Source organism: Pantherophis guttatus, chromosome 3, assembly GCF_059756535.1.
Source record: "Pantherophis guttatus breed Tessera chromosome 3, ASM5975653v1, whole genome shotgun sequence".
In the NCBI taxonomy this organism is placed as follows: domain Eukaryota; kingdom Metazoa; phylum Chordata; class Lepidosauria; order Squamata; family Colubridae; genus Pantherophis; species Pantherophis guttatus.
Window position 1 is genome coordinate 27,616,619 of NC_142065.1, and position 244,726 is coordinate 27,861,344.

Consider the following 244,726-nt stretch of genomic DNA (forward strand, 5'->3'; position numbering starts at 1 on the left):
CTGTAAACCACTTAGAGAGGGCTGTAAAAGCACTATGGAGTGGTATATAAGTCTAAGTGCTATTGCTATGTTCTGAGGGCTTCTCAGATAAAGGTGAGATTGCAATTCCATAGTGTGGTTTGTTGCCTTGGTTCCTTACTCTGAGAAGCCCCAATATGGCATCTAATAGCTTTCCCCCAGCAACAGCAACCCTGTAGAGCATGGCTGTCAAACATGCGTCGTCACGGTGCCATCACGTGATATATCGCAACTTTTTCCCCCTTTGCTAAACCAGGTATGGGCGTGGCCAGCGTGTGACGCATCCGGCCGCGAGTTTGATAGCCCTGCTGTAGAGCAAACGCGAGACCCAAATAATACATTAAAAGTAAATTTAAAAATGCATTCAGCAGGTGGTGTGTGAGTGAGGTCACTATGGCAATCCATCTAGGATGCTGAAGAGTTCACAGTGTCTTGATGAGATGGGAGGGAGAAATTGGCAAGCCTTGTGGCACAGGCCAGTAGTTCGACAAGACCTGTATGTTCTGGGCCTCCCCTGAAATAGAACTGACAACTTCTCCACTCTTCTCTTTTGTTTGAATTTAGTGGCATTAGTTATGAGTGATATGTCCTGAACTCCACTTTTTTCTGAACATTCTGCATTCCCTGTGAAAAGGGCACCGGTTTCACTTTTCCTCCTCTCTTTTGTGTAACAAATTCTCATGGGGCGGTGGTGTGGAGAGGTTGGAAGTTATTAGTGGTTTCATAATCAACGTTTTTGGGCCTGGCAATTGCTCTTATTGTATATACATTTACCAGACGTAACTATAACTGGTTTCAATTAAACTTACGCTTAAGTTATCTAGGATTTTGAACATGAAGTATAGTTCGGCATTCTGCGTTGAAATGTCCACATTCTATGAAAAAAAAATTAGAGGCACTTATGAAATTATAGTTGCATCCTATTTACTTCCAGGCATTGGAGGTTCAAAAGTTCTAATGTGGAGGTTGCATTTGGTTTATCATTAATGAATAGGCCAATTTGACAGTTATGTAGCCTTTTCCCTTTTTCTTGGAAGTATTATTACATTACCTTGTTTTCCCCAAAATAAGACATCCCGTGATAATAAGCCCAATTGTGCTTTTGAGTGCATGGCAATAAAGCCAAGATAAGACAGGGTCTTATTTTCAGAAAAACATGGTAATTCTTATCACATGCTATTGGAGTGACCTCTAGTAAGTATTACAGTACATTACAGTACATAATATACCTTCCATTTGTCAATTCCAGACTCCAAACTTGTAGTTAATCTGTTTTCAGACTGCCAATTTACAAACTATTATTATTATTATTATTTTGCTGAGGTTTTCAAGAAACGGCATTATGTCAATTGTGAAGAAGGTTTCAAATTTATTTGTTGTTTCTGGTAGGTTGTGGCCATAAGTGTAACAATAATGATAACGTTGTTTAATCTAGTTTTTTTTCAATGTACATTTGTTGATGGTTAAATCCGAACTATTGTTTCTATTGGGTGTAGGGGAAGAGAGGAAACTCTCACCAAGGTTTTCCAGAATTGTATTACTCTAACATCTTTTAAAGATAAATTCTCAGAAAACTATATAGACATTTAAGATATTGAGAAAATGGAACAAAACTGACCAGCAATGTTGTTTTCTGGATCATTGGTAAAAAAAATGGAAGAGATGTGTAGATACAGATATGGTCTGTACTTTACAGCAGTAACAATGTTTCGATTTGCAAAATCCACTCACGCCATTACCAAACCAAGAGGGAATTACACCACTGAAAGGAAGTTTAGGTTTGTATAAAATTCTCATATGTGCACATTTGGAATCAATCACTATAATTTAAACAGAAGAACATCTCTTCATTATGGGCAAGCCCATGACCAGGTATTTTGGATGCTTCTCTTTTTTTTTCCCCCTCTGGGAATTCAAAGCCCCTCCATTCTTTGATTCTTTTAAACTAAGGATTAGATTGGACAAAGCTTTCAAAAGAAGATCTTTTTTCCCTCTAAACTAGAATACATCAGCTTTCAGTTTTGGGGACAATGTAAAATTATAAATGTAAAATTTGAAAATGATATCTTAGGTCCTCCAGTCTGCATAGATCCACCATGGCAATTGGTGTTGATTCTTTTATTTAGCTCTTCTGTCTTCAAACCCAAAATCTCAATTATATAACTGGTTTTTTGGGGGGGAAACCTAAATGGTGTGCCCCTATAGTCTCCAGGAGCTGTGTTCAGCCCAATGATATATTAACCGTTTAATATATAATGCAAGACCAAAAACAAACAAACAAATCACATTATGGTTTAGTATGCTAGACCTATTTGTGCAAATCAGATTGATAAACTCAATAATGTTCAAATCCAAATTCAATAAGTGCTGATAAGATTCTGAATGTTACTACACACTAATTTAGCATATTAAAGACTAAGTTATCAAATAAGATACTGTAGCTACTGGTAAGTTTTCAAATGTACAGGATCCTTAAGTATGTACTGTATCTCCTATTCACATCACATGTGATATTAAAATGATGTTTACAGAGTATTGGGATTAAGAACTGGAAGTCATTGTTGCTTAGGATACCACATAGCAACAGGGATGACAAAGAGAACTCTTTATGTTACCTGCTATCTGATCCTTTAAACTGATGCCAAAGTTTGAGGTTTGGAATTCCCACATATCTAGCATATATTTCATAATGAGAAATCATCTTCTCTTGATAGAAAACAAGGTATGTATAATGAAGACCATAAGAAATTCATAGAGTGTTGCAAAAAGATGGCTCATAGGACATAAGTGAAATATCACTTTTGTTCACTGTACCCCCACCTATATTTAACAAAGGAGGAAATCATGTGCGAAGTAGAACAAGAATCCCCTGAATCCAATTTTCATTAAATTCACAGCAAAAACTATAAATGGTGGGTTGGTGGGGGGGAGAGAATCTGGACAAATATTACAAAATGAGTGATTTTTGCTTATTGCACTTTTCCCATCTTTATTATTGGTGCTCTTGTGATAAAGAATATATAATCTTGATTTTCAGAACTACCCGTGCTAATGGACATTTGGTGTTTTGACTATATATCTAACAAAGACATTATAAAAAATATCATCATAGTTCATAAAGTATAGCATTTGGCGGCCATTAATTACCATAAGGTCAAAGATTACATTTTTCTTTATCGTCATGATTTAAAATATCCCATTGCAGCAAGTCACAGTATTCATGCCTGTTGCTACATTCAAGAGACAGAGTTCAGGATTCAGAAGAGGCTCTGTAAAACCAAGTTCAGAGCAGCAGTAGAGAATTTTTTTTAAAAAAAGTCATAGTACTTAGAAGTAATGTTTAAAGAATGTTCTACTCACTTCAGATAATACTGTAATCAACAAAAGCAGTAGAGAACTGAAATCATTCTGGAAAGGGTATCATTTCTTTTAGAATACTAATATCTAGGTGAAACGTGGTTTGGTAGGTATTAAAGCATTGTACTAGTGAGTAGAAGAAAAATGTTCTGTATAAGCTGCTTATCTTCAAGCCCCTGAGTTGTGTTGACCCCCAAACACTGGGGGATGGAAGGCGTGGAGACTTTCAGCCCTTATTAACATCATGAAGCCTATTTGCAATCTAAGAATCAAGACTAGAGTACAATCACTTAAAAGACATCACAAATACACGTTTCTCGAAAATACAGCTTATAAATTAAATCTTGGGTTGAAAGATCACATTTCCACACGAGAGGCTCCTTGCTACAAACGTACGTCTTTTCTAAAGGCTAAGCACCTTGCATAATGGATGAGAAACAGCAAGCTTTATTTTGCTGCTCATCCATCACATGGGAGGACCAAAAGTTAAGGATTCTTTGGGAAACAATGTTGATTCTGAACAATCAGACGAAGTCTTCAAAGTCTACGGTAGGCAGGGTTGATTTCCAGTAAGAGAATTGGCTGAAGTCTGGAGAAGCCATGGAAGCAACCACATCTTTGCCAATAGGTGGAAAGAGAAATTCTACCACCTCACCCAGACGCTCATACCTAGAAGAAAGAGGACAGGGACAATTAAAAAGAGCAAGCATCTTTTCTTGCGCATTTATAGTTTCAGCATACTCAACTTTCCTGAATTTTATTGAGGGAGCAAATACAGGGAGTCCTGGTATAACTGGTGGCTTAGCAACTGTTCAAAGTTATGCTGGACACTCTCCCCTCCCCCCCCCAAAAAAACACAGGCACTTATGATCTGGATTTGAAGTTAGGATGGCTGGCTCCCTTCTGAAGTGATCACATTTTGGGCGCTTGGCAATTGGCTCGCATTTATAGCTGTTTGCATCATCTCACAGAAACATGACTGTGATTTACATTTTTTGCCAGAAACTGGCTGACAGACCTGGAAGCCATCTTTTACAGTTAGGCCTTCAGGCCTGCCATATTTTCTACTGTGGGAAAATGGGAGGGGGGATTGTATAGAGTATGGGTGATATATAGTCAAAATAATATTCTTTTCTCAGAGACTCAAGGCCACGGTGCCCTGCAGCTGCCATGAGGGGACTGGGAGGCATCTCCAGTTTTGGATGGTGCCTGATTGGATCATGTGATAGACATGTGGGTACTGGGCAGGGACTTGAACTTTCATTTGGGTGAGGAAAACCTGGAAGCTTTCAGATTCGGGTTTTCCCAGGTGTGCCAATATGACATCTTCAGTAAAATGGAACTTTGAGGAAACTCAAGCCTTGGAGTCTTCTTTCATTAGGGGTGTTACTTGGAACCCTGATATTTACTTCCTGTTTCTGGCAAAAAAACAACAGTAAACACTCATTGCAGATAATCAGTTTATTTAATAACTATTGCAAAAAACATCATAAAATTAGATCAATCTCGTGGTGACCCATTTGATGACCAGCATTATCTATGACTATAACGTTATAGCATTATATATGACTATAACGTTGGGTTTGATTACTCTCATAAGTCGATGGCTACCTGTATTTACTTATGTTATTTATTTATTATTTTAATATTAATAAATGCATTTAATTATACCCTTATGTCCACCCCATGCACATACTCCTGAACTATGGATCTCCCATTAAATCCATTACAGAGATTTCCAGTAATAGTGGTAACCTATAATAAGCTTTTTTGGTTGTGCTATCATTTTAAAGAACACTCGCCATATAATGCACGGATATCGCCATTAATGCTTCCATAATTTCCTCTATACATGCTGGTGCACAGTCTTGAGGGCCAGGCTACATGTGGCCTTTGAAATTATATCCAAAGCGCCTTCAAAAGTTGAAAAAATTATATCTGCAAATGCAACAGAATAGGGAAATAGTACTCTGTTTAAGTTTAATAAAACCTGAACTTATAAAATATATGTTTAAATTCCACAAATTTTATTTTTGCCCTGGCTATTTCTACTTTTTAGAAATAGCCAGGGCAAAAATAAAATTTATGCAATTTAAATGTAGATTACATTTTATAAGTTCAGGTTTTATTAAAGTTTTCTCCCAATTGTGTTGGATTTGGATGGAGTGCTGTGGATACTTTTTAGAATGTATCCAACAGGATTGCATTCAAATCCAGCACAATTAGGAGAAAACTTTTAAGTCTGTGCTGCATATGATTGAATGATGCTGGTAGAGGTGAAAGAATGTTTCAGCTAAATCACATGATGAAAAAAGAAACCCTCTCACTGCATAGTGTTTGTCTATATTAGCCACTTATATGTTTTGCTTAAGCAAATTGTTCTTTACCACCTCAAGGTGCTTTACAGACTGCAAAAGAATGGGCTGATTTGCAGACTTACGTGGACTTGGTAATTTTTATGAGTTCCTGAGTCAATTCCCCTTTGGGGTTTACAGTGAATATGCGGGATTCTGGCAATGCCACTTCCTTGTAGGCATAGACATCCTGTTGAAGAAATCACAAGCAGCATATATGTCAAAATCATCATCATCATCATCATCACCAAAGGTAAGAAATTCCCTTTATACATTCCCTTTACACATGTTCCTCATTCAGCTGATACTCACAGTTAGTCTGTTCCCAAAAGCAGCATGGAAAGGTCGGCTATTGGAACCAAATAAATTTTGGATATCTGTCAGACAGGCAATTTTGAACACTTCTGGCTTCTTCTCAATCACTTCCCTATAAAGTGGATAAATAGTTTAGAAAGGTGAACTGCTTTTCCTTCTTGATCAAGTACTGCATTCAGTTTTGGTCGCCATGATGTAAAAAAGATGTCGCGACTCTAGAAAGAGTGCAGAGAAGAGCAACATAGATTATTAGGGGACTGAAGGCTAAAACATATGAAGAAGAGTGGCAGGAACTGGATATGTCTAGTTTAATGAAAAGAAGGACTAGGGGAGAAATGATAGCAGTGTTCCAATATCTCAGGGGTTGCCACAAAGAAGAAGGAGTCAAGCTATTTTCCAAAGCACCTGAGGGCAGGAGAAGAAGCAATGGGTGGAAACTAATCAAGGAGAGAAGCAACTTAGAACTAAGAAGAAATTTCCTGACAGTTAGAACAATTAATTAGTGGAACAAAGTTGCCTGCAGAAGTTGTGAATGCTCCAACACTGTAAATTTTTAAGAAGATGTTGGATAATCATTTGTCTGAAATGGTATAAGGTTTCCTACCTAAGTAGGGGGTTGGACTAGAAGACCTCCAAGGTCCCTTCCAACTCTGTTTTCTTTTCTATTCTATTCTATTCTATTCTATTCTATTCTATTCTATTCTATTCTATTCTATTTCTATTCTATTCTTTTCTATTCCATTCTTTTCCATTTCATTCCATTCCATTCCATTCCATTCCACTCCATTCCATACTTACAGATTTAAAAAGAGGAAGAAGTAATGATAAAGTATTAATTTCCAGCATCTGTTTATCAAGGTAGGTTGTAATTCCAGATGCAAACCAAAATTTTAATTTACAGCTTTCATCTTTCTCCTTATGTGGAATCAACGAATTCCAGGTGATACTTACTCAAACATCACATCCTTGTACTACCAGGCATCTCTATCATCTCTGAAGAAAGCAGTAAAACAGTGCTCACACAAATTAAGACACCCACCCTCTACCATTACATGGAAATACTTACCTGTGAAATGCTGAGAAGAGGCTGCTAGGTGCAAGCAGGATCGGTCCTTTGGGGAGCATCCAACCTTGGTCATTGACACATTCTAAATATCCTTTGGTGATGTGTGCCATGCCAATAGCTCTGGCTGAACAATAGAGAAACTTGTACCCGTTGCTAGAATGGAGATGATACCAAATGGAATGAAGCCATTTTGCTGAACAACCCCCTCATCTGACCTCCCCCTCCAATAGGAATGGTACAACTGCTTTTGTTCCTGATCAGCTCTTACAGCTGGGTCAAAGAGACACACATTTGAAAGCAATAGAACAAAGTAATATTCTTTGAGTATTTCTAAAAGACCTCTCCACATGCCTGGCTAGGTGGCCCAGTGGCTAAGATGCTGAGCTTGTCAATCAGAAAGGTCAGCAGTTCGGCGGTTCGAATCCCTAGTATAGGTCTCCTGCATGAGCAGCGGGTTGGACTAGATGACCTCCAAGGTCCCTTCCAACTCTGTTACTGTTATTATTATTATTATTAAATACAGGTAGTCCTCGACTTACAGCAGTTCATTTAGTGACCATTCAAAGTTACAACAGCACTGAAAAAAGTGACTTATGACCATTTTTCACTGTTACAACCTTTGTAGCACCCGCTTGATCATGTGATCAAAATTCAGATGCTTGGCAATTGGTTCATAATTATGACCGCTGCTGTGTCCCAAGATCAAGTGATCTCCTTTTGCAACCTTTTGACAAGCAAAGTCAATGGGGAAGCCAGATTCACTTAACTGTGGTGTTACTAACTTATCAACTGCAGTGATTCACTTAACAACTGTGGCAAGAAAGGTCGTACAATGAGGCAAAACTCCCTTAACAAATGTCTCACTTAACAACAGAAATTTTCAGCTCAATTGTGCTTGCACGTCGAGGACTACCTGTATATTTGTTCTTTCAAATGAATATTTCCCTATTTCCAATGTGCTTTCCTGGTCACCATTAGGCCACTGTCCTTCTCCTTGCAAAATCCCAACAAATCTGGGATCCTATAATAGTTATAATGTTGCCAATCAAATTTGATTTCCCACCACAATGTCACTATAGGCAAATAAGGTGAATAAATTACTATGAAGACAATATTCTATGTATATTGGTTATACAGGCAAAGTCTCCTGCAAGTTAAATTCAACTCCTGTAGAATTTTTGGACATATAGCTTGAAGTTGTATAGAAATGGATTGTCATAATCATCTTTTTTTTTGTCAATTTCCCAGTCTAATCTAGCCCTGGGATTTCCTGTTGGCATCCCAACCAAGTACTAAGCAGGCCCAACCCTACTTTGCTTTTGGGGGGATTTGCTCAAATCAACAAAATGTTGCAATTTGGCTAATTGTTTTAATCATGTAGTTGATACCAAAAGCAATATCTTCAGGACAATGCTTTCTAAATAATTGAATAGCAACAAATGCTGTTGTTGAAGGCATTTTTAATAGATTTTAATAATCCTCTTGCGCGAGCAGCAGGCGAGCATGTGCACGTGGGCTCCATTTGCATGAGTGGTGGGCGTGTGTGCTAGCCGCTTGCACAAATGGAGCTGCGCTTGCTTGTTGGCCACTCACGTGGAACAAATCCCTCCACCCCCCACTGGTCTGCAAAGCCAGAAAGATTGGGGAACTCAGACTTAGAGTACATAACTGATTAAGGCAGGCAGATGCAGGATTTTCAATAGCTACTATGCAAGAAGATTCTTTAAACATTTTTAATAATGTTAAAGTTTCAAAACAGCAAAAGAAAAAAAATATTTCAATCTTCATGAGATATGCATCACAAGTCATCAGTCAGTTTCAGTGGTGGGATTCAGCCAGTTCGCACCAATTCGGGAGAACCGGTTGTTAACTTTCTAAGCAGTTTGGAGAACCGGTTGTTGGAAGAAATCTTATTTTGTTTTTTTTCTACTTTACAGGGCTAACCCCTAAGGAAGGCAGGAAGGAAATATTCTGGTGTTGTTTCTAGCCTAATCTTTATTGCCCTGTTTACAGAAACTGCCTCTCTGGTTAACCCTTATTACATTGTAACAGCTAAGGCGAAGCGCCAATCAACGTGAGTGACATTGAGTTGGCCATGCCCACACGGTCACATGACCACCGAGCCACACCTACCCAGCTGGTCATTAGGGCAGAGAACCGGTTGTTAAATTATTTGAATCCTGCCACTGGTCAGGTTATATAACAATAGCCTATCTAAAAATATTTTGCTTGCTGGCATATGAATAACTAAACGACAGTTTAAGCCAATTGACAAGTTAATAGAGCTATTGTTGCACATGGACTTTTATCTTCATATCTCTGAACTACCAATACTTACAGATGGATTTTATGGAAGAGCTTAGCGATGCCTTGATGAGTCCAGTCTTTCCCAAGATGTGGCAAGATATGCCCTAGAGCATCAGACCTGATGAGGGGAAAAAAGGATATATATGATGAACTCTGCACAATGTAACTGCAAATTGTCCTATAAGTAAAGCAACAGTGATAGCAGAATGTTCATAACTGGACATGCAGAGACATGTTTCAAGACCACCTATTCTAACAGGGGTGTTTTTGGTTTTGGTTTCAGCCCTCTAAGAGCTTAAGCAAGCCAGCTTGTTTCTATTTTTCCCCAGAATGATCACTGAAGCCACAGAACATGTTTAGTCCATATAAGCCAGTGGTGAAATCCAAATTTCTTTACTACCGGTTCTGTGGGCGTGGTGTGGTGGGCGTGGCAGGGGAAGGATACTGCAAAATCTCCATTCCCACCCCACTCCAGGGGAAGGATACTGCAAAATCTCCATTCCCACCCCACTCCATGGGAAGGATACTGCAAAATCCCCATTCCCTCCCCAGTCCTGGGGGAAGGATATTGCAAAATCTCCATTCCCACCCCACTCTGGGGCCAGCCAGAGGTTGTATTTGCCAGTTCTCTGACCTGCTCAAAATGTCCACTACCAGTTCTCCAGAACCTGTCAGAACCTGCTGGATTTCACCCCTGATATAAACTATGTATTTTGAATTGAAACAGGTTGACCCTTAGATTTTGTTTTTGATTTTGTTTAACTTGCATAAATCCCTATGCCAGTCTAATTTTTTCTGCAATCCTTGCCATGTCCCAGGAGCATTCATGACATCTATTGCTACCTCTCTCCTTCCATTGCCTAGAGCAGCAATTCTCAACCTTAGCAACTTTAAGATGTATGGACTTCAACTTCCAGAATTTCCCAGCTAGCAAGTCTACATATTAAAGTTGTCAAGTATGAGCAACACTGGCTGAGATTTTCAGTATCCTCTTCTTGTTGTTGTTCTTCTGTAGGCATAGGTGAGATGTATCTACTCCTTTCTCCCATTCTAGCAATTATAATAACTTGCAAACACATTTACAGTTACTGGAAAAAATACTCAGTTTTTTTCCAAGTAGTAGTAGTACTAGTAGTACTAGTAGGCTAGTACTAGTACTAGTACTAGTAGGCTAGTACTAGTACTACTAGTAGGCTAGTACTAGTACTACTAGTAGGCTAGTACTACTACTAGTACTACTAGTAGGCTATTCTTTCACCATCATAAAGCAATTGTTAAACACTCAAGGAAAACATGCGTTATAGCTAGAAAGCTTTCCCTGAAAACGATCATTCACGTGTCTTTTGTAAACTGTGAAGTTGGGGGATCTGAAGTTCAGTTAGATCATAGATTAAGTAACTAGTAGACTCCGAGAGATTTCTGCACATTCTCTACAAGCTTGCAAGGCTGGCAAAAGTATAGACAACTACAGATCAATTTTAAACCCCTTTGAGGAAATGGTAAGAGGAAATAATGGTGGCATGGAAGAGCCCACAGTCAAGTATTTCAGGAAGCACTGCCAGTGGGAATCTACCTGGTGATGGTGCCGTCAATATCAGAGATCACCACCTTGTCATACCAATTCCATAAGTAAATGTTAGCTTCACAACGACATGTGCCCTGGTACTGAGTGGTCACACTGAACACAACCTCATTGGGGCCATCCCTCAGGTTCAGCTTTTTCTACAGCAAAAGAAGAGGAAAAAGAGGCAATTACAATATCTTTATTTAGAGCATGGCATTTCTCAGAGCTGTTTTGTTAGTTATACATCTAATTTAGAGGTGCCACAGAATTCAGTAATGTTTGCTTTCAAATAAATGTGAACACAAGGATAACGTCATTCTTCTTTCTTCGCTCTCCAAGCAATCAGACATAATATAGCAACTCATCTGTCCATCGCAAATTTGCTTCTCTCAAAACTTTGCAAATCCTTTAAACTATTTGGAAAAGTGAAGCTACTACACCAAAGAGTCTTCTTTGTGGCTCAAAAATTATTTAATTTACAAAGTCACAATTTAATTGAAATTAGGATTTTAAAATATCTTGATGTTAAAGTATTAAATGCATATTAGAATAATTCTCAATCGAAATTGATGCTCATATAAAAAGAACAAAAGGAATTGATGCTCATATTTGGTCATGCCCCTAGTGACTATCTACTTTTCACTGAAAATGAATTAAACAAAATGGTTCATCTTGAGAAAGACTTTATTATATATTATCTCTTCTTAATAAACTGTGAATTTCAAAATAGAAAGAGATATTTCTTTTAATCTGACTTTTTAAAAAAGTAGAGCTGTATAACCACTTCCAAATCTAAGTATTGTAGTACTCATGACCTATTTCCAAAGCACTGAATGGCGCCTTCAGAGTACTACAAAACCAATATTGACTTTTCATATTGAAGTATTATTTTTAATTCCATTTAAAGCAAATTCAGATTTGGTCTTGCTTCTTATTTTGGAGGTTATGGTCAAACTTGCCATTCAGATATGGCCCCAAATTGTGGACGCCTAAATTATTTTAGTCTTTACTTCACTAATATTCTCCCCATCCTTTAAGATCTCAAACTGACTTACATGGAGCCATCATTTATTTTATCTGCATGATGCAATGGTGTGCTACATTAGGTTAAGAGAAAGTGCAGAGGTCCCCCATGAGCTCCATAATTGATTGAGGACTTGCACCTGGATTTCGGTCATCTCAGTTCAATGTTTTACCTACTGGAGAACTGGTATGATGTAGTAGTTAGAGCAAAACTAGGGAGATTCAGTCATGGAAGCTCATTGGTGACTTGACTTTGGGTCAGTCACTTTCTCTCCAGTTAAGCATCTTCCAGGAATGGAGAAAAATTGGAAGAAAGAGTTACTTTTAGGCTCTTGGATCAAAAAAGAAATGTACATTTTATGAATAAATAAATAATACTACTGTATACCACTTTGGAAAATAACTACTGATGATCAGTTAACAGAGAAAAAACTTGGCCCACAAAATTTCATCACCTACTCATATTTTAAACTACACTTCCAAATGCCCAGTTTGCTGCAACATTTCTTAACTTTAAGGGCCAAACTCTGGGGGGGGGGGTTTCCAACATGCAACTCATAACTGAAAAGTTTGAACAGTAACTGTGAAGTCCACCTAAGAGGAATGCCAATTAGATAGTGTGCTTTGGCAGCCCCTCTCTGAACAGAAAGTTCTCTTCTGAATCAAACAGGAATATAAAGAAAAGAAAATTCAAAGCTACATACAATTTCATCAGAGGAGAGTCTTAAGGACTTCTTGTAGGTTGGGAGAAATTTCTGTGTAATAGCATCTGGTATGGATCTGTCTCCTTGATGGGAGGATACAGCATCTTCATCACTGGAGGAATCGTTTTGTCTCCTATGGTTCACAGGACCAAAATAGATTGTCAACATAAAAGAGCGTAATGGCCAAGAAATATGGGTCAAGTCCAGTTGTGAAATCCAAATTTTTTTAATACCGGTTCTGTGGGCATGGCTTGGTGGGCATGGTATGGCTTGGTGGGCGTGGCTTGGTGGGCATGGCAGGGAAAGGATACTGCAAAATCTCCATTCCCACCCCACTCTGGGGCCAGCCAGAGATGATATTTGCTGGTTCTCCAAACTACTCAAATTTTCCACTGCCGGTTCTCCGAACTGTTCAAAATTTCCACTACTGGTTCTCCAGAACCTGTCAGAACCTGCTAGATTTCACCCCTGATCAAGTCCCATTGTGTGAAATAATACTCATTGAGGAAATAAATCCTTATACAGTACCTATGATTTTTAAAGGAATAAAGGTTATCACCTAAGTTACCATAATTGATTTCTTGCCAATTATCTTTATTTTACAACTAAACTACCTCATCCAAACATCTTTAGGCCATTCAATGCAAAATAATATGACATAGTTCCATGACAACTCTAATATTCCAAAGATCAAAGACTAGCAGATCTAACAGGGAGGGACAGAAATCAATAGATTGGCTCCCAACCCTGGACACCAAAGTAAACATTCTCTTAATGTACAATAAACTCTTAACATACAATATTTTTCCCATTTCCCATTTATCTATAAAGAAATCCATTAAACATTGTCATTTCAGTCCAAATGTCAGAAAAACTCCGTTATGGCCAAACTTAATGGTTAGATTAGAGATAGCAACATCTCAATTTTAACTTTGATCAAATAAACCAACTTTGTATTTCTTCCTCTTACTTCTAATAATCTTGAACATTAGTCCTTTTAAATCATGTTGTAGAACTTGATTTCTTTTCATATTTTTCCCTTCTCACAAAACTCTTCAAATTTTAACAACTCTCCTTTGTAAATCCAATATAGAAAAATTATCCAGATTACTCTGCTGGTTTGCCATTTATGACAAATTCAGATATCTGCCAATTTCTTTTGTATGTTCAATGTAGCATCTTTTTCCATCTAAATCTTGTAGCTTGTCATTTTTAAATCCACTTTCAGATCAGTCTCAGTCTTGTCTGGTTAAATTTGTTTTTTTTCCCATAACATCTTTGAAATACCCATGTTTCCCTGAAAATAAGACTGGGTCTTATTTTCTTTTGGGTCCCAAAATAAGCACTAGGACTTATTTTCAGGGTGTGTCTTTTTTCCCTCCCCATGTACAGGAGGTCCACAGAAGTGGGCCTGTGGCCACTTGGGCTCCTGCTGCACTTATGTTCTGACCCAGTTCCCAACGACAAACCCTCTGTAGTTAATTAAATGTTCCCTTTATTAAGAGTGCCAGCAACCCTGGCAAAAAGTCTTTCACTCTCACACAGCAGGCTAACAAGTCTTTCAGTGCCTATGGAAAGCAGAGCTCACTCCCTTTCCCCATGAAATGGCCCCACACACCAGGAGTCTCTCTCTCTCCATGCTTATACAAGAAGTACTGAAAAGTATGCTTGCTTTTTCCCAGCAGCAGACACACACACACACACACACACACACACACACACACACACACTCAGAAGGCACGCCCAACTCTCAACACTGCCGATTCAAAGGAAGGAGTCTGATAAGTCCCAGACAGGATTCAGAAGTCAGTGGCTGACCAAGGAAGATGAATAGCTGTCTACCACACTGATTCTTCTCTGCCCCCTGCCTTTTATTCCCAGAGCCAGAGTGGGGCTTAGCTAGCAGTGGTGGCTCTTCCATCCCAAGGATCGGCCCATAGATTCCCACTGCTCTCCTCTCCTCTGCCTTCTGCGCATCCGTGCATCAGGCACTGGACCCAGCTGTTCCTCCTCTTCATCAGCCACCTCCAGTCCTGGGAGCTGTGGCCTCTCCATCTGATGGATGGAGGGCTGATGGATGGCCCAGGCTCCGCTTCTGTCTCTATCTCTGACAGCTCCTTCCTTCTTCCCCCTTGGAGCTCTCAGATTGCCTTGACACTAGCCCTGATTCCCATGCCTCCTCCTCATCTGCTTCAGCTGCTGGAGGGGCCAGCAGTTTACAGGCCACAACAACATGGTTGCTGCTGCTGCAAGGCAGGTATCAGGGCATGGATGGCCTGGTTGCAGGGGCCTTGAGGTAAGCCAGTGCGGGGTGTGTGAGACAGCTCCACCACCCGACGTCACCTCATGGCCACTGCACCTTGAGCAACCAGACAGAATGGGCAGGTGGTGGGCTGCATGGGTTTCTTTAGGGCTTATTTTGGGGTTAAGGCTTATAATGAGGTGCATGCATTAAAAAACATGCTAGGGCTTATTTTCTGGATAGGTCTTATTTTCAGGGAAAGACGGTATATAGAAGCAGACTTTAAAATTAACTTCTGGGTCCATTGTTCAAAAATATCCTTCGGTATGTCCAATGTTAAATATTTTGCTTCACTGTGTATTAGGAAGTCATTTTTTTTCTTCTTTAAATATAATCTTTAGTTCCTTCTAGTTCCCTCTAGTATCCAACCTTCAAAATCTCATACTATCATTTTTATGAGAATTTAAAACAAAAACATTTTCTAATGGGAACAATTCTTATAATTAACTCCAAAATCTTACTTCAAATCCATCTGGAGGCTTAGTCTACTTATAACATTCCAAAATCAAAGTTGTAATCAAACTTTGGCTGTTTATTCCAAATGATTATTTAAGTCCTTAAGCTTGCTTTTTTTTTTTTTTTTTTTTGGTAAAGGATAGAAGGAAACTCATATGGTACTGTAAAACCTGTTGATCCAAAGGTTCCTAACAGCTGAAAAATACTTAACAATTTCCAAAAGTTATTAGTAAAGAAAGTATGCAAATGCAGTGTCCTTTTAAAGGCACCAACTGCAGTTTGCGCAAGATGGCTATTCCCTTATCTCCTAGAGCTCTAAACCCACTGGAGACCACATCTTGTGGCCTCACCATGAGAAGCAATTGCATGGAGCACTTGTGGATGATCTCAAGTCCTCCCTTTGTCTGGAGAGGAATTATAAGGAACTGGTTTGTTTGCTACTCACTATTTCTTCCCTGGAAGCCTGTTAATTCTTGAGGACTGACATATTGAAAGAGATTTGAAAGAGATTCTATGTTACAAAGATCTAAAAGCAGATAATTGAACTTAAATCCCAAAATGTCCTCTCTGAGGTTTTCCAAGGCTTTTATGAAAAACTTGCATTTGGGTCTGATGAACCGAGCTGCAGTCTCAAAAGTGTATATACCTTTTAATAAAATGTATTATCCTGAAAAAGTGCTACAAGGTCCTTTTGAATCAACTCATTTTAATTTGTAGGCTGCCCATCTCAGATACATAATTCTTGGTTGCTAACAAGTGCTAGCTTAAAAACAGAATAGAAAAATCAACAAACAACATAAATGGCAGCTGAAATTAAATAAAAACAACCAATATAGCATTTCAAATAAAATTCTGGTCAAGGAATGGGATGAGAGGGGAAAGAGGGCTAATTATTTATTCCAAATTGTTCAGGTAAGTTTTAAATGTGGATTTGTACTAATAAATATTATTTGTCATGCTGAGTTAAGACATTTCAATCAAAACTATTAAATCTCCACTATAATTATTTATTGAAAATACAGCCGTGCCCTTAGATATGCCAAATTCAACACAATATCAATAAATCACAACTTACCTCTGAAGAGAAGCGTCCTCCTGATTCTTGCCTTCTTTGTTGGACTTCCTGGCACTGATTTCATGCTACAGATACATAAAAATACCTTCAATTGATGTTCCTTAAATACCTATTCAAGCAGTAAATCATCTTTCTCCCATTTGATGTCACCTAGATAAATTGGGATCACACATCCCAGATTTCCCAGTCACAATGGGAAACCTACCATGTTACAGAAGGTTTCATTAAATTAAGGAACTCATCTCTGCTACAAAAATTGGATACAAAGATCGTAGATTTGGCCGAATCTCTATAAAAGGAGAGATGTGTTAGTACCTAATTTGACTAGGGCTAAGTACACCTGACAGAAGTCCATTTCAACTGCAACATTTTGTTTGGAGATCATAGAGGGATGTTTCCTTTCTATATTGCAATATATGTACCTCTTTTCGCCTCCAAGAAAACCACCATCTTCCAACTTTCTTGGGCATCTTCTCTTTCATTAATCTATCAACAGTATTCTGAAACCACAAGAAAGATGAAGAAATGTTATGGTGAATTGGTTTGAATCCAAAAACAGTTCTTACAATCTTAATTAAGAATCATAATAGTCCCACAATTATTGCGTAATCCCTAACCTTCAAACATGTCATCAATACCAAAAATCTAATTCAAGAATGAAGCAATCAGCCCACAACTTTCAATGTTCCCAAGAATAAGATGTCATAGACGGATATGAATATTGCTGCAATTGGTTCAACAGCGTGAAGAAATTCAGAACAACAAAAAAATGGAAAGTCAGAAGAGATTTTCAAGCTTCAAGGAGGATGAAGGATGGCACTGAACTACAAAGTCTATTCTGTGGAGTCCTTGGTGCTCTCTCAGCTTGGTTGTTTGCTTGCAGATGTTTCATTAAGAGACTAGATAATATCACCACTAGTACCGTATTTTTCGGAGTATAAGACACATCTTTTTCCCCAAAAAAAGAGAGTGAAAATCTGGGTGCATCTTATACTCCAAATGTAGACCGGCCCAGCTTCTCAAATGGAGGTTTCAGAGGCTGAAAAAAGCATCAGGAACGAAGCTTCAAAAAAGAAGCCCCCAAACAGAGCTTCAGTAAAAAAAGCCCCCTAACAGAGCTTCAGAGACTTTTTTTTCTGAAACTCTGTTTTGGAGGCTTTCAGAGGCAGGAAAAGGTTTTTTCTGAAAAAGCAAGGCACAGAGCTCACAACCAAGGAACCTGTTGCTAAAACTCACCTTTGGGAACAGCTGATTGGGGGTATTCCGGGAGACCGATCCACCTGCCAATCAGCTTTTTTCTTATTTTCCTCCCCAAAAACTAAGGTGTGTCTTATACTCCGGTGCGTCTTATACTCCGGTGCGTCTTATACTCCGAAAAATACAGTAAGTATGAGATTTGTTCCTTGTTTACATACAGTAGTTTAAGACCCTATTCTGTGGTGAAAATAAGTCATTTATCTGAGAAGGAGGCATATATTTTGAAGTAAAGTAATAAGGTCTGCTTAAGTTGTATGTGGAGAGCTAACAGGCTAGATATTTTCTCTCATTGAAGTCATAGCAAGGTTTTTTAAAAAATTAGACATATTGGGTACTAATTTAAAAGCCAAAATTTTCCAAACTGACAACTTGCTAAGAGGCAGCAGAGTTTACAGTGTAGAGTCTGTCCCACTGGGGTGCTTTCTAACTGGCAGAGAATGTGTTCTAAAATATTAATTTGCCAAGAATTTGAGTGTAGAGCAATTTTCCTCAGAAATGGTTCCTGAAAATAAACACAGTGGATTATAAATCTTTATATGCTCAAATGGATATATGCCAGTAGTCTATAATGTTGTGTTACCAATTAGAACTTCCTATACTGGACTTAAGCCTAAGTATCTCTTTTTATTACATTTACTTCTGAACTGGTTTTTTTTTTTCTGAATACCTGTCAAACACCTCTAACTTGAATTTACAACTATTTTCTCTCTGTTTGGGAAGACGTCCAATTGCATTGACTAACTTTCTACACTGACTTTCAATAAATCTTTTGTGCTGTTGAACAGTATATTGTCTTTATATTAATAATGGTTAGAATTGCATTTTTAATTGCAATAAACTCTGAAAGAGACAATTGTTTGGTCAACAATATATAAGAACTTTTTCTGATTTTTTTTTCCTTTCAAGAACTTCAAGGAAAATTTTCCATTAAATTTGCTTTTCCTGCACAGCTAGGAATTTTATTAAAACAGTTATTGCCATTCTATTTGTTTTAACTACGTACATTTTACTTCAACCAGTTCAAGCTGGTTCTCAAACAATGAACTATGTTTCCTTCCTTCCTTCCTTCCTTCCTTCCTTCCTTCCTTCCTTCCTTCCTTCCTTCCTTCCTTCCTATCCATCATTTATCTCCTAAAGCCTGAATGTATTTCCTTATATCAGAATGTTTTCAGGTACAATATAATACATTGGCATTGTATCAGAAATCACACATTGAGGAGATAAGATTTAAAAATAATCCAGGCAAACTAAATATTTTTTTCTGACCCCTATTTCATATTAAGGAAAATTTTAAAAAGAGTAAGGCAACAACCTTTGTTGTGTGGCTGTTACCTGGTCCATGATTTGGAAGATGAACAATAAAAGAGATTTTGCTATCCAAAGTTGATGATATCATCCCTGACAAACTCAAATACAAGGCAATAGATTTTGGAAAGACTAAATAGAAATGAAGATTTTGATGAAAAGGGTTATGGTGGGAATTGTTAATGGTAAGACTATGTTGCTTAAAATTTACTATTATATTTTTTTCTCCAATAAATGAAAGGAAAAGTATTCAATGGAAACTACACAATAGAAATTTAATGAAATTTGCAATGTTAAACTTTAATCTATAAACCATATCTTAACTATTAACTACTAAGTGTTTTCTATTGTTAAAATACAAGAAATGGCAAGATGATGAAGGCAGAACTATGAACACCAATGTAGGTAGAAATACTTTCTTTGTAATTTACAATGATATCAAGTTTAATTTGTTTATACTTTATTATACAAATACATACTTTGAACCATAGAACATTTGCAGTAGAGCATCTTACTTCTTTAGTTATCTTACTGTAGCATTTGTTTTTACAGATAACCAATAGCTATTCACACTCTTGGTTTATGCAATTCCGTCCTACTTTTTAAAAATATATGATGAATAAGTTTTATTTGGGGAATAAATCTAATTAATATGTTAACAAGTAACAAGAAAAAATAGTTTGAGCATTATCGTCAAATTCTGGGAAGCTGGTCTACTTATCACATAATTTTATTAGGTCACCCTCCATCAACCTTTTCCTCACTTTCTCCTATTATTTTCATGGTTATTAATTTTGAAGATGTATCATTAATACAGTTCGTGTATGTTTTTCTTCTGTTAAGTAGTTTAGCCATCTAATTTGAACATTACAGTGACAAAATTCAGATAGCAGACTGCATTTCACAACTTAGTTAATTATATTTCCAAAAAATATAACTATCATAGTCTCATAGTAAGCTGTCCTATTAAATGTTTTAAGAACTTGTGGGAGTACACAATATGTAGTTACATTTGGATTGGTAAAATGGAATATGAAAAATGGAATATAACTTCCAATCCTAGCATCTAATGCTTGAACAGAAAATTGACATCATGTCCATAAAATATAAGTACCTATCTAGGCAAGTAAATTGTCATTTTTAAAAATTCATCTTACAATGTGATTATCATTCTCTGGAAATGAGAGAACAAAAATTCATAAAAGCTGTACAAAAAGAAGTTAATTTTGATAAATGATTGCTGTAATAGCATTCAAAAGCATTAAGGTAACCTGAAACTTTGATAAAAGGTTTTCTTCTTAATAGGCCTGATTAATTAGTCTGGTCATTTGGAGAGATAATACCAATTAGTTTATTAGGGTAAAAATTGTTTACCTTACTAGAGGTTAAGAAATTATATTACACCACTCTTTAAATGTTGAAACATCAAAACCTAACTAAGAAATTATACTTCACTAGCTGGACATCTGTGCTTCGCTACGAAACTATGTGATCAGGCGTGATAAATTGACACTTAAAGCCTGAAACTTAATGTAGAATGTGTAACTCGGTAGCATCAGAGCATGTTAATATAAGGCAACTGGCAGTTGAAACAGAAGGGGAGGGGGGAGTAGAATGTCCCAACCCACAGGCCGGATGAGTTACATGCTGGCCACGCCCATGCCCAGTTTAGCAAAGGGGTAGCATCAGAGCATACGGCAACTGGCAATTGGAACAGAGTTCCTTTCAGTTGGGGTGGGGGAGTAGAACGTTTAACTCCTTAGCATCAGCGTGTGTGAATATAATACTGTATATGAAATACTAATGATCTGATGGTCATTTCAAACAATCCTTTCTTAGCGAGCACCTAGAAGCCAAGAGGAACATATCAGGGGTGGGTTCTACTTACCCTTACTACTGGTTTGTAGCGGGGCCGGGCGCGCGCGCTTCATGCGTGCACATTCTCTTCTGCGCATGCACAGAAACTTCTGCACATGTGCAGAAGCATTTTGATGATGTCGGGGTTGGTGGGCGGAGCCTCCCACCGGTTTTACTACTGGTTCTATAGAACCGGTGCAAACTGGGGGCAACCCACCACTGAAACATATGCGCCAAATTTCAAGTTTGTAGGCTTTACCGTTCTAGAGATTTCATGATGAGTGAGTGGTATTTGGCTTATATATATATAGATTACTAAACACAAATTCATATTAACTTACTTTGGGAAGATTCTTTTGGAATGCCTGTAGGGAAAGAATCATAGGAGCTGCTACTGCCCAATTGTAGTATCTGCAATTAGAGAGGGGGAAAAAATTAATCTGTATATAGCGGCATGAGCCTGATAGCAAAGTAATACATGGAAAATGATCATCAAGATTACAGAACTGAAAGATGACACAGTACAAATGGATGAATGTATGTAGATGTTTAAGCACTGCACCAAATTATTTGCTTAAGCATATAGTTACACCATAACAATACCACAAACTAATGGCAAAGCCCAATTTTCAACCCAGCCAGACCCAACTAAATCTCATTGTTTCATGAAATATCTGAGATATTTGTGACAGGCAGCTGAAACGTACTATCAATCTGCAGGTATATGTGTGTCTGCTTCATAAATATATAACTGAAATAGGTTTCATTATATGTTTTCATAAAAATCTAAATCTGGTTTCCTAGCTAGCCTCTAGAAGGAAGGCTTAGCCTACAATAACATTTGCAGTCCAGCGCATGACAAGCCAATTCGAGCTACAATATATTTTCTGCTGTCATGGTTGCTGAACTCAGTTTATGAAAGTGTATGAGCTTTTATTCCCACATATAGGTCTTTTTAAAAAAGCTTTTTGGGGAATGATTGGAAGCCAGAATACATAAGAGGGGAATGCAAGTTCCACCTTCATACAAAATTCACTAACTCAGCAAAGCAGGCTTTAAGGCCATAGACTAACATTATTCTTGCAGAATACAACTGGAATTCACTCATGTATACACATCAGTGGCGGTATTTAGCCGGTTCTATCCAGTTTGGGCAAACTGTTAGCGGTGGTGGTGAGAGGCTCCACCCACCCGCCCGGACGTCATCACATCCCATTTTTGACGCTCTGCGCATGTGCAAAAGGTCCTGCGCATGCGTGGAGGTGGAGCGTACACTCACATTTGTGAACCGGTAGTGAAAGTAAGTGAATACCACCCCTGATACACATACATGGCTACACAAAGCTCCTTTGGGGGACACGAACACCACAAGTGAAAGTGGCATTTCTACTTACTTCTTTTGGATCTGTATTACCAAGTTTGGGTCTTCAAGAATTGCTGGGTTCTCTGCAAACTCCTGATAAGACACTATATGCTTCATAAACTTCTCTGCTGAAATGGAAGGCAATATATTTATATTCACATTTCATATTTCTAAACTGCCCATCTCCCTCAAAGAGGAGCTCTTCGATAGATAATTGTCTTCTAATTCATTCGATAACTGGATACTATTTTTCCCACCCAATAAATATCTCCTTTAGAATAACTTTATCAGATAGTACTGTAGAATGCCAACTCAAAGTCAGATCGTTATAAAAACTGTTACAGTATCAAATCGAATTCCCTCCTTTGCCTCTAAACATACCATGAGTTAATTCTCCATCGTCTCCAAGACCTCCACAGAGAGACAAGAGAATGGGGTTATTTTCTATAGGTTCCAGCAGATTATCTGCATTGCTGTCACCTGTTGCACCACCCAGTACATGGGAATGAGAGAAGATTCCAGGGTCAGATTGTGCTCGTGGCCAATTCAGTTCAGCATCACTGAAAACCAAATAATAACAACATCAATAGCATGGTATACATGTTGTTGTTGTTGTTGTTGTTGTTAACTAATAACAACAATATCTATACCACGTGAATCCCTTTAAGGCAAGAAAAATGATGACATATTTTACTTATTTGCTGAAAGTTCCCTGTTATCTCTGAACCCTGGATCATCTGTTCCAGTAAGATTTGGGAGAAACAATTTGCGTACTATAGAAAGTTCTTTGGAGTAACTAAATTATGACTCTATCTTTTAAATTATGACTCTTTCTTTTAAATTCGGGTAAGAAACCTATGGCCCTTGGACTCCAACTTCTCCCTATAATCATTATTCACAGCTCTTGGACTGATAGAAATTGGAGTCCACTATTTTTTGAAAAAAACCACAAGTTTCCTTATTTTTATTTTATTTATTTATAAACACACACATCTAAAATGTCATCTTACTTATACTGGATTAATATTAATCAATCCAGTACATATATTAATCTGAATATAGACATGTTGTCTCATATTTTCTGAAACAGTTTGCACATAAATCATAGTTTTATGCCGTATACATGCGTTATGGACTTATGGAATCCAGATTTCATCTTCTCTAATGTGGTAATAAGATATTAAGAAACCAAACTATTAGTTGCAAGGTTTCTGGAGTTGCCAGTTGCATATAATAACCTTTAACTATTGGCAGATTGTAGGGCTGATTGAATATCCTGTTCATATTCCCACTTTTTAAGGACTTTGCTAAATTGTGCTAATACACAGAAGCTTCAATAGCATCTCTGGTGACTACAACTAAATTCTTTAGGCTATGTCTTAACTTGAAGGTTAGAAAGAACTTTGTCACAACAACGAAACATTCTACACTGGTATATCATGGGCTTCTTTTTGATGAATAATTTTAAACAAAGGTTATGTGGCTGGTGGTCATGATTAAATTCCTGCATTTTGCTTTGGTCAAGACATTCAAGGCTCTTTCCTACTGTAACTTGAATTCAATCATTCTAATTTCTCATCTATAGTTTCTCCAAAGAAATCAGAAACAATAGACATACCTCTTGGGGAAATAAAGTGCTAATTGCTCCGCATCCAAGTTTGAAAGATCATCTAAATAAATATCACTAGGTCCCAGATGAGGGTTTTTCTTTATGGAACCTCAAAGAGATTAAGAAATGATTACAATGGCCCAGATAATTTAATGAAGAAACTGTATTTCTGTAGACATTTCTGTAATCACTCACCCTAGTAATGAAGACAGTTCATTCCCCCCCCAAAAAATCTCAGTGAATACCCTGTTTTCCCCAAAATAAGACATTCCCTGATAATAAGACCAATCAGGCTTTTATGCCCATGGCAATAAGGCCAAGCATTTATTTCAGGGTTCAAAAAAATATAAGACGGGGTCTTATTTTCGGGGAAATTGTATAAATTATTTTTTTGAAAAAAATCCATAGAACAATTTCATAGAATTTAGTTAGTAAGGTGATATCAATTTCTAATGACTGGATTAACACAAAATGGTCAGAATTTTATGTGATGACACATTGCCCAAGATCAGGTTATCCCCCACTCTTTTATCCTTTGTAAAATGGGTAAAAGCAGCCCTCTTGTAGGAAGAAATATTTTTAACTGGAAGTCAGCAACTGATTTTGTTTCTTTGGTATTTCATTATATGTTTCAGTACTTTCAATATTGTAAATTGCAAAGAGTCTGACAAGAAAGCCGCATAAATATTACTGTAATTAATCCCCTTTCCTCCTTTAATAACCAGGGCCATGGACATTATAAACTCACTTGTCTCATTGTCTGCAAAATAGATTTCTGAATTCAGACTGAATATTCTAAAGTGGCATTTCCATTTGGAGGGCTCTTTCTTATGGATACAAAATGTAAACAGACCTTTTGCAAGTACAGATAGTTCTCGTCTTACAACCACAATTGGGATCAAAATTTTTATTGCTAAGCAAGGCAATTGTAAAATTGTGCCCAATTTTACTTTTTTGCCAAGTTTTTAAGCAAATCACTGCAATTATTAAGCACATCATATGATCATTAAGCAAATCCGGCATCTCCAATTGACTTTTTTCTGTTACAAACAGAGCTGGGAAGGTCATAAATGGAGATCACATGACCCTTAGGATGCTGTCACTGTCATAAATATTTGATAGTTGCCAAATGCCTGAATTTTGATCATGTGACCATGGAGGATACTGCGAAGGTTGTAAGTCACTTTTTTCAATGCCATTCTAACTTTGAATGGTTGCTAAAATAAAAGGTTATAAGTAACAAAAACTACCTTGATTTATTTATTTACTTGATTTATTTTTTATTATTTTATTTATTTATTTTATTTTATTAAATTTCTATACCACCCTTCTCCCGAAGGACTCAGGGCGGTGAACAGCCACAAGATAAAACACATAAATACAAAAATTTAAAATAAATTAAAAACGAATTAAATAATTTGGCTGAATTTAAAATTTAGGACTATTGATGGTTTCTATAGCTGGGTATGGAAAAGGGTTGGGAGGGACAGAATGTACTGAAGAAGATTAAAAACAGAACACCTTCTCCTATCCTCTAACTATAAATAATGTTCAAGATTCTTCAAGAGAATGGGAAAAGATTCCTTGGTGAGTTCCAAGTACATTTGGAAGGCTCCATTCTAGGTTGATCAACATAGCAAAAAGAAACATTCCTCTTAAAGTTTGAGGATGCCCATTACACTTTGTTGACAGATTCCTCAACTATATTGTAATAGCTTTCCATCTCCACTTACTCCTTCTCTTCTCCTGGTTCACCTCTGGATCACTACAGGATTCTATGCTTGACAAAGGTTTTTCCAAAGAAGGCACTTCCAAATCTGGATATGTAGTCTGCACATCTGTCTCCTTGTTGAAATTTGATCTCTTGTCTTCTGCAACTGCTGCTATAACTTCTGTATCTCCTGAAAGTCCACGATCAGGGTCCACTTGATCTATAGCCATGCAAATGGAAGGACAGGGGTCTTCATCTCCCAGAAGTCCATTTCCAGAAGGAAAAACAGGGGTTGGCTTAATTATGGGAGAAGATGCTGTATCATCAGAGTCTGCTGTTCCCAGGTCACTTTCTGAGCCAGCAGTAATAGCCACAAAGTGAGTTGTCTCGTCCGTAGGGATAATAGTAGTTGGGTCATTGGCTGGTGTTGCAGAGACATTTGAGACAGGTTTGGTTGCTTCTACACGGTCTGATTTGCTCATCTTGAAAAGGAAAAAAGTCTTATGAAACATCTCGCAAAAGAGATAAAACAAAACGATTTTGGTGACACAAGGTTTTTTTTCCCCTAACCCTACAGGTCAGGCCTGTCAAACTCTATCTAGGAGACAGATGGGCCATGGGCCAGATAAGTGACATGCAGGCCACACCCACCCAAGCACAATCCAGCCCGTGATGCAACCAACTTTGACACCCATGCTACAGGTGTTCATTATTGCATCATGCATGTGCATGTATACAAGATACTACTGCTGCCAAATGAATAATTTTACTGGAATTCAAACCAAGATTGCAGAATATTAAAACAATGCAAAGAAATGAATTAACTTTTTTAATTTTTTATTTAATTTTATATTTTTAACTTTTGAATATTTAAAAATATTAAATATAAATAACGTTTTCTTGAAGTATCTTATTTGTATAAAAAAGAGATAAGGGTTTTCATAAAGTCACACCCTTTGGTTTAAATTACTTTCAGTTGCAATTATTTGTTAATTTATGATATATTGATATAATTCAGAAATACACAGTCTGAAGTCACAAGTAAATTCCAAACTTCTGGTCTCATTGATCCCTGTTGAGTAACGGTTGCTGAAAAGTTTTGCAACTCTGAAGCAAGGACAATTCCAAAATTGTAGTATAAACCTTAAATAACCATAGTATTGATTGAAACCACTTATTTCTAGTGGTTCCTGCCCAACCACTAAGAACTAGAAAAGTGGAATTTCTATCGATATCACTCCTTTAAGCAGGTCTGTAACCCAACTACAAATTGGGGTGGTATAAAAGTCTAGTAAATCCATCCATCCATCCATCCATCCCCAGGAAAATATTAAAATACTGAAAATCCTGTCCTGGTCCATCTATGAGATACATCCCTGCTTATCTTCTATCATTTATTTGTGTATTTCAGTTCCTGTCTCCACCCCTCTGAAATATTATGTATATTTTAGACCATCCTGTTATAAAGGCTATAAAAGGGAGTCTTACACACACATATAAACATGTAGGTATTCTTTTCAATGATTATTATAATAATGGAAAACATTTTTGCATCTATTCATACGAGACATGAAGCTATGCATCTCAGAGATCCTTCCTTTATGTACACCCACCTCTGGCAGTCTTCCCCAGGACCATTGTAGCTGGGATTCAGAACTAAGAGGTAGTTCAGGATTTCTGATCTCCAATTCAGAGTCGCTTTTTGGAGCAGATGAACAACTTTGAGAAAGGCTGGGGAAGGGAGATAAATCAGAATACTTTTAGTATTGATAGCAGAGAATACTGGTGATCTAACCTATTGCATGATAGAAATCAGCACAATCAAGAAATCATTGTAAGAGTTGATGTAATAGATCAGGAAAGAGGAGTTTAGGAATACCAATAACTTCAGAGAGTAAAATCAATTGAAGGACTAGAAAAAGAATCTGGCTATTTTATTCCTGTCATCTAGTCTCTCCTAAGAAGAGACAGCTTCAACCTTCAACCTTCAATTGTCTACCATGGACCTCACCCCATTCCTTTTTTTAAAAAAAGTTTTTAATTTTTATTTCTCATAAACACATTTACATGTACAGTCATTTCCATCATTTTTCATTCATCTTTTAACTTTCATTTTTCATTTTTATTTTTTCAGGACTGCTCTTTTAATGCTCACCCCATTCCTAAGAGGTCCATAAAGGGGGCGTGCATAAGCGCACCAGTGTGCCTACTGTCCCTGTCCTACTGTCTCCATTTATTTGTATTCATTTCCTTCATTCATGTCCATGTTCATATTTATACCTGCTATCTTGTACATGTTTGACAAACTAATAAATAAAATAAAATAAGTAATAAAAAATAAGGAAGAGTGCTTATCCTTTTCTTTCATTAAGTTCCACCATTTCCTTTGACTTGAATCTCTTGATTCCGAATCAATATTACAGCCAAAACTGATTCAATCCTACTATCTTCAAACAAATAATATTATCACCACTTCTGTATTAGCTTCTGGGACACTTGAAGAGGCCACATGTTCTTTTCTATAGACATACAAGCAACTGGAAGAGAGTTATCCAAGATCACTTTTGTTCTTTGACCATTGTGCTCCTTGAAAGCTCAGAATGATAGCCTTCCTCTACTTACTCTCCAGAAATGCTAGACATTAATTAAATGTCAACCATAATGTCCAGCTAGGCCCCTTAGATGTCGTGAACCTCTTCAAAGAGTGCCAAATTTGAGAAACCTGCTCTATTTCAGCTCTTCTAATACTATCATGGTGACTCCATATTCCCATACTAGCCAAGATCCAGAGCTCTTCAAATATATCCAAAAAGTTTGGATGTCCCAATAGGAACTGGATTTTTTTTCCTTTTTTTTTTAAAAAAAGCAGATATATCATATCAGAAATGGCATACAGAGGGGATGACCCTGGGTCCATAAGTACAACCATTGCATTTCCCAAGTCAAATCTTATATTCAAACAGGTAGAACTGTTTGCCTTCTTTGCATCTCTGCTATATTTACCTCTGCAGGGGAGCTAGCTCTCCATCAGAGTACGGATGTACTTCTTGAAGTTGCAGAGTCCCATCTTCTTGTTGTTGGACATCTCCAAAGGAGTAGTACATTGTGTTACTGATAAGGAAAGATAGAATACAAGATACAAAGTTAGATGATATCCATGTGCACAGACCAAAAAGTACAGTGCTGGCTACCTGCAGGCTACCTGTCTTCAAAAAAGGGTTAGACCAATTCACAGACGTCACAGCAATCAACAACCATTAGCCTTGTAACTGCCTCTGAAAGCCATCTTCCAGGAGACTAGTGGGTTCCCTTGTTCATTGATTGGCCAGTGTGAGAACAGATTGCTGGGCTAGATGGACCAGGGATCTGATTCAACAGGATACTTTTATATTCTTGACAGGAAAGAGCCTTGTACTGACTTGATAGCAATAGCAATAGCACTTAGACTTATATACCGCTTCAAGATGTTTTACAGCCCTCTCTAAGTGGTTTATAGAGTCAGAATATTGCCCGCAACAATCTGGGTCCTTATTTTACCAACCTCAGAAGGATAGAAGGCTGAGTCAACTTTGAGCTGGTCAGAATCGAACTCCTGGCAGTCAGCAGAATTATCCTGCAATAGTGCCTTCTAATCACTATGTCACCATGGCTCTTGTGAGCACTGCATAGAAATATTTAAAGTGATTTGTGACAGCTTCAGTGCTGGGAAGCTCTGTGGGTTACACCAGACTTTTAAAGAACCAAATGATGATTGCAGAACGGCCATTTGCAGACTACGGAGCAGTGGTGGGTTCCTCCCGGTTCGGCCCGGTTCTCCTGAGCCGGTAGGGGTGACGATATGATGTCACCGAACTGGTTCTGCCCCCCCACCCCCCCTGCCCCCCCTGCCCCCCCACCCCCCAGGTTATTCTTACCTTTTATTTGGCCCCACCCCCAATCTATTGCTGCCTCCTGAGTCCCAGCTGATGGCTAGAGGGAAAAAAACTGTTTAAACTCTTGTCACGGGGCTTCAAAGGGCTGCCCTACAGCTGATTAGTGTTAAAAGAAAACAAATGGGTAGACCGGTGCCTGCAAAAATACATGAGTAGATCAGTGCCTGCGAAAATACATGAGTAGATCAGTGCCTGCAAATATAAATGGGTAGACCAATGCCTGAAAAAATAAATGGGTAGACCGGTGCCTGCAAAAATACATGAGTAGACCAGTGCCTGCAAAAATACATGAGTAGATCAGTGCCTGCAAAAATAAATGGGTAGACCAGTGCCTGCAAAAAATAAATTGGTAGATCGGCACAGCTCTGCAAGCAGTTAAAAGCCTGGTAGACCAGTACCTCTGCTAAATCCTAAATAATTGTCACATGACCATCAAGCCACACCCACAAAATAAGCCACGCCCACAGAACCGGTAGTAAACAATTTTAGAACCCACCCCTGCTACGCAGGAGGCAGAAATAAAATAGTAGAGGCAGTCTTTCACTAACAACTGTTCATTCAGTGATTGTCGAAGTCATGATGACACTGAATGAAGGGATCTACAGCCCCTGCCTGAAGTTACAGCTGCAGTCATGTGATAAAAATTTGGGCACTTGGCAACATGCAGGCCCTTATAATTGGGCACAACTAACGACCCAAATTCCAGGCCCAATGGTGGTTGCTGTGAATTGCAATTCTTTGCAGACTTATTAAAAAAAAAAGAATGGAATGACTAGAAATTCCTCCAATTCACTTTTTAATGCGAGCTTAACTACTTTATTCTTCTGAAATCCACAGTACATGCAAACTAAGCTACAATTATTTGTTTGTATCTGGATTTTTCAGTGCAACCTTCTGAACAATCAATGGTAATATCCCAAAAAATTATGCAGATAAAAATATATTATGTTGCAAGAACTTGCTTGCAAAATGTGCTTGTTAGAAGAATATATTCAAGAATTTCATATCCTGAAAGTAAAAGGTATGAAAATGTATATGAATCTTTTCTGAAAAATTTAAACTAATGCAAAGACAGGATGAAAATAATTTTCAAACGGAAAACTGAGAAACTAGTCAGAAAAATGAGAAATGGGATCATACATATGTACGACAGACCTTGCTTTTCTAAGCACAAGGATAGGACTACACATGTCATTCGTAAGAGGTTGAATTAATCCTGTTACTATTGTTTCCATAGTCTTGTATAAATAAGAATATTTTAAGCAACACTGTTATTCATACACCAGCTTGTTTCTGATGTTTTATAATCATGGAAGGCTGGGATGGGAAGAAGATGCATGTTTCAAAGGCCAGGCAAAATAATGTATTCATGTTTTTATTGCTCCCAAATGATTCTGACCTAGACTTTTCAGGTGGCTCTTATAATCTAAATAAGGAGTTTTGTCACAAGCACTCAACATGTCTCAGTGTGTTTTGGGAATGGAACATGCTGCTTATGTACAAATATATTCAGCTTTAATTAACCACTATGCTACTGCGATATCTTCAATCAGTTGTTTACCAGAATACAGAAGTCTCACTGGGCTCCAAGCTCAAAGGTTTCTTGACTGATGTGGCAGGCAAGCTTGCCAGCGGATCAAATTCTGATTCATGACTGCAACCTTGTTCATTTGTTCACTTTAAGCAGTTATAATCCATATTTTGACACGTTTCTACAAGACTTTGATTTCAAATTATAAATATATAGCAGTATAAAGGCAGCCCCAAAACAAAAAAAAAGCTCACTGCATATATTATGTTAATGAAAAAAAATCCTGGAAAATTAAAAAAGGCCATTATAATAGCTTCAAAGTAGATGTTAAGCAAGCTTTCCTGGGAAAGAGTTATGCAGCCAAAGGCCACATTCCTCATCACCTCCTTTTGCATTTGAAATGCAAAAAAGAAAAACTGCAAATTATTGGAACTTTATATTGCAAGGCTGATATTTCATTAGTTTAGCATTGCTTTCATTGGGCAAGGCAAATCCTTAGCACATACCAAGTGTTATCTGATTTACATCTTTCTTTCCATCTCATTCGTGAACAGTAACATCTATCTTTGGAACCTTTAAACTATTATGAAAATTTGAACAGACTTGTTTCCAAAAGCCACAGAGCCAGTTCTCACTTCGTGTCTTTTGTCTCAGCAAATTCAAAGTTCACACCTGAGAAGTTGTGCATGAGCAACCTTGAAATTTCATCAGCATGAATTCATTTGGATTGGGAAAAGGACACAAATAGGGAGGGTGTGCCTTCTTATTTGCATTCAGAAAGAAAACACAAAATCTGAGACATTATTCGTTTAAGTCCTACTTGAAAACAAGAAGGCTAAAGAAATGCCACTCTGCCACCCAGATACAAAGCATCTTTCATTACATTACAGCAGAATATATTAAATTGCAAATGCATAAACACTGTGGGAGAAATTAAGATTTTGAAGTGCTACAGACTTAAAAACCTTAAATTCAGCATCCTTTCTCCCTGTGGGCCTCATTATTCCGAAATATAGAAAAGACAATCAACCGTGACACAAATGCTCATTAGACAAGATCAAGTAATCTGAAACCTGAACATCTGCCAAAGGTCCTTTAAAATTCAGTAATATATTTCGAGAAAGTTTGATCCACCAAATTAAATACAAACTGATAGTTATTTCAAGTTGTCAGAGTTTTAGCCATCTTCCTGTTCCCCCATCAGAATAGGTAGAAAATGAAAGATTTTCATAAAACCTATGAAGAATCATAATATATGGAGGACTGATTATACTCAGTTTGGTTGAACATAAGATAGGTTTTAGGGCAGTGATGGCTAACCGTTTTGCCGTTGCCTGCCAAAAATGGGGGGAGCATGGGGGGGTCATGTGCGCGTGTGCCCACTCCCATAATTCAATGTGCCCTGTGCATGTGCACGTAACCCCCCCCCACTCCCCTCACTTTTGGCTTTCTAGGAGCCTAGTGAGGGCGAAAATGGCCTCCCCCCCACCCGGAGGCCCTCCGGAGGCCGGAAACGGGCCATTTCCCGACTTCCGGTGGGCCCGGAAGGCCTGAAAATCAGTTGGCCAGCGCGCGCATGCGCACTGGAGCTGAGATAGGGTAATGCTCGCATGCACACAGATATGGCTCTGCATACCACCTGTGGCATGTGTGCCATAGATTCGCCATCACGGCTTTAGGGTATTAATATTGAAACCACATCTTATAAATATCACCAAGTGTACAGTGGTTTTCTATGGATTTCCTTTCCAATAAAGCTATGCAGATTTCATAATTAAAATCAGGGAAGAAATTTCTATCTGCATTTAGGGCAAACAACTAAACTAAAATTCTTACTGCCATTGAAGCCATTGACTCTAATTTTAGAAGAATTGTTTGTTTTGGTATGTTATCTTTACATCTTTCATTCATTTATTGATTTCAGATTAGAAACAAACCCTTGGAAGTTAACAGGCCAGTTTATTTATGCATTTATTTTCACAGAACTAACAGCTGCTTCATACTTCCCTCTTAACTTGCTTTTTCAATATATCAGCTGAAATATTGAATATAGTTAGTCCTTGACTTATAACTGGTTGCTTAGCGATTGTTCTAAGTTATGACAGACTTTGGTACTTATTACCCAGTTCTGAAGTTCTGTTGCCTGCCCCAGCCCTGCAGTTATGTGACCATTTGGCAACTGGCTTGCATTTATGGCCATTTGCAACATCCCATGGTCCCATAACCTTTTTTGACACTTTTGCCTAAAACCAGAACTTACTTCTGGGTTTTGGCAAAACTGGACCATAGCAAACCATTGGATCGCTTAACTGCCACAAAAAAAGATAACAAAATTGAGTCAGTCGAAGGGTTAACCTATTTTATGACCATCACAATTTACAATCTTGATGTGCAGGCTTCATTATGGTTGTACCTAGAAGACTACCTGTATAAGTAAAGCAAGGATACTGGGTGTAGCAGATCAGCAGCTAAATGAAAAGGGGGATAAATTCAGATAAAAAAGATTCCAAACTCAGTACCTGCCATCTGCAATTAAAAAGAATCTCAGCAACAGCAAACGTTTGAAGACAAGACAGTACTACTGCCAGTTTGGTATATACTCTTACTTGGAAATCAACACTTTTCGCTTCTCCTCCAGAGATCTCTCACTCTCTGTCCCTTCTTCTTCTGATGTTGAATCTCCAGATGATTCTCTTTTCTTTGGCTTCTTCTTGCGCCATCTTTTCTTACGAGTAGCTGTATCTGAGCCCAGGCCATCAGAGTTCCCGTATAACTTGGCAGATTTGGCCACAGCATCGATGCTTTTCTCAGTGGGGATGGGAGATGTGCACAAGAAGCTTGGGATTCTCTCCTGGGAGACAGATGGGATAAATCTGATCAGTTTCTCAGCCAGGATTGAGTCAGGTTTAAGACAGGGGTGAAATTCAGCAGGTTCTGACAGGTTCTGAAGAACCGGTAGCAGAAATTTTGAGTACTTCGGAGAACCGGCAAATACCACCTCTGGTTGGCCCCAGAGTAGGGTGGGAATGGAGATTTTGAATATCCTTCTCCTGGAGTGGGGTGGGAATGGAGATTTTGCAATATCCTTCTCCTGGAGTGGGGTGGGAATGGAGATTTTGCAATATCCTTCCCCCAGGAGTGGGGAGGGAATGGAAATTTTGTAGTATCCTTCCCCCACCATGCCCACAAAAGCCACACCACGCCCACCAAGCCACGCCCACAGAACCGGTAGTAAAAAAAATTAAATTCCACTACTGGTTTAAGTCATAACACTAGGCAAATCAAACTGCAAACTCAGCACCAAATATAAACCAAGGATTGCAGACTAGAAGATCTACATATTCTGATTTTACAAGTCCAGGATTCTAAGAGCTATGGATAGATTTCACCCCACGCCTACCAAGAAAAAATAAACTCAATTAGTCAGGGAAAAAGCAGCAGCAGCTGCAAGAGCTAGACCTTCTCCCACAACCATATTTTTTTAATATTATTAACACTTGGAAAATATTTTAAAATATTTGTTTCTTGGGACTAAATAAAAATGTCTCAACACCTATTTTGAAACTTCATCCTCTTTTTTAAAAAAAATAAAAGATAAACTGTCTAGACCTCAGTTCAACAATGAGCATATTCCTTTGGATATTCTTTGGACTTGGATATTTCAGAGGGGAAGATTGCAGTGATGTTCTCATGTTTTCCCAGTGAAGAGCAATCCCTAGCAAAACTTGAGAAATCAATGAGAAATCTGATTTTGGTAAGGGTGTGTGTGTGTGTGTCACACAACAGGGCTTCAGAATACTATGCTTTTGGTGTAACCCAATGTTTCTCAACCTTAGCAATTTTAAGATGCATGGACTTCAACTCTCAGCATTCTAGGAGTTGAACTCCATAGATTTTGAAGTTGCTAAGGTTGAGAATCAGTGGTCAGGCCTACTAAGAAGTATGTCTGAAAGAAATGGCCAGATGCATATTTATGTCCTATAAATATGCCCACCTTTTGTTCTTCTGACTCCTGGACAAAAAAGGCTTCTCCATTGTCACCCAGCTTCATATGCAGATTGACTGGCTCTCCATTGATTTCTATATCAACCTAATAAAAAAGGAAAGATCAAATTACCTTAAGCCTAGGAAACCATTTCTGAAAAAAAATCCAACCATTTCCTTTATCAGAAATGGAGGATGAGAAAATGGATCTGGTCGACACACATTTAGAAATGAAGAGATCATTTAAGTTTATTCAGCAGCATTTCCTTCATGTTGCCATGAAAGACAGAACTAAGATATCAATGTTAATCTTACGTTTTTTAAAGAGGAAACATGTTTAAGATCAGTGGTGGGATTCAAATAATTTAACAACTGGTTCTCTGCCCTAATGACCAGTTGGGTGCATGGGGCCATGGTGGGTGTGGCCAGAGGGTGTGACAGGCAGCACTTGGCCTTCTGCACCCCCCAGGGCGCAAAAACACGCCACGGAGGGGACTTGCCACCCCCCACACCCCATTTTGGGCCTAATAGGCCTCCCTGCAACCTCCTAGGAGCAAAAACGGGCCATGTGGGGAACACGCCGCACCCTCCTGCACCCTGTTTTGGGCCTAGGAGGCCTCCCTGCACTTACCTGGGAACCAAAATGGGGTGCGTGAGGACTACTGAAAGGGGCAGGGAGGGGTGGGGTGGGGCCAGACAGTAATTTAACTACTGGTTTGCCCAAACCGGCTGAATCCCACCACTGTTTAAGGTGTATTTCTACAGTCAGTATATATAAAATGTCTAAATAAATAAGAGCATGCTTACTGTTTAAAGAACCCACAAAAATCTATGGGTTTCAGTCAAATTTTATTACAGATTTTTTTACAAAACAAATAGATTACTGCAAGGAAAAAAAGCCATGGAGATGTGGAGGTGAAAATATTATGGAGTGGAAAAGAACTTTTTTCTCAATTACTGCTAATATCCAAGTTGGATCTGAATTGTCACGTTTAGGGGAAAAAAATAATAAAGGCAATGCTGCTACAACCAGGATTCTTCCACCTGATGTTCCTTGCACAAATACTGAGTGTCTATGGAGATTCTCAGCCATCCAGGTCATGGTTGTCCCAAAGGTGCTTTTTCAAGAGGCAACTGGACTTTCTGGTTTTTCTTTGAAGATGTTTCACTTCTCATCCAAGAAGCTTCTTCACCTCTTCCTTGAATCTGGTAGTGTCCTTCAACTCCCCTATCTCCGTTTAATTAATGCCACTTTCCAGTTCCATTTTCTGCTGTGGAGGCTCTCTCTTTCTTCATTCTCCCTTTTATCAGTAGGAATGACAGATTTCAACATAGCAGGAAATGAGCGAGAAGATTAAAAGTACACAGACCAGTTTAAAAATATCTGGTGTGCTGCTGTAAATGGCTCCACTGAGAGACAACTTTGTGCAATGTACGTCATTCAACAGATACACAGAGGACTTCGCCTCTAACCCAAAAATATCAGAAGGCAATATACTTACCTTCTGATTCAAATTACTTAACTATCCCTTTGCTACAGGTTGATTTAGCATAAGCAATTAGTTCTCGTTATTCAAATAATAATTATTATTCTATGTATTACAGGGCTTACATTATGGAGCTGAAGCTGGCCCTTCCTTATTCAGCTGAGGAGAGAGTTTGAAATGTATTTTTTAGCCAAGCCCTTTAGAATTTCATTGTTCTTGATTGCTGATTTTGATGCTGTAATTGGTAATTGGGATGTTGTTGTTTATATTATAATTCAGTCATATGCCTAGAACTATTGCGATTGAGTGGCATACACATTCAATAAATAAATATGGCTTTGGTAGTTGAAGCTATGTAGGGGTGGGCTTCAAAAATTTTAGCAAGGGGATCTCTGCCTGGTTGCTGGGTGGGTGTGGCCAGGGTGGGCATGACCTAGTCGGCCTCCTGCACCATGGCAGGAGGGGCGTTTTTGCCCTCTATGGGCTCTGGAGGCTTTCTTTGAGCCTCTGGGAGGGCGAAAACGGCCTTCCCAGGGAGGCCCTGTGAAGGCCGGAAACGGGCCCATTTCTGGGCTTCCTGAACTTCCAGTAGGCCCATTTTCACCCTCCCCGAGCCTCTGTGCACGCCCTGCACTTACCTGCATCCAGAACGGGTCGCGTGGTGACTCCTGGGAAGGGTGGGTGGGATGGGTGGGACCAGCCAGAAGTGAGATTTGGAAGTTCTCCAAACTACACAGAATCTTAGCTAGAGGTTATCCCAAACCCCTGCGAACCCCCAGCAGCCCACCCCTGAGGCTATGTAAAAACAATCTTATGATTCTGCTGTATATACCATGATTAGTGTGGCATAGTTGACAATAAAATGAGGCAGATGGATTTAGGTTTCAAAGCATGTTGAATTTTTCACTGCTAAAAAGTAAACAGGAATGGAGACTATTCCATTTTTTTTTTACATGTATTGAACATTTTCAGAGACTAATGAAAAAAAAATGAATTGACAATACAGGAGATGATATATTTTTTTTGCCTTTCAGATATGTTAGCGTACAGCTGCCATCATCACTTTGGATAGTGATAGTAATAATTCATTTCACTTTGGATAGTGAGATGGACAACATATAAATTTAATAAACAAATAATCATTGCCAGCCAAAGGAATTCTGATTGAAGGCTGAAGCACAAAAAACTGGGATGATTATTAGAGTCTTTCATGAAATCTTTGTATAGTATAAAGATTTGTGAATATGTCCGGTGGCTATGGGCTTCCATTTTCTACTCTAAAGAGAATAAGTGGGTGGGCATCAGATGCATGGTGTAATGAGGCTTACCATACATTTGGTTCCATTGAGCAGCCAAAGCTGGAACAATTTTTGAAAGAACATTCCATAAAAGGCCACATTTCATAAAAGTGCCAACTTTCCCTATGTAAGCCTGCTTTGTCCCAGTTTAATGGCCTGAAAACATGGTTATTTTACTTATTAATGTGCATCCTGCCAAATTGAGAGAGAGAGAGAGAGAGAGAGAGAGAGAGAGAGAGAGAGAGAGAGAGAGAGAGAGAGAGAGAGGGAGAACGAACCTGAAGGAATTCTGTTTAAGTTGCAGAAAATTACAGCGTTAGCGGCCACACATCTGTAACCACTTACCACTTTCTCACTGGAATGCAGAACTCGCAGCTTCCCAAAGCGCACGTGGAAAGGTGAACAACATAAGGAACCATCTGGTTGCCTTACCACAATCACATCAATGCAGCCTGTGAGGGTGGCTGGATTCAGACCCCTGTACAGCTCCTTCACCGTGCCAAACACAGTTTCTGCAATCTGGCCCACATAGTTCATTGTCTGAGTCTCTAGGAAGAGAAAGAATAACAAACGAAACCCTATTTAGAATAGAATATAATAGAATAGAATTTCTTATTGGTCAAGTGTGATTGGACACACAAGGAATTTGTCTTTGGTGCATATGCTCTCAGTGTACATAAGGAGAATAAAATACATTCATCACGAATAAAAAGATACAACACTTAGTGATAGTCAAGATTACTAATAAGATATCAAATCGTTCTAGGAAACAAATAAAAACAATATAATAGAAAGATACAAGCAACATGGTTATAATAATAAGTGGGAAGAGATAGATACTAGTAAGGAAGAGAAGAAGAATAGTAATACAGTCTTCGTAAATTATTTGACAGTGTTGTGGGAATTAGTTGTTACGCAGAGTGATGGCATTCGGAAAAAAACTGTCCTTGTGTCTCGTTGTTTTGGTGTGCAGTGCCCTATAGCGTCTTTTTGAGGGTAGAAGTTGAAACCATTTAAATTAAACATTAACCGTAGTCACTGAGTTAGATTGTGTCACCCGACAACAGTTTCTGAGGTTAAGAAATGGTATTCTTTCAGATATTAATGAAACACGAAATGCTCCCATCTCTCACAAATTTACAAGTTTTCAACATTATTCCACAGCAAAAAAATTCTCCAGATGCCCTGTGCCAAAGTCAACCTCAGGTTACATCTCCCACACATGGGTTTTTTTCCCCCTGTTCCACTGCTCACATCCACCCACAAGGTTCTTCTGGGCCTACTCCTTTTACCTTATCCTCTAGCCTGTTAGAGATAACAATAATTAAAATGGTAAATAAGCAATCTTAGCCAGTTGCCCTCCCCATCCTCATCTTGGCTTGGCTGCTTCCATTCATCCAGGGCAAAGGAGTCACTGTTTGAGCAAATGCAAAGATCGGAGAAGAGAAGCCATTTATCCCGTGATGGAATTCAAATTTTTTTACTACCGGTTCTGTGGGCGTGGCTTGGTGGGCGTGGAATTGCTTGGTGGGTGTAGCTTGGTTGGTGTGGTAGGGGAAGGATACTGCAAAATCTCCATTCCCACCCCATTCCAGGGGGAAGGATACTGCAAAATCCCCATTCCCTCCCCACCAGCCAGAGGTGGTATTTGCCGATTCTCCGAACTACTCAAAATTTCCGCTACCAGTTCTCCAGAACCTGTCAGAACCTGCTAAATTTCACCCCCTGCATTTCTCTTTAGTAAAGTTTTGACATGTGCAAATCTGAGACTCAAAATTATAAATATCCTGATTCCTCATGGTGAATCAGAATATGAACATTTTGTTCAGTTCATTTTCTAACTATAACCATTTGTGAGTTGCATCTTAAAATGTTGGCTTTGTCATTCTCAGTCTGTATAAATAAATATATTTTTTAAAAAATCTTTTTTAAAAAAACGGTGGTCTCATCAAAGTCAGCTTTTTTTTTCTTTCTCTAAAATTAAATTAACTAATTAAAATCAATTGATTGGAACAGCTCTGCCTTTTGGGCTGTATTTAAGCACTAAACATCTGAGAAAGAGCCTTCCTTGCTGGAACAAGATTGGTTGGACTAGAAAACCTCCAACATCCCTTCCAACCCTATTATTCTATACTCCAAGATCCTAAACAATAGAAGAGAGTATCTGTAGCTCAGGGTTTAATTGTGGAGTCCTTGGTGTCCTCTGAGCTTAATTGCTTGCTTGCAGTTACCAGATTTGGCAACATCTCTGCGCTAGAAGGGAGAGAGGTTTACCCTCTGTTTAGGTACAGTAAGATAAGGTAAGTAAAGGTAAAGGTTCCCCTCGCACATATATGCTAGTCGTTCCCGACTCTAGGGGGCGGTGCTCATCTCTGTTTCAAAGCCAAAGAGCCAGCACTGTCTGAAGACGTCTCTATGGTCATGTGGCCAGCATGACTAAATGCCAAAGGCGCATGGAACACTGTTACTTTCCCACCAAAGGTGGTCCCTATTTTCTACTTGCATTTTTACATGCTTTCGAACTGCTAGGTTGGCAGAAGCTGGGACAAGTAAAGGGAACTCACCCCATTATGCAGCACTAGGGATTCGAACAGCTGAACTGCCAACCTTTCGATCGACAAGCTCAGTGTCTTAGCCACTGAGCCACCATGTTCCTCTTAGATACGGTAGCTTGGCCTATTAATGTTGGTAGGGCTGTTGCTTCTTTGCAGTTCCATGATTAGGTTTTATTTACTATTTGTTTGTCTGAGTTGGTGCCCTTATTCTTTGATTAGAGCATTGTTTGTTTCTGTGATGCTAATCATGATGTCAATCTCTACTTATCTAGGTTTTGATTGAACTTGCCAGAAGTTCCTAGAATTTGGGGATTTAAGCTTGGTTTTGGATGTTCACATTTCCATAATTGAAACCATGGTTAAGTCTATCCAGGTGAAATTAAAGATATTTTATCATGTCTTCTGACTGTAAATTGGTGTTCATGGATGCGCTCAACCACCAACAGGCATATTTACATAGCATTCAAAACTTTGATAAGACTATAAAACAGGCATATTAGAAAACAAAAAGCAAACTAACTCCTTGCTTGGAACCAACATGCAGAAAACAGAAATTAAACACCAGGATCAGGGGTGAGTTCTACTTACCTTTACTACTGGTTCACAGCGGGGCCGCGCCTTCATGACATCGGGGACGGTAGGCGGAGCCTCCCGACGGTTTTACTACCGGTTCTATAGAACCAGTGCGAACCGGGGGCAACCCACCAACACCAGACAAACACCAGACAAACATTCCAACAGTATACAACATCCTAATCAAGGACACCAACACCAATAGGGCAAGCTACTGTACATAAACAAAGAGCAAATCCCACTCCCTTCCAGCACTGAAGATATTATGTAGTTGGTAACGAAACATCTGCAAGCAAACAGCCATGTCAGAGAGCACCAAGGACTCCACGGTTAATCCTAAACATCTAACCAGGTTTTGTTTTGTTTTTTGCCAATACTCTTCTGGACTTGTGTTTTACCCTGCACAATCCTAATTATTATAAATTTTTATTACAGATGATAAATAAAACCTGACATAAACAAATACATGACAAAGAAAAAGAGTTAGACAAATGTGTACTGTTGGCAGAACAAATTTACCTCTATGCTTTAGAAAACAAAGAGGTGGATTGGAATATATATTAAATCCACCTTAGTTTTCATTTCAATTAGCTATGGGATAAGCTTTTAACTTTGTAACAAAGGCATCAGAAATGACAAGGCATTTAGAAGGCTGCTTTACAAGAATGTATTGATATTTCTTGGCTACCAGCACGTTAGGCAAACATTCAAATGAACACTTAGTCATTGTTCTTACAGTGAAATTCAAAGCTGTCCCAGACTTATACTCCATCAAATAGATAACAATGTAGGAAGAAACCTCTTTCACTTTTACTATCTGTGGCTCTAAAGAAATCCAAACGAGAAAAGCTTTGAACTCGTGCTGACTGAGACAAGGCTGTATACCAGCATTTTTCAAACTTGGAAACTTTAATATGTATGGATTTTAACTTTCAGAATTCTCCAGCCTGCAGGGGGAATATGTGCTAAATACATTTTGAGGACAGCTAGTTTGGAAGAAAAATAGTGTGGCTTTAAAAAATACAAGAAGCAGCATTAATAACCTGACTATTTTGATAACATTGCAGAGTGCAAAATTCAGCAGCACCAGCAGTTCCTGGGGCCCATGCAACACCACTGTTCTGCAATTGGCCCATCCTACTAGTACTAGCAGAGGAGGCATGCTGCAGGCCCCATTGGCCAGGATATTCTGGCTGGTGGGGTCCAGAAGAAGAGCCTTCTCTGCCATCACTCCTGCCCTTTGGAACATCTTGCCCCCACTCACTCCCCAGAATGAAATTGACTTAAACCAGTGGTGGGATTCAACCGGTGTAACAACAATGGGTTCACTGATATAGGTCAGTTTAGCCCAGGGGCAGGCAGGCAGGCAGACCCGGCTGATTGTTGGAGTGAACCGGTTTGCTCTCAGCTGATCATTGGAGCTAATGGTTCGCCTGAACTGGTCTGAACTGGCTGAATCCACCTCTGACTTAAACCCTCCTGACCTTCTGGCAAGAGCTTAAAGACCTGGTTCTGCCACTTGGCTTGGGGCTCCAAAGGAGGAGCTTCATATTGGAAGTGGTCAATAGATTAGTGACAGATCCCACCTCCCTCCTACTCTTTTAGCTAGGGCTGTGTATTAGATTGGATGTTTCCGGCCTCCGGAGGGCATTCAGGGGAGATGGGAAGGCCGTTTTCGCCCTCCCCAGGCTCCTAGAAAGGCTCTGGAGCCTGGTGAGGGTGAAAAATGGGCCCATTGTGCCATCGCATGCCAAAAGCAGGGGGAGTGCAGGGGTGTCATGTGCAAGGGAGTGGGACGCATAGAATTATGGGTGTGGGCACGTGTGCGCACGACACCACCACCCCCGCGCTCCCCCCGATTTTGGCACACGATAGCAAAAAGGTTAGCCATCACTGTCCTAGATCAACTATGGACAATCAGCTTCAGAGGCTCCAGTTTATCACTTCCCAGAATTGCTATGGCTGGAAGAATTCTGTACTTGCTCTCACCATCTGTTGCTGAAGATAGGTTGACTGATTATGTGCATCAAGCTGGTGCTGATTTTAACCACATAGATACAGCTTCTCCAGGATGAGCTTCCTCCCAAAGTGGCACTTCACATCTTCAATGGTGTACTTCTGGCTGCAATAACTGAGTCCAGGCACCTTGCTGCTAGCCATCTTGTCTTCTACCTTTCGCAGCATTATGGACAAGAATATGGTCTTCGCAATATATTTCTAAAATATGGCAATTTGACCCTGGTCATTTGTGCCTTGAATGAAACCTCTGTATTGATTTGTTTTTCGATCCATTTGTTTGCTGTCTTAGGTACCCATATTATGCTCAGGAGTTTTCTCCAACCGCAAAGTTCAAAGACATTAAAACTACTTGAAAATCGATCTTCCTTTTCTGTACAGGGAAGGGACAACCACTGTCTGCATGATTCTGATGTTTGTAGATATATGCTAGATAAGTGGCAGCTTCCAAATATCTTTTCCAAGGCTTGCATTGCTTCCATACCAAATACTGCTATTTCTTGACTGCTAGTTCTTTTATCCTTGACAGTTAATCCTAAAAGGCAAAGGCTATCCTACTACTTCAGTGTCTTAATAGTCATTTCTTAGGCTGGTTGCTGAATGTGTTGCCATTTTATCAATTTTGTCAACTGTGCTCCTTAACAGTACTTAGCCCTTACAGATTATTTGCATTTTCACCTTTCAGAGTAATGTTTGTTTGGTTGGTTATTTATTAAATGTATTGGCCACCCATCTTACCATGGGGGGGGGACCTCTGAGTGGCTTACAATATTAAAAAAATAAAACTATATAGGTAAAATGCTACAAAAATACAGAAATACAAATTTTGCTGACTTTTGGCAGGACCAGAAGGCTGTTTCCCTACTTCCAGTGGATCCAGAAGGCCTGAAAATAAGCTGAGCTCACGTGCCCACCGTTATGGCTCCACGTGCCACCTGTGGCATGCGTGCCATAGGTTCACCATCACGGATCTAGAATATCAGCATACAGTACCTCCTATATCTCTCAACATAATCATGTGAATTGTCCAGCTCTTTTCTACTCCTATTCCACCTTCAAGTCCAGGCATGTAGTTTTCTACTCCCCCCCAAAAAAATCAAACATGCATGTGTGGTTCTAATGTAGTAAGAGTTAAGCTGCTGGACTGGAATTTTGTAGAACCTTAAGTCATGAAAGCTCAAAGAGACTTTGGGCCAGTCAATATCTATCAGCCTGATCTACTACACAGGGCTGTTGGAGAGATAAAACTGGAAGAGGGAATGCTGTTGAGACATCTGATCTTCTAGAGCAGGGGTGTCAAACTCAAGGCCCGCGGGCTGGATCTTATTAGATTCTAGATCTTATTAGAGCTTAGATCTGGCCCGTGGGGCCCCCCTGGAAACTGCGGACCAGCCAGCAGTGCCTCTGCCAGCAAAAACGGAGCTCAGGAGAGCTGCATGCGGCCCTCCCAGGCTCCGTTTTCACTGGCAGAGGGCTGCAGGACATTGAGCTGGCCACACTCACCCCAGCCATGCCCACTTGCTCTCCCCCCAGGTCAAACACAGCCCTTAATGAAATCGAGTTTGATACCTCTGTTCTAGAGGAAACGCTAATGCAAATCTAATATATAAATATTTTTTTCTTTTGTGAGAAGATAGATGTAGTTAAGTACCTTTAGTCTGAGGAGATGATGAAGCAATGGCAGGAATAGAAATCAATACAAATATAACCATTACAAAGGAAAACTGATGCAAAACAAAACCACTGCCAATTAATAGGAAAAGAACATGATAAACAACCAACTTGTAATTAATGGTCCATAATAGCAACTTAATAGTGAAGTTTTTGAATACACTTCTTGAAAACAGCTCATCTGTCTGGAACCTACACTGCATATCGGACATTAATACAATTGAACGTGTCCAGAAATATTTCACAAGAAGAGTCCTCCACTCCTCCACTCGCAACAAAATACCTTATGCCACCAGACTTGAAATTTTGGGCAGGGAAAATTTAGAACTACGCCGCCTTCGGTATGACCTAAGCATAGTTCATAAAATCATCTGCTACAATGTCCTACCTGTCAATGACTACTTCAGCTTCAACCACAACAATACATGAGCACACAATAGATACAAACTTAAAGTGAACCACTCCAAACTCGATTGCAGAAAATATGACTTCAGCAACAGAGTGGTCAATGCCTGGAATGCACTACCTGACTCTGTGGTTTCATCCCAAAACCCCCAAAATTTTAACCTTAGACTGGCTACTGTTGACCTCACCCCATTCCTAAGGGGTCTGTAAGGGGCGTGCATAAGAGCACCAGTGTGCCTACTGTCCCTGTCCAAATGTTCCCTTTAATTGTATTTATTTTATATATTCAGTTCATGCTTATACTTATATATATTACCTAATACATACTCGACAAATAAATAAATAAATAAAAGAGTAGGGAATCAGGGAGGCTGATCATTCTGATGAGTAACAGAGCAGCATCCAATTATAAAAAACTATCAGTGAGAATAAAACATGGCTTTATGCTCTTCCCATTCCATTCATCTGTTTATTTGTTTTACCAAGAGGTGGTGAATAGTGGTGTGGTATTGTGTCACTCTACTGTTTCTATCTATAGTCTCAACAGCCTCAGCATAAGTGACTGATGGATTGGGAGGAAGAGAAGTACAGCTAGATCACATCAGACTGGGAGAGGCTGTTTTAAAGGAAGTGGAAGAGTCAGTTTAAAGATATTATTATTATTATTATTATTTTAATGACACAACAGCCTTCTTCATTTAAATCTGGATCTTGGTCTCCCAGCAAAGCAAATAAATTTGCCTTACCAAAAGTAAAACACTCGACCTAGTTTAATACAAAATAAAGACAGTCCAAATCAATGGTATTTTTTAAGAATTAATGCTCAGTAAAATTATCTAAAGCATTTCTAATTTGTGTCAATCCATTCACTATTTAACAATTTGGTGGTTAAACATTTTATAAGATTCCCATTTTGAAGGAGGCTTGGCTTGTTTTATGACTCCTTGTTCAGTGTGTATTTGAATTCTGTTTTTTGCTTTATTGATAGCATTTTTGTTGTTTTACTTGATTGCTTTTAACTGCTCAGAGTTTGTATATAAAATAGGCAGCCACATCAATTTTCTAAAATTAAAATCTTTTCTAGTTGGCCTTCAGGTAACTCCTAATATAACAGCATTAATAAGGAAGCAATATCTCAAGATTCAACTCCATCCTGTACCATTTTTATTATGGAAAATAACCACAGATATTTCGCAATATCCTGTGTGTTAACTAGTTTGCAATTGTCAGTTGCACGTTGATTATGAAATACAGGATGTGATCTAAGGACATTCTAACATTATCCCATAATATTTTAAAATATCACCAATACGTCATGTATAAAAGAGAGTGGCCCAAACAAGGAATGTTGCAGATTCCAAAATCAAACTGCATTAAACTGATCAGCCTTTCATCATGTTCAGTAGCTACTGCCAAACTGTGCTTAACACACAAACACAGAGACAAAACCAATTGGCTTCCATTTCCAAGAAATTCCGTGATGGAAGTTTCCCCAATTTCATTAAATATTGTAACTAGAAAAGTTTAGCAGAAAAGTTTACAGGTAATCTCCGGGTTATGAAGTGTTCCCTTAGCCAACGTTCGAAGTTATGTGATAAGCGCTCCCTAGAGTTTGCAAACAAGGCCCGAAACTATGAATCTAGCAGCACCACAGCAGTTGTTCGCCCTTAGGAACAACTGCCGAGGCTCTGCAACATTAGTCCTGCACATTGCCAGCCAAAATGGAGCTTCTGAGGGGCTGATCCACCCCTCAGAAGCCTCGTTTGGGCGTCCAGAGACCTCCCCCGGCCCATTGCTGGCAGAAATGGAACTTCCAGGAACCAGATCCGGCACTCCGAGGCTCCGTTCGGCCCTCCACAGGCCTCCCACGGCCCATTGCAGGCCAAAATGGAGCTTCCAGGGGTCAGATCTTGAGGACTGCCTGTATATTTGATTAGTTCTTGAATAGGAGACACCCCCACCCCCAGGAAATTCATAAGTTCTAGAGAAATTGGAAAAACATCCCTAAGAGGAGCAATGGCCAATCTTTTGCATGGTTGCTGCCAAAAAAAGCAACAAGGATGCATCTATATAGCTACTAGGTGGACACAACTTGAAGGAGATGTTTAGCTACAGTGACATGTAGACTAACTTGTATAACTATATAAAGAGAGATGTATTATAGCATCAAGACACCTCATTTATAATGGAACTAGACACTTAAAAAATTGGAGAATACATAATACCTTAAAATGCAATACATATACACACTGGAAAGGTTAGGAAATGCTTGCAGGCCTACAGGGACAAGTAGGCATCCATTGTACAATAACACAAAGCTTTGACTGTTGTGGATCATAGTCAAAAGTTAAATATTTCTTCACACACAGTATGACCAGGGCAGCTTACCTTCTTCCACAGAGAGAAACCTGCCTTCACCATGCAATGAATGACTGATTTTATCCTCCAGAGTCTGGGACCTGATATGCTTATGAGTCTTAATATTTCAGAAAGACCATGATTCCCCCTCCAGAATTCAATGGAGAAAGAAGCTCCAAATCTTTGGTTTTTATATCCCATGAGCCAAAGATGAAAGTGAAAAATTTGGATAATGACAACTTCAGAGAACACATAGGTCAGAGTGCAGATGAGACCATTGAAACAGTAAAGGAATTCATCTTCCTGAGTTCTAAAATGGACCAATGTAATGACTGCAGCCCTGAGATCCCAAGACGTATAGCGCAGCGGTGGGTTTCAGCAGGTACTGACCAGTTCTGGAGAACCAGTAGCAGAAATTTTGAATAGTTTGGAGTACCTCTGACTGGCCCTGCCCCCATCTATTCTCTGCCTCCCGAGTCCCAGCTGATCGGGAGGAAATGGGGATTTTGCAGTAACCTTCTCCTTGAGTGGGGAGGGAATGGAGATTTTACAGTATCCTTCCCCTGCCACACCCACCAAGCTAAGCCATGCCCACCATGCCACGCCACGCCCAGAAAGCCAAACCCACAGAACCGGTAGTAAAAATTTTTGAAACCCATCACTGGTATAGCGCTTGGAAGAATTGCAATGTCCATTATGAATAACATCTGGAAGAGTAAAGACATTAGCCTCACAACCAAGTGCAGATTAGTTAATGCAATAATTTTTCCAATTGCTACTTATGGCTGCAAATCTTGGACTCTGAAAAAGGCAGATAGGAGAAAGATGGACACCTTTGAACTATAGTTCTGGAAGCCACTATTACACATCCCATGGACTGCAAAACTAACAAAAGTCCTAGACCAGTGTTGGTGAACCTTTTCGGCACCAAGTGCTGAAATGGGAGCACGCTCACATGCGTGCCCGGAAAACAGAAGAGCAGCTGCCTGGTGCGCATGCACGCACTGAGAAGATGATATTCCGGTTTCTGACATGCACATGCACACCAGCCACCTGGTCTTCCATACACATGTGAAGACCAGCTGGCTAGTGTGCATGTGTGTGTGCCAGAAACCGGAAGATTATCTTCCCGGTGTGTGCATGTGTACTGGGCGGTTGCTCTTCTGGTTTCTGGTGCTCCCACATGCGTGAAGACCAGCTGGCCGGCATACTGGAACCCAGAAGAGCAACAGGTGACAGTTCGTGTGTCTGGAGAGATGGCTCTGCATGCCATTTCCGGCACGCGTACCATAGGTTCGCCATAACTGTCCTAGACCAAACCTCACCAAAAATATCACTTGAAGCCAAGATCACCAAATGGAGGCCGTCATACTTTGGTCATGTCATGAGAACTGACTCACTCGAAAAGTCAATCATGCTGGGAATGATCAATGGAAAAAGGAGAAGGGGCCGCCCTAGTAGCCACTGGCTGGACATTATAAAGAATGACACTGGCAGATCTGAAGAGACAGTGTGAGACAGAAGGGCATGGAGTGTGCTTATCCATAGAGGGGCAGAGGCTGAATGGCTGATGATGACAAATATCAATTAAAAAAAAACACACATTGCTCCTGAAAGGGTCTATAAACAACAGTGTCTTCATCTTCTCCATGCACAGAGCCATGAGGTCATGAGACAGAGCCTTTTCTTCATAGTAACCTGCTGAGCTGAGCATTCTCCTCTATGTAATTGGCAGTTCTGCAGCCAAGCTCATAGCACAGAAGTTATCAGAGGCTACAATTCTCCTTTCTGCATTACTAAGCAGCCATAGTGTTTAATAGTTTCAAAAGAGACCTGTAAATAGTGTACATGCAAGCAGCAGTTCTGAGTTTTTCCATCATGTTTTCCTCCATGTTGAACATAGGAGAGACTATGTATGAGAGAGACCATGACTATGTATCTGCAGCAAAATGTAGCAAAACAGACATGCTTCTCCCAGTTTGAATTAAGCTGCTTTAAAAAGATAAAACTGTTGTAGAAAAGATAAAACCTATGGATAGTTGATAGATTTCCCCAGACCGGAAAAAATTTAAGATGATGTTCAGATTTCAGGATACCTCATTAAAAGTTAAAAAGAGTAGATCATTCTCCAAAAAGACTAACTGAAATGTAAAGCATGAAGAGGACATATAAATGAATGAAAAGTTTAGCTTTCGTTGCTATACTGAATAGGAGGTGAAAGGATGGGACGATAGCAGATTCCAGTGGAATGAGTAGAGAAAGCTATCTTAAACTACAGTATTTTATGGTTTATATGTCATGATAGCATAGTAATTCTTCCCTTATTAAGCTTTCGGATGAAGTAAATTTCCAGTTTGCTCAAGCTATGAGATCATATCATATTAATGCATTATCCATTTCAGAATTATGAAGCTTAACTGGACTTTAGAATCTTTCCCAGTTATCAAAGTTCAACTGTGAAAGTATCAAAAGAAGTCCAATATTTGAATTGCAAAAAATAGGTGAATATATTTACATTTGAAACAATGGTGAAATCTGAACCAGTTTACTACTGGTTCGCTAGCCGTGCACGCGCCAAATGCATGCACGTATGTGTGTACCAAATACGAGCTGCGCACATGTGCAGGGCACACCAAAGGAAGGCTTGGGAAGGTAAGTAGAGCAGTGCGTAGCGGGGTGATCAGCTGTGGTGCGCATGGAAACCTTTTAAAAAACTTTTTAAAAGGATTTTTTATTACCGGCTCGGGCGAATAGATAGTAAAACATGCTTTAAAAAAGTTTTTTAAAAAAGGTTCTGACGATTACATGGCACAGCTGTGATCATCGGAGCCTCTTTTTTTAGTTTTTTTAAAGCATTTTTTTACTATTTATTTGCCCAAGCCAGTAGTAAAAGAATGCTTTTAAAAGGTAAAAAAAAAAAGGCTCCAACAATCAAAGCTGTGCTGCGCGATCATTGGAACCTTTTTTTTACCTTTTAAAAGGTAAAAAAAAATACTTTTACGATTGCGCGACACAGTTGTGATTGTCAGAGCCTTTTTTTTACTTTTTAAAAGCATTTTTTACTACCTATTCACCCGAGCCGGTAGTAAAAAAATGCTAAAAAAGTAAAAAAAAAAAAAGTTCTCACAATTGTGTGTCGCTCAGCTGATCGTTGAAACTTTTTTTTTTTTTACATTTTTTAATACTGGTTTGGGCAAAGTGGCTGAACCAGTAGCATTTCACCCCTGATTTGAAAGGAGAAATGTTTTCGACAAAGCTCTCTCTCTCTCTCTCTCTCTCTCCCTCTCTCCCTCTCTCTCTCTCTCTCTCTCTCTCTCCCCCCACTCTCTCCCCCGACCTCCGCCCCTCTCTCGTTTCTTTTTTAAAGATTAAAGCAGCTATTGTAAATGGCCCCCTCCTCAACAAAGCACACACCTGCAGAAATATTTCAACATAAAAATCCTCATATATTCAGCAATGACAGTCCTTTAAGGACATTTCTTTACAAAAATTGTTACTATCTTCATCAACAAAGGAAAGCAACTTATTTCCTATACAAGAAATTTAAAAAATCATGAAGTATCGCGACCTGGCCATCGAAACTACGCGATTATGGATGAAACATGTAACAGTGATACCCATTGTCATCGGGGAACTTGGTACCATGTCCAAGAATTTTATAAGATACATCAGCAAATTGAAGCTTCCTGCAATAACACCAGGGGAACTGCAAAAAACTGCGCTACTCGGAACATCACATATTTTAAGAAGATACTTGGTTGATACCTAGGCAGCAACCCATATCAACCATTAGCGCCAGTCAATCATATTTGTGACACATTTTTAAATATTCAGTTGAGTTTCATGTTTAATGAATAAAAGAGATTATTATAATATCTGTGAGATACAAAGCATATTTTTCCTATGAAAGAAATACTTGGAAAATGGAATATATTTCATCAAATACCTTGGTTAGCAATTACATGCATGTTTCCACCACTTGCATTCTCAGGCTTTTTTCAGCCAAATCACGAGGGTATAGCTTGCCTTTCTTCACCCAAGAAAGGATATTCCTTACCACTGGGGAAACCTTTTTGGATGATGGATAAGATACATATCATACTGAATGTTGGAGGCCGTATGTAATATGGGGAAGATGGATGCATTTATCAAAGCAAAGCATTATTTCTCCTCTACTGCTAATCTACTCTCCCATCTTACCCAGTTACTTAAGATTGAAAAGTGGGAGCAGCTGGAAAGCGAAAGATAATGAGTTGAAACTGACATTAATATTGTATGGGGAAAGATAACCCGCAAAAAGACAAAAGAGACTTGGCAGGAAAGATAATTCAGCGAGGTTTAGATATCAAAGCACAAATGAATTTTCTCCCAAAACTATTTAACAGTCCAGGATGTATAACTAAGAAAGGAGTAAGAGCAACAAATCCATTTCATTGGATACTATTTAAATTTCTGTAATAATTACATATATACTAAGGCAGAAAAATAAATTAAAAAACAGAGATTAGCAGGACTCAGTGAAACGAGAGTCTGTTATTTTATTACAACCTATCCTGTCAGGAAAAACAACATAGCTATAATCTCACCATCTCACTTCATCATCACAACCACTGGATAAAGTTGAAAAATAGAGGGCCAAGATCCCAAATCTTTGGGTCAGTCACTAATTTGGAGACCTCACAGTGAAAGATGGAAGAAGGGTAGCCAGCTGCTGCTTCTTGTAATGCATGGTGAACAGAGGGATGCAAGCTTTGTCAGGCCAAGAATTATACATGACTTTTAAGTAGAATGAGGAAAGAAAAAAAGCCCAAATTTTGTTTGGGTGTAAGCTACAAATTAAAACTGATTTCATCTAAATTTAAATAGCATTACATTCAATATATTAGAACTCTTCTACATGGATTTAATATTTTCCCTTTTTATTATATTAAAACAAACTCATTAGGACACCTGGAGAGACTCAGGTTTTACCAGCTTGATATATACAAATAAGCAGTAATTGTATTATTGGGGAAATTCATTAGTCATATCTGTTTCTTCTACAGTGAAGCATGGTCTTCCATAATAAATTGTAAAATACCTCATGCTTCATTGAATTGTATTGTACCATAAATTTTGTAAGAGAAGGCTAACAAGGTAGCACTTGCTCACATATATTGAATACCAGCAAATAAAAGAATGCACAAGCTGCACTATTTTTACAACCCAACTTAGACAATACAGTGAAATATTTTCTCTTTAAAACAAGTCTTGCTGCTCAGCTAATGCACCTCACTAAAAGATTCCTCTGTTTCCAAAGCAATCACTAGCGATGTAAATTTTAAAAAAGGCAGTAACACTCCCCAATTGCTACCAAATGATACAGGTATTAAAATGGTTTTACAGTTTAGTAACTCACTCCCAGTATTTGCCATTCAGCTCGTCTTACCTGGAGTAGTTAACCCAACCTCAGCAATTTGTGGACTTTGAAAGAAGCATGAGATTGAATTCAACAGGTAACTAAGTACAGATACTGCTCCACCCACTCCAGCCCGATGCTTCCTGTTTTCCTCATACCTGAGCAGGTGGGAGGAGTCTATACTGCAAGCATCACTAGCGTGTTGCAATCAGAGCTTCAGGAATAGTCAGAAACCTACTCAGGCTTTCTTTCATTATAAACCTATCTGACTGCATACTTGCTGTCACTTTAATTCACTTTATTCTGCTCGTTTCATGCATAAGGTAATGAGACCTGAATTGGAAGGAAGGGGTTCCATATTGTTCAAATGACTATTGATCGGTAATGGGTTTAGCAATGCAGTTTCAAGAAACAGGGTTTTTCTAACTAAATAAAAAGTAAGCAGCTTAAAATTTTCATCAGTGATAGAAAATAGGCTTTCAGCCATTAGATGGCCTTGAAAATTGCTTTTGGCAAAAAAAATTGTGCAATTTGTTCAGATTTACTTTTAAAAACAAGTCTCCCTTGAATTCAGTGGGACTAGCTTCCTTATAAACAGGACAGGATTGTTGCCAAAGTATTGAGGAAAAAACTTTAAATCTTTGGGAATCATATTGTGTATGACACATTTGTATGTGGGGGAATGAAAGAATCATGTTTGTGTAGTATTAAAAATGAAAATTATAGTTTTTATCTTTGGAACTTTTACAGCTGTAAAAAGCATTGTACTGAACCAGAAACCTTGACTTAAAAGCAGAAATGGATGGGATGGCATTGGGATATGGCCTTCACCACATCTGTTTAGTCTAGATTAGTGTTTCTCAACCTTGAGATCTTTAAGGCATCTGGGTTTCAACTCCCAGAATTCTCCAGCCAGTATTGAGGGAATGGAATTTCTGGGAGTTGAAGTCTAGACATCTTAAATTTTCCAAGGTTGAGAAACTTTGGTTTAAATTCAAAATACCAATATTCCCTGACTCCATGCTAGAAGATAAACTCTCCCAGCAGTGTCATTAATATTAATATTAAATAAGACGGATAAGTGTTGAGTCTGAGACACACCACAACATAAGCACCAAGTACAACCCTCACACATGCCCTAACTGGAACTGTCCCTTCAAGGAGGAGAGAACCCTTGCAAAACACTGCTTCTCACTCCTGATCCTTGGACACAGTTGAGTAGGATATGTTGTGTTGATCCATATAGGATAAAAGCTTCCATATATATTCATAGAGAAGCTGAGAATGTTAGATGCCACAATGCACCTAATAGCAATAGCACTTATATACCGCTTCATAGTGCTTTTACAGCCCTCTCTAAGCGGTTTACAGAGTCAGCATATTGCCCCCAACAATCTGGGTCCTCATTTTACCCACCTCGGAAGGATGGAAGGCTGAGTCAACCTTGAGCCAGTGAGATTTGAACTGCTGAACTGCAGCTAGCAGTCAGTGAAGTAGCCTGCAGTACTGCACTCTAACCACTGTGCCACCTAAACAGCCTATCCATGAATATATACTTTTTAAAGTACCGTGTTTCCCATATATACTTGTGGATCAGCTCATCCGCTGAAAAGCAGACCAAAATGTGAGTTAGTTTATCTGCGGGTGCACATTTTTCATATTATTTTGCAGGAATCTCCAAACTTGGCAACTTTAAGACTTGTGGACTTCAACTTCCAGAATTCCTAAGCCAGCATGGGGTCAGTATTATTTGGGCAGGTTTCTCACTTCTGAGTATGGGTGTGTAGTAGACTTATTCCTCTAAATATGGTGATCATACTAGTTGGACTCAATGATGCCATGCCCAACACCTTGAATTTAAAGTTTTATTTATTTTTCAATGTAACATACCATATAATTTGGCAATTTTTTCCCAATATACCATGTACCACATTGTATATAGAAGACAGAGCTTCATCATGGCTGCCATCCTGACTTCTTTGACTATCTCCTGTGAAGCATAATAAATAATAAATTCTTGAATTTTAAAATAAATAGATGCCTTTAAAGGATTGCACATTCATTTTGGTCATGTTTATTCAAAAGCAAGCACGGTTTACTCAATGAAATGCCTCTCTCCTTTAAACATTTTTATTCACATAAAATGGCTCTGCAGCTAGAATGATTTGCAAGCTGTAGAGCAGTGTTTCTCAGTCTTGGCAACTTTAAGATGTGTGAACTTCAACTCCCAGAATTCCTCAGCCAGCATTGCATTCTGGGAATTGACGTCCATGCAACTTAAAGTTGCTGAAGTTGAGAAACATTACTATAAAGGGAAAAAAGCATATCTGGGTATTTTATTGCTCTTTCCTAGTCCCTATCCATTACTCACTTGTATTTTGTACCTTTAATATGTTGAAAATTCTGTTTCTTCCAACAGATTTTCTTGCAGTGAGGAAAACAAAATCTGGGTGTAGCAGAAGCAAAATACAGCTTGACTACCAATGTATCTTGCTGGGGTCTGGACACTTTATAAAGTTCTACAATGCAGTGATAGTCTGCCATGAACTATGAGGAGGGTGGATGGAAGGAGGGGTTGCTTGGGGGAAAGCGAAAGTTACTGCTGCTTGGGGAAAGCGAGAGGAACTACTGTATAACCCTTCCCCTCCCAGACGCTGCTTGCTGTACCAAGGTCATTCTGGGAGAAGAACACAGCTGCATATCAACCTATGCCCTACGTATCCATTCTCAAAACATCTTGCTTGAACATGGTTGCGGGGGCAGTGATGGGAGGCAGCTAAGAGAGAGAAAAGTTGAATTTAGGGATTTTGGTGTGCGATTCTCAATTCTGGCTGTGCACTATTGCAATGCATTTGACTTCTAATAAAACTATATCTTTCTCAACAAGGATTGTTTCTCTTTAGAGGTTTAAGTTGCAGCAATCAAAAGCAGCTGCTGTTGCTGCTAAATATTTAGCCCCCAAAGAGAAAGGATTTCACCACAAGATGGCAATCACTCATCTGTATTTAGTTCCTTGGCTCCCTTTGTTAATCCTATTCGTTCTAGGTTCTCTATCTCCATGCTCAGATAAATGGATTCAATATAAAACAAATATGCTGCGGACAGACACAGGGTGAGTTCATGCTACGCCATAATATGACTTGTTTGTGGCTTAGCATTTGTGTGATCTTAACTAGTGATCATATTTTTTGCATATTGGCTGGATCTTTACCACCTTATAAATCAAACAGAAAAATATTAAGAGTGTATTCATAGAACAAGTTAATATTGTAACAGCTTAACCATGGTTTATTGAATAAAATCAGATTAACTAAGTCTAAACTTCAAGCTATGTTTTACAAACCATACTGCATTTGAAGGGCAATAGACAAAATGTAGACTTTTTATAACTTTTAGAATAATGGTGCTAATTATATGAGGAATGTAACTCATTCCCCCAAAAAACATTTATACACTGAATTAATTTTCAAATTTGTCCCTCATAAGGATGTCCCTATTCCATTAGTTAAATGGGAAGTAACTGTGAAATGAATAATACAATTTAAAAATTAGGTAAAGTAAACATTTTTCTATACATTCCTACTTTATTACAATATTGCTCAGAGGTCCAAGTTCAATTCAGTTCTATTTATTCTCAAGGAAAGGAGCATAGGATTGTAGTTTGTCACATCTAAATGTAATCAATGATGAATTTATATTTGAACTCAAAGCTCACCATGGACTTTGCTCTTTCAAATAGCAATTGTAGCCAATCCCAGATAATATCTTATTGTGATAAGATTTCAAAATATATATTAATGATTTTCTGCTTATGAAAATTTTCAGAATCCAAAGATCCATTTCCATATTTTGGACTACCTTAAATTTATTTCAATTTTTCCTAAATATACTATGAGGATGGAAGTGTGTCTGTCTGAGCCATCCTGCCATGTCATCTCTGGTATATTGTCCTGAAAACACAGAGGCCTTCTCTAATGTTAATTGACATATCTGTTCTTAATTTTCAAGTGCCTGTTTTAAAACCTCCCCCATCTATTTGCATATCCCCAAAATTAAATGCATATGTATAAATAAAGTATTGGAATTGGATGACATGGAATAATGCCTTTTATTGGTATCTTGAAGAGAACATTCAAAGTGAAATACTGTAAGAGCTAACCATAACGTCTCAAAACAAGGTACAGATGCATAAAGCAACTCATTCCATACATCCACTCCTTGTTTCTGAACAAGTACAATACCACATTTGGTGGTGATGGATTTAAAGTGATTTATGAGGTGTGTCTTGATGTGTAATCATCTGGATTAACCTCACATTTTCTTCTGACTCTGCCTGTTTTTCTTCCAAATAGAAAGGCCAAAACAAACAAGGGATATTATAGTAGCCTTCCTCAAGTCTGAACTTGAATTTCCATAATTCCAGACCATCAAGGCAGATTAGAGAAAGATGAGTTATCATTTGTTAGATTTATATTCCACCTTAAGGTAGCTGTGTACTATAACCTCCAACAATTTTTTTTCACTACAACCTCCTTGTGAGAAAGTTGGATTGAGACCATGATTGGTCTAAAGTCTACCACTGAGTTTTATGGCTAAGACTGGGTTTAAACACAGAGAGGGAGGGAGGGAGGGAGGGAGAGGGGGGAGGGAGGGAGACCAATGGAGCAAAGTCCTTGGTGCTCTCTGACTTTGGTTGTTGAACTTCAGTGAACTGAAAGTTTTATCTACTTGGGTAATGAAATATCTGCAAGAAAACAATGAAGCTCAGAGAGCACCACTGTCTCCACAATTCAACCCTGAGCTATAAATATTCTATTAATAGCCCATTATTCTGTACTGTTGCCGAGAAAGCAATATTGTTGTGTCTATGTAAGCAAGAGTTTTGCTCAACTCTCAAGTATTAATTCATTTTTTTTATTTATTTATTTATTTATTTATTTATTTATCAAGCATATATAAGATTACAGATAAAGTATAAACATGATTGCGAATACATGAAATGTATAAACATGATAAACATGATTATGAATACATAAGATGGTTACGAATAAAAGGGGACATTAGGACAGGGACGGTAGGCACGCTGGTGCGCTTATGCATGCCCCTTACAGACCTCTTAGGAATGGGGTGAGGTCAACAGTGGACAATCTAAGGTTAAAGTTTTGGGGGTTTGGGGAAGAGACTACAGAGTCAGGTTGTGCATTCCCAAATATATAATATCTTTCTGCTTCAAGCCTAGATTGATCTATCTACTATTGTAGGCACAATGCCTAAGACCCATGCAAATGTTTATTATTATTTTTAATCACGAAGAAAAATAAGATACATTTACTTGATTCCATGCCTTTCAGTAAATATTTATTTACCAATATAAAGGGGAATATCTGTAGCAAAGGGTTGAAATGAGGGATCCTTGGTGCTCTCTGAGATTGCTTGTTTTCTTGCAGACGTTTGCTTGCAACCCAAACTAGGTTGCTAGCACTGAGTAATGAAACTAGGTTGCTTGTTAGTTTGAGTAATGAAATGTCTGCAAGAAAACAAAGTTCAGAGAGCATCAAGGACCCCTCAAATATTTATTTTCATACCATTTATCAACAACAACAAAAACTGACAAGAAAGATACAAACTTTGAACATTAAACCAATAATCTTATTTTAATCTATAGGCAAAGCATGAATACTAAAACTTAGTAACCTTGATGATATATGATAGACATCATTAATCATCACCAATAGGAGATTATTACAAAATAATACATATTTTACTAACTTTTCCCAACTTCTCTGTATAAATAAAAACAATTGAACATCATGTGAAATGTAATTTTTAAAGCTGTTATTTTTATGGAGGGAGAGACACAAAGTCATCATGCCAATTCTGCTTCCAACATTAAAAACTAGAGTGAACAGGAATTTGACAGGGGGGTTCAAGTAAGGACAGGGAAGATGCAGAAGAGAAAGAAGGAAAAAGAAAGGGGATAAAAAATTGCTGACTGATTGCCGCTGGTTGCTTCCTGAGAGTTGCTGATTACCCATTGTGTGTGATTGCTGACCTAGTTGAATCAGCTTCAGGAGACATAAACTTGTTTCTCAGAAAATGGACAAACAGGAAAAACAAACAGGTCTTCAGTGGGGAGGCCATGATTTGTTCATCAAAGGACAAATTCCCTCTGTTATGATAGAGGGAATTGATCTCTTGACTTGCAGGGGGAAGTGCCATGTTTGTTTTTCTCCTTGAGCATACCAGACTACACATGTTTCAAGTGTAAGCTGACTGCCTTATTGGAAGAGAAAGTGAAGGAACTAAGGCAAAAAATGTCCACTTCCTAGCTCATCAGGAAAGGTGGGGATTTCTTGAATCAGACATAAGAAAATGTGTGGTAGGACAATACTTCCAAGAAGCTTCCCAGAAGATAGAAGAAAGACAAGCAGAAAGGATTGAGATAGTGGAAGCTTCAGTATAGGATTCCAGGGCACAACTGTTGGTGATGTTTCTGTATCTCTGGTTGAAAAGCTGATGCACAAGGCTCAGAGACTAAGAAAGCAGACACTACAGGTGAAGGGAAGGATTCCTGCATATGGTCCAAAGAGTAAGATGCAATAAGTTGTGATGATTGGAAACTTCCAATATGAGGGGCTGAAAGAGCAATCTGTGGGCGGATTGCCAATACTGTATATGGTGGTCTATAGCCTTTCCAGAGTACACATTCAGGATGTGATGGGAAGATGCTGAGAGTCTTTAAAGCTGCTGACAAATATCACTTTGGATATTTGGAGATCCATTGAGAACAAGCTAAACAGAGACCTGAAGACATTTCAGTTATGAATCCCAGAATAGGAGGCTATAGACCCAGTTATTGCTTTATTCCCTCCTTTGTGTCAAAGAACATTATCCAAGAAGAGAGAAAAGAAAATTGGAAATGAGTAACTATGTAGATGATATCCACAAGAATTATTTGAATTGTTTGAATGGATGCCTTTTCAGAGAGAGGGGGGGGAGGGAGAGAGAATGAATATAAGAATATGTTTGGAAGGCATCTTGAGAATCTGATTTGTTGAGCTTTCAACTAAATCTGGTAGGGGAGAAAGAAGGCAATCCAAATGATAATGGAACATCAAATATTGTACTGGGAATGATGAGGAAGGGTGACCCAACAATTACCATGTAATTACCATCAGAAACAGGTCAAATTGCACGACCGAGGGATTTCAGCAACTATATATAAGTACAAAGATTATGGGGAACAACAGGAAGAACTAGAAGTTTTAAAACATGAAGGCCGATATGATTTAGTAGATATTACTGAAATCTGGTGGGATGAAATTCAAGGGTAGAGTGTGGATGTTGAAAGTATAACGCATTGAAAAGGAATAAATCAGAAGAGTGACATTTTAAAGGACATATGTGAACAAAATGCACATATATATTGAGATCCTGAAATATAAGCTCAAAAGACCGGTCAAAAATATTTGAATAAGAATATATGGAAGATGAAAGAATAAATTATTACTGTGGGGGTAGCCTATAGATCACCATGCCAAGCAAATGATCTCCCTAATGTCCTCTTGGACCAGACTACATAACTTTTAGGGAAGAAAGACATCTTGTTAATAGAAGGTTTCAGATATCCATTAGTACACAAACTCAGTTGAAATTGGAAATCCCTCAGTGGCTGTCAGCCCTTCAAGGTAGATCAGACGAGGAAACCAAAATCATGTAGAATAGCAGTAGGCTTATTACAAATCTATACTTAAAAATCTAGGAAGTCTAAATGCACTTCTCCCCTTATCTTTCTGAGAACTAGGGAGGACTTGAAGCATTTTCTCAGGTTACCTTTCTGCCCTGAATTCAGTCCTCTTTTATCTTCTGTTGTCTTGGCAGCATCTGTTTCTCCTTCCTTTTCAAGGCCATTCCTCTTTCAGTATAAAGAAACAATTACTGTTTCATTGTTTAGAAGACTGTTCCAAATTCAAACAGCTTTTACCATTAGGAAATTTGTCCTGATATTTAATAACAATTGACATTCTTGCAGTCTAAACCTATTCTTTCTTGTATTGTTTTCTGGAATAGTTCTGAATATGTCATCTACCTGATTAGTGGTCGGTTTCAAAAATTTTTACTACTGGTTCTGTGGGCCTGGTTTGGTGGGCGTGGTGTGGCTTGGTGGGCATGGCAGGGGAAGGATACTGTAAAATCTCCATTCCTCCCCACTCCAGGGGAAGGATACTGTAAAATCTCCATTCCCTCCCCACTCCAGGGGAAGGATACTGTAAAATCTCCATTCCCTCCCCACTCCAGGGGAAGGATACTGCAAAATCTCCATTTCCTCCCCAATCCAGGGGAAGGATACTACAAAATCCCCATTTCCTCCCAATCAGCTGGGACTTGGGAGGCAGAGAATAGATGGGGGCAGGGCCAGTCAGAATTTTTACTACTGGTTCTCTGAACTACTCAAAATTTCCACTACTAGTTCTCCAGAACTGATCAGAACCTGCTGAAACCCACCTCTGTACCTGATACTCTTCAAATACTACCACATAGTTTACTATTCTCTGGGTTAATCACACCCAGAGCCTCCAAGTGTTTCTCACAAGCTTTTTTCCCAGTCTCATCTTGGACATGCTCCATTTTCCCAATGCATTTTCTAAACCACAATGCTCAGAACTGGATGCAGTATTCTAGGTATGACTCTCAGAGGGCAGGAACACTGAGCATTCATAAGGGCATTTTTGTTGTTACAGAATAGAATTGCATTTGCTTTTTTTTTTGGTAGCTCCATCTCACGTTTAAGTTGTGTTCCACCAAGATTCCTTTTCACATGTATGTCTGCCCAATGTAGTCCCATCGTATCTATACTATATACCAGAATATAATTTTTACACTCCCGCAATCAACATGATAATTATAGTCACATATATCTGTAAAGCTCCCAGTTAAGAAATACTGCACTAAACATGATTAAAAATCCTAGTTTTTTTTTTTTTTAAAGGAATGGCTGTTTGGCTGGATACTAATACAGCTAATACTTATACAGCCTGCTTACAACAAAAGGGGACAAAAAGCCACAGCAGGGGAAGAATTTTCACAATATATAATGAAGAGACTTCAGATAATTCTTACTTCTTATGAGAACAGAGATGTTATACAGAGGCAAAAATGTACCCTCATGCGTGTACAAAATATAAAATGTTCATAAATTTTATCCATGCAGATGGTACACAAGCCCACATGTAGAATATAAATATCCCCCTCTTATATGTGTATGTGCACACACAAACATATGAAAGAAGTACATTTTGACTTTTACTCCAAAACTACTATATTAGCAGGCAGGCAGGCACACCCACTATTTTAGTGTCATGGAGGTTGATCTTGATTTTCTTCCTTTATTTCACCAACAAGTACTTCACTTAGATTATTGTTGATGATCAACATTTTTATAGCAAGTTTATTAAAAGTTACAATTAAAATGATAAACAAATAAAAACTAAAAAAAAAAGGAAATTTTTTAAAAATAGAATTTTTTTAAAAAATCAGGGCTACCCAAATATGGGATGGAGCATACGGCTTCCTCTTTTGTCTTTCAGCCCCAATTCAGGAGCCTTCGCATAAATATAAATTCAACTTAAAAAACAGAAGGTTGCAGAAAAGTAAAAAGTGCAAAAAAAAAAGAAAAAATAGAAAGAAAAATAGAAGCAAGACATCATATAATCATGCCGCTTAGCAAAAGCAGTTCCAGCAGTCCAGTGGTGGTATTCAGCCGGTTCAGAGCGATTCGGGAAAACTGGCAGTGGCGACCTGAGAGTGGACCCGCCCACCCACCCTGGCACTATGCCGTCCTATTTAGCCATGTTTTCTAAGCTGCGTGCATGCGTGCCAGCCATGCGCGCTCACATTTTCAGTGTGTGGCGAACCGGTGATAAAATTATGTGAAACCCACCTCTGCAACAGTCCCAATTTCTATCATTAAGCAAATCACATGTAATTCTTAGGTGAAGACCTTACATAACCATGACTAAAAACTTCCCTACTGACTTTGCTTGTGGGAAGCCAGCAGGGAAGGTTGCAAATTGTGATTTCGTGACTATGGGACACTGCAACTCTTGTAAATCTGGACAAGACACCAAGCATCCAAGTCATAATCACATGATCACAGAGGCCTGTGACAGCCAGAATGATTTTAAACTCGAGAGAAGTTGGAGTAATGAGCGAAATAAACTGGACTTTCATGTCTTGGGTGCTGAGCTGGCTCTTTGAAAAGGGCTCTTATATTTTTTAGGAGATCAACAAAGAGGGTTTTTTTAAGATGATTCAGCAAAGAGAAAACAAAACAGAAGCACCAAATCATTTTTACCCCAATAATGTAAATTCTCATGCAGGAAAACAAAGCCCAAACCAAACAGGATGGGTTATTATTTATTATTTTTTTTCTTACAAGGATCTTGCAAGAGATATGAGGGTCTTAAGGGCCTTGGGAACCCTAAGCAAAGTGCCTTAAACCAAGGTGAGGAACTTCCACAGGCAACACTGAGCCAATATTTTCCCATCTCAGGGGAAAATAAACTAGGTCAAGAGGAGTAGTATCTAAGTGGTCTTTGGATCTCTAGAATGTGTTGTAGTAAACTTCTTATTAACTCCAGATGACATGGACAGAAAAAGGAACTCTTGCATATATAATTCAAGCACATCTGGGGAGGTAAAGTTGAGAAGATGTGGAAAGAATTAATACCCATATTAAAAAGTTATCTAATCCCGGCAACAAAACTGAGATAACACCACTACTAGATAGCAACAACAAATGTAGCCCTTCGCTATATTTATATGTACTTTGATACATTATAGCTCTACGAATTGTCTGCATTTGTGTAGGCCATATGTATGGACTATATGTATCCTACTTATATAGTCCATCCATAGGATCAAAGTAAGAACTTTGAGCAAAGGCTATTTTCTGTGGGCCTCAGACTCAAAGGGATACTCCAAATTAGACACTATTTTTAAATTATAAAAATCTGTGTATCGTATCTCACTCAATTATAACTCTTATTATATTTCCACTTGCCATTATTATGGCTTAAAATTGGATGCCAGGCTACCATACTCTTTGTGTGGTTTTGACATACAGTTTTGCCTAAACCCAACCATTTATATCTTATTTGATGTGCCATGGACATACGAACAGTGATTAAGCATGACTTGTTGTGAGGTGTCAACGTGTTTGGTGTACTTTACAAGAATACTGGCTTCCTGGTGTAAAGCACATAGGTAAATGTGTATATCATATCACCTGACCACCATTCATCATAGCAATAATTAAGAAGTCAGAGAGTTTCCTAACAGAAAAGACCAAATCTTGTTTATTTAACTTTCAACATCCTCCTTCAGTACCATTCTGCATTTGTTTAAATTAAACCTCACGTGCCATTTCATTTCAATAAATACTTTTCTACAGGTTTTCCTTCAGTGTGCCTTGTATAAAAATGTTCTGTAACAAACACCATTTGAAAGCCATCCCTCCTAATGTTTACTTTTGTTTTAAACATGTGAAGTGCATTGCAAAACCCAAAGAAAAAGCTATCTATACCAGTGGTGGGTTTCAAATTTTTTTACTACTGGTTCTATGGGTGTGGCTTGGTGGGCATGGCAGGGAAACGATACTGCAAAATCTCCATTTCCTCCCGATCAGCTGGGACTTGGGAGGCAGAGAATAAAGGGGGTGGGGCCAGTCAGAATTTTTACTACCGGTTCTCCAAACTACTCAAAATTTCTGCTACTGGTTCTCCAGAACTGGTCAGAACCTGCTGAAACCCACCTCTGATCTATTCATATAATTTTGACAAGTGTAAATTAGACTGACTTATGTTAAAAAGCAAAGTCAAGTCTTCGTAAACACAGGGGGTAAATAGACACCTTTGCTCTGTTTATCAGAGGAGGAGGCTACCACTTGGGTACAGAACCACGTGCCACTGTTTGCACCATCATCTAAAGAAGATCTACAGGATGGAGCAGTAAAGCACTATCATTCGAACAGTGACACCCTTTCCAATGAGTCAGACAAGGTGAAGACGACCAAAGCTGGGTGTGCACAACCATATCATTAACTAAACAGGTTGTGCTTGGACGTTTCCTTGAATAGTAGGGATGTAGAAATAGTATGGATGTAGGAAGCGTGTTGGCCCACATACATTTATTTACGAAGTTCCACCCATATGCATGAAGCAAATTTAGGATCTTTTGACCTAAACTCTGAAAGAATGTAGGAGTGATGGTAATTTGAAAACCTCTTACAAAGAAACGTCTTCATAAATACATATACTTATGTTTCTTTCATCGTTAATAGGCAATGTTACTAGATATAATCACTTGTCTGTTTTCTGAAACTACAGATAGTCCTTGGTTAATGACTGCCCTGTTTAGTGATTGTTCGAAGTTACAATGGAACTGGAAAAGTAGCTTTACAACCAGTGTTCTTACTGAGGACCATTGCAGCATCCCTAGGGTCATGTGATTACCATTGGGCACTGATGCATTATGATGGTGGCAGTGTCTCAGAGTCATATGATCACAATTTGTGCTCTTCATAGCTTCCAACAAGCAAAGACATTGAGGAAGCCAGCAGGAAGCTAAAAGTCATGGTCATGTGATGTTTTTCTTAACCACAAGTGATGGAGCTGCTGTCATACTGGTAAGTCCAGCATAGTCATGTGACATTTCACTATATGACTGCATTGTTAATGATGAAGTTGCCAGTCCCAATTGTATATTGAGGACTACATGTATTGATTCCCCCCCCCCAAAGTGTTCCTAAGATAAATAACAGGGTGGGTAGTCTGTTTGTTTTGCTGGCAATTCATTTACTTAACATGGCATAACGAATTGATGAAAACCAATTTAGTCTGCAGACCTATGCATATGTATCAGAGAGTAAGCATCATTACGCATTGCAGAATTTACCCAGAGTCAAAGTCATTCCTCCACATTTTTGGTGGAAGGACTCGCAGGCAAGGCAGCTGCCCTGTTTCCTAAACATTATGAAGAGATACAGATGATGTAGCATTGTTTTTAACCGTTCTCCATCTCTCTTCCCTCCCAACACACCTTTCAATATTTGCTTTTTCTGGGCCAGTGTTTCCTAACCTTAGCAACTTTAAGATATTTATTTATTTATTTTTATTAAACTTCTATGTTGTTCAACTCACCAAGGCGATTCTCAGTGAGATTTCAATTCCCAACTAAGCCCACATGGACCAACTTGGGAAGTTGGCTACTAACCTTAGTAGCCAACTTGGTAGCAATGGCTACTAACCTTAATGGCAGTGTCATCTCCTGAGAGACTAGTGGGCTTCCTACTGTTGGCTGGCCACTGTGAGAAAAGACTGATGGATTTTGAAGGGCCAGGGCTCCAATGCAGCAGGGAACTGCTTAAGATCTTACATGGGTACAGTATCTTTTGATCAATAGCACATCTTACTCTAAAAAGGAACCTCTGGATACATTGACCAAAGCTTTTTCTTGCTGCGTAGGAATTCTGGGAGTTGGAATTTTAAAAAATATGAAGGCACTTAGTTGGGAAGTCCACACCAAACATCTTCTAGAAGGGTTGGTGGATGAAAGCTTGTGAAGCACTCATGAAGCTTCTCTTAGTTTTTCACTTACAGGTAGTCCTCAATTTACAACAGTTCATTTTGTGACAGTTACAGCATTGAAACAATTGACTTATGAAGTGAGTTATGACTGTTTTTCACACTGACGGCCATTGCAGCATCCCCATGGTCACGTGATCAAAGTTCAGACACTTGGCAAATGACTCATACTTATGACATTTGCAGTGTCCTGGGGTCACGTGATCCCCTTTTATGACTTTCTGACAAGCAAAGTCAATGGGGAAGCCGGGTTCGCTTAACAACCATATTTATTTTTATTTATTTATTTATTTAATTGCAATTGCAGTGATTCACTTAACCACTGTGTCAAGAAAGGTTGTAAAATGGGGCAAGCCGCGTAAGAAATGTCTCACTTAGCAACAGAAATTTTGGGCTCAATTGCGGTCATAAGTCAAGGACTACCAGTATGAAACCTTCACTCACCTTACGTCACTTATTTTGTAGTTTTAATTCAGAATCTTTATGGACATCTGTGCTTAAAAACCAATAACTATGAGCAATCCCATATGAGAAAAAAAAAAGAGTGGGGAGAATTTAGTAGGTATCTGGATGTTATCAATCTGGGGTGGAAAGAATGCAGATGACCTCTGGGGGGCGGTGAAGAGCTACAGAAAAGTCTCTTTGCTGTCATCTTGTGGTCGTCCACATTTGGCACCTCAGATGTGAGGTGCCAAATACTTTACTTTATAATACAATACTTTATTTTATAAAGTATTGAACGGATATGCCTTACTGGTTACATCATCCCCCAACAGGGTTTGCGCAACACAGAACGAAAGTAGCATTTGGCCGGCTACGGCTGATGTGTTGTACAAACCCGGCTTTTGAAATTCATTCCGTAAATCGCTATTAATCTAAGGGGCGCAAACATAGCAGCTCGAAAGGCTTTGCTTTGAAAAACGTGGGGCCGTGAGTTGCCGGGTTTAATTTAATTGGAATTATTTTGCCAAGCGGAGCTCGGCTGGATAGCGCTGCCCTTCTCCACGGAGACTTGTACGATACTTGCCGGGCTGCTTCTATGATTTCTGCCCCTTCCTGCCACGCCTGGGGAGGGGATGCCTTTAGGACGACCCCTCCCTCCGTTTAATATTTGTGCTCTGTTAATTATAATAAGGAATTGAGAAATGAAAAAAGAGGTGGCGAGAATAAACGCGAAAAAACCTGATGAGGAAAACCGGGTGAGCCACTAGAAGAAAAATCTGCCCGAGAAAAGAAAGAGAAACAAACAAACAAACTTATCAAAAGGGAACATAAAAAAAAAAAAAAATCCCCCGTCAGCCTCAAGTCGAACGAAACAACTCCCCAAGTCTGTACCGATACCCGGGCGCATGCGTACGGGTCTGATTACGTCACTCTCACTTCGGCTTCGACTCCCCAGTCACTTCGTCATTCTGTGTTGCAAGCCGGTGCTGATTTCCTTGTTTGCTGCGCTCGCCCGTGCTGGTTTTTTTTTTTCTTTTTTCTTTCTCTCTCCCTCCTCCCGGCACGGCGAGCCTAGTGACTGAGCCCACCCCCTCGGCTTACGTCGGTGCTGTGGCGTCGGTTCGGCAGCCCCCACCTTCTCTCCCCCCCCCCACTCCCGGCCGCCTCCACGAGAGAGCGAGCCACAGTCCGGGCCTGGGCAACTGGGTGGCCGGACGTGTCTCCGATTCTCCGATCGGGAGCTGCCTAGGAAGTCTCGCTGGAGGAGGTGAGTCCTGGGAAATGGAGACCTTAGTGGGCTGGAGGCGACCCAGTTCCGGGTCTCGTACCTGGACCTGCTCCAGGTGGGTCCCGCGGCGTGATTTCCACCCGGCACCCCAGACACCCTGTCATTCTTTCCATGCCCCCTTCCTTGCTTTCCGGCTCCGTCTCTCTTCCACACCCACACACCCCGCGCCCCTTGTTCCCCAAAACCCTTTCCCGCTCCGCTCCAACATACGGTCTCCTGGGAAGCGCCCCCTCTCTGGTCCGACTGCGGTGTCCCCCAAAGCCCACCCGGGTTTTGAAGCTCTTTCCCACTCCAACGAGTTGCGCTCTTTCTCCTGACCCAGTTCTCTTTTCTCCCCCACTCCACCCCACCCCGTGGCTTTCCTATCTTTTCTCCCCACCCCTTTATTCTAGGCTGACTTCCCCCATCGCATCCATCTCCCTTTGTCTTCCAGCCACACTGTCCTCCCCAGCACCAGACGGGCTTCTTTCTCAGCCACACAAGAGATCAGAATTCCTCTCTGCTTTTCCTCTCTTCCTCCCTGCCTCCTTCCCACTCTTCAGCTGACTTGCAGTTCCTTCCACTGCTGCTCTTGTGTTTCTCTCAACTCTTGTTTCTCTGGTAGTTTTATGACTCTTTCTGTCTATGACCTCTCCCCTTCCAAGCCATCCCTCCTTTTCCGGCCTTGGCTATATCTCTTCTCCCTTGACTTTTCATAACTTTCCTTTCTTTCTTTCTTTATTCCCCCCGACCACCACCACCACCAAAACCACTCCACAACTTCTAATCTCCTAAAAGGCATTTCTTTTTTGGCTCAATTCCCTAGAAGTGGTTTTGACATCAGTACAGCTTGTCCCTTGTCCTACATCACAGGAGATTGGCCTGCTGGCTGGGGCTGCTCAAAGTTGTACTGTCATTCGGCTGTCTCGGAAAGCCACAGGTTCTTCAACCTCTTTACTAAAAAAAAAAAATTGGCAAGGAATAAGAGACCTTTGCATGCTAACTGTGGATAAGTTTTTATACTTGAATGGCCCTTAGGAAAGTTCTTCGGTCCCAACGTTATTATTTTATGTTTCTTTTTTTTTTCACTCTTGATTCATTCACATACAGACTTACATTTCTTATTTTACCCCATGTCTCCTCATCTTTACTCTCGTTGTTTTTAATGCCTGGATATATGTTATATGGGGAAAATAATATGGACTGGTCGCACAAGGGTGTTGTAAAGATTTTAGCTGATCTGTACATGGAAAGCAATTGGAGCAGTCAAAAGCATTGAGGGTGTCATCTTACGCTTCTCTTCCTGCCTCCTGATTTTCAAGTTGTTTGGTTGCTGCCCGGTCTTACTGCCTCCATCTTTTATCCCCTACATCTGGTGGCTTTTCTACAATCCTATTTTGTAGGATTATGTAAATATTCAATTTACCGATTTGATTTGAAATATACTTGAATGAATTGTTGAATTAAATTGAGTTTTCTACTTGAACTAGAAAATTTTACTTAATGCCTCTGAATTCATTTGGACATTTCTACCTATGCAGAAACAGCTGTTGATTTGGAAATCTGAATTGAAACACTTTTGAGTTAATACTTCCACTTAAGTGCTTAAATCGAATTGACTTGATGATTCAAATCGGAATTTAACTGATATTTATAGTTTTGCCTAGCAATTTACTGGAAAGCTTTGCAAGCAATTTAGTTTGCCTAAGAGAATAATTTTTATAGAGGGAACTATATTAAAATGTAACAGTGAAACCAATGAAAAATCCTTAATGGCTAAATACATTTAAGTGGTGTGGAATTCACAAGATCAAATGTGTGAAATGACAATTGGCAGGTAAGAGTGGTGTAGAAATGAGCAAGTGAAAAAAATGGTTAAGCATGAAATAAAGTGGTTGTGAAATACAAAACATAAAGTATATAACAGTCTTTAATTTATATTCTGTACATAATGCATGCAAATAATGTAGAATAAATATTGTTCGTCTGATGAAATGGACTACAATCTATGAAATATATGCTGTAATAAATCTGTTTATCTTAACTTGTCACAAGATTCTCTTGGTTTATATATAACTTACAACCACAATGGAGACTGGAATTTCAGTCTGTAAGTGATTAAGTGAGTCATCACATGACTGATTTCATTATAATTTTTACCACAGTTGTTGAGCTAACCGTGCGGTTGTTAAGTGTATCACACAGTTTTAAGCGAATCCAGTTTACCTAAGGAAGGAAGAACCCTGGTGGTGCAATGGTTAGAATGCAGTATTGCAGGCTAATTCTGCCCACAGCCTGGAGTTCGATCCTGACGGGCTCAAGATTGACTCAGCCTGCCATCCTTTCAAAGTTAATGAGGACCCAGATTCTTAGGGGCAATATGCTGACATTGTAAACCACTCAGAGAGTGAGGTGATGCATTTGGAAATCCCATTGAAAAGCAACTGTAAGGCAGAAAAACCTTTGAGCTGTTTTCATATCAATCTGCATTGGCAGGGCTGCATCAAATTTTTGAAGATATTTATTTTGTTGTACAAAGTATGGCTGTTATTAACTATAGTTTATTTGAAACATATTTTACAAATTATTTTAGTTGTTTTTTTTTTTTTACAGAAGTGTGAATCTTTCTCCTCTAAAATACCATTCTACTTCCCCTGTACTTCTCTCCTTTTTTGCCACAAAGACCAGAAACTTGTATTATTTTATTTTTTTTAATTTCAGTTTTTGGGGCTTTATTTCAGTTTTTGGGATTAAAATACCAAGCCTGAATAGCTTGAAAGCTGTCTGGAGTTGATGTACATATTTCATGAACAAACAGTAGTTAGAATTGTTTGAGTTCTTGAAGCATGTTGATACTTTTCAATATTGTGTCCTTATATCCTGGTAGGAAAATCAAGTGGAATGACTAAACTTCGACACAGTAACAAGCATATAGGATACATTAAGAAGTATAGTACAGTCTCAGCTCAAAGGGTGTCCTGAGCATTATATAGAAAAAAGAAAAAGCAGATAGGAAAAGAGCTCTACAGAATTGAGGGCTAGCAGTGGGAAGGATTACAATCGGTGTGTTGCTTCCGGTTCTATCCGGTTCTATAGAACCAGTAGTAAAAGTGGCGGGAGGCTCCGCCCGCCCACCCGGACGTCATAATTGACGATCTGTGCATGTGCTCACGCGCCCATTGCAAATTGGTAGTAAAGGCAAGTAGAACCCACCCCTGATTACAATGTGCACTTTTCAGGAAAGACACCTGTAGCAGACCTGTAGGAACAGAAAGGATTGCCTGAGAAAAGGCTGAACCTTCAAATAATTTGGACTTAAGTTATTTGGAACTTTGATAGTTATGTTAACTTGATAACAAGTATGTGTCATAGATTAATAGAGTTACCTCATTCTGGGAGAGGGTGCTTGGTGATTATTTATTTTTCAAATTTATATGGCCAACCATGTCACGGAGGGTGACTCTGGTTTGTGTACAACAATCCAATAAAATAATAAATACAAATTGTTACCTATAACCATTAAAAAAATTAAAAATATAAAAGCAAGACCAAAGAAAAAATGGATGGAGGGATGTTAATAATGGAGCCATCTCATGAGTTTATCTGCCCCTTGCCTGCGGGCATAACTGGGCCTTGAGGGATCTTCAAAAACTCAGGAGTGATGAAACCAGACTCCTCTGTGGTGCAGAGATTTCACAATACAGGGTCCACAGCAGAAAAGGCCCGTCTCCCAGGACTGTTCAAATGTAGCTGGCAATACAGTTGAACCTGTAACATACCCATTCTGTTGGATCTTGTGGGACAGGCAGATGAAATCAGGAAGAAGTAGTCTCTCAATTAACCTGATCCCATGCCATGTATTGCTTTAAAAGTCAACAACCTTAAATAGGACCAGGAAACAAATTGGTAAAGTGCAGCTTGCATAGGAAAGGGGCAGTGGTGAGATTCAGCCAGTTTGGGCCAGTACGGGTGAACCGGTAGTTAAATTGCTGGCTGGCCCGTCCCCGCCCCTTCCAAGAGTCCCCACGCACCCCATTTTGGTAAGTGCAGGGAGGCCTACTAAATTGGGCACGAGGGGGTATGACACGCCCCCCCCTGCGGTCTATTTTCTCTCACAGGAGGCTTCAGGAGGCCAAGTGCTGCTTGTCACATCCCCTGGCCATGCCCACTCAGCCAGTCACTAGAGCAGAGAACCAGTTGTTAAATTATTTGAATCCCACCACTGGAAAGGAGTAACTTATACAGAAACTCATGTAATGTTCACACTGCTGCATTTTACATCAGCTGACCTTTCCGAATAGTCTTCAGAGGCAGCCCCAGAGCATACTGCAGTGGTTGAACTGGAAAGACTTATCATGTCACCTGGGATCCATTTTATAGTGAACCATGTAAATTGTGTCACTTACAATTCTATGTCTTGATCAAAACAGAGGACACAATCTAATCTGTAAAGTCATTCCACTGAGTTCTAGCATGGCAACTGTGTTGGGTATATTAAAGTAAACACTAGTATTTTATCTCATTTTGTTTAACTTAGATACATAAAAATAACAGAATTGGTTTTCTTTCAGTTAGTACTGACTGTTAGATTGGAATAATAATTCATGCCTCAATACCTTTTTTTTCTGTTGTTTTAAAATTCAACTGGTAGAACTTTTTTTTAAAGTTGTGATCAGTATTAAGGATTTTACTAATGTGGTTGCTTGTTTGTTTTCAGAGTAACCTTGCATACTGAAGTATTAGGGTTCACATTCCAGCCAATATGACTGACTTCCTATGACAGTGATGGCTAACCTTTTTGCTGTCGTGTGTGGGGGGATCGCGCATGCGTGTGCCCATACCCATAATTCAATGCGCCCCACCCCCCCTCGCCCCCCGCACATGCACGTGTGACCCCCCTGCGCTACCCCCACTTTTGGCATGCAATGGCCCGGTGGGCCCGGTAGGCCCGTTTTCTGCCCTCCCCAGGCTCCAGAGGCTTTCTTGGAGCCTGGGGAGGACGAAAACGGCCTTCTGTCCCCCACTTGGGAGGCCCTCCGGAGGCTGGAAACAGCCCATTTCCTGACTTCAGGTGGGCCCGGAAGGCCCGAAAATTAGCTGGCCAGCGCGCATATGTGTGCTGGAGCTGAGTAGGACAACGCTCGTGTGCCCACAGATATGGCTCCGCGTGCCAACTGTGGCACCCGTGCCATAGGTTCGCCATCACGGTCCTATGACTTCAGGCCACAAACACAGTACATACTCTTACATGTAGATTTCTCTAGTATTTTTAAAATATATATTAAGATCACACTTGAAATACCATATATCGTTTTCTCCATAAAAATGTTGATCTGGAAAATATAGAAATATAGAAAGAAGAGCAATCAGGATGATTATTCTCCCACTTTCACAAGAGAGAATATACAGTTGTGTCTTTTTAACTTAAGGGCAATGCTTCTCAACCATAACAACTTTAAGATGTGAGGACTTCAGCTCCCAGCATTCTCCAGCTAGCATGCTGAATTCTGGGAGTTGAAATCCACGTATTTTAAAAGTTGCCAAGATTGAAAAACACAGACTTAGAGCAGGGGTCCCCAAACTTGACAGCTTTAAGACTTGTGGACTTCAATACAAGTATAGCTGGCTGGAGAATTCTGGGAGTTGAAGTCCACAAGTCTTAAAGGCTGCCAAGTTTGAAGACCTCTGACTTAGAGTGATAGGTAAAGGCATTTTATTGATTCAGTTGCACTACGGAATGAGCTGCCATCTGATGTGATGATCACTAATTTAGCTTGTTTTAAAAGGGGATTGGCTTCTAGTTTTGATGGTTGTGTGTTATTTCCTCAATCATAGGTAGCATACCTGACAGACAAGGTATGTTTTCCCCTACAGCAGTTAAAGCAACTGGAAATAATTTTGAGTTGGGAAAATAATTGGTGTGGATAAAATAAAACTTGGATCTGCCCTTTTAATCCTCCTAATTGTAACGCTCTCACTTTAAAATAATATGTCAGCAGTATAACTCGTGGGTGTCCCAACTTTTTGGCTTGCATTGAGTGAAGGGGAATTGTCTTGGGCCGCATATGAAATATATAATATAGTTAGTGTATGTAAATCACATAATAATGTTTAAAGTTTACAATCTTCTGGGGCTATATTACTAGCTGTCCAGTGCTGCATGCAACCCACTGGTCGCATATTGGACAAGCTTGGTGTAGATTTATATGCTAATTTATTTTTGTTTGTTTACTAATTTATTGTATTTAGATCCTACATCAGTTCTTTTCCTACTTTTATCCCCATGACAAGAATGATGAGAAATAGATTGGCGCAGTCATCCAGCAATCATCAGCATCAGGAATCACAAACAGTCCCTAGAATTTTCATTCTATCTTAAATCTGGGGTTAATTTTTTACGTTTAAAAGTGCTGTAATTAAGTTTTGTAAAGGCTTGCATTTATAACATAAGTTAGTCAAGATTGCGTTGGATTCAGGGGCCACTGTTTTGCATGTAGTTAGCTTCAGAGGGCTTTGGGAATTGGAAATGTTTGAGTGGGATGCCAAAGCCAGATGGAAGGAACACATGTGTTGGGATCTTGCGTCACTTTCACTTGGAAGATTCACATTTCTGGGAAATGACTGGTCTGGGATTATCATGTTCTTTAAACACTCCAGGTTTTAGGAAAGGAAAATATTTTTATTTTAAGAATTGAATGCCTTAAGTTCTTCCTGATCTTGTCCCCTTTTCCTCTAAAAGTCTTCTTTCACCCACTCCCCAATTTCTAATTATAGATCTTGGGAATAAATATGGGTAACCCTGTATTTTTGTAGATTTGATTCTTTTCCATCTGCGATTTTAATTTCAGATTGATTTACTCAGTGTTCTTTCCATGCCATCATTTGTGTTTTGTTAGTCCCTAATTAGGATCATGATGTCCTAAGAAAGTTGAATTCTTCATGGATGTAGAGGAGCCAAAGGTTTCCTCATGTATTGGAACTTCTTAGACTGAAATATAAATATAAATTCAATTTACTTCCAATATCAGAGAGAGATGAACAAACAGCAAAAGAAATTATAAGGCAGTGAGGCATTGAAGGGCAAAATAAATTGTATTTAACAGAGCTTTTATTGCATTAAAATATCTTTATTTCATTTGATCTCTGTTGTTTAGTTTAACTGTTAAGTAATTTGGCTGGAAAATGTTATTTTGATACTGTAACTTAGATATTGTAGTATTTTAAAATAATATTTCTCTTTTATAAACAAGAAGGATGATGCTTCTGGCCAATATCTTAGTTTGCAGCAAATAAACACAATATTGAACCTTGATGCATCAAATATGGTATCTCCATGTTCTTAAAATTCATACATTTAAAACACTTTGAATGGAGGTAGATGCATGTTTTCATAAAATGTTCATGTTAAATAAATCTTTTTCTGCATTTTTGGCTATTTTTTTTCTCGCAGCTTTATATTGGACATCTGTCTCTTGATTCTGGTTTTACGATCAAAAATTGCTTCTGACCTCTTAACACTAACATAGTTATTGGTGGATTGTAGCTACTTTATGAGAGTCATTGTTCAAAAATATAAAATAATATGTAAAGTGTTAATTTAGCCCTTTCTATTTCATAGAATTTTGCAGCATTTTTGCAACATGGTTAATAAGGTAGTCAAGGCATTTTTGGAGGACTGTTACTTATTGATTGCACAGGTGTTTTGGATAAAGATGATCTACAGGTAGAGCTGAAAAATCTGGCCTGAAAATCTGTAGGGTTGTGAAGTTGTTGGATGGAAGACAACTCTAGTTTAGAAAAAGTCATAAAAATCAAAGTATACTTCATTCTTGATGTTTATTTGTGTTATCCATTTTGAATGAAGTCATGAATGCTTGGGTGGATTTGAAGTGTTTGAATAGTTTATTAAACACTGTCCTCTTTTTTCTTTGTTCCGGAATATATAGTAGCATATTAAGATTCACCCATAATCTCAGTGTTTGGGGCATTTCTAGCCATACAGATACTATTAATCTTAAATGCAGAGATTGATTTATTTTCCCTCTTTGATCATTAAATTAACTATGTTTTTATAGTGATGTAATATTTTATCTTTCTACATGCTAGTTTGATATATATTTTGAATACATTTCAGTATTCAAAATCAAGCATCATAATCTTTCCATATTAATAATAACACTTTTCATAAATTGTTCCCGAGAATAACTTTGATTTTTTTAAGAAAACAACAACGCCCAATAACGTGTAGCTTGTCTCCTAAGAGAAAGGTGATGTGAGTTGAGTATTGGGACTGAAGAATTCTCAAGAAAAGCAAATCATTGCCGGAAAACAGAGAGACTACATGGAGTGGTTTACTGCCTTCTGAATCAATGATGACTCAGATGTTCTAGCTGTGTTTGCTGCAGCCTTAGTGTGCTAATATTGAACCATCTGGTTCTTAAATTCAGAACTAAGATATTAACCATTTACAGATTATTTTTCATTCTTTTATGATAATAGACTTGTCAGTAGCAAAGTTATTTAATTCCTTGTCACTTGTCATCCCCACCCCCCCAATTTTCTGAGATGATTTTCGTAGTTTCAGGATCTTCATTTTACAGGCATTCTGGTGTTCGGAAAGTATGAATATTTACAGAATTTCAAATGGATATTTGAATATCCATTACCGATGTTAGATTTTAAAATAAATATTATGTTAGCTTGATGGGGACTTCCACTATGCGTGTGTAAAACCATACGCTCAGGTTGAACATGGTGATTCAACCTGAATGGCCATTAAATGTTAGTTATCAATACATGGTATACTAAATTTATCATGCTCAGGAATTCCATGTATTGTGGCCAAAAGAAAAGTTTGAATGCTTTAGGGTTACAGCTATAGCAAGACCCATTTTGGAATTGGACTGCTTCTGAGGCACCTCAAATCACATTTATTCCTGAAAACCACCAAATTGTCCCATGAAGGGGAGGTTTGTCATGGACTGGAGAAGAAAAGGAGTGTTCCAGAGTTCTCCAGAATGTTCTATTTCTGAATTAGTGAATTTTGTCCATTCCTATGATATATTTGTTATTATTTAATATAATTTATCTTACTACTTTAGTCCACTAGGATTCAGGTAAAGTGCAATATCCAAATTATTATTATTTTTTAAATTAAGTAGTATATGATATAGTGTGAGATAACACATTTTAATAATAAATATTTTCTGGCCCTGGAGACTCCCCAGTGATCAGTACCCAAAGGTGTTCCAAAAGAGTCACATTTTTTTTCACGCTTTCTCCAAAAGAGGGAAGAGAATACTTGCCATTGGACCCAGTCCTGTTGCATCTTGTAGTAGAAGAGAACCTTCAGCAAACACTCCCTGATCATCTGGATTCAGCAAGGGGAATCTGTGTGGGAAAGATGGTCTCTTAGGTACCTGGGCCCTGAACCACATAGGGCAGTGATGGTGAATCTATGACATGTGTCATAACTCCCAGCTGGTCATCGGGTCTCTGCTGTGCATGCACAGGGGTGGGGCGCGTGCGGGGGTGGGGCATGTGCAGGGGGCCTCGTGCACATGCGCATGGTGTGTGTGCAGGGGGCACATGCATGCACAGGGCAGGGGGCATGCAGGGGGCATGTGCATGCACAGGGGCACACACGGGGCAGGGGGCATGCGCGGTGGCCATGCGCGCATTGCATTTGGGGAGTTCAGGCGCACTTTGTACACTTGCTCCAGAAAAGGTTAGCCATCACTGACATAGGGCATTATAAGTGCTGACCAGGCTGTTAAATTCTACTCTAAAATAGGTAACCAGTGCAACCCCCACAGTGACGGTGCCAAGACTATCCAGTAATCATATAGGATGCTTCGTTTTGGATCAGCTACAGTTTCCAGATATTCTTCCAGGGCAGCCTTTATAGAAGAAACAATGACAAAGGCATGAATAATTGTCCTTGGTTCATGCTGTGCTATGTTGGACTGCAACTAATACAGTGGCTGAAATTGAGCAGACTCTCAAATTGAGCCATAACTTCTACCACATCCTCCATTAAAGGACCATGTTGCTCTTACCCCACATCTTCTGATTTCTGAGCTTCAGCCACCCTCCTGGTTTTCTAAAAGGAATCCTAGAGCTGGCAGCTCTACATCTTTACTGTAGAAGGCCAAACAAGTTGGGTGTGGCTGAAACAGACTAGGGATTGGTCAGTTTTCCCCCTTTCTTCCCAGTGAGCTGTGTAAAGGGCAAGGTTTTAAGATCCTTGAGTTTTAAAAAATGTTTTTCTCTTTTGTTGTAGAAGGGGGACGAAGGGAATGTTATTGTTGCAAAAGCTTTAGTAGCTCAGAAAGGAGCAGTCATTATTATCATTCCTTGTCAGTGTTCTTGACTGGACAGAAATGAAGATGATTGGGGTTATTTGTCCTGTTAATGTGAAGTTCAAGTGCTTGTAAGAGTATAATAGTCAACTTACCTTCCTAGTGCTATATTTTTTTGTCTAAGTATTAGAAAGTATACTAGCGTTCCCCCCCCTCCCAGGGAATAAGCAGTTTTCAAATGGGATGGCATAGTGTTGTGTGGCTCTATTATAATGTATTTTGATACTTGTCCAAATGTCAGTGCTCGGCCTCACTTATTTTATTACTTGAAATTTGCTAAAGTTAGCTATTCCCAAATATTTCTCAGTTGTCTATAATTGGATTCTCTCCGTTCATGGTCCTTGATTCTTAGAAATAGTAATGATCCACTTGAATACCCATCCCTCTCTTAAATTGCTCAAATACCCATCTCTCTCTTAAATTTCTAATGTGGAGAAGCTGCTTTGGAGATTTCAGAATTAAATGTATTAACACTGGTTAAGGTGTGATATGTTAACTTTGATTAAATAAGTATGAGACATGCGAAATAAATATATTGCACCTTGACAGTTAGCTTTGTACAGCAACAAACAGTGTGTTCTTCCTTGTAAAGCATTGATATAGAGCTGATCTGCTGGGCTGGCAGCTCCACAACCCTGGAATAAAATGGATTGTGCTCAGAAACCATTTTGGTCAGTCAAAGGTAAATAGTGAAGTTGCTCTATGATTCATATAAGGGGACCCTTTGTGATTTTACTTCAAGCTGGTGCTCTGCTTCTTTGATGTTCCACATATCTCTGGTATATTAGTTTAATGGTAAAGGTAAAAGATAAAGGTTCCCCTCGCACATATGTGCTAGTCGTTCCTGACTCTAGGGGGTGGTGCTCATCTCCATTTCAAAGCTGAAGAGCCAGCGCTGTCCAAAGACGTCTCCATGGTCATGTGGCCAGCATGACTAAACGCCAATGGCGCATGGAACACTGTTACCTTCTCACCAAAGGTGGTCCCTATTTTTCTACTTGCATTTTTTATGAGCTTTCGAACTACTAGGTTGGCAGAAGCTGGGATAAGTAACGGGAGCTCACCCCGTTACGCGGCACTAGGGATTCAAACTGCTGAGCTGCCGACCTTTTGATCAACAAGCTCAGCATCTTAGCCACTGAGCTACCGCATCCCTCCCAGTTTAATGGAAGGGTGTTACAAATTTTACTTGGACTCCCAAGGGGGTAGCAAGTAGGATACAAGATGTATTGATATCTACAAATATGTACAACACATTTGAGCTATAGAATATTCTCTTCTATAGGAATTTGGTATAGTCAGGATTAAGCAGCCATTTGATGCTGCACTTTAATCTTTTGGCTTTCCAGGGTCTATGGAACCATAATTTCATTGGAATGGGCAAGGTCAAATATTTGTGGGAGAGGAGGAGAGGAGAGGATGTTTGTTAAAGGAAACTTAAAAAGACAAAATGGATCTTGGAACTTTGGAAAAATGTTGCTATTTAACTATCAAGATGGAAAACTGGCCCCATTTCTAGTATGCCCCTTGAAGTTAACCACCACCCATTCAGACAAACAACCACAAATAACAACCTTGCTGCCTCCGGGGTGGGGGGGTGGTCGGGCTTCGGAAACTGTAAAAGAGCTTAGTGTAATGGAAGAAACTTATTGAACCTCAATAAAAGTTCAATCTGATTTTGTTCTTAGGCAAGAAGTGAAGTCAACTTTTGAATGGCATGCTAGGACTGTACAATACTCCAGAAAGTAGGTCAGGGCAGTATAAAGAAGTGGATGGGACCAAGAAAAAAAAAAAAAACCAGACCAATTTCAATGTATTTATTAATTTATTAAATATATTGGATATATTAGCACCTTGTGCATTTCATAATTTTTCCTTTTGTTGCAAAAGTCTCTGCAAATGACACTTAAGATTTTGGCAGCCTTGCATGGCGGTGAAATTCAGGTAATAGATTTGGTCATAAAGAGGGATAAATAAGAGGTGTGAATAAGCAGCTATGGATACTGTATATGCACAGTCAAATAATATGGACAGTGTTCTGCTATGCCTGTCTGGTCATGCATGAGGAAGGGTTGATTGACTCCAATATCAAAACAGCAGGTGACTAAATCTATTCTCTTTGAGATAAGTAAAATTCAAGAGAAGGAACGATTAAAAAAACAAAACAAAAAAACTGTACTAATGCCAAGGAGGATCAACAGAAGAGAGTAAACAGGGTGTCAATTTCTTATTAAGAAAATAAAAAGTCAGCTGTTTTAAGAGCTTGTTATGAATTGCTTTTTCTATAAATCTACTCTTCCATGTAACCCAAACACCTTTAGTAAGGCTGTAATTATCTACAGTTGCCTAGGCTTCCAAATGTAATAAAACACATCTCTATGCGTAGCCAAAATATATGATATTAATTTTAAGAAACCTGATCTACAGCTAAGTGGTTGATAAGAATTCAGGCTAGGGTCAGGGTTAGAAAAAGACCAGAAGTAATTTGGAAGTTGCCTTTTCCCAGCTGAAGTAGCTACTTCATTGCATTTTAATCTGGATGCCGGTCTTGATTCCCCAAGGTTCGCGTCCTTCGGAAGGGCGATGGCGAATCAATCCCAGTGCCTGGATGATGCCCCTTTGCGGAGTTTACGTGGCTGGGAGCCCATTCCCCTGCCGGCCTATAACAAGGCGCAGCACCTGGTGCTGGAGGAGTTTATAGCCAAAGGCCAGCTGGCTTTCCAGGCTTTCTTATGCCGGGAAAAAATGAGCTCTTTCCTTTCTGATCCCGGGATCCAGGCTATTTTGTGCACCGCCGTGCAGCCACTCAGGACAAACAAAAGTGTCTCGGCTACAGACCAAGCCCTGAACACCTCCTTGGATTGTTCCTCGTTCACATACTTCCCGGTGCAGTCCGACGTTGAGCCGCCTATCCTAGAACTGGGCTGGCCGGCTTTTGTTACCGGCTCTTTCCGAGGACTGACCCGCGTGGAAACTTATTTCCAGCCCTGCTTTGGAGAGGTCCCCTATGCTTGCAAAGAGGCGGTGCGCAAGCAGATCTGGTCAGCTAGAGAAGTGAGTGAAGGGATCGAGACAGGTGGTCTGCGTGAGCAGGGGGTTGGACTAGATGACCTCCAAGGTCCCTTCCAACTCTGTTACTGTTCCTTACAATGTGACTTGCAAAATGACGGAATAACAACTAAAAAAATAACATAGGCATCAGGCAAGCATAGTGACTTCTAGTTTTTGAAGCAGAATGATGAAATGAGAATTAGGAATAAAATCAACCGTATGCTAGCAAGTATATTATTTAAACTATTGACAATTATTTAAAGAGAAGTATCTGAGAGTCCCTGTTGGGGATGTGGAAGACTGGGAAAATGGAAATATTCAGAATTCTCCAATTCCTCCTAAATTTTCCATTTCTGTTTTCTAAGGGAGCTTCGTGTAGCAGATCCTTATTCTTGTACAAATCTATTAGGCTTCAGGGGGTGTAATACTGGAAGGAATTTGGACAAAAAAAATTGGAAGAAAGTTTGGAAATGATACTTGAAGCTTAAGTTCTGTACTTCAGTCCAAGAAAGGTCAAACAAGCAGGATTGTAAAATCATAGAATTTAACCTCCTGCAGAACCTCCTTCAGTGCAGAAATCCATCATTACAATATCCCTGCCAGATGGCCATCCTTCCTCTGTTTAGACATCTGAAAAATGAGATTCTATGACCCTCCCATAGTTGTCTGACTATACTTTCTATTTGAAAAAAAAAAATCCTGATGCTCAACCAAAATCTCCTTTTGTGAAATTATGCATGCTGTTTCTAGTCCCACCTTCTCTAACAACTCAAAACAATTCTATCCAATATGGCTGCCTTTCAGATGCTTGTAGACTGCTATCATACTTCCCTTTTCTTCAAATTAAAATATGCAGAGCCTTCAACCATTCCTCTTTTTTTTTCTACACTCCTTATCTTTTTGATTGATATCGTTTGACATGTTCCTTTTTCTCAATAGCCTTCTCAAATCATTGGACCCAGAACTGGATGCAATATTGTGTGTGGCCTATCTACTAAGTGTGGGCTATCCAACAGAGAATAGAGAACAATTGAGAATCCTCTTCATCTAGGAGAGGGATGGAAGGATGTGTATGAAAATTGGGTGCCAAGAGGACCACATCATGAGATGCAAGAGAACAAAGGGGGAAACACAGAGAGAAAAATGTTCAAAAAGGATAATAGGAAATGGACAGGAAGGAAGAAGTGCAGAATTTATGTTGATTTGAAAATCAGCGAGATCTTTGACCTCAGGCCCAGTAGTGGGTTCCACTTAGCTTTGCTACGGTTCAGAACTGGGAGCGTGCGCGTGTCACTTCTGCACATGCACAGAATGTTCCGAGATACGCACAGAGCATCTGTGATGACGTCCGGGCGGGTGGGCGGAGCCTCCCACCACCGCCACTACTGGTTCACCCAAACTGGGGTGAACCATAGAAACCCATCACTGCTCAGGCCTGTAATCTACTCTAAATGTTCTACTCTATTTGCAGAGTAAGATATAGCAATAGGCACCTCGAAGAAAGTTTTGAACATTATATGCTGTGGAAGAACTTTTATAGAGGCTTTTACAGTAAGACTCACCTGCTCAGCATTTTTCATAGCTTACTCTTTTATTACGTATTATATTTTTTTCCTGGCAACTTCTTGGTAACTTTGTAGGTCAAGGTCTTTGTTATTCAAAACTGGGTTCTTTCCAAAGTATGTTGAAATCTTAATCACCAAAGGAAAAAAACCTTTTGTGATATTTTTTTAAAATTGAACTTTAGTTGGAAGTTTAAAATAGTTTGCTGCCTTCTATATTCTATCTTTATTTTTCACTTATTACGGAATTCTGAGTAGGAGTGATTTCTGAATAAATCACCACTCATAATCTCCCTTCCATCATTATGACTTTGAAATGTGCTGGATTTCACCTCCCAGAATTTCCATCTGGATTGACCAACAATCTGACTAGAAGTGTCCGAGTGAGTCCAGAAAACCTACCTACAGTATGTAGGGTTTGCTGTGACATCACAAACCTGATTCTGCTGTTATAGTTACCAAATAGCATTGGAACACTGCATAAATATTGTAGAAGTGACTTCCAAGTCTGAGTTTAGTTAGAAGATACAGGAATAATGCTATTGTTGCTGTTTTTACAGAGATTTACAGTAAGAGAGCATTTTTGCTTTTAAAGTACTAGAGAAGATAACACTGATCAAGTGAAACGGGCTGAGTAACATGTAAGCTCTTGTAATATACTTTGCCGAACTGAAAGATCTAAGTTCTCCATGCTGTAGTAATTGTTATGTAGTATTGTTTGTAACTGCAATGTTTGCTAGACTTAGGCCCAAAGACATTCTGATTAACTGTTTATAAAGTTCCTACATATTGTGATTATTGAACTAGGATTATTGAACTGGGATTTAATCTTTGATCTTTCTGTTGTTATCTCCATTTTATTGGAGATATTTCTCAGTAAGTCTGCAGAGGAAGTAAAACTGAGTGAAATTGAGAATTGAGTTTACTCTGTGCATATAAAAGTGAGGAAGAGAGAAAAACGTTTTCCCCCTACAATTTATAGTATTTAACAAATCATATGTATGTTATAAATGTTCTAACAAACATTTAAGCTATATGTGGTGTGACACCCGATTATCAGAATTCACATTTCATTTCTTTTTCTGAACTATTTCACTTGTATTTTACACTATTTTTATTCATTATTTGCAGAAGACTGCATATTCTTGTTTTTAGCTTTTCTGTTCACATTCCCTGCCTCTTTAAACTTTTTTAAAAAAATTTGATTTATATGCCGCCCTTCTCCGGAGACTCAGGGCGGCTTACAATGCGTTAAGCAATAGCCTTCATACTTTTGTATATTTATACAAAGTCAGCTTATTGCCTCCACAAACTGGGCCTTTATTTAACCTACCTTAGAAAGGATGGAAGGCTGAGTCAACCTTGAGCCTGGTAAGATTCGAACCTGCAGTAATTGCAGGCAGCTGTGTTAATAACAGGGTGCTTTAAACCACTGTGCTACCAAGGCTCTTTTTCTTTAATGTATTTTATTAGACTATATATACAGAATAATATGTTAATACTTACATGTTCAGAATAATTACAAAAATATATAATTATTGTTGAATATCTGGATAATCTAATTTTTTTAAAGAGTTGCATCAAATTTTACAGTTGCTGGAGAAACAGCTGTTTGATGTGCATGCATTGTGTGAGGGAATACTGCAAGTATATAAATCTTTAAATATAATAGTCACATTTATTTATTTATATCCTACCTATATTATTTTTATAAATAACTTAAAGCACCGAACATATCCTTCTCCTATTTTCCCCACAACAACCATCCTGTGAGGTGAGTTGGGGCTGAGAGAGAGTGACTGGCCTAAAATCACTCAAGCTTATCTTCTAGGAGATCAGGAGATTCTCAATCATCCAGGTCAGGGGTCCCCAGCCTGCGGGCTGCTCTCCATTACCGGGCCGTGGCCTATTCACAACCAGGCTCTGTGAGTGCTGGGCTGGCGCACATACGCATGCATGCAGCTTCATTTGCGTGAGCGACAGGTGCCAGCGCACAGCACCATTTGCGCACATGCACACCTGCCCCTCACACAAAACCATCCCCTCTTCTCCCCCCTCCCCTGCACCAGGACAGGATGGGGAACGTTGATCCAGGTCATAGATTTTTTGATGACCTGGATCCCAAATCCAAAATAAATAAATAAAAAATTGGAAAAAAATTTTTTGGAAAAAGGTGCTTGAGACATTAGGACAACCATGACCTAGATGATTGAAAATCTCCATAGGCATTGTTAGGCAAGGTGGGTATTTAATATGTGTTGTGCTAAATTTTATGACTTTTTTTTTACCATGGGTGCTCAGCGAATCATTGCAGTTGTTACATGAGTCATGCAATCCTTCAGTGAACCTGGATTCCTCTGTTGACTTTGCTTGTTGGAAGGTTGCAAATGTTGATGAACCTGGGCAGTGGTAGGATTCCATTTTTTTTACTACTGGTTCTGTGGGTGTGGCTTGGTGGGCATGGCAGGGGAAAGATATTGCAAAATCCCCATTCCCTCCCCACCCCACTAGCCTGCTTTCCAGCTCCGTTCTCCTATGCAGGGCAACAAAAGAAGACCCAGCTGATCCGCTGGGAGGCTGGGAGGCCACGAATAGATCGATTGGGTGCCCTAGCCTTACAGGTTAGGCCTCCCTGCAGCCCTCTGGGAGCCAAAAAGGGGCGCTTGGGGACTCCTGGAAGGGGTGGGGCGGGACCAACCAGAGGTGGTACTTGCCGATTCTCCAAACTACTCAAAATTTCCGCTACCTGTTCGCCAGAATCGGTACGAATTGGCTGAATATCACCTCTGAACTTGGGCCACTGCAACCACTGTAAATGCACGCTGGTTGCCAAATGCCCTAATTTTGATCAAGTTATCACAAGGGTGCTGCAATGGTCACAATGAAGGACTGGTTATAAGTAACTCTTTTCAATCCTGTTGTAATTTCAAATAGCCATTAAATAAGTAGTTGTATGCAGGGGTGGGTTCTAATTTTTTTTACTACCGGTTCTGTGGGCGTGGCTTATTTTGTGAGTGTGGCTTGGAGGTCATGTGACTAGGTGGGCGTGGCTAGCTGGTCAGAGTCATTTCTGGAAGGTCCTTGCACTTACGACCAAGTCCTCGCACTTACGACCCGACTAATTTGTTTGCTTTTAACACTAATCAGCTGTAGGACGGCCCTTTGAAGCCCCGGGGCAAGAGTTTAAACTGTTTTTTTCCCTCTAGTAAGCAGCTGGGACTCAGGAGGCAGCAATAGATTGGGGGTGGGACCAAATAAAAGGTAAGAGGTAATTGTGGGTGGCGGGGTTGGAGGGGGGGAGAACCAGTTCGGTGATGTCATATTGTCACCGCTACCGGCTCGGCCAAACCGGACCGAACCGGGAGGAACCCACCACTGGTTGTAAGTTGAGGGCTACCTGTATTTTCATTGTTTGTAGGTGGGATCAGAATAGAGGACTGGTCCAGAAGAAATTTAGAGATTTATTTGTTTGTCTTGCTATCTACAGTTAAGCTTAGACTTGAATGATTAATTAGTGCTCTTCTACTGGTATGTAAGACAGGATGTAATAAGAACCTGCCCTAGGTCTAATACTTAAGGTTAACTGTATGGATTTTTCCAAGGAAAAAAAATCTACAATGACTGTTTTGCACATACTGCTCTTTCTAAGAATTAATCCTACAATTATGCACTTCAGTAGTTAGTCAGCAGCATTGTCTGGATATGTGCTGTTAATGACATCACTAAATAGCTATTGCAAAGTTTTGTTGTATGTGTTACTCAGGGTGAATTAAGAGTTCTTTAATTTTACAGTCTGTGCAAAATGTACAGTAAGTCCTGAGAGCAGGGTGATTTAATGTGACTGCAGTTTGTGCTTGATCACTGGAAGGGAGTTCCATGAAAAAGTATTGACCCCTTTCAGATTTTCCTGAGTGTTCGCATATCTTTGATACTGAATGTTATCAAAGCTTCCTGGCGGTTCTATTGATACATAAAGGGAGCTTGAGAAAAGAAACAGCACTAATATTTAGGGCTTGTTTCTTTTATTTCATAAAGAGTCATCCAAGATGTGATATAATAATGCAAAAAAAAAAAATATTAATATTTTTTGGTTGTACCATTTTTAACCATAATAAAGGTCATTACTTAATACGAAGAAATTGAAGTCAAAATATAAGCCCAATAAAACTGAAACTCTAGGAAAGCTAGAAATAGGTAATCCCATGACAAAAGAAAGAATAATGAATGAAAGATAATGAAAAGAATACATGAACCTGATCCCTGCCAACCAATGAAAATCAAAATACACATGCACAAATGTATGCGTACATCTATTTCTGTTCATGTTAATTTGTTTTATTTCACATATCTAAATACCCTGTTTCTCCCAAAATAAGACATCCCCTGATAATAAGCCCAATCGGGCTTTTGAGTGCATGGCAATAAGGCCAAGCGCTTATTTCAGGGTTCAAAAAAATATAAGACAGGGTCTTATTTTCGGGGAAACACGGTAGTTGGATTAATTTAATTTTCAAAAAGCTTCCACACCAAAGGAAGATAGCCCTTCCTCTCAAATCTGTCCTTTTTAAATGGAAGAACTCTATGAAATATATGATTCTGCTTCTTTTGTTTGCCAAGCAAAACCAGTTACCACTCAGAAAACTTCTTAAAAACCTTTAAAAAGAGACAGATTTTGAAGAAGAAAATGTTGTGGTTGGAGAATAAGAAATAACAATAAGAAATACAGATAGTCCTTGATGTATGACAACAATGGAACCTGGAAGTTAAATTGAAAGTCATGGTCATTGTAAGTAGAGGCATCACATGGCTACACTCGTTTTCATGACCATTTTAATGTCAGCCCTAAAGCAACTCACTAAGTCATTAAGTGAATCATGTAGTTGTTAAGCAAACCACATGGTCTTTAAGGAAGTCCAGCATACCCAAAGGGTGTTCTTTGCTATTTTCTGCTAAAAAACATAAACATTGCAAGTCACAGTCATGTAACTGTGAACACAACTGGTTGTAAACACAAGCCAGTTGCAAAGTGCCCAAAAGGTGATTCACATGATCATGAGGTGGGGGCTGGAGTCATAATTTCAAGGATGGGTTGTAAGTAGCTGGTGAGCTCCAAATCAAGTGCTGAGCTGTCACTCACAGATAACTATTTTGGGAAAAGTGAGTTTGTTTAAATGAAATGTGAAAGATTTGGTGTAAGGTGAATAATTATCTTGGGAGACGAGTCAGTTGAGCATTTGGCTGATTGCTTTTGTTCATAATCTGTAGTCACAGCAGTGGTGGATTCCTCCTGGTTCGGCCCAGTTCTGCCGAGCTGGTAGCGGTGACGATATGATGTCACCGAACCGGTTCTCTTTGTTTGGGAGCTGGGCCCCCCCGCCCCCCCCACCCCCCGTTATTCTTACTTTTTATTTGGCCCCACCCCAATCTATTCGCTGCCTCCCAAGTCCCAGCTGATGGCTAAAAGGAAAAAAACTGTTTAAACTATTGCCGTGGGGCTTCAAAGGGCTGCCCTACAGCTGATCAGTGTTAAAAGGCAGTGTGGTGGTAGACTAGTGCGCTCCAAAAACAAATGGGTAGACTGGTGCCTCCAAAAACAAATGAGTAGACCGGTGCTCCAAAAACAAATGGGTAGACTGGTACCTCCAAAAACAAATGAGTAGACTGGTGCTCCAAAAACAAATGGGTAGACAGGTGCCTCCAAAAACAAATGAGTAGACCGGTACAGCTCTGCAAGCAGTTAAAAGCCTGGTAGACCAGTACATCTGCTAAATGCTAAAGAATTGTCACATAACCATCAAGCCACACCCACAAAATAAGCCACGCCTACAGAACCGGTAGTAAAAAAATTTAGAACCCACCCCTGAGTCACAGCAGTGATTTTCTGGATTATTCCCCACAAGCATGATGTATCATTTGGTTTACCAGTTGGCCAGAAAAATGGCAGTGTTGGTGTGAGATTATGTCAAAGACTTCAGAAACATTTATAATATAGGCTGAGTTTATGCCATGAATACCCCAGTAAACTACATACGTATTGTTTCTAGATATACAGAAAATGTATACTAGATATCTAGCAAGCTGGTGGATATGGTTGGAAATGTATTTAGGTTGAAGCAGATTTAGTGATATTTGAAGCAACAACAGCTGTTGAAACACTGCTTAAATTATATCATTTTACTGTGATCATCTTGCATTTATACAAGACTTTTCTGAATTTTCAAACTTTGTACATATATTATTTCTATAAACTTATACACAATATAAACTACAAGAGATTTAATGGTTTTTCTACAGACTATTTCATTTTTTGCCCTATTTTTCCAAGTATACAGTCATTGCAATGAGACTATGCATAGCATAATTGAGGTACCGTTCACGGCAGACATGCAATTTGTATTGGAGATCAAGTTTTATTTCAGGGTGTAACACCAGTCACCTAATGAGGGATATATTACTTTCCTGTTCTATGAATTTTTCCCTACTTTGTTGTTGCAATATTGCAAGGAAATTTGATAAAGAAATGAGGACAAATAACAACTCTTATCTGATATATAAACAGTATGTTAACAGCATTAGAATAAACAAAAGAGAGTTTGTTATAAATCTTAGCTTATCTTTTTCATTGTTTTATTTCTGTGGGCAAGAGACAGTAATGTATAAAACCTTTCCTATTGTTATATATTTTGTCTTCCCTAAAGTGGCATATTTTTCTTTAAACTTGTGTTGCTTACTTCTAACACATTGCTCAAATGATAGGCACTAACTCATCGACTCTTGTACTTTTATGTAATAGGCTTATTCTGCAGTAAATCACCTTGGGTTAATTTTCTTGGAAATTGTTGTCTAGTACGTAGCAATTTTATTTTGAATTGGTGAAAAACATTTGTCAAAGTTCTTCACTAAAAGCATCTGTAAACATAGTTGTGACTTAAGAGAACAGAATCTGGAATAAGGAACTAACAAATTTTGTAGACTTTGGGCATTCTCTACCAATTATTTAAAAGTGGCTTCAATTTCAAATAGTTTCCAAATATTGCACAAGTTTTATTAATCTCAGTGAGAGGCTATGTGGCCATATCTTGCAACATTTAGTTGAGAATTCTGAAATCTCAAATTTTGTTTACAAAAATCATAATGGAAACAGAATTTACTGTAAATTTCAGTGGATTGTCACTGATCCTGCTAATACTTTGTTTCCCATTGCTTTTCTAATTGCTTGCAATTTACCTAGAGTAGAAATAAATATATAGTTTACAAACAGTGTGAAGGACGACAATTTGCAAGGCTCTATATTGGTGTTCTTGTTTATTTAAATATGTTTATAATTGCCATGGATTTGAGGGTAAGATTAACGAGTATCAAGTTTTCAAATGACAGCAAATCATACAGATTTAGCAGATTTAAGAGTTTAAGAACTGAGTCACTGGATGATAATATACCAGGTATAATTAACACAAATAAATGTAAAGAGATGGGCATTGGAACATTTTCTTCTAATTTTGCATAGAAGCTGAGCTATTGGTGACCAACCACTAGCTCAGCTTATTGGGCCAAGATGGAAAACTTCATTACAGATCCAAGGTATGGGGAAAGGTAAATTCCATGGGACTGAAAAATAAAATAGCCATTAACAAAGTTTGCTAAAGCTTCCCCATTGAAGTTGTGTGGACTTCAACTCCCAGAAATCTTCCACCAGCATGCCCATGGATCTTAAAGCTGCCAAGCTAGAGAAACACTGAGCTGCAACATTAATATTGTGACAGAGGCTTCAATATTTTTGTTCCTCTTTCATGTGTTGTTTGCTTTTGCTGCTACCATCCTTTTTCTGCAGAGAGATGGACAGGGCATTTGAATTGCATTGACTCAAACTGGGTCAATCTTCTGGAATATAGCAAACTCAGCATGAGCTATCTTTATTTACATGGGCTGGTTTATTCCACTGTTATATTCCACTGTAATATATGCTAGTTCATTTATTTTTTTGTTCACTTCGCTTCATAATAAAATCCCTTTCAAGCCAAATTCAAGTATTACCTAACCAATAAATTAATGCCAAGTCTTTGTATGGAGTAGAAAAGCAGCATATAGAAATGCTTAACTTAATAAATATGTGTAGTGGTTTATAAAAGGGTAAAATATCATCAGCCACCCCGTCCTCTCCCTTCCCTTTCTTACACTGTTCAAAATCACAGCTGCCTGTTATCTCCTACTAATGGAAGTTGAAATATTCCAATCAACTGATTGGTAAGACATTCAGTACAGCCTTGAAAAGCATGTGCTTACACAGGCTGTAATTATCATAAAAGAGTTCACTGCCCTTACCAAACACTGTCCTTGGATGTTTTAAAGAGATTTCAGTCACATTCATGGAGAAGGCTAGCCATGCATCCATGCTCAGAAACAGCATAGCTTTGAATATTGAATATGATGAGAGAGCAATAATTGTATTTTGGAGGAAGCAACACTGTCTTCCTTACTCTTTAATTAGGAAAATTATAGATAGGACAAGGACTACAGAGTGAGTCTCTGTTTGAGGGGTTTGGATGTAGAAGATATCCGCTCTTTGCTTTCCTTGCCATAGTCAAAAGCAGGTCTGATCTCAAAACGGTATTCTATCTTGTGAGAGTTGATGGCTCACATCTCTAGTGGACTAGTCTTTGCCTAAGAAAACTGCTATTAGCCCATAGAGTAGAGGTCTTCAATTTTAGCAGCTTTAAGACTTGTGGACTTCAACTCCCAGAATTCTCAGAATTCTCTTCAGCCAAAGCTGGCTGGAGAATTCTGGGAGTTGAAGTCCACAAGTCTTAAAGCTGCCAAGTTTGAAGACCTCTGCCATAGAGTTTCTGTTGGGGTTCCCAGATTATCTGTAATAACTTTCAGACATGTTGACTTGCCACTTGCAGGTCTTTTAATTCCTAATGTTAGGAACTGGTATGGTATCTCCTCCATCCCTATTTTCTGTGAACTCTCTTCCCTAGTGCTCTGGACTTTAGTTTTTAAAATTGTTATAGTTAGAAATCGGAGTTTAAATCTTTAGGAGAAGCTCTCAATGAATACATATTGCTCAATGATCTACATTAAGAAATGTCATATATGTATATTACAAGAAATGAAATCGTTATGAACTGAGTCCTCTGCATTTTCATAATCAGGAAATGTTTTTTTTCCTTTATATATACTCTTGTAATATTTAGCCTCAAGGAACTAATATTTTAAAAATATTGTTCAGAGCACAAAATAGCATTAATTTGCTATTTTAAAAGGAGAGAAGAAGCACACAACACAGAATAAAAATGAAGCTGCACATTTCTAGCCTAAAGGCTTATAATTTTTATTTTATTTTTTTGCTGTATGAGTTTTATCTAAACAATTTCTTGACTAGTTGATTGTGGCATTTGGAATTTCAGTAAGCAAATGACCTGGGCAGCAGCTGGTTTGTAGCATTTAAATAATTGATGCTTGCCCAGTTTAGTCTGTCCGCCTCCCCCCATATCAACCCAGTGGTCTCTAAAATCTAATCACTGTATTGAAATTGAGCATGAGCATTCACTGGTACTGATTCTGATTATCACACTTTGGTGGAGTGAGAAAGAAAGACTGACACTTTCATATCCTGCTTGGAACTCTCCAAGAGAAATATACTTGGCATCTCTTGGAATTAGAATGTATTTGATCTTGGTCTAAATGGTGAAAACATCTGCTTCATTGCCATGTATTTTGAGAGCCAGGAAAGTCTATAGAGTATTCTGGCTACAGGGTCCCACATCAAACTGTAGATCATATCATGTAAACTGAAAGTGTATACCGGTCTTGTATCTTGATTTTTTTAAAAATGTAAATGATGCTACGCTTCAATGGTTAGATGGCCTAGACCAGTGATGGCTAACATTTTTGCCATCGCGTGCCAAAAGGGGGGAGTGCAGGGGGTCGCTCGCGTGCATGCCCACACCTATAATTCTATGTGCCCCACCCCCGCGCATGCGTATGCGACCCCCACCCGCACTCCCCTGACTTTTGGCATGTGATGGCAAGGTAGGCCCATTTTTCACTCTCCCCAGGCTCCAGAGCCTTTCTAGGAGGCTGGGGAGGGCAAAAATGGCCTTCCCCACTCCCCTGGAGGCCCTCCGGAGGCCAGAAACAGTCTTTTTCCTGACTACCAGTGGGCCCAAAAGGCCCGAAAATCAGCTGGCCAGTGTGCGCATGCACGCCGGAGCTGAGCTCACGTGCCCACCGATATGGTGGCACGCATGCCATAGGTTCGCCATCACGGGCCTAGACACTGGTATTTGAACATAGATCTTTTTAGCATTTACATTTTATTGTGTTTTACTAATCTAGGTGAAATGTTAATATAGATTGCTAGTCCATGTATGATATGCCATGTGCTAAATAAATAACAGCTACTTCAACACTTTTAACTCACCTGATAGCCATAGTTCCAGAGGTGCTTTTTTTGGAGGCAACTGGACTGTCCTGTCAGAGCTGAAGACGCTTCTTGGATGAGAAGTGAAACGTCTTCAAAAGAAAAAACAAAGAAAGTCCAGTTGCCTCCTGAAAAAGCACCTTTGGGACAACCATGACCTGGATGACTGAGACTTCTGATAGCCATAGATCACCAAAAAATCATCTATGTTTGCTTGTCACTTGCAGGTTCTTCTTTCCAATACAATATATGCTTTGGAAGCTAATTTCCAATTCCCATAGTTTGGGAATAGAGTAGGGAGGAAAAACCTGATAGCAAAATGATGCAGAAAATAGAAAGGTGGAAGGAAGTAGATAAAGATAAAAAGGAAAGTGGCATCTAGGTAAGCAATAAAAAAAGAGAAAAGTAAAAAATAAGCGCATTACATTGGATTACTATTCAAAATTTACCTTTATGCTTGAATCAAGCATTTTCCCCCTCTGGTGGTTCATTTCTCTCTCCTTATGAATTCTGACTTCAGACAAAATGCCCTGTTATATTTCTAGAAAAGTTATTTGTTTCAAATTATCCTGCAGATGGGTTCATTAAGGAGTCATGCTAGCTAGTGTCAAGGGTATGGCTGATTTCAAACAGAAATGGGAAAGAAAATAATTTGGTTCACATTTCAGTTTAGAGTTATCTAGCTATTACCACCTCAGTCAATTTGTGAACTAAAATATAAATAACTTCCGACATTTCTGAATTTTAAGGTGACGTTTTCAGAGCAAAGAACATGTATATAAAGATACCTACATTCTATATATGTATATTAAGGAAGTGTGTTGAAAAAGTGCATTCAAAGAAAGCTTGAATCAAAATGTATGATATAAAAATAATTAACACAAATGGGATTATGAGGAGAAATGTTTGAGTCTTTGCCATTTTTAAAAAAACCAATACAATGACATTTATCAAAATGGAAGGAAAACTAAATTAATTTTAGATTGATAATTATAGATACATATACAATAATTTCTGGTATACAACATATACATATAGAATAAACTCTGGTGTTTAACTGTAAATAAAAATAAAGAAATAGTTACTTGCCTTTGAAATGGTAATAATAATTTCTATATTAAAATGACGTTTCTTAATGTTTTCAGGGCTGAATTTGGAATGCAACTGACAAGACACAAAAGATCTTATGATGCCTAAAAGGAAAAAAAGAGAATTTGAAAAGCATTAGATTGAGAAATCATTTATTTTTCAGGTATCACATTTTCTTTTTTACTGCTTTTTTAATTTGATGCTTTATTCTCTCCTTCAAACGATCATCATAATTTTGTGATAGAAATATATATGGTATATAATTACACAATGCATTTCAGCTTTTATTTATGGATTTTTAAAAATGTAGTTATATTTCATTGTACGTATATTTTTTAAAAAACTGATAATTGGAGAAACTCTCCTATTTCTCCCTTTTTATTTATTTATAGTTAGCTGGTTAAAACATTATTATACTGATGTTTTTGATGTCAATTTAATCACCATTAAGACTATAGGGGGGAAATACATTTAAGTAGGTGACATCTGTTAGCTCTTTCTCGCCTCTTAAAGCCAAACTGGTATATTCACAGGATTTTTGTCAACAGTTCAACCACAGTTGTAGACTTACCTTCCTGATAAAGTCCAACATTACTCTTAAGATAGCAACTACAAACATTTTTCTTTCAGCATCAGTAGGAATTTTACCAATGAGGCTGCATCTCTGCACATATTCATCGGAGAGAAAATTGCATTGAACTCAAAAAAAATATTTCTGGATCGCAAAACACTGCATATTTTTAAGAGTAAAACCAAGGTGGTATGTGAAAAGCCTTAAATCACAAAACTTAATAAATATAATGGCAAAATCAAAAGCAACTGTTAAAACCAACAAGCAGCAGATACTTAGGGAACCCATGATAATTTTAATTCCACTGTAGGCTAAGGGTAAATACGGGTGAAATAATAGGGCACCTGACCCTCTGTCTGGAGGCACTTGAATAGCTGATATCTATTCAGGTAGGCCTATGTCGCTCTTGCTAATCAACAAAACAATGCCTTTGTCTTCATGCCAATTTTCTTAGTGTTCCATAAAAATCCGCATGTTGGCATTGTTCAGTGCTTTGCCAACAAGCTGACATAACTGTGACTGAAATTATTCACTGTAGTTTTCTTGCTACTTTGCTCTAAACTGAAATTTTTCAGGTTGAATAAACACAATATCTTTTTTTTAGAGAAGGAAAGTCTCCATCACTAAATTGCAATGGAATGTTTGCCCACAAACATTCATAGGTTCTGTCACTGGCAGGCCTGTTTAAATCCATGCCCAAATCTCTAGAAAGTCATTATTAGCGTGTACAGTGCAGGGTGTTATATTGATATAATGGTCTGACTTAGTAAAGCAGTTTCCTATTTAGGGAAATCGATTCTTAAGGAATAGCAATAGTGCCTGTTTCAAAATTCTGTGAGTTAAACAATTGAACTCCAAACGTCCCTATTTAAGCATTGGATGAGGGAGGGAACAATATTTCTCAACCATGACAACTTTAAGAGGTGAGTTGAAGTTCAATACCTTAAAGTTGTGAAGACTGAGCGACACAGTTCTAGAAAAATATATGCTCCATTCATTCATTATCTTGCAATGCTAATTACCTGTATAGTACTTCATGTGCATTATTCTGAACTCGAGGTTCTGAGAGACATTTTGCTTTGTCATTGTTCTTGTTGCAATTTGAGAAAGGGGTGGGTAACTTAGCTGTAGTAAGATGGAACAGTAATGTGATGGAAGGAAGTAGAAGAGTTTTAGCCCTTTTTTCTCTTTTGAAGAGATTTTTTAAAAAAGATTTATAGATGCAGTAAACCTTTGTGAAAAGAAGTTATTAGTACCATTTAATTTGACTTCCACTGACCTGCCAAAAGCAAAATATGTCTTTGTTGCTTCCAAGAAAATTATGTGGCCATATAGTTATCAGCAACAAAGTCAACATTAAGGAGACTTTACCAAACCCTTACAATAAAATGTACTTTTTGCTTAAAATTAATAAGCATCCATTTTCCTTAGATTTTTCAGCAAAAATTAAGAATAGAATAGAATAGGATAACAGAGTTGGAAGGGACCTTGGAGGCCTTCTAGTCCAACCCCCTGCCCTAGCAGGAAACCCTACACCACATCAGGCAAAGTGGTCTTCTTAAAAATCTTAAAAACTTCCAGTGTTGGAGCATTCACAACTTCTGCAGGCAAGTTGTTCCACTGATTGTTTTAAATGTCAGGAAATTTCTCCTTAGTTCTAAGTTGCTTCTCTCCTTGATTAGTTTCCACCCATTGCTTCTTGTCCTACCCTCAGGTGCTTTGGAGAATAGCTTGACTCCCTCTTCTTTGTGGCAACCCCTGAGATATTGGAACACTGCTATCATGTCTCCTCTAGTCCTTCTTTTCATTAAACTAGACATAACCAGTTCCTGCAACCGTTCTTCATATGTTTTAGCCTCCAGTCCCCTCATGATCTTTGTTGTTCTTCTCTGCACTCTTTCTAGAGTCTCAGCATCTTTTTTACATCATGGTGACTAAAACTGAATGCAAATCAATAATAATTAAATGCACTTCAAGTCCCACTTAGATTTCCTGCCTTTTAAAACAAATATACCTAAATTAAGATAATTCACATGTTTGGGTATATCTGCCTTCCCCTGATGAACTGTCCCTGATTGGTAACTTTCTATTATCTTTCTATTATATTGTCTTTTATTATTTTTTGTCTAATAATTATGTGAATTCAGCCAGCTTTGGCTTATTCAGTGAACCATGTCATAGCACAATATGTGAAACAACATGGAAACTGATAGCCACAAAGGAAGAAGTGAAGAATTTGGTAAAGTTCGGTGTTTAGCTATTTCTTATTTTCTTTATTTGTATACATCCAGTCTCCATAGGGACTCATTGCTGAGTTTAGTGAAGAGAACTGTAAGTTTCACTTTGAGAAATAATATTTTAGCCGAGTAGTTTCTGATTCTTCTTCAGTTTACTGACTTGCACATTTATTTAGGTACACCTTCTGGGTGTTTCTACCATTTGGAGAACCCCTTGTAGATGTATTCTAACATTAGAAGGGATTGGGGAGAAGTCAGAAAAATCACTATGATAAAAGACCAATTTTTAAGCTTTTGAACAAATCAGGAAGCTAATGAGTTTCTTCTGAGTTTCACATGCTGAAGAAAAATAGTCTAGTCCTGACCATCTTTCTTTTCTTTAGGTTTCAGTAAATAAAAGTTAAGTATCTTTCTTATAAACATTGGCACTGCATGGTCTTTTTCTTGCTGATAGTAACAGAGAAAAACCCAGCTTTTTCTAATTTGGTTCTTTTTAAGCTTCCTGAGGATCTTGAAAGATGCACAGACAGTCCTTGATTTATGACCACAATTGAGCTCAAAATTTCTGTTGTTAAGTGAGACTTTTGTTAAATGAGTTTTGCCCCGTTTTATGACCTTTCTTGCTACAGTTGTTAAGTGAATCACTGCAGCTGATTAGTTAGCAATCCTGCTGTTAAGTGATTCTGGCTTCCCCATTGACTTTGCTAGTCAAAATGTCACAAAAAGTGACACATGACCATGGGATCCAGCAGCGGTCAGAAATATGAACCAATTGCCAAGCATCTGAATTTTGATTACATGATCATGAGGATGCTGATGTCGTAACTCTGAAAAATGGTCATAATTTTTTCAGTTGTAACTTTGAACGGTCACTAAACGAACTGTTGTAAATTGAGGACTACCTGTAAGTCCCTAATATCTGGAGAGTACAAGTTAGGAAGACTTGAAATTACCCAATTGCCACAATTTATAAGTTCTGGGAACGTTATAACTGTTGTGGCCCGCCAGCGGCCAGCAGAGCTGGCAGCAGATTGGACAGTGAGGAGGTTGGGGAGGAACATGGGCCAGTCCTGGAGTCTGGGGAAGTCTCTGATGAGGGCTCTGCGTCTGAGGCAGAGAGGAGGCCAGTCATCAGTTGCCTACGGAGTCAGACATCAGTGTGGCAGATGAACAGCTGGAGCCTGTTCCCAGTGTGCGCATGCGCAGAGTTGCCAGATGAAGGGAACCGCTAAAGAACAAGGGTTGACTTTGGAGTAAGGCCACAGGTGAACGATGAATGGCCCTTCTCAGAGGGAATAAAAAAAAGAGCAAAAGGGGAGTGGAGTTTGCAGGAGACAATTAGTTCGCTTAATTGGTTTGTGACTCTCCGAAACTCCTTGCCAAGTTTTGAAGATATCGGCCTGGCAGCTCTCCAAGCCGGATAAGGTCTGTGACTGTAAATTCTCCCTTGAAAGACTGCTGGATCTGAATGAGAAGAATTCACAGTAACTTAATAAAAGGGTTTTTGTCAGGACAAGGAGTCTGCTTCATGGTCTTGGGAAGCCTAGATCAGAACAAGAACATCACATTAGCAGGAAACAGTTTTCTGATCCTGCTGGAGATCTGAATCTTTCCATCAAAAATGTTAAAATGTGAAGCCTTTTTGACTACCTCGATGTGTCCATGTTATTTTCTTGGCAGAAATGATGCCCCCCCCCTCATTCCTACCAATATTTGAAGAAAATAGGGGTTTCTACAACCAATAAGGGGCTACAACCAATAAGGGGCTACAACCAATAAGTGGCTCAGTGGCTAAGATGCTGAGCTTGTCGATCAAAAAGTTGGTAGTTCAGCGGTTCGAATCCCTAGTGCCGCATAACGGGGTGAGCTCCCGTTACTTGTCTCAGCTTCTGCCAACCTAGCAGTTTGAAAGCACGTAAAAAATGCAAGTAGAAAAATAGGGACCACCTTTGGTGGGAAGGTAACAGCATTCCGTGCGCCTTTGGCGTTTAGTCATGCTGGCCACATGACCACGGAGATGTCTTCGGACAGCGCTGGGTCTTCGGCTTTGAAACAGAGATGAGCACCGCCCCCTAGAATCGAGAACAACTAGCACATATGTGTTACCTTTACCTTACAACCAGTTTACCATTCGCAAACCAGGAAGTACCAGGTCCACAAACGATCGATTTCCTTTCAGCTTTATTGTTCAAAAAACAGTTAGAGGGCTGTCATTTACCTCTGCTCACTACCTTTGTGAAGTTTATACCTGCTGCTTGACTTGACCTCCTTTGACATTTTGTATCTTGGCTCTAGCAATATTGCCAAAAGCAGAAAGAGAATCTTTTGTTAAAGCCCTGCCAGCTCCTTTCTCAGTGTGGTACAGTTTGTTCTAAGAATGAGCCAGTTCAGTGATTCAATGAACACATAGCTGTAAACCTGCAGCGGGTGGGGAAACTTGATAAAAGGCTCTTAAGGAAAATAAAGAGGAAACTTTACCTGCATTTGACAGCTCAATGTTTTTCTTACGTTGGGTTGGATACATTTGCAACTCACTGTGGCATAGAGTGCATATATTCAAAATCAAATTCAAAGTACATTAATAGGTCACCAACTAAACTTACAAATTGGATGTTTTCCACAGTTTAATACGTATGCTTATTTGGATGGGATAAGCCTGGCTGAAATAACCTCTCAGATTATGTTGCAGAGAAAAATAACATCGTTTTAGAGAACTGGCTCAATCAAAAATGTTTGCAAAAGTTACTGCAGGCTTTTGAATAGTTGGGAGGCCTGATACAACTAAGTTTTAGACACATAATACACTTCTCAAGAGCTCTGTTGAATGGATTTTCCATATTTTTCAAAGTGTAAGACACACTTTTTTCCTTCCTAAGAGAGGCTGAAAATTTGGGGCCGTCTTATACTACGAATGTAAGCCGGTGCATGGTGCCCAAAATGGCTACCCAGAACAGCTGCTGCCTTCTCTTACTCCTTCTGGGCTTCACCTGCTTCAGTCACTGGAGCTCCCTCTGATGATTAGCTGTGCTTTTGAAGCTGTTTTTCAGCCCCAATGGGAGCGAAGCGATCTTCTGTGCTTTGCCTGCTTTTCTAATTGCTGCTCCCTCCAATGATAAGCTTTGCTTTAGAAGCTGTTTTTTAGCCCCAACCAGCCCCAACCTCAAAACCAGTGAGCAAACTAATGTGCTGAAGCTGACCAGGCAAAGGACTAGCCAGATAAATACCTGGTAGGCAGAATTCCCCCCACCCCCATTTTCTTCCCCAAATACTAAGGTGCGTCTTATACTCCGGTGCGTCTTATACTCCGAAAAATATAGTAGTCAAACTGATAATTTGAAAGTGAGCTTGGTGTATTGTTTAAGGCACCAGGCTATAAATCAGGAGACTGAGTTCAAGTTCCACCTTAGGCACAAAGCCAATTGGATGTTCTTGGGCCAATTCTTCTCTCTCAGCCCTAAGAAACAAGTAAGCCACTTCTGATATCTTGCTGAGAAAACTGCAGGGACTTGTCAGTCAAGTCACCAGACATCAACACTGATTTGAAGGCACAAAAATAAAATAAAATTCAACACTGATTTGAAAAACAAATGTGAATACTATATTCTCTTTCAGTATAAGCCAATTAAGCATTTTTAAAATTGGATGCCATCTTCAAAGCACAACTGGATAATAAATGAGTCTTATTTGATACCGTTGTAAATTTGAAATTGATTCGGGGCCATAGGTTGCACAATAGAGTCACATGTAAACACTTTTTTTCCTCCTTTTCTAATGGTTTCTTTGATTATTAGAATGGACCTCCTGATTTTAAGTTAGCCTGCATAGAGATTTCATAGGATTTTTCTTTAGTGCTAGAAGCTATTTCCATGCATTTTAATAATATTTAGAAGACGTTCTGGTTAGTAATGTCTTCATGATATCAGTCGTATTTGTTAGATTAGATTTGCCATTATCCCATGATCGCCAGAGGTGAGGAAAATATTCAATTCCATTGACAAATATTCAAGTTCATTCAAGTTCAGGATGGCTACTATAAGAAATTGTACTGTAAGAAATAGTACTATTACCACTACATACTACAAATGAAAATCAGAGGTTAGCCTCCCCTAAGTAGATTTGCCAGTTAACACAGCCAATGATGTATGCATCTGCTGAACTGTAATAGAATAGATAATGATATAGAGCAGTGGCCCCCAACATTTTGGGCACCAGGGAGCAGTTCTGTAGAGAGAGGATTTTCCATGGAATGGAGGATGTGTGTGTGATTTCACGTGTTGCCTACATCCCGCGGATGGGACTTTGCTTGTTTGCATGGCCCAGTTACAGGCATGCCATGGATCAATGCCAGTGCATGGACTGGGGGTTGGGGATCCCTGATATAGAGTACAATTCCAGTTAGGTAGTTCCTAATTCTTTTTTGGAGTGGGTAAGGAAGAAAGCTATACTTCTCTAAATCTGTTCCCTGTATGAAAGACAGACAAAGAAGAACAAAAGCAATGAATACATCAAAAATCTCAATAAGGGTTATATGAGTCATTTTCTGAAACTGGAGTTTAGGAGATATGCTAATTAAGTTTTTTTTCTTGCAAGTTAAAATTGAGTGAAATCAAAACCAAACTATTGGCATAGCAATAGCACTTAGACTTATATACTGTTTCATAGTGTTTTACAGCCCTCTCTAAGCGTTTTACAGAGTAAGCAATTTGCCCCAACAATCTGGGTCCTCATTTTACCGACCTCGGAAGGAAGGAAGGCTGAGTCAATCTTGAGCCTGGTGAGATTCGATCTGCCAAACTGCTGGCAGCCGGTGATCAGCAGAAATAGCCTGTAGTACTGCACTCCATCCACTGTGCCACTGTGGCTCATCCTAATGAATGGAATGAATGAATGGAATGTGGTATTCCCTTGAATAAATCTGTTAATTTGATTTGATATTACCTCCTATATTTAATAGGTTTGGTTATCCTTTGCTTGGAGACAAGGATTAAACCTCCCTGGAACAGAAATAAAGACAGAAGTATTGAAACTTGAATCCTAAAACATGAATGTTATCATTAACATTTGCTAAAAAGATGTACAATTAAAAGGAACTTTTCCTGTAACTTTCAATTTCAATATTACATTGCTTGAAATAAAACTAAACCGTAGTGTGTTTTATATGGGAATATTGCATGGCTTGCAAAATGGCACAACTTGTGTGTATCTGGCACAGATGCATATACTGAAAGATTAAAGAACCTAGTTGATAATTTTATTTAAAATATTTAAAGCTATCTTTTTTAACTGCCAAGGCAAACCAATAAAAAAATAGTGTACACGCAGCCAAAGCCACAACACTGAGCTTCATGACTGAGCTGGATTTGAACCTCGAACTTGAGCAATTCTTATCCAACACTCTAATCCAGAGGTCTTCAAACTTGGCAGCTTTAAGACTTGTGGACTTCAACTCCCAGAATTCTCCAGCCAGCTATGCTGGTTGAAGAATTCTGGGAGTTGAAGTCCACAAGTCTTAAAGCTGCCAAGTTTGAAGACCTCTGCTCTAATCATTATACTAAGAGGATAGGCAATATTGTGGTCTCTTCCAGCCCTATGTTTCTCAGATTCATCACAGTTAGATAACTAAACCAGTAGTCTCCATTGTTGTACAGTAACTTCACGTTGTCATGTTAGAGTAAATCAATCCTACGTTTTAGTAACTGTAGCCCGTTGTGCTGTGAAACTGTAATATTGCGTAGTTCTCTTGCAACTATGCAAATTCAGAAGCTCCATTTGCCTGTTAATCAAAAGCATTCAGTGATGATTGGTCCGATCAGGACACAACTCAAGTTGCAGATGTGAGGCTGCGCCAGGATTCTGACTGTGATTATATAACTGTTCCAGGGGAAACAGAAATGTACAAACAGTCCTTTCGATTACACTTTGATACGTTGTCGCTGTGCTTCAGTTCAAGCTAACTTTACGTGCAAGTGCCTAGCAAATATTAACTCTGAGGGAATAAGGTCAGGCAGTTAAAAAACTTCAGATTAAGCATGTCTAGTAATTTAACTGCATCGAACTAGAGTTTCCCTGGTATTTGGTCTATAGGTGATATACTTGTCATTATTTTTAATTGTGAGAGTCTAGTCTTTTTGAGAGGATTGATGAATTTCAGGAATATTCACTGAAGCAGTAATCCCAGTTTATGACATATATAATTGAAGTTGTTCTTTTTTTAAAAAAAACACCCTTCTTGTTTGCATTGGGATCTTTTTTAAATGGGACATTATACTGCTCCACTGAGAAATTATATCTTTTGTATCAATAGAAGGATTGATAGGAAGGGAGGGAGGGAGGGAGGAGAGAGGGGAGGAAGAGAGATGGAGAGGGAGAGAGGGAGAGAGAGAGAGGGAGGGAGAGAGAGAGAGACACTGGTTCTTAAAAGCCTCCCAAAGTTGTTTGGGAAGTGTATGACCAATTAATTATATAAATAAATGGTCTGTCAACAATAAGGAGTAGAGCTCTTTGAAGTTTAGTCATAGGCTATTTGGTTTCTGGGTTCATTTCAAGTTAAAGGAGCTTATCGTGACCATGGGGCTGCATGCAACGGTCGTAAGTGTGAAAAATAGTCATAAGTCACTTGTTTTAGTGCCATTTGAACAGTCACTAAACAAACAAGTCAATCCTTATTGCACCAATAAAACCATATTTGGAATACTGAGTCAGTTCTGGTCACACTGATACAAAAAAGATATTGAGACTCAAACAGTGCAAATATGATTAGGAGTCTGGAGGCTAAACAAAATGATGAATGGAACTAGGTATGTCTAGTCTAGCAAAGAAAAGGACTAGAGGTGGCATGATAACAGTCTTCCAATGGGAACTGCCACAGAGAGGAGGGGGTCAACCTATTCTCCAAAGCAGGACAAGAAGAAGAAAAAGAAGAGGACAGTAATGGGGTTATTAAAGAGAGATCCAGCTTACAGTTTCCAGACAGAACAATTAATCAGTGGAGCAGTTTGCCACCAGAAGTTGTGGGTGCTCCATCACTGGAGATTTTCAATAAGAGATTGGACAACCATTTGTCCAGAGTAGAATAGGGTCTCCTGCTTGACAGGGGGTTGAACTAGAAGACCTCCAAGATCCCTTCCAACTTCGTTATTCTATAAGGTCTTTGACTTTTTTCCTTTCTCCTGCTCCCACTCATTTTTATATGCTGGGTGGTTCGTTTCATGCAGTCTACAATCTCCCCTTTCCTAATTGCGCATCACTAAACAATTTTAAGCCTCTATTGCCAGAAGCCCCCACATTGGTTCCAGTTGTGCCTTTTAATAGCTTTGCAGTTATTGTTGCGACATCTTCTGGGAGATGCTTTAACCTGGCATTGTTCCCCTGGTATCTGAGATAAATTGGGCACTAGCAACCTCTATACTTTACCTTTGCCTTATTGGCAAAGGAAGAAAAAAAAACCCTAACAAAAATGAAATATTTTTATTTTTTTAAAATTAAATTTTATTAACATAAACAAATGTAAAACACAAATACATGTAAACACTTATACATTAACAAAGAGTCAATCGACTAACTTCTAGAAAACCTTCGCATCGGTGATTAATGTCCATTTAACCAATTTTCCTTAATCATACTATTTACAAATTTACTTGCTTATACCTTAATGCATTCATTGAAGTTCAGCAGTATCTTTCTACAATCATATTAACCATTTATTTATACAATCCTACGGCTCATCTCATGTATCTATTTCTACAATTCTTGAGTTATGTTCTCCTAATGTCCTATGTTGTTGGCCCTATCCTTCTTTCTAACCATGTGTACCATTTTTGTCAAAAAAAAATGAAATATTTTTATAGTGCCATCTTCTGATCTTGTGGCATGAGGAAATCAGCCTGCTTTCTTTTATGAACAATCTCATTGTTTATGAACAATCTCATAAAATATAGACAAAATTAAACTATGGGTTTTTTTTGAAAAAGGGGAAAACAAAAAAGTTAACATTCTTTTTAAAAAAAACTTTAGTCATGTGCAAAACAATCTCATGGAGAAAATAAAAACAGAGAGCAGTGAGAATCATAGATAGGGTCTCAAGAGAATTGCTAATGGAAAAACCTACAATTCTGAGTAGACTATTGGACAATTACCTAAGACACACAATTGCTAAGCATCCATCAGGAAAATACATACCAGGGATAGTGGAGACATAAAACTTACTGATATGTGTTCCCAATTAAAATTAATCTTACCCAATATTTCTAGCTCAAACGTAATACCCATTCCTTGGAAATAAACAGATTTTTGAACATTTCTTGCTTGCCTTTCTGGATCTTTCAGATTTGTATAGATTGACACATAATTAGTTTAATATTTCTTAGTTCTGTTCCAAGCCCTGGTACATGGCTTCTTTCTTGGATTTTAGAGGCAAAGATTTTTTTTTTTTTAAATTTGATTTATATGCCGCCCTTCTCCGGAGACTCAGGGCGGCTTACAATGCGTTAAGCAATAGCCTTCATTCTTTTGTATATTTTATACAAAGTCAGCTTATTGCCCCCACAAACTGGGTCCTCATTTCACCTACCTTAGAAAGGATGGAAGGCTGAGTCAACCTTGAGCCTTGGAGAGATTCGAACCAGCAGAAATTGCAGGCAGCTGTGTTAATAACAGGGTGCACTAAACCACTGTACTATCAAGGCTCTTTTCCTCTACTGAAGGGATGGGAGCTGGGGGCTGAAGGAATCTCCTTTTGCTATGTGCCAACGTAAGCATCCTTCATTAGGAAGATCCTACTGGAGGCAGAGAAATGTGCTTTGAAGAAGTCTTTGGTCTATGGGACATGCATCTGATAGTCTGGACTACTTCACCACAACAGAGCTCCACATAGAAGAGCCACCAGTATAATGTTCTAAAGGTAACATATTGGGTCATGCTTCTTTTATTAAAGTGTAGCATGGGTACAAATCCATTTCCCGTTGGATGCTAGATTATCACTGATAATGCTGACAAATAAACAGTGCTTGCAAATTAGAGTATTGCTCAAGCAAAATGCTAAGGCATCATTATTTGCATGTGGTTTGGCAATTTATTTTGTATTCAGTTCTGATTTGAATTCTAGAAAAGCAAATTGATTCTGTATCTTCTTATGTGGTTGAGAAATAAAAGCTGTATGATTATACTGGTATAAGGATTTCATAGTCTTTGGTTAATGTAGTGTTCCCTTGTTTTTTTTAGATTCAATGGCAGACGCAAGTGGTTGTTCCATTTCTTGACATACATACGTCTGGGATCATGGATTTGCTCAAATTTACTCTGCAAACTTTATTCAAAAAATAATATTTGCCTCCTAAGCTTTGATTGTACTCACTGGTTGCAATAATGGCCAGCAAAAGGAAATCCACAACACCTTGCATGATACCAGCAAAAATGTTGGCACCACAGAAATCCACTTCTGTTGGAGTAAATCATGAAGGAACTCATCAGACATTGGTTCCCAGTACTCTGCCCAATTGTGATACCACTGTTGAAAATCACGGTAGTGGGACCTTGTCCAATGGACACAATGGAATCATAGAGAGCACTTGTTATAGATGTACAGGTTGCAATTTCACTACTCAAGAAATTAATCAGTTCCTTAGTCACCTTGATTCTGAGCACATAGACTTTAGTAAAGACCCCTCTTTTTTGTGTGTGAAATGTAATGTCTTGGTAAAGAGCCATGATGATCTTTCTCATCACAATGCAGAGCACCATGTTGGAGAAACAAACGTAATCTGGAATGTAGTGAAACAAGCTAACCACGTGATTGTGGAACAGACTACTGGAAATATCGTCAGTGGTAGTCAGGATCACTTGGGGGATATTCCTGAGGAGAGTCAGGAGAGTCAAGCTGAAATTATTATTACCAAAACGCCCATTATGAAGATAATGAAAGCAAAACCAGAAGTTAAAAAAATCCACACACTGAAAGAAAATATGTCTAGTAAATCAGTCAAGGATGTGGAGAGAAAAGGTGATCTGTCATATACCAATGGATCACTGCCGGTTAGCCAGTCCGGCAAATCAACCACTATTGTCAATGGGTCAGTAGTTGGAAATGTACCTATTTTACAAGCAGGCATAACACAACTTGTGCAACTGCAACAGCAAGCACAAGTTCACCAGCACCTACCGACATCAAAATCCCTTCCTAAGGTAATGATTCCCTTGAGTAGTATTCCAACTTACAATGCAGCAATGGATTCTAACAGTTTTCTTAAAAACTCTTTTCATAAGTTTCCCTACCCTACCAAAGCTGAACTTTGCTACTTGACTGTGGTGACCAAGTATCCAGAAGAGCAGCTGAAAATCTGGTTTACAGCCCAGAGGTTGAAACAGGGTATTAGCTGGTCACCTGAGGAGATAGAAGATGCACGGAAAAAAATGTTTAACACTGTGATTCAGTCTGTTCCCCAATCCACTATTACAGTGTTGAATACACCTTTAGTTGCAAGTCCTAGTAGTGTTCAGCATCTCATTCAGGCCACTTTGCCTGGTCATTCAGTTGGAAAGCCTGAAGGAGCAAGTGGCATGCTGGTCACCCAACCAATAATAACAAATGGACTTCAGGGAGCAACTTCATCTCATGCAATAGGTTTAACTTCCATTCCAAAGACCCAGATAGCTAAACCTCCAACCACCGGGTCAGTTTCCAGTATTGCATCAACCATGAATGTAGTTAGTGCTGCTCAGTCACAACTTTCTGCTTGCCCAAATATCTCTTCACAAGCATTCTTGGATCCTAACTTATTAAAAAATAAGAAGTCTTATGAACAGTTGTCTGCACTGAAAGATAGTTTCTGTAGGAATCAGTTCCCTGGCCAAGCTGAAGTTGAGCGTCTGACAAAAATCACAGGACTTAGCACTAGGGAAGTTCGAAAGTGGTTTAGTGATAGGAGGTATCACTGGAAAAATATTAGAGGCAACAAATCTCTGCCTGGTGGGGATAGCACAATAATAATAGACTCTGTACCCGAAATCACTTTTACCACTTCAGCAAAAACAACCACAGAGTTAACTTCCACGTCAGCAGCAACACCTGTTCACACACCAGCACGTCGCCAATCTTGGCATCAGACCCCTGATTTCTCCACTGCAAAATATAAGGAGAGGGCCCCAGAACAACTCAGAGTTTTGGAAAGCAGCTTTGCACAAAATCCCTTTCCTTTGGAGGAGGAAGTAGACCGTCTGAGAAGCGAAACTAAAATGACAAGGAGAGAGATTGACAGCTGGTTCTCGGAGCAAAGGAAAAAAGCGGAGAAAGAAAGAAAACAACCAGCAGATGAAGATGCTGAGGAGGAGTCTGTAGAAGACGAGGAGGATTTGGATGACTTCAGAGCGTCAAGTGAAAATGGTTCCTTGGATGAAGCTGGAAGTTCTCAACTTCCAGGTGAACGTAAAGTGACCCCAATAAAAATCAACCTTAGAAACTTTAAGGTGACAGAATCAGAGGGGAAAAGTGAGTTGGCGGCATCGGTTGCCCAAGCCACAACAGAGAGTTCTCCTAGCAGGGCACAGAAACCTAGGCTCTGCTTTAAAAAGACTGCTCAGCAGAGGCATTTGCTTAAACAGCTGTTTGTAAAGACACAGCGCCCTACTAATGAACAGTATGACCAAATATGTTGTCAGACTGGACTTCCCAGGGTTGAAGTAATTCGCTGGTTTGGAGATAGCCGCTATGGTTTAAAAAATGGAAATCTGAGGTGGTATGAAAACTACAAAAAAGGTATTTTCCCCAAAGGGCTACCGATTTCCAGTGAGGTCAGCGAGGAGATCCTCCAAGACTATTTTCAAAAGAACAAGGTTCTATATGAAGATGATCTCCAAGATCTCTGTGAAAGAACTCAGATGACGACCTCACAGGTTAAATTGTGGTTTGCTGAAAGGCTAGGAGAAGAAAGCAAAGCAGTATCTGATGCAAGTAGTGATAGTCAGTCCCCAAGTGTTGGTGATCCAGCCAATAGTCAGAAAGGAACTTTTGATACTTTTTCTGAAGTTTCTGAGAACAGTGAATCTTGGGAACCTGGAGGTCAAGATGGAAGCTCAGAATTTGGAGATACAGATAGTCATCTGCCTGCAATACATTCTGGTGAGTGGTTTTGCATTTTTTGTTAACGTTTTTGTTAACTTGGCCTTATTTTTATTAAACTACTGCATAAGCAATGTATTTAAACAAAACAGTGGGGAAATGAACAAAAATAATATTATTAGATTATCTGCTGCTCTTTTTTAAAATAGGAACAATAGGGAAGAGGAATGAGAACAGGATCCTAAGCTGTTTTAAGACATTGCTGTCTATATGGTTTGTGATTATTTTCGGTCACGTTGAATGGAAAGAAATAGAAGTTACCCAATTCCTATAAGAGTGACAAAGTAATTTGTGTTCCATTGGGATACTAATTTTTGGCTGATTATAGTTTGGATGGAAATCTAAACAGCAATTTCTACTGTTTACCTATTGTTTTCTTGATAGATTTAAAGTTCTGTGCGGGCATTCCCTTTTCATATTTAACAATTGCACTGGTCCAGTCATCCCTTCATCTTAGCTAAATGTGTGTTTAGTAAGGCAATATTTGTAGGCTCCTGTTATGTGTATACAAATTTTGCCAGTGATGCAAACATGTGAACATGAGGCTTCAACACAGGGAAGAAGAGCTTTGCATTAGTGCCTTTGTGTTATACTCATTTCCTTTTAACATTCGTTAGATCCTCTTAAAAAAACCAACATTATTTTAATCTGTTTTTTTGAAGAAAAAGAAAAAGCTGCCATGCTGCAAAGCAAATCACCTGCCTCTAGTGATTTTTATTTTCAAGAATGCCCATTACTCTTTCTTAGAAAATGAAAAAAGTTTGGTGAGAACAACCCAGAACCTGGAAAAGTGCCAACTTCTCTTCCAAAAAGACAAAAGCAAACTTTGAGTATCTTGTGGAAGGGAAGAATGGCTGTCAGGCAACAAAATCATCGGTTTGTCTTCTGAAAAAATGTGTAACTCATCACGTCCACAGTGACAGGCACTTTATTTGAGTCCGTATTATGCTTTCAGCGTGTGAAATGTAATCTATTGGCCTCCCAAAGCGTGGAGAATCCTATTCTGTATCTCCCCCCATGAATGGTTTTTTGGGAGGGTCAAGAAAACTCTGGAGTTTAGTTTCAGCTTTCCATATGATTATTCATGTGAAAGGAGTGTCTGAATAGAGACTATAAATCAGTAAATACTGCCTGTATATCATTTGCTCCTTAATCCTTAATTTGTATATTACAATTTATAATAGTACTTTCGAACAACAATGGAAGTTTCAACTATAGGGGAGACAATAAAAGGAGGAGAAAAAGAGAGAATCTGGAGTGGTTGAATAGTTAGAGAATTCAGCTAGAGATGTAATAACAAAGATAGGTTTTAAGATAAATCATGCTGGATAGAAAGAAGACTGTATATAATTCAGTATTGAATTATGGAATTAGAACTCTGTAGAATTTAGGATTTGGATTTGAAATGAACAGTGTAGAAATGATCCACTAGTTAGGAAAACTACAAATTTAGGGTTTGGAGATGGAAAAGTGAGAAGCAAAAAATCAAATGCGCAAACACACAAGTTCAGAAACACAGCTGAGAAAAAAGCAAGTTTAGCCAATCCCTCCATAATATGAGGCCTTGGTTTTAAAGCACAATTTTCCATAAACTCTCTCCTTTTTCTCAGAGCAGTTCAGGTCATGGTGACTCCCCCCTCCCCAGTTCTCGCTCTTGGCCCCTTTGCTTGCTAATTCATCCAATACTGTAGAACACATTATGACACATGTATTTGTTGCTTTCAGAAATGGATTGAACCACCACTGCCTTCGCTCAAACAGTCGGCCAACTTTGTAAGAACCTAGCAGCTGTGGGTCATTCTGAAGCTTTGTTGAAGATTGTAATGCCAAGATCTTTTTTTCATGAAGCACAATTTGAATTTGGAGGTCGCAGGGAAGTCATCAATAAAGAAAACTGTAAGGTTCAGGTTGGGAGAAATCTATTATTCTGTTTTATGATTTAGGAGAGTGTTCGCCAGATATTCTCCTTCAGGCTCCAATTAGTGGACACTGTCTTTCGAACTTCATATTCATATGGAACCAGCTTGTTAATGCCAGCCACCAGCCTTTCTCTGCATTGGATCATGCACCTGAAATATTGTGTTAAACATTCTGTTTCCCCCCCCCATAGAAATGAGCTATTATTTGTACAACATATTCTAAATACTTTCAGTGCTTGTTCTCCGAATGATCCATCTTTGCATTTACTGTATTCTCTCTTTACATTTGAATTTCTAGATTTTGCAGATTTTGAAAGTACAGTAAAAACCTTGATCTAACAGGCCTTTTGAGCGGAAACTGTGGCTGTTGATACATGAATTGATGTCATTTGTGGTGGCTGTTGGTACCTAATTTATCATCTAGGTAATCTGGAGTATTGGAAATGTTGTGACTGCAATCACTTGCAGCAAAATCGCCATTCTCAAGGATTGAAACCACTTTCCATTGTATCTAAAACTTATCAAACTGAGAGCCATTGAACTGAGGATTTGCTGTACAGGTTGCAGTCTATGCTCACTTCCCCAAGAGTAAATCCCCAAAAAATCAATGCAGCTTCCTTACATACAATGGAGTTATATATGTCACTAAATAATCTGTGACCTGTTGTGTCATCCTTTGAGAGAAAGGTAGTACAGCCTTGTATGACCAGAATAAGTATTAATTTTAGCTTGATTATATATATTTTTTCCTCAATGCTGGATGGCTACATGATCATTCAAGAAGAAAATAGAAAAATAATTGTCATTTCAAATGAACTTCACAATAAAACAATATTTGCTTACCTAAACAGATAGATATAATGACCACAGGAGGGCAAAAAAAACCCCAGGGGTCTCAGGAACAACTTTTGACTTCCTGCCATCTTCCCCATTGACTTTGCTCATGAGAAGCTGGCAGGAAGTCAGAAATCATGATCACGTGACTGCGGGGAATTCAGCAATAACGTAACTTTGTGAACAAAATAGTCTGAAATCATGGAAATTTCAATTCCACAGGCTCTGGATTATCTTACACATTCTTTAAATTAATAGATTTAGATACCTTGATTTAAAAACCTGTAAATGCACCATTTGGGTTAACTTGAGTGTACAGACAAACAAATAAACACAATGAGAGTTTTAGTAGTATATAGATAGGGAAGGATCTGGTGAATAATATTTCTAGTTTCATGCATAAAATTACAAAATGAAATTGGGTAACTATAACAATCTTCACCAAATTTCATATGCATAGAAGCAAATGAATGTTTCTTTTAATGCATTCCAGAAACTAAAAGAGTTGAAATTTAGTTCTTGTGTGTGTGAGAGAGAGAGAGAGAAAAAACAACAAATCATAAAAATAAAAACACCCTTGTGGATGTCATCTATTAGCAGATGTTCATTAATCATGAGCCCTGTAAGATTGTATGACTTGAAAAGGCACCCCTTAATCCTCAAATTTAATTATTAACTTTGCTGAGTTTTCAGGGTTGTAAATGCTGAACTGTGACTGTTTTGTTATTAATTGCAAATACATTTACTACTTTTATCTATATTGTAACAGGAAAATGTAACCCCCTCAAATAGATGTGATCATGAAGGCATTTAGTTTGCAGTATACACAATTTCTTTTTTTACATACAGATCAGAATTGTATTGGATACCAGCACTTGCATCACAAGAGTGCACTGTCTGTATTTCTGACTTTTACTGCTTTTTCTAGCTATTGATTAGCTAGGAAGAAAAACTGAAAAGCTCCAAGCTTTGCTAAGTTCATAACACACTCAAATATATATACTTGTAGCAGGCATGTATTTTTGTCTTCACTATTCATTGTTTTGGAAAGATAACATATTGGGGCTAATTACTGTTGGTAAAAAATGTTTTAGATCGGGGTGGGCAACTGTGGCCCTTTTACAACCTGTGGACTTCAACTCCCAGAATTCCTGAGACAGCTTGGCTGTCTCAGGAATTCTGGGAGTTGAAGTCCACAGGTTGTAAAAGGGCCACAGTTGCCCACCCCTGTTTTAGATGGTTCATTTGGTGGCATTAAATTTTCCCAGAGTTCTACTGAGTAGAGCCTGGGAAACCTGCTTTTGGTCAGAACCATCTCCTCATGGTCTTCCAAAGACAATGAGAAATACAAGCTCTCATGCAGGGGTTGTATCTGGAATTGAATCTTATCTGTTTTTCCCTAAAAAGCGAATTTCCTAAATCAAATTATACAAACCCTGGAAACCCTCCAAATATATGTTCAACCTCCAAGATTCCCTGGCCAGCATGATCATTGTTGAGAATTCTGGGAGTTATAATCCACTTATTTGAGCCTAGAATAGTTTTCCCCAGTTTGGTACTATTGGTTGGAGAAGAGGAGAGTTCTTTCTAATCCAGCCTATCTGAGGGCATCAGATAGGGAAACATTCTTGTATTTGTCCTTTTTAGGATTTTTGTCAAGAAGCCTTACTGCCCCTCATGGCATTAATATCCAGGCTCAAGATGTGTTCTGCAAACCTACATGTGTATTGTGTACAATATATTATTAGCTACTGAGTTCAGTTTAGCCAGGGACTGTCAGGATGGAAATAAGTATGCTAAAACTTATTTAAAAGTTTTAAAATGCTACAATTGATGCTGCAACTTAAAATGCAAAACCAGAAAGTGTGCATCTATGCACATACACTGTTTCAGGTATAAAAACTTTGCATTCTTTCATATTTGATGTCATTCTCTCAATCAGTCTTTCAAGGAAAAAATCAATTTGTTCAAATGCATTTTAATTTGGCTTTCTTTTAATTGCGTAGATAAATCCATATGCTGAAAGAAGAATATAATTGTAGCTCCCCCTTCATACCATGTTTAAGAGCTATCCATGGCTCACAGTTGTCTTTCTACAAAGGAAAGACATCTGCCATTTATCCTTGATGGAACCAAACTAGCATGCACATCTTTGAGAACAAAAAATTCAACTTCTGAGACTGGGGGAAGGCTCCAGCAGATTTCTTGTAATGCAGAAGTGCCAAGATCTACCTGTTACTTCTATTGGCTTTTTTCAAAATACATGTTACTTGTAGAGACTGAAAATGACTTTTCTCAGAGCAAGTTACTCTGGTTAATGGTTAGGAGCTGGAATAGTAGGTGGTGGGACCCAGTTTGGTTTTACAGGAAAGCAATCAGAGAACAACTACAGCCACTTCCACTGGAATGACAACAGTGCTTGAGTTCCCAAAGAAAAAAAACAATGTTGGTTAGTTCAGTGGAATTGATAGAGGAGCAAACATGCTGGTTTGTTTTCAATATATACATAGTAAAAACATATATTCAGTTAGTTTAGTCATAGCATCCACATAAAAATAATACGGATGGCATCCCAAACTCCACTCAACTCCTTGAGGAGAGCTTGGAGTTCGGGATGCATTTAAAGCATTGCAAGTATGTTCAAAATAGCTCTCTCCAGATTTTATTCAAGGAGGGCAGCATGGTGCTCAACTTGATTTATTTGGAAAACAAGAGCCATTGATATTGGAGCAACTCAATTCCTCGTGTTAATTGGATCAGAATGGCCAGGCTTTGTGGCAGATTTAATACCGTGTGCATGAATTCCAGGACACAAATTGCTGCCCTGACTTTGGACAGAACAGATCAGAGTGAAGATAACAAACATAATTAAATGGATATCTGTCTTACGGAAGTATCAAAGTATTTCTGGCATAGGGAAGTTGTCATGTGCTTGTTTGTGATAAAGTTGCTACCCAATGGAAGTTATAAATCTGTAGTACAACCACTTGCTTACATGTAACTACTAGTTTTGATCCTAAAACAGTGCAGAGTCCAACAGTGGCACTGCCCTAGATTGAAATGCAGTCTGATAACTTGGATTCATTGAATACACAAATGTACACATTATGATGGATAGGATACATTTAGTTGAATCAATAACTTATTTCTGACATGTATATTCCAGTAAGCCCATACGGAAGTCTCCCTTCACTTTCTGGAGTCTTTGTCTTTTTGTGTATAGGTGAGACACTTGCAGTTAAATTTATCCATTGAGTTAATTGTGAGGATATCTATCTATCGATCAATCTATCTAACTTAAATTCAGGGGGAGTTGTATTACCATGTCATGATGGAGTCTATGCAGCTCAAATTCATTTAACAAACAGACTTTGGATATGCAAGACAGTATTATTTAATAGGAAATTAGTATCTATGGCAAATGCATTATTTTGGTTTCTTTGTCTAGCAAAGAGTACAATTTTTGAAGCAGAATTTTAAGGGTAGATTTTGATCTCTTAGTGGTTTTGCAGCAGCATTTCTTGTCACAGGAAGCAACACCACAATGCATAAGGCTTTGCATGACAAGACCAAGTACTGAATTAGATTTAAGTATATAAAGAGACTTCTACAGTGGTAGATGACATTATTTGCATTTTGAATATTTTAGGTCAGTCCCTGACATTCTAAGAACGGTTGAAAGACCCAAGCCACTACATAACTATAGGTAGTCCTTGCTTAACAACCATTCAGCAACTGTTCAAATTTACGAAAAGGAACTTACTTCCAGTGCCTATAATTATAGCCATTGCAGCATCCTGCGGTCATATGATTGAGATCTGGATTCTTGGAAACTTATTCCAAGAGTCCCACAATTATGATTGGCACTTGAAATTTTCTCTGCCAACTTCCTCAGAAAGTCAATGGAAAAATCAGCAAGGAAGGTTGCAAGCTGCTACTGGCTGCTGGCACCACTCCCTCTGGTTCCTAAGGGATTGGCTGAAAAAAAAGGTCCATCAGCCCCTGTGTTGGGACAGACCTATTTAGCCAGCCTCTCTGAGAGCAGAAGGGCTGCCTGCCAGATTGATTTCAACCCACACAGGGTGGAGTCTCTTTGTTAAGCAACCCTGTTGCTCTCAAAGATACTGGCTGAAAAGGTCCGTGCTAAAAGCCAAGTGAGATTTTGGTACAAGGTGTTTGCACTAAGGGGTGTTTACAGGCAGGTTGGTCCAAGGGCCCCATGCTGCAAATGCCCCAGAATTTGCTTAAGAACCACAATGACTTACGACCAAAATTGTGGTAGTAAGTCAAAGAGTTGCAGAACAGTACTGCAAATGATATTTGGCCAGCCTCCCTCAACCTTGTGCCCTTCCAACAGGTTAGAGTACAGTTCTTATGGTATTGAGCCAACAGAACTGGAGGACATGTTGCAATAATATTTTTAGAGAATAATGAGCTAAATTAGTTTGTATTTAACTTACTGTAAGTTCCCAGTTCAAGGGAACATGATTTTGGCTGGAATATGGATATGGTAGATCTACCCAATCAAACAAAAGTTAATTATGAAATAACCTGAATCTTTGGTGCTAATTAATATTAATACCCAATTAATAACAATTTTTGTATTGCATTTGATTCATTAAACTGACTAAATCAATCAGAACAAATAGAAGTTGTGGCCAAAAGGGCCTTTGCACAGGTACATTTATGATACCAGTTGTGTCCTTTCTTGGGCTGGAGTTCTTCAGATAGTCATTCATCCCCTAGTTACCTCATGATTGGACTAATGTAGTACGCTTTACAAATGGAACTTCCTTTGAAGACCATATGGAAGCTACATATGATCCAGAATGCAGTAGCCCAAACAGCAACAGGGGTGCTATCTTATATGTATGTGACTCAGATGCTTCCTGGTTGCTGCTTGGCATCTGGGTTAAATTCAAGATGCTGATTATAAACTTTAAGGCCTTCAAGGCATAGGCCTGGTTGAGGCCTCTTGTCTACAATTGTCTCTGTCTACTTACTAGGGTCCCTCAGGATGGGCTTGTTCTGGGTTTCACCATTTAAAGAATATCATCTTGGTGGTATAAGGAAGCACATCTCATCTGTTGCAATTCCTCCTTTTTGGAATGATCTTCCCTCCAGAGATTTTAGGAAGATTTGCTCTCATCACTAAAAATGTGGTTATTCTCCCAGTACTTGGGAACAGGATGATTGTCTTTTGGTCTGGTTTTACTTTCTTTTGGTCTGGTCTGTTTTGGTTTTATTCGGGTGTTTTTGCTTCTCCATTTGGTTGTATTTTTATATGTCAGATTTTTTAAAAAAAGTTAACAACCCAGAATCACTCAGGAGTGAAGTAGCCTATATATCAAATAAATAAATGGGAAAGTCAAGAAACAGATTTTTTTTTTCATTTTCATTTTTATAAGACTATTAAAATGTTTCGGTTAGAAATGTATCTCTAGCTGAACACACTGTAAGATTTTAGAAAGTATAGACATCCCATTAAGGCTTGTGCTAAATCTTATACATTTCCTAAAAGCAATAACTTTAACCTTCACTCTGTTTCTATTTCCCATATTTCACAAATAGGAGAGAAGGTACAGAGTGGGTGTTAAAAGCATTTAGTAAGCCCATTTACTGACTTTGCAAATAAATCATACCTGGACAGTCTCACTGGAGTGTGAGTACAGTTTCAGTCTGAACCTTTATACTATGGTATCCTTCATGAACCTGGCCATTAAAATGTAATTATTTGTATTTATTTTAAAATATTTTAAACCATTTGTTGTTAGAACAATTAGAAGTTAAAACATAAGACATAATAAGAACATTTTTCAGTAAAACATCTTTTATGAGGGAAAGGTAGGTAATCAAAAACAGAGTTTCATGGCAGAAGAACAGGTGTTCCAGAGGTATGGCCAGAAAAGTTTGCATGTCCGCTATTTGAGAATTTTCAGAATCCAATCTTAGTAACATTTCCCATTATTGCCTTGGTGATCTAATCATCTTAAAGAGATATTCTGATCTGATTTGTATTAAGCATATTTTTCAATCTAGTTATTTTTATTTTATTTCTATTATTATTTTTATTTTATTGTTTTATTTTATTGTTTTATTTTACTGTTTTACATTTTACATTTTTTATTTTATTTTTTATATTTTATTTTATTTATTTTCATTTCATTTCATTTTATTTTGATCCAAAGCCATACGAGACTATATTAGAGACATGGCAGTGATTGGCTCGTTGCTCCTTGTTTTAAAAGGGTCCAAAGAGTCATCATATGGAAACTGCAAGGTTCATACAGACTTTTACATCATGATTTTCATTATTTAATTTTAAATGGAAGGAAAACCTCACCTTCATTGAGTGTTGGCAATATTTTAAATCATAATTACGCAGTGCAAATTGTTAGCGGGCACATATAGCTTAAGACATATATCAGGAAAAAACACAGCCGAGTGTAGTTGGGGACATACCTTGGACCAAGCAAGCCTGCCTCAGTACCTCCAATAATTCTGGTGTCGTTTTCACCAGGGCTGGGGTGAGAGCATTCATTTCATCGCCATTCGGAACAGTGCTACTTGAGAATATAACAGAGACAGTAAAACCTGGTGGTGTTGCTTAAAATTTAGACTACATGAAAAGCACTGGATAGATTTTCTTCTGTGTTTTCTACTTTCTGGCCTACCCAGCCTTTCTCAAGCTGTGAGGTGAGGCACTATACAATATAAATTGGCTCAACTGTGACATTCCATATGTCTCTCTTTTCAAAAGTTTCAAACATGATAGTCTAGTGTTACACCCAGTCATTGTGGGCCATTTCTGATTTGAAGCTGCTATCCGGCAGATCACACATATGCAGAGTTCCAGATGTCATTTTGCTATCGTTTGAAACCTCGAAGGGGTTCTTTTCACCCTTTGTGACTTTTCTCTCTCTAAATAAACAGGCAGAGAGATAGATGAAATGTGAGGCTGTGGGGAAATTCTGAACCAGAACGCAAAATGTTTTTAGAAGGGGGTTGGAATTTGTTCAGCCGGCACACATTGTCTCTTCGCCTGGTATTTATTAGTCATACTTTTATCGCTAATTTCATCTGTTCCTGAGACTGTTTTTTATTTTGTTTTGCTTTAAATTAAGACCCGTTTGGAATAGAAATAGCACATTGTAAAATGCTTAATCACAAGCTGGTGTGCATGAGGTTACAGAATAAGCTCTGTCTGCAAGGGCATCTGTTTATTCTGTTTGCAAAGAACCATGCCTCAAAGTGCTAGGAGGTTTTCCCAACACTGGATGAGATTTAGATATAGGTGGAAGAATGGGTGGGGGGCACCCAACTTCCAATTAAAAGTCACCATTTGGCCTCCAGAGTCTCCATTAAAAAGCCAAAGTAGTATAATAGGTGCTACAAAAGACCAGCCTGATCAGAACACCTGGGCCAGACGGACATGGTTGAACCTATTCTACAGTAATTGTCCACATGCAACTCTTCTATGGAATTCCCATAAGAACCAACTGTTTTAGATATACTGTTATCTGCTGCCTTTAAATAGGACAAGTTTATTAACTGGAATTATAAGCCTTGGACAAGTCCATCAAACTGGCGTTGCTTAGACATGCCAAGAACTGGATATGTGTTGTGTCTGCCTAGATTTGTATTTCTTCCTTAGATCTTGCAAGATGGGGGGAGGGGCATGAACAAGAGTGACACTATAATACTATAGCTTTGAATTTATGCATAAGCACTCTTGAATTCCCCTAAAGTTGCAACATGCCTTTTGAATATTACTAAGACCAGCAAAAATACATCTGAAACAAAAATCCCAAAAACTATGTGCCCAGGATCAGCTTTACATATAATACTTTTCAAAACTTGTATTCCTTTTTAAAACCAGGTGTCCTGGTGTTGTTAATGAGTAGGAAGGCTCTATTCTTAGGATAAAAATACTGTAAGTGAAAAGTATTCATGCCAAAGCAAAATTGCAGCATACTGAATTATCTCCCCTCTCCCCCCCCCATCCAATCTTACACAGATCCCCCCCCCTCTATTTTCCCAACAAAGTTACCTATTTAGAATAAGCGGGGATAAGGATTATTTACAGGTGCTTTTGGAGAGCTTTGTAGATACCATCTGTTTTAGGATGCTTTCTGAAGACAGATGGATAAAGCTTTTTTCATCCTTTGTAAAATTATCTCACTAAGCAGACTGGCTAAGCTTTTTAGCTTCCCAAGCTGATGATAGGAAAACTATTGTAAGTAACGCCTGGCTAGTACAAACTTCTGTTTATATAGGAGTAGGATTAATTTACAAACCATGACAAAAATCAACTAATTTTTGTACTTTTGGTAAAACTTTTTTGAAGAAAAGACCGAAGCTGTTGATGTGGGTAAATGCTAATGTAGTTCTCCTGCAAGAGAGAACCAGCGCCTGGCAACTATGGTGCTGGCTCTTTTTCAGCAACGATGCCACTTCTGCGAAGTGAACTGCAGCAAGTTTCCCTTCATTTTGTATATGTGGCTATGAGGGTGGGAACAGCTTGCTTATACATTTTGATGAAATGAGACCTTACTGGTTTTGTCTTAAATAAACAATTGAGAAATAAACCGCTTTCTGCACATTCTTGATGAAATGGGTTTTTTTGGAGGGGGGGGGGGAGGCCAAAATGACAGTTGGTTACCTCGACTTGCTGGTCACAAAATCACCATCAATGTATGTGCATGTGGATTTGAAAAATGTGGACCACTGTCCTATATACACAGCTTTCCAAACTCAGTGGGGAAGAGCCATGCTGCCACACATTAGAGATTAGACCGATATAAAGATGATCAGTCTAGTTCTCATTGCAACATAATGCAGAGCTAGTAGGTGTGGAGTTTTAATATTCTCATTGAAGGAATAATGAGTTGATAGCATTTAAATGCATCTTTCCTATAGATCAGTTTGCTATTCAGTGGACTTTCATGGTGTGTTAACTTCAGTGTATATTTTTACTGTCCTTCAGATATTCTTCCTTCTTTTCAACTGTCTGGTGTACTTGCAACATTCCACAATCCACCTACGATTCCTTGTCAACTCTACTCAGTCTGCTTGAAATATGCCTCTCGATGTTAACCTCTCCCGGTCTATCCCCATTGACTAGCCGCTGTGTCTTCTATTGTGCCATTAATTTTAGCACAAACCTTCTGATATTTCTAGTGATGTCTTTTAGTTTGATTATCCAGTTATGTGGCAGGGACTCAAATTCAAGTTGGCCTTCCTTCTCTTAGTTTTTCAAAAACATCTTGTCAATTATTATTATATGTACAACAATGTGAAAGCTCCCAATTCTTTAGCTGGTGTTAGCCTACGCTTATTATTGTAATTCATGAAAGTGTTTTTGGAAAATAACAACCACAAATGCCTATCCTAGTCCTTGGGAAGGGCTCAGTAGGTAGATAAAAATGCCAAATCCAGTGTAAACATCTGGCTGACTATGTGACTATTTATATGCCGCCCAACAACTCTGGACAGTTTATAAATGATTGAAAACAGGAAACAAAACAAAATCAAAAAGAACAAATTGACAGAGATAATAATCTAGATATAAACAAAGAAAAAGGGGACTTTAACCATCTTCATCAAATATCTGATCAACTGTCTTAACATTATAGTGCTAGACAAACATAATAATTAGAACATGCTTTAGGTACAATTGGGAGGATTGCTCTTATTTAAAGTAGACACATGTTCCACCATCCTGGGTTTTTTGTTACACTTAAATCACTTAGAAAGTTACACTTTCTAAAAGGGGATTTCAAGGGTATCATGATTTTTTTTTAAAAAAAGAATGTATTAACCAAAATGTGCTTTTGTATCATCTGTTTGTTTGGGAATTCTGTGCCAAACACAGGAAAGACACACTTTCAGCTAGGTATGGTAGCCCAAGCTGATAAATGTCTTAAGCTTCAGCTTGTTGTAGGGAAGGAGAGCAGGCGGGATAATGACCGACTGAGATCCGCAGAGTCTGGCCTCCAGAATGAATAGGACTACTAGTACAAAATATACACAAGTAAATTATATGGGCACATAGCATTCCTTTGTGTCCTTATTAGCTTCAGCTTTGCTTAGCAAGACACTTTGTGCACATACTTTAAATTCAGACTCAGTAACAAGTAAATCTAGTATTCCACCCCCATGCTTTTCAACTAATTCATCTTGTATTTAACTTGGTAGAAATAAACACTGTATAGTCAGCACAATGAATGAGAGAGACCTGTACATTCAATACATGACATACATTTCCTGGCCTGGGATGAGCTAAAGCATCATTAGCTTAAATTAGTTGGGTTTTGTAAACCCATCTGTCAATCTAAAGGCAGCCAATTTATGCTTTTGAGGTAACCTGGTTTCGTGACATTATTCTGCCAGTGTGTGTGCCTACTATCACAAACTAACTTAACAAACTTAACTTACACATTTGTTGTGATGGTGCACGTTTTAAAGCATGCTGTCTCAGGACAAAATTTATAAGAGCCTGGAATACCTTCACTGATGAATTTTTAACCTGGTTTTCTACCTTGAAGAAATCTTTTGTTGTTTCAAGCAATGCTACAACACACATGGGTTAATTTGAATCCCAATCGGTTTTCCTCTTCTTACAAAATACACGGCTGGATTTCAGTATATTAATTCAGAACTTTTATTGTGCAGCCTGATTCATCCCAACAAACGGTAGGTCTCTATCCATACATCTGGTGGAGTTAGAGGATCTAAGCTCCTCTTCAGAAAGTCAAAACAATGCATTGTTCACACGACCGTGTATGGTGAAGCTTGCCTTTGGAGACTGGGATATATCTGCTCTTCCTTTATCCAGCAAAGTAAAATAAAAACACTGAGTACTATTCTTGGGTTTTTGTCACCTTGCTAGTAGGCAAAAGACAGCAGCATATAATTTTCACTGTTTCTGTAGCAATAGACATGTTATGACACGCTGGGTAACTGGCAAATCATGACAATGACAACTGCCTTCAGATGGCCTGACCTAAAGAACATGGAGAAAAACTTCCTTTAAAAAGAGGAGATGGCTTGGTCCTATACAAAAAAAATAATCTCCTCCAAAATAAGAGGTGCAATGGTGAAAACTCAGAGAAGCTAAAAGTGCTTCCTTAGCTTGTTAACTCTACAAAGATCTGTAGGGCCTCTCTTCAGCAATACTGGTCATGAGAACTATTGCAGCAGGGCACATGGCCCTACACTACTATTCTACTCCAGCACTAGTGGCCGAAACGGCATTATGGAAGTAGTGACAGCAAAGAAATATGTTAGTGGCAAGAGCTCTACCTCTTGCAGAGCTGGCTTTGGCTCATGTATTCCGTCTGTTCCTACCTCTTCAAAGTTGCCTCTCGAAATCTCAAGTCACCCATTCTCTACAGGGTTGCCCATTTCTGCTTCACACTAGTCATTAAGAGGTCACATTAAAAGGAGGATATTTGACAGCTTTGCTGATGGTCTTCTGCACTTAAACTCCAGCTAATGAAACCCAAGATCTGCCAAAGTAAGAAACTTGGCAGCTCTGTTCAATACTGACATTTAAAACCTTGCATAGCTTGACACGGCCCCAAAGACTGGGCCTAGTATGCCCTATTGGGCTTGTGCTCTAATACCACGAGAATAATTGTACTTTCTCTTGAAATGGAAATATCTTTTTCTGTGCACCATCAGTGATTAAGAAGTTTAATAAAATTAACAATAATAATTTTTAAAAATCAGCTTCTCTCAGCTGAGTAAAGGAAAGCTGCTTTGTTGGCAGCTCTGAGGTATTATCCTCTCTGAAACTTCAGTGACACAGAAAAAGGAAACTGCTGACTGGATTTTGTGTTGAGCCTTAGCTACTGACAAGATACACACATTCAGTACTTTTTCCCTCTGTTTTGGTTCTGAAGGTCTTTTTTCTCCTCAACAATAAAGTGATTGATGTGTGGTTTGATGTTTCTTTTCTAAAAAAAAAAAAGTTTTCCACTTGAACATCCTTCAGAACAGAAACTGGAAAAGCTGCCTGAAAGTAGGCCAAAGCATGTGACGTTTCCATAGAAACCAGTTCACAGCAATCCGTGAGAATCACAAGCACCGGAGGAGTGCTTTCCAGCAGGCAAACGAGCTAGAGGCGGTTATCCCCATTCACCCGCGTCTTTCGCAGGAACCTGCGGGAAAAGAAACAGGAATTGCAAATTCAACTCAATGGCTCATTTTAAAAATTAGTCAAATATTGCTTAGAATTCTGTTGGGGTATCTGTACAATAGCAATGAAACTGATGATTGGGTAAGTTTACCCTGAGAGGTAGAAATGTCCCCATTGCCTATCCAATCGAGTTGTTGTGAAGATAAAATAGTGAAGCCCTGAGCGCCTTAGAAGGGCTAAATACAAAAGTGAAACCAAATTAAAAATAATTATCGCATGCTAGGGGAAAAAAAAAAAGAGATCAGCAGTTTCACTGGAACATCTGAGTCCCAATGATAGCTTAGATGTTCCTCTTCCAAAACCAATAAACTTTTATGGCCTCATACTCGTAAAGGCAGGATACTTTTGCATTAAATATTAATAGTTCACCACATTGTTCTCCATTCTGATAGAATTGACCACTTTTGGCAGTGGAGGTGGTGATGGGTTTGGAAATGTGACATTTTGTACTAAAAAGAGAAGCAACATCATTTGGGACATTTGGAGTATTAAAAGACAAGTGGGTAGGAGGTACTTTGTAACATGGAAGGCTGACTCCACAACATAATGTTCTTCCTTCAAAAAATAATAAAAAAATTCCATCTCAGCCATCTGGATTAATGTTTATTTGGATTCTTTGCAATGACAACTTTATAAAAGTTTAATTTCCCTCCCCTATGTGACCTCGTTGCAAATATTTGGGGAAAAAATATAAGGCAACTATCATGGAATAACTTAGCTCTAGAATACATAATAAAGTATCTTGGGCCAAGCAGTCAGTCAGTCAGCCAACACAAGCCCAGTACCATATAAGGTCAAAATAACCAACTTTGAAAACAAATACCTCATTTTATTTTATTGTGGCGTGTGATGGCTCAGTGATTAAAGATGCTGAGCTTGTCAGCTGGAAAGCTGAACAGCCAGAGTTTGAGACCCAAGCGTCATGCTTGGTGAGCTCCTATTACCTGCCCACCTAGCAGTTCGAAAACATGCAAATGCAAGTAGATCAATAGGTACCACTTAGGTGGAAAGGCAACAACATTCCATGTGTCTCGGCATACCACTATAATCATGCTGGCCATTTGACCATGGAAATGTCTTCGGACAACATTGGCTCCCTTGGCTAAGATATAAAGATGAACATCGGCCATAGAGTTGGACACAACTAGACAGTGAAACCTTTACCTTTATTTACTTTATTAGAATTGGTCTACTATGCAGAGCCTCCAAATATGTAAATTTAATTCCTACACACTTACCTTCTATCTCGATTGTCAAAATGCTCTGATAGCTGCTCCTGTGACGTCCTGAAATCTTCAAATGGTTGCTGATATCGTGCTTCCAAGGAACCTTCTCTGGCTCTGCCTGCCAAGAGCTGATTTGGGGAATCAGCAGACCTCTCTCGGAAAGGAGATGCCGCAAATGGGCTAATTTCACCATTTTCCTGTTCCAGAATAGAAAGAATAACAACTAAGGAACATTTGATCTCCTTTCTACAGAGACGAATAAAATTTAATTCAGCCAGCCATTCACTAATCTTCCTCAGATCTCCCCATCCAATGCCATATAAATACTTAAGGAATCTGTTATTATGTGCATGTATACATATACACACACACATGTATCATCAAAGAAATTTGTGGAATTTTGTATAATAACACAAAACAAATTTAAACATGAATATATTAAGAAATGACATCACTTAGTTAAGTTTTTTTATCTTCACCCTTTTATCCTTTTTTTATCCTACTAACATGAAAACAAACCCAGTTCTTCATAATCATTTCATTAAAATATCAGTCAACAAGGTAGTTTAACTCCTTGCTTAGGTTTGAAAGCCAATTTCATTTTGGTGGTCAAGTTAGCAGGAAGTTTGGAGAACTTTTTTTAAAAAAAATGAGACCCAAAGCAATGGGTAAATTAAAAACCACTGAATAACACCCATTTCTCTCTTTCCCAGAGAAGGTAGTAGCTACAATTCTTTAAAAAAAAAGAAGTGTGTGTTACCACACATAAGCAAATTTATTTGGCTTGCATGTTTACTCTTACAAAAAAGAAGACATTTCACTATAATCCCTGCAAGTAAATTAGCATGGAGGTCCTAGGGGCAAAAGAACTAAAAGTTCCTATTTTATGAAACCTTGGTCTAAATCAGCATATAGATAATACTGCATTATAATTACTACAAGAGCCGTGATGGTGCAGTGGTTAGAATGCAGCACTGAAGGCTACTTCTGTTGACTGCTGACTGCCAGCAGTTTGGCAGTTCGATTCTCACCAGGCTCAAGGTTGACTCAGCCTTCCATCCTTCCGAGGTTGGTAAAATGAGGACCCAGATTGTTGGGGGAAATATGCTGACTTTGTAAACCATTTAGAGAGGGTTATAAAGCACTGTGAAGTGGTATATAAGTCTAAGTGCTATTGTTATTGCTATCCTTTTGGCCCAAGTGGGCTGAACTCTAAAAAGCAGGCAAAGAAAATTAAGTTTGATTGAATTTACTTTAAATACATTTAATGAAACACATTTCATAAATATTTAATAATTTCCTGCTCTTATAATAATTAGAGTTCAGCAGCAGTTCTGAAGACCCTATGTGGCCCTGGGACATCAGGCTGTGTATCTTTGATAAAGCAGATCTGGAGCAGAAAGCACATTGTCTAAAGTATGCCAGAAACTACAAACATGCAAAGTTCCCAAAGAGACATGATATTGTAAGGCTATTGTTGGTACCCCCAAAATCTTAGCCATTCTTAGTTAAATGTAGATTGAGAATAACCTTTATCCTCCTGTTCTATACCTAGTTACCACAAAATAGTGGTATTCAAACTTCATTTGTAAAATAACAACTTACCATGAGAGGAATTATATCTATCTTAACAAGCAAGGAGGCCAATTCCAGATCCTCACTATAGTTGTTCTTCAAAGGTACAGCACGGTATCCTCAAAGGTAACAAAATGAATTATGAGTAGGGAGCAAGTCAGCAGAGTTGAGCATTTATAATCTTTAAAAATACAACATTTAAATAAGATATTATGCTTTTATCATGCCTTTTTTTTAAAAAAAAAAATCTAATGCTACATTGAGCTTTTTTTTGCCCCCTTACTGAGCTGGTCATCTACATAATGACAGCTGTATGTTTTAGGGCCATTTGTGAATTTATTTTTTCAGCACTGACATGAATTTGACCACTAGCTGAACAAGGCAATTGTTAACCAAGGACTACCTCTATCTGTATCAACACAGTTATCCTTGACAAAAAGACCTTTCTTCATTTACCTGCCTTTAGGCCTTTAACCAAGAAAGTGGCCTGAGCTAAGAAGTTCTGGTCACTGAACATATCCTCTTCATATACCACGAAACGCAGAAAAGCAAAGTCAGGATTACTGACATGGAACTGAAAAGTCTTTGGGGTCCAAGCAGGATTCAGACCGTTGTCCACTATAGTAAACAAAAGATACCATCAGATAAATATGGAATTTGTTTGAACACAAAGAAATATAATAGTTTAAACAGCAGTGAACTTAAATTACAACCAAGATGTTTTATGATTACTTATCTTCTCTGCAAAGCACAAAATTGTGTTTCGGAATTTAACATCTAAAGCACCATTTCTGAACCTGACATCATAGTCCTTCTCCCTTCTAACCACTGTACCAAGAGCCGTGGTGGCGCAATGGTTAGAATGCAGTACTGCAGGCTACTTCTGCTGATTGCCGATTGCTGGCAGTTCGATTCTCACTGGCTCAAGGTTGACTCAGCCTTCCAGCTTTCTGAGCTCAGTAAAATGAGGACCCAAATTGTTGGAGGCAATATGCTGACTCTGTAAACTGCTTAGAGAGGGCAGCAAAGCACTGTGAAGCGGTATATAAGTCTAAGTGCTATTGCCATTATATTTAAGAGAAAAAGATTAATAAGCATTTTGAAGTTAAATTTGGGTGAATTCAGTCAGTATTATTCAAAGTGATAATTGAAGCAATGGTTTGATTATGTGAAAAGGTAAAACAAATGGACATGCCTTCTAAAATGATGATAATAACCTTTCCAAAAGAATATCATGAGAAATTACTACAGGCAGAACTCAACAGGGACAAAACTACTTTGTCCGGTCCTTTCCTTTGGTTTGGTTCTTCTTCCCTGGGCCTAGGCAAACTTTCTATTTATCTTATATCATTCAAGACAATGGGATAAATCCCTGCACTAACTTCCATTAGAGGTGAGAGAATTGCAATCAATGAAAATGTGTAGCTGAATCTTATTGTCTTAAGCATAAGAATTCCTTACGGGAAAAGACTCCCAGCCTGTCCCTGGATGTGTGTACCAGATTGAGGTAGTTTTGAAATTAAGTTTCTATCCCTCACTAAAGCTGTTTTTTATTAGAGGAAAGCAATGCAGCTGCCTAACAATGCATGGACCAAGAAGTTCTGGTCACTGAACAGATCTTCTTCATATATCACAAAATGTAGAAAAGCGAAGTTAGGATTACCAGTTGTGTTTATGGCTGAGCAGGAAACCTAATTCTGGTCTTTCAGGCCCAAATACCATGTGACCAACTACATTGGCTCCCAAATATGGTTAAGTTGAAAAGGCAGGAGTTGACATGAAGTGGGTTCTACTTACTCTTACTACCGGTTTGCAACAGGAGCATGCACGCTTCTGCGCATATCGCCAATTATGACATCCAGGCAGGTGGGCGGAGCCTCCTGCCGCTTTTACTACCGGTTCTAAAGAACCGGACAGAACCGGGAGCAACCCACCACTGAGCTGACACATTTACTGCAACTATTGTCAACATATTTCATCTCACTTCTCATTCTCAGAGGATGGAATTAAAGACTCCAATGTCTTATTACAAATAAACACACCAGTTACAAACATTTGGTTTCTTTATATGTCAGCTAGGAGTATATAAATTTATTCCTTAAATTTGTGGATTTCTTACACAGTATAAAATCTGGATGAGCATAAACATCTTGATTAACTAAAGGGAAATAATAGTTTTAAAAACTTGAGATAGAAACATCCACTTCTGGGATAAAAGAAAACAGGCTGCAGTTAAAATGGTTTCCACCTGATGTACACTGATTTAAATAGAGGTAAGCATTCATAGTTTTAAGAAAGTCAGATTTGTATGGCATTAGGAATTTTAAAAAGGATAATTCTAAAAATGGCAAGAAACATAAGCTAATAGAACAGTTACACATGATCTTTAACGTATTAGGTTAGGTTTTCCCAAAAAAAAGATATCTTAAAATTTAATTCATTCCAAGAAAATGTTTCACTTTTTTAGTGCATATTGAACAAATAAAAATACTACATTTTATATTTACAAGCACAAAAAGTTGTGGTGGCCACCAACATGGAAACTTTTAAAAAGTTTTAGACAAATTAACAAAGAGTAAAAGCTTGCTAGTTATATTCAATATATATTTTGAAGGCTGGATAAACTCAGTATCATTCACTATGATAAAGAAGCAGGAAAATACTATAGTGTGGTTGTAATACTGTAAGACCCTCTTTGAGGGAGATGGGTGGTTTAGAAATATGAAAAATAAATAAAATAAAATAATAAATAACATCCTGCTTCTGGAATTCCCACAACCAATGGCTGACCACTATGGAAACAAATTGTTGGTCATCATACTATATTTCTCTTTTGCTTGTATTGCAAAATCTCTGCAGATATTTAGATTCCTTGAACTGCATAATTAATTAATAATTGCAAGCCAATATCCTAGCAACAGTTGATTCCTGAAGGTGGAATCTTAATAAAGGAACACACATAACCAGAACAAGTGCTACTTAAAACAACAAAAATAACAGCAACAACAATATATCAACTTTTAGGCACTTCATGATTGAAATTTTCTACAAATCTGGAAAATTCTCCAATTGTTGATTAGACAAGTACAGGATTAATAAAGGACAGGATTTAAAAGATAAATAAATAAACAAACTAGCCCAAGAGGTAAAGAATCCAAACTCATAAAGCTTACAGTAAATGCAAACAAGTTCCATTCGTTGCAGTTTGAGTAACTACAGTTACTAAATAATAAATAATATTTACACATTAAAAAATTGTTCTGAGGTTGGCAGGGGAGAGAATGTTGACTACAGAAAAGGTGACACTTGCCTAGTTATGATCCAAAGTTGGCATTTTTCCACGTATAAATAATTTACGCTCTGAAAACTTTTAATATAAAGTTTAGTTTAGTTCAAACATCTGCTCCAGTTTAAATAGCTTCTTCCAATTCTACAGCGGACAATTCAAAACAAAAAATATATTGCATCCATTTTCTCTCTTTCTAATGTAATGCATGTTAAGTAATCTATAGTTGTACAGATTTATCTCTATAGTGGCCTATACTTCCAGAGTTAGTGTCAAAATAGAAAGTAGCTCCTCGTCATCTACCCAGAACAATTTGCAGATATTCAGTGAACAGGAAACATTTCTGCACTTCTCGCCACAACAAAGCCTCATAGTAAATTTGAAATAACTGCCCAAACATTGGCGAGCTTCTTTTTCACACTTCAATCAGAAAGTCATGAGAAAAACAAATGAGGGGCAGCCATAGGACATAAGTGTGAGATCAACTCTGTACTTGTTTGATGACAAAGTAGCTGATTTTTAAAAGTGATAGGACCATGATGGTGAACTGAAAAACAGGACTTCCGTTCCCACCAGAAGTCGGGAGACGGGCCGTTTCCGGCCTCTGGGGTGGGGGTGAGGAAGGCCGTTTTCGCCCTCTCCAGGCTCCAAGAAAGCCTCTGGAGCCTGGGGAGGGTGAAAAACGGGCCTACCGGGCCCACAGTGCCAAAAGCCGGGGGAGTGCTGGGGGGGTGTCGCGTGCGCATGTGCAGGGTGATAGTAGAGCGCATTGAATTATGGGTGTGGGCACGCACGTGGGTGACACTCCCCCCGCACTCCCCCCGGTTTTGGCACACAACGGCAAAAAGGTTAGCCATTACTGTGATAGGAGAACATGTTCTCAATTGCTAACATTATATAGGATATATTAAATAACACTGACATCTTTGGCAATGGAATCTGAAACTGAAATGGCAGGATCAGGTACTCACCCACCATCTCGGTCTTCTGTTTTGTATTATCATAATCTGCTCCAGATACCTCAACCTCTACAAATGGGCAAACGATTCCCCTTCCATTTTTGGGAAGATGCCGTGCCCCCAGAATCTGGACAAGACACACAGAAGGGAGAAAAATCATACTGTTAGATAAATGTTGGGTATATCGAGCCAAATGGTTACAGAGACTTTAGTCAACTGATGCAGGTATTGCTTCCTAAGGCTCTTCCTTTGAGAAAACTTCAATACCATTAAACATTTCAGTTAAAAAACTTCTGTCTTTAACAATTAGAATCTGTGCAGGGCTTAAGTTAGTGGTGTTCAGCAACACTGAAACACTACAATTAAAAACCTTTTAAGAACAAGTTTTAAAAACCCTATGACATAGTGATCCTATGGCCTAACCACACCAGTGTGGTTAGTTAATGGCTCAATGTGTCATAGGAATCCAGAAAATACATTAACTAGTATCATGTTTAGAGTTCTAAGTAAACAAAATTACTTAAGACTGCCAGACTGAAATAATTGGAACAAATTAGCTCTCATTGACTTAGGTTCCAGAATAGAAATGATACTTAATACACCTGGCCCTCTTACAATTAGCTCTCATTCCCTACTGTGCTGTTATCAGTCACACGAGCTAGGATTTATAAGTCCTTTATCTATATTGATATTCACTCCCATTTTTTTCTTAATAATCCTAGAATAATAATCTTAGAATCGCTGGGATAGGCATTCTGTTTGGCCTTCATTTCCCATCATCTTCAGCCAACACGACCAATTACAAGGGGCAAGAAACATCTCAAGAGCCATAAATTGTTGTCCATTGCAATAAATAGGGCAATTCCCAACAACAACAACAACAAACGTAGTCTGAGGGGTGTGTAGTGGTTGCATCTTCTACATTCCAAGATGACTAGAATCCATGGAGTTGGTGAAACACATACACACACACACAAATAAATCCCTAAACAAGTTTAATCTAACTGGATTTCTAAACGAAGGACGCCACCTATGGGTAGGAGATTTGTATGTTGTCAACTCACAACACTTGTATGCCTCCCTCACAGAATGATTTATCACTAGCAGTTCCAGTGACTGTTTTGCTCATTTATCATTTGTCTCAAGTAGTTTTTTGTTAGAGAAGATTTGGTCAACTAGCAACTAGTGTTTTGGTTTTCTCTCACTAGACGACTGCTCAATACACTGATCTAAGGAGGATCAATACCCACCCCAAACAGCCACAGTATTCTATGCAGAGAACAGGTGATTGGGGGCCTAATCCAAAACATGCATATTCAGGGATTTGGTCCACATAGGGCAAAACAAGATAGTTCTTGATAGAAATAGGGGTAGGGCAAAAATAGGGGCAAAAGCAGGAAAAGCCAAGATTGTTGCAATGCTTTGGCAACTGTGATATTGCAGTCGTTAAGAGAAGGCAATAAACAAAAGGAAGGATAGGAGTTGGGAAGAACAGGTATGAAACAAGTCACATGGGACATAAGATGAGGCATATCACGTGGTATATGTTGCCTGGTAAGTCATGTCAAGTGAGACATCCGTGGCAATTGTGGGGAATGTGGGAGCGAAGGCAGTGGAAAAATAATGGGGAGATGGGTCAGTTCAAAGTGATATGAAGGAAGAGGTAGAAAGAAAAAGTTCTGGATTCTGTTTTGGCAAGAACAATGGAACATGAAAAGGTTCCGAGTTTGATTTCTGCTAAAGCACACTTGTCCTGAAACAGTTTAGCAGAACTTCCAGAATTTGACAGTTTGTTTCAAAGTAGATCATATTTTTTTTTTGGGGGGGGGGGGGGGGAGGGTTGTATGGCCTATTATTAAACTTATGTCTATTTGAGCTGAAGTAAACAAAGCTGACAAAGCCACCTATAGATTTTTCCTCCCAAGGGAAAAAAATAGCCTAGCCTAGCAGACTATCTCCCTTCAGGAATCAATTTTAGATGCACTTGTTCATCCAGGTGCTAACAACTAAGTTACAAGCAAACTGCTTGCTTTTCAAAAAGAAATACATTTTCATTTATTCTTTAGAAGATTGTTCATTTTATTGTGATTTCTTTCAAAGCACTACTATGCTTGTTCTCTTGTGAATTTCTCTGAAATGAAGAGCATTCTAAAATGATTATTAATAATGGTAACAATAACAGCAACAACATGAAAGTAGTACAATATGTTTACTTTTAGTCTGTCTTTGAGAAATCCGTCTTTCCTGTTTATTAGGGCCAGTATTATGGAGTATTAAGTAATAAACCCTTAGATTTAAGACTTGGAATAACTTTATTGTCACTTTGAATGTACACTAATCGGCATACATTATAATGCAATTTCGTTGCATACAGCTTTCAAACCCACAATAAAACTTCATTCAGCTAATAGGAAGCTTAGTTTGGGTAGTAGGTGAACTGAAGGAAATCAGGGGAAGAACTGATAGATAACCGCTTGTGTGTTGAGCCATACGTTTCTACAGTTGGGAATGTTTGATTTTTAAGGAAAAGAGATGCGGAGCCGATTGTTAAAGAAATGGGAGAAACGTGGGTGGGGGGAAGATGAACATAGAAAGAGCAAAGAGACAGCAAAGAGAGCTGGTGATTACCAGGATGATGGAAATGTGGGCAAGGAAGGAATTTAGTAGCAGTGTTAGTGGAGAGAATTCAGAGGTGGCTGAGAAAATTCAGAGGAGATGGGGATAAAGAAAGATCAGAATAGGATTTCTGGGCAAGAAATATGGCCCAGAAGATCTTGACTCAATTAGAACTGCAAGCTGTTGGTGGTACACAACTGAACCCAGGTATAAGTTCAGGCATCAGCCAATACCATGATGAGTGACAGAGATGTTTTCTCTTACTGCATCTACTGTATTTTTCGCAGTATAAGACCACCACTGGGCTATAAGATGCACATTAGCTAGAGGAGGAAAACAAGAAAAAAAAATCTGTCTCTGCCTCCCAGCATCCATCCGGTATTCATCTGGCTACGTCCTTGCAGCAAACAGCCTGGTCAGCTTCAGCATGTTATCGCAGCCCCAGCACGTGGCTCGTCAGAGTTCCGCTCCGTTGTGCCCACCACTGGTTAACTGAGTTGAGCTGCTGCCGCCTATCATCACTGCCATCATTTGGCGGCACCGGCAAACAGCAGCGCTCCCCACTGCCTTCAACAGCTGATCGGTGGTATTCCAGGAGGCTGATCCAACTGCCGATCAGCTGCTTGGCAATGAAGGATCCAGCATTCCCTGGCGGTGGCAAGCAGCAGCAATGGTGACAGGCAGTGGCAAATCATCCTCCCCCCGCTGCAATATTCGCTTTATAAGACGCAGACATTTCCACCCACTTTTGGGAGGGGAGTGTGTCTTATAGTGCGAAAAATACGGTAGATATTGGCATGTCTATGTTTGCTCATGTGGTATCTCCATCAGTATTGGCTGCTGGTTAAAATCAACTCCAGATAGTAAGATCTTATTTTTGCTTGTTACAATAATAATGCATTGTGTGCTAGGACTGTTATTTAGACCATGGCAACTTTTAGATGTGTGAACTTCAACTCCAGAATTTGCCAGTGAGCAAGAATTCTGGAAGTTGAAGACCACATATCTTAAAGTTGCCACAATTGAGAAATACTGTTTTAGACTCAAGCTTTAGTGTCCCCAAGTGTTAAAAACAGATTATTATTTTTTTGAACAGGCATGTGGCTCTAAAGTCCTTAAGTGTTTAAGTAGTTTCAAATAAGGTTTAGCTTAAGCCAACAAATATCCTGTGTCTGAAAACAATTGGAAGCTGATGCCATTTTTGATGTAATGCTATGTTCAGGATAACAAAAATGAATCTATGTAAATCTTGAGCTTAGTCAACAATAGCTTCTCTTGCAAATCTTCACCTCCAGCATAATTACAGAGATCAAAAGCATTTGCATCTATTTTTAAACTATGGTAAATTGCTGCACCATGGTAAGGGCAGATGGAAATTAATATTATTTATAAAAACAAGTAAACAATAAATCATGGCTTCAGGCATTGTGGTATGTGTCAATAAATCAGCTTAAACCAAATTCAGAATTTATACACATTAAGAAACAACTGGTAGTTTAAACCAGGAAGTGGATGTCACCATCTTTTCCTTATGATAAAAGTTGGCTTACTATTTCAAAATGATGCTACAAATTTAGCAACATATACATCATTTCATATTGAATACGTGGTTTTAAAAAGTGAAAGCTAGATAAATTACAAGGATCACATTCAACCATAATAAAGTCAATATTAGAATTCATTCTAGTGGGCACTTGGTTAATCATAAAATACAAACCTCAATGGAGATTGAAAGTGGCACCATTCCACGCAGGGTGTTCTTGTCAAAGGGATCGAAGATATCATCCCGCATGTTGGCTGGTTGCAATGCAAAGCCACTTTGGCCTCCAGACACGAATAGAGCCTGATTCATTTGCATTGGCTTGTCTGCAAAAATATAGGCATTTCGATGACAAACACCCCAACATCAGTAAAATAATATTGCAGTTTGGTAAAATAATAATAGAGCCTTATATCTGAATAAAGCTCTTCCTATAATTTAGTGTTTGCTGCCCAGTTCATAAATCTTGAATGCAATTCTCCATGCAGTGAAGTATTAATTTTTTAGCATGCGAAAAGTATCTTAACCACAATATTTCTCTATAGGAGTCATTTTATTCAAAGAATGCTCATCTTAACTGAAAAAAAGTATTAATACTTTTAAGAAGCCAACACTCATATTCTTTAAGACAATTGGCAGTTTAAGATGAGCAATTTATTTTACTTTGGCTTTCTTATTGATTCAGCATAGTCCTAGGAAAGAAAGAGGCTCACGTGCTCCGCTACAGCCAATTGTGAGTCTATCTTTTACTTTCTCCTTCAAGCACATGCAGTTCCTATAAAACAGAGGGCAAGTTTTTATTGTTTTTAATATGTTCTAGTTTTATTAATACATAGAGCTAAAATAGAAAATAATCCTTTCCAAATTATAAGTAAACAAAAAAAGACTTGTTGGCAGTAGTATTGTTTGTTTTATGTATTTACTGAAGTTTATATGCTGGTCCAACTGAAAATGATTGAGTAGTTAACTCCAAATCCAATAAAAGGTTTTTAAAGAGACAGAAAAAATACAATGCAATCATGTACAACAAAATTAGACAGGCACATAATGAACATTGAGCAGTATGCAAGTGGCCAAAAGGTTCAAATTGTTCTCAATTTGATACGGGTTTTAATAGCTGTTGGAAAACATAGTGTAGTTGGGACTGTTTGAACTCAAGAAGAAATGCAATTCCAGAAAATGTGGGCACCAATGGAGAAGATCTGTGATAGTTAATAGTCTTGAAGGATTGGAACTCAGAACATAAAAATCTGAAGCAATAACATCTTCATTCAGTAATGTTTGCCAAGATGGTCAAAACGTGGCCTTCCAGGTATGGCTGAACTGTAGCCCCTAACATCCCTCATCGATGAGCATGAAGTCTACCAGGACACCAATTCAACAACATCTGGAGGAACACATATTGCCCATTCCTGCCATAAGCCACAGTCACCACCATAAAATATTCAGTAAAGAGTTGGCCTCACCTGGTGTTTGAAAGTTGAGTGCCACCAACTGGCTGCCACAGATCCACATAGGAAGGGGATCATAATTGGAAGAGTCCAGGCGCTGTCCTTTGGGGTATATGCGGGAAAGCTGTAATCGGTTATACTGCAGAAATTTCTTCCCTTTGATCTTGTTGACATACTTTTCTGCTTTGGTTTCAGGAAAAGATGACATATCTCTATAGCAGGCTCTTTCTGTTCCAATTTCTGTAGAGAGAATAGGGAGATGCTAATCTGCAAAAATCTTAATTCCTCACAGAATGAATGAGAAGATTAAAAAAATGAGATGTATATTTCTTCACTATGGTATATATTTTAAGTCAGGATAGTCAAGAAAATGTAGAGTAATGAAAGCAGGTCCCGAAATACTGAATAAATGATGCACTTTAACATAATTTTAAAGATTTTGATACAATATTTCAAAACAAATAAACTTGAAAGAGCCCATTCATTTTAGTTCTAGAATGATTTTTTGTATTTTTCCACAATAGCAGTAAAATACACATGAGAGTTATCTCAGTCGCATTGGGACAAAAATAAATCGGTATCTGCCTGCTGATATAATTAATTTTTAAATAACGATGCTCACCAATCCTTAGATTCTGGGATAACCTAATTTTGGGATAATAATCTAATCTAAAAATCTAATTTTGGGACAATGTATGTTTTTAATCTATCTAATTTTTGTAACTTTAACTGTTTCTATATTTATAATTGTTTTTAAACAGTACATTTATTTTTTATCGCATGTTAGCCACCCTTGCTCTGGATAATGAAATGGGTGGCATATAAATTTAATAAACAAGTATGTCCAGAATCATGAATACTTACTGTCTTCATCAAAGGGAACAGGACGACAGTAGATTACAAGCTCTGAAAGCTCCAAAGCTATCTTTTTTCTCCGTTCCATCATCTTCCCTTCAGAGAGCTTACAAAATAATTTTTAAAACAAATTTCAGGGTTCATGATAAAGATGAATAGCTTTGGAATTAGTACAATGTTGATTGCCCAATTTGCTAAATTATAGGTTATGAGAAACAGCAACATTCATCAATTTTAAACAATATTTTACTTTTCCTGAGTTTTGTCCATTTATTTTCTATTTATATTCTCTTCCTGTCAAGTATATACTGAGAGACTCCGTGATAGAAACAACAGAGAATCAGTCAGTGGCAAGGACACTAAATATGAAAATGAAATTTTGCTTTTCTGATCCATGTTACTACACCCATAATCAGCAGTCCTTAACTTGGTCTACTGACTTGGACTTCAACTCCTACAAAATCTAGTGTGAGTCCTGTATTTTAACCAAGAAAAAGGAGGGAAGGAATCTCCTGTCAGGTTACAAGGCTGAGGAAACACATCTGCAAGAATAAGATGTTCTAATATATTATTGCAATAAAGAGAATAATCACAATATTTGGGACAATTCTGAATCATAACTATTCTGTTCTTAGTTCTGAATATAGCTCAACATTGGGGGAAAAAGCTAGCCGCATATAGACACCTGAGCATGCACCCAGAGTGTCAATTTCTAGCAGTCTGACAAGTATGGAGTTAGAAGTGATGGAAGACCAAAACCCAGAAATATAAGCCTAAACAGATTTTTCTGTGGTGCAAAATAGAGGTGCAGATGGGATCAAGTGAAAAATGTTAACCAGGGAGGAGCAAAATCATTTCATTCCTCACCCCATCAAACCACCTTCTTTCCATTTGTCATGGCAAAGCCCATTTGGAAATTTCTGCTGGAATAACAATAGATTCATAACCAAGAATAGAACTGGAAATTGAGCCATTCCCAAACGTGTTTTAATAAGGATTCTTAGTCCTGAACATGCCATCCTGGTCTTCAGTGTGAAAAGTGGCGTTTCTAACTGATAAAGCAATTCCCCCAAACTATGTTCAGCCCATGAAACCAGTTAATTTTTTCAAGGTCAACATGTGAGGAAAAAAACTTTATACTCATCATATTGTGATGTGAATAAGGGCTTTTTTTTTTGACTCTGAAAAAGTTTTAAAAGCAAGCATCCTTTACCCTGGCATCAGCAGTTTGGGCTGCCTCACGGATCTTCTTCACCCAATCCAACAGATCTTCATGGGTGTCAGCTGCGACATCCAGCGACCATCGTGAGACAGATGCCATACTAATGGAGAACACAAACATACGGTTGTTCTTCCCCTCAGGGCGGATAGCTATGTCAAGATGAGCAAAGAACAAAAATATAGGAGATTGTCATTAGATCTTCATAATCATCAACAGGAATAAATGACTACAATCAGGGTTTCAGTCAAAAAAAAGGTCTCAATAGCATCACCGAGTTGAAAAATTTAGAAGTTGAAACAAAGAAAAGAAAATTAGATATGTACATTTTGTCCTGGTTTCTTGTTAAACATATCACAATGGACCATTTTCAAAAAGTCCTGAATTTCTCAGCATCTAGCACCTAATTTAAATGTTCTTCTGTGGAACAGGAACCGTTTTAAAATTCTCTGTACTGTTATCCTTTTCTCACTGTCTCTATCTTGTAGTTCTAAATCTACCACTATTTTTGCACGTTTGTCTGGATGCAGACAAGGCTAGACTGTGTCACTGATCAATTTACAATTGCTTATTTAAAAAACAAACTGGTTTTGCATCTACCGGGCTCACTAATAAGGAAGGAAATTCTACAGAAACAGGGCATAAAATTGATTCCCCCCCCTTTTCCCTCCATAATTTACCAATCTGACATGATGGTACATCCAGTACCCCTCTGAGTAGATCTCCCAAAGGGCTGTTTTCATCTAGCTGTTGCTGGAAGCAAAAACACAGTATATTAGTAAAGATTTTACATTTTGTAGTTTGCTCTGCCATACAAATTTCAGGACGATCCATAATGTTTATTCAGATCAATGCATTTTATTTTTTAAAAACACACATGATAAAAAGCAGCCTAGCATATTACAAAACTATTAAAATGCTTTACTTTGCCTTAGCTACCACTATATTACTCCCTGATATTCTCTCTCCCTTTTCTGCTTCTAGCTGCGACTATTCAGTTTCCGTATCTTCCTACACCCCTGCAATTTCTGAGTAGTAAGGATCAAGTCGATAATAAATGCTGAAAGCCAGTAAAATAATTTTGATCATTACTGTTATGATGTTTAGAGGGAAAACAGTTTAGCTACAGCTGCCCTTCATTTGTAAAAAAACGATGTTTCTAAATGATGATACATGAAGGTAAACAACCAACAGGGGCAAAACACTTCTAGCTTAAATCCTTTGTGCACATGATTCATGCAGATGACCTACACATGCATTATTCATTCCTAAAGGCATCTCTACTCTGTTTGCCACAGCAAGCATCCATCTGAAGTAGGGGTTATAATGCAGTAAAAAGAATAAACCAGTCAAGGGTCAGAGTGAGAACCTAACACATAAAATGAGTGCTTAAGCATAGTAAGAACAGAAAGCTAAACAAAACTATGGACAAAATGGAGGAGGAGGGGAGGGGAGAGACTAACTGAGAGCATACAAAGAGAGACTGAGCTAGATACAGCTCCATAACTGATGGTATGTTTGCTCATATAAGATGGGTGGGCAACCTTAGACAAAAGGATGGGATCTTTCAGATAGCCTTCTTTCAAGGCAATGCAGTCCTCAATTTATGACCACAATTGAGCCCAAAATTTATGTTGCTAAGTGAGAAATTTGTTAAGTGAGTTTTGCTCCATTTTACAAATTTTCTTGCCACATTTGTTAAGTGAATCACTGCAGTTGTTAAATTAGTAATATGGTTGTTAAGTGAACCTGGTTTCCCCACTGACGTTGCTTGCCAGAAGGTTGCAAAAGGGGAATCACATGACCCTGGGACACTGCAACCATCATAAATATGATTCACTTGACACACATCCGAATTTTATTCATGTGACCATGGGAAGCTACAACGCTCGTAAGTATGAAAAATGGTCAGAAGTCACTTTTTTTCAGTGTCATTGTAACTTCAAATGGTCACTTAGTGAACTGTTGTAAGTTGAGGACTACCTGTAATCAGACTGAAGACTTGCTTTTTTAAAAAGAGACTTTGAAATGTTATAGTTTTCTGTTCTTTTTCCAAAACAAGAACTCACCTCTCTCTCAAGCTCCAGGCCAGTTGGACTAGTTATTTCTTCTACATAATTAGAGGGAAACCACAGTTGCTTCTTACCCCCATAATCTCCTCTCCACCTGAAAAAAAAATTATAGCTCATGCAAATACATACACATTTTACAGCAATGTTACATTACATACCAAATGCAGTTATCAAAATTGAAATTGGTGGCATTAAACTTAATTGCAGAACTTACTAAACTAATTGAGCAGAGGAAACATCAACAGTGAAGAAGAAGAGGGCATGCTCTCTGAAGAATGTTATGCTCAAACTGAAGGGAAAAAAAACCTGAAGTCTCCCTTTCTATTGTGTGTAGGAAATCATTAGTCTATCAAAATAGTTTGAACTCAAGTTAAAGTGACCATGAACTTGAAGGTTAATTCAAAACAGGATCAGGATAAATATTAAGATATAATTAGGAAAGAATATGCAGTGCACAGCAGAGAAAATATATAGGGGAGAAGTGGTAGGTTAAGAAATAACAAAGCCTATCACTTCCTTCTACTGAATTTAACTCTTTCCTAACTACTTTTTAGTAATATGTCAATAGTCTAGCAGCTGCGCAAGTGACTCTGTTGATAAACATGCCTTTAGCTCTATGCATACAAATTATATAAACTCATTTTACGTGCTTCAATCACATAATGAAACAAACTTTCATTAAACTAATATCAAAAATGGAGGAATCATCAAATCTTTTCTGGGGGAGCATAAGAAAGATTTCATTATCTTCAGAACAATAGCTATACCCACCAGCCTCCTTCTTGTTTTTCTACGTTTTGGATGATTGCATTTTTGGTGAAGGTAAGCTCATCTTCTCGCTGTGCTTTGTAGTCAAACAAAGCTTTGACAGCGCACTAAAAGAAAGGCACAAGAATGAGGCAAGGTAACTATGGCAATAATTGGGATGGGTGTACCTATCCGTGAAGGTGAAGCAGTTTTGCTAAGGAGTTATAGAAGAATCCACTTGTCTATTTACCTTTTTCTATCTACTTTTGACAGGATGAGTGTGTGTGTGTGTGTGAGGGGGTAGTGGGGGTGGAGACAAAGTTAACATTTCAAAACGGATTTGTCAAGATCTCTAACAGGAAAGCCAACAAGGATTTATTACAAATAGTCCTCGATTTACAAACTTATGACGGACCACCAAAAGGTAGCATATGACCCAATCCTGAAGATCCAACAACTGTTCCCTGTGACCTAACTGCATTTTGGGTGCTTGGCAACTAGCTTGCCTTTACAGCTGTTTGCAGCCCCCTGCAGTCACATGACCATGATTTACTATGTTTTTGCTGGTATTTACTATTCCTTTTCAGGAAAAACGCACCCGAGCAAACAATAGTCTTGCTTAACAATTATGATTCACGTAACAACCATGAGAATTCACCAAACAACCACTGCAAAAAAAGTTTTAAAATCAGGATAATCACGTGATGGCCTGCTTTACAATCATCACTACTTATGACCATAATGGGCACCTCCATTATAGTCGTGAAACAGCTCCTTTCAGCTTCAGCCTAATTAGCACAAGTTGATTAGATCGGCCTCCCGACTCTCAGCTGATTTGCTCTCAGCTGTTTTGCGCAGGGCTCTACTGCTTGCTTGCAAGGAAGAAAATTGCTGGAGCAGATTTTTTTTCCCCTTGTGCTAATCAAACTATGCTGAAAACGAAAATGAAAATAAAGCAGCTGTTTGCTGTAACGAGGCAAAATTGCTCAGAGGCAGAGACAGAGGGAGATTTCTTTTTCTTCTTTTCCTCACCAAAAAAGGTAGGTGTATCTTATACTCCGGTGCATCTTATACTCCGAAAAATACGGTATTACTTGTAAAATAACTTTTACCACAGTTTTCATATATGTACTTCCTACCTCATTGATTTTTGGCAACTGATTCCATCTCAGGTTTAATGTTTACTACTGAGGTCCCTCCAGCCCCATTATATACACAAACCAGATAGTTTATAGTCCCTGGGGTAGAAAAGTGTAACTGCATATGTACAATATAGTAAACTAACAGTTGCAGAAAGGAAACATTTAGAAAAATAACATGCTGATCCATTTTTAAAACCTTCCTCACAAAAATTTATGCAAGAATAGGGAAATTACAGCACATAATTAAAATTCATTCCTGCTTCTGCCAGCTGGTAAGTTTCACTGTACTAATTAGAATTAGAATGTCATATCATTCTCTGATTAGAATTAGGATATTGTGTTTCTTAAAATTATGACAATATTCATAGAAAAGCCTGATGCAAATCAAAACTATAGTGTTGAAAATGGGAGTTTAATACACACACACCTACAACTTCTTAACACAAACTACTCTTGCTAGTAGGTCTGACAGTGAGAACATACAGGTATATAAAGCAAAACTGTTCTTATAGTTTCTGCAGAAGATCTTAAAAAGACTTGCAAGCCTGGTAGGAAAATTTACTAACTCTTATTAGCTTAATCAAGATATCAACCAAGGAGTTAGGGAAAATACCTTAAAGGTTGGCATAGGGTTGGCCTCCACATAAAATCCCGGATTCCGTCCTTCATATAAGGCACCATAATCTGGCTCCTAACAAACACAAATGCAATACAATCCTTTGTATACTTTTCATTTGCTAATTATTTAGACAAAACTGTTCAAATATGTAACAGAATCATTTAAAGAGATAAAACATAATACAGGAGGAATAAATCCATGGCACGAAAATTGGCTGGGTGACTTTGGGCCAGTCACTCTCTCTCAGGCCAATTCACCTCAGAATAGTTGTTGTAGGAGAAAGAGTACTTTTCAGTTATTTATAAGAGTAATAAAGGTAGGGTATAAATAAATACCTAAATAAAATAAATTTTAAAAATCCCTCTGCAGAAAGAGGCACATGGTCAGTTATCAGATTAGGAGAAAAAATTAAGGTCTTTTGGGTACCCAGCCGTACCACGAATTAAGGACATCATTTCCAGAAAGTGAAACTCTAAAAATACCATAAAAGTATGGTCCTAACTGCACCCCAGAAGAAAGATACTGGCTTCCACCCAGTGTAGACCTAGTGCCATACTCACGGCTGTCCCAATCTTCTCCAGTGTTTCTTCATTAATAGGATATCTCAACTTCATTTTGCGATACAATGGATGTTTTTCATAATAGCTGATTAAATCCACCAGGCTGTCAAATTCTGAATTGCCTAAGATGATTGTCTGACCCTCCTGCTGCACGCGGCAGTGCTTGATCTTTCCTTCAGCCCTAGAAGACAAAAGACCAGACCAGCAATTAATTTTCTAAATAACCTTGAGATAATGGTTGAAGAATGCTGCACATAGGCAGGGAACATTTCACTTTGGGCAGATATAAGAATTAATCTACAGCACTTGGCAAATGTACTCACCGAAAAGAGATTGCATAGGAATTTGACTCACTCCTCTTGCGCACCAAAAAGGCTCCATCCCGGGGCACCCTCATCAGCATGCGCTCAGCTGAATTCCGGGTGAGATTAGCATGGTACCATCTGGGAATAAAAATAAAATAATTTAGGTTATTTCCTAGGCAGCAATTTCTGATAAATACTTGGATGCTAAGATTAATTTTGCTTCAAGAAGAAAAAAAAGTAGATACTAGGCTGTTTCCCTGTAGGTTTGAGATATGATTGATCCCAAAAATAAAATTCCTTATATCACCAGGCTTGAAATTTTAGGTCTGAATAACCTTGAACTACGCCGTCTATGTTCCGACCTAAGCTTAGTACACAAGATTATCTACCTTAACGTCCTACCTGTTAATGACTTCTTTAACTTCAACCACAATACAAGGGCTATCAATAGATACAAACTAAATGTAATCCGCTCTAATCTTGATTGCAGAAAATACGACTTCAGCAATAGAGTAGTAAATGTCTGGAACACTCTACCTGATCCTGTTGTTACTTTCTCTAACCCCCATACCTTTTACCTTAAACTGCCTACCGTGGACCTTACACATTTCTTAAGAGATCCCTAAGGGGGCGTGCATAAGTGCCCCAGTCTGCCTACCATCCCTGTCCTACTGTTCCCATTTATATGTAATCATTTTATGTGTTTATGGCTATGTTTTACCTATTTATATCCATTTATTTGTGCCATTGTTTTCATGTGTCTATGTCTATAACTGATACTTGTTTCCTTGTACTTGTTGACAAACAATTAAATAAATAAATAAAATAAATAAAAATTATTGGTTTCAATATTACAAGCCAAGTCTTTTTTCTTTCTCACTCCTGGTAGAAATGCAAAAGCTTGTTTGGTTAAAAAGTCAGAAGCAAGTCACATATGGATTGTCCTGCAGGCTCTGGATTATCAGTTATGATTCCAGTTCAACAAAGACATTGTAAAATATTACATTTGTACCAACATTAAACATAGTCTAAATGTTAACTAGTATTCTAAATTGGCATGCTTAGTTACCACAAGCGTAGACTTAGTGATTGTGTGAGATGTCAGTAGGTAAATAATTAAGACACCAAAAAGGAGGAAAAAACACGATTCTATGGCTTATTCTTAATTACAGATATGTAACAAGAGTTATATCTGCGCCAGGCCAAGGATAGCTGATTCTGTATGAGAAGAATCAGCTTATTTTTCTTTTATATTATGATCATGGTCTCAGTAAATACAACCAAGAAGGCATATTAGAAATTTTGAACAACTTCTAGATATCAAGTTAGCCTTCCTAAGTTGATTAGCAGGATAGACACTGTACTTATCTAGAGGATACCAATTTGTTACAAATTGATTGTAAGATTTTATTAAAGGTTTTATTTTATTAAAATCACTGGATCAGTTGTAACAAATGCTCTGAATGCTCCTCTTGTATTTTTTAAGTTTAAAATAAAATATATTTTAAATAGAAAATGAAATGTTCATGCTGAGAACAGACGGTCCAGTTGTATCTATTTAATTTAAAATAAGAAATGAAATGTTCATGCTGAGAACAGGTCAAATGGCATGGAACTATTATAAAGATGTATTTTTTTTCCTGACGCAAAACAGATTACAACACTATGCTGGAGGTCAATGCAATCAGTGGCATAAAACAAGAGCACTGAAGAGCTGGTTTAAACCCCAAATCTTCACTCAATCTGCTAAATCCAAACTTCAGCACTCATTAGTACTAGAAATTTGCAGACAGAATTCTATTAGAATTGAAGGACTAAAACGTTTACTTGAATTTCTATATTGATAAACTTTAAAAATGTGTCTCAGAATAATGAAATAAAAGAAGTGGCTGTAAGAAAGAAAGCATTCTCAATTGTGAGACTACCCATAGCATCTTTCCTAGAGAAACTTTATTGGCACCAACCATAAATCCTTTCAACACTAAGCAGACATGGTTTGATTTTTATCTTATATCTTTCTAGGCTGTTTCTTCATGGCATTTTATTATTTTATACATTTCTTTTTGCCTTTAAGGAATTAAGAGACTCTGTCTGTCCTAAGTAACTTTGTAACCTGCCAGAGAACTCTGAGGATGATTGTAGAGGGGACGGGAGGGGAGGGAGGGAGGGAGGGGGAGAGACAGAGACACAGAGACACAGAGACACCAGATAGACAGAGACAGAGACACAGAAATAGAAACAGAAACAGACAGAGAAACCAAGGATAAAACGTGACTCCTTCATTGCCTTACTCTTTGCTCTCATGTGCATTTGTCTGAGGCACGGGTTCCGTCAACCTCATTTCAAATTCATTGCATCTGAGTGGCACTTGCTGGTAATGAGTAATGAGATCATAGAGGCTATTGAATACCAGGTTATCAGTGAGGAAAAATTTGGGGCTGCCGGCATCTTGCCGAGAATGGATCCGGCAGTGCTGCACTTTCCCATTGCGCCTGTGTAAGAGAAACAACAAAACAAGGATTAATTATGCTGCCCTAGACATGGCTATTCAAAGATAAACTCGTAATATTCAGTGCACATTACTTTCCAGTGGATATATTTAGAGTGGCAGCCTAAGGTTTTTTTTTAAAAAGTATCTTATTGTGGATTATGTTTGCCCAACAACACTAATTATACTGCCAGAAAATAAATATGAGAGAATGAGTCAGGTAATTTACTGACTGAGGCCTGCATATTTGGTAATCCAATACCTTTCTTTAATTTAGCACTGAGAGGAGGCGGAGGACAGGCCTATTCTGCTTTCTTGCAGTGAATTCTTCTCCTTGTTCCTCAAGGCATTCTTAGGTGTTTGTGCAATGCTGAAAACCTATTTCATATTCCCCAAACAAAGAGGATAAAGTAGCCATATGTATTACAAGTGAACCTGCACGGCCCAAACTAATCATTAAAAAGGGGGAAACCAACAAAGCTTTACAGAAATCATTAGCTTCTACTGTTTCGTCAAGCTCTAACCAGACCAACTGTTGACTCGGAAAACTTGCAGTCAGAGATTCAAGAACACAACTCTTGACAAGCTAGTTTTACTGCCAATATTACTCTGTTTCCCCCAAAATAAGACATCCCTGATAATCGGGCTTTTGAGTGCATGGCAGTAAGGCCAAGCGCTTATTTTAGGGTTCAAAAAATGTAAGACAGAGTCTTATTTTCGAGGAAACACGGTAGAAACAGCCAATATACTGGAAACTAACAACAGCAAAGTGTAAGACTGAAGCCATGCATGTTAGTCCCAAGGTTTAAATCTTAAATCTTCTTCATCCACTCATAAATTTTAGTAGACTTGGAGCTGGTCCTCCTCATAGGAGGAGCAGTGCACTGTCACCATAACAGGGTTCTTTGATTCCAGCCTCTCTGCTTCTGACTTTCCCTATTCTAGTCCTAGTAGTTTTTTTCCCCCATAGAAAAGCCCAAGAGGATTCTGAAGAAGCAAATCCTCCTGCTGCTATAAGTGAGTGCGTAGGAAGCTTTTTTTAAAAAAAAACCTATAAAAACAGAGACTTCTACAACCAAATTCTTTACTCTTTTGCAAAATAAAACAGCCACCTCTACTTTTCTCTATGAATAAAGCCTTTTACTTTAAAATGGCTGATTTCATGGTAGTCTGCAAAAGCTTTCAGTAACAATGTTGTAATGTAAAAGTTTGCAAATTACTGCTGCAGTTGACATTATTTATTGGATAATGGATAAGTTTAGGTATTGCATGAACTACAGATAATGCAACAAGAATGAGAATAATATCCTTCTATTTGGCATTCTTGCAAATTTCCCTCTATTTGGCATCTTTTCCAATTCTTACTTAAACCAGTAAGATATGTATGATTTCCTTAACAGACATAAACTCTTTGGATCTCATAGATGCAGAACTAATGATTGTATTATTCCCCTATTGAATGTGAGCATTTTAGGTAACGATTTCATGCCCAAAGGATTCTTACCAGAAGGAAAGTGTGTAATCACCAACGAAGGTCTCACTTTCTCGCACCAGGAATGAGCCATCAGGGGCTCCAGTGTCTACACAATATTCCATTAACAGCCTCTCTGCTATGTGGCGCCCATCACGCCCTGCTCCCAGTTTGCCATGGAACCACTTTTCAGTGGAATGGAGTTCAGTGCTGTTGCTTGTCTGCCATGGATATGAAAAGCAAACAACTTGATTTAGTAGCCTACAGACCAAGAGTGGCTGAATGAGAAGGTAGAAAGACACAATTATATTGGAAGAAGAGCAATCTCTATTTTCCAAGTATAGACATCCAAACCCAAGGTTTAATGCAACAAGAAACTTTCCCGGTTTCCCCAAATACCTTCATTTTGTTATTGCACCACAGCATAAACAAACAGATAGGGCTCAAGTCATGTATCTCTTGCCTCCAGGCAACATGCAATGCTAACATTTCAGAAAATAATTCACTTAAAGTAAATAACAAACCATTTTAGGAAGTTGTATAAAGTAGCTTTTTATGTTTATAACCTACAATTGTTTCTGGCTGTATGCACTACCCAGAGTTCTTTCCTTTCATTCTTCAAAAGCAGAAACAAAGGACATTCCTCCAAAGATCTTCTTTCTTAGCCTTATAAGATACCCCACTCTAATAAACTTGTCAGAAAAAGGAGAATGAGATTTCCAAGCCTGAGTGATAGGAGAGCCAGCCAGCAAAATCCAAAGTATTGGGACTTGGCAAAGTTTTGGATTCAATTGGGAAGAGCTGGTTCACATTCAGGATTGTGAATGCAGCATTTAATGACTCATTAAAAGCACCTGCATTTGTTTCTAGGATTGCATAACTGCCATGGAAGGTCTTTTGCATGCTAGGGACAAGGGCTAAGCTGTTTTAATGAGTCTCAGACAAGTGCTGCCTTTGTTCTACATGTTCTGAACAATTATTTCAAATCAAATCTGAAGCCTCATACAGTACTACAAGGCACATGTATGCTAGACAATCTTCTCCAGCCCTCTTCTTCTTAGTCTTTCATGATTGCAAGCAGAAAGTATAAACATGCCCTTCTTCTAACCCTTTCCAGACTGACGTTAGTCCTAGCTTTCAACTTCATCAGTGTTAAGTGGAAATATCATTACAAAGCTAGATTTTTCCCACAGGAAATTCAAGATGGGTAAAGCTAAACACACAGCTCCTTCCAATTCAAGAAAAAGTAGATTCTTCCAGATTTCTTCCCATCAAAGACTAAGAAGAATGAAGATATTTAACTCCTTCTCATGATGTCATAAAATCATATAAATGCAGAACATATGTAATGGAAGGGACTTTATGGGCAATTTAATCCAACCCCTTGCTCAATGCAGAAATACTGTACAGAAAACCGTCCCGGGTAATCTACCATTGGTCTAGGCAGAATGACCCACTATTTAACTGTTCTTACCATTAAAAAAATTCTAGTCTTCCAGGATATCTTCTTTCACATACCTCCTTTTGCTCTTCCTCCTCTTCATTTCCTAAATCACTGGTTGTCTCTCCAGAGTAATAGATTTTACTGCTGGTCAAGACAAAATAATGAGGATTCCAGTCCTGTAGAAATGTACATCAGTAATTAAATTGATCCTGGAATAGTCTCAATAAAGGACAAAGCTTTATAAAATTCACTAATCTGGACTATGCAGATGTTTTATGACAAGAGGAGAAAAAAAGTGTTATGCTGAGACTCTCATGAATTAACTTCTAAACATTGGATGTTAAAAATGAAATGTTCAATCCAAATAATGATTTGCTGATATTAAAACTAAGAGTTCCTCGACACCTTCTTCAAATAAAATCTTTCAAGTCTGCAAGCTAGGGGAAATACAAAATTATGTAATTCTAACAATGGGCCAAGAAATTGGAATGTAGTGAAGTTTCTTCTAAATCTCCTCTGAGTAGGGCTCCCCCCCACCCCAATCTTCTGTCCAAAGAAGTATCATAAGGAATAGGCTAGATTGAGAGATGGCACAAATTAACTAAATTTATAACCAAGCCAGATATGTGTAAATGTCATAATTGCATACTCCTATTTCCATTTCCTATCTAAGCTAATTTTTTTCAGACTGATAGGTCTTTTGAGCAGAAACCCGTAGTCTTGAGTTATGCAGAGCAACTGACAAAGCTCTCTTTCTCCATGGGCCAATGAATGAAAAACTTGAAACCAACTATCCACCTCTTTAAAAAAAACAAACCCTGAACTGCTTCTGTTTGTAAAAATAAATAAATAAATACATAAAAATCTGCAGAACAACTAAGCAATGCCAGGAATTATTCAGGGTTATTAATGATTATGTGATTAGGCAAAAAGCATTGCTTCATCTGGGGTCAGTACTACCTTTTGTAATAGCTTTATATCATTCTCACAAATTAAGTCATGGGCGTTTTTAATCCCAGACACATTTTTACTGAAGCAACCTGCCCACATCATATGGCAACATTTAAGAGTGTTGACAAAGAAAAGCAATCATTTCTCTTCTCTGTCTTTCAGCATGGAAATCCGTACTATAACGCCACAATTGGGATGCTGTACTGAAAGTGGCAGGAAAAGCTTTGTGTGAATCTCTGAAAAAAGCAGACATTTTCAGCATCCCTATCAAGTTGAGTCCACTGATCCACAGAACTTTATCAGGCCAAGAACCTGAGCTGGGCTTTCAAATAAGCACTGCAAGCTAAATCAAAATGGGCGGAGTTGAATCAAAGAAATAGGGCTACAACAGCATTAAGATAATTAATTATTATGATTACTGAGAACCAATTCAGTGTAATGGTTAAATATGTGGTGGTGCAGTGGTTAGAATGCAGTACTGCAAGCTAATTCTGCTGAGTGCTGACTGCCAGCAGTTTGGCAGTTCAAGTCTCAAGGTTGACTCAGCCTTCCATCTTTCCAAGGTCCCAAATTGTTGGGGGCAATATGCTGACTAAGTGCTATATTAAAGGTATTGGAATCGAAACTAGGGGACTGTGAGTTTTAGTCCTGCCTTATTGGGTGATCTGGGGCCAGCAACTCAAAGCCTGAAAGGAAGCAGATGCCAATAAAACTGCAAGCAGTCAGTCAGAAATCAAAACTGGTTTGAAGGCACAATAATAATATAAATAATTTTTAAAACCCAATGTATTTAATTAAAAATTAATTAAATTAAATCAATTAGGAGTGAATATTTTTTCCAGGCTGGAGATATGGAACAGCAATTGGTCCACTGTCCAAAAGTTAAGGGCAGCCCTGTCTGCTATATAAAAAAAAAATTACAATTTTTAACACTTATTTATTTATTGGTTCGATTTATATGTCGCCCTTCTCCGGAGACTCAGGGCGGCTTACAATGCGTTAAGCAATAGCCTTCATACTTTTGTATATACCTGCTTAATAGGGCTTTGCCCGCCCCCCGCCCCCCAAGCGGTGTTCTTTTTTATACAAAGTCAGCTTATTGCCCTCACAATCCGGGTCATTTTACCTACCTCGAAAGGATGGAAGGCTGAGTCAACTTTGAGCCTGGTGAGATTTGAACTTGCAGTAATTGCAGGCAGATGGTGCTATTTAACAGCATTTAGTCTGCTGCACCACCAAGGCTCTTTTCAGAGTCAACACTTGTGACTCTGGGGACTATATTCAAGGATTTCAGAAGACCTAGTGTTTCAGAGTTATGCACTCTGTATTAAAATTATAAAGTAAATTGTAGCCAGGTTTGGCAATTTCTGGGGAACTGAGCCCCAGACTAGGAGGGGTGTATTATACAGCCCTAGAACAACAGCTTATGCATGATTGTACAAATCAGTCAGCTCCAAGTAACAGTAAAATAATACAAAGAAACCCACATGGTTGATTGGGTCTTCCAGATACAGAATTCCATTCTTTATTGAGTTGCTGATGTCATTCTCTGAATACACTGCAGATGATGGTACTTCTTCATAAGCACTGCCCTCAGCCAGTTTCTTGTGCTACAGCAAGAAATATACATGTCAAGTTCTTTTAACAAATTAGTAAAAATCTAGAGTGGAATTAGGAGAGAGCATGTACTCCAGTGCAAAATTAACTATACTCTTTTGTGATCTTTTTGTCTTGTGTTTTTAAATAGGCTGTACACCGCCCTGAGTCCTTTGGGAGAAGGGCGGTATAGAAATAAAATTATTATTATTATTATTATCCTACAGAGTCATTTGTATTTCCCACTTGAGCCAAGTTCTTTCTGGTTTGGCACAGCACTTCTGGAAATACCAAGAGGGACGGGCGAGGGGAGGGAGAGGGGAGGGAGGGGACCAGATTTTTTTTCTGGTCTCAAGTCAATCTCTCAGTTCAGCCACTGGGGCAGTGGTGAAATGTAAAATTTGTTACTACCGGTTCTGTGGGCATGGCTTGGTGGCAGTAATGTGACTGGGTGGGCATGGCCAATTTTTTCTTTTCTTTTAAAAGCATTTTACCTTTGGTCGAAGTGGTTGCAGAAAAAAATGCTTTTAAAAGCCTCTGACGATCAGGCAACTCAGCTGGGATCATCAGAGGCTTTTAAAAGCATTTTTTTCTACAGCCTCTTCGGCCGAAGAGGTTGTAGAAAAAATGCTTTTAAAAGTAAAAAAAAAAGCCTCTGATGATTGTGCGGCTCAGCTGGGCATGGGGGGGGGGGGGGCCTGCAGGGATTTTTACTACTGGTTCTCCAAACCACCCGCTGCCATCGCTACCGGATCGGGCGATCCAGTCCGAACTGGGAGGATTTCATCCCTGCACTGGGGTAACTTTGAATCTTCCCCTTCATAGCAAAGTAGCTTCACATTTCCCCCTTACAAATCACTTCTTTTTAAGTTTCTGGGCAAATGTTCACTAGGTGTACCTACAATGCAGAGAGGATGGCAGTCCCTGTTATTTCTGAGCTCCCTTATGAGATAGCTACCAGGAAGAACTGATTGGCTTGTGCTATTTCTCAGCATTTTGTAGCTTGTGATTGTGGTGAACATTTCTACCTGCATTTGAAGACTGATCAGTGGAAATAACAGCAGTATAGAAATGCCCTTAGAGCGGCCTGCTTTTTCACAGCAACTGCATATGAAATTTCTCCAACAAAAAATAATATATGCTCCAAGCCAATGAAAACTTCCCTGATAAAAATGGAACGGGAAAAAATGAAGTGGCTTTTGGAAGGCCTTATGAAGTAAAAGATCTGTGGGAATGCTGAAGACCTAAAATTAGCAACATGTTTCCAGATTGAAGAGCGGGTACTACATTTCATTTTAGTGTAACTGCAAGGCATATACAATTATAAAAATGCTATTCTCTAGAGACCTTTTCCTGAGTGTCATAACATTTAATTTCTGTTTGGATTTTCTGATGCACATGGCAGAATTTCTCCCATATATTTAAAGGGTTTATTTAAGTAACAGTCCCAATAACTTGAAAGCCCCAAGTTAAAGAAGGCTGGCTTAAGAAATAAAAACTAAGGGAACCATTATTTTTTAATTTCATTTGCTATGCAGGAAGCATAATTGTAAAAGGTTTTTTTTGGGGGGGGCGGGGGCATAGAGTTATTCAAACAAGAGTTATAAATTTTTCATTTTCACCTACTTAATCGTTAAAATGCAATACTGATTGATGTATAGAACAGTTCTGTAGGTTTCATGTATATCAAGTGTCTACTGCAAAGCCAAGATTTATATCATCCCTACTCTTGCAGGTTAATAATTGTTTGGATCCTAAAGACCAGGTATTATGAAATAAGATGCAGTAATGTGTGTGTGTGGGGGGGGAAGGTTAAGAAACATCAATGCCTATGTCACCTTTTACACAGATCCCATTCACAAAGGCTACAAAAAGAACTTACCTTTATGAGAATCTTCCTCTTCAGCTGGTTTGGAGACGGCAAACCATCAGCAGAGATATCAACTGGTTTGGTTAGCAGCATGTCTCCAAAGACCTTCTTAAAGTTCTGAGCCATATTCCTCTGCTGGGCAATGCTGCAGTGGTCTTCAATGGATAGGATAACAGGGTAACTTAAAAGAAACAAAATCATTAAAAATAATTCCAAGTGCTGGTTGTCATCTCTAAAGCCTTTAATGGTTTGGGCTCAGGTTAGTTGAAGGACTGTCTTTTCTCAGTTACATCTACCCCACTCACCAAAGCGGCAGGCAGGATATGTTACAGGTCCCAACCCTAGTGGGACCAGAAAAGTCTTCTCCATGGACCCTCCCATTGGAACATTATCCCTCAAAGAGAAGATTGGCCCCCACTTTATATTCTTTTGAAAGCCCCTGAAGACCTGGTTTTGCCAATGGACCTAGGGCCAGGATGACATGGAACAAATCAAGTGGTTTTATTTTAATTTTAATTTAGGGTTTTCTTTCTGTAAGTCACTGGAGTCACCATGAGTTGATGGCCATATAAATTTTCTTAATATATAAATAGGATTGTAAGTACAGTGGTGCTAATCTTAATTATGTTATTAGTTTGCCTAATTGGGCTTTCAGATCAACTCCCTGAAGAATTAACATTTGACTCCTATAAGATTTGTTTAGCTATCCTTCTATTTTCTGTTGTTCTATCATCATTCCATCCTCCTTTAAGATCAGGTCCATAAGCTTGAACACTTTATTTTGAAAACAAATAGCTGGAATACTGAGGGAATTGAAATTTTAGAATCCCATTACTAGGTGTCAATTTAAAAGGCACCAAATGTTGCCACTAATATATGATTCTTTTGGAATATAGAAAATACATTTAATGTCGTAATAGATAAAATTCCAATTTCCCCCTCCCCTTTCAACAGTATAATGTTTTTTCAAGAATACAAGTTTCCAATCTTCTGGATTGTGAGAAAAATTAGTGAAATGCCAGTGACATTTCTGGATCAGATTTCATACCAAAAAAGTTGAAGAATAGAATAGAGTAGAGTAGAGTAGAGTAGAGTAGAGTAGAGTAGAGTAGAGTAGAGTAGAGCAGAGCAGAGCAGAGCAGAGCAGAGCAGAGCAGAGCAGAACAGAACAGAACAGAACAGAACAGAACAGAATAGAATAGAATAGAATAGAATAGAATTCTTTATTGGCCAAGTCTGATTGGACACACAAGAAATTTGTCTTTGGTGTATATGCTCTCAGTGTACATAAGGAGAATAAAATACATTCATCAAGAATAAAAAGATACAACACAGTGATAGTCAAGGTTACTAATAAGCTATCAAATATATACACAGACACACACAAACTCTCTGTATATGATCATCATTTGCAAAAAAATAGAATAAAATAGAATATTATACTATCTGCTATCATGCCAGTGCAACATTTTACTTCACGTACAGCCTAGCACCAAAACAATACTTTATAGACAGGCATGAGGTGCCATAAAGTAAGTATTTAGGGCTCAAGTATCTGAGCTAGGGAAAGGCAAATTTCCAAAGAACATGGTTTCACAACTGACATTCTACTTACTCAGAAGTTACAAAAGCATGCTCCTTGATGGTGGTGAGGACATCAGAAAACTTAATTTTTGTAGTTAATGTGTGTCCATGATAAATCACAGGCATCCCATCAGGACCATCCCAGCAATCAACTGAAAAAGATAGCCAGTTAAAGTATAACTAAAAGTTCATCAGTATAAGTTAATACCGGAATTAATCATCTTAGATAAAATCAAGCTGCATCCAAAGGTAAGTATAAATATCGTATTTTTCGGACTATAAGACGCACCTTAGTTTTTGGGGAGGAAAATAAGAAAAAAGCTGATTGGGGGTGGATCGGCCTCCCGGAATACCCCCAATCAGCTGTTCTCAGAGGTGAACTTTAGCAACAGGTTCGTTGGTTGTGAGCTCTGTGCTTTGCTTTTTTTCCAGCCTCTCAAACAGAGGTTTCAGAGGCTTTTTTTTCAGCCTCTCAAACAGAGGTTTCAGAGGCTTTTTTTTTAGCCTCTCAAACAGAGGTTTCAGAGGCTGGGCAGGACAATAGTCAGACTATAAGACGCAGATTTTCACCCTCTTTTTGGAGGTAAAAAGGTGCATCTTATACTCCGAAAAATACGGTAGCTGTTGTCACCTAACAATCAAGGTAGAACACATTTCAATGAAAATGTTTTCCTTATTTCTCTGGAGTGAAAGTGATATCACAAAGGAAGGCATTTCAAAACAGATTTGGGAAAGTAAAATTATCAATGCATTGATAATACCCATAGTTCCATGGCACTAAAGGAGTGTCTTTCATTTCAAGGTTACAAGAAAATCTTCCTTCAGAGGTCTCTGATCAAATAACTCTGGGCAAGGTATATATGTATATTTGAAACTGCCTTTATTTTTGACTATCCATCTAACTCAGGAATTTCAAATTCGATTTCATTGAGGGCCACATTAGAGTTGTGTTTGACCTTGGGGGGCCAGGGTGGGTGTGGCCAGAGTGGGCGTGACCAGCTCGATGTCACACATTGAGGCTCCGTTTTCAGCCATGATTGCCACCTGCAACCCTCTGCCAGCAAAAAAGGTGCTTGGAGGGGCCGCATGCGGCCTGCCCAGGCTCCGTTTCCGGCTGCGATGGCCTCCCCAGACTCCGTTTTCACTGGCAGAAGGCTGCAGGTGGCCATTGCGGCCGAAAACAGAGCCTGGGAGGGCCACACGCAGCCCTCCTGAGCTCCATTTTTGCTGGCAGAGGCACCGCGGGCTGTTTCCAGAGCAGCCCCGTGGACCAGATCTAAGCATCCCGCGGGCCAGTTCCAGCTCGTGGGCCTTGAGTTTGACACCCTTGATTTAGCTCAATATAATCAATTTTAACCTCAGGTAAAATCTCAGGTAGACACTTTCATCTCTCTTGCAATCTGATTCTTTTATCTGGAATATTCAGTGTGTAGCGTGTACACTCCACTACCCACTTGATCTAGCCTTCACTCATGTACAATTTCTTTTACGTTCAGTATGAGATCAACCTTTCCTGATCCTTATTAGGCAGATGAGGAAAGAAAACGTGAAGAGACCAGCACTCACGTTCAATACAGCGGCATCCCATGCGCAGGCAACGAGCATAGGCTTCCAAGGAAGACTCGCTTGAGAACTGATCTCCTGTCAAGTATCTGTGACGAAGGGGCAGTTATGAACATAAAAGCCAGTTGGGTTGGATTATCATAACATCAAAAAGACAAAGCAGTAGCTCAAATGCGACAGAGAATTTATCAGCAACTTTTTCATGTATACTATCCAATCAGACTGTATTAGTCTCTGACCCAGATTTCTCTCCCTCAATTGCTTAAAGATTCTCCTCCACGGTATACAGGTAATCCTTGACTTACAACATTTCTCTTAGTGGCTGTTCGAAGTTACAACGGCACTGAAAAGAGTGACTTATGACCATTTTTACACTTATAACTGTTGCAGCCTCCCCATGGTTACATGATTTATATTCATATGCTTGACAACTGACACATTTATGATGGTTGCAGTGTCCCAGGGTCATGTGATCCCCTTTTGCGACCTTCTGACAAGCAAATTCAATGGGAAACCAGATTCACTTAACCATGGTGTTACTAATGTAACAACTGCAGGGATTCATTTAACAATATACATTTTTGGCTCAATTGTGGTCGTAAATTGTGGACTACCTGCATTGGGGTAACATTAAATGCTTATATTCATTCTAGCCCCACACTGCTCCTATCCAAAATTTCTCTTCCTTTAAAAAGTTTGAAATAACACAATGAGGTATCTTTATGTAATTATGCATATCAGGATTCTATTCATCTAAAGATCCCTAAATTACTGAGTCATGTGTTGACCTGCTGCTATTAATGGAAAGCAAAACTCAACAGGCACCTCATGATTTGCAGAGATACGTAAGACAGTGTAATTCCAAGAATTGCATCGTTATCCCAGAAGGTGCTTTTCGTACAGTTTTGCACACATGGTCTCTTCTCAAAGCAAATTACAAACAGGAGAAATTATTAGCAAGAGAAACCAATTTTTCCATTACGTGTTATGTGAGGATGAGATCCAATAATGGGACAAGGGGTTGTTCATGTCTTCTGGGCGTATGGCATCAAATTCCGAGTTCCAGATGCTGTTCTCTTTGGAAAACAGGAAGGTGAGAAACTGTACAAGAAGAAGGGAAAAAATGGAGGTGAAAGATGGAACACAAAACCCCCAAATCTCAGCTGTTTTTTCAGACTTCCCCCACCTGACTCTCCCCAGATGTATTGGATTACAGCTCTCATAGTTTAAAAAATACACAATTACGATGCAGGAAGGGAGTCTGCTTGAGAAAATCTGATATGGACCAGTTAAAGTTTCTGGGTGGTCTTCAAGATCAATTCCATGTAGAGAACATTGCAGTAATCAAGTTGTGAAGTGACTAGGGCATGAGTGACTATCTGAATAGCCCTCCCAATTTAGGAAAGGACACAACTGGATCACTGGACAAAGTTATGCAAATGCCTTCATAGCCAAAACTGACATCTGCTTTTGAAGGATCTTTGAATCCAGAAAAACTGGAAGGCATACCAAAAGGGGAAGTGTAACCCCATTCAAGGTCAAAGAGGGAATATACCCAAATCTGGATGGTTGAAACACCCATAGTCACTAGGTCTTGGTAGTAATGAGTTGAAGATTCTCCCCATCCAAACCCACACAACCTCCATGCACTGGAACAAAATCTTGACAGCATCATTTTCTGGTCCAAAGTCAAAAGATACAAACCTTTTCTGGTCCAAAGTCAAAAGATACAAACCTCAAACTAGCAGATGACCTCAACTAATGGTTTCATATTTATTATATTTTATTTATATTTCCTATTTCTGAACAGCCCATCCCTCTCAAAAAAAGGAGGGGTGAGAGTTTAAGCATGCAGGCTGACAACAAATTCACCAGTGACTTAAAAACTGTCTGGAACAACTACATCCTACTTTGTTTCAATTCAAAACTGTGCTGACCAAAGGCCAGTTGCTTAAGAAGTCCTTCGCTTATTTAGGCAGATCCTTTACATCTGCCTTGGAGAATACTCTAGATATGATAAAATTGTTTCTGAGATAACATTCCATGCTAACACTAGAACTTTGTGCTAGGCCTAGAAAACAACAAACCCCCAATGAACTGCATGCTTTCTATATAATTATCTATGTTCCACCTCACACTAATTATCCTTACTTATAATTTATAGGACTACATAATTGCTCAGTATTATTACAGTCAATTAAATATAATTCCAGCAATTACCAATGAGAAGTCTTATCTTTCTTCTTAGAAAAGTCAAAGTTGCAACTTATTTAATATTTTAAATTGCAAGAAAAGATCTGCAGAAAAGAAGGAAATATAATTTGCTACAATATTCCTTTCCTGCCATGTATGGAATTGACCTTTATAATACATTGTAGCATTACTTACTACAATGCAATGTAGAGAACATTGATATCAATGATTTGGGAATTATAAAGCCAGCCATTCTTGTTCTATTTTTTTTTTAGTGAGATTCTTGAGAGTCTTACCTCATCGGAAGAAAAATAAGGTTCTTCAATTACTCTCAATGGATCTGACAAGAAAGTAAACATAAAATCTTGCACCAAGGAAAGGTCTGCAGCCCAAAGCTCCTGTATATGAGGATGGAGAAAGGTGGAGTTTGAGAAGCCAGATATTCTATTTATTACAGTGTTCAAGCTATTTTGTAAACATCCCCTTTCCCAGCCTTATAATGTTCTTGCAAAGTAGCAAGTAATTATTATCCCTGTATTGCTGATGGAAAGCTACGTGGGATTAGAGATAAGACTGGAAGGGACTTTGGAGTCCGACCTCCTGGCCACAGCAGGAATCTTCATACCATCTCAGACAAATGGCTGTCCAACATTTGCTTGAAAACCTCCAGCGATACAGTACTGATTCCAAGACATCTTTACCCCTCTCCTTTGCACTCTTCCCAATTCCTCAGCATCCTTCATCTAATCTCAGCATCTTTTATCTCCTTTGTTTGGTGGCCAGAACCAAAGTACAGGTAGTCCTCGACTTACAACCATTTGAAGTTACAATGCCCCTTATGACTTACTATTTCCTTGCAGTTCTAACCATTGCAGCATCCCTGCAGTCATGATTGCAATTCAGGTGCTTGGCAACCACCACACAATTATGATAGTCATAGCATCCTGTGGCCACGGGGTTGCCATTTGTGACCTTCCCACCCAGCTTCCGACAAGTCCATGAGGAAGCTGGGAGGGAAGGTCACAAGTCACAGGCATGTGATGTCCTGCTTAACAATCACACTACTTAATGAAAAATTATCCGGTCCTTATTGTGGTTGTGAGTCAAGAAATACTTCTGTTCCAGGCACAGACTGACCAGTGAAGCATATGACAGAACAATTACTCCATGTGATCCCAACACTATCCTCTATTTATGCAGCTGTAATGGTACAAAGGAATGACTTTGGGAGATGGGGTAAGAGCCACGGCTGATGGCTGAATAAGAGGCAGCTTAGCCCACTGCAGGAACTGGGGCATGGCAAACATCTCAAAAGTGACCCTGTTTAGTATCTTGGGCTGTAAAGATCACATGGAAGAAACATATTTTGCAAGATTCTATTAATGTAACCTTGAAATAAAGTAGAATTAGTTCATTCAGGCATGCATTCTATTTGAACCACCTCGCATGGGTAATATCAATCTTGCTAGTCTGAAAGTACATTTCTCCCTCACTGCCAGAAATTAGGAACATCTTCTGATTTGCCCCTATTCTTGCTGCAGACCGCCTCTTATCTTATCCCCTAGTGCTATGGCTGTTCTCCTTGTCCTTGTGTCTCCCAAGGTCATTCCCACATACCCTTACAACAATAGCCCAAGGTTACAATGCCTCTTTTGACAATATAAGCACATGTTTAGCTCAAGCTCAATCTTTAACCTATCAGGAAAGCAAGATCCTTCACATAAGTCATACAACAATCTATCTTGTACCTCTGCAGCTATTTTTTCTGCTTACCTAAGAGGGGAAACCTAACATCACTCCACATTGTTGCCTAGGGCTCACCATCAAATCTATCAAGATCCTTTAGGATCCTGAGCCTGTCTTTTGAAATTTATCCACCTACAGCACACTTCCAAAAGCTTTGGGTCATCCTCAAATTTGATGAGCATCAATCCTATCACTTCATCTAAGTCATTTAGATTTTAATACTTCCTCAGCTATAAAGCCCAGTGGATGGCCTGGGAAAATATTTCTTTTTAAAAAACTTGCATGTATCAGATAGTTAGGATGACAAACTTTAAAACTTAAGAGAAACTTGAAGAATGTGAGAGATGAAACTGATATAAAAAACAAATAATGAAGTGCCTCTGCCTAAATGGCGTAATGCCAGATTAAGATTCAAAGTGGATGCTTACCAGCTCAGAGTATTTAAGCACTGCATTATATAAACTCTCATCCTCTCATATTGTTCAAATTACCTATATACAATAGCTTTTTCTGAAAGATTGAAATTTGTTTTCTATATTAAGACCGTCTTTTTAAGGCCTTTTTAAACATTTATAAAGGAAAATCTAATCTATACATATCGGAGTACTAAAATTCTCTATTAGAGAGTAATGTCCCATTTCATATCTTCATTCAGATTACCAGAAAACAGAGTAGTTGAGCAACACTTAAAAGAGGCAATGGCAAATCATTTCTTAATGATTGCTAAGAAAGGCATATTCACATTAATTACCAGAGATCAATTTCAGCTTAAGCAAATCTTTTATCTGCATCAAATTTTGGTTCTTACTCTTTCACAACATTAGTGCATGAATGGTGTTTCTCTCTCCCTCCCTCCCTCTCCCTCTCCCTCTCCCTCTTTCTCTGTCTCATATGAACTTACCATTTGGTATTCTAGCAAAAATGTCTGGAACTCTGACAGAGAAATTCTGTTGTATTCAGATCTCTCCCCACTTTAAGATAAAGTACAAGATAAGACAGGTTGGTTAGAAGGCAGCTGCCACTTCTCGAAACCAAACAAGCTTAAATGTATAGTCTGTTTACATATAACTTTCATACATAACATGAAGATGCAATGGTAGATTTGCACATGAAGTTATGCCAAAAACAAAGCACATTATGAATTAGTGTCATATTTAAACAATGCCAAAATTAATATGGCACTGAAAGTAATAGATAAAGCTTGGCTATTGATAGAGTTCATTCCTTTACACTGACTCTATCAGGGAAAATTGGAAGAAAGAACATATCAGTATAAAGGATTGCTGTCAGACAGTATCAGACACACATTTGATAGTAATAAATAACAGACTTCAAATGCAAAGTTGATCACAGAGCTTTCAAGAATACTGAAGAAAAGCTGAACTTTGTTATCACAGCAATTGGTAAAAAAGCAAATTAATTTGCATAAATGTTGCATTTTGCTACCAGACATAATTCTGCAATGGCTGGCACCAAATTATTAGAAAAAGCAGCTCTTATCCCAGAATTTGAGATTTTATAATGTTTCCAAAACAGATCAATACAACAATATACAACCACACTATTTTGTGCACTGAAGTAAAGTAGAGAAGAGAACACTATGAAGGGATAATCTGTGCTTTGACTAATTAACTAATGATTAATTATCAGCATATTCTCATAGTTGCAAGCCATTTTAATTTCCATCCTAGCCCCAATAGGAAATAAAGCAGTTTACCTTTCTAAGAATGGAACAGCCATCTACATAGAAGAAACAAAAATCAGTCATTGTGCTTACTAAATTTAAGCATCCTACTTCAAATGTCAATAGAGGAGCTGCAACACTGCTTCTTACAGAAATAATAAAGCTGTTTTCCACTGTATAATTTACAAAAGTCTTGAACAGACTTTTCAGGGATTCCTAATGTACAGTCATCAATTTGCATATATGGATTTTTGCATAGGCACATGAAAATGTGTGCGAATGTGAGTGAATGTAGGAAACGACAGTACCCGCCTCTAACAAAATATTGCTGAAAGACAAAAATAATGACTGTGGACTAATAAATGTATTAATTCTTTTTTAAAAATGTCATCAGAATTAAGATCAGAAGTGTCTTACTCCTTTCTGTGCATTGTACATCAAGCTCTGGTACAGTTGAACAAATTGTCCATAAGTGATATCCCCATTTCTCTGTTCCACATCCTGATAGTAAAGAGAAAACAAGTAAACAAAAATCATAAAATATGCTACTAGGCTATCATATATGAGATGAATTATCTCATTTGTGGAAAATAAAGCACCCACTGCTTTTTTCTTGTACCATTTTATAAAAGAAGGGAAGGGAAGACTTTTGTGTTTTAGTAATGCATCTTAAATGTACAAAACAGGGATGCATTTTCAAGGTCTCTTACTATCTTTCCCCAATCTTCCTTAACTTACTTTGGCCATGTGGGCTCAGCAATTTGGGATTTCAGGATAACATACATGGGAAGACTTCCAGATTGGGAAAGACTGGTTTATTTAGTAATAAAAAGAAGAAACAGTATTTAAGGTACTATTTAAAGTTTACTACCAAGGAAGCTCAGATTCAAGTCCACCCTTGGCCAAGGAAGTTCACCAGGTGATTTAGGGGACAGTTATATTTTCAGCAATACCTACTTCATATGGTTAATTGTGGGATAAATGAGGAGACAGCTCTTTGTACCCCACCCTGAGCTCTTTAAGGAAAGATAGGCTATAAATCTAACATACAAATAAATGCAGAAGATTCCAGGTTCAAACTCTCAGTAACAATGAAGTTCTTGGTCTGAGTAGAACAAGACCAATCTCAATAGATGGGTTAATTCATAGGGTGCACCAATCTGAAATCCAAATGTGACATTCAGAAGTTCTAATCCCTCTTTAGGCATCAATCTAGCTGGGGGACCTTGGGCCAGTCATACATTCTCAGCCCTAGGAAGCAGACAATGGCAAACCATTTCTGAAATTTGCCAAGAAAACTGCAAGGACTAGTCCAGGCAGTCACCAGGCATCAACAATGACTTGACACACAAAAAATAAATCAATAAAAAATCATACAATAGTATGTCAAGCTGCATCTTTTATCAATGAGTATCAAAACTCTGCACATATAAACAGGGAGGAAAAAACCAAATACTTACTGATAATCTCTCTCTTAGAAATCTCATGTTGGGGACACGGTAGTTGACTTGAGATAGCATACTTTTTAGGTCTTTTGCAGAAATCCTAGATTAGCGGGGTAGGGAAAAAAAGAATAAATGAATGAGGGCATATTTCTGTATTTATGCATTGTCAACTTATCAAATTCTCAAAACTGCTTGATAGACTGAAAACACAGTAAAACAAGCCAAGCATTATTATGAAAAGATAAAAGCATTTCCTCCACTCCACCCCTCAGATGCTGCACCTGTCATCCTCCTGACACAGTTCAGAATGGTTGTTAAGAGTAGTCAATGTTGGCCTCTTGTAAAGCATGAACTCCTAACCTTGCCTGTTATTCTCCCATAGATTCTGGCTTTGTGGGATCACTATGGAAACTGGATTTTTATATAAGCTTCCTTCCAGTTTTCTGATGTTCCAACTGTCAGATTTAAATTGATTATACTTAAGTTTTCCAAAATCTTATAATTTCTTCCTTAAAAATGGACAAAAACACTTCAAGCTAATCAGTGAATGGAAAAAATAATGGCACAAAACTATCAGCAATCCTTGGACAAATAGATGAAATTATCTTGAAGTATTTCCAAAATTACTAATATTGGAGTAGCTATTAAAACCAGCAGTCTCAGATTGTATTACTTGAAAGGAAATAGTCATTATAATTGTTGTGGTTCTTTTCCAAACAATTCAAATTATTTCAAAATAAGCATGTTTTCCCCTTCTTTTTCCTTAAAAACTGTAGAAAATGAGGTTTGCTTTTTTTCAAATTCATATATTAATTGAGAAATGGGTTTCTTTCAAATAACATAAATGTATTATACTGTATGGACCTTAAAAAAACAAAACAGAAAGAAAATAGACTCATTTGAGCTGTGGTGCTGGAGAAGTCAAAAAAACATGATGGCTGGACACTAACAAAGCTTGACATCAGCCAGAGCATAGAAAAACTCAAGGAAACAGTGCAAGATCAGAAGATGAAAAGAGACTTGGCCCATGGAATTGCCAATAATTGATATTGTCAACTGAACAAATGATATCAATATCATCATCACCACCGCTATACTGTAATGAATTGTTTAACTTTTTCAAGAAAGGGTATGTTTCTGGATTTTAATTGTGCGGAAGATCTACTGAGGTTCAATCTATGCTTAGCAATGAGAAAATCATTAACAATAGAGAGACTTCCCTGAAAAGCAGTTATCTTCCATGATTGATCTTCCCTTGCAGTTTGCAGCACTTAAAGAAGTACCCTTAAATTGCAATATTTATTCATGAGGGTCATCAAGCAGGCCCCGGCAGTCATCCACAGTGTGAGACAAAACATCTCCAATCAGTCTAGAATCACTGCGTTTTTGTGGCAGGAATACAAACTAACAGTGATTTAATGTATTTCTTTACAGAGCTGTGGTTTGAAAACTGTTAGATTGAAATCATGCCTTGCTGACTCTACCCACTCTTATGGAAGCAATGTATAAGAGGCTCCTTGAAAATTAAATTGCACAATTGTTTGGCCGAGATCCGCTAACAGTAGTAGGCTTATCACTCCTACCCAATATACCACATCATCTCTTTTATGTTCTGATCACCAGTTCAATTCATCTATTCCCCAAATGTTATACTGGAATACAATAATCAAAACCATTCTTCTGAAAAACTGCAGGATTCATGTGTGCTCCCATAACCACAACCAAATATTGTAGTGACTGTGAAACAATGGAAGGAGGAGTGCATGACTTTTTCCTGGATTGAGGGCACCAGGAGCCCTCAGAATGTGGTGCTATTGTGTACTGAACCACTTGCTCATTAGCTTGTTGGGTTCTCCTTTTCCACAGAGCAGGTCTGCTGCTAAGTTCTTATAATATATTGCAGTTTGTCAGTCAATCAGTGACTGGTGAAATCCAAGTAAATCTATTGCAGATGATGAACTGTTGGCAAATAACTCAATGTATTCCTGGCATCCAAGAAATGTTGGTCTCCTCCACCCAGGAACAGAGGCTATAAAACTTTATCCAGAGCAAAACAAGATAGCTGGAATTAATCCATTTAGGGAGGGAAACATCCCCCTCTTCAGATGAACTCCTGAGAAATGTATGTTGCAGACATATAATCTTACAGTCCAACGATTAGCTCAGTCATTAGGTCAGGAAATGGAACTCGGCTACAACCCATTTATGACTTCCAGATCTCAGTGGGTGAGAAAAATATTTTCTGTGTTTTATACATATTTATACACATCTACACACACACACACACACGGTCTAGTATTTAATGATTCTAATAACAAATGAAAATCCTTTCCGTCATGCTCTGCCTGCTTTTTGGTCCTGCCCCACAAAATGTCGGGAGTCAGCCAGAATAATGCCACTTAAATGCCAACCATGGCCCCTCAGCCTGCAAAGGCATTCTACCTCTGCAATATTTATTTTATTTATTTCCTATCTTTATTATTTTTATAAACAATTCAAGGCACTGAATATGATACTCCTTCTTCCTATCTTCCCCACAACAATAATCCTGTGAAGTGAGTTGGGCTAAAAGAGAATGACTGGCCCAAGGTCACCCAGGTGGCACATGTCACTGAACCAGTTTTGATTTCCAACATTTCACAAATTAGCAAGTGCTAAATATCATTGGAAAGGATTTAAAGAGGGTTTATCTTCTGAAAAAATAAGTGTTGCAATTGCCTCCTCAGACACTGCTCCCACACAAAGATGCCAAAAGTTGTCTGTTCAACATATAGGGAAAAATTAATGATAATACTTCAGCTAATGATGAGGACATCACTCTTAAGATTGTCAACTCTCAGCTGCTATACTTGTATTGAAGAACAGCTCAGGAATAACTACCACTGTCACCTTAATATTTGTAATACACATCAGGAGTGGAATTCAGCCAGTTCCAACTGGATTGTGTGATATGATAGGCCGACTGCGTGAAGCCTCACCCACCTGCGTGGACATCATGACATCCCTTTTTTGTGCCGTTTTTCAGCCTCTGCATGAGCACATTTGCGAACCGGTAGGGAAGGTAAGTGCATTTCACCCCTGATATACATAATTGATAAGTCACAATCTTCAGTATTTCTTAAAGATGCCTGGTGTGTAGATTTAATATAGCAAGGAAGCTTTAGCATCCCATTGTTAAATATGCATGAATAGTTAATCTGATTCCCGGGACACAACTTCTCCCTCCCCTCTTTGGCTGGAAGCAAAAAGAGACTGACGCCAACAGGCAGCAGTAGAAAGCATTGTGCTTAAGCAAAAACACATTGTCAAATTGAGCCATTCTAATCTGTTCTGAGGGATACTTTGAATTTTCATTGCCAAATGTATTACACATTTATTGATATACATCAAAAAGCTTCAGTTATCTCGGAAATTCTCAATGAACCCAATGCATTTTTAACACATTGCAATTGTTAATTGTTAAAGTTATTTGATTATCAGGGACTTCTGGAGAAGAAATGGGGAACTGAAGATAACTCTGCTGCACGTGGAACAGATGATCATGGCTGAATCTGTTGCATGTTAAAAGAAGGGATAAGTTACTAAAATTATATAGGGAAAATCATTTCTTTTCTTTATATATTTCTCTCTTTTTGGGTAAGATATACTTATTTTCTTCCTTTATTTTTTATTTTCTGCATTTTTAATTTGTATTAAATTTTTAATTTGTATTAAGATGACTTTTTAACACATGAAAATCTTCTCAAAAGTCGGGGGTCATCTTATACGCCGGGTGTCGTTCTCCTGTAACCAGGCAGACCAACCCGAAAGACTCTGACGAGCCTTAAATGGCTCTGGCAATCCAAGCTCTGATGATCCCAGCTTTGCCTGCTAATCAGGCAACGCAGCTGGGATCGCCAGAGCCATGTAAAAGAAAAAAAGTTTTCCCCCTCCAGCTTGCTTACCTTAGCTGCTAGTCGCAATGCTTGCCTTGCTTTGCTTGCCTGAATCCATTCCATCAGCAAGCCACTCCCTGCCTGCAATCAGGCAGGCAGGGAACTGTGGACTTCAACTCCCAGAATTCCTCAGCCAGCAAAACAAAGCTGGCTAAGGAATTCTGGGAGTTGAAGTCTACAAGTCTTAAAGTTGCCAAGGTTGGAGACCCCTGTTCTATTGGGTAAGTTTTTTCCCCCTTTGGGATCTTTAAAAAAAATAGTTAATTGGGGTTTTTTTTAGTTGTTCTTTTTTAGACCTAGCCATTTAAAGTTTAGGAAGTTTTAAATTTAGTTTTCATATAAAAATAAAAATAAAAATAAAATAAAATATTTTTGCAGCTTTCTGAGATTTAGTGTGTTTCTGTAGTGTTTCACTCTAACTACACAAACACAAAAAATCTCACAAAGCTGTATGTGGAATTTTGTGTGTGTAAAGTGTGAAAGTTGTTTTTTGGGCTTTTTGCGGCTGTGTGAGATTCCTGCTTGTTGCAGGGACCATTTTGGGTCTAGCACAGCTGCTTTTACATTGTGGGTGAGCCAGTTGTGTTGTGTTGTGTTGTGTTGTGTTGTGTGTGTGTGTGTGTGTGTGTGTGTGTAAAGTGTGAAAGTTGTTTTTTTGGGCTTTTTGTGGCTGTGTGTGGTTCCTGCTTGTTGTAGTGGCCATTTTGGGTCTAGCACAGCTGCTTTTACATTGTGGGTGAGCCAGTTGATGTTTTTTAATTTTTATTTGGTGTGCGTTGGAAGAGGGGTAGTCTTATACGGCGAGTATAGCCCAAACCCTATATTTTAACAGGAAAAATCGGGGGTTGTCTTATAGGCCCAGTCGTCTTATACGCCGGAAAATACAGTAGTTGTATTATTTTAACTGTACCTTTAATAAAACTAATATAACAAAAGGTAAATTACTTGTAATCTGTCTGATGTGTAACTTGCATCTACATAACTATCTTCCTCTTCCTTTCCACCCATCTTACCACAATTTAAATTGTACATAGTAAGCTGCAGCCCACAAAGCTTATGGTTTTTAATAAAATCTGTCAATCAGAAAAAGTGCTTCCAGACTCTTGATTTTCTTTGAATGAGCATATTATGTTATTGAAAATAGTTGCAAAATGTATTAATTTTGTGAGATACAGTTTTAACTGTCATTTTGATTGATTGACTGATTGATTTGTTCATTCAATTTCTATAGCTGTCCAACTTGATCAGGTGATTCTGGGAGGCTTACAAGCCATAAGCTATGTTAAGTTTTCTTATTAAACATCTTACTTAGACAATGACATCCACTTTTGATGATAAAGAAAAAGGTTGAAGACCATTAAGACATCTCAATGACCAATGATGATATTTCAGCTGAAACTTTCAACCAAAAAGCAGATACATCCAAATAAAGAAGATAAGTGCCATTCAGAATTTAAAAGCCTATAATAAACTGTTTATGATTGTTAAATTGTTCATAATTTAATTGTTCTCCTTTTACAAAAAGAAGCCCATTAATTTTTTTCTTGGAAAAGGATCATTGTTAAATGAAGTTTATTGCAAGTCAATTGTATCTTGATCCTTTCTCTCACAGACCAGGGACAGTGAGAACACAGTGGAATCTTTTTAACAACACATAGAAATAAGAAAGAATGATAAAGATTCATTAGAATCATTATGGTACAGCTCCATGTTCTATTAATGTTTTGAATTGCCTCCGTCTTGGTTTCCAGACACCCTGCAAACAACCTAAAGTCTCTTGTCAGGGCAGGAAATCATTAAAAATAAAAACCACACACACAAAAATAACAAACAAAAAAAACAGGCACTGAGCACTCTAGGGCTGGAAGGAAGTCCTAGATCCAGCTGCTCATTTTCTGCTGCTTTCAAGTTTCTTGAATGTTTTATTTATTTATTTTATTTATTTTATTATATTTCTATACCGCCCTTCTCCTGCGGGACTCAGAGCAGTGTACAGCCAGAATAAAACATAGCATATAAAATTTAAAAACATTTAAAAAAACAATTAAATAATTTTGGCCCGAATTTAAAACAACCCAATTAAAACCGAAATTCAATTAAAAAACTGAGAGGATGGGATCAAGCCAGCCCAGCTAGATGGAACAAGTGTGTCTTCAGGGCCCAACGAAAAGTCCAGAGGTCTGATATCGTGCGTATCTCAGGGGGCAGGTCATTCCAGAGGGCAGGTGCTGCCACAGAGAAGGCTCTGCCCCTGGGGGTCGCCAGCCAGCACTGCCTGGCCGACGACACCCTGAGGAGGCCCTCTCTGCGAGCGAACCGGTCGGTGGGAGGCTATTGGCGGCAGAAGGCGGTCTCGCAAATACCCCAGCCCTAAGCCATGGAGCGCTTTAAAGGTGGCTACCAACACCTTGAAGCGCACCCGGAAGACCACAGGAAGCCAGTGCAGCTCGCGCAGGAGAGGTGTTATATGTGAGTGCCCCATCGCTCCCATAATCCCCCGCGCGGCCACATTCTGGACCAACTGCAGCCTCCGGGTGCACCCCAAGGGGAGCCCCATGTAGAGAGCATTGCAGTAGTCCAGGCGGGAAGTGACGAGTGCTTGAGTGACCATGCGTAGGGAGTCCCGATCCAGAAAGGGACGCAACTCAGGGCGTATCAGGCGAACCTGATAAAAAGCCCCCCTGGCCACGGCCGTCATATGCTCTTCTAAAGACAGCCATGCGTCCAGGAGGACGCCTAAGTTGCAAGCCCTCTCCGTGGTGGGCAGTGATTCGCCCCCAATAGCCAGCGATGGCACCAGCTGGCTATATCAGGACAGTGGAATCCACAGCCACTTGGTCTTGGAAGGGTTGAGTCGGAGCCTGTTTCTCCCCATCCAGGCCCAATGTTCCTTGGCTATTCTAGCCACAGGTGCCTAATTGCTAGGCTTTCCTTGAGGCTGGCCTTCACCTAAGGCCACTTTAAGCAAATTTCTCCATCTCAGAATCTTCTCAATTTTAACTATTTATCATACTATGGAAGGAAAGAGAATTGTAGCAGTGACAGATATACCATTGAAAGGCCTGAAGAGCTGACTGGGGATGTATCATCCTGGGGATGTATCATCCTGGAAAAGCTGTCTAAGTGCTTAGATTATGACCTAATGGCTCATAATCAAAAATCAGTTCCCAGCATATCATGCTCCAGGAATAGGTTGCATTTCTCAGAATTCTGTGTTTTTAATTTTTATGAATCAATCTGTCAAATACACAGTCACGTGTTCTACAATAGATTCTGGAGCTAAGAACACATGGGAAATACTTACCAGCTACTGCTTTTCACTACTACTCTGTGAGGTATTAAGCATTCATCTTGATGAATATTCTCAGTACTCTCCAATGTGATTTCTCAAAGCAAAAGACCAATAATGATGGTCAATAACTGTGGTTTAGTTCAAAGGAATGAATGCTGAAATTTATTGCTAGTTTTTCCTGTTTAAGAACTGTGTTGCATTACTGTATAGTAACTATGCACTTCCCTAGTGGAGATGATAATTTAGAATCTTACTACTCTAATCCCTACATCATGTCATCACACCAACTCTTTCTTTCTCTTTCCCCCTCTGTTCAAATACAATAAATGATCTCTTCTTCCCATATCCCATCTCTTATTTATAAATAATTCCTTAAAACCTTGTCAGCACAAATCCAGTAAGGGTTGGAAGAGATAACAACATATCTGTTTTAACCTAAATCAAATAATCCAAGTTTAAATTCCTTCCTTTTACTTTTTCAAGGATTGTCTTGCTAATATATATTCAGTCACTATGCATTTGGAGGTGAATGTATCATGCAAACACAACAGAGGTTGTTATTCCACATAATGAACATCCTCTCCGGGATCTAGTTTTGCCAGTCATCAAAAGACATGTTACATTTAGAAAACCCTAAACAGAAATATAAGAATTTATTGTGGAAGAACCCAAAGGGAAATTCTGGCACACAAGCCTGTGTTTCTGAATCTCAGCCAGCAATTGTGCAATTATTAGAAATACTTTGTAGAAAAGTGCTGTTGTTATGTGGGGAGGCTCACGTGACATCTTCTCACACCAAACAAGTAGAAAGAACACATATGAGAGACCACAATAGAGAGTTCACATTATACATGTTGAAAAAATTTTTTAAGGGGGAAGGGCAATACAGAATAGCCCATCTCTATTCAGCATAATGGCAAAGCATATGTTCATATGGAGCTCTTGTACTTCCTTAGTAAGATTTCCAGGTTGGGATTGAGATTTGTTCTTATGAAAAAGTCAAGGGATTTTATTTCTCATGGTATGCAGATATTTTGCTCTGTTGTTGCTTCTAGTTAAATGCATTTTTAAAATTCAATTGGAATGAATTTATCAATATATTCATATATGTCTCTTTCAAATTGCCTTCACTTTCTTGAAGAGAGAGCGAGAAAAAAGATCAGGTCTCCAGCATTCACCTTTGATGTCCAAACTAATTCATCCTAATATGTGGATGTCAAGAAGATAAACCATCTTTGCATTAAGTTATGGAGTACCTCAGAGTTACAGTTAAAGAAATTTAATTAATTATTAATTCAAGTATTGGTCTCTTCATCTATCAATTAACTTGCATACAATTATATGCAGGCAAAAATATTCTCAGAATGGTATTCTAAGTTTCCTGTTACAGCCGAAATCATTTCACTTGAAGCATTCTTGCATTTTTTCAAAAAGAACAATTATTGTTGTCTGCAGGTTCCCCCCCCCCAACATTTATATTTATGCATACACACACACATGCACACATGCAAAGAGACACACTTACATATACATATAGTGGAAAATGTTACTTCCCTATTAATTAGGAGGCATATTTTAGTTACTGTATTTTTCGGTGTATAAGATGCACTATCCCAAGTGGCGGAGGGAAATATCTGTACGTCTTATAGAGCGAGTATTGCCGAAGCCCTGCCCACCCACCGGCCCCCACTCTTCGGCCTCTGCCTCCAGCAGTTTGCCTCCTTGCAGCAAACAGCCTGGTCAGCTTCAGCACAGCCTGATTTAACACGAACAGTTGCCACCTATTGCCACCTCCACGTGCCCCATTTTTGGCCTCCATGCACCCCGTTTTCGGCCTGGAACAGGCCAAAAATGGGACATGTGGAGGTGGCGATAGGCAGCAGTGGCGATGGGTAGCGGCAATCCCCGCAGCCTGGAACAGCTGATAGGCAGTATTCCGGGAGGCAGATCCAACCACTAATCAGCTGCTCATGCTAAATCAGGCTGTGCTAAAGCTGACCAGGCTGTTTGCTGCAAGGAGGCAAATTGCTGGGAGGCAGAGGCAGTTTTTTTTTTTTTTTTCTTGTTTTCTTCGCCAAAAACTAGGTGTGTCTTATATTCCGGAGCATCTTATAGTCTGAAAAATACAGTAATTAAAATGTTACTTTTTCCTGTTTAGAATAGACACTATTCCAACTTTGATTATACTACTGTTCTCGTCATCCAAATTTTTCAATTAATAAAAATTAAACAGAAAAATAATTTTTAGACTTGTATGCCCTCTTTTGTTACTCAAATATATCACATCTCATAATATACAACAGTAACTTTCTATTTACCTATCCTCTCTGTTGCGGTCGACAAAGTAGAACTGTTTCCGAAGCCACCTAAAAGTAAATAGTTTTCAAATATTGGTAAATATGTCAGTGTCAAATATGTCAAAATCTTCCTCTTTAAGAATCCCCCAAATCCTGCAGATTATATAAATTTGAACTGCTATGAAAGGAAGCATGGATTTTAATACAGATAATCTTAAATTCATATAGAAAGATGCTGGCAATGAAGGAGAGGCAGTGAAACCTTTATACAGTATACCCCTTACTTGAAATAGTCCTTCTGTTCCAATTTTTTGCTTTACCTTTCAATTTGCAATGGAGTAGCAGCTTTTAGGGTATCTGCCACAAGCCAGTTCAACCCTTTGATCCACATGTTGACTTCATCTTCGGAAGTGGCTGTGAAAATAAAGAACAAACCGAGCCTGTCAAAGCATGACACAGGCACTGACCCCTATATCCAAGAAGGAAGTCACTTTGCAGCTGGTTTCCAATAGACGGAAACTAACCCCATCAATTTTGATATTACAAATTATAATAGCCATAAAACCAGGCTATTAAGGAGGAACAATCACATCATTTCAACATTTAGCATTCAATTCATTATGCTCACTAAGTAAGGAAGAAACTTGTTTTTTATCTTCTGGGGCAAATCCCACATGGCAAGCAAGAAGGATCTCCAGGGAACTTCAGTAATCAAATTAGATATTTTTTTCATCTAACAGATGTGCATGCCAAAACTTACTTTAGCATAGCTGAATGTCAGCAAACAGGCTAGTGCCATGCTGTGCAAGGCTAACAATCATTCAAAGATATGTCTATTAGCCAGTTCAAACAACCATCTTAGCATGATAAGGATGCAGATTGATTGCTCTTATTCAGAATATGGCATATAGTAACGTGTTTGCTTAATTGCTTCATGCCACATTCACTATTCTAGTCTGAGCAAACCAGATTCTGCATAAATCCAGAATCCTTCCCTATGATTCATGCCTTTTGAAGAATTACCATCAACAAAGGGAAGTGAGCAAAATATGATCAGTATTGAGCAATGGGATTTCTCTTTATCTTCCCATTAGTGTACCTTAGAAAGTACTTCATACAAGATCCAGTCCCCCCCCCCATTTCAAATTTTAGAAGGTATACAGGAACACACCTGTATACTTTCTAGAATTTGGAGAGGGGAAAACAACATTTAAGACTCTTTTTAGCTTTTGAAGCCATAAGAGAGTAAGCCAGCATTTGCAACATGGCTAGCCATATAGTTAAACAAGAATGTCCATATGCTCAAAGGCTCTGGTTCAAGAACTGGCAATGGCTATCAGTTCTAGCAGCTGCTAGCAATTCTAGTCATTCTTTGCTCATATGTTCCTCTCCACTATTCTAAGCCAAGTCTTGCTAAAAAAAAAAGAGTAGATGAATAGCAGTGGTGTTGCTGATGTTCAAGCAGCTATTGGATTGTAGTCTCATGTCAGTGACGAAGTAAAAGACATCTAACCTTGCAAACTGAGTGTTTTCAGTCTGAATTCCATGCCATAAAGGATGACAAAGCAGTGAGACTGTTCTGGGCGGAAACAAGAATCTTCCTGGTATCGGTCAAAATCTCTGGAGTTCTTTCCCTGACGAATTTCTTGAATTTCCCGAATATCAACTGTTAAAAGAATAATAGGAAAGGAGGTTGAATAAAAATAAAATTAAGAACAAACGTACTATGCAGTCGAAAACTTAATAAACAATGTTATCTGACAGTATCATGCAGTCACAAAACATGGTCTTCTACCCTGTTTTTCCAAAAATAAGACCCAACCGGAAAATAAACCCTAGCATGATTTTTCAGGATGCTCGTAATATAAGCCCTACCCCCAAAATAAGCCCCAATTAAGATTGTCAGTCAGATTTAGTACCATATTTCCCCCCAAATAAGACCTAACCAGAAAATAAGCCCTAATGCGTCTTTTGGAGCAAAAATTAATATAAGACCTTGTCTTATTTTCGGGGAAACATGGTATTTGCAATATGAAGTTTACTGTTGCTTAAGTTCTAAACCAACAGGTACTGGAACTTTTTCCTTGCTGGAGGAGAGATCTCTGCCTGAATTACCCTTTCTCTTTGAAAGATATGTGTATTAGATGCTGCTTTCCAATTAAAGCATTTCAAGTATAATCCCAGACTCATGTACACTAGAGTTCTAAGATCAACATTTAAGAAGTTTAATTACTTTATGAACTTTGGGGTAGTAGTAAGGACTTGCATGACACTCTTAATGGACTTTAAAGAAGGAGGATAGGAAAAATATTAACTCTTTTGAACTTTGCTGTTGGAGAAAACTCCTGAGAATTCTGTCGACAGCCAAGTAAACAATCAAATGGATTGTTCACCAAATCAACTTAGAATTTGTCACTCAAGGAACAAATAACCAGGATTAAATTATCCTACTTCATACACATTAAGCAAAGATCTAGATTTCCGGAGAAGGCTCTAATCTGGGAAAGGTAAAAGGGAAGAAGAGAATGATCAAAAGCAAGCTGGATGAACTCAGCTACAGTGATGATGGGTATACCATTGGAAGACCAAGTTAGGCATGGATCATGATCGAGAAAATCTATCTATGTGACAACTAAGTCTCAATCAATGGCTTGACAGTACATAATCAAGGAAGGATTTGCAAATAAACGTTTCTAAGATGTATTTAATTTCTGACATAGCAAAGTATACAGATATAAGTCATCACAGTAAATATCACTGGGTAAGAAAAAGCAGAGTAATCCAGAAGAATGAGGTGTAAACAATGTTGGCCAAACCAACAGAAAATTAACTAGACTAAAATTACAGTGCTGATGCAATTCAACATATATTCATATACTCAAACTATTTAGTCTACTGAACTATTTAGTCTACTATCTTGAATCTAAAATTTATTGTGAAATTCTTACCTGAATTATAATTCTCTCCAAGTAATTCTAACTCTAAACGGCAATGTGAGCAATTAACATCAGGAGCTGAGAGACAGTGACTGACCTTAAGTTGCCCAGCTGCCTTTCATGCTGTTTTGGAAAAAAAGCAGACCTTGCACTTGTAGGAAAATGCTAGGAACAAAAAAAAAATGTACATGAACAGTCCTGGGACCACTAGAGGTCACTGTGGCAAATCCCAAACTGATAGCAAAGAATATCCTCACTAGAAAAAAAGAAAAGAAACTAGCAGAAAGTTTTTAAAAGGTCCCCTAGGTACAAAACTACCCCGGGGGGGGGGGAGAGAAGGGGACTAGTTTTATGAAAGTTAACAGAAAACTTAAAGCTTGGTTTCTCTGTTTGCTATATGCACAAATGCAAGTTCAACAAAGAAATGCAAGTTAGCACTTTTGCTCGCAATGGATATTGTTGATTGTAGAATAGAATAGAATAGAATAGAATAGAATAGAATAGAATAGAATAGAATAGAATAGAATAGAATAGAATAGAATAGAATAGAATAGAATAGAATTCTTTATTGGACACACAAGGAATTTGTCTTTAGTGTATACTGTATGCTCTCAGTGTACATAAGGAGAATAAAATACATTCATCGAGAATAAAAAGATACAACACTTAGCGATAGTCAAGGTTACTAATAAGCTATCAAATCGTACTAGGAAACAAATAAAAACAATATAAATTGAAAGATACAAGCAACATGATTATAGTAATAAGTGGGAAGAGATAGATACTAGTAAGGAAGAGAAGAAAAACAGTAATACAGTCTTCGTAAATTATATGACAGTGTTGTGGGAATTAGTTGTTTAGCAGAGTGATGGCATTCAGGGAAAAACTGTCCTTGTGTCTAATTGTTCTGGTGTGCAGTGCCCTATAGCGTCATTTATATGTTTGCTATTAAGACTAAATGAACATCTACACATTTAAGTAATTGCAACTCACATACATATGCTATGCAATTTCTAGCCCAGCGATGAAGTCTTCCTTGGCCTCCTATCCCAACTGCCAGTATGAAGGCCTTTGTTTTATGGCTCCATGAAGCAACTCCATGCATTTACATTCAGCACAGTTAACAAGATGATTAAATAAAATTAATTCTAGATTTATTTAAATCCAGCATGATAAAGCTAAATGAAAGTTGAGGAATAGTATGGGGAAAATGTGAAAGGCAGGAAAGAAAGAGGAACCAAAGCTGATGAAAGACACAACAGTGTCCTTTTCTGTTATGGAAGAAGTTTTTTCTTCCTAAAGAGGAAACTTCCCTCATCCCTTTCCTTATGTTCACCCATCCATAGATTCTCCATCTCCTGGACAGTAATGAACCTTGGCTATTTGCTCTGGAACAACTTAGAAAACAGATCTTTTCCGGAAAATGAAACTCAAGAACTGAATCAATTTACGACCGCAATTGAACCCAAGATTTCTATTGTTAAGCGAGACATTTGTTAAGTGAGTTTTGCCCCATTTTATGACCTTTCTGGCCACAGTTGTTAAGTGAATCCACTGCAGTTAAGTTAGTAACATGGTTGTTAAGTGAAACTGCCTTCCCCATTGGCTTTGCTTGTAAGTAGGTTGCAAAAGATGATCATGTGATCCTGGGACACTGCAACTGTAATAATTATGACTCAATTGTCTGAGTTTTGACCACACTGGTTGTGGAGCTGCTGCAATGATCATAAGTATGAAAAATGATGATCAGTCACTTTTTTCAAGGCCATTGTAACTTTGAATGGTCACTAAATGGAACTGTTGTAAGTTGACGACTGCCTGTATTAAGAAGCACCACTTTTTTTCTATTCTAATCCAGACTGATTTTTTTTATCTCCTTGAGCTAACATTTTTTTGCTTGTTTTCAAAGACCATTCAAAAATGTTCAGTATGCAGAAACTCAGGGACTCCTGCTTTGTATCTTTCCTTCAAGACTGAGTACAGATTACAGACCAACAGATTTAAAATAGTTTTAGAGTTTGTTAGGTTTCAAGACTCTGTATTTTTTTCTCATTATATACATCTTTTCATTGGAATTCAAAATTTCAGGATCTATTTGTCAAAATCCCATAGGCTCCATCAGACTGAGATGAAATAATGAAGAAGCAATCTAGCTTGCTTCTGGTGATTGAGAAAAAAATTCTCATTCCTTGCTACCTCTTCCAGGTGAATAATTTATCTTGAAATTATAGTCTTTGTTCATGAATACAGGCAGAATCATGTAGTGAAGAAGGTCTTGGCCTGGCATCAGACAAACACAGATTCAAGTCTATTCTGAGCCATAAAAGCTCATTGGGTGACTTTAGGCCAATCACTTTTTTCAGCCCAACCACTTGGTGTAGTTGTTGAGGGGCAAAGTAGGATATACTATTACATCTGTTTGGAAGCTCCAAAGGAATCTGCAGGGAGTTATCATAGATCAAATACATTCCAATATTTGACTAGGTCCTTGTAGGTTTATTAAGGCACTCCAAGCCTGACCAGTCCCACCTGACAGAAGATCAGGTTTTCTATAAGAAATCATTGGACTAGTTACATTGCAGAATTAAAGGTAACAAATAAAGCCAGAAAACATTCAGTGTATGAAGCTCCTTACTGACCCATCAACAAAATAAAAGTAGAACTCGTCAAGAGACTGATCAGAAGTAAGTGAAGGGTAAATTAAGTGAAAGCAAGTGAAGGCTCAAGGTTGACTCAGCCTTCCATCCTTTCGAGGTAGGTAAAATGAAGACCCGGATTGTGGGGGCAATAAGGTGACTTTATATAAAAAAGAACACCGCTTGGGGGCCCCAAAAGCCTTACTAAGCAGGTATATACAAAAGTATGAAGGCTATTCCTTAACGCATTGTAAGCCGCCCTGAGTCTCCGGAGAAGGGTGGCATATAAATCGAACCAATAAATAAATAAATAATAAATAAATTCAGCCCTTCTTTTTTTTTCTTTTTTTCCTTGTCAGATAACTGGTTGATGGTATTTCATGTATATTTTTAAGAGTTCTGCATACATAGCTTCAAAGGATTCCCAAGCACTCTACAGCAGCCTTCGAACTAGGTTCCTCATGTATCTTTTGTTGAACTATTTCATTCTAGGACCTCAATGTTTATAAATAAGAGTACACCGACACATTCAGTTTATTTTAAAGTAGTGTTTTAAATAACTTACACATTTTGTTTAATGCTTCTTTTTAGCATGTTATACAGACTGTGAGCATAAATATAACTTCTTTTTCTAAAAGAGGAGTGTACCACAGTATTTATTTTGTAGTTTAGAGCATGAGGGTTTTCTTTAGTTTCTTAAAAAAAACTTGATCCAATCCAGATGTTCTACTCCTTTTCATCAGTATACCTAACTAAGCAGTAGCACTTAATCAGCCCTGGCTAATCTTGAAAAGTTAAGCAGAGTTGATGTGGTTAATACATGGATGGTAAACCAACAGAAAACATCTCATATAAGACGACGATAAACCACTTTCATATTATTACTAAGAAAACTGTATAGGTGTGCCCATGAAGTCACTAGCTTGACTTTAATTAAACGTTCCTTTTTTTCCACCAAAGACTTGTTTTTTCAGCTTCTGAACTCAGGACCCCCAATTGGGAATTCTAGAAATCACACCCAACATGTGGAGATTAACTAAGTGTTAGAAGCCAAATACAAGTAATTAAACTTGTTCCAAAATAATACTTCCAGTGGAGAAGGTAATGTGACAAAATAAAGTCGGACTATCTTGAAGGAAAGATGGACTAAGGAAGTGGGGAAGGATCCCTATCTGATAATAATGCTCCTTTTCCCCATCTGGTTCTCAAAGTAGCTTCTGCACACAGATGTGGTAGAAAATCAGACACTTCTCTGAACTGTGCGTCTGCGGAAGACTAAACTGCGTAGGGCTATGCTTGCTGCCACATGTGTGGTTCAAACTTCCTCTCTACATTTCATAGCAGAAAGTGAGCATCTGTACTGTAAATAAACTATTTTGGATTTCAGCTACAAAATCAGGTATGTTTCTCTTATGTGCAAGATCTAATTACTGAGCTCCATGTGCCTGGGAAATGGAAGACTGTTTATTCCTAAAACCACAATACTGGCTTTCTCCATCAAGAATGTCATCTCGTGATATTTTTGTGAAGGGGACAACAATTGCTGTGAGTCTTCTTATATATAGGTAGTCATAACAAAAATGATAATTAGCATCAATACATAAGCACTACTGCCAACTTCTTTTTCTCTTCTTTCCAAACACCACTTACTTGAGCCTTTAACTGAGATAAATCGTACAAAAGAACCTCAATGTGGGTGATCATATCCTTTTTGCTTTACATAACTAAATCAATCACAATCAAGCATGAAGTTAATGGCTAGTGCATCAGCAATTAGATTTAATTACTGGGTTTGCACACGACCTACACTGGGCTAAAATGAGGCTGGATAAGATGTTATAGAAATCAAGCCATTATCTTAGTAAGTTTTGTGAATCAATTAAACTGAAATATGTGAACTTAGAAAATATGTTTTGTTAAGAAGGGTTTAAAGTTCACCATGTTGCATTAATAAAGTCAGTGTCCCAAAGTAGAATCAGTTACTGTATTCTTCTGGGTACAAAGATATTCCTCTCTTTCACTTTGCTTGGAGGACACAAGCAATAAGATCAGTTAAACAATAGAGAGAATAAAAACCAATTCAGGTAATTATTGTTTCTGTAACTGGTGCTCTGAGCTCTTTTTTGGTCTATTACGATTGACTCATTCTCAGGGATGCTGTACTAATAGATTCCTGCACTAGCAATAGCACTTAGACTTACCTATGTTTCCCCCAAAATAAGACCCTGTCTTATATTTTTTTGAACCTCAAAATAAGTGCTTGGCCTTATTTTCGGGGAGTCTTATTATTTTGGGGTGCGTGGAGGAAACCAGACGAAATGGCAGGGACCAGCTGCACATGTGTTTAAATATTTTCGGTGGGGGGCTTATTTTCAGGGGGGGACTTGTTTTAGTACATGCGCTCAAAATCCCGATTGGGCTTATTATCAGGGGATGTCTTATTTTAGGGGAAACAGGGTATATACCGCTTCATAGTGCTTTTACAGCCCACTCTAAGCAGTTTACAGTCAGCATATTGCCCCCAACAATCTGGGTCATCATTGTACCAACCTCAGAAGGATGGAAGGCTGAGTCAAACTTGAGCCAGTGAAAACTGAACTCCTGGAAATCAGCAGAGTTAGCCTGCAATACTGCATTCTAATCACTGTGGCTCTTGGCTCTTCCTGGCACTAGGTAAGAGGCTAGTCTATATAGTCTAACCTTTATATAACATGTTTCTATGAAATAATAATAATATTACAACCTGAACTGGTCAGTTTAGACAAAAACCAAAAAAAATCTCATAATTATTCACTGTGCATTACAATAGCAGTAGTGATATTGATAGATTATATCTGCCCCACAGAAATGAAGGCAGAAGTTTACTTCAAGTCAAACAAACTGTTGAAGAAGAAAAGTGCACATTGCCCAATTACCTAAAAGACAGCCAAGAACAAGCAATGATGCAAATTAAAAATTGGAATTTATTGAATGTGCAGGAAACAAAACATGAATATCAAATTAACATAATAAAAACTTGAACAGAATGCTGGCAAGAAAAAGCATTACATGCTCAATTTCTACAAAAAATTGAGGATACAGACTACCTTGATCAGGTTTCAGGCCGGAATACAGCACGGAGACGGCATTGGTCGTGCTGGTGGATGATCTTTGGAGGGCTCGGGACAGGGGATACTCCTCTGTTCTGGTCCTCTTGGATCTGTCGGCGGCTTTTGATACCATTGACCATGGTATCTTGCTGTGATGGCTGGAGGGGTTGGGAGTGGGAGGCACTGTTTTACGGTGGTTCTCCTCCTATCTCTCGGGCCGTATGCAAGCGGTGTTGGCAGGGGGACAGAGATCGGCTATGAGGCCCCTCACTTGTGGTGTGCCCCAGGGGTCGGTCCTCTTGCCTCTCCTGTTTTGGGGTGCGGTATCATCAGTACGCTGATGATACCCAGCTTTTTATATCCACCCCAAAACAGCCCAGTGATGCCCTCGACATGATGTCCTGCTGCCTGGAAGCGGTACGGACCTGGATGAGGAGGAACAGGCTCCGACTCAACCCCGCCAAGACCAAGTGGCTGTGGGTACCGGCATCTTGGTCCGATCGAGATCTTTCATCGTTGACCATCGGGGATGAGGTGTTACCCCGTGGATAGGGCTCGCAACTTGAATGTCCTCCTGGATTCATGGTTGTCTCTGGAAGATCATGGAATGACCGTGGCCAGGGGGGCATTTGCCCAAGTTCGCCTTGTACGCCAGTTGCGCCCTTACTTGGACCAAGATGCTCTACGCACTGTTACTCATGAGCTGGTCACCTCCCGTCTTGACTACTGCAACATTCTCTACCTAGGGCTGCCCTTGAAAACCACTCGAAGGCTTCAGCTGGTGCAGAATGCGGCCGCGTGGGTTGTGATGGGAGCGTCCCGACACTCCCATGTTACACTCGTCCTGCGTGACTTGCATTGGTTACCAGTTGCCCTTCGGGTGAGGTTCAGGGTACTGGTTATTACCTACAAAGCCCTTCATGGCCTAGGCCCGGGATATTTGTCGGACTCCCTGCAGTCAGCGACAATTCCCAATCGCCCAGTGCGTTCCCACAGACAGGGCCTCCTTGGGGTGCCATCGGCCAGACAGTGTCGGCTGGCGACCCCCAGGGGAGAGCTTTCTCTGTGGGCGCACCCACCCTCTGGAACCAGCTTCCTTTGGAGCTCCGGATGGCCCCTGACCTTCACTCGTTCCGCCGCGATTTGAAGACCTGTTTGTTCCGCAGCCTGGAATGATTGGAGGGGGGGATGAATTTTAAATTGTTTTAAATTGTGATTTTAATTTTATATTGGCAGGAATTGTGCATTTTACCGTTGTGAGCCGCCCTGAGTCCTCGGAGATAAGGCGGTATATAAATTGCATAAAATAAATAAAAATAAATAAAATAAAAGATCCATGGAAAGTGGATAAAAATAAAATCAGGCACTGGATTACAACTGGAACATTAGAAAAAGAAACTGAAGGCTTGCTTTTGGCTGCTCAAAAGCAAGCTATTTAAACCAATGCAATGAAGGCCAGAATTGATTTAAAGTGCAAATTGTGCAACAAAAAGCAGCAGAAAAAATAGTAATCTTATATTTAGCTCATGCAAGAAGCTCACACAAACTAAATATAAACAACATAATACAGTTACCAAGATGATTCACTGGAATATATGAAAAAATATGTGCCAGTAATAAAAAATGGGTGAGAACATATATAGTTGAAAATGTAATAAAAAATGGGCAGGTTAAAATATTGTTGGATTTCCAAATAGACTAGAAGACAGTGATCATAAAGTATCAAGATCTGAAAGTAGAAATGAAAGATTATGCAGGCAATGGTGGTCTCTATGATTATTGGCACACTGGATGCCACTGAAGAACTTGGACAACACTTAGAAAATTCTATTCATTGATAAAATTTCCATATGTCAATTATAAAAGGCCACTCTACCAGGATATGCACATATATTAACTATGCTGCTACACTATAACATCCTAGGTTCTTGGGAAGAACTTGATTCAAGTGAAGCCCAGCACCAACTAAAGAACTGGCAGGTGTGATTTCATGTTGTTATCTGTATAATAATTTATTAAATATGTATCGTGTCCAATTTTTTTACCTACATCTACCTATTTCAAAATCTGAAAGGACACTCTAATTTTTTTCTATAAAAAAAAAACATACTGCAATCAAATTAGCATTATGTATTTTCTCTACTGTTGGAAGAAATGTCCATCTGGGTTCAATTCCAAGTTGGAAAAAAGACACTGGAAACATGGAGACTGTTTGGAAAAATAGTTTATTAGTGGACAGGACCACATGGTTTGAGGTCCTGGGCAAAAAGAGCACATGGGGGGGAGGGAGGGAGAGAGGGAGGGAGGGAGGGAGAAAGGGGGGAATCCCAAGTTGGTTGAATCTTGCTGAGTGATATAATCTCCCCAGGTGCCATGTGGTAAATTCTGTTGCTAGATGGGTAGAAGGCTAATCCTATCATGTCCTGAGGGCCATGTCCTAATCCCATCATCCTGGAGCTGAAGTGGGGGGCAGGGAGCTGCTTTGTCTTTAAAACATGTTTCTCCTTTTCTCATCCAGGGAAATATAATATTTTGCCTTTCCAACATTTCCTAAAATATTTCATTCTTCTAGGAGGGGCGTGGGTGCTAACTTTCTTCACTACAGAATAGGGTCTTCTGAAATATCAAAAAGAATGAATCTCAAACTTAAGTGTCAAAAAGTACAGAAACTGATAATTCTAAAATTATTTGAAATGTGACTTGTCACATTTGACAAGTGTGACAAATGTGACTTGTCACATTTGACAAATGTGAACTTGTAAAAATTTTAAGTGCATACACACACACAATAGAAAAGATTGCAATAGAAAATAGAAAATAGAAGAATAGAAAAATCAACGAAGCACTAAACACTGAAAAATTAGCTATTTATTTTTCAATTTTAGAGGAAATGCAGACTATTTTAAATCTCTTTTTTCACATGCCACAATTGCAATACTTACATAGGGCTTTTTTAATGTTCATGTTTTGGGAGGTGAGGAGTGACATGAATTGAACATTACAAACAGAGAATATGGCCAGGCGGTTCAAAATTAGTTTCTGAATATTTTGTCCTGTGGCCCCTGATCCTTGAAAGGTAGCATTTTTAGGCCACAACTCAGCAAGTAACAATGTTTTAATTACTTTAAAAAAGCATTTGTCCTCTTTTAATTAGTTTGAAATTCATTCGTAAAGGCACAGAACAGGAGATAAGGAATGTGTAGTTTACTCCCAACTCTTTACTAATCCTTTCTTCCTTGCTGCACAATTATGAGGCATAACACTGCTTTACTGTAGAGACTAAACAAAGAGTCAGCAGAGGAATCTCAGTTATCTTATTTCACACTCATAAATTCTCTTTTAGTCTCCAAGATGCAAACTGTAAACAGCATACTGTAAAGTGATGAAGAACACTTGAAACAATGCTCAGGATGAGATTCAACTACTTTAGAGCAATGGTGTCAAACTCAAAGTGACACGCTGTCATCATGTGATGTATCACGGCTTTTCCCTTCGCTAAACCGTGAGTGGGCGTGGCCAGTGCATGACGCATCTGGCCTGTGGGCCATGAGTTTGACACTCCAGGTTTAGAGTGTGAAATGGAGTTAATAATGAAAGAGGAAACTCAATCTTTCAGCTGCATTAGTTGATACTCCTTTCCTCAAATAGCTGTGGGAGTTCTATCTTTCTAAGGCAGTTGCCTTAGAAAGTTACTTTGACTAAATTATTGATTCAGGATGACTCAAGTTGTGGTCAAGCACAACTGGAGTACCAGAGCTTTGAGAAGACTACATTAGAGAGTCACTTTGGTTTACTAGTTAAGGTACCTGCCTAGAATCCTGGAGTTTGTGTGTTCAAATCCCACCTTAGGCATCAAAATAGGCTAGGTATTTGGGGCCAGTCACTTTTGCTCAGCCAAACTCATTTCTCAAGGTTGAGTTGTGGAGAAAATAGGAGGAGTTACCTCGCATCTTAAATTATTTATACAAATAAAGACAGGATATAAGTAAATGTAGGAATAGTTATTAAAGGTCAATACTACAGGAAGTCTATCAGCTCCTAGTTTAGTAGGTATTGTTTCTGTATTTACGTGTACCTTACTAGAACACAGACATTTATCCCCAAATACTGTAATACATTTATAGTTTTGTTTTTTAAAAAATATTCCAATACTGGCAAAGAAGCACAAATTCTGTTGAAAGAATTTATGCACTTACCTTATAATTCTTTGTTTGAACAATCTCAGTGGGAAAATATTTGGAGGGAGGGATATTTTAATTTTACTGAACTGTTGAAGTTTTGTTCATTTTGGAGTTGGGAAAGGAGAAATAGAACTCAATTCTATCAAAGGATGCTAAATAAAATAAATGTTGCCATTTGGGAAAGGAAAAGGAAGAGAGGGAAGGAGAAGAAAGAGCAGTAGCAGCAGCAGCAGTAGCAGCAGCAGCAGCAATAGAAGCAAGATTAAGGGTATCCAGAATAAAACTGGGTAAAAGAACCCCAAAACCATGTCCTCTCCCCCTTACTTTTTTTAGTGTGGGGGACTCCCTTTTAAAATATGGGATTCTCAGGAATCCAGATGGCAATTCTTCTTCCCAGCAATCCGCATTGCATAACAATGATAGGAAGATTATCCTTATTCCAGCAATAAGGCACTTCAAGACACTGCCACCCACCAGGCCTGTTAGGAGACTACAGTAGCCAGCGGTAAATGTGCTGTCAGCTTGCCTCTTTCACTGCTCTTTTCTCGGATGAGAACCAAGGGAGACATTTCAACTTTGATTTAGATTTTAGCTTCAACTCTAAACAAAGTAGGGAAGCATGCAGAGCATGGCTTTTGGAATTCTTCCCAATCAATTTACCAGCAGCAGCCACAGGATGCATCTGTATTTTCTTCTGGGTAACAAAGTAAGATGCTATGTCAGTTTTTTTTTCTTGCTCTCCTACACACACACACACACTCTCCTCCCACAGTAGCATGTGTTTGTGTGCACCAGGAAGCCAGAGCAATCAACAAATACACTGCTCTGGATCACATATTCAGAGAAGAAAGGAGGGGGGACTTACGATAGGAGGGACGTTTCAAATCACTGCTCAAACTGCTTCTCCTATAGGATTCCTTGGGAGGGTTTTGTTTGCTGCTCCTGGCCATATCCAATACCCCGCTGATCTTCCTTTTGGCGGCTTTTCCTGCAACACCAATGTTGGTCCCATTCAGCTCTGTTCTCGGAGAGTTATCTTGCTTACTGACAGAACTGTGAGCCTTCTTTATACTGTACACTATTCGCTTACATTAAACTTCTACTCTGTTGGAACATCCAGATCTATTAGAAGAATTTAGGATAGTTGTCCTACTGTCAACTCTTACCTGGTGCATTTCCCCTCCCCCCACTTTTTAAAAGAATATAACTTTCTTTGACCAAGTGTGGTTAGACACACAAGGAATTTGCCTCTGGTACAAAAGCTCCCAGTGTACTTGCACAACAACAAACACTAATAATATATAATACTAAAATGTGCAACCTTGTTTTGTTTTATTTATTTTATTATTTTTATTATTTTTTGGTTCCCTGATAAAAACTCCCTATTTCTCCCATTTAAACTTAATTTCGTCCATTTCAACCACTATTCAACCTGTCTGCATTATTTTGAATCTTTCTTCTTTCAAAATGGTAGTTACTCCTCCTCCTTTTGAATTATGTGATTAACTACTATTTACCAGTATTGTTTCGGGAAAAAGATCGCAATTTAAAATACATATTCATTTTTCTCTTGCTTTAAATCATTGCAAGCTCCTTTTAGAAGATTACTAAAGTACGCTCCTTTCCACCTTAGATCAAATCCTGCATACCTTTTCATCTGTCTAGTGGCACTCCAGGACACAAAAGCAGAGACTGCAATAAAACAATGCAAATTTTCTAGCTCTTCCTCCCCCATTTCTCAGGTTTCTCCAACTTACAAATAACACAAAAGCCCAGCCAATAGCAGTCACCCTCTCGAAGATAAACAGGAAGCCTCTTCAGTAGAGCTCCTCTTTAGGCTCCAGGCATGACAGCACACCCACTTGTTTCAAGTACAGCTCCTCTCTTGTTTCAGAAACAATGATTACTTTAGCCAGGGTCAGAGGTTACCAATCCCACGCACTGGGGTTTGGTTACACAAACATTCATTCTTCCTTGTCAAGGCAATCATAGCTGGGTGGAAAGAAACTTGAGCAGCTGGAACAAGATGGCTGGCATAAGAGTAGCTTGGGGTGGTCATTTGCTCCTGTGGGTGGGGAAAGAGACTGGAAATCGGCCCCAAAGGGCAACAGATAGATGTCATAATATGAGACTGCTGCAGATGTCGAGAAATATAGAGCAAAAGAATGGCACACTGTCAAGGCTGGAAAGCAGATTATAACATTATACAAACATTATAATGGTTATAATGGGACAGGATTTGCATCTCAAGTGACACTCCTTTGTCTCAGTTGTCACATAATGCATGTTTAGTTGGCAGACAGCTACATAGCCAAAGTATTATTGTTTAATCCCTTTTTTTATTTCCACTCACAATTCTAAAATTGTCAATAATAGCAGGTAGAAATCCTGTCTTTAAGGACACAGACAGTCTATCCAGTCAGTTGTCATAATAGAAGGTAGGGTGCCTAACTTCTGCCTTTGAAGAGAATTTTCTTCACTCACCCTTCTCTGCCAAATAATCCCAGCAAAAGCCAGAAGCTGCAACAGGTAAGAGTGCCTGGTTGAGACAAGTGTTAGAAGGAAAGCAGGTTTGGGCCTGGTTAGTACATGGATGGGAGGCAAGTTCAGGGCTGTAGGCTAGACTAAGAAGCTTAAAATATCCTAGAAGAAAGCAGTGGAATTTTACTTTTGCACTGTTGCCAAGTAAATTGTATTGTCCTTTCAATATGTTAAGCATGACTCAAGGACTTGGCAACATAATTCCTATATTTATTTGGGGAATGGACTCCCCCTTGCTGGACCTGATATACCTGAACATCCATTTAAAGTTAACACTCTATGATAGAATTGAATGGGACAACCGTGGTTCACAAACGGACAATATCCCCTCCTAAGAAATATGAGCATCAATATGGAGGTTAATGGTGATTAATTCGTTAATTTCATTTCTGTCAATTATTGAGACCATCACATGAAAGAAAGCATAATTGAGCTGTGATAGAAGGACAAGAGGTCAAGGTATCACAAACACAAAATAGGGGTGGTGCTATTCCTTTGAGTCCTAAGCAGAAAAGAAAGGAAATCTTACTCATTTCCATAAAATCAGCTGAATGTGTTTGTTACAGCAAACACAAAACATTCTTAGGCATCTTTTAAATATTTAATAGACCTCCATGTGTCTCCTGAGGTTGTAATTATTTTCAGTACAGTGCAATGAACCTAAAAGGATAAATCATACAAAGATAATGCAAATAAAGCCCAGGTAAGAGCTCTGGTGGCTCAGCAGACTAATTAACATCCACTTACATCTGCTGCCTGCAATTACTGCAAGTTCGAATCTCACCAGGCTCAAGGTTGACTCAGCCTTCCATCCTTTCTAAGTAGGTAAAATGAGGACCCAGATTATGGGGGCAATAAGATGACTTTGTATAAATATACAAAAGTATGAAGGCTATTGCTTAACACATTGTAAGCCGCCCTGAGTCTCCGGAGAAGGGCGGCATATAAATTAAATTTAAAAAAAAAACCAAAAAAACAACTGGTTCACTCCAAGCATGACCTGGTCCCAAAATGTAAGATGTACTGTAATGCAGTAACTTCTAAGACATTATGAAAAGGTCCTCATTTAACAACCACAAGTGGGACCCACAACTCAGAGAAGCGAAGCAGTCACTAACTGAAACAGTAACTTAGATTTTTTTTTTTTTTTGCTTTACTGATCTTCAAAGGTCATAAAATTTAAGTACTGGTCTCAAGAACTTATTTTTCATCACTGTCGTAACTGTGAATGGTTACTAAATTAGTCAATTGTTAAACAAGGACTATCTGTATTTTCAACACCAGTTCCTTCTTTTCATACTTCGGCAGGTTTTTCATTAACACTGCCATGGCATTCCATCTGAACATTTGAGGGCTAAAATGTATATGGAATATTTATCTTATTTTAGGAACTGATAAGTGCTGGTGTGTGCTGTCCAACTTGATCCCCAATCCATTATCAGTTGGGAATAGATTACAGCCATTCAAATAGAATTATTTTATTCTTCCAACAAAAGCTTACTTTGCTTTGCACTTTAGCATTTGACATAGTTTTACGTATAACTTGTTCCAGCACATGTAACTCACTGAATTTATATCATGTATCTAATGAAGCGGGTTTTAACCCACAACAGAGTATGTACCAATTCATTTGCTAGTCTTTCAATGCCATAAAACTCCTTGTGTAAAGTAAAATAAAATCTCTTGTTTGGAGGTTCTAGCAGGGGAGCGCAGCTATCGTATACCCTTGACCGAAGATCGGTACACTCCTTCTATCTGGGATGGTCGTCCTCTTCCACCGAGCGCGCAGCTTCGGGAGGGACGCACATGGAGCGGTGAGGGAGGAAGGGGACACCCGCCTAGCCAGCCAGATCAGCCGAATCAACCCTGGCGATCAATGGGGTGACAGATGTCACAGCCAGATCGCCCTCACATCCATCCATATGATAATATGGGCCAAAAATATAGGACATACTATTGAATTGGATAAGTGGGAGAATCTGTGGAAGATAAATTACAAGATGACATTGTCTATACCCTATAAGGAAAACCTTTACAAAATGTTCTACCGATGGCACCTCCCACCAGCGCGCCTAGCCAAGATGTTCCCAAATACATCTCCGATGTGCTGGAAATGTAAATCACAGAAAGGGACATATTATCATCTCTGGTGGCTATGCCGAAGGGCAAAACAATACTGGCAACAAATTAAAACAATGATTGAAGAAATCACGAAACAAAAACTGGAAATGAGGCCGGAAACCTTTTTATTGGGAATAATCACAACACAATATACCAAAGAAATAAAATATTTGATCATCCATATCCTCACAGCAGCACGTATACTCTTTGCCCAACATTGGAAATCTGAACAGTTACCCACAGAAGACAAAATAATAGCTAAAATTACAGAATGTGCAGAATTGGATAAGCTCACAAAAGAAATACAAGAGAAAGATGATACTGATTACTATTTAATATGGCAAAGATGGTACAACTGGCTGGAGGCAAAAATAGGAATATAAAGATGATTTTTGAGTACTCAATAGAAATGTATAGAAGTAAATAAGGAGTCAATTATATATGTACATATATAACTAAGTAATTAGGTGACTGTAAATATTGATACAAATAGAAATAGGAAAAATAACCCACCGTTGTAATATCTTCTAAGAATCAGTCATTGGACTGAATTGATGTGTGTTCGTTTTGTATGTTGTTTCAATGTATCTATGTTGGTTTTGTTTTTTTCTTTTTATTATTAATAAAAACTATTAAAAAAAATAAAAAAATAAAATAAAATCTCTTTATTTCAAGAGTTTTTGGTAGCTTCTTGATTTAATAAGCATTTTGGCTCAGCCATAACACAAGCACAGGGGTTGTGACACATGTCTTCCTCAATCCATATCACTTCTATCTGGTGTACTGTGAACAATCCATTTTGTTTCCTGTTTTCAAATATTTTTTAAACCCAATGACAGCCCATACTATAAAATCAAAAAGTTCAACTGACTAGAACCACTTCCTCGGCAGCCAATGATAGCATTTTATCATTTTTTAGCAACTCAGCCTTAGAATTATCAAAATCCATCTGTCAGTACAGTATTCCACAACGAATGACATGGATGACAGCAGACAAGAGTGAACAGCTATTGCAACTTTACTAACTTGGAAGCTTTCTGATATGTTGCAGAACAGTTCCCATTATCCCTTACTATTTTACCTAATGTAGGATCAGAGCAACAGACCAAAACAAGCAAACAAACATGGAGGCCATCAGATTAATACGCTTGGATTACTACATCAATTACCTTTTTCAATCCTGCTAGCAAAAGTTTATTTTTTTTTTCTCAAGTAGGATCTAAAGACTGTATTTGGGTCCACGAATCATGTACAGTAAGCCATGATTTGCCTAGCCATGGTTTACTGAATCAAACAAGAGTGACTGGGCTCACAACTGTTTTCCTTCACATTTCCTAGCTGGACATGTGGAATCTGACAAAGAGGAAAGGAAAGCATTTTCTATCCAGCTTCTACCCCTCAGGAGGTAAATTCTTTAAAACAGCTTAGATCATTCCATGGGGGCCACAGAGTTTTGATGATAGGGCTTTGTCTTCAGCAGTCAGAACAATCATATACACTGATAATATTCCATTTTCTCCATTTCTGATTTCCACAGTAACACCTTTTAAAATTGTGTGGATAGTGCATACATAAGAATATATATTACTTCTTACAATGAATTTGCAGGGAGATCCTAAATCATACGTCCTATTGATCATTTTAACTCTATAGAATTTAGATGCAGAGTAGAATTGCAGTTCCTAAAAATCAAGAAAAATATACCTTGCACATTAAAAACAAATTGCTTAATAAAACACACAATTTATTTTAAGGAAAAAATCACTTCTATTGAAAGCTTATGAGGTCAATAAAATAATTTGCTGAAAAGAAGCTTCATCCCACCCGTCTCTCTACTTTGTCATCATATTGGTAGCACTGCTTTGGGAACATTATTTTATTCACAGAGCAGCTAAACAAAATATACGGTCTCATAATGCTTCCTCTTTATGCCATTAATTTTAGAGCTATATCAATAAACATGAACTACTTCCTGCTAATTATACTGTTATCCTTCAAAAACCTGGAAACCAAATCCACCAATCCTTCCTACAATGCTCTAATTTCCAAAAGGTAACATTACATTTATTTTTAATCAAAGGAGGAAAAAAAAAACTAAGCTAGATCAATTAGTGTTATCAGTCTTATTTTACATATTTTGTTTTTTTGCAAAACAGACTGTAATAAAGCTATTTACAAGCTTCTTTTGGCAGCTTACACTGAAAGAATAAACAATCAGAAGAAAATAACAGAAGTCATCACACTACTGCAAAATATCATTAGCTACGAAACAATACTGGTAATGTTCGAGTTATGATCACAATTGAGCCCAAAATTTCTGTTTTTAAACGAGACAATTGTTAAATGGGTTCTGCTCCATTTTACAACCTTTTTTTGCCACAGTTGTTAAGTGAATCACTGCAGTTGTTAAGTTAGTAACATGATTGTTAAGTGAATGTGGCTTCCACATTGACTTTGCTTATCAGGTGGTCACAAAAAGTGATGATCACAGGAACCCTGTGACACTGCTGCAACGGTCATAAATATGATTCAATTGCCAAGCACCTGAACTTTTTATCGCATGACCATGCGGGTGCACCAATTGCTGTAAGTGTGAAAAATTCTTATAAGTCATTTTTTCCCCAGTGCCATTGTAACTTAAACAATCATTAAACCAACCATTTTAAGTCGAGGACTACCTGTATTAAAACATTACTTTAAAAAACAGTAACAAACCAAGTCATGTCATGGCTGTAAATTTTAAATACATGGCTAAAGAGTTGAGACCTCTGCAGAAATCGCTTGCTCCTCATCCCACCATCAATGGGTGGCCCAGCATCCCCTTCTTTGCCAATTAACAGGATGGGTAGATGCCTTCTAAGATGTCTCCTCAGGTACCAAGTGTGAAAAGCCAGTTCTATAATGTCTGTTTGCTTCAGTTTTTTACTTGCATACTTAACATTTTTGAAAGGAAATGCTGCTTTGAAAGAAGTCACATAACAATGAACACAAAACGCTTAAACAATTGTGAAAACAAAAACTTCATCAAATTTAAGACAAAAGTGAATACATTCAAAAGTAGGCATTTCTAAATTTCTGTCCTTCAGTTTGTGTTACAGTTTACTCTGTGCACAGGAGTTCCCACCTATCCCATCCTTAAATGTTTCTTCAGGAAGAGAAGAGCCTTATGACACTGTGTTAAGACCACCCAAAATGACCTCCAGGATCAGACAAAGACACAAAGCAACTGAAGGAACATTTCAGAATTGAAAAGACAAAATGAAGTTGCATAATGCCACACAAAGACGCCCCTTAAACCCATAAGTGACATCGCCCCTCATCCTTCCCTGAATAGATATGCAGAGGCAATACAACTGAATAATGAGAAAACAATTCAAGCTTTTCAAGTTTAGCGCTCTGAAGGTTTAACGATCACACTAAAAGTTGGTTAATTGGGATGGAAAAATGCAGGATTAAAATATACAAAAATATAGAATTAAAAGAATAGAAACTGTTGTTTTCATCAGCATGTTTGGGGCATCAATAAAGAGCTGGATAGCCACAGAAAAGAACACCAATCTTTCACAAGCAATATCACTGTGGGGGGCGGGAATGGTGAAAAATACTTAGCCAGTGGGGTTTACAAATCTTTACATTAAATTAAATGTAAAATACCACAGACATTTCTTTCTAGGTCTAACAGAAAAATATATATTCATTTTTCAAATATGTATATGAGATAGAACAGTGATGGCTAACCTTTTTGCCATCGCGTGCTAGGAGGGGGGGTTCACACGTGCACGTACCCACACCCATAATTCTATGCACCCCCCGCGCATGCGTGTGCAACCCCCTTCACCCCCGTTCCTGGCACGCAATGGCCTGGTAGGCCCATTTTTCTTTCTTATCTGGCTCCAGACCCTTTTTATGCATCCTAGCCTCTCTAGGAGTCTCTGGAGGCTGGGGACAGCAAAAAACGTCATTTCCTGTCACTCCGGGAGTTGGGAAATGGGCCCTTTCAGGCCTCCGAGGGAGTGGGAAAGGCTGTTTTCACCCTCCGCAGATGCATAGAGAAGATCTGGAGCCAGGTAAGAAAGAAAAACGGACCTTCCCCACCCCCTCAGACCCTCTGGAGGCAGGAAAGAGCCTGTTTCCCTACTTCTGGTGGGCCCAGAAGGCTGAAAATCAGATGGCCGGCGCACGCATGCGCGCCAGAGCTGAACTGACGTGCCCACTGATATGACTATGTGTGCCACCTGTGGCACATGTGCCATAGGTTCACCATCACCGAGATAGGAGATGACCAGGATGAGTTTGAGGGAAGGGTCAAGAGCATTGTCAGTCTTGAGTTCCTTTACATCCATAAGAGACTTAAATCCAGTCCATTTTAACTTCCGTTGACCTTTATCTACTGCCAATCTGCTTTGCCCATTAAGTAGTTTAGTAGTACAGATTCTTGTAGAGAGTGTTAGCATGCAATAAATCTGTTACAAAGTGAAATTTAAACTGCTCTGGCTGATTTCTTATGCTTAACATATATAATTCTATTAATCAAACCATTTGTGCTCCTATAGTCAATTTAAGCAGTAGAGCGGGAGTTCTCAAGTGGGAGATATATGGATCCACAGGGACCCTAGGGTATTTCAATAGGGGCACAGAGGAAAAGCATGTAATTTGAGGGGGTATGGCATCGCATGTGCTGAGGGGGCTGCAGAAAAGCAAAGCGTATTATGCTGTCCAGCTGATGCCAGAAAACGTACAGTTGTTGTCCTGCATCCATATCTGAGACATGGAACCAAATGTCATTGCCAGCCTATTTGCCTGGCAGATGGAGGAAGCCCTCACTGAACTGCTAATTAACAAGGGACTTATTGCATTATTAAAATTATTGTAAATAAAAATACATATCATTTCTTTTTTAAAGTTTATATAAATATCAAATTGCAACAAATCAGAAACAATCAGGAAAAATATATATGGCATTTTAATTCTTATCTATTGGCTATGGTGGACTAAGAACAAACCTGATTTTTCTTGTCAGAGTATTATTTAAGATTTAAATCTGTTGTGTGTACACTTGCAGGTAGTCCTCAATTTCCATCTATTTGTTAAAGTGACAGTTCAAAGTTATAATCACACTGAAAAAAGTGACTTATGACCAGTTGTTGAACTTTCAACCATTGCAGTATCCCCATGGTCATATGATCAAAATCAGACAGACGCTTGGCAACTGGCATGTATTTATGATGGTTGTAGCAACCTGGATCATATGATCACCCATTTTCAACCAGCCAGCTTCTGACAAGCAAGTCAAAGGGGGAAGCTGGATTTATTTAATAACTGTGTGATTCACTTAACAACTGTAGTGATTATGCTTAAATGCTTAAAATCAAGCACAACTCACTTAACCATCTTGCTTAGCAACACAAATTCTGGTCCCAACTGTGGTGGCAAGTCTAGGACTACCTGTAATACTTTTCATCTCAGTTCAATGGCCTGCTGGAACCTATTTTATTTATATATATATATAAAATAGGTTCCAGCAGGCCATTGAACTGAGATGAAAAGTATATATATATATATATGTATATATATATGGCCAAAGGGGCAAGATTCAGAACAGTAATATATAGAGAGAGACTTGGCTTTTCTGAATCTAAGTTTTTACACTTTTCAAGGGTTAATTCCGATATGATTTCCATAAGATTTGTCCATGTGTACTATGTGCCACATTATGTCTTTTATTGCTATTTCTTCTCTCTCTGTAAAATACAATACTTTCCATTTTCTTTCATCATTTCCTGTGTATTGATTTCATAGACTATCTTAGTGGGAATCGTAAGAACTTCATAAGAGCCCTCCTGGAACAGACTGACGGTCCACTTAGTCCAACATCCTGCTTCCTCCTGTGATTAGCAAGATGCCCCTGGGAAGCCCACAAACAGAACATTAAAGGAATAGAGTCCTTCTGCCCTTGTCTTCAGCTAGGCATTCTCATGATGTATGGCTTAGGATTCCTTATAAACCTTACTAATAATCTTTACTAGATTGTGCCTTCCTGGGTTGCATACTCTTAAAGTATGTAAAATAGTAGATGCCAGTTAATGTTGTGATTGTATAGTCTATTTATCAATTTTGGGCTGTATGAAGAAGTACTTCGTTTGATTCCGTTGAATCTCTTTCAAATCATTTCAGTTGCATAAGGATGAAATTTAGTCTTTTGGGAGAAATGTAGATAATCTTTCCATGCCATGCTTCATTTTATGAACTCTTATCATATACTTGATTCCTTATTAGAGGTGTTCCTTTCATGTGTGTGCACATGTGTGCACATGACAAAACTTTAAAACAAAATTTCCCTGTGACACTCCAAATCCTTCCATGATTTTGATTGCCTTTTCTGCATCTTTCCCAGTGGTTTTTGAGATCGAAAGGAGGAGAAATTACAGTCTTCCAAATGTAGCTGTGTTCTATAAATTTATTCAAAAATCTAGGCAGGGAATTTTTTTTAATTTACCCCACTTTTTCAGTTTGCATAAGATTTCTAGAATGGCATCAGTAATGCAGGAGTGAAATCTAAAATTTGTTACTACCGGTTCTGTGGGCATGGCTTGGTGGGGGTGGGGGTGTAATGTGACTGGGTGGGCATGGCCAACTTTTTTTTTTTTTTTTTTACTTTTAAAAGCATTTTTTCTACAACCCCTTCGGCCAAAGAGGTTGCAGAAAAAAAATGCTTTTAGAAGCCTCTGACGATCAGGCAACTCAGCTGGGATCGCCAAGGCTTTTAAAGGCATTTTTTTTTCCTACAGTCTCTTCGGCTGAAGAGGTTGTAGAAAAAATGCTTTTAAAAGGCTCTGACGATTCCAGCTGAGCCACGTGATCATCAGAGGCTTTTTTTTTTTTTACTTTTAAAAGCATTTTTTCGGCCAAAGAGGTTGTTGAGAAAATGCTTTTAAAAGTAAAAAAACAGCCTCTGATGATCGCGCACCTCAGCTGGGCATGGGGGGGGTGTCACAGGGATTTTTGCTACCGGTTCTCCAAACCACCCACCGCCATCGCTAGCAGATTGGTCGATCCGGTCCGAACTGAGAGCATTTCACCCCTGCAGTAATGAGATATTCTTTTATATATGGGCTAAAAGATAGAGTGCAAAAAGAAGAGGAATTCAGAGGCTATGAAGGGGAATGATTACCAAAAATAGATACCAAGTTCAGCAGATTACTCAGCAAGTCTTATGATTGGGTTTCAGCACAGTGGAAGGGTAGAGTTTATTTCAACAATAGTGATAGCAAGAGGAGTCTCCAGAAGTTCTTAAAACTGTCTTTCCAAATCTCGAACAAAGTTTCCCTATAATGGAGACATAATTTCTTATCTTTATATTTCCAGCTATATAAGTTTCAGTCTAGGCTAAACAGTCTATCCCAAACCACCTATGTCCAGAAATCCTATTCTTATATACATCAGTAGTATTAATAAATTAACGCCTTTGTCTACCTTATATCAAATATCATCCTACTTGCAAAAGGCTATCTATCCTCAATCTAGGCCAGGGGTGTCAAACTCACAATGACATATCGTCACGTGATGTATTGCAACTTTCCCCCTCCCCTTTGCTAAACCGGGGGTGGGTGTGGCTAGCGCGTGACGCATCCGGCCCACGGGCCACAAGTTTGACACCTCTGATCTAAGCAGTTATGGACTAGAACATCATTGCTGCTGGTGTATTATCCAGTCAGATCCTAACATTTATCCTATTCTACATCAAAATCAATTTTACTCATGATATTATTTTACAGGTTTCATGGCCTGCCCAATCCATACTTTCTGGGCAATGTATGACAAAATAAATATCCTGCACAATTACCGTATTTTTCGGAGTATAAGACGCACCAGACTATTAGACGCACCTACCTTTTTTGGTGAGGAAAACAAGAAAAAGAAATCTGCCGCTGAAGCCTGAAAGAAAATGAGTTATTTTAATGGCTTTATGGAATGCCAAGAAGGAGGGGATTGCATGAACCTCTGACTGCAAGGACATTTAAAGCATGGTAGTCACAACAGAAAAGGACTGATGCCTTGAACATGTCCTTGATTCAAGTGGAGTGGATCTCTCAGATGATCTTTTTTCAGTGTTCTCATTGGATGGCATTGGGCCAAGGCATTACACAGCCTTTTCTTTAGGGAACAAATAGGCAGATGTATGAGTGGCCTCAGATGTGATGTGTGCGGGTTTTTTTTAAAGATTTTGGTTTCATGTTCTGTTTCTTGTTTTAATTTGAATTTAACCATCCAGAGTTGCTTTTGCGAGTTAGGCTTAGTTAGTGAGTATAAACTGAATAAATCAGAAAACCTTGGGAACACAATCCCCAATGTAGTCTGGTTCTGTGTCGTGAGGGATTATGTAGATGATAAGCATTTTGATCATACTGGTCAAACTGGTAATTGATCACATACGGAGTAAAATGCTGTATCTGTATGGTCCAAGAAGAACTCTACTGCCAGAGGAAGGAGAATTAAAATTAAAATCTAAATAAATAAATATAATAAAATCTAAAATACACTGTCACATTTTATTTTCTTAATTTAGATGAAGGCAGACATTTTGGTGCCTTTCCTGGCTGAATAAAAAGACTGGCTAAAAACTAAAGAAACATCCTTTTAAATTAATTAATAAATGGCAGTGATCAATGAGAAAAGACACAGAAACCATACGATGTATGGAGGACGCTCCTGCAGCTAAGCAGGGAATGTTCCATATCAGTGGCTGATGAGACATCACCTAAACGAACAAGAATTTAAGGAATACAAACCAGCATTCAAACATTTCAGCTGCATATGGAATGTTCTTGTAGCTCCCTATCCCAATAGAAAGTATACTTAAGAAGGAAAACATTTTCAGTCACTGATGATCATGATATCGCTGCATCAGTGTTTCTCAGAAACAAATTCTACTACATGCTTGAAAGGAGGAGGAAATAGTTGTGGGATTAGAGTGGCACAATTACTAATACCAGCAATATTTGTGATAGAACAATATGCATATCTGAAAGTGGCAAAAAGACAAAAAGTGGTTTAAAAATCTTTATCAATGGCCAAAGATTATCAAAGATGATAAAAATCCAGGTTTAATGAAACATATCAAAGATTGGCACTGTTTTTATCTTTGGCATATGCTCCCTATATTCAGAGTGATATACAGATACCTATACTGTATGTGTATATATACAGAGCCAATAGCAAAAAGGAGTTTGGGTTTTTATTCATCACCTGGTACCATTCCCACCACATAAACAGGAGAAAAATAATTTAAATAGCTTCTATCAGTCCTCCACTGTCAGTCAATCTCTTCTGGTTTTTAACTGTATATTTCCATGTTTAGCACAAAATGGTTTCAAAAATCTAAAGCATAAGGAGTAGTAGGTAAACTATGTGATTTGTCAGAGCGCATATTCTCTTATTGAGCAATAAATAACAATCCTAAACGGAAGGACTTGTCACTTCCTAAGAGTTAGCAAAATGTTGAGGCAGGGCAGGAGGTGCGGAGAGGAATCTTCTCTTCTTCTCTCAATGTACTTTTAAGTTTTTCATCCCACAAATGTGTTTCATTTCTTCCAGTCAAATATTCAAAAGTACAACTTGGTCCGGTTATTGGCTCATAAAATTAATAGAATGATATCTGTGCAATTATTGACATCCAAAACAGAATCATGGTAGAACCAGTGGGTGGATGCCAGCATGACTCATCCAAAAAGAACGTTGGTCTTACCTGACACATCTCTTCTCAGTGTGCTGTGGGAGAATCCAAGTGTGGGTTGACTTCAATCCTATTGCCAGAGACTGAGTTGCTAGAACTTTCTTGGCCACACCTCGTCTGCTCGGTTGAGCTCCAGTTTTTTGGCGAAGGCATGGCTGTGCAGTGTACGTGGACTTGGTGAAGATGAATACCACCCCAGACCCCCGGACCAGGATGGTCATCAGGGTGGGTTTGATTCTCCCACAGCACACTGAGAAGAGACATGCCAGGTAAGACCAACGTCCTTTCTCCAGTGCGTTGCTTGGAGAATCCAAGCGTGGGATATACCCAAACTTAACAAACTAGGGGAGGGAGACTGACCATTCCCGGGTCCCCATGGTGGTATGAACTCTCTGAAGAACTTTCCATCCAAAAGACACCTCAGCCAAGACGTACACATCCAGTTTGTAATGTCAAATAAAGGGCGATGGAGATGACCAAGTCGCTGCTCTGCAAATATCCTCAATGAGGGTGGGGGGGCTTGTGTAGCCCAAGCTGTAGTAGTGGCCGCACTCCTAGTGGAGTGGGCCATAATCCATCTGGGTACGGGTTGAGCTTGTACCTCATAAGCCTTAGCAATACAGGCTTTCAACCAGTGGCCTATAGTGGAAGACGTCACCTTCCTGCCTATGGCTGAAGGCTGGAATGATACGAAGAGTGATTCTGTCTTCCAAAAGGATGCAGTTCGTTTGATGTATCTGCGAAGAGCCCTTCTGATGTCCAAAGTATGCCATCGTTCCACTGAGGGATGATTAGGCCCTGGAAAAAAGTCAGGCAGAATAATCTCCTGGATCCTATGGAACCTTGGGCAGAAAGGAGGGATCCACATGGAGAATGACCCTGTCTGAATAGAATATACACAGATCTTCATGTATTGACAAAGCCACTAATTCTGAAATCCTCCTGGCTGAAGTTATGGCCACGAGAAATGAAACCTTGAGGGTCAAGTACCAGAGGCTAGAGGTCCTCAACAGCTCAAATTGTGCGGAAGTAAGTGCCTGGAGCACTAAAGCCAGGTCCCAGATGGGATAACAATGAACCACCAGGGGCTTCAGATTAGCAGCCCCTTTGACAAAGCTGTGGATTCTCGGGTGATGAGTGAGGGGTTGCCAATTCTCACAGGACAATACTGATACAGCTACCGATCTCTGAAGGATGTTGGGAGACAGTCCCATCCAATCCAGTTTGCAGAAAGTCCAGTATTTCCAGGACCGAGGCCCCTAATGGGTCAATGTGTCCCTTAGAACACCATTGGCAAAAAGCTGACCAGGTGGCATTATAAATCCTATTTGCTGAGGGCCGTCTGGAAGCCTGGATGGTCTGAATCACTTTCCCAGAGAGCTTGTCTCTCCTCAGGAGGCTCCTCTCAAGTGCCAGATGGTCAACTGGAGACATTGAGGCTCCAGATGGACCATGACCCCCTGACTGAGGGAAATCCTGTCCTGGGGAATTCTCCAGGGAGATTGAGAGGCTGACTAGATCAGCATACCAGGGGCGTCTGGGCCAATGCGGGGAGAGATGAACTTCTGCCCTCTCCTCTAACACCTTCCCGATAACCCTTGGGATGTGGTGAATTGGAGGGAATGCATAGAGCAGACCCTATGGTCAGGGATTGCAGAGAGCATCGACCCCTTCCACTCCCAGTGTTGTGAACCTAGAGAAGAACCTTGGCAGCTGGGTGTTCGTCAGGTGAGTGAACAAATCTACTATCGGGTAGCCGAATCTCTCACATAATTCTTTGAAGAGATCCGGATGCAGGCACCACTCTGATTAGTCTAGTCTCATCCTGCTCAACCAATCTGCCTGTATATTTGCTACCCCCGATATATGCTCTGCTCTGATGGAAGGAATGTGTTTCTCCACCCAGAGGCCTAGTTTCTCCGCCTCTGTCATGAGGGATTAGGAGCGGTGCCCCCCTCCAGATTTATATGGGCCTTGGTAGCCACATTGTCTGTTAATACTAGGACATGGTGTCCTGCCACTGTTTCCTGGAAACGGCAGAGAGCTAGGTGGACCGGTTGTAGCTCTAACCAATTTATATTGAGGTCTGTCAGAGAGCACCTTTCCCTGGACCTCCTGGGATTGGAGGTGGGTGCCCCAGCCAAAGAGGCTCGTGTCTGATGTGATAGTGATGTGGTGGGGTTCCTTGAAAGCACATCCCTTCCTTATGGCTTGAGAAGTCCACAAGTGGAGGGAGCATAGGACCTTCATTGGAACTCTTATTTTGGTCTTTGAGTTGCTGTTTCTGGCCCTCTGATGAGGCAGAAGAAGCCATTGGAGCGGCCTGGCATGGACCCATGCCCAAGCCATGATCGCTATACATGAGATCATCCTCCCCAGAAGCTGTGAGAGGAGATCCAAAGGTACTGACTGTAGAACCCGGATCTTGTCCACTGTTCTGTCCCCATCTCACACACGCACACAAACAGTCAGCCAGGAGTTAAATAAAACTTGCAGACAATAAATTCCTTCGATAACAGGATTGGCAGCAACCCAGTAGCTGCTTGTCAAGAACTTTACTCACAGAGGGAGGTGTTCCTCCTCCGTCAGATAAACCAAAACAAATACATAAAGCCACAGAATTGTCAAGTCCAGTCCGTATTAAATCCAAGGCAGGCAGATAACGTAGTTTCAGAGATACAATGTGATTTGCTAGTTGTTTAGTTTTGTCCGTCACAGAGCCTGAATGGCCACCACACCCCCTTTTATCCCCTGTGGGGTGTGGTCCAGTGACTCAGCTTAATCTCTGGCATGCCTCCTTTTCTGCTGCATGCGCTTGTCTCTCGGACGCTGGCATGGATCCAGCCAAGACTTATCTCCGTCACTGTCCGACTGCGACTGTTCGGAGATACCTGGCTCCTGGCCACTCTCTTCTCCTTTGGGAGACACCTGAGGCATTGCCAGAGAGGAGGGTCCTGGAGAGGGAGGCCTGGCCAACTCCTCTCCTTCACTTTCGGAGCCTTCTCCCTCCGATAAAACAGGCTCGGGGGTCAGAGTCACAACATCCTGGCAGTCTGGAGAAAGGTACACCTCGCATGCTGAGGAGTCTATCACCGTGCTCAGATGTAGCAGGTGGGTGGTGGGAACTAGATGGCTCTGAAGAGTCCTTATTACGGCCTGGAGATTGTCCAGATAGCATTGCAACCTGATAGGCAATGCCCTGATGCTTGCTGCCACCGCTGCCAACAACTTCATGAAGGTTCTGGGGGCCAATGACAGACCAAATGGCAGGACCCTATACTGGAGGCGACGCCTGGCATATGAAAACCTTAGGAACTTGCTATGGGAAGGCCGTATGGGAACATCTATTGATGTCAACATGTTGCGCTCCCTGATGCAGCCCAAATAGAACTTCTTAGGCATTGAACTTCTTTAAATCCAAAATTCCTCTCCAGCCCCCCGAACTCTTCTTCACTAAGAGGAGGATTGAGTAAAACCCTTGTCCCTCCTGACCTTCCGGAACCAGCTCAATGGCATTGATCTCCAACAAATGTTGGATCTCAGCTTCCTTCAGGTTTCTTTTCTCGATGTTTACTGGGACTGGAAAACGAATGAAACTGGTTGGAGGGTTGGAGAGGAATTCCAGTGCGAAGCCCAGCTGCACTGTCTGAAGGACCCACATATTGGTGGTGGTCCTCTCCCATTGGCCTGCAAAATATTGTAGTCAGCTGCCAATGGGAGAATCGGTGTTATTTTCCGCGATGAAAAGGTCGACTGCTGGACCCTCGAAAGGGCCGCTTGACCGAAGCTTGATATCTCCCTCTGTCACGATAGGTAGACCTATCCGGGAACCGTTTGTGTCCCTGAGAGTAGGGCCCCTGGAACTGTGACACGTTAGAACAAGATTCAGCCAATCGAAATGGCAGCCTTTGGTAATAAGGCGAAGGTCTACGATCCTCTCGCCTGTGCATGTAAGGCATGATTTTCCTTTTGTCCATATTCTCAATTAAGATAGGCTCCAATGCTTCTCAAAACAAATTTGCACCCTTGTAGGGGGCTGAAGCCAATCTCCATTTTGATTGCATGTCTGCCTCCAGTGGAGGAGCCACAGGTGGTGATGTGATACAACAGTGGAAGCTAAGGCCCTGGATGCAAACTTCGCCACATTGAGCGTTGCATTGGCCAAAAATTCTGTGGCCACCATCAATTTATTCACATCCTGATGCAGCCTGGTCTCTTCAGGAGGAATCCTCACCTGCATCAGCCAGATCAAAGAAGCCCTATTAAAGAGGCTACTGTGGTGATATAATCGCCCAGTCAGCCGACTGATGCATCTTGCGGAGGGCCATCTCCGCCTTCTTGTCCTCCGTCTTTAAACCTTCAGTGATGTCAGCATGGATGATGGATGATGATGTCAGTGTTGCCACCGGAGCATCCACCGTTGGTAATTGGAGGAGCTCTTCGAAATCCGGGCCTGCGCTGTAAAGCTTCCTGTCATTTCCACTAGGAGCCGCGATGGCACTAGGCTGAGCCCATTGATGTTGAATAACGTCTAAGAACAGTTTAGGAGAAGGAATGACTTCCTGTTCAGGAATGGGCTCCAAAAACAGACCTTCATGTGGATCTGGAAGGGCCTGAGAGTGTTCAGCAGATGTTTCTATCACTCTCATGTTAGTAGTTGTCCTTATGGACAACTAGTAGTTGTTAGCCTTATGGAATAATGACTTGAACAAAGAGGAATGAAATAAGCCTGAGAAAGAAAGTCTATCGGGAGTCATTCCCTCATCATCAGAGAATTCCTGGTCACCCTGATCTTCCTCTCCCATCATGCATAGATGGGTGTGGAGAGGGTGGTTCGAACAGCGTAGGCATATGTGCTGGTAGTTGAGCATGCAGGCTCGGCGGAAGAGGCTATGAATGGCCTCTCTGCTGCAGACCTGCAGCTGTGCCTTGGGAGATAGCCTCAGAAATGAGGTTCCTTATATCCTGAGAGAGTCTCGATCCCTGGGCCTCCTCTGGGAGGAGCCCCGTCACAGTAGGAGTAAATGTAGCCTCGGGAGCTGAGCCCCTGGAAGAAACAGGTCCTGATTGCAAGCCAGTAGGTGCTAAACCTGATAATGGTAGAAAGTCCTCTTCCTGTCCTGCTGTAAAGGCAGATGGAAGCTCACCAGCTCCCTCTGGTGACCACTCCTGTTGCTGTACCTCACTGAACTGAGGAAACAGAGCAGGTTGCAAGGATGTAGGAAATTCAGTTTCTGCAAAGGAGACAGTGTGCTCCCTGAGCTCCTGGGCCTGCTGCTGGACCTTAGAAAATTGCTTTTCTAGAGCTTTGTGGCACCTTTCAGCGACTATATCTAAGGCAGATACAGCCTTCTTGGATAAAGGCTTCTTAGAGCCATCTGTTTGTGAAGCCCGCTTAGAGGTAGCCCTGGTATTCCTGGGGCTACAATCCCCAGCTCTATGGAGTCTGGGAAGTTTTGCCTGGCCTTTGTCTGGGGACAGGGCTCTCTCCGCCATCTTGCTACCACCCACACATTTACAGACCAGTGTGAAGGCTTTCTCTACCGGATCTGGTCCCTCTGCAGGCTCAAGGGTGGTGGTGGATCTATGTGGCAAACCAGGGAAGACCAACACTCCCACAGAGCATGAGAACACAGCAATACCGCTGTGCCAAATGCCCAGCTGTGCCTCTCAGCTGACTCAAAATGGCGTGAGAGCAAAATTTTCCACTATCCCAGTGCTGCACGGAGAAATGCAAGCTCCCAAGCCAGCAGCTCTGAAAATCTAGCACACAAGCGCCGAAATCGCTACCACGCCACTCAGCTGATCGAAAATGGTGCGAGAGCAAAGATCTCGACTCTCCCAGTACTGTGCCGCCAAATCCAAAATTAGCGATCACAAGTAAAATTTCTCGAGCGCAAAGCCCAGCAATGCCACCGCGTCAAAATACACAGCCTCACCTTTCAGCTGAGTCCAAATGGCGCGAGAGCAGAGCTTCCAGCTCTCCCAATGCTGCACAGATCGAGCAGGCTGAAATCCTCAGAGCATGTCCCTCCAATTAGACAGTGACTCCGGAGCGCCTTCCCGGCTGGGAAAAAATAAGGTGGTGGCAATTCTTGCCGGTGGACTGGGGAAACCAGCTCACTCACCAGCAACTTTTCGGGTGAAGAAGCAGGTGCCTCCACACATGGGGGATTCCGCAAATGGGTTGGTCCCAGATTTGCTGCCTCCTGTCTGTTTCTTCTGGGTGGTGGCGGTCATGCCAGACTTGCCGGGGGAGACCAACACACATACCCACAGCTTGCAGACTCCAATTAAGGGCTAAAAGCCCCAAACCGGCTAAAAAGTTTCCCTTTTTGCTTCCTCTACTCCAAGAGCTCTTAATTTGAAGAATCCAAGCATGATCCTTTGTTATGAGACTCGAATTGCTGGAGCAAACTTTTCCACGTCTCTCTCGGCAGGACTGAGTCGAAAAACTGGAGCTCAGCCAAGCAGAGGAGGCGTGGCCAAGAAAATTCTAACAACTCAGTCTCTGGCAATAGAATTGAAGTCAACCCATGCTTGGATTCTCCAAGCAGCACACTGGAGAATCCACCAATTAACACAGTTAATAATAATAATAAATTATAATAAATTTATTTACGGTCACAGACCAAAATGCAAGCATAGCTACAGAAAAACATAGGGAAAAGAACATCACGAACAGCCGGCCACCGGAAGCCCCGGCTGAGAGGGACCACAGCGCTCTCCTCTAATGGTTACGGCTCTTAGAAAAAATTTTGAGACCTGAGAGGTAGTGTATGAGGAGCCATCCCCTAGACAATACAAGGCCAAATCACTATCATTGGGCCCACAGAAATCTGTCTCTAAGAGAGACATCAAATTAGTCCTGGCTACGTTGTACATGGGGCAGTGTAAAAGGACATGCTCCACAGTCTCAACCTCCGCTCTACCACAGGGACATAGCCGCTCGCCCCTCGGAAGCCTCTTGAATCGACCATCCAGCAATGCTGAAGGCAAGACGTTAAAACGAGCAAGGGAGAAGACTCTTCTATACTTAGGGATGGTTAGAGTATAGAAATATGAGGCCATCCTCAGTCCAAAATTATTAAGTTGGCTGAAGACCAGAGGGGAGCAGGTTTTATTGGCTCTAGCTCTCAGATATTGTAAGTCTATGTCCACAAGCCGTTGGACTACCCTACATTGGGCATCTTTAAGGCCATAGTCTCCCATGGCATCCCCCGAAAAACCTAACAGGTGGAGTTTCTTCGTCAGATCCCTCTCCCATCGAGACGTATAGGGGTCAGCTAACACCAGGGAGAGGTAGCTGCCAGGGGCTGCCAAAAAGAGTGCCTGAAACCACCATTTAAAGGTGTTGATCCACGCCATGCATTCGACTGATCGAATGCCCAGTTCCAGATACATCGGAGCAAAGCCAACACAGGGAGGGAGACCCAAAAGTTTCCTTAAAAAAGCAGCCTGCGTTCTTTCAATACACTCCTTGAAGCCCTGTATCCATATCGGAATTCCATAAAGAGTTTGGGCCAAGGTTTTGGCTTTGTAAATACGCAGAGCAGAAGGAATAAATTGGCCACCTTGGGTATAGAAAAATCTTAAAATCTGCTGATGGCTACAAAAAGCTGAATTCAGCACCTGGGTTCGGTGTCTAGTCCAAGCACCAGTGTTCTGAAAATGTATACCTAAATATTTAAAATGGGAAACCTGCTTAACAGCATTACCCTTAATAGCCCAGTTGTGTAACTTCCGGGCACTAGAGAACACCAAGACTTTTGATTTGTCGTAGTTAATGGACAAGTGATTCTCAGCACAGTAGGACCCAAATGCAGAGAGAAGCCTTTTCAGGCCAAGCCTCGTCAGTGATAGGAGGACCGTGTCATCAGCATAAAGGAGAAGCGGGATCTTCGTTGTTGACAGCTTTGGGGCATGAGACTCAATACATCCAATATAAGAGGCCAAATCAGATAAAAATAGGTTAAACAAAAGAGAAGCCAGGAGACAGCACTGCCTTACTCCACTCTTTATCGGGATAGGGTTAGAGAGTTCTCCCTGCAAACTACACCTGACCTGACTAGAAGTCTGATTGTATAGGGATCTAATTAGGAACAACAGACGTCTGTCGATGGAGCTTTTGAACAATTTTGTCCACAACAATTCCCTTGGGATTGAATCAAATGCTGCCTTTAGATCGATAAAAGCAGTAAAAAGTTTACCACCTGGTATGGTGGCATATTTGTCAACCAGGTGCGCTAGGACAAAGCAGTGGTCCAATGTGGCACAGCCTGCTTTAAACCCAATCTGTTCAGCACCAATAATGTTGGACTCCTCGACCCAGGTGAAGAGTCTGCGTTGGAGATATTTAGCGTACAATTTCCCAATGATGGAGAGCAGACTTATAGGACGATAATCGGCTGGGTTGTTCCTATTTCCTCGTTTAAAAATAGGGACAATAATTGCTTGGTTCCAGGAGGTAGGAATCCTGCCAGAGGTATTGATATGGGTAAAGAGTGTTGCTAAAAGAGGAGACCACCACTTGGGATTAGATTTTAACAGATCGGGGGTATAGCATCAGGGCCAGGAGCTTTGCCTGACTTAAGTTCAGAGATAAGCTCGTTGATCTCAGCATGAGTCACGGGGTGCCAGTCCGGAATTGCAGGGGGCAGTTGTTGTCCGAGTCCGGTCGTGACTATTGAAGCCTGGAATATTGATCCAAAATGGCTTTCCCAATCTCTGTTGGAAATACAACAGAGAGGGAGTTCTTGATGACCAGGCAGCGAACAGGCGACCATTTGCCAAAATAGTCGGGTGTTCTTCTGCTGAAGAGAGAGAAGTAGGTCCCACTTCTCTTTTTCTTTAGCCCTCTTTTTCTTAACAATTAGTCCTTTATACTCCCACTTCAGGCGGTAATAGTCCTCAGGTAGGCGTTTATCCTCTCGATTACGATAGAGCAGGTAAACCTGTCTGATCTTGTTCCTGAGCAGCACACATTCTTCATCGAACCAGGGATTGCTTCTTGGATGATATGGGCCACTTGGCCTACGATCAGCTCCTAGTTCCCTTTGAATACTGTTAATGATTCGAAGGTCGAGATTGCCGCTGAGTCACTGCATGTTAAGGCCTGATTGTATAGGCTAAGACACTCCGGCGATGATAAAAGAGAGTGGAACTTTCTTTCAGTCTTGGGAGACCATTTGATCCTCCTTGCATAAGAGGTCACATAAGGATCCAGTATTTGGGGGCCCTTAGGCAGATGTATATTTGTAAAGAGCCCAATGATTGTGACCAGGGGGTAGTGGTCGCTCTCCGTGAGGCAGTCCACAAAAAAAACATGGACTGCCTGTCTTAGTGGCTGGGAAACCATCACAAAATCAATAACACTACTCCCCCGTGAAGAGCTAAAAGTAAATTCACCCGCTAGATCGCCTGGGGTACTCCCGTTAAGGATTGTCATATTGTGTTGGGATGCTAAGAGGGCTAATTGAACGCCGGCAAAATTTGTTAGCTCATCCTTAGAATGCCTGGCTGAGATCTGGTGTCCTATGGCCTGGCAGATTTCTTGGGAGTAGAGTGCCTCAATTGGTGGGGGAATTTGGCCTCCCAATCGGGCATTAAAGTCACCCCCTATAAAGATGTACGGCGCTGGAAATTTAGTTTCTGTATGGGTAATATAGCTCTCCAGTTCGCCCCATTGAGCCTTAGTGTCGGCTTGCCTCACCGTCGGGGGAAGGTAAACGTTGAACACTAGCATTTTACTGTGTCCTCTCTTAATTAGGAGCGCCATAGCTAAGGACCCACTGGGGGGGAGCTCCACTGTCTCCACTTTCAGGGAGGTAGAGACCAAACAAGCTAAACCACCCTTAGGTCTTCCCGACTTGAATTGTTTGGTAGCAGCCAAAGAAATGGCCGTAAACCCTGTAAGGGATATCTTATCGCATGCCCAGGTCTCCTGAAGCAGGACCACATCAAATGACTGAATATAGTTAATAAAATCGGTGGTGCCGCACCTTCTCCCCCAACCTGCTATATTCCATGAAAGGCATCTAAGTGTGCAAGGGGGGGATGCCGGGTTTGCTAGTCATTCTGTATAATTAATTTTTTCCAGAGAGCCCTTCAAATCCGAAAAAATACAGCCGTTATTCGATGGAAGTGTCACCCTTTTGGGAGATAAAGGCAAAGAAAAGTGGAAGGGAGGTGAGCCTTGTTCATAAGGCTGTAGGGCTCTACACGCAGTCCAGTTTATGCTTCTATCGTTCATTGGTTGCTTACCTGGCAAGCATTCAGTGACATCAACAGACGGGGTTTGGAGTAGCCCTGGATCTTCAAGTTTACAAGTTGGACATTCTGGAGGGAGGGCCGAGGGAACTGCCTCTGATAAATTGATGTGGACTCCCTGGGGTCCAGGGGGATCCTTATCAGGTAGTGAAAGACTCCAGAGCTTGGATTTAACTGCAGACAGGCGCGTTATAATTTGGGCCCTTTCTGGTTGTGGAAGTGCGCGAAAGGAGTCGAAAAGCTGTATCTCCTCCAGATTCCAAAAATTGTCTTGAGATGGAATGGTTTCATAGATGGGTGGAATCCCAGAGGCACTAGCCTGAGGCTTATTCACTAAGGAACTTTGGAGGCCCTGGGCTGGTGTCGCTTCCTTTGGGGCCATTTCTTCCCAGCTGATCAGATCGTGACAAACTTCCTGATGAGATGGGCCTCGCTGAGGGGAGAAGATTTGACCAGCTGTAGGAGGAACAGACAAGGTACCATCTGAGAAGATGCCATCGGGAAGTCTTGCAGGAATGGATCTGTGTTTGATAAATGGTCTAGTATTAGGGATGGCATTCAAAATTGGCACATTAGTATGTGCTGCTAAGGGTCTTTTTGGGGCTGTAAGTCTCCTGCTGGTCACAGATTGTCGGTTTCTTAAGAGTGGCTTAATCGATATATCTTTGAAGACTCTGCTTGGCATGATGCCGAAAGATCTTAGCAGAGAACTTCTCCTGAAGAATAATTTCGGGGTGCTGGGGTTATCAAAATTAAGTAACACTCTGGAGCAGTATGCAGGGGAGGGTAAAAGTTCAATCTTCTTCAGATCATCAGCAGTCAACCCCAGTAGCTGTAGTATATGACCCCTTGCCAGCTGAATTGAGCCCCAGTAAGGCAAATTGCCGTTAATGGGATTAATATTAAGGGCCACCTGTTTTGGCAATTAACACAGTTCTTTATCTTCCTTCCTCCAGATCACTGTTTGAGAAGTGAAGAGATGGCTCAGCCAGAATCCCCCCATAGAAAGAAAACAGAAACTAGTGCTTTATTCTGTTTCTCCACATAATCTCAATAATCAATTTGTCTGCTGTGAACACAACAGAATGACTTGTGTGGGGTAGAAGAAGAAAAGTGCTGTGCTGCCATAGTAGCATGGTAGATTATCTCCAAAAGGAATGGAATTGAAGACAAATTCTTACCAAGCTATGGAAAGCATTCTGTATTAAACTCACATTAGGGAAATGGAAGTAGATTGATGGATAAGTGCCCAAAGTGGCAATTAGTGACAAATGGGATATGGAAAAAGAACACCAGAAATCACTAATCATGACCTTCCAAGGACCTCTAAGCAAGGTGGATGAAGATGCTTTTGTGTGGGATCATGGCAGGACTGATTTAAAGATTAGAAAAGAACTTCATAGCACTGCAAACTATGTATGCTAGCACCCAGCACCCAGCTTTTCAATTAGCATTTGCCAGAAGTATGGGTTTTTTCTGCCTAACAAGTTCTGGTTTTAACAATCCAAATCCTTAGGAGAAATCTTGCACATCAGTTACCAAGAGTACAATTCAGTGCAAACAAGCCTTGGGTGGAAGCATCCTGCAAATTAATGAGGTTTATTTCTAAATAAATATAAATATAGGGGTGGCAAGACTCCTGAAAAGCACTGTCTTTTGGCAAAGACACATTTGAAAGATCAGAGTTCCTATGTTATTAACTACTTTTCAAAACTTAGATTGAGTTATTTTCCTAGGAAATGGAGAACAATACCCTTAAAAGAGCGGGCTACACCCATTACACAAATAAGAAAACACAATTTAAGTAGACAACTCTCTAATGTCTATTATCATATTTGCCCCCCCAAAAGATGACCTGGATATTTAAAAAGATTGTCCCAAAAAGCAGGCAGAAAAAAGCAACACTAACAATACTAACAAAATTCTGTACAGTATTCAACATCTCTACCTTGTCAACATTAGATTGTCAACACTAGTTGCAACCAACCCTAGAAATTTCTACCATCTCTACCAGGAGTAAGAAAGAGAGAGAGAGAGATTCTTGTATATATGATACACACATGTAAGTGCATCTACTAGAAGATGCTATACTTCAAAAAAGACTTATCAGGATAGGACAAAAAAGTAAAGTAATGTTAACTGACCATCTACAGATAACAATACATAAACAGAGTCCTCCTGCCTACGAAAAGAAACAACAGAAAAGAAAAAAGGGTAGCTTGTATGGAGAAGAGAAAACAAGAAAAAAGGGAGAAAAAAACTAGACTGAGATAAGACAAAGGGGAAAAATGGATGGGGAGAAAAAGAAAAGAAAATCCCTCTTTAATATCATAAAGGGTTAAACATTAACTAGACAAAAGTCTACCCCAAACAGTAGTTAAGCTTCAGACTAACTTTCAAAGACATTTACCTTTACAACACAACATGCTAATTCTTTTGTTCTCAACTGCTTATTCTATTCTTATCAAGGGCAAACATCCCTGCTATTTGTTTCAAGGGAAAAATATATTTTATCTATAAATAAAGGTATGCTTCTAGAGCTTTCAGCGTATGATACAATAATAATTTAAAACAGATTTTCACAAAGCATATATAACATGGTAAAAATATTTTAATTTAATATATATCCAGCATATTGAAAGGCCAAGAATTTACTCCATAGAGGATGTTATGCCTGAATGAACCAACCCCATTTCAACATAATCACTAATCCTGTTCACTGTGAAGGCAAAGTTAAAACAAAAGACCTTTCAGAAATAACTTGATAATGCTGGTGAGAAGTGAAATCCTTCACCAACATGTAAATCATGATTTAAATCACTAGTAAAAAGGCTTGATTTAAATCAACTTGATTTAAATCATAATTGTTAAAGAGAAACTGTCATCTCTGCTACTCCTTTGACCCACTATTGACTTACTGATAGTCCCAGTGTTGCAGAATATACAGCCTCATGCTACATAACTAAGTTCCATTTCATGCTGAATAAACTAAATTATTTATGTATCTTAAATAGAAAACTATCTTACGATAGATTTTTAGCCCAAAAGTTTTTTATTAAAATAAATTTGATAAAAATCAAAAAAATCCGATTTAAATCAAAAAAATCCAATTTAAATCAAAAAAATCTGATTTTTTTTTTGATTTTTTTAAAAAAATCATTGATTTTTATCCACCCTGGAATGAGGACAAATTTCCACTTGACCATGATGCACAATCATGACTCTGGGTTACTTGGGGCCATGGAACATGTCTTAACGTACCTCAGACATCTTGTAAAGGATAAAATGGGTATACAAAGATATCTGCAGTTTATTAGAGAAAAAAGAATACAGGTTTAGCAATATAGGCTATCCTCACTTAGTGACCACAGATGAAACTGGCAACTCTGTCATTGAATGAAGCAGTTGCTAAGGAAAGTTGCAACTTCCCTTGATCTTATGATCTTATTTTCCTTTGCTTTACAAACCTGCAAAGGTCATAAATGTGAGGATAGCCGTAGAGTTATTTTTTTCATCACCATCATAACTACATCACTAAATGAGGCAGTCACTAAATGAGAGCTACCTGTAAATGCAGAAAGAAAACAGCCTTTCAAAGCAGAACTGTAATAATAGCACTTCACATCACTATGGATTGAAAAGGCATCAATTGTTCTCCCTCTTACTTTTTGTTTCTGATCCAGTACTCCAAAGTGACTTGAATCGGACGTTGCTTGTCTGAACGTCCATTTTCGGGGCGCTGCGACTCCAATCCATGGATGGGTAGTATCTCCTAGTTGCTGGGCAGAAACTGAGTGCTAATTACTTCCCCCTTTGCCAGACCACGCCCACCTCGACCAATTAGCTTCAGTCTTTCCTCACGAAGGTGCCTGAAACAAGAACGACCACTGTCCCACTAATAAACAATAGCCAACATAACAACCTCCAGGAAGCCCAATGGGTGGGTATGGATTGGAGTCGCAGCGCCCCGAAAATGGACGTTCAGACAAGCAACGTCCGTTTTCCACTGCGCTGCTCCTCCAATCCATGGATGGGATGTACCCAAGCTCAACTGTTCAGGGCGGGAGGCTGACTGGAGACCTCATTCCGGGGCGTGGCCACTTGTTGTAAAACCCTGCGTCCGAAAGCCGCGTCCGACGAAGCATACTGGTCAATTTTGTAGTGTCGAATAAAGGAAGAGTCAGAAGCCCAAGAGGCTGCTCTACAGATTTCAGCCACTGAAGCATTCGTAGACCAAGCTGCTGACGCAGCTGCACTGCGCGTCGAATGTGCATAAATTCTAGTCGGACGAGGACGAGCTCTTATGTCATAGGCCGTCGTGCTGCAAGCCTTTATCCACCGGGCAATTGTAGTAGACGATACTTTCCTCCCCATCGAGGAAGGGGTGAAAGACACCAACAAGGATTCAGTCTGTCGAAATGACTCAGTACGTTTGATATAACGTCGGAGGGCACGTCTAACGTCCAAGGTATGCCATAAGACTTCCGACTGATGACGAGGGTTCGGACAAAAATTAGGCAGAATTAACTCTTGAGTTCGGTGGAATCTTGAGTTTATCTTAGGTAAGAAAGATGGGTCCAAGCGTAGAACCACTCTGTCACTATGAAAGATACAAAGGTCCTTGTGAACAGAAAGAGCAGAGAGTTCTGATACCCGTCTAGCTGACGTAATGGCCAGGAGAAAGGTGACCTTAAGCGTCAGAAATTTTAGAGATACGGAAGCCAAGGGTTCAAATGGCGAGGTGGTAAGCGCTTGAAGCACTAATGGGAGATCCCAGGATGGGTACCTGTGAATCACCGGAGGTGAGATGTTGGAGGCCCCATGCAGGAAACTTCTAATTCTAGGATTATGTGAAAGAGTACGGTGTCTCTCGCACGAGATGACGGTGGACAGGGCCGCCACTTGGCGACGAAGTGTGGCGGGAGCTAAGCCTTTAGCCAAACCTTCATGCAAAAAGTTAAGAACATCCGGGACCTCTGCAGATGTTGGGTCCACGTGATGGGAAACACACCAGGAAGAGAACGCCCGCCAAGAAGCTTCATAGATTCTAGTGGTGGAAGGGCGCCTGGCCGCCTGAATTACTTCAATGACGTCGGCCGACAATCTGTCCTTTTGTAGCTGGAGCCGCTCAAGCGCCAGGCGGCCAATCGGAGCCACCCTGGATCGGGGTGGAAGATGACCCCTTGGTTGAGCATCTTCTCTTCCGGTGGAATTGTCCATGGAGGTGCTGCAGACAGGCCCACTAGGTCTGCATACCAAGTTCGGCGAGGCCACTGAGGCGCAATTAGGAGCAACTCGGCTTTCTCCAATAACAGTTTCCGAATCAGTCTGGGAATCATTGGTAGAGGCGGAAAGGCGGAAAGGAGCCCGGGAGGCCACTGGCAGTGCAGGGCGTCGAAACCTTCTGCCCCGCTGGTCGGGTAACGTGTGTAAAACCTCGGTAGCTGGGCGTTCTGGGGCGTGGCGAAGAGGTCTACTTGAGGACGACCAAATCGGCTCACAATCTGTTCGAAGAGAGCAGGTTTTAGAGACCACTCCGCAGGGTCTATGCGCTCCCTGCTGAGCCAGTCCGCCAAGATGTTGTCCTGCCCCGAGATGTGGTCCGCCACCAGAGAGGCTGTGTGACGCTCCGCCCAGGCTAACAAACTCTCCGACTCCATCATCAAGGGCCTGGAGCGTGTGCCCCCCTCCCGATTTATGTGAGCCTTGGTGGTGACATTGTCCGTCCGAACTAACACGTGTTGTCCCTCCAAGGCGTGTACGAAATGTCGCAGGGCGAGACGAACAGCTCTCAACTCCAGCCAATTGATGCTGTTCGCCCGCTCCGCCCGGGACCACTGACCTTGAATGACCTCGTTTTGCAGATGGGCTCCCCAGCCCGAGAGGCTGGCGTCGGTAATCAGCACCACCCGGTCTTGTTCGATGAAAACACTCCCCTTCTGTAGAGCAGGGGACCTCCACCAAGTGAGCGACAGCCTGGTCTGTGGAGGCAATACAATTTGATGGGTCGATGTGCTGCGGTGTGCTCTCTGGAAGGGAAGTAGCAGCCACTGAAGCGGACGGGAATGCCTGCGTGCCCATGGGACGATATGGATGCAGGATATTAACTTCCCCAATAGTTGATTCAGCAGGAGCAGGGACACCTTCTCCTGGGATTGAATCTGTCGCACCAAAGATCTGATGTCTTGAATGCGATCTGGAGACAGAAACACCTGACCCAGCTGGGAGTCGATCACAGCACCCAGGTGTTGGAGCCGCGTCGTAGGGGTCAGATGGCTTTTCTGCCAGTTGATAGAGAAACCGTGGTCCTGGAACACCTGGAGGACTACCTTCATGTCTTTTCGTGCCTGCGATGGTGACTCTGACATCACTAGTAGATCGTTGAGGTAACAGCTGAGACGTACAGAACGAGACCTGATGGAAGCCGCGACCACTGTCACCAATTTCGTGAAGGTCCTGGGGGCCGAGGACAGCCCGAAGGGCATCGCACGATACTGAAAATGCATGTTGTTGTACTCGAAGCGGAGATAGCGACGATGTAACGGGTGGATCGGAACATGCAGGTATGCTTCGCGCAGATCTACAGACTGAAGATAGTCCCCTGGCCTGACAGATGCCAGAATCGACCTGAGGGAATGCATCTTGAACCTGCGATACAGAATGAACTGATTGAGACGTTTCAGGTTCAAGATGCCCCTGTGGCCCCCTGATGACTTGGGCACCAGAAATAAGGTAGCGTAGAATCCAGTTCTCTCCTGGCCCCTGGGCACCGGTTCCACCGCGTTGATGGAGAGAAGGTGAGTGATCTCTGCTTCCATGAGCTCCCTCTGGACCTTGCATCGAGGAATCGGGCAGCGGCGAAAACTGTTGGGGGGCAGAGAGTGGAATTCCAGGCGCAGACCTTGTTGAATGGTTGCGCGGATCCAGGCATCGGTTGTCGAGAGGCCCCACTGGGGGGAGAATTGCTGGAGTCGACCTCCAATAGGGCCTTGGAGCAACGAGTCACTTCCCCCTGCGAGGAGGTCGGTAGCCGGAACCTCGGAAGGGACGCTTTGCCTGGAATTGAGTTCTGGGTCGGTCGCGAAAGGACTGCCTGTCAGATGCTCGGTCCGGCCCTTGGGAATAGGGGCGCTGGTAGTATGAGCCACCGGACCCCACGGAGGATCGAAAGGACTGACGCGGAACATAAGGAGCATATCTTCGTTCAGAGCGGCGAAAGGATGATGGCAGTACCTTACGCTTGTCCTTATCTTCTATCAAGATTGGATCTAGACAAGGGCCGAATAGTGAAGGGGCAGTGAAAGGCGCTGACGCTAATTTCCATTTAGCCTTGTTATCGGCACGCCAATTTCGCAGCCAGAAAAGACGTCTGTTAGTCACTGTTGCTGCCATAGCCCGTGAAGCAAACTTCGTCGCCGTCAAGGAGGCGTCCGCGGAGTATTCTATTGCTGCTACAAGTTTATTAATGTCTTGGTGCAGCCTGGTATCAGCAGGGGGCAACCTCTCCTGCAGTTGGCGGAGCCAGATTAGCGAAGCTCTATTAAAAAATGACGTAGCCGTGGCAGCCTTGATCGCCCAAGCCACTGCTTGGTGCGCCTTACGGAACCCCATCTCCATCTTGCGGTCTTCTGCCTTAAGACCGTCTACCACATCTGAAGTCAGCATCGAGGAAGTCGATAAGGCCGCGACAGGAGCGTCAACTGATGGTACGTTCAACAGTTCCTCCAACTGTGATTCTGCCGAATAGAGGCGCTTGTCAAGACCACTGGGAGCGGTCAAGGAACCGGGTTGGGTAAAGGCCGATGTAACGACATTGGAGAATAAGGGAGGGCATGGAATCACGTCCTGGTCTTGATGAGACACTTGGAAAAGCGCATCGTGCTGGTGTTGAGAGTCAGATGGTTTGTCAGTAGGCCTTTCTGCAATGCCAAACCCTGTAGCAATCTTGGCTTTGTGTAGTAAAGATTTGAAAACAGAAGGTCTGAACAAATTCGTAAAAATGGGCTTCTCGGGGGGAGATCCTCATCCTCTGAGAATTCGACATCCTCCGGACAAATTTCCCCTTCCTCAGACTCTTCTGAAGAAGATTCGACCGGGCGTAGCCTACTGGTACTAGGGACCGCATCATCGACAGAGGCCTGAGCCTGAGAAGGCTGAGAGATATTGGTCGATCTAGCCACATCTTGTTGAATGCCCGCTGCTAAGATCTTTGCCAGTGCATCTGACAATATAGATTGGAAACTTGCAGCAGTGTCAGGCACCTCTGGGCGGAGCCCCGCCGCAGTGGGTGTGAAAGTAGCCTCTGGCAGGCGCCTTACATCAGAGTGACCAGAGACATCAGGCAAGGACATTGAGACACCTTTGGAGCGGTGTAAATTGGATTCAGTGACTCCTGTTGAAGATCCTGATGAGGATCCGGCCTGTAAACTTCCAGTATGACCCGAACAGTCCTGGGAAGTGGAGGCCTGCCTTGACAGAGCTGCCTGATGTTGTTGTTGGGCCCTCTCAAATTGTTTTTCCAAGGCCTCATGGCGCCTCTGCTCCGCCTTATTCAAGGTAGAAGATTTGGAGGCCGAACCGGACTTATGGGATCTGGACTTGGCCTTCTTTTTGCCTGACTTGTGTTGTGTGGCAGGATAACTGGCTGCGCCCTCCGAGTCAGATGATAAGGGTATGTCCGCCATCAAAGGGGAAGGGAGGTGCACAGGCAAGCAGTAGAACAAATCCCCAGGGGTCAGCACCGAGGCTCCTTTAAGGAATGCCCACAGTGAGGCCTCCGCTGAGTAGGGGTCAAGTAGGCCCAGAAGCTGCTGAGCTCAAACCCCAAATCCAGGCAGCCAACAATAAAGTAATGGAGGGAGATGTTGCTCCCCCTGGTCCAAAGTCCGAAACACAAGTCAATGAGCGTAACTGATAAGGCCCTTAAGATACCGCTGGCAGCCTGCAAACTGTCCGTTTTGTTTTGTTTTGTTTTGTTTTGTTTTTTTAAATTAATTAAGTGCCTCCAAAATGGCGGCCGCCACGCCGACCAAGTCCGAAAACAAAATGGCGGCCGTCACTCAGTCAGACCTCTCTGGAGGCGCCGGAGACAAAGGCGATGCAATCGGCACTTCTAACTCACAGCTTGTGATCCTGGCGACTCGTTGCTGCAATCCCAATGGAGAACTTCGCTGCTCCGGCCGGTGCCTGCCTCCGCAAACAAAAGCGCCGCCACTTCTAGCGCTTTACAGCTGGTACGCAATCATCGGAGGCCGCCCGATGGCAAGGCAGGCGCTCCGGAGCCGCTCGATGGTCTGAGGGAAGGCGACGGCAGCGTTACCGGCTCACCGGTAGGCTAGCACGTCGCCAGCGGCAAGGAAAGGCACGGATCCGCCCAGCCGGGTCGGAATCCGGCGCGCTGCAGCCTGATCGGCTTTGAGATAAGCCTGGCGGCTTGGAGCCCCAAGCTCGCCGAAAGCAACCAGCTTTACAAGTATTCCTCCTCAGAAGTTCAGTAAATAAATTTGGCACAAAAATAATAAAATAAAATAAGAAAAGGGGAAGGATTAATTTAATTAAGCAGAGCACTCAAAATACCAAGTTCTCACAGCAACTGAGTGAGAAAGACTGAAGCTAATTGGTCGAGGTGGGCGTGGTCTGGCAAAGGGGGAAGTAATTAGCACTCAGTTTCTGCCCAGCAACTAGGAGATACTACCCATCCATGGATTGGAGGAGCAGCGCAGTGGAAAATAACAATTTCTGTGATTTCTTGCAATGCTACTGAGTCACTGTAGGCTTGGTACACAGATATTAAATAAGGAGACTCAGCTTCCCAGTGCTGTTTTAAATACAGCTGCTACAGGCATCTACCTTTTAGAGGAGGCAGCTCACTGGAAGACAGTTGAACTCCCACAATCAATATTGGACAGTACATGATGGTTTCATTAGTGAACAAGCCTGACCTAAAGCTTTATAAAGAAAATCAGCATCTGTCAAATGGCCATGTGTGGCTTATTATCGCAGAAAACTTGCTTGCTAGTCTCTTCTTTCAATTCCTCCTTTTTACCTAGAGGGTGTATAGAACCCACTATTTCTTAAGCTTCTTATTTAGGAACTTCTACAACTGGATTCAACAATGGTTTGGCAGTGGTGAATAAATCTGAAGCTTAAGATAGTGTGAAGCTTAAGAATTGCCTTATCGATGAGGTCGATGGCATATAAATTAAATAAATAAAATTAGTAAAAAAAAAAAACCAAAAATAACTCTTCTTTCTAAGAATTAAATAGCTTCTATGTCGACTTTATAAAGTTTCATGAGCCTGACAGTTGCACTGGAGCCTATAAAGCCAATCTTTCAAGAAATTTCTGAAACATTATGTCAAGCTGTTTAATAATGGGAGGAGAAGCTAGTCAAGCCTCTTCATGTCATGCAACCGAAATATTCCGCAGTTCATTTGTAAAACAAAGAGTGATGTCAGGCAATAGCTGGTAGAAATATATTTACTTTACAATATTTCTATTTTAAACATTTTGCCCTGAGATACAAGAGTCCAAAGGCATCCTTTTAAATATTCATTGCTCCTTGTTTTTATACATAATTTCATTAAAGAAAATTGTAAAAAAATAAAACAAATAGAAATTTTGAAAGAAAAAAGGAAAAGGAAAGTTTATGAAGAAGCAGCTTCTGATTTTAGGAGCAATTACAAATACAGTTACAACACAATTTTCTTCTTTCCAAAGTCTACCCTTTCTAAAAATCAAACCCATAAATTCATTTTTTGTTATTTTTTCAGTAAAAGTCCATAAAGAGTTTCCAGTCACTAATAAATGTAGTTATTTTCTTTTCTCTAAACAAATAAATAAATTTTGACATCTCTAATTCTGTCATCTTCACATCAGCTTCTTAAACTTTTAAGAATTCTTAAAGAATATATTTGCAAAGGAAATCGACCATACATTGGGGAAAGAAAGTAAACTGTAAGATTTGTAAGATCTATAAGAATTCTAATAATCTCACAAGAAGCCAAACACAATTTCTGTAATAAATATTTCTTATTTTCTTCATAAAGGTATTAGGAGGATACTGAGTGTCCTAAAATAAATATTCACATCTGGGAGGGACATCAAATGAAAATGGATATAGTTGAAAAGGAAGATTGGAGCCAAATGATTAGAAGTCCTGAAAATTTTATGTTTTTAAAAGAAAGGCAATCCAAGTGAGATTAATAACACACTGATAAAATCTGCCCAAGATTTCATAATAAAAAATACTATTTATCTTATGCATTAATCACCAAGTTGCTTGAATTATAAGACTCCCAACTATGTAATATGATACAGTATTTAAGTGCTTTCAAATGACACTTCTAGTTCTTATAAAAGGAAGCCTCTATGATTGGGAGTAGAAATTGAAATTTTCCTAGCAATTTCCCCTGCAAATGCAGGGTCTCTTTTTCCCAGATCAACTGAGTGTTCATTCATTGGTTGCAATAGGAATTGAGTGACAGGCTTGTAACCCTGGATGAGAAAAAATAACTGGCCCAAAGTCATCCAGCTGGCTTTCATGCCTAAAGTGGGACTAGAACTCAGTCTCCTGGTTTTTATTCTGCCTTAACCCTTAGACCCGTGATGGCGAACCTATGGCAAGCGTGCCAGAGGTGGCACACAGTGCCCTCTTTGTGGACACACGAGCTGTTGTCCCAGTTCAGCTCCCCCGCGCATGCGTATGTGCCTCCCACTGGCCAGCTGGTCTTTGGGTCTCTGTTGCGCATACACGGGGAGGGCCCTGAGAATGCATGGGGCAGTGCGCACATTGCATTTGGGGGTTCAGGCGCACAGGCACACATTTGGGCGAGTGCACAAACACTTTGGGCACTCGGTCCAGAAAAGGTTAGCCATCACTGCCCTAGACCAAACTGGTTCTCTTAAAAAGTATCTAATGATAACTCAACATTCAAGAAAAAATATAGACTATAGTGTAGGCCTTTTAATGCCAGCAGTTATTTTACGTATCATTTGAGGCATTTTTAAATGATGATATTTATTTATAGATTCAAAATGCCAAAGTGCTATAAAACAAATGTTAATTAAAAAAATTATAGAGATTGATCTAAAGATTATTAATAGATTATTAATAAAATAATCTTTTTAAAATATATATTTATCCTAGTTTTAGTTCAATCAATTAGAAGAGCACAAATGTTGTATTCCCATTTATAGACTTCCGAAAATATATTACAGCCAGGCTTTAATAATTCTACAAGTATGAGATAAGACAACTTTCCTCCCAACTTTGATACTATAAAGTTAGACTTTTCTGATAACTATGCAGAGTTTGCACCACTGTGCCACTACTAGGAAGAGTAGTGGTTATTTAGCAAGTATATTGGTTAAGGTAACTTGACTGAAAAATTGAGAAGAGCCAAGATTAAGTCTATTATCCGCTCATTAGGTGACTTCAGGCCATTTACAGTCTTTCACTGGAGGCTACCTAACCTGATGAGGCTGCTGATGGAAGAACTGGAGAAAGAACTGCTCCCTTAAACTCTTCAAAGAAAGTTGGGCGATAAATCCAATACATAAATAAGATGCTTGGTCAAGATATCTTGTAGAGATTTGGTCATAAAAAAGTAAAATTCTTGGAGCACTTCCAAACATTTATGGTATCCAATCTGATGCTTTCCAATCAGGGTGGATAAAAATCGATGATTTTTTTTTAAAAAAATTTAAAAATCAGATTTTTAAAATTTAAAACGGATTTTTTTTTTATTTTTATCAAATTTATTTTAATAAAATATTTTTGGAGTAAAAATCTATCTAAAGATAGTTTTCTATTTAAGATACATTAGTAATTTAGTTTATTCAGCATGAAATGGAACTTAGTTATATAGCATGAGGCTGTATATTCTGCAATATTTACATTTTTGGTAAACTCATTCAATGAATCCAAGCTCTGCAAGCTAAAGAGAAAGCCTCCATTTTGTTTGCAAATAATAGTATTAAAGATTTTAACTACCAGCAAGAATGAGTCCTTATATTTAAAGAGCACCAGTTACTTCAGATCCATCATAGCAGCGTTGTTAGAGGGCATCCACTCACCTGCTGCCCGCATTCCTCACCTTGTTGTGTCACTGCCGCATCACCAGCCATCCCATTAAAGTGAATGGGACTGTCGGTGAGTCAACAGCGGGTCAGAGGAGGAGCCGCTGCGGGACAGAGATGACAGTTGCTCTTTATAAATTATGATTTAAATCGAGTTGATTTAAATCAAGCCTTTTTACTAGTGATTTAAAACAACTTGATTTAAATCAAATCCACCCTGTTTCCAATGGGATTCACTCCAATGTATTCCTTTTTACTTAGGAAACATGATTCAAAGGCAGACAACTGCAATTATTAGAGTTGCTAGGCAAAAGCTAAAGGCCTCTGGTTATGGCATATATTTTGAGATATTAAAAAAATGCTACTGTATACAGGGAACCTACTCTATACATTCAAAAATATACTGTGCTGTGAATATTATGTGTGTATTGTGGTATTAAACTATTGAATATTTAATTCATATTCTTTGGACAATTACATGCATTAGCCAAATGGGATCTAACTCTATCTCAAATCTTGCTGTCAGCAGACAGAATAAATGAAGAAAGAAAATCAACACAATGGTTCAGAAACAAAGCAATTGCCAGCTTTGTTCCTTCTTCCTCTTCTTTGTGGCTTAAATCTAGTTTTAAAACAACAGCCATGTTTTGTTGTAAGTTAGAAGCATTTCTCTTCTTTTCACTACCAACCCAAATACAGTAAAGGAAAACACAAGAATAGAGTTGTCCAAATTTTACAATTGCACATTTCTCAGGTCACCATCTCTGTTCAGCTACATAAAGAAAAAGAAAAAACATTTGGTATGAATATTTCAAAGAGAAGCTGACAATTCTTCATACAATTTGCTTTCCCAATTATTGAAGGAAGATGCCTAGTAGAGTATAGTGAGCATATCAAGATGTCCCACCAACTTCCAGGTGCCATTAAGCTGACTAAGATTTAAATATGAATGTGATGATAAGTTAGTCTATATGATCAAGAGAGATACAGTGTCTGAGGTTTCAATGCTGTGGAAAAATAACGTTCCTGTTATGGCAACATCGATGCTCTTCATCAGTTGCTATAGTGATGAAGTGCTTGCCAGACGAAGGAAGGACTTTAAAGAATCTTGCAGTCAAGCATGATAACCGTTACAGGACAGGTGGGCTCTGAGGCTAGATCCACACCAAAGCTTTGATTAATTTATTGATGAGAAGCTCCATTTATTAGGTCTCTGCTCATGCACATTTTTCTCAGTTAAGTGCTTGGACTCCATCTTTCATATAGATCATCTCTGAAGTCAACTCTTAAGAGCAATCACTGGGCATATATATATATATTATTATTATTATTACAATGGATGTGAATAATAAATGTAGAACTGTCCTTCAACCCAAAAGGTCACAGCAACACTTTTAAAAGTTTTGCATAATGTATTTAATAAACCAATGCAAACATTCAGCTATCCTCTTTAACTATACCAGGAGCATCTGGCAAAGCATTCAAATAGATAAAACCACACTGGCCTCTGGATTCCTGGAACAATACTACTAAATTGCCCCACAAAATACAACTAAGCATAGTGGACAGAAATGCCAGCACTCACTGTGGAAGTAAAGTTTGCTTTATGATTTGACTCTCCTCCCTTTTAATGTGCTATAACTTACTAACATTTGAAAAGAGTTTTCTTTTCATATTTGATGAATATTTACACAGCAAATAAATCCTTGAGAAGGACAGAGCGAGGCATAGTTCAGAGTTTGGCTCGACTTTCCTGAAATCATCTGGATGTGATCATAAAACAACTGCACTTTTATTGTTTTCTTATTGTGGTACATTGCAGCATGTATGTATGTATGTAAAACTTATATTTGGATGATCTATAAAATCAGTCTGATTGACCTTTGAACACACTTAAACCCTATAAGGTTTCAATTAAACAGAAATAGAGTACTGGAGTAAACATTCTATTGCTTTCAAGGATCTGGAAAATCACTGATGACATGAATAGACATTTATCCTTCAAAAATAAATGACAAAAACAGATATGTAAGAATACCAGTGTTTCCAGAAAAACGTAACATTTTTTTTAAAAAAAAACTGATGCAAATAAACGAAACTCCTAAAATGTTCCAGAGGGAATAATTAAAAATCTAGCTTTTTTTATATACCAACATGGAAAAAAACAGATTTTACATAGGAAATTATTTTTTAGCAGAGACATTGTGCGTGTGTATTTCTGTGTCTGTGTTGGTGCAGGGCAGGAAGTAAGTGAATAGATGTAAAAAGAGAGATGGTACGTTTATGGTTATATGCACCACAAAAAGAAAGTGTGTACCCATTACTCTAGCCCAGGGGTGTCAAACTTGATTTCATTGAAGGCTGCATCAGGGTTGTGTTTGACCTTGGGGAGCTGGAGTGGGCATGGCGAGCTCAACATCACTTGTATCAGGGGCACCTGTGGTGGCCCAAGCGCTCTGCCAGCGAAAACAGGCTCCCGAGCTCAGTTTTCGGCTGCAATGGCCCCTGCAACCCTCTGCCAGTGAAAACAGAGCTCAGGAGGGCTGTGGCCCTCCCGAACTCCGTTTTCACTGGCAGAGGCACTGCAGGCCGGATCTTTGCCGTTTCCAGGGTGGGCCAGATCTAAGTACCCTGCGGACCGGATCCGGCCCCCAGGCCTTGAGTTTGACACCCCTGCTCTAGCCAAAAGCAACATAGCCTTTATCCAAAAGCTACTTCCTGCAAAGAAATAACAAAATCCATGCCTCTCTAAACCCTCTTGGAAAGAGGCCATATTATGTTTTTTAAAAAATGATGAAAGACAAAAAATTAGGATCTCCTCACAAAAAAGGTTCCTTCTGAGATCCATAGGACAAAAATAATCATTTAATTAATCATTTAATTGCAGCTGTTTTAACTAGGCAGCCACCTAGAACTCAAGCTAGAGTCCTCAATAGCCTATTGGAGAAAAAGGTGGAAAATTTTGATCCTTGGCATTTGGGGGTTATACTATAATCAAGTATACCATCTAGAATTAGAATCATCTAGATGCTTTTTCTGTACTGCTTTCTGCTTCAGACATTTACACATAAAATCAGTGGTGCTGATAAGGCTAGACCTTTTAGAGAGATTCTAAGGAATAATAAATGGGCATCTGAATACACCTGAATTAAGGCCTGGAACAACATGGTGATACCAGGTCCATGAGATCATATGCCTTTCTCCATATCACATCACATCCAAAAGTTTGGTTTCCATAGTTGGATTCTATTTATTCATTTTCTGCAGCAAAATTATACTTATTTCTAGGAGAACCTATTTTATTCATGTCATCAAGATTATATTAGTTTAATTGGGTGTAGACTATAAAACTCAGGCACTCTTTTCTTTAATTTCAAGATTGGCAAATTTTATTGGGCTGTGTGTGTGTGTTTCCTATTAGGCAAATGAAGCAGCCATAAACCAAATAATAGTACATGTCTCCATGTACTACCGTAAGTCTATTCAACTCAAGATCTGAATTATGGAAAGAGAAGGCACCTTTTAAAAGGCAATTTAAACCTTTCAATTTAAAATACAGGAAGCCAGACATTGAGGATGAGACCTTGTTTTATAAAATATACTATAAAACGCAAACACATTTAGATCTAGAACGCAATACCCTCACACTGAATGAAACTCAAGAAGCAGTGCTAAATCTCACTGTGTCTCGGGGAAGACCTGCCTATCTTGAACACTTCATCCAGATAAAGTTAGTAAAACTATTTCCTTTTTCACAGATAATACCACCAAGTATTGATGTGCACACTGTTAATCAGCAGCCATCACAGATCACAATACTACACTGTGGCAGCAGAAAGGGAAGAATATCTTTTCTTATGACTTCCATCACTTTCTAATGAAATCAACTTATATATTCACAAAGGAACTAGCTTAGCTTCAAAACTAGTTTTCTGGATTCTTTCTTCCTTCCTTATTCCAGAACAAATTCCCACCTTGCAAGCCATTTTCTAGATCAGTGTTTTTCAAACCTGGCAAATATAAGATGTATGAACTCTCAAAATTCCCCAGCCAGCATCTTAAATATTGTCACATTTGAAAAACTTCATTGTATATATTCTTCATCTTGGACAAGAGGGAATCCCTTTCAAAAAAAGAAATAATCAATCAACTTAAAAATGAATGCCCTGGGTCATATAGTTAAATGTAATTAGAGAGACACCATTTGCCTATAAGACTGCAGTACAAGGTTTCTGAGTCACACCATACTGAGCTATGCTATGCTATTTGCTTAGCATGATATGCAAAGCATTCAGTGCAATTTATAAATCTTTTTGCAAGGCTTTATGCATTATACTCACAAAAAAGCAGATAATATTAAAATATTAAAGTGATGTGTGAGTCAGTAAGAACAAATAATACAGCCCTAAAGCATCTTGTATTTTGGAAATTATGAGCTACTTAAAGTATCTCTCAACTAATTCATTATAGCTCTTTTCAACTACACATAAATTAGGAAACATATTTTTATGGACTTCAAAGCAGTTGAATTTAATTTGCTGCTTGCTCAAGGTATCTCTAGAAAAGCATCTATCAAGTGACAAATTCAATTATGTATGTTTCTAAACAGTATTTTCTCACTAATCACAAAATCTCACACTATTTTATCTACTAAATTTACTGCTAAAAGGAGGAGAAATAAGATCTGACTGAAGAGAGAGGGAGACAATCACTGTTCTCATTATCCATGGAATCTTGGTGCTTCTAAAGTTATTCAACTCAAATTGAATATCTTTCTCAGAGAACCCAAGTTTCCCTGGTCTCTCCAAACTTAATACATATATTAATTATAAGTGTTAAAAACATATCTCACGAACATAGAAAAAGAATTACAGTACAATCAATCAATCCATCCATCATCCAGCTGTGAAAACATCTGCTTGCAAGGCTGATAAATTGGTTGCTAATAGACTATTTAAGAGATCCGCATTTCTCAGCTCAGATTTCAAAGAATATCACTATTAGTCCAATACAGAAAGAAACAGGGCTAACAATAAGTGCTGTGAACTGACATATTATGTCTGAATGTATATATATATTTAATTACATTTACAGGCAAGCACATGCATAAAAAAGTAGCTGATCCAGAAACCAGGAAATGTAAAAACGGGCATTTGGGACCTCTAGAAGTAACCTAGAACTACTGTGGTTTTAAATTTCATGATCTTTTCATCCCAATATTTATATTTCTTCCCCTTCCAAATACTTCAAACATTTTATAAGCAGAATTTAATCCGCAAAGACTATACCACAATGTATCTATTAGAATTTAAAGTATTTAATCATTCATTCATTCGATTTATATCACCTCTTTCCTCCAAAGGTCTAAGACAGCCTACCACAAGATACTGCAAGTCTATTTGCTTTGTAAATGAGTTCCTAACTCTAGGAAAGCAAAAAGGGAGAAAAGGCGGCTCAATTCTCAGTTTTATTTGGCATGGGAATCCAATATCCCAGCTTTCTGAGCTTTTTGTATGAATGACCTCACTGCAGGGACAAAGGGAGGAAGAATTATATTAAAGAATTCCAACTCTGCTTGTCTTTACTTTCCAAGGCAGATGCAGCAGTGTTTGTCAAAAAGTGCAGTTATAAAACAATTTCAGATTTGAATGACACCGCATATAGAATACCACATCCTTTTTGTTCATAGTAATAAAAATTTGTTAGTGCAGTACTAAATCAGGAGACATACAGAATTGATGGACAAATTCATCTTTCAAAATAAGTCCATAAAAATCAAGCAAACGTACTAAGGGATAATTAACATACAAACTTAATAATTAAATTTGTGCATAAACTCCGATGCTTCCATACTGATTATTCACTTATGACCCACTCAAAAGCAAAACAAATAACAGTTGTTGATCTAGCAACCTGAAAGCAACTTTTGCACACCATAGATTTTCAGATAACATTTTTCCTACCAGTAGAAATCATGAGTTGTGGCTTTTAGGACAAATGTAAAGAAAGAGTTTCCATTTTTAAAATATTTGGACATGCTTTCTCCATTTTGAGCATTTATATATATATCTAGTTCTCTGTATATGCAGAAACATCAGAATTCTCTTTTCCTATTATAGGTTTGATGTTTTGAAAAGAGGGAGAACCAGAATATTTGGATTCTCAAATGATTGAAACTGATATTTAAACCATCATCGACTACATAAGCATAAGATAATACATAAAGTATTTTGAATTCTGAGTATAGTGAAGGTTCGAAACTAAAAGGTTCCACATTAAATAACATCTTTTTTAAAAAATACCAAACTGTTCTCTAAAATGAACTGTGGGGAAATAATTTTACTAGGACCAGTCAAAGCAGCACAAAATAATGTTTATTAATGATAGAGAAGTACAAAATAGGTTCCACACTGAAAGAAAAGGCAACCATGCGCTTCTCAGAAACCCCTAGGCAGGCTATAAAGTCCATTTTAGCATCAAATGGAAAAAGTAGATATTCTATCAAGACATAGCAGCCAACAATAGTCCACACCTCCACCAATGGTGCTGATTCAATTTTAGAGGCAGCTAAATCTGTGAACAATCACAAGCAACTCACACCTCCAAATTCTACAAACTATGTTTTGTGTGACGAACCGTATTTTCACATTAGACCAGGTAGCAAACCGATTCTAGATCAGCCAAAGATCTGAACCCAAATCTTAGCCAAAAAGTCTAGTGGGCCAGAGTACTTTGGGGACAATTCTACCACAACATGTCAACACATCTACAAAGTACAGCCAAGCCACTGGCAGGTTGCCTACACCAGGTAATTAGACGACAACTCCCAGTTTTCTTTTTTTAGGCCAGCGTTACACCACAAATGCACACCACAGGCATAAACAGCCGAAGATGTGGGACTATGTTCAGCATCATTTCTGTTTACTCTTATCGAAGGGAAGGGAAGGCGTTTATTAACTCGTGAAGACCTTTAACGTAGCTCCAAGTTCATTCAAACGAGCCAGCACAACCATAAACATGCTTGGTTGGTGATGGTCGGGCCAAAAATCCCGGGCGTCCGCATTCAGGGATTACCTCAAATTTTACTCGCTCGTTTTTCGGCTACTACTAACCAAGGATTAAAACCAAGCCACCACTTACTTGCGCCTTCGATTTTGTCCGACCCCCTGCTCCAAATGATCTGCCTGGTTTCCAGCTTGACCTGGAACGTTTTTCTCTCGGGTCTCTGGGACTTCTTGGAGTAAAAGAGTGTCATGACCGTACCCACTTCCAGGCTCCGGCAGAGGTGACCCACTTCGGCTTCACTTTGGATGCAGGGTCCATTGGTGAAGAGAGACGCCATGGTGACTCCCCAGCCTTTTCCTCCTTTCTCCAGCTGGGCGGAAAAAAAAGAAGGGGAAAAAAAAGGAGGGGGACTTCACAAACAAAAGAGAATTGTCTCTTTTTGGAGCCAAAGCCAAAAGAAACTGGTGGCGAAAAAAAAAGGGGGGGGGTTGGAACGGGGGAAGGGCAATTTTCTCGTCGTTTTAACTCCGTAGCAACATCCTTCCCAGCTACTCCTTTCTCTGCTCAGCGGCAGCGCTTTTTTTTTTTGGTTAGTCCCCTTCTTCCCCGGAGAGAGAGAGAGAAGAGCGGGGGCGGGGAAAGAAAAAAGAAGGCGGCGCGGGATGGTGGGAGCGAGGGTCGTCTTAGTCTCGGCCGGCTGCTGCTTCCTTGGGCCCCCGTCAACTTTTCAGTCCCAGAAAGCGGCTGAAAAATACCCTCCTCCTGTTTTTGCAGCCATGCACCATTTTCTGTCCTTGCCTCCTTCCCGTTTTTTTTTATTTGGTTTTCCCTCCCATCCTGAAAGGAGCTTCAAGTAAAAGGAAGCGGGGAGGGGGGGAAGAGAGAGAGAGAGAGAGGAACAAGGAGCCGGGAGTGGGAAGGGAAGGAAGGAGGAGAACGAGGAGGGCTTCCCGGCTCAGGGAAGGCTCGGAGGCCGGAACCCAGAGCGCGCCTTTCGCCTTCTCTTTGCGGAGCTTTTATTTCCAAAGCGCCCCCCCCCCCAAATCTCTCTTTCCCTAAAAACAGAGCTCTGGGTGCGAACCGGGCTTGTTAAACCCCTTTCGCCCCAGAGCTGAGCTAGTAACGGCTGGAGGGAAAGAGAGGGAGGGCGACGAGTTTGTTTTTTTTTCTTCACGGCTCGGGAAGCGAGAAGCCCCGCCGAGCTCTCCTGCGACAGAGCCAATGGCACGCTCGCCACGGCCTCGGCGTGAAACGAAAGCGAGAATAGGTTTGCTTCGCTCTCTCGGGCTAGCGCTTTCCACCTCGTCAGGATGGCAGAGCTCGCCGTGGATCGACCATTTGCTCGCCGTGGAGCCCCAGGAGCGACGCCGCCGACTCCAGGGACGCCCTGGAAGAGGAAGACAAAAGATCCCAGGCGGAAGGCCGGAAAAGGACCTCGGAGTTGCTTTTTTTTTTTTTTTTTTCTTCACACGCGCAACAAAATGAGAGGAATATATCAGCACGCGCCAATTAGCTCTCCTTCTTCCCCCCCCCCCCGCCTTTGCTCTCCTAAACTATATTAAAGCTGGGCGGGGGTGTAAGAGGCGGGATTAGCTTTTTAAAACGATACGACTCTCTCCACCCACATAGGGTCACGCCCCCTCCTCCTCCTCCCCGCGGGCCTTGTGCTTTATCTCATTTTCTTCTTTTCTTGGGAAGGAAAGGTGAGCAGCACCTGCCAAAGGTAAAGGTGTAGACCAGTGTTTCTCAACCTTGGAAGCTTGAAGATGGGTGGACTTCAACTCCCAGAATCCCCCAGCCAGCGCTGCTGGCTGGGGGATTCTGGGAGTTGAAGTCCACCCATCTTCAAGCTTCCAAGGTTGAGAAACACTGGTGTAGACAAAAGGGTCAGCTGAGTTGCACCCGTCTCTGGGCATTTACACACTGCGCCCCGGCTTTGCTGTTGGGCAAAGTGTGGCAGCGGCGGCAGCGGCCACTGCTGATTAGAGCTACTATGAAAGGCTTGTAGTTACTTTAAGGTTTTTCTGGCTGCATTCACACAGTATCCTTGAATGACTCATAGCACTGAGATATTTCACTCTGGGAGAGACCAATCCAAAATGAACGATTGTTATCGAATATCTCAGTTTTATGTATTTTGCTATTGTTGCTATTATATTTGATTACTGCCCTTTTGTCCTTGGTATTCTGGATTTGCAGGTGATGCAGCTCAAACGTTATCTTCTATTGGAGCACATATATACACATATACACATAGTCTTCCAAAAAGTCACCAACCAACATGGCCAATAATGATTGCTGAAGGATATCAAACTGAGTCATTTAAAGATTCCTTAGCAATGTTTGGGACTTTTAGAGTGGGTGGGTAAACTGCTTCAGAGAAGGGAAATGGTGACAAAACTGCTTCTGTGGACCCTAATGGCCTCAATCCTGAGGTGTTGGGAGTTAGCCCACTCTTCCAGGTCTTATTGGGCAGATAAACACCACTGGGTGTCTATTCTTGATTTTTTTTTCTTTTGAGTTCCAGCAGCACAATGAGCTATGGAGGATGTACATTGGCTAGTTTGCACAACACACTAAACTAAAACCAAATTGGCTAGGTTGTGGCTTAATATATTATACAGTCAGTCACTGTGGTATATTTGGTTTAACACTGATTGCATTGTGTCTTTAAGTGGCAGGCCAATGATTATACTTCAAAAGAGCAGAAAAAGAGGTGGGGCAGACAGTAAACTATTTCATTTTATTTATATTTTCATGTAAGAACAAATGAATTCAATGTAGATAGCATTATTTCCATCTATTAAATAATTTTCCCTTCGATTATATCAAGCAACAGGTGGTGGCATCTTTGATGGAATGTTTGAACAGGGAGCATGAATTCTAGCACCTCAGTTTGTGCATGTCTGCAGTAATTGAGCTCTAAGCCATGGCTTATGGTTTGAGCTTCTTGAAGAAATATAAGTGCTATGTTTCACGTGATCTCACATATCCATAAGTGTTAGACATCAGTTTCCATAATTCCTTACCAGCATTATCAAAAGAAGGAGTTATGGAAAATACCTAGGTCACCATTGATCAGGTTTAAGGGAAACCAAGTTGAGCTAGTTTGTAAGGAAAACAAGAACTGTCAAGGTTCAGTGCAAGCCATACTAGTATTCCAAACCAATGAGTCTTAATGTCTGATTAAAATGGGTAGTACTTCCATTTAAAGAAGAAAAGCATAGCTCAAACTATTGCCATTATTTTTTGCTTGTTGTTTTAAGTATAAATTTTGTTAATGTAGAAATTTTACTTCCAGCCTATTAAACAACTGATCTAGCTGCCTGCCTGCAATCATGTGTATCTATTAGGAGTAAATTACACTGAAAGAGAGTAGTCTTACTGCCAAGTAAGTATGCATAGGCTTTAGGTAGTTGAGAGATAGGGTATTGATTAATATCAGGTGTATTACTGAGAGAAATGATAACTTCTTTAACAACAGATACTTTCCCCAACCTTCCCTTCATGCACACATACCTAGATGCCTATTACTAATAATGACATATACTCAGGGAAGTAGCTTAACTTTTCCCCCTTTATAGACAAACTTGTCTGCTTTTAATATGTGCACAACAGGCAGAAAGTGAACAATAAAATGTTTGCAACAAAACAAAGCTTCAATTGGCCCGACATGCATGTTAAGAACAGAGACCACTTGTTGCAAACTAAGAGGCAGTGTTAATGGAAAAGAAAATGGTACTGACTGTTCACACATCACACTAAGTCATGGTGCAATATTAATTTATTACAGAGGTCACATTTAGCTGTCTTCATATAATATCAAGCTAAAAATGTTGATTTAAAAACCACAGTCATTTTGTTCATACTTTGTGCTAAGCTAAAACCAAATAAGCCACATTATAGTTGGCTTGGGTTACCATATCAAGTTTGCAAAAACCCAGGTGACCACTAAATGGCAGCAAAGAATTGAAACTTCTTGTAATTTAATATTCAAGGGAGGGGAGGGGAGTAGTACCAGCAGTGCTGTAAAATCTAAATTGTACTTTTTACGCAAAGCTCAACTCCTCCCATTTCTCTAATTGATAAGAAGTTCCAAGAATAAATCTGGGTTTGAATAAATGAAACAACAAACTTGGTTCATATATAAATCATTCTATGGTAAGCTGCCCAGAGTCATGTATGTGAGATGTGTGACTATATAAATCAAAAAAGAACTGGAGACAATGGCATACCACTTCTGAAAAATCTTGCCAAGAAAACTACAAGGGCGAGTCCACTCAGTTGCCAGAAGCAACTGAACTTTTAGGGACACACAAATATGAACTAGGCCAGGGATCAGCAACCCACGGCTCTGGAGCCACATGTGGTTCTTTCATCCCTCTGCTGTGGCTCCTTGTTGCCTGTCGGCTCCACAATTGATAGGGCTTTCGGTTAGGACAGATAGAGGAAAAAGGGCGCCATGCTAGGAGGAGACTATGGTGGGGAAATCGGATTTTCAGTCGGCTTCAGAATTGAACGGGGGGCTTCCGGTTAGGACCTTTGTGTCTCTGAGTGTTTAAGGTTACTGACCCCTGAACTAGGCAGAACACAAGGGGGGAAGAAACCGCATCCATTCCTATAAGGCAGCAGTTTTCAAACCCCCCTCAGGCCCATGAAGAAGCTCCATGGCTTTTAGGAGTTTTCAGGAAATTCTGTGTTGGCCCCTTTCCCTGTTCCAAAGAGCTGCTTCTTCATATCACTCCTTAGTTCTGTGTGTATGTGTGCGCTGGCATTTTTCACATGTTCATAAAAATAATGTGGAAGGCAACAAGAATATGTTCTCATTGTCTAGAATTTGTTGATAGAGAAATCCGAGTTCATCAACAGATATAGTTACAAAATCCCATTGGACCGCAACCATCATACTGAATGCAACAAGTTTATTCCAAGAAATACAGCCATTCCTTTCATTTCAGTCCTATTGACAGTAAAAGATAGGTTAATGGTAATGTGTCAACTTCATTGTCTTCCTTGCATTCTTTGAATAAACAGCTCAAGATGAAGCGGTTTGTCACAAGATCATCGCTCATAAGAGCTGGAAGAAAGACAAGAGGAAGCAGTGGTGATTCATGCTTAATGTTCCTGTTCAAGACACCTTTGTGCATATCCCACTGTCCCCTTAATGTTCTCCCGCTTGAGAAGGTCATAGATGAGAACTTTTAAGCATAGAAGAGTTCCCATGCTTCACAGTTCCTGTTTAAGGCTTCCATGATCTCAAGTGCAAGTGATTTTTAAAATTAATTGAATTAATCCCCCTTAGATGAACAAATAACTACTTTATCACCAGAGTGCAAAAAAAAAAAAAAATGTCCCAAGAAGACAGTGTCATTCAAGTTGATTTGGGTGCAAGTCATTTGATCTGCATTTCCCATTTCTGCCTGGGTGACATTAAAAATGACTAATGAAGGGGAAAGATTTTACTTCACAGCCTGCATGCTTGCTTCTTTATTACTGGAAGTATGCTAAGGCATGTTCCAAATTTGCTACTTCAGCATCTAAACAAAATCAAAGGAATAATTTTTCAGGAACTTATTTCAATCCATTTTAGAATAATATTAAAGGCGTTCACCATCCAGAGCCCCTCTCCCAAGGGATATGGGTGGGTAAGAAATATGAAATATAAATAAATATAATAAATTTCTGATGAATCCAGGGAAGAGAATTATGTTTGTGTCTGCCCCCACCTCCAATTCCATTATGTGATATCTGTGAACAACAGTGATCAATGGTGAGGATGCTAAGAGTTACACTTCAGCAAGAGTGAGAAGACCACAGGTTCCCCATCCTCTTAAGTGATATATATGCCGTGAACCTCTATTATCAAGGTAAGTAAACTGCAGACTGTGCAGGGCTCTTACAAGTCTTTTTTGTGATGAGCAAAATGTCAAATAATTATAACAGAATTTTTAGTAAAATCCTGTTGAATAAGCATGATTAGCTTTTTTATTACTATGACATATACTTACTATAAACCTAGCACAAAAAGAAAAAGAAAAGAGGAATTCCAAATTATACACCATTTGAAAAATTGCCTCATTGTTGTGCTTATTTTGTCTTTCCATGCTGTAAGGTTGTGTGAACACAGGAGATTGTGGTTTATTTCTCTTGTATACATATGTTTTGGTAGTTGGGATATGAACAATGGTATGTTGGCTTGCAAGAAAGATTCTAGCTGGATGAAATACTCTAAAATGCTTGTTTGAGCTTTGTTGAGCTTCTGAATATACTTGTCAAAATTTGCAAAAAAATGTCAGGTACTGATGGTCCTTATTATTAGCGAGGAATACTGCTTGTGTCATGAGTTCAGTTAAGACCATTTCTGTATTAGTGACTTAGATAGACTTCCTAACATTACCAAGCTGCTGCTGAAGTAGTGTAAGTCCTATCTTTATTACTGTTATTTTGGCACAATTATGGTTGGATGACTCCAGAAGATGCTACAAATAGTGCAGAAATGACCTAAGGATGGAAATGTAGTCAACACCTAATCCATTTTGCTAACAAATATGTGTAAAACATGATTGATTAAAGCCATGATGAGCAGCAGAGATCAATATCAGATTATGATCCTAACACATGGAAGATTCAACTTGGAATGCAAGAGGAGTAAATGGCAAAGAGCATGAATTAATGAAATTAAATGTGTGTCTTTGAAACTAAGAAGAAAGGGGAGAGATATAACTTGAATGAAGATAATCTTAATATGTTGGAATGGAATTGAATAAATGCTAGATAAGCTTTCCAATGAACTTTCAAATTTGAAAATGTCTATTTTCCATTTCTGTACAGTACAGTAATTTTTACAATGTGCGCTGAAAGCACACACTGAAGACAGTTTCTGATACAGATGATCTAAGGTGGCAATTATCAAAATGCTTGTACATTACAGATATATTAAAGCCACATAAACTCTGCATTAAACAATATCTCCTGAACTTCCATCAATTATTTCACATTCTGCTTAGGTCAAAACCAAAATTATGGTAAAGTAAAAATGAGTGCTTTATGATGAAGTATCAATATTTACTACTGTGCAGTGAAATGTGTTAAACAGTCCTACTGTATCATGCCAAAATCTCATCTAGTTCAGAATACTGTACATTTTTACACATTTGTCATCCAGATGCCTTCAAGTAGTACACAGAGATAGATAGGAGTGCAGTTAGTCTCCTAGTGCCATTTCCTAGCCATTGGTAATGGATACAACAAATTAATCCTTCCTCTTTTCCTACACAAATGTAATATTTTAAAGTTCTTTCTGTTTGTCAGCTAGAGATAAAATTTCAAATTTAGCAAACAAATATGTGGCAGAGAAAAAAGGATGTGAGACAGGAATCCTACATTCAAGAAGCAGAAATTCATTTTTCCCTATGGTATCTTAAAATAAACCTTTAACAATTTAAAAATAACAAAGTTTCCTCTCTGGCTCATGTAAAAGTCAGCATGCATTTTGGAATGGAGAAAAGATTTATTTTATTAAACACCACCTTTCTTGTAGCATTGGAAAATGCCCAGCCAATTGCAAAACAGCATTGGAAATAGAACAAAAAGAAACTTGTAAGAAGAAAGAGGCACACTATAGAAGAACAATGTAAACATTTCAGAGACTGATTGTCTCCATTCCTTTTAAAATACCCCACTTCTCTTTGTTTTCCCAACTCAAAATCATTCCCATCAGGCTCAGTCACTCCCAGTTTGCACCAGAGTAGGTCTTTATTTAACATAAAAATTCATGGGTGTGTGTCCAAATACAGGACATCAGTCATGTATAATTGTTAACCTGCCTGTTGCAAAATAACAAGATAATAACCAATCCTCAACCTTACAAAAGAAAACAATTTATCTAATCAAATCTAATTAAGAAAAGGCAACTATGTTTTTGTTTATTAAATAAAAGAAATCTTTGGAACATCCTTCCAAATCCCATGTTCATTATGGTCCAGAGACATAGTTACCATCACTCATCCAGGATGGGTTAGTTGGATGGGTTTTTTTGACCTCTCATTCTAGGGCTGAGAGAATGACTGGTAAAGTCACTAGCTAGCTTCTGTGCCTAACAGAGAACTAGAATTTACACGATTTACTCTTTTACAGGAGCCATGATGGCACAGTGGTTAGAATGCAATATTGCAAGCTAACTGCTCACTGCCAGAAGTTCAATCCTGACTGGCTCAAGATTGACTCAGGCTTCCATCCTTCCAAGGTCGGTCAAACGAGGACCTAGATTGTTCGGAGTAATATGACATTTGTAAACTGCTTACAGAGTGCTGTAAAGCACTATGGAACACTGTACAAGTTTAAGTGCTATTTATAATATCTTCCTTCTACTGCTTCTGCTGTGACTACTATATCAAGGAAAGTGTCCTTTTTTGTAGCTGATTGTATGAAAATGCCCAGATACTTTACCATCCTTTCCATCTTACAGTCCTTTTACCTAGGAACTAGAAATCAACCCGTTATTGTCCCATTCAAAAATCAATCTAAAAATGAAATGCATTCAGCATTGCCATTTCTTTGTGAGTCAAGAACTCCTAGAGAACATCCTGAACCTTGTCTCACACCCTTAGCTGACTGATATGATAGTTAGATACAAAGAACATCAGTCCAGTGAATTATAATTGTTGCACAATAACATGTCAATAACATTCCAACTGGATGCTTTTACATAACAGCTATGAACTTAGTATGTTGCTGTACTGGGAAAACTCAAGAGATAAGTAAATTTTAAATAACACGTACAGTAAGACACAGTGGAAACTACAATAACAAGATGCTGATTCTTAAGATAGTTAGAAATTGCATTGTAATTCCTTTTTAGTGGTTGACTTGAGCCAAGCAGGGTAAGACAAAACGGCTCTCCAGGAAAATGTGATGCCCACAAGGGTGTTGGAACAACAGCAGGAACTTGGATGAGCTAGACACTCCACAAATTTTCTATTTGTAATAAACTGGGACAGAATCAGAAACAACTGTTGTAAGACTAAATAAATCCATCCAGGTTAAAAAAATAAAATCTGTCTGTTAGAATGATTGTAGTTGGGTAGAAAAATTGGAATTCATGTATCTGCTAGTATGTTTTTCTGAAGGCTAAATGCTGAACTCCTGGGCTGCACTTGCTAAATTCATTTGAAGAATACCTGTAGTGTACCAAACAGATTTGATAAAGTTCCTCATCTCTAGCGGGCCTGCATGTGTGCTTAAAATTGGCAAGATAAAATCAATTTCACAGGAAATTATACTGCTTAAAATAGTCCAACTGGAGGTTATCTCTGGAGACATCACAAACACAGCTTGAAGTCTGCAGAAGCAACATAAATTTGCAACAAGAAAAACTTATTCTGTGGTAGGAATATATCATGCTCCATCAGAAACCTGGAACACTATTAATTAGTCTTACATTAACATACAAAATTTCTTATCAATGCCTGATCCCTAATCTCACCATGGGACATATTTTCTACATTTACACCATTGCTCCCAAATATTCTGTTATGACAAGCTGAAACAGCAGTGATGAAGCAAGAACAGAACATTAGACTTATCATGTAGGTAACATTTTCTTGCTCCACAAAAACTGGGTAGGCGTGGCTGGTGTGTGTGTGTCATGTGACTGGGTTGGAGTGAGTGATGTCGAGTTGGCCACGGCCACCCAGGTTTTGTGCCTCCCGGTTTCTTTTGTGGGAAACGGGTCCAAATGGCTTGAGTGTTTAAGGTTGCAGACCCCTGCCCTAGGCCGCTCTTCTGGTTTACCACCATCTGCCCCCCCTTCTTTAACATTTACATGAAGCTACCGGGTGAGGTCATTTGTTGGTTTGAAGTTCATATATTCAATATGCCAATGATACCCAATTATACCATTTAACTGGGGCTGACCAATGGAGGCTGAGAAGGCCTGGATGGAAAGGAACCAACTCAATCTTACCAAGATAAAGTATCTGTGGAAGTTAGGATCTCCTGCATCTGAAGATTTTCAATCCAGTCTTAGATGTCCCATACTTAGAAGTGGTGTGCCATCTGGAGGCCTTTTCGACTCACAACTCTTGCTTAAACAGGTGGCAGTTGAAGTCAAGGGAGGGGGCTTTGCTCGGCTCCAATGAACTAGTGGCATCCTTTTCTGAATTAGGATGCCCTTCAGATTGTCACTCATGCCCTACTTACCTTAAGACTTGGGTACTGCAATACATTGTACCCGAGACAAGCTTTTGCAAGGCACCAGGAAGCTTCATTGGCCCAGAATGCAGTGACACGGGCAGTTATGGGCATATCTTGGTATGCCAATGTGAAAACTTACTCTAGCTGCAGGTCTGCTTTTGAGTGTGATTCAAGGTGCTGGTTATTAGCTGTAAAATCTTACATAGCACAGGGCCAGGCTGAGAGATTGCCTAGCTTTCTTGGTTTCAGTCTGTCCAGTGTGTGCTGGCAGTTGGAACTCTCCAAGTCTCTTCAATGAAGAGACCAATAAACACCCAGGAAGTGTGCCTTCCCTGTTGCAGTATCTGCCCTTTGGAATAAGTTCACCTTGAAATGTGTGTGGTCCCATCTTGCTGGTAAAGATATTCCTCAATGTATGACCACAATTGAGCCTAAAATTTCTGTTGCTAAGCAAGACATTTGTTAAGCAAATTTTGCCCCATTTTACGACCTTTCTTGCCAGTTGTTAAGTGAATCACTGCAGTTAATAACGTGGTTAAGTGAACTTGGCTTTCCTATCGACTCTTCGTTTGGTCACAAAAGGTGATCACATGACCCCAAGACACTACAACCGTCATAAATATGAACCAGTTGATCAGAATTTTGATCATATGTCCATGGGGCTGCTGCAATGGTCGTAAATACAAAAAACAGTCAAAAGTCACTTTTTTCAGTGCCGTAAATTTGAATGGTCACTAAATGAACTGTTATAAATTGAAGACTACTTGTATTCTTTAAAGTTTTGAAGACTTTGGTATGTGATGGATGGAGCCCTTTATTGAGCGTGCCCCTTGTCTTTGTATTGTTGTTTTATTCTTTTATTAAATTTATATTATGTATTGTGATCCCATCTTGGTTTTGATTTCATTATTTGTAATGGTATGTGGGAAACCGGTAGCAGTCATAGACTAGACAATATCTGAAGTATCTCTCTCATTATCTGAAGCATCTCTCTGCCCCCAAAAAGAGATAACTGTGGGAAATCTTTCAGAAGGGGTTTTCCCTAGTTTACAGAGCAAAAGGAGAGGAAGGGAAAAATACTTTCAGATTTGCAAGATTCTGTTAATGTTAACTTCTAATATAGAGCTAGTCCTTCTGGCTGGCTTCTCGTCTGGTCAACCTGAGAAGGCTAACATTATTTGTGAACTTCTCAAGAGTCATTTTGGAGTTGTTTGGTGTCTACATTGAATTAATTGAATAAATAGCTAAAAGAATAAAAACAGAGGAAGAAACTTACCTACCTATATGTGCAGAATTACTGTATGGTAGTCCTATTTAGTGACCACAGTTGCGATTAGCAATTTGGTCATTAAACAAAGCAGTTGCTAAGTGAAACTGTGACTGTGCTTCTGATCTTAGTGCAGCTTTCTTTTGCTTTTGTACCTGCAAAGATTGCAAATGTGAGCCTTGGTCGCGAAATTACTTTTTCATCACCATCTTTAGTGTGAACAGTTGTTAAATGACAGTCTCTCTAAATAAGGACTGCACACATATATTTATCAGGTGGTTTTAGCTGCTGAAAATAGTAAGAAAGCCTTTATATATATAGAAAAAGCAAGGTTTCTAATACTCAAGGATACAGATGTCTTCGTCATTCTTTAGTATCTAGTTTCCTTTCCTGGTACTCATCCCATTTGTCCATTTTGGTAATTAAGTATTTTTTAAATGAAATTCTGACTCCTACAAACAGATCAAACTAAACAACACAAAGTACTATGTTAAGAACATGCTGTTCTTTGTATGAAATGATTTGTTTGTACATAAATGCGAAGAAATGGGGCAAAACCACATTTGTTTGCTTTGTAAACCTACCTTTGCAATTCTTTCTATGTATGTATTTCTTTATCCTACTCATTGTAGGAAAACCATATTAATCTATGATGGCAAAAATCAGAAATAATCTGGTAGTAGACTCCTACTGATTTTTTTTATCATCTACTTGATACTACTGAAAATGCCATTTTAATATGTGGTTTCTAAATGCAAATTGAGATGAACCAAAGCATTATGGCCATAGGCTAGCAGGCAGATTTGTTTTTTAATTTATTAAATAGAAAATTGAGTGTTAGTCAAGATTTGATTTAAATAATTAGATGTACAAGCAGTCTTCAGGTTAAGAACATCCAACCCTTGCCTATTATTGGTGGCACACTGATTAAAGTGATGTATTGCAGGCAAACTCTGCCCACATTGTTTGGGGTGATATGTAAATAATGCTCAAATTGCAAACTGTCCAGAGTGCTATATGGGGCGTTATATAAGCCTAAATGCTTTTGCTGTTGATATAGATGGGATCATTTGAAGGTTTTTTTTAAGGCATTGTTTTTGGTTTTCAATTGGTAAAGAACAGATGCTCTTCTCTCACCCCCAAAACAACCATAGCTGTGGATACAAACCTAAGTAAAAAGCTATGAACATACAGAGTTCTGTCATTTATGCAGAACTATACATGAAGGCCAAGAAATATAATCTAGGTAATGTTGAAAGCCAATGGGAACTGGACTACTCAACTAAATGAGCAAATCTGTTACTTTCAGTTTCTCATCTTCTTGCATGAAACTCATTCCATCCAATTTCAGCATCAATTTCTGAACAGTTCACAAAT

The 244,726-nt window shown here is 39.3% G+C and overlaps 3 protein-coding genes and 1 long non-coding RNA gene across 9 annotated transcripts; 1 reads left to right on the plus strand and 3 right to left on the minus strand.

The window, feature by feature from the left end:
* Positions 1–2,980: 2,980 nt before the first annotated feature.
* Positions 2,981–68,573, minus strand: LPIN3 (lipin 3). 4 transcript variants are annotated; one of them, XM_034413917.3, is made up of 20 exons: positions 68,437–68,573; positions 38,221–38,423; positions 35,101–35,196; positions 33,713–33,957; positions 28,647–28,754; positions 27,257–27,374; positions 25,666–26,125; positions 23,942–24,041; positions 22,705–22,883; positions 22,355–22,451; positions 21,302–21,371; positions 16,964–17,041; positions 16,542–16,606; positions 12,709–12,841; positions 10,991–11,139; positions 9,449–9,535; positions 7,111–7,263; positions 6,042–6,156; positions 5,816–5,919; positions 2,981–4,044 (listed from the first exon to the last, which is right to left on the minus strand). In XM_034413917.3, exons 2-20 carry the CDS (start codon positions 38,410–38,412, stop codon positions 3,900–3,902), a joined length of 2,694 nt encoding a protein of 897 aa, XP_034269808.2. In that variant the 5' UTR covers positions 38,413–38,423; positions 68,437–68,573; the 3' UTR covers positions 2,981–3,899. The 4 variants fall into 4 exon arrangements, with proteins under 4 accessions (XP_034269808.2, XP_087745298.1, XP_034269807.2 ...); XM_087889172.1 differs by having other exon boundaries at positions 22,355–22,448; positions 68,437–68,572; XM_034413916.2 differs by lacking the exon at positions 68,437–68,573 and adding an exon at positions 52,882–52,999.
* ZHX3 (zinc fingers and homeoboxes 3) lies at positions 67,896–111,515 on the plus strand. 2 transcript variants are annotated; one of them, XM_087889170.1, is made up of 3 exons: positions 67,896–68,205; positions 106,719–109,611; positions 111,337–111,515. In XM_087889170.1, the coding sequence occupies exons 2-3, from the start codon at positions 106,863–106,865 to the stop codon at positions 111,345–111,347; spliced, it is 2,760 nt and encodes a 919-aa protein (XP_087745296.1). In that variant the 5' UTR covers positions 67,896–68,205; positions 106,719–106,862; the 3' UTR covers positions 111,348–111,515. The 2 variants fall into 2 exon arrangements, with proteins under 2 accessions (XP_087745296.1, XP_087745295.1); XM_087889169.1 differs by lacking the exon at positions 67,896–68,205 and adding an exon at positions 94,803–94,854.
* Positions 77,509–83,556, minus strand: LOC117663634 (uncharacterized). The gene is made up of 3 exons (XR_004590767.3): positions 83,180–83,556; positions 79,108–79,201; positions 77,509–77,595 (listed from the first exon to the last, which is right to left on the minus strand). It is a non-coding gene; the product is annotated as an uncharacterized LOC117663634 (long non-coding RNA).
* An 11,498-nt stretch (positions 111,516–123,013) lies between the features above and the next one.
* On the minus strand, positions 123,014–233,458 carry PLCG1 (phospholipase C gamma 1). 2 transcript variants are annotated; one of them, XM_087889175.1, is made up of 33 exons: positions 232,024–233,424; positions 188,005–188,127; positions 175,811–175,963; positions 174,618–174,711; positions 174,319–174,366; positions 164,789–164,873; positions 163,746–163,829; positions 163,362–163,384; positions 162,546–162,615; positions 160,195–160,296; positions 158,688–158,806; positions 157,709–157,794; positions 156,174–156,294; positions 154,571–154,739; positions 152,580–152,702; positions 150,216–150,317; positions 148,731–148,918; positions 147,030–147,230; positions 144,757–144,876; positions 144,434–144,614; positions 143,868–143,945; positions 142,137–142,240; positions 141,363–141,459; positions 139,974–140,046; positions 139,288–139,445; positions 138,084–138,180; positions 137,235–137,459; positions 135,946–136,094; positions 131,625–131,739; positions 127,824–127,985; positions 127,398–127,486; positions 125,805–125,989; positions 123,014–124,528 (listed from the first exon to the last, which is right to left on the minus strand). In XM_087889175.1, exons 1-33 carry the CDS (start codon positions 232,223–232,225, stop codon positions 124,486–124,488), a joined length of 3,969 nt encoding a protein of 1,322 aa, XP_087745301.1. In that variant the 5' UTR covers positions 232,226–233,424; the 3' UTR covers positions 123,014–124,485. The 2 variants fall into 2 exon arrangements, with proteins under 2 accessions (XP_087745301.1, XP_034269819.2); XM_034413928.3 differs by lacking the exon at positions 188,005–188,127 and having other exon boundaries at positions 232,024–233,458.
* Between the last annotated feature and the right edge of the window lie 11,268 nt (positions 233,459–244,726).

What these genes read in the sequence shown, in the direction of transcription:
- ZHX3 (XM_087889170.1), top strand. Translation starts at nt 106,863, where the DNA reads ATGGCCAGCAAAAGGAAATCCACAACACCTTGCATGATACCAGCAAAA.
- PLCG1 (XM_087889175.1), bottom strand. Translation starts at nt 232,225, where the DNA reads ATGGCGTCTCTCTTCACCAATGGACCCTGCATCCAAAGTGAAGCCGAA. An exon ending in GAAAACACTCAGTTTGCAAG is followed by an intron (nt 174,712 to 175,810) that starts GTTAGATGTCTT and finishes TTATTTTCACAG; the next exon opens with CCACTTCCGAAGATGAAGTC. An exon ending in TTCTAAGAGAGAGATTATCA is followed by an intron (nt 163,830 to 164,788) that starts GTAAGTATTTGG and finishes CTTTACTATCAG; the next exon opens with GATGTGGAACAGAGAAATGG.
- LPIN3 (XM_034413917.3), bottom strand. Translation starts at nt 38,412, where the DNA reads ATGAACTATGTGGGCCAGATTGCAGAAACTGTGTTTGGCACGGTGAAG. An exon ending in TGCATTCCAGTGAGAAAGTG is followed by an intron (nt 35,197 to 38,220) that starts GTAAGTGGTTAC and finishes CTTTTTTATTAG; the next exon opens with GTTGATATAGAAATCAATGG. An exon ending in GCACTTTATTTCCCCAAGAG is followed by an intron (nt 22,884 to 23,941) that starts GTATGTCTATTG and finishes TTTGGTTTTCAG; the next exon opens with TGATGCTGAACTGAATTGGC.